The sequence below is a fragment of the Ambystoma mexicanum genome, chromosome 10 (genome assembly GCF_040938575.1).
Source record: "Ambystoma mexicanum isolate Mex_15411 chromosome 10, UKY_AmexF1_1, whole genome shotgun sequence".
NCBI lineage: Eukaryota > Metazoa > Chordata > Amphibia > Caudata > Ambystomatidae > Ambystoma > Ambystoma mexicanum.
This window is the reverse complement of record NC_090932.1, coordinates 1,632,393,564-1,632,661,432: the sequence shown is the minus strand read 5'-3', so window position 1 is coordinate 1,632,661,432 and position 267,869 is coordinate 1,632,393,564. Positions and strand designations below refer to the sequence as shown.

The 267,869-nt window shown below is 47.9% G+C and overlaps 1 protein-coding gene across 2 annotated transcripts; it reads left to right on the top strand.

Annotated features, from left to right (window-relative positions):
• The first annotated feature begins 73,331 nt into the window (after positions 1–73,331).
• On the top strand, positions 73,332–261,032 carry COMT (catechol-O-methyltransferase). 2 transcript variants are annotated; one of them, XM_069620038.1, is made up of 5 exons: positions 73,332–73,468; positions 208,695–208,977; positions 239,490–239,683; positions 244,440–244,571; positions 258,384–261,032. In XM_069620038.1, the coding sequence occupies exons 2-5, from the start codon at positions 208,695–208,697 to the stop codon at positions 258,561–258,563; spliced, it is 789 nt and encodes a 262-aa protein (XP_069476139.1). In that variant the 5' UTR covers positions 73,332–73,468; the 3' UTR covers positions 258,564–261,032. The 2 variants fall into 2 exon arrangements, with proteins under 2 accessions (XP_069476139.1, XP_069476140.1); XM_069620039.1 differs by lacking the exon at positions 73,332–73,468 and adding an exon at positions 135,447–135,532.
• The last annotated feature ends 6,837 nt before the right edge of the window (positions 261,033–267,869 follow it).

The following is a 267,869-nucleotide window of genomic DNA, read 5'->3' as shown; positions in this document are numbered from 1 at the left end:
TTCCTAATCCAAGACTACCAACGAACTTTTGTCTGGTGTCAAGTCAAGGCCATCTTGCAGCCCTAGTCCATCTTTTGTTTCGTTCACGGCTCTATCTCTTAGAGTACAATTAACACCACATGCTTCTGTGCACTGGAAACAGATTTTCAATATTAAAGTTAAGGAAAGTCATGATTCTATTAAAGACACCGAGACAACATATTATCAGTACATAGATCTCAACCCTTTGTGTAGCAAAGGGGGATGAAAACATCCAATTTTGTTTTTGCCGGGTGAGAGCCCCTTGAAATGAATGGGCGTGCAGGAGGCTTGGCAAGAGTGCAGGACATCATGTAGCTGTCAGATCAGTGTAGTGGTCTGAGCCCAATCAAAGTTATCACCTAGCAGCCCACTGTACAGAAAGACTTAATATGTTGCATGCTTTGTCCTGGAGATTGCCTTAGAGTCACATAAATTACCTGCCACTGTAAAAACCAGTAGGATCTGTCACCCAAATTTGTAGGCGGTAGGACTGCTTAAAAATCAGTAGCCTACTGCCTAAATCTGTGGGGTTGGCAAGTATGTTAACAGTGGCTGTGTGTGTAGTCAAGGGTGAGATTGACTGCCATACAGACATGCCAAGTCGCCTGTAACTTGCAGGAGTTTCCAGTATAGGGAGACAAACTCCAGCCCTCGCTCTAGCATAAAATAATTAAAACTCCAATGCAATCCTATGGGAAATCCTTTCTCCTCCTTTCTGGAGCAAAATCTCCCTCCACCTGTTGCAATGTTCCGATGGCATTCGGAACCCCTGTGAGTCCCCCACTGCTCACACACACACAGGACACGTGTACTCAGTTCGGGGTACAGGGTCGCACTGCCCCGGCCGGGAACGCCCCCTTTATTTATAGCACACGCGGCGGAGTTGCGTCACTCTGCCTCGTGTGTATGCCCTTAAAGGGGCAGCCACCACACTCCTCCTTTTCCATAACAAAACAGCAAACGAGGTAGAATACACACAACGCATAACAATACTCTGAACCCAAAATAAACACCCCTTTAATCACATGCCTAATCACATGCCACCCCTAGTCCCATCAGTGCCTTTCCAGTCCATGGGCTGGGCCCACCAGTTCAGGGTATCAGGTAATATTTTCGCCAGCAAAAATATCGCCGTACATATGGTAGTCGGGAACGGCATAGGCGATATTTTTGGTGGCGAAAATATTAGGTGCGGGGGTGTCGCCCGCAAATAAAAAAATGATGCGGGGGTGTCCCCCGCAGGGTCCATGTGTTATTTTCGCCGCACAAATATGGCGATATTTTTGCATCGCAATATTTTTGCGGCAAACATATCACATGGAACCCAGTTCAGGGGTCCAAAACATAGTCATTGAGATGGGCAGGCTGCCCCTCCCTGCCTGCCTCCCGGATCGGGCCCTCCTCACCTCTGTTCCCCCGACCTGGGGAACACGGCGGATGGGCCAGACCAACGCCCTCGTCAGGTACATCATCGAAGTCCCTTCTTTGCATCACCTCCAGACTAGTTTCTCCAACCTTCTTAAAGAAGCTGGCATTGCAGGTGACAGTAGCAGTCCTGTCTGAAGCAGTCACCATTGAGCCGTGCACTGCCACCACGTCCATTGGACCAGGCTCATATATGTTAGCAACAGTTTGCCTTGAGGCTGCTGGTTCTTTACAAGCACCTCATCTCCCGGGGCTAGCTGCTAGGGCCAGAGTCTTCTCCTGATATTCTCCTGTTCTGTCCTGAGACTCCTCTCCCGTTCCACCTGAGCATTGTCAATGATGGCCGGTTCTCTCTCTCTCACTTCTGGAATCAGGCCCGTCGGACATCGCCGGAGCATGGCTTCTGCCGGGGCCACTCCTGTGGACGCATGCAGGGTTGACCTGTACTCCCGTAGGAACTGATATAAGGCTCTCTGCAAACAATGTCCTTGACCGTGGGCAATGCGGAAGACCTTATTTAGCGTCCTCATTAATCTTTCCGCTTTGCCATTTGCCCGAGGCCAGACCGGAGTGATTTTACCGTGCTGTATACCATACTCCTCCATCAGTTGGGCGAAACTGTCACCCTGGAAAGGTGGTCCATTGTCAGAACACAAGGTCTGAGGCAGGCTGTGGGTAGCAAATATCTTCTCCAACGCCACAGCCACCTTATCAAATGACACCGCCTCAATGAACACCACCTCCGGATACCGGGACCGTTCACCCACGACCACCAGGAAGTGAGTGTCCCGGCCTGTAGACCCGAAGTCGGCGTGGACAATCTCCCAGGGCTTCATCCCTCTAGGCATGGTCTCGATCAGAAGCTCGTTCTGCGCCGGGGCCGCCACCTGGCACCACACTCAGGCAGCGACAAACTGCTCAAGCTGCCTCTCAAGGTCTGGGAACCACACCTTCTGTCGCAGGTGGGCCTTATTTTTGGCAATTCCCTGGTGTGCCAACTCAATGACCCGGGGTACCTTGCACTGTGGTATTACTATTTGGTTCTCTCAGAGTAGTAGTCCAGACTCCACAAACACCAGCTCATCCTTGACCCTCCACAGCTGTTCCAACGCCGATCTTGCTTCTTGGGTCCTCCGAGCCAGCATATCCACATCCGACTTCCATGAGCCCTGCTGAAGGGCTGCCCTCAGGATGTTGAAGCATTCATCGTTGGCCGCCGCCGGTTCCAGCTCAGGGCTGGGCATGGAGTTGGGAGTTGCTGCCTCCACCACCAGCCTCACATGTTCGTCGGCCTGCTCAGCACTCTTTCTTTCTCCATCCGGCTCACACCTGGGGTCTCTGGACAAGTAGTCGGCTACATTTTTGCTGCTGGGGTGGTACACCAAAGAGACTCCATATTCCAGCAGTGCCAGCATCCACCTCTCGATGCAGGCAGGAGGCTTGGACGCTGACCCAGCCAAGTTAGGCAGCAGGGGCTTATGGTCCATTAACATGGTCACTGGCCGTCCCAGCACATAAAGGCAAAAATGGCGACATCCCCACAGGACCGCCAGGGCCTCTCTCTCAATCTGGCAATATCGCTGTTCCATCTCTGAAAGTGCCTTGCTTGCATATGCGATTGGCCGGACCTCATCGTTGGCATCCGTCTGGGTAAGTACTGTCAAGACTTCCAACAGAACATGCTTCCTCTCCATGTAGGAGTAGGCTGCTTTCCCACACCCATGGTGCTCTCAGGTCCCAAAAGACAAGTATGGGGGCACGGTGGGTTCATTCTTGGTGAGCCTGGCGCCTAATACAATTGCAGACACTGTAAGGGGTAATGTTGCATGGACTTCCTTGTTCACCTAAGATGGCTGACCAGCGAGCCATAGAACTCTTGTGGAATTCACTTTCCAGCTGCTGGGAGTGGCTGGATATATAAGCCACACCCAGACTGTCAGCCGTACTTCGCGTTACTCTGCTAATGCAGCATAACGCTTACCGATGAGTCTCTGCTCCGACCTGAAATACAGAAAAAAGTTTATGAGAGGCGAAGGTTTCACCTGAGAAGTCAAACAATGTTTCCAGGCTTACTTTTGAAGTCACGCACACTTCCGAACTCTGTGACTCCTTCGGAGTATTCCCAGTGCTTCTCTTCTCATCCGGTATGTGTCCCTCGCTTCGGACAATCCCGCAGCAACATTGCCTCGCGTTCACTCACAAAACGCCACTTCCCAGCTCCTGTAAGAGAGGGAAATATAACAATTAGCAAGCATACTAGCTGGCAAGCAATCAGCATGTGGCTAATGCGCACACATCATATCGCTCAAAACAAGCATACCACAAGCAGCGCATTCCACCGGACTTACCCATTACAATAATCCACTGCAGCAGTTGGCAGCAAGTAGCTCTGCATCGCGGAACGGAACAGCAAGAAGCTGAATGCAATATCAGAGAGCACATGTTCTGCATACAGCAAGAAACACGCACCTCTCCTGCACAACAACGTGGAACACGTGGAAGGTGAAGAAAAACACAGGCAGAGCCATCAGCCTAATACAAGGCCACTGAACACTACTAGGCCACACTGCAAGGCCTTATCCACCCCTTACCCACCAAAGGACCATAAAGATGCACCCTTAAGCCACAGCCGGCCTGGGCTTGAGTGCCAGTGAAGGAACTGGTAGTGCACATCGGTGCCCCTGCGACTGACAGCAGGATGGAGAGCCCATCCTCATTTAATCTCAGGTGAGCTAAGCACCCAAAGCGGTACTAAGAGGATTGGTGAGGTGGAGGGTGACACAGGGTTCCTAAATTCATATATCTACTTCTGGCTTTCCTCAAATTAGGTGCAGTCCCCATAGACAGCTCCAACCCGACACCCCAGCAGAATCAACCACCAAGAGGCTCCAGGTGCTTCCGCAGAGACCAGGTAAGCGTAACAAGTACTGCCTCCAGACCAAACGGGCTGGCATCCACCACAATTTCTGACAGGGCCGGGTCAAAAAAGGCCATTGTATCCTCTGCCATTGTCAGTGCTCCATTCTCATCCTCAAATGCAGCCTGCTCAAGGGGTCCCCACTGCCACGTAGCGTCCTTCTTGGACCGATCAAAGGATCTGACCGGGACGCAAGATTCCTGATGAACCACCCACAGTAGGTGACCATCCCTAAGAAGCTTCGGACCTCTGATACGTTCTCCGAGGGCCGTGCCTCCACAATGTCCTTGACCTACGAGGATCTGGCGACACACTCCCTTCCTTGAACAAAAACCCGACAAATTCAATGGTCTTCTGGAGGAACTCACGCTTGTCCCTATCCAGTGTCTGGAGCCGTTCCAAAGTCTAAACCAGCCTGTCCATGTGCTCCGTTTCCATTCTTGAAAACACCAGGATGTCGTTGCTAATGTTCAGGACGCCATCCAAGTCAGCAAGGGCCCCACCGATGATATTCTGAAAGACCTCCGCCCCAGACGAAACACCAAAACTCAGGCACTTGTACCTGTAGAGGCTGCGGTGCGTGGTGAAAGTTGTTATGTATCGAAAGTCTGGGTGCAACACCACCTCATGGTACCCGGCCCGAAGGTTGAGTTGGGTTAAGAAGCGTGCCCTTGCAGTTCTGTGATGATATCATCAATTGTGGGGGTGATATGACGTTCGCGCTTAATCGCCTTATTTGGGAGCCGCATGTCCACACAGATCCATAGAGAGTCCAGTTGTTTGGGCTTTCTGGCAATGACGATCAGAGACACCCAGGGGGTTGGGCCATCCGCTCAAATGAAATTTGACTCAGCTGTTTTTCAGGACAATGGGTTGGATCGACTTGTCGATATGAAGCCTCACTGGGTCACCTGCTATACGGCCAATTCCTTCGAACAGCTGGCTGAATCTTGCCAGCAGCCGCTGCATATCCTCGACGTACACTGCATACGCGAAACTCACAATGCCAAGTGCCTCTGCTGTCGCACAGTTTAGGAGGGTGTTGCCGCTGACGGTTGTGATGTAGAAACTGGCCTTTATGGACAACCCTCCTTGCTCCACTTTGGCTACAAATGCCCCAGCCAGCGGGATTGGTTGTTCGCCACCAAATGTAAAGATGCAGGCTTTTGGCTTCTGTAGTTTGGGCGGCACCACCATGGCGTCGTAGTGCACCCTCTCCATGACATTGACAGATGCACCTGTATCCACCAGCACTGTTGACTCATTCACCTTCACCAGACACCGTGGCTCTCTCCTGTTAGTGGTCCGCAGCTCACTGATGCTTGGGATGAAGAATATGTCTCCTCGTGAGGGGCACTGTCGTCATCTTGGTCTATTTGGACAACACTGGGCGGGCACTGTGACTGGATGAATCCCGCTCTGACTGGCCCCCTTGGCATCACCACCGGCACTTGAGCTCTGCACATGCGGGCGTAGTGATCCAGCACCCCGCAATGTCCACACAATTGTCCTAGCGCTGGGCATTTAGCAGGGCGTGGGAGGTCGTACTCACACTTTGTACACAAATCAAGGGCTCTTGCACCCCAGTCACACTGACCTCCGTTTGGAAGTCTGGCTCCTCTGCCACCCTGTCCGTGGCCCACAGCACACACATCTTCCACATTCCCTGGGTGCACAGCCGCCTCCACCCTTGACGCCCTCACCTCAGACACCTCTCGGCAGCGTCGAAGTTCCAGTATGCGAGGCAGCGTGATTTCAGGCTCTCGCAGCACCTGCCTGCACATTTTGCCAGACGAACATCCCTAAATGAGCTGGTTCCTTATCATATCAGGATTATCCCAGGCACATGGCAGGGAAATGCAGTGCAATCGTTTGTAGAAATTGTCCAGGGACGCATCATCCTTTTGCCTGGCGCTGCACATTGCAAACCACTCGTAGTCCACATTGGCAAGCGGCATGAAATGCTCCCAAAGCGCGTCTTTAGCTGCAGCATAGGTCACATTTGCAGGTTGTAGGGACTGGAAACCCTCATGTACCGGTGGTCCTGCCGAGTATAGGAGTGTAGCCATCTTGCTGTCTTCATCCGTCTCCCCAGTGGCCCGGAAGTACATATCGAGCCTGTCAATCCACATTCTCCATCGTGGTTCCATGCTTTATGGGCCCCCTGAGATATCAAACTCGGATATTGGTGTGAGTGCCCCTTGCTGTCTCGGAAAATGTGTGCTTGTGCGACAGCGGCTGCCGCAGCAGCACCCTGGGCAGCATCCATGACAGTGAGTGCACAGGCACCCCACAAGAGGACTGGGACCGCAACTCACTGATGTGCTGCTCCGGGCACAGCTGCGCACAGATGTTGAGTGTGATAATGTTGGTCAGACACCCCTTGGCTGCTGCTTCTGATGATCTTCCTACACCACTACATCATCAGCTAAATGCCCTCCCAGGCACCTTCTTAATCTGTCCAAACATTCAGGCATAGAGCCACTTGGCACTTTAACACCCTACGGCACTAAACATATTAGACCCCCTTCACAAATGTCCAAACAGCCAGGAATAACAAAGAAGGAACTCCTATGCCACATATAGTGGCTCCAAAAATTGAGTGTTGTGGGTTCAAGGGACAAAGAACAAAGATGGTAGGCACCCCAGCACCTCATCTCACACTCGACGTGGTAGAAATGTCCAAACAACTTCAAAATACGAAAAGTGCACAGCATCTGCTGTCCCCTCATCAGAGAATCCCAAAAGTTTGCATGGATGGGCACAAAAGCACTCTTAAGAAGAGCCTCAACCCTTTCCAGCACGTGTGCAAAATGGTGGCCAAGCCGGTGGTCACATCCGGCTCCGCAGCATGCAGAAGACGGAGAATAATAAAAACAAGTACCCGCTCCCTCACCGCCTATCCCCTGGTTGGTGTCCTGCCTCGTCACCACTGCTGCAATGTTCCAATGGCATTCGGAACCCCTGTGAGCCCCCCACTGTGCACACACACACGGGACACATGTATTCAGTTCAGACTCCACGGTCGCTTTGCCGCAGCCGGGAACGCCCCCTTTATAGCACACACAGCGGAGTAGCGTCACTCTGCCGCTATGCCCTTAAAGGGGCAGCCACCACACCCCCTGGTCTAGTGGTCCGGATGACACTGTGTGGTGCTACGTGCACGTTCATGCAACAGAGTTCTCAACCACAGGTGCATGCATCATTCGAAAAGATGCTCCCACACTCATAGGAGTTCCTGCAGGCATCACCATCAAACCTTCCTACTTTTGAAAATCAAAAACACTGAATAGCAATTGCAACTTAATATCAGCATCAATATCTAATATCTAATTCCAAGGGTAAGAGGGCGAACCCCAAAGACTATAGCTCTGTTGGACGTTCTGAGTAAAGTCTATGCCTGGAGCGAGTCAACACATCATACTGACCAAAGACAAACCAGCTTTGTTAAGGGAGTTGGCTGCAGTTTGAATCTTCTGATTATTAATATCCTAAAGATGGAAGCCATACGAAATGGCAGCAAAATCTACCTTGCGATAATTAATCTGTCACAAGCCTTTGACAGTATTGATCGAGAGCTGCTATGGGAAAAATTGAGTAAATGGAAATGCCCCCTGAGTCTTTTTGCTGCCATAAAAGAACTACATACCAACCCCACAGTTAGAATTTGACTTGATCGTCTTGGCAGGCTAACGGCACCGATTCCAACTCCACGTGGCGTTAAGCAAGGATGCCCTCTTGCTTCCATTACCTTTAATCTATTTCTTTCTGACATCAATTGGACCTTCGACAGTGTTACATCCTTCCCTCCGAAAATCAATGGCTCACACATAAGTCATTTACTTTACCCCGATTACCTAATTTTGTTGGACCTAACACCCATCATCCTACAGAGGAAACTAAATGCCCTGGCTACGTACGTCAAAGAGAACGGCCTGAATATCAATGCCGCAAAGTCCGAAATATTAGTACTTGAAGACATGTGGGGCTCGAAACAAGCAAATCAAACGTTGTCAAACTGGCAAATAGAAAAAACTTGGGGATGCAGATCAGTTCCAGCATAAATGATTCCCCATGGGTCGAAGGTATTAAATTAAAATGCCAACAGTTAGCTTCTCAGGCTGTAGTTATAAACAAAAAATACGGGAAATACTCGTTGCTTCCTGTTTTGGCTTTTTTCAAACAAAAGGTAACACCGGCCTTAACTTATGGTGCAGAAAGTGCTCTGAGGTGTTCTTCCGGTCTATGGAACAGGCTTGAAAACAGCTTCTTGTCCAAGGTCTTGGGTTTACCCAGGGGAATCCCGGCAGCGTGCATCCGATACGAACTTAGTTTAACTTCCATTCACGCCAGGATATGCTGGAACACGCTCGCCCACTACCGGAAAATGACTATAGACGTCATATTCCCCCAGTATAAAAATCTGAAAGAACCGGGCTCAAACAACAAAAACTCTGTATTGGCCTAGTGGGTAAATCGGTGTAAAGTCCTACTAGCGGACTTAGACATCAGTATTTAGACACTGCACACCAATCCAAATTTGGTGAAAGAAAAGCTGTGGAGAAGAGACTGGTATGAGACGTACGACCAAAGACGTTCTTACACGATTATGGCAAATGAACCATATGAAAAAAGAGGCTTAAAGGAGATTCATAGCCCTTGGAGACTATTTCCTGACTTGTATCGAAGACGCCTTTACATGCAGTTTCGACTGAACCTGTTTAAAACCAAAGAAAGAACAAATTTGTGGTCAGTAGATAAAACCGCATCAAAGCTATGTAGATTGTGTAGTGCCTCGAAAGAAACACTGAAACATCTCACACTTTTCTGCCCGGTTCTCCGACAGGAAAGAACACGCCACCTTGGAAAGCTTACGATAGGAAGAACTACAACAAGTGCCGAAGACTGGTGGCAGTTAATGTTTGATTAGACGGATCGCAAACTAACTATAGCTCTGACATCCTTTTTGGAAGAGATCATTATTTGGCTAGAAAGCCTGGAAAGCCACGAAACTGCATGAGAGCTTTTACGTAATAGACCTTTCAAAGGAGCTATTACTGACCCAGACCGGGAGTGCTTTATGGGCGGCTGCTTTGCTTAGGACTGTTTAGAGCAAATGTATTTGGAAATGTAGGGAAAGGGACGGGGTGTTAGACTGGACATTTCCTTTTCAATATGTTTGTCTCTTTCGAAGATCCTGTGAAGTTTTCTTTCTTTTTGAAGATTGTATGATGATTTGTTCCTTTTGAACAAAAGGTTTTTAATAAACCAATTAAAAATAAACAATAAAAAAATATATCTAATGCCTTTCCACCTTGGTAAAATTAAATGTTGTTTGGTAAAAATAAATTAAAAACAACTGCACAGATGTGTATTAGAGCGTCTAATCAGGGCTTGCACATTTTTCATTTACAGCCTGTTGATATGGCACAGTTAGATAAAAAGAATTGCCAAAGAGTGCACACTTTAGCTAAGGGATGTGAAGTTGGAATTTGAGACGCGTCAGCGGCTTAAGCACTTGACCGCATGTCTTCTCAGGCGAGTTGTTAGCAGTATGTTTTAATTTTTGACTTTTAAGAACACTGTTTACTTAACAAAACGACTTGAGCAGTGCAGAAATCCCAATAAAACAGTTGGACCAATTAAAAGTCCTTACAGAAATATGCTGAGCAAAAAAGGTATAATTGGAGATCTCTCCCCAGCCACCCCTCTTGAATGGAGGAGTACACGTTTCAGAATTTAAAGTAATGCAAGCTTAAAAAATGGCCCTTCCATTTTGCAAATGTGCTCTCAACACTTAAAGCCCCATTACAAAGGATACTGTTATAATTTTGAGTGCTTATTTGTTAACCCATGCATCCTACATATTTATATGTAATGTGAAGAAAATTTTAAATTCAGTATAAACAGACAGACAGTATGACCGCATTGTGAATGTTAGCATATGCCACAATTATTGAGAACATTAGCCTGCACCGTATCTAGACAGGATTGTGAATGTTAACGAGTGCCACACCGAGACTGAATCATGAAGATTGCCAAGCACTACACTTAAAAGGAATTGAGAATGTTGACATGTCCCGCACTTGGATAGAATTATGAACATTGGCCTGTGCGGTATCTAGAGGGTATTGTGAGGGTTGGTGAGTGCCACACTCAGACGGAATTGTGTAGGTCAGCAAGTGCTACACTTAGCTAGAACTGTGAATGCTTGCATGTTAAATGTCACATAACCCACTAACCAATATAAACTCTAACTCTCTGCATACAAACTCACACAACCATCTCTAGCACAACCAGCTGCACGCACTTCACCACACTGCAACAACACATAAGCCGCACCAACAGCACACGCGGACTGACACCGATCCAATACTCGCACCAAAGCTCAGCACCCGGTGTCTACTGAGTTGTAGCTCGCAGATGTGTTCACCATGCACTCCTCTTTAAAATATTTGTAAATTTGAGTAGATCTTAAATAGCACAATGATGCTTTTAGAACATTTAAGGTGCAGGGGAGATAACAGTCAACCCTGGCATATGGGTTGTGAAATATACAAAAACAAAGTAAGTTCCTAACGGAGGTGTGAAGGGGACGGGAGTTCCTCCATTAGGAACTTACTTTGTTTTTTTTACTGAGTTGAAGCTGCCAACAGTACACCACTCCTCTCCCTATCCTACGCCCTCTTCACCTTACTAACCCATCCCAACTTCTCTATGGAATTGGTCCCCAGAGTGCCTGGGGACCAATTCCATTGGTGACGGTGCGCTATATAAGTACCGTTAACATAACATAACATAAAGGCACGCCCTCATTTGTGTGTGTCAAAACAAGAACAGATCATGAAAATGAGAGACAGTTTAAATATTTTTGTCTTGAAACAAAGCAAAGACTTGGAAATGTATCTGGAACTTTATTTTGGCTTTATCATGCCAAAGAGCTACTGCCCCTCCGTTCATATCGCTGACCATTAACAAAGAGGTGATAAGTGTTTAAATGCCCCAGTGAGAGGCTGGGGACTTTGCTGCCTGAGCGGCCTTGCATGCCCTGTTTCTCACCGGTATCCTTTGATCACTAAAGAGGGAAGGCAGCCCCCACATTTTATTGGAATCCTGGAGGTTTCATACTGTTGCTCAGAGACCGCGAGAAAAGTATGAAAACCTAGAAGCTCTGGGACAAACCCAGAGGTTAGGCAGGTCTGGTCACCCTATACCTTTTTGCGTGACATGCCCACGCACAAAGAGAGGTGCCGCCTGCGATAGACAGAGAAGGGAGCGAAGCACAAAGCGGGGGGACTGGAACCGGCAAGGCACAATATTTAGTTCAACCAGAGGCCGGTGAATGGAGCATCATTGAAGCATTGATCAACTAAATTGTGTGTGATTATGCTCCTTTTGCCTTCCATAGTGACAAAGAGTTCCATGATGTCTCACAAAGCACCAGGCCTTATCTCACTGCACCTGGGTAACATCTGTGAGCCCCTCAGCCCCCTCTTTGTGCTTGGGTATTTTCACATAAAGGGAGTCCCCCCTCAGCAGGAAACCCTCTGACTCCATGGTCTCAATGGCAAGCCCAGTTTCAGGTCGATTTGGAGGCCTTTGATGGACTGCAATTCGCCCCTGAGAGGAAGCACAGCACCCTGGGCACTGAGGGGCAAAGACCAGTCACACTGGCCGCACCAGCCAGAAAGTCTGATGTCTCTGTGTTTGATGACGTGTTCCCTGAAGCAAAGGCGCACCTGGAGAGCGGATTTAGTAGGTCTCTAACATTATTTTAGAACGTTAGAAATTAAACACACAAACAGCAGGCCCTCTCAGAGTACATCAATGACTTTGTGACTGCCTTGAAAGAGTTACCAAACTCCTGTGCTTTTGGGGGCATGGTAGATAAGTCACCCGAAATCACTTCATAGTACACTCTTATGTCACTAAAACGCTGGAAACATCATGGATGAGCAAGCCTTGTACACTTAAGCAGGCAATCACAATAGTGAAAACAGTTGAACATTCTTTGTTGAACAGAGAAGTCAAAAACACGCAAATCAAGGAGGAAGTTTGCATTGTGCAAGCACGCTCTCCTGAGTATGACAGAAATGGTCCAGACCTTAAACCCACAGAGGAGGGCCAACACAGGCATTTGCTCAAGCCCATGAAAAGAAATGGGGCACGCAAGCGTTTCTCTTGTGGTATTCACCACTAGAACCACGTGTGTAGGCGCGTTATGAATGCCATATCATACCATTATAGCATATCATTCATAACCATCTAGTAAATGACAGAACATGCCCATCCACGGGCAAAGAGTGTCTGAAAGGCAACAAAATGGCACCGTATGTGGCAATGTGCAACCTTCCACTGTAGCAAAGGTGCAAGAAGATTCAGACATGAAATAAAACATTGAATATCTAGAAAACCTGGTCCGATATGTTCACTGGAATGCCCGGGTACAGCAAAAACCATTCTGTGAGCTTGTGATCGATGGTATCACTACAAGGCTTCTAGCAGATTGTGGCTCTGACTACACCATTCTACCACAAAATAAGTTCCTTTCGTTGTTTTCCCGGTGCAGTAGCAAGCTGCACGAATCTGATATAGTCTCAGGTGTCTATGGCTGGCACACAACTGAACGACTAGGTTACCGACAAAGTAGCATACTCTTTATAGATATGTCAGCAGTGGCAAAGATGTACGTGTCAGTTAAAGGACATGTAGTATTTGTCATCTCTTTCTTCACTGGGTCTGCCCTGGACCACAATGCCCTTGATCAACGGCGTCTTGATCAAGGGGACGCAGACTCGGAGGCTGTAGTACACACAACTTCTTTATTCAGCCTTCGGCATACAACTGACTTCCCTCCCTTCTGCTCCATCTCTTCCCACCTGCCCTGCTCCCCAAGTCCCACCCCACTCATAGACTACATTTCCCAACTCCCGATGCTAGAACCTCCCCACACCCCTCAATTTAAATACCAACTGTGTCTCATTGCCCAATTTCTTCAATGAGTCTCCGGGGCCTTATTCTTGCCCTTTGAGGTTGTTTCGTATCTCACCTCCGAATGTCCTGACCTAGACGCAGACACAGGGTCATCTTGCTCTGCCCAATGAGAGTCCTCCCCATCACCCTGATAGGACTCATTTTAGGAGTACAGGAACTCGCCCTCACGACTTCTGCTCCTCCGTTTCTGGACAGACCCTGACAGTTTTTTGAAGTGTGACGAGTTCCACGTCACCTGGCGCTGATCTCCGTCTGCTGTGATCATGGAGCCTTTCTTTTCTGTTATGACCAACGGATCCTCGTGGAACGTGGTCAGTGTGTTTGTTGGTTCTGGGCAGTTTCACAACCACCACATCTCCAAGCATCAGCAAGGAGTCCTTCACCCTTCTCCTGGTGTTGGCATACTGCTTCATCTTTTCCTTGGCAGCCCCGTCACTTGCTCTGATGGCATCGCCTTCCACATATTTCTCAGATTCTTTAGTGTGTTGTGGCAGCCGAGTGCGAATGCTGTGGTCAAACATTACCTCTGCAGAGCATTTCCCTGTGGAGCTGTGTGGCGTACTGCGATAGTCTTGAAGCAGCTGACGTAACACCTGTTCATACAGCTGTCCCGTCAAGTGAGATACCTGTAGTGCTCTCTTCAAGTTGGCCATAAAACGCTCAACTGTCTCATTAGCGTGCGCCCATAAAGGAGTCATCTTTCTGTGGCTGAACCCCATATATTCTGCAAATGTCTTGAAGTTTTGACTTATAGAGGGGGGCCCGTTGTCAGACTTCACCTGTCTAGGGATACCATATGCAGTGAATATTCTGTCCAGTAGTGGAATCACATGGTGGGCCGCTGTGGAAGCTACCAAATGTGCTACAGGAAACTGGGAATATTCATCCATAACTGCTAACGCATATTTCCCCATTCAATGGGTCCAAATAAATCGACGGCCACTTCCTCCTACACCTCTTTTGGATGTTCAGTTATTCTCAGGGGTTCAGAGTGCCTTGAGGGTGTGATCAGACAACATGTGGGGCACTCCTTAAGTAAATCTTCTATTATGGATTCCAGTCGTGGGACCATACCTTCTGTTTTAACATAATATCTTGCTACCGTTGAGCAGCAATACTTCGTCGGACTAGGCCAGTTCATCTTTTAACTGCAGAAGGCTGTTTACATCTCTCTTCACTTCGAGAAGGCGCCTCTCCTTTGCTCTCCTCCACCTCCCCAACTGTAACCTTTTTATGGTGATTTGGATAGCCACGTCTCTTTCAACTTCCTTTGTCAGACTTATCCTATCCACTCCTTGCAGAATTGCTCTTTGTACCAGGCATCTGATGTACCGATGAGCCACTGACGGCTCTGGGACCTCAGCTGACCTTGGATGACGGGAGAGATAATCGCCTAGATTGTCCTCTTTTCCTGGCCAGTGAAATATGTTGAATGTGTAATCCTGCAGCCGCAGGCACCACCGAGCAATGCAAGGTGGAATTTTGGCCTGGGGATTGCCATACAGAAACAGTAAGGCCTGGTGAGCTGTCATTATCGTAAAAGGTTTCCCGTAAAGTAATAAATGAAAATGTTCACAGGCCCAAACAACGGCCAAACTTTCTTTTTCGGCCTGTGAATATGCTTGTTTTTTTTGTTGACAGGCCTCTACTGGCATAAGTTAGGAGTTGTCCGGCGCCTTTTGGGCCAAAATGGCGCCCAGTCCCACGGGACTTGCATCTACGGTCAACTCAGTTTCTCTCTTGGCATCAAAGTATACCATATTCTCGTCCTCTGCTATGTGGTCCCATATTGTCACACCCCTGGAGTATCATACAACTCCTTCCTAGCCACAGAAGCCAAATGCAGTTGACCGCTCCCACCTTGGTTGGCACGGGCTCCTGGTTTTAGTATATTCAGGCACCACAAAGCAGCCAATGGGGGGAAGAGGGTTAGGGAGAGGTTGTGGATTGGTAGGGGGTGTTAGGGCCACCGGAAAGTGGTTCAGGAATCTTCTATTCGGATAGGGATAGCGAACATAGGGGAAAAAAACATAACGTATGCAACATACACTTATGCAGCCAGTAATACCTCTAAGAACCTCCTAATGCCTAGCTAATACCCTTCTTTATTAGGATATAGCCTCCTACTCCTGTATTCCCATTCACCCTCTAATCAGTAACCAACATAAGCACATTAAGTGTTATTGATGGCCATGGATAACTGCAGCAGTGTACACATAATGGCACAAAGAGCACAAGCAACAAGATATATCTTGCCACTGTGTGGTATTCTCATGGGAGTGGCTCAAAACCCCCTACCATGCCAGCCAGCGTAGGGTAACTCATACCTTGAACATAAATGACGTGTGACTGACATGAAATGTAACAAAGAAGCAAGCGCCCACAAACAAACATAGCATTTCTCTGCTTTTCATGAACAATGTATTTTCCCACATCCAACTGTTCTGAGTGCTATAATTCCGTGAGTCGCGGCGTGCCCAGCGTGAGTCCATGAGCCTTCAACTGTGGAACATACACGTGCAGTCCTCCGGCACGTAATCACCCCCTTGTTAGAATGTGAGTGAGGAAAGTTTTCCAACTTGATACACGGTGCGAGCCGCACCCAATAAATTATATTTGCACCCTGAAATCATATTCGTATTCATGGAAGCACTTAACTGAGGCCTGGGGCGGCTTACCGGCACCTCCCCAGGCAATGCGTTCTCCCGCGTTGGATGGACACCCGCCATGGTTGCTCTGACAGAGCACTGCTGGGAAACGTCATCTCATCTCCCGGCCCGGGTCCGCATGAACCTCCAAACATGTAATGCTCTGCTCCCTTATGAAAGAGAAAGCACTGATGAAACTCCTGACCTCACCGCCTGGCCCGGGTCCTCCCAGTCTCCGAACTTCCAAATTAACAGCTTCCCTCCTCTGGCCCGTTCCTGCACGCCATCAATCACCAACAGGCAGCACGGTCTTGGGAGTGGTTTAAGTAGCGTAATGAGCCAGCACACCTGCTCTCTTCCAATTGAAAACAAAGGCCCATGGGGAATGTAGTTTCTTACCCACTTTGCATGGAGAAACTCTCCCGAGCTGCTTTACACTGTGCTCAGCCCCCTTTTCTCCTTACACGTATGGTTATAAATGCCTCTTGGCACACTGTCGACCAGTGGCATTGTACTTGCTGCTTTGTGAGGGCCCTCAGTGGTTCACTGATGGTAGCAAAGTCATTTATGTATCTTGTGCAATAACTTGCCAGCCCTAGAAATGATCAAAGCCCTGAGAATATTGTTGGCTGTAGCGTCTCGTTGAGTGCGGCAACCTTGTCAGGATCTGGGGTCATTCCTTTGTCTGAGCAAAAATGCCTGAAGAAGCGTAGGGTTCCTTTTCGGAATTCACACTTGTCTCAATTTAATGTGAGGTTGGATGCTTCTAACGCCATACGTACTCTTGAGAGTGTGTCATCATGTTTTTCCACACTCGTACCAAATACCAGAATGTCATTGCTCTAGTTGACACAATTCAGAATGTGCTTTATTACATTGGGTCATTATGACTCCGATGGCAGACGTGCCGTTAAAACTATCACGGCTGCTGCTGGAATCATTTTATTCCGGCGTCCGGGAATGGACAATTACCGGGGCATTACAACCACAGCGGACCGGGTAACTGGCCATTCCCGGGTGCAGGAAAATATTTGTCTCCATTCCCATTTGAGTCCCATTGGAGTCATTGGGAATGGGGAGGTCGGATGCACCGGCACCACGGGCTGACAGGCAACCGCTCACAGACCTAGTAATATGCTGGTCTGTAAACAACAGTACCGGCAAGCTTACGGGTACCGTTGTTTCCGGACCGGCAGGGTCGTAATGACCCCTATTGTGTAGCTCTGCCTGGAATATTTCCGCCGTCGCCGAGACACCAAAGCTTACGCGCTTGTACCTGTATAGGCCAAAGTGTGTCACTAACGTAGTAATGTAGTGGCTCACCGAGCTTAGGACCAGCTGGTGATAGCGCTTATTGAGATCCAGCTTAGAAAACCCCTTGGCACCATGTAGAAAGTGTACCATGTCCGTGTTACCAGGGGCCAGTTGCTGTTCTCTCTTGATGGCTTGATTTGGCCATCTAGGGTCTACGCACAGCCTGATGGCTTCAAAGCATTTCTTTGGTATAGGCACAATGGCTTTCACCGAGGCGTGGGGCCCACCGCTGGTTCTATATTGTCTTGTTCCAGCAGTTTTTGGAATTCTCCTTCCACTTAGCGTTGTATGTGACAGGAATGTCCCTGTAATGTTGGGCCACCGGCTGTACGTCCTTGTCAAATTGAAGCTTGATCTGTTTGTTTTGTAATTTGCATATGCCCTCGAAGAGCCTTGAGAACAACAGGTCAGTCCTGTCCACTGTGTCACTGTATTTGTTGACCATCAGCCTATACAGTACATAAATTAGACCCATGTCAATAGCAGTCTTAAAGCTTAATATGCATCTGCATTCTGTTGCTGTGGAGATTACATGTACTGAAATCTTCCTTTCTTGTGTCTTGTATCGGCATCTTGCCTCAAACAGACCCAGGCACTTTAGCAAGGACTTGGGCCCATGTTGGTAGATGTCCACTTTGGATGGGTGGAGTCTGGGTGCTTGAGGAAGGGTCTTATATATCTGCTCACTAATGACGTTCACTGTGGCACCAGTTTCTACCAGAAACTCTGTCTGCTGCTGATTTAGGTGCATGAGCAGTACAGGGCTGTGTTCCGTGGCTTGTTTGTTGCCCAGAGCATACAGGTATCCTTTCCACTGTTGCTCTCCTTCTGAGGAGCTCAGTTCCGTTTCATACTGTTAAACCAAATATTGTATATGCATCTCGATCGTCTCTCTGGTCGTGAGGACGAGATGCAGTGTTTCCTCCGATCCCTCGCTTGCATGTTATCTCTCCGATCTTTCACTCATTTGTCTTATCCTGAAGCATGCTCTTGGTGGCCCCCTTCTCTGTGTTCTTCATATACTTGGGCCGCAAACTGGGACACCTCCATGGCTGTGGTTGGTGCTTTCTCCCCGGATCTGGTCACATTGCCACCTTCACTGTCTCCTTTTCCCAAACCCCTAGATATCTGGCACACCGATTTGAAGTAGTTTCCCCCCCACACACCGAGCACCTCTGTCTTAGTGCTGGGCATGTGCCGGCATGGGGAAATTCGTAACCACATCTGTAACAAAATGGCTCTTCTTGAGTCCTTTGTGCCCCCATCAGCTCCAGTATCATCTCCAGGTGCACGTGTGAACCCTTTGGGTTTCCCATGACCTCCACCTGTGACTCCACTGCTAGTTCTGCTCTCGCCACCATCAGTATCTCCTCCGTGTCCTGGATTTCTGCTGTAGCTTCGACCTGAACTTTTGCGACTCGTAACTCGCGATTATCTGATATCGTAAAGCCACAGTGTTGGAATAATTATTAAAGTCAGTGTTTTAGTTTGATTCATAGCCTTATCACAAAGGCGGCCATAGTTTCACCCTTTTGTTGCTTTGTAGTGTGCAACACGTGCCTTTTGTAATCCACATTAGTATGTGGCATGAAATAGGTAGCAAGTGCAGTCTTTAAGGCCTGAATGGTATCTTTTGAGTCAGCAAGCAGTTCATCAATGATGTCCCTGGTGGCCGGGCCTGCCTATCATCAAGTCCACCTCTACCCTGACTCCAAATCATGCACTGCTTTCATCACCCCAGAGGGCACATACCAATACACAAGAATGCCTTTTTGACTTTCGTCTGCAGCTGCAGTCTTCCAAAGGCGTATGTGAGAAACCAGAACTTGTCTTCCTGACTAGTCCCCTGGGATCTGTCATCCAGGTGGCGAGGACACGGCCATCGCTATTGAATCCAGTTCCTGGGGTTGGACCAGTGAGGGAGGATCACCTGGATGGGAGGTCCTTGGGCAGTGGAAGTGGGACACTGACGGGTAAGACATTGTATTCCACCTTCTTGTTAAACCTTTTCCCCATCCTACCCCGTAGGATACTTTAACACTCTGTCCCCCCCCCACCTTTTTCCGGCACAAACACTTTCGCACACCGCGAAAGACGATGGACAAACACCGAAGCCATTTACCTGACATGTCCCAATGCCAGGCTCAGGCAAAGTCAAAAGTCAGGCAATTGACCAGAATCACACACTCCTTACAGCCCTTTTTTTACTTCTCCACAGGGTTAAAAGGTGGAGCACGAGAGCACAATACGAGCAAGGCAGACCGAACGACCAGAGAGTTAACTCCATACGGCAGTTCAAGAGGAGGAGAAAGACAGCACAAATCAAGAAGGTGCCAAGGAGAGAAGTACCCTTGCCCTTTCCGACCAAGGCCAGTGAAACCTCTGTAGAAGGAATTGTTAAGACCGTGAACATTAGCTAGCATGTGTTGCAGCGGATGTCAACGGCACACAGGGTCCTACTCTGCTAACAACCAATCCGGGGAGAAACGCTTGGTCCCATGGTACCGGTCTTGACTCCGGAGACTAGAAAAGCCAGGCGGTTCATCACAGCTGGTGAGTCGAGGGGAGAGCCGATGAGAAACCGAACTGTGTTGAAAGAAAGTAGCAAGCGGCTGATTAAAGAAAGTCCAAAGAACTATTGATAGGCAAGGGGAATGCCAGCATTGCAGAATCAAGCACCACATGGGTGTTCCCTTGAGAAACTGGGCGATTACCCTGTTGTTGAACTACCGTAACCAGAAAGCCTTGGGAGAAAAGCGAGAAGGGGGTCAAGGTGGTCATACAGGGGTCTAGTAAAATCCTCTGTCCAGTCGAAAGCCTTTGACAGACAGATGAAAAGTGTGAAACTATGGGAAGCGTATCCCGCATCGTAAAGTTGTCAAGAGTGAGCCAGACTGAGGGATTCTGATAAAAGGGGGCAAAGTCTGAAGTCCTGATTAACAGTGTGTTGGCAAGCATGAACCCGGCAGAGAGATGTCCACAGTCAACTGTTTAAAAAGACATTGGATTCATGAGTCTTACAGATGAAGATTGTGTTGAAAGCCATAGTGAACCTGGCGGAGGGAGACTAACAGTCCAGAAAGGTCTGAGCCCGAATGAAGGGGATTCAAGGGTGAAAAGATATAACCCAACGTGCACAATAAAAGGAAACTTTGTTTGTTATTTTGTTAAAGACATCAGGTCCTCAGAGGCAAGAGACATTTTTGTAGAAAAAGAGACTTAACCACTGAAGGCCCTGATAAGCTGAGAGCTACCTTGTCCCGTGCTCAAACCATGGGGAAGGGAGATCTGACTACTGTATCCTGACTTATTATTTGTGAACACTTCTTTCTTTCATGTGAACCCTGTCCCACACCCTTTGTTTGCATTTAGTGTAAGGATTGGCAATAAGTTTATCTGAGGATAGGTCATTTTATTTGACAAGGCGCCACTAGGACTGCCTTATATTATTTGATTGTTGACGCTTGCTCCCATCTTAGATTTAGGTTTAGGTTAGGCGTTTTTCCACCCTGCATTTACAGTTTAATAAACACTCTTGAACTGGGATCAGTTGTGTCTGTCTTTACTGTTGCCACCATGAGTTCCTTACACGTATTACTAACCTCCTTCAGGACATAGAAAAGGTCCCTTTTTTCCAGGGTGATATATTAGTCTTTGGCAATGGCACAGAATCCCACTGCCCCAATGAGCGCATTTCTAAAGAAACTGGAGGACAGTGGATTGACCCTCTGAGAGGAAAAGTGAAAATTCGAAAAACCTGAAGTGGAATACCTTGGATACACAATACCGGCGTCTGCAATATGCCTGAAAATCTCAATAGTGGGCACCATCGTCCTAGCCCGATGCTCTACCAACAAAGAAAAATGGTGTTCATTTATGGGTTTGACAGAATACCATGCAAAGGTCGCGGAAGCATTTTCCTAAAAGACAGAGCCACTTCACCGTCTCCTCAGGAAAGGGGTTTTGTACGAGTGGTCGGAACAATGCCAGGCCACATTCAACACTACCAAGAACATTCTGGAACCCCTGACCCTGCATTTGTTTCCAACCAGATAACCCCATTATCAGTGCGCTGGGTGTCAGTGCATATGGTCTCTGTGCCACCACGATGCAAGAAGATAGAGGTAGTGACTCTGTTGCAGCATTTTGATCTAGAGTGCTCTTGGAACCAGAAAATCACTATCTCTGGTTGAAAAGAAATATTGGCGTGCCCCAGGGTGACTGAACATTTCAGAAATTAAATTTGGGGGCAGGAGATTCACATTGAGAACTGACCAGGATCGGACTGGCCTTTAGGGCAACAGGGCAATGTCTGAACCAAAAACACAAAATGCAAGTGTGGGCTAGTTTTTCTGGTCAAATTGGGCCACTTTTTTGAATTCACCTTGTCGCAAGTAGTTTTAAACAGTGTTAAAGAATACAAATTCTTTAAAATGCACAATTTGCATCACATATTATTAAAAACCTCCTGCATGGGTACTACTCAAACAGTGGGCCTCATTACGAGGTGGGCGGTAAGGGATTACTGGCACCGGTAAGCACACCGGTGCCAGTAATCCCTTACCGCCCTACTACGAGTTCCCTTTGCAGGTCCTTCCTAGGCGTTAAGGACGGGACCCGCAAAGGGATACCGGGGTCAATAACGGTACTGCAATTTGCGGTACCGTTATTGCCGCCTTGCCCCTTCTCATGGAGCCCTATGGGCAATGGGGAATGGGGAATGGCTCTGGTGAATGGGGAATTACCGGTCCTGCCGACCTCGGAATCGAACGGTAATTGCTCCATCCACCAGACCAGAGTCAGAACAATTCTGGAGGCAGCCATGGCGCTAATAGCGCCATGGCTATCTCCAACCTCGTAATGAGGCCCAATCTGTCACAAAAGGAATGAATTGCCATTTGCAACTGTGGGCCACTTTTTCATTAGTGCCGGAGACCATTTTATGCACCATTCCGACCCTGGAACCGGAACTGGAACACAAACCTCTACTACATATACTGACCCCAAACAGCGCATCGAAAATCATCTCACACTTAGCAAGACTTATTATAAGTTGCGTAAATGTATGCTCCATGTCGAGTGCATCCCGGGTTCCTGGAACAGGCAAGTGGACTGCTTGTCAAGACTGCCTTCGTCAACCAACAACAGCACAGGGTGGAACGCTACCAAGAACATTGTAGCCAAGAAATTAAAGGCTGCCGAGGGCACTTCCTGTCTGCACCTGGGAGACGTGTTCTGCACCTTGCATCTCATCAAATCATACACCAAGCAAGTCTGTCCACCAGAGAAACATCTTCCTCCTGAATCACAGCTGCCGAACTAAGAATAAAACTGGTTTTTCCATCAGAATGACAAACCCATGCAGAATGCCAAACTGATACCGCCCTCAATCTTTCCTAAAACACTACCATAACAAACCCACAAAGGGTATCTGGGCATTACCCTAAACGCCTGGACGTGGGAGGCAATATAGAACGACACATTGCGGCCGTTTACAACCTGCACTCAAGGTAATAAATGCCACTGCGCCAATGGCCTTGGTGGAAGGGACTGGCAAAGGTGGACATTGATTTAATCGGTCCGTTGGAGCATATACCTCCATGCCAGAGGTCTGCATTAGTCCTCATAGACTACACCATTTAAATGTATTCAGGCACACGTCATACAAGTGGTCACCACTGGCACCACCAATGATTAACCAGTTTGTCGCAGAGAAGCATGCCCAGAAATCCTGGTCTTTGACTATGGAGTGCAATCTAATATCAGAGGACACAATAGTGTTTCCACAGAAGAAGGGCACACAACACTACTGGGCAGCCCTGTGTCACCCCAGGAGTAATAGACAAGTTGAGAGGCAGTTCAATAGAATGCCATTAATGTGTGCCCTTCTTGTATGTGCTCCCTGTGGTCAATGAGGTCCACTCCTATTTGGATCCATGCTTCTGGCTGCCACTCAATGTTTTGTATGGTTGCTGGTCTGATCACTTCCTCTTATCCTTTTCCTTGCATGTTGGGCAGTTGGCAACCTGTCTCTACATTCCTATGTCCTCCTGAGGCCACCAGTCATTTTCTCTTACCATGCATTTTGTGAGCTTAATTCCGGTGTTTTGTTCATGCACTGGGTGGATCAGTCTTATCTGTAGTAATAGTATGTTGCTGCCCATTATCAGTGTACCATTCATGCATATCCCCACAGATACCGTCCTCTCTTGTAGCACCGCCCCTTTCTGGGTCACTCGCTTACACTTTGCAGAATGTCATCTTCTCTGATTCGTTTGCCCCATTCTTTCTGTGGTCCCTAAATGTGTGTTTAAATCTGTCACTGTGGCTACTATACACTTTCCTTTGGGTATGTCCTCACTTATTCATCTTCTACTAGCAACTCTGATGAATCAAGGAAATTCACCCCTTCTCCCCAAGTAGGAGCCGTCCGTCCTCACTGTGAGGCTAGGGAGGTGAGCCTGTTCTGCAACACCCTTCCTAGGGGTCGAGGCAAGTGGGACCTCACCGGGAAGGACTCCCCCTTTTGGGGACAATGACTCCCATTCCTCCGAGGAACTTCCTAGAGCCGTGCCCGCCGTGGCCTACATGAGATGCTATACAATACCAGACACTGTTCAATACCAAGGCTGGGACAAAGACACACTTGACAGGCATCATTATCACAAGGAAAAAGAATATGTCCCTTTAAATCCAAACATCCAATCCACTAGGTCAAATACGTTGAATAGCACATACTCGATGAGACCTGGAGAGAGAGAGGAGCGCATACGCAGGTACGAGAAGGCTCAAGCCGCATAACACTGAGGGAAGGTGGCGAGTGCGTAAGCCAGGAAGCCCACAAGTTTCAAACTCACCCGATACTGAAGAGCTGGATGCCAGAGCTGTGGCGAGTCTCCACCGAGACAAGGTGGAAGGACAAGAAGCCGAAGGAAGTTGGTGGCAAGACCACAAAGGATCTGTGGTGAACAGCGGATCCACAAACCATCACTGATACCACCGCGGGTACATCGCAGCAGGGTATCCGGGCAGTACTTGGAACACTGAGACACTGTGAGGAGAAAAGGAAATCCGAGGGAGAGAAAGCAAATGGAGAGCAGCCGACTGCCAAGCGAAACCGGAGAAGAGGTCCCCAAGGTACCAGGCTCCCAAAGACGTTCTCCTTCATATGGAAAGAGAATGGGGAGAACAGGAATAACGGGAGGCCCAGTGGAAATCATTATACTGTATAAACCACTCATCTCAGTGGAAGTCATGAGGCAGAAATAAAACTGGAACTGATGAACTTAATTTGGTGGTACAAGAGTAAGGATTACTCTAGAGTTGAATATTGAGAGAAAAGAACTGTGGACGACAGTACCTGGGGAAAAGGGAAAGGAAACTCGACATTCTGTGCAAGAAGCACATAGTAGAACAGAGAGAGAACATTATGAGCCAGAGTTCAAAGGAAATAGTCCACTAAATTAAATACCAAAGCAAGTAGACCAGAACGGTATGCAGTGATTATACAGAAAAAAAACCTGTTTGAAATCATACTGAAAAATAAATATATGGGTGGGCGGGGGTAAGGGGTTATGAAGTTGGAAGGGGGTGGTTCGGGGAGGAGTTAAACGAATCGGGAAATTGGGGATTGGAGGGGGCGGGCCTCCAATTTAAAAATACAAATTCCATATTTATTTGGGTGGTATTATTTCATTCGCTATTTTTTGATTTGTTGAAATCACATGTAAACGACCAGAATAATTGGAACTATAAAACCTCAGGAGGGAAAGCCTATCAGAGGAATAGTATTTTCCAAGGAGACACTGAAAACAGAAAACCAGAGAAGACCACTTATAAACCATCCCCAAAACGGATTCCCAAGGAGGAGGAAAAAGACAATAATCCTTTTGAACAGTTACAGAGACTGATCCAAGAAATCACAGGAGATGGTTTGAGGATTACGTATTAATAAAGAATCCTGTAGACTGATACTAGAAGTAGCTCCATGAGAAGGAAGTCATTCTCCTGACTTAAGTTAGTTTTCATACTGGTAGGGCCAGTTAGGTTGGCTTTAAACAGTGGACCTATTCCTTTGGACAGTCACACATGACTGAGAAGCATCTTAGTTAATAACATAGGCAATGACAACCCATAGTGATAAGGAAAGTTAGGGCCTTATAATATTTACTTTAATAAAAGGTTTTAGAAAATGTCCACAGAGAGTCTGCGTCCTTCTTGTGGCTCACCACAAATGGTGTCAGTAGTGGGATGTAGACCAAAACTGAGTCCCAAGGCCAAAAATCCCACTGTAGCCATAGCTGAATCCATAGGGTTTGACCTACAAAGTACTGAAGGAATTGAAATGTCACCAGGTAAGAGACATCTGTTCCCCATCGGCTTAACATTAACAGCTCCTATTAGGCTAACTTCTAAGTCTGGTCTGACTTGCTGATATGGGCTAGATATTACGGCAAGAGTCTTAGATCATGATTTCTGAGGGCATGTTAAAGTTCTACATAATCGCGGAAAGAACTTGTGCACTGTGCTAGAGTATGATAGCATACAGTGAAACAGTGGATACATTCACTTAAATAATTGACCTGATTGTAGAATGAGGACCAAACCCCCTGTTATCCCCTCAAACAATGATAGGACAGCTGTCCTTAGAGTTGGAATGGTCACAGGGAAACTGGCTGGGGTACAACACCCTGATCTGGATCAGCGCACTGATTTGATGACAAGGATTAAGCTGCTTCTCTATGTATATGATGAGAAGCAATTTCAGGATATCAGCACAGGTAAATTCACAGTGTTCAGTCAAACTGAACTCGGGAAGCTAGATGAAGGGTGAATGGTTGCGGGATGGCAAGCGTCTTTCTAAATACGTAGCAATGCGTCAGTCAATGTCTTTTTGAATCCTTTATGCGATAGCAGCAGCTTCTGCTTCCAGTTGCACGCGTCAACCGGCGTACAGTCTAAGGCAACAACCTGTCAGCATTGTTATAGGGACAGTATGCCCCCTCCCCGAAGAGCAGGGACCAGGCATCCAAGAATGCAAGCGATGAAAGGAGCACACCAGACATGGAGTTTGCACCTGAACCACTGGTTCCCAGTAGCGGCCAGAGGGACCATATCCTTTTGTAGGGGGGGCATGTTATCACAAGTATGACACTGACACAATAGGTACAATTTGTAAGATGGGAGTAGTCTCGACCATCAAACGATAAACTAAACAATCCTAGTAGAGTCCGTCAAACCAAAATGGCCTATGCTAACAAAACATAATGCCTGCCCTTCTCTTGTACAAAAAGTGTATAAAGGAGAAATGTATGTAAAGAAAGAATCAGTATTATGAAAATGTAGCTGAATCAGCTCTCCTCCCCACGTTAGACCACACAGACTAAGGCAGTCCCTATAGGCAGGATGACATTCTCTGGCTTGGGTTTTCACACAATAAACAGCTCTAAAACGTGGATTTAAGCCCGCCTGGCCTTCCACGTTAAAATCTCTCTCTTCAGACCTCCAAATAATGTTTCAACACAAAGTTCATGTAGGTCCCACTCTGTCCGACTCAGATCTCTTGAAAACATAGTTCATATGGGTCCCCTTCTGTCGAGCTCAGACCTGTTTAAACACAAAGTTCACATAGAGGTGAGCTCTAGAGGTGAGCTCACATAGAGGTGAGCCCTCTGTCAGACTCAGACCTCTTCAAACACATTTCATGTGGGTCCCCCTCTGTCGGGCTCAGACCTTTCACAACAAAGTTCACATAGGTCCCCCTGTGTCGGGCTCAGACCGCTTCAGAACAGAGCTCAACGAAACGTGCAAGGGGGCTCCCTTCCCCAAGCATTTTACACTTCCATTCTCCCTCAGTCGGGCTCAGACCGCTTTCAGATGTCGAAGACTTTCCAATATGCGTGCCTTTCTTTACAGACCTCCACAGGACCACTTCGACTAAAAGTTCAAGGTTCAACTCTCACTCTCCCCTTTTCTAGGAGTTAATTTTGCTTACTTTGCTTTTGCAGTAAATTGCCTTTATCGTTACAAACAATGCACCTTTCACAGCGACATTTGAGTGGACTACTTCCTTTCGCCGGACCACTGCGTTACTCAGTATCACTGTTCACAGCTGTCCTTACTGTAAGGAAAGCATTGTATAAAAGTGAAGGCTTCTGCACGCAGGTGCCAAATCCTCTGCCGAAATCATTGGGGACAAGTAAGCAGAATTACATGGTACGTCCTGGACGATGGACTCTAGCAAAGCACTCACTATAATAACATGCAATGTACAGGGACTGAACTCTGCGGGGAAGCGAAAGTCGGTCGAACGCAGATCGTCCCAACTATCAGCCAGCAGACGTTGTCGGCTTACAAGAAACTCATCTCCTGGAAGCAGATGAAAAGCGAATCAACTTCAAGCAATATCCTCCCCAACATCCTCCGTACCTTAACCACATTCACAGAAGGCCGCTTGCTAGTTGGGAGTGACTTCAACCTGATCCCGATCCATACAACGATATAACGCTGCCACCCACGAGGCAGGATTTTTCCCGGGCAATAGGGCTGGCTGAGTTTTTACGGGAAACATGAACCGCAGACATCTGGAGGTTTGCCAATAAGGGCGCCCACGACTACACGTTTTATTCACATGTGCACAAGGGCTTCTCCAGAATTGACCTGCTGTTAACATCCAGTATTCTCCTCCCATGTATCGAAAATATACAAATTGGCCACAGAATAATATCGGATCATGCCCCAGTGATCGCCAGTCTGCGAGTGCAGGGTCTGCCAGATCCCCCACAAAGGTTCTGGAAACTACAAGGCCGCATCCTAACAGACATAGCAATCAGTAGCAAGCTGTCTGAAATCCTCACAAACTACTTCAGAGAAAACACAACAAGAGGCACCTCCGAGGCAACTGTCTGGGATGCAATGAAACCAGTGGTGAGAGGGGTAGCAATCAACTGCACGGCTGCACACAAAAGAAGAAATCAGCAATTTAAGCAAGAGGAGACGTAGCAGAGCTGGAAACAAGCTTCAAAAGAAAACAAAACACAAAGGTAGGTAGGGAGCTTAAGAAGGTGTTGCGAAGTGACTTGCAGGCTTAACTTGGGTTATATCTTAGGTTTATTCAAGGTACTTAAGTTACAGTTACATGAAAGTAAATACAGGAGTATGGAGTATAATCAGCACTGGCCCCATCACCCAGGCAGGGGAGCTCTAACTGCCTGCCTCAGTATGGAACCCTCAGATCAGCATTCCATCATTCACCCAACAACATTCCCTATGACATCACACACTCACATGTGGCAGACTAACACAGACAGTCACTATATAACACAAGGCAAAAGCGGCTCTGGAGATGCACCTGGTGTACTGGTTGGCGAGAACGTTAGCATACACTAAACAATCTTACTACTTGAACGGTAACAAGGCAAACCGTCTGCTGGTACACAAGCTTAAAAAACTACACATACCGAATAATATTCTCATTCTCCAAGACTTGAGCAGCAAGCCCTGCTACACAGAAAAAGAAAAACTGGATATCATGACAGAACACCACAGGGAAGTTATGTACGGCGCCCCAACAGACAAAGCAGCACAGATCCGGTACCTGCAAGCTATCCAAAAGGGAAGCCCCCATCCTCAACTAGAATCCCTGGAGCTCCCAATAACCACAGAGGAAGTAGCTGAAACAATACGTACCCTAGAAAGCACAGCCACAGGCCCCAACGGACTCAAAGCATCATTTTTAGAAAAGATTTGCTCATATATTAACTCACCACCTGGCAGCCCTCTACAACATGTTTCTCTACACAGGCAGCATCACCCCTTCAATGGAAGAATCCCTAACAGTGTTTATCCCAAAGCCAGGGAAAAACCCACAGCAAAGTGCATCATATAGGCCAATCACACTAATGAATAATGATGCCAAAATATTCTCAAAGATACTAGCACACAGATTAGCAAAGATCCTCCCAGAATTGATCGATCCAGACCAAATGGGATTTATCCCCGGCTGCAGAACGCAGGACAACATCAGACCCACCCTGATGTGGACCGTGGCCAACGATCAACACACCAACACGTCGCTTAGAATAAACGGCACCAGATCATCCAAAATCACCATAACCAGAGGCACACAGCAGGGGTGCCCCTTGTCATCACTCATATTTGCACTCTCTATGGAGCCATTTGCTAGCAGAATCCGCCAGAATCCATTAATACACAGGATGGAGGTAAAAGGCGAAGCTTACAAAGCAGCCTTGTATGCAGACGATGTCCTCCTAACCGTAACCGAGCCTGAGAATTCCATGAAAGCCTTATGGCACGAAATCGAAGAATTTGGTGAAGCATCAGGGTTCAAGGTCAATTTTGCAAAATCGATAGCGCTAGGCATTCAAATTCCAAGGAACCTCAGAGAGCTATTGGCATCTAGGCATCCCATCCCGTGTGCAAAAATCACATATCGGCGATCTGGGAGTCTAGATTCCAAACGAAATAGAGAGAACATATCGAGTAAACTTCTCTCCATTATTCAATGAACTGAACAATGACCTGGAACGCTGGCAGAAACAAGAAGTGTCGTGGATAGGGCGAATCACAGCTCTGAAAATGAACCTGGTACCGAGACTGATCTATCACTGCCTGGCACTTCCAATTCCCATCCCTAAAAAGGGCCTGCAGAAACTACAAATGAGCATCCTGAAATAGGTTTGGAGCGGGAAAGAAAAGTGAATAGCTAGGAAAATAATTCTTCGGGCAACAGATACAGCTGGCGTAGGGGTGCCAGATATCGCCAGATACTGGCTCGCAGCACAGCTCTCACAGGCCTTTACGTGGAAAGTAAGCACCAACCAACCTCGCTGGAAGAAGCTAGAGGAAGACTGGAGCCGGATCCCACCGGAATCGCTCTCACAAATCGCAGGGCCCCCGGACCCCCCGCACCCCAACTCTGGCGCATTAACAGCTACCAGAAACTCTGTGTTAAGCTTGAGAAAGGCAGCTCGCCGATGGAAATGTAGGAACACCGTGGGACACCTGTCCCTAATCTGGGATAACCCTGACTTCACCCCGGGAGAGAGGGAAGAGAGGGAGAGAGGGAGAGAGGGAAGCCTGAAGCCTGAAGCAAATATCAGACTTTCTCTCAAACGTTGCCCCACATTTGAAGCATGTAAAAAAAACACCTGGTTCCAGAAACCGAAAGATTCTGCTATGTGCAGCTCAGGCACTGGCTATCCCACAGCATCATAAAAGCACAGGGGGGCATGTAACTAACAGCGCTAGAACGCACCCTAACAGCGAACGCCCCTACAGGCAAGATCTCCACCTTATACAGACTATTAGACAGAGCGGACCCCAACAAAAAAGAATCCTAAATACAGAAATGGGAAAGGAACATAGGAGAGGAACTGAGCCCGGAGGAATGGAACCGAATCTGGACACAGATGCATAAGAGCTCAAAATGTGTCACAAACACAGAGGGAGCAATCAAAGTGTGCTACAGGTGATACCTGACACCAGAGACTCCTCTAAATAAAAGCAACCCAGCAATCCCACCACAATGCTGGAGAGGCTGCCCAGACACAGGCACACTGATCCACCATCTACGGACATGTCCGAAACGACTGTCAATCCCACCGGACTCGGGAATAGTCCTTCTGGGAGCGAAGGAAAATGTCCATTGTCTGGCCGCTTGGCTGAACTATGCTCTCACCTACTCACACCAGCAAAGATCTCGATAGCCAGACTGTGGAAACACCCAGAAGGCCCAGCAATTTCCATGTGGTGGACAAAATGTTGGGACATTGCAATCATAGAAAAAATCACAGCCTCCCGCAACGGAAGCAGAAGTACATTTTACAGTGTTTGGGCACCTTTCCTAGATTACGCAGAGCAATTTCCGGGCATAACACGGCAGCATCCAACCCTCCACTGGATGGCAAAGTGTGACTAAAATGGCAGCCGTAAACTTGAGGGACTCATTCATAAGCCACTCAACGGACCACTGACGCTGAGTAACTATGCCTATGTGTATCTCTGCCCCTCCAATTCCCCACGATCTCCTCGGACCTTTTCTACTATTGTTCTTTTTTTATGACTTGAATTCTGTTTTATGTTGCATGTCGCATTGACATGTTTGAAAACCTAAATAAAAAGATCGGTTGAAAAAAAAAAAAGACAGACACAAGTGATCACAATTCAAGGGTGTTTATTAAACTGTAAAATGGGTGTCATAATCGCCTAATCTAAACTTAAATCTAAGATGGGAGCAAGCTATGACCCTCAAATAATAATAATGCAGTCCGAGTGGAGTCTAGTCAAATAAAAAGGCCCTACACTAAAAAACCTATTGCCAATCCTTACCGCTATGCTACCAAATAGAATGGAATAATATTCACAAGAACAGAAAGAAATTTTCACAAAATTATAAGTTAGGATGGTATGGCCGGAATCTCCCTTCCCCAAGTTTTTACCACAGGACAAGGCGCGACCCTTTAGCACAGCACACTCCTGGGCTTCTCCGGCACGAGGCTAAAGTTCCTTTTCTCAATATCAGGGTCTACTGCGCCCAAGTCTCTTTTATGCTAAGTCTCTTGCTTCAGAGGACCTGATGTACCATAAACAACCAAACAAAAGTTCCTTTCAGTAATCTTCACGCCGGGTGATTATTCTTCACCTTTGGATCCCCCTCAGCCGGCTAAGGTCCTTCTCTCAACATTAGCCTCTCACAGTTGGGCTCAGACCAACCAGTCACTGTGGACATCCTTCATTCGGGTTCAGACTTGTCGTCATAATGTTCACGTGTGTATTACTGCTCACCCTAGTTCGCAGGCATCCCTCAGTCCGTTTCACACTTGCCTCATTTAGACAGTTCACTTTGGTTCAATAACGTGTCAAAGACTTTCGACTGTACAAGGGGTTTGGCTTGAACTTCGTATGACCCCTTTGACACCTCAAGCTGGCCTCCCCTAAAGCCTCTTGGTACTTGTAGTTTCAACAACTGAAGACTTTTGACTATGCACAAGATTTAACATAACCCACTGCAGGACCACTTTGATTCTCTTATTCAACACATTCTTCTTGTTCAAGAGCGGGACACTAGTTAGAGCCCTTCGATTGAGCGCCCACGTGACGCCGGACCACTCTAACTCTGATGCCAATTTTACTCACAAAAGACCTTTGTATATTAGTCTTCTTGCTTTGTACAATGTTGCTCTTCGCAACCTTGGGCTCCAACACAGTCTATTCTATTATCAATTCTTTCCGACTCACCGGATGTGCCGAACTCTGTTGGCCTCTCTTGCCTCTGGAGTCAAGGTCGCTAATACAATGGCAACTGCTTCTCCCCAGCCCTGGCTATTAATGCAGGAGGGTTCCAGCTGCTATTCCCGATCTTACGTTCTCCTTTTAGGAGGCTCTGCAGGTCTTGGTTGAAAAGAGCAAGTGCAACTCCCTCCTTGTCGTCCTTTCAGGTCTCGCTGCCTTTCTCTTCCATTTGAACTGCCATCCTGGAATAGCTGCCTCCTCGTGCGTTTGGCCTTGCTCAGAGTGTGCTTTCTTGCTGCAGCTTTTATCCCTATGGGGAAGTGAAAGGGAAGTCAGGTGTGTGTAGTTATCTGCAATTGCCTGACTCTGCCTGACCCTTGTGTTGGGACATATCAGGTATACGGCTCTGGTGTTAGTCCGTTGTCTTTCACAGTAATCTGTCTGTGAGAAAGTGTTTGTGTCAAGGATGGAGAAAGGGTGTCATAAGGAAGGGGATACCGCATCTCACCCTTCGGTGCCCCACTTCCACTCCCCGAAGACCCCTCATCCAGGTGATCCTCCTGCCCTGGTCCACCCCCAGGAACTGGATCCAATAGCGATGGGCGTGTCCTTACCACCTGGATGACAGATACCCGGGGACTATTGAGTGAGACACCTTGAGGTTTTTCACATCACTTCAAAGTTCATTCATAGGTTTGCCTTTCTTTGCATCTCATTAACACGCGTGCAGCCTTCACTTACAATATAATGTTGCCACTTCAAACTTTCTTCAACACATACCAGTCTCTCAGGTCGCTTGCCAATTTACCAGCTGTGTGCGTTTCTTGGTTTTACGATTTCCAATTCACGAGTCAAGGTTAGTACCACAGGCTTGGCCTCACCTCCCCAACTCTGCGTTCACCCGGGAGGGCCACTGGCGTCCTCGAAACACAATGCAGCTTTCTGATGTGGAATCTGGCCTTCTCCGCATGTCTTTCATGGCCTGTCAGCGGCAACGACCTCCAGTAGGGAACTCTTGGGGTTTTTGACACGCTGCTCTCGTCCCTTGGTCCGTCGCTCTGCTTCAGTAGGTTTACCTTCGCCCAGGAGGTTCTGCTCATACTCGTATTCCGCCTTGCTCAGAGTGTGTCTTCAGGTTCTGCCTTTTATCCTTGTGAGGAGAGCTAATTGGTATCAGGTGTATGCACTTAAAGTCAAGTGCCTGACTTTGCCTGACCCGATTAATGGGACATGTCCAGTGCGGTAGGCAGTGAAAAAGTCGAAAACATTATGTGGAAAGACATAATGTCGAAGAAAAAAAATGTCAAAAAAAAAAATGGAATGTTTGATTTTTTTATTTACATGTTTTTTTTGGGTTCCGCAAGTTAAAAAAAGGGGTAAAACAAAAAAGACATTTTTAAAAAAGGGGGTTTGGGGGAACCCCCCCATTTCGAACAAAAAGCAATTAAAAACAGACATTCAAATGTTTTTTTTCCGAATTTCTTTTTTTCTAATTTATTTTTTCAACATTATGACTTTCAACATAATGTCATTCGAATTTATCACTATAAACCGTCCAGTACGATGTATGAGGATTAGTCTTGTTACTCTAAATCACCCTCAGTCCATTGTTTGTGTAAAAAGGATGGGTTATATGAAAAAAGGGGGGAATACCGCATCTCACCATCAGCTGCCTGGCCACCTGAGAGAGAGATCCCCGGGGACTAGCGGTTGAGACACTCTGTGGTTTCTCACACTTTCCAATCCACCAGATAATGACAAACCCACAGATACTGGGAGTCGAAAGATTTCACACACTTCATGTTCAGGTCCAGAAGAGGTATAAACCATGGGTGTTTTAGGAAGCACACTTCTCATAAAACTGCTCAAACATGAGGTTTCAGCTGGGAGACATGGAAGACAGGATGTATTCGAGACCATGAAGGCGGCAAAAGTATCCTATAGGCCACAGGACCCTTACAAGCAAGTACAGAAAAAGGACTGAAGTATTTTGTAGAGAGTTCGGAAAGAACCAAATGACGTGGGAGAAAACGGGAAGCCAGTCAAACCTTATCACCAGGACTAAGCACAGGTTCTTTGGTCCTCCTTCTGCCAGCCCACTTCTAGATATGAAGATGTGATGAAGCAAGGGCAGACAATGCAGTCTTGTGTCCTTCCTGAATGTCTGAAATCATAGCGTTAACATCTGGAAATTTGGTGATAGAAGGTACCACCAATGGGAAACAAGAAGGATCAAACCCATAGGTACAATGGAACAGACTCACCACTAGGGAAGACCGCAGAGAGTTATTGTAGGCAATGTGACACTTGACTGGGTATGCTGAACCCAATTGGTGGTACCATGAAGTCATAGGTGAATTGTGTTATACATATCTCACTCCCATCTAACAGCAGCTCAACAAGGAATAGGGAAAACACAGAACCAAATAATTTCCAGGTCCTATAGGCCAGGTGTCTTTGTTGATGGTAAGAATGTTATAGCAACTTGTGAGATCTGTCAGAAGATGGCCAACACTCCCATACCACCCACCCCCTTGCAACCTTTACCCATAATTGAGATTCCATTTTCTAGGATTGCCATGGATATAGTGGGTCTCCTAGAAACCTCAAAACTAAGGAATCGCTTCATCCTTGTAATCCTTGACTATGCCACTCACTATCCAGAAGTCTTTACTCTGTAACAATACCACACAGCACATTATAAAACACCTATTACATTCCATATCCAGAGTGGGGATCCCAAAAGAAATCCTATGGATCAAGGTACCACTTTTATTTCCCACCTGATGCAAGAGGTCAAAGAGATACTGAATGTCTAAACTTTAAGGACGTCAGTGTATCATCCCCAGACCAACAGCCTCATAGAACTCTTCAGCCAAAGACTAAAATGAATATTACCGAAACTGGTGGAGACCAATGGGAAGAATTGAGATGTGATGATACCCTGGGCCCTCTTTGCAGTCAGGTAAAAGCCAAGCTTCTCAGGGATATTCTACATTTGATTGTCTGTATAGACGAGAACCCTGATATGTCTTAGACATGCTAAAGGAAACTTGGGAGGAAAGAAAGGCGGCCCTATTGCCAATTTCCAAACCGCACAAAAATTTAAAATCACATATGAAAGCAGTGTGAAAAGTTGTAAAGAAACATCTGGGACAGGCCCAGGAACAACACCACACTGGGACTTATTATAAGTATGGCGGTAAGGCAACAACAGGGCCGGTATCACTACCGGCACCGTTGCTACCAGACCGCCATACTACGAGTTGTGTTCGCGGGTCTCGCTCTGCCCGCCAGGTCCGACCTGTTATGTTATGAACGGTGGCGAATCCAGTCAAGCTTGCATAAAAATGTCTACATTTTTATTATCACAACAGACAGTTCTAGCAACACCTCAAAATACAACCCACCCTGTAAAGGAATGCAGGGTACAGGCTGTTTCAAAGAAGGAAAAGGGTGTACTCTGGATACTGGCAGGAGGGTAGTTGCTATAGTAAATAATTGCAACGGTTCAAGGTTACCTGGCTTCAGCACATAGGGAGTAATGGGTCTTAAAATGTGTCTAGGGGCCTTCTGTGAATGACCAGGGGGCAGAACCGCAATGTACCTTGTGCTGTAGTTTTTCTTGGTGCTCGATAGTCAAGTCAGCTTCAGTGTGCTTTGCAGGATTCTGCGACAGAGTTCAAGATGGGACGCAGCTGTGAATATCTGGCGGCAAGACAGCTCGGTGAACGAGGCTGGACGGACGGCTGCAGGCTGGCCTACATGGCTGCTCGGGGTCAGAAATCATTGTCTGAGTGCTGGTCGGTGGTTCTGAAGCACTGGCCGAGATGTCTGGGATTACTTTAAGTGACTGCCACTTAACTATGGTCAGCGTTGCTGTCGGTTGCAGCTCAAGAAACTCGAATTGCTCGAAAATGTCCTTTAAGGTGCAAATCGGTAGATGCTCATCGAGGAACTTCTCCCACCTTCTTCTATTGGCTCATGTCCTTTAAGGAGGATGGACCAAAGCTGAGGAGTATGTTGCAGGCAGCTGCCTTCTCCTTGGTTTCAGGTTCAGAGACCTTTTGGCACTTACTACGTAGGACGTTTGCTGCAGAGCCTAGCAGGGCACGCTGTGTGCTGGCTGGGTACGGGTTCTGGAGCAGCTGTAGCGTCCTCTGGATTTGGTATCTCCCTCTGTTACCTGGGAGATGTTCAGGGGAAGGATATTGCTTCCCTCTTTGGGGGTCTTGGCCTTCCTTCACTGATGGAAGATGTAAGGCAGACTGTACCTTCAGCCACCTATCTTCCTGTCTGTTGTGGATCAAAGGGTCTCTCTGGTTAATGGAGCTGTCTGTGGTTCCTGATTAAAGCGGCAGGTCTTCCTTGAAGCTGTGGCGAGAGCAGACTCTCTGGCTTCTGCAAACCACATTCTCGTACCTTATAAATCTGGTCCCGCTGCGGGGTGGACTACTGTAAACACGCAGTCCCAGACATGACAGTTCACTGCCATCGATACTGAGGGCAGGAGCTGGCTTCAGGTTGACACTCTTGCATTTAAAAGGTTGTTTGAGTTTCCTGTCTCCTTTGTTAACCTCTGCAGCCAGGCTCCATGTGGGCCTGTTTGAATTACCCTCTAATTGGTATGCAAATCCCTGCCACCAGCTGCAGGTCGGATCCATGGAGTCTTTGTTAGTTAATAAGGCTGTCCATGGCAGGGGGAAGGTTTGGTACTCCCTCTTCTGGAGATGCATTGTGTACTCCTATTGTCATATCCCAACAAAATATGACAGGGTGGACTGTGCCTGTAGGCTGTGTCCACCAAGAGTACACTGGTCTATGCACTTGTTGTGCTGTGTGCATAGGAAAATGTGTGCGGATTAGCCCCACACATTTTCCGGAGGTTGGTCTACTATCATTCCATTTAATTAAATATTTCAAAAAAGCCATGGTGAGCGCATACCTACCGTGCAGATGGTCGAATTCCTCACAGTGACATCATCTATTCTTGGGGCTGTCCTTGGGTACAACCTCACAATTGCTGCTAAAACCTCCCTCGCCGAAATAGGAGCAACCAACATCACTGCCTCCTCACATCATAGCACCAGAAGGCCCAGTCCACTGCTCAGCTGTCTCCTGCCTCTCCTCCATGTATAATATCTGATGGAACTGCGAAAAACAGTGCACTATTTCCATAGACGTGTGCCACCGGATGACCCTCAGCGCCCCTATTGCCATCTACTCTTCTTTCCAATCTATGTGCCCCAAGCCTGCACACCAGGAGGGAATCTACCTTGTCCCCTTTTTAATAAAATGCATTTAAAAAATGCTTTTTTCGGTAGACCTCTCCAATCAACAACACCCTGAACTCCTGCCTTATGTTTTTTTTTTATTTCATGAAGGAGGTCTTCTTTACTACTTCGTAAGTATAATTGCATCCTCCATTTCCTGTAATTCTTTCTTTAACTTGCCCTCCCCGATTAAAAGGCCTCTGATGGCGGCCTGTGCCGCTTCCCAGATGGTAGTACTATTCACCTCCTCAGTATTGTTCCTCTTGAAGAAGCCTTACCTTTCTCTTCTAAGACTGCTCCTAACTATGGGGTCCTGAAGTAAGGTGTCCTTACATTTCCATTGTTGATCTCTTCGGAGTAGATCCCTAAATTCTATCCCCTATGTAACCATATCAGGGTGAGATCATGCACCCTTTTGAATGCCACTGTGGATGATTCCATATGCGAGTATACAATGATGTGGGGTTCAGAAGAAAGTAAAGCCCTTCTTGATTGGGTTTAATTCTCCCCATATGTCACATAAATAACATGTCTCCAAATAATGCCTCAATAGATTAGCCTCACTAAATAGCTGAGGGTGCCCTACCTCCCCCATAGTGCATCTGTCTATGGTCCGATGCACATGTTAAAATCTCCCCCAAAGACTAGCGGACCTTCAACTATGTTTATAAGCGTTCTAAGAACTTCCTCAAAGATAGTGCCCTGCCACTGATTTGGGCAATAAACTGAACAAAGGGTTTGTTTTAAGCATTGTGAGACAGGCATGGTATTGAGAGAGACATAGACTCAAGTGTTATAGTTTTGAAACCTTTATTTACTACAATGCTGGGGTTGGTGTAATACCTAACTGGCCCTAACTCAAAAGGTATGGTTCCCTCAACTGATGTTTCTAAGGACCGTGGATGTCTGAAAATCTAAAAACGAAATCTCTCTGTATCTTAACCACCTATGCTTGCCCTCACTCACTGATAAAACGTGGTAGGAAGTCTCTTTAAAGAAATAATAGTTATTCAAAAACAAATATATACCAAGGGTGGCTTCAGGTGGTCTTCTCACCAGGTGTGGCTTGGTCAGTATCATCAAAGTTCAGCACAATCAAAAAGAGGTTGTTCGTTAGCTCTTCTCCACAAAGTTCTTGCACTCTGTTCAAACAACTCCCAATGTCTTTAGTTCCTGGGGGTATCCTTCCCCCAAGCTTCAATCCTTCCAAGTTTCAGACAAAACAAAAATATAACACAGTTTTTTCAGGCTTCTCTGGGTTCCCTTCCCCAAGCGTATGCCTCCTTGTTTCACCAAATAGAAGTGCACATTTGTTAGGCCCCTTCGGGTTCCCTTCCCCAAGCTCAGGCTCCTTCAGTTCCAAACAAAAGTTCAGTTTGATAATGCTACTTCACTTCGGCCCCTCAGGGATCCCTTCCCCAAGATCGGGCCATTTCACTTCCAAATGGGAATCCAGTTTTAAACACACATTTCAACTTGTCAAGATGTGCCTTTTACTTATCTACAGTTCTTTCATACACATCCTTTTCATGGGGCAATTTTATTTCGCTCTCTGGCACTCACTTCTCTCACTTTCGGGTCACTCACACTCTTCATATTCACTTTCATGCCTTTTGCTTTCTTTCCTCTCTCTTAGAGCCTTTCCCTTGCTTCCCATTCACTTTCTGCTTTCTCTCTTGCTTTCCGCTCGGTGCTGCTTTTAAAAGTCTGTCTTTCTCCCTTCCCATTACAGCTATGATATGATATATGATATGATATTTTATTTATATTGCGCCCATACACAAGTGTTTCAGGGCACAATGATGCAACGGAGGGGTACAAGTGAGGACAAAACAACAATCTCACTAGGCCCAGTGACATTGAGAATGCGCAAGGGCAGGGGCGAGCGAAGGGGGAGAGTGCAAGGGGCAGGGGAGGAGTGGAAAGTGCTGAAAACGTGATCAAACAACAGGTCGTGCAGCCAGTAGGTGGCAAGTGCAAGAATTAACCCTTTAACTGCCAAGGGTTTTGCCCCCCAATTATCAAGGCCTTTTTTGGTGATTTTGGTATATCGCCATTCAATCCCTTGTAACGTTTTTGTTACATGAGATATCGCGGCCAAATTTGGCCCCTTTTCTTCCCAATCCTACTTTGCTGTATGGGGGTGAGCGAAAACGACCAAAAAAGGACCAAAAAAGGAGAAAATGTAGGTTTTCTTTCTTCAGAAAATGCCAATAAAATGATGTACAAAGAGCCTGTGGCTTTCCCCCTAAGAGCTGAATTCTCAGGCTTTCAAGAACAGGTTGAGTGGAAACCAAAAAAACATATTTTTATATGGTTACTATCCGTTTTGTGAGAGGTAGGCGATTTTGCCCTTTTTTTCCAATAGGACATGCGTGGACGCAATGGAAGAGGAGGGTAGGAACGCTATATGGGAAGACAGAAAGGCATACATTTTTGAAAAGTAGACAACATTCCAAGTTTAGGAAGGGGTGATTTGTGCAGGTCAGGCAACAACTATGTAGGGAAAATGTCCAAAGGTTGGGGGAAAAATTGGGAAAATGACAGAAAAAGAAGGAATGTGGTGGACCTGGTTGGCCCAGTAAGGCAATGGCGTCTGTGAATTTTGAGAAAAGCAAAGCCCCACTACATTCCCCCGACACTTCCAGTTAGGAAATCACACATTTTTCGTAATGTTTCATAAAATGAGCAATACCACAAGCCAAAAACAGAGCCATGATACACAGGTGTTGTATAATTACGGCCTAAACAGGCGTACTTAGTATGTGTAAGTAAAGAAAACAAATGTGGTGAGGAAGGGCACGTATACATTTTTTGAAAGAGCACAGTGTTGTGTTTTACTTACTCTTGTCTTTCCCTGTTATGTATGTATGAGCCCCTGATGGAATTGTAACTAACATTTTAGGCACCTATGGTGGTGTAGGTTTGAATACCTTAATGAGCATATGGTTGCTCAGTTGTGGCACCTATTGTGGTGTAGGTTTGAATACCTGAGTGAGCAGAGAATGAGCATATGGTTGCTCATTTGTGGCACCGATTGTGGTGTAGGTTTGAATACCTTAATGAGCATATGGTTGCTCAGTTTTGGCACCTATGGTGGTGTAGGTTTGAATACCTGAATGAGCATATGGTTGCTCAGTTTTGGCACCTATGGTGGTGTAGGTTTGAATACCTTAGTGAGCAGATGGTTGCTCAGTTTTGGCACCTATAGTGGTGTAGGTTTGAATACCTTAGTGAGCAGATGTTGCTCAGTTTTGGCACCTATGGTGGTGTAGGTGTGTAAGTGTTGCTTTAGGCGGTCAGTGGGGTAGAACCCTGTTTGTTTGTGTGTTGGCACAACCAGTTGTTGGTGGATGATGAAGTAGGGTACAGTAGTGATGTAAATTGGAGTAAGAATTGCGTTAGAAGGTGGGCTGGTCCCCGAGTGTTAGTTCCATAATAGGCCTGTTATGGTACTGGTGATAGTTCAGGAGTGGTGTGGCTTCATGTAGCTACTGCAAGGGTCTCTGTAAGGTAATAGCTTGATTGTTTGGATGGGCACGGGGTAGAACCCTGTTTGTTTGTGTGTTGGCACAACCAGTTGTTGGTGGATGATGAAGTAGGGTACAGTAGTGATGTAAATTGGAGTAAGAATTGCGTTAGAAGGTGGGCTGGTCCCCGAGTGTTAGTTCCATAATAGGCCTGTTATGGTACTGGTGATAGTTCAGGAGTGGTGTGGCTTCATGTAGCTACTGCAAGGGTCTCTGTAAGGTAATAGCTTGATTGTTTGGATGGGCACTGTTTAGTTTATTTTGCTTCAGTGGATCTTGTGGATGATGAAGTAGGGTACAGTAGTGATGTAAATTGGAGTAAGAATTGCGTTAGAAGGTGGGCTGGTCCCCGAGTGTTAGTTCCATAATAGGCCTGTTATGGTACTGGTGATAGTTCAGGAGTGGTGTGGCTTCATGTAGCTACTGCAAAGGTCTCTGTAAGGTAATAGTTTGATGGTTTGGATGAGCATGATAGTTCAGGAGTGGTGTGGCTTCATGTAGCTACTGCAAAGGTCTCTGTAAGGTAATAGTTTGATGGTTTGGATGAGCAGTCAGTTGGGGCCTGAGCTTAGATGATGAGGGGGCCGGTGGATGTCTCTCCCTGCTATATACTTAACTTAACTATAACTTGTGTACTTACCTTCTGTGTTAACCTAGTAAACAAAAGAACCCAAGTTAATAGACTCCCTGCATTTATTCTATATGAACATTAAACTTAACACACAGGCAGACGTTTTGAAGGGTAGGTGACTTGTGCAGGTTACAAAACTGTATAGTGCCTAAAGAAGCACTAAATGTAGGTCACATTTGGGAAATGAAAGGGCTGTGTGACAAAGTGCAGCAGCAAATGTATGAAAACGTTGTGAAAACCTAGCAAACACAACACATGTCCTACATTCCCATGTTCCCACAGGTGTCCCAACAAAAACAGTACCTCACATGTGTGGGTGCACCTACCTGGGCGCAAAGGGAAAAGGCTAAACCACTGGTAACCCCAAGTCTTTTGACAGAGCAGACATTGAGGGATTTTGCTCTTGTGGACAACCTACAGATTTGGGCTTGGGGTGTCAAAGCCACTAAGCAAAACAGAGAACCCCATGCATTTCTGAAAGGAAGACACATGTGGGAATCCACAGAGGTCTGACTTGCGCAAATCTCCCCAGCATTTATTACCCCCACTCTCCGACAAAGTCTGAAATTTGGCGAAAAAAACATAATTTTCTGATTTATTTCCCTGCAAACCCACGGAAACACGCCGCCAGCAACGCATGTCCTACTTTCCCGTGTTCCCACAGGTGTCCCGACGAAAACATTGCCTCACATGTGTGGGTGAACTGTAGTGATTTAGGTTTCCATGTTGTCTTTGCAGAATGAGTAGAATGCTGAGTGAGTGACAGGGAATCTTGCTGGTGAGAATGTTGTTGTATGGTTGAGAGTTCTGAGTGGGAGAGTTGGTGAGATGTAGCCTGTCTGGGAGGATGCTGGTGCAGGTTTGCCTGAAGCTCTGATGAACTGGACATAAGAAACATAAAAGATGTACTGGAAACTCATTAAAGGAATAACTGGAACATCAAGAGATGTCTGAGTCATCATTGGGAACCCAGATCTTTACATTGGCGATGAGGATGCTGGCTGTGCTGGGGGGACAGCACTGAGGATGGCACATGCACCACCCCCCAACCCAAGAAGAAGACCCTCCCAGGTAGATTGAGCGCTTATTGTCTTAAGGCGAAGTAGGGCCCAGCGCTGGGGCCGCTGGCGCAGGATGTAGAGATCTGCGCCATGCAAGAGCCATCTGGGTTGGCCTGTCTAACAGGAAGTTGGACAGGTTAAACTCCGAGGGCCAAGAGACTGGCAGAGCAACAGTGGCAGGGCTGAGGGCCCATTGACTGTCTTGAAGGGGTTTCGGAACCCAAAGCTGCAACATGGAGGGCTGGAAGCCCATGGAAGTAGCAAGTGAAGAGGCTTGGAGTCTGAGCTACGCCTGGAAAACTGGGAAGCCATGTTGTGCAGTTGTGGGGCTTGGAGTACAGGGCAGCAGCAATAGGAGAGGCTTGGAGCCTAAGCTGCGCCTGGGGATTGAAGAATCCGGAGGTCATTTTGTGCATCTGAGGGGGCTTGGAGCCCAGGGCAGCAGCAATAGGAGAGGCTTGGAGCCTAAGCTGCGCCTGGAGATTGAAGAATCCAGAGGTCATGCTGTGCAACTGAGGGGTTTGGAGCCCAAGAGAGCAGCATTGGGGGAGGCTTTGAGCCTGAGATGCACCTAGGAGTGACTAGGAGACCACTGCTATCTGGCAGAGGGGCTAGGTGCCCACAATCAGAACTGTGTTTCTATGAGAGTCAAAAGTGACTTTGGTGGCGTTTAGAGCCCATTGCAAATCGGAGCCGTGCCCCCTAAGGTACTTTTCCTATCGATGAAGATGGCAGGAGAAGGAACATGGCTACATAATTACTTTGCAGGAGAAGGAACATGGCTACAGAATTACTTTTGGTTATATGGGTGCATTAGATAGCATGCAGCAGAGTTTAAGTTAACATGTTGTGTTTTAATTGTCATATGAGGCCTGTGATAGTGGTGATATTTTGACACTATAATTGCAACATGAGCATTTATGAGAGAATGTACACTGGATGGGAGAGTGTGGTGTCGTGGCCTTTGTTGAGAGACATATATTTGATGTGAGCAATGTTAGTTTTTTGAAGCAGTTGTGTTAACGCATGTTCTTTCCACAGATGGACTTTTCAATGCAATAGGCAAGGTGGACTGGTATAGTTATAGTACATGGCACGGAAAATGTGATAAATGGAACATGCTTACTAATTTTGCAGAAATGTTATTAATATTAAGCAGTGTTAACTTGTTGCAGTGTGGTGATCTGCATGTAGGAGTCTTTGTGGTGTGCTAGAGTTTTGGCATTTTGGTGATTTTGTAGTTGTGTGCTTGGTGGCCTAGCGCATGGTGTGTTCTAAGTGGTTCTTCACAGCAGTGGTGTTGGTTTTGTTTGTTTTAAGGAAGACAGGTGACGGATAAGGGGTGGCAATATCGCACTGTTTGTGCTGTTTGGATGTTTGGATATTGTTTCACTCGGCCGTTTGGAACGTCCAACCTGGTTCTTTGAGTGTGAGGTGCACATCATAGTGGTGTGTATTTATTTGGTTGTGAAGTTATGGGTGGCTGAGTGCAGCAAGAATACTGTTGTTCTGGTGAAAGTCTTGCATTTATTTATACGTTGTGTGTGACGATGCTTTCTCATAGTTATGTTTGGTCTTTAGGACACAGGCGATGAAGTGGGGGTGGTGGCATAGGTACCTTAGGGTGGAATGTGTTACTGTGTCATTTCACACGGGTGTTGGGAATGCCCAGCCTTGTTCTTTGGTGTGTGTGGTGCACAGCTCGGAGTTGTGTGTGTGGTGTGGCTATGAGTTTAGTCTTGGTTATAGTTTTTGTGTGGTAGAGGAGGAGAGAGGTTAGAGAGATACCTGAGCTGTTGAAGATTGATTGCTAGTGGTACAATTTTCATTGGTAGGAGTCCTTTCTTTACTTTGTAGAAAAGGGGAGGGGCATCGTTAGTATTGTGTTATGGTACAATTTGAACTGGTGACGCGTTCAGGTTGTACGGGTGTGGTGATAGTTCATGTGATTGAGACGCACGCGCATGTGTTGGAGTCTGTGTGTGTACTGTGTGTTGTGAGTGTGACTGGTTTTGGTAGGCGTTGTTGTTGTGTAAGGGGAGATATTTAGTGATTTAGGTTTCCATTTTGTCTTTGCAGAAGATTTAGGTTTCCATGTTGTCTTTGCAGAATGTTGGAGTGTGTGTGTGTACTGTGTGTTGTGAGTGTGACCGGTTTTGGTAGGCGTTGTTGTTGTGGTGTAAGGAAGGGAGATATGTAGTGATTTAGGTTTCCATGTTGTCTTTGCAGAATGAGTAGAATGCTGAGTGAGTGACATGGAATCTTGCTGGTGAGAATGTTGTTGTATGGTTGAGAGTTCTGAGTGAGAGAGTTGGTGAGATGTAGCCTGTCTGGGAGGATGCCGGTGCAGGTTTGCCTGAAGCTCAGATGAACTGGACATAAGAAACATAAAAGATGTACTGGAAACTCATTAAAGGAATAACTGGAACATCAAGAGATGTCTGAGTCATCATTGGGAACCCAGATCTTTACATGCACCTACCTGGGCGCAACGGAAAAAAGGCTAAACCACTGGTAACCCCAGGTTTTTTGCAGAGCAGATTATTCAGAATTTTGCTCTTGTGGACAACCTACAGATTTGGGACTAGGGTGTCAAAGCCACCAAGGAAAACAGGGAACTCCATGCATTTCCAAAAGGAAGACACCCGTGGGAATCCACAGAGGTCTGACTTGGGAAAATCGCCTTCGAATTTATTACCCACATATCCCACCTGGAAACTACCTTCCCAGATTCCCACATGTGTCCGGATGAACAGTACCTTGCATGTGTGGATGCACCTACCTGGGCGGAAAAGAAAAAGTGTTGACCGTCCACAAGTCCAACGGCAGTCCCAGGGAGCCCCAGGAGGGCCCCTGTCCATTCCCCAAGCGCAATTCTGTAATGCTGCCTAGCCAGAGCTCCAGGATGGTCGGGGGTGATGTTCCCTGCCTTGGGTGGCTGTCCCTCATGTGAGTTGACCATCCTCAAGCCCAGCAGTGGGTCCAGGGAGCCCGTGCAGGGTGCCTGACCTTTCCTGGAGGGAGCAGCTGTAACGTAGGCCGGACAGAGCTAAAGGATAGTCGGGGTGATGTCCCAGGCTGGGCACCTGTCATCCATGTGGGTTGACCATCCCCAAGCCCGGCAGCGGGTGCAGAAAGGCCCGGCAGCAGGGTTCCCGACCATTCCCGGAGGGAGAAGCTGTAACACAGCCCAGCCAGAACTCTGGGATTGTCGGGGGTAATGTCCCTGGACATCACCCCTGACCCTCCTGGAGCGCTGGCTGGCCTGCCTTACAGAATTTCCCTCGGGAAAGGTCAAGACCCTTCCGGTCTCCCTGGGACTGCCGCTGTGCTTCAGGGTGGCCGACTGACATGAGAGACTGCCACCCAAGGCCGGGGACATCACCCCTGACCATCCTTGAGCTTTGGCTGGCCTGTGTTACAGCTTCTCCCCACTAGGTAGCCCTAGCAGTGTGCCCATACCTCCCCAGAGGGAAAAGCTGTAACGTTGCAGCTGCTCGCGTAGAAAGAGCTGTAAACAAAACAAAAAACATTTGTGGTGTGCCCAGCAAAAACAAATCATAACTACTACTCTCCAATCACGGCCCCCCTTTCAAGCCATCCCTGGTGGTCTGCTGTCCCTCACCCCCCAGTAAAAACACATTTGCCCCTTCCTAGGGGCAGATTGCCAGATTTCACTAGCAATCTGCCCCCAGAAAAGGCTACATGAGAGGCCCCCCTCCATTTTGGGTGGGGGAGAGGGCCACCCCCCCTTACCATTACATAAGTCGCTGGTGCTTTAGGGTGCCTCCACCCCCCACCAACAAAATGTAATTTTGTTGTTGTTTTTGTTTTTGTTTTGCCCATACCCCAGGGGTAGATGGTCACATTACTGTCGCAGTCTGCCCCCAGGGTGGGAAGAATGTACTGCCCCATGCTTGTGGGGGGGTGCCAGGATTTCTGGTAGCCGTCCCCCCACCCCATATGGATGGGGGCATCTCATGTAGCCCTCCCTGGGGGCAGATAGGGGCAGAAATCTGCCCCCAGGGAGGGCTACATGAGGTGCCCCTTATCCACTTGGGGTGGGGGAGAGGGCCACCCCCTTTTCATTACCTATATCTCTGGTGGTTTAGGGGGCCTCAGCCCCTACGAAAACCCCCATCTTTTTATAATTTGTTTTAATGTTTTGCCCCTTCCCTTGAAGCAGATGGGCATCTTACCGTGTGCATCTGCCCCAAGGGGGGCAAGACGTACTGCCCCATGCTTGGGGGGGCTGTAGCAAGATTTCTGGTGGCCTTCTCCCCCCTTCCCAAATGGAGGGGGGCATCTCCTGTACCCCTTCCTAGGGGCAGGAATCTGCCCCAGTGAGGGCTACATAAGGTGCCCCCCATCCACTTGGGGTGGGGGGGAGAGGGCCATCCCCCTTTTCATTACCTACATCTCTGTTGTTTTCTGGTGGCCCCCACCCCCACAAAAACCATCTTTATTATAATTTTTATTTTATATTTTGCCCCTTCCCTGAGGCAGATGGGCCCATTAATGTGCCCATATGCCCCAAGGGGTACAAAACGTACTGCCCCATGCTTGGGAGGGCCTGTGGCAAGATTTCTGGTGGCCCTCTCCCCCCACCCCTAATGGAGGGGGGCATCTCATGTACCCCTTCCTAAGGGCAGAAATCTGTCCCCAGGAAGGGCTACTGAGGTGCCCCCAATCCAATTGGGCTGGGGGGAGAGGGCCACCCCCCTTTTCATTACCTGTATCTCTAGTGGTTTAGGGTGCCTCCCCCACAAACAAAACCCATCATTTTTATAATTATTTTTAATGTTTTGCCCCTTCCCTTGAGGCAGATGGGCACATTACTGTGCTCATCTGCCCCAAGGGGGTGAAACGTACTGCCACATGCTGGGGGTGGGGGGGATGTGGCAAGAATTCTGATGGCCCTCTGCCCCCACCCCAAATGGATGGGGGGCATCTCATGTACCCCTTCCTATGGGCAGACATCTGCCCTAGGGAGGGCTGTATGACGTGCCCCATCCACTTGGGGTGGGGGGGAGAGGGCCACCCTTTTTCATTCCCTCAATCTCTGATGGTTTAGGGTGCCCCCTACCCACCAACAAAAACTCAATATGCATTATCATGTTTATGTTTTGTTTGCCAAAAACCTGTGGATGGAGAGGAGAGCACTACTTTAATTCAATCTTCGTGTAATAAGATTATTTGTATTCATCAAAATCCAAGTTCAAAATGTTTTAGCCTGGAGCTGCCAGTCCACAATGGTCCCAATGCACCAGGACCAGTCAAAAATTGAAATCTCCAAAAACAAAGTAGCTCTACTTTGTTAGGAATGGCGCTTCACAATTTGCCCCATACGGTTGCTACCAGTTTGTAAAATATATGACTTTCTGCGTCAAAAAATGTACTAGTAAAAAGATTCAAATGTATTTGTTTGTAGCAGGAAATGTTTAATTCACATTCCTGTCCTTCTCTTTAAGAAAGACTTAATCTTGTAAATCCAAAATTAGTCAATGGATTTACATCTTGAATTGCCCATAATACACAAGTGCCAATGCATTTCCGATTAAACCTTCTTCAGGGCGGTGTAAAGGCAAAAAGATGTTACATAACCGATATTGCATTCATATCTTTTCAATGATCAAGCAACATTACATGTTGTCCCCATTAATTCAGAAAAATTTCAAAATAAATTCAAATCACATACCATATCAAATGTTGATAGCGTCCGTGCACATAGATGAAAAAAATATAACAAATACACCAATTAGTTAGCTGACAGTGTAAGTTACTCTATCCAAAAGTACCATATAAACCTGCATGTCCTACCTGAGTCATGTAGGATTCTCGACTATGTACGTGCCTGTACACGGAAATATCTAAAAGTAAAAAGTAGAATGTCACTAGGCTTCTACTTTCAAGAAAATATATGCGCTGCATCTATAATGCGAGCCGTGCTTACCATTCAGCAGATACTCGCGAGTCCTTCGAGCCGAGTGAGCCGCTGCAAAGCGTGCTCATGCCGGTTCTCGTTCTTTTTGTATGTTGCCATGGCGACGTTACGAGGCGTCGTGGTCTCCCTGGATTGGGACATTCCCTTGTTTGAACTGTAGCAATTGCGGTTACGTTATGAAAGGCGAATCAGTGAAACACCCTCAGACGGGAGAGACAATTAGACTCAAACGTTTTGCAACTTGTGACTCTTCTAACGTGATTTATGCTATCAAGTGCCCGTGTGGCCTATACTACGTGGGCCAAACCCTAAGGGCAGCTAAAACAAGATGGAATGAACATAGGTCTTGTATAAGGAACAATAATCCCAACTCAGCTGTGGCTAGACATTGGTTTCACAGGAAACGCAACCTGGCTCAGATGCGGTTTGTGATTTTGGAAGTGGTAACTAAAAGAGATATCCACGAGAATTTACAGAAAAGGTTGGATCAAAGAGAATCCTTCTGGATTGACCGCCTGAGTTCCCTGACACCACGGGGGCTCAATGAGGAGATTAATTTCTTGTGCTTTTTATAAATGATTACTATAACATAATGCTTGATGGGTCACACCCTAATGAGAATTGACACTTGTGACATTGAAACTACTGCATACTTGAGTCCTTATCCGGGAGATCGATTTTTGGCTTTAAGCTTAACTTTAATTGTGAGTTTCACTATGATTTCTATGACGGACATTGAGTTACCATGTATCTCTGTTATCTTAACAATGTATTGTGTGATGCACACCAGGTTTTTGCGTTAAACATGCTGATCTGTTGTTCCCAAAGTGGAGTTAACCATATTCACCAGTGTACACTCCCTAAATCTTGGTTCTAGACATTATGCATCTTTAAGCGTATTACAGACCTTCAACAGACCTAACAAGACTAGGCCCGTTCATATATCCTATAACATAACGGGGAGGAATATGCTAACTCCCCGGTTCTAACAACATATGATCTGTCCCCAATTCAGCTCCTGTTATACCTACGCTCTTCTGGCGCTTACTTTCACTTTCTCAGTGCTTCTCCCTCGCTTTAGGGTTCTTTTAAACCATTTACAAATGTCTCCTTGCATTGCAGATACACTCCCATATACCACTTGAGCACAACACATCAGTAGTAATACACGCGCAAACATGGGTGATGACTAATTGGCACATTTCTGCGTAATGCTCCTGTTGACAGGGAGTTCCCATGGAGACATCCCCGCCCAAGGCCTGCGCCCGGGGGTGGGGCGCGAGGCGTACGTGCTCCAGGGAGACCACAACGCCTCGTAACGTCGCCATGGCAACGTACAAAAAGAATGAGAACCGGCGAGAGCACACTTTGCAGCGGCTCACTCGGCTCGAAGGACTCGCGAGTATCTGCTGAATGGTAAGCACGGCTCGCATTATAGATGCAGCGCATATATTTTCTTGAAAGTAGAAGCCTGACATTCTACTTTTTACTTTTAGATATTTCCGTGTACAGGCACGTACATAGTCAAGAATCCTACATGACTCAGGTAGGACATGCAGGTCTATATGGTACTTTTGGATAGAGTAACTTACACTGTCAGCTAACTAATTGGTGTATTTGTTATATTTTTTTCATCTATGTGCACGGACGCTATCAACATTTGATATGGTATGTGATTTGAATTTATTTTGAAATTTTTCTGAATTAATGGGGACAACATGTAATGTTGCTTGAACATTGACAAGATATGAATGCAATATCGGTTATGTAACCTCTTTTTGCCTTTACACCGCCCTGAAGAAGGTTTAATCCGAAATGCATTGGCGCTTGTGTATTATGGGCAATTCAAGATGTAAACCCAATGACTAATTTTGGATTTACAAGATTAAGTCTATGTTTTGTTTGCCCACATTCCTAGAGGCAGATGGGTACATTACTGTGGCTACTGCCCCCAGTGTGGGCAAAACGGGTTGCCCCATGCTTTGGGGGCTAGGAGGCGAGAGGGCTGCTTACATAGTAAGCAGTCCCCTCAGCCCCCCACTTCACAAACAGATCCATGGTGGTCTAGTGGCATTGCTGGGTGCGGATCGAGCGATCTGCGCATGATCCGCACCCAGCAATGCTTCAAATAAGGTGTTGTTGGAAAGGGAAGAGTCTCCCCTTACCAACGACATCTCTTTCGATCTGAACGGCACACCTTCTCTTTTCACTGCATTAGCCGAAAATGGCTGCCGCAGTGAAAATTACTTTCTGTTTCACATCTGCGTGCATTGCGCAAGCTGATGTAAAACGAATGGAAATTCAACCCCCGGGCCATCTGGAGAAACCTCCCACTCAGATAGCCCAGGGATTGGATTTCACTTTTGTGCGATCCCAGCAAGTATCTCGTCCTTGGCACTGCCAACGTAAGGGGTTAAGCGTAGACAACAGTGTCTAATAAGTGCAGGTAAGGAGACTGTAGGGTTGCAGATACAGACCTAAGAGCAAGGGTTGCCAGGAGGCAGTGCGGGTATGCAGCTGGGTGGGCAGGGATCTGGGCCCAAATTCAGAGGGTAGCCAGGTGCCCAGTGCAGGAACTGGCAGAGATTAGCAGGGGAGAGGAAGAGAGAAGGCAGAAGCAAAGAGGAAGTTCTTGAGGTGCTTCCGGAACCGGAGATGGTTCTCCTCAAGTTTCAAAGAGGCAGGGAAGCTGTTCCAGAGGGAGGCCCCAGCTGAAGAAAGAGATCTACCACCAACTCGTTGCTTGGAGAAGCGACTGACCTTGAGGGATTTAGAGGTGGAGGAGCGAAGAGCTTGAGTAGGAAGGTATTTTCGAAGGGAGAGTTGAAGGTATTTAGGACCCAGGTCCCAGAAGGCCTTGTGGACAATATAGAGGGTTTTGAACGTAATCCTTGCAGCAACTGGGAGCCAATAAAGAGATTTCAGGGCTGGAGAGATACAATCCCTGTGCTTGATGCCAAGGACAAGTGTTGCAGTCCTGTTCTGGATGAGTTGCAGAGGGCGGAGCGTAGAGGCAGGCAGATTTAGAAAGAGGCTGTTGCAGTAGTCCAGCCTAGAGAGAACAAAAGCTCTGGGGACAGTGAGCTTCAGGGGGAAGCTGTGAACACTTTGCTGTTTACACTTGAACCTTCTTTGGCTTTCTCCTCTTTCACCTTGTTATGCCCCTGGCACCTCCCTTTGATTCACTTTCTCTTCACTGTGCCTCTTGCACATTTCTTTCTTTATTTTTGTGCACCCTGGCACCTGTCCTTTTCCTTATCGTGCCTCTTGCACACGTATTTCTATCATTGGCACCCACTTGCACCTTTCCTTCACTTTCCGGTCACTGGCACCCTTCTTATTAACTTTCAAGCCTTTTGCTTTCTTTCCTCTCTCTTAGCTCCTTTGTCTTTCTTCCCATTCACTTTCTGGTTTCTCTCTTGCATTCCACTCTGTGAAGCTTTTAAAAGTCTGTCTTTCTCCCTTCCCGCTAAAGCTATGATATGATATTTTATTTATTTCGCGCCCATACACAAGTGTTTTAGGGAGTGATAAGGCAAGGGAGAGGTTCATGGGAGGACAAAACAATGATATTACTAGGCCTAGTGACAGTGAGAATGTGCAAGTGCATGGGAGAGTGCATGGGGCAGGGGAGGAGTGGAAAGTGCTGAACACGTGATCAAACAACAACAGATAATGCAGCCAGCAGGTTGCACGTGCAAGAATTAAGCGCAGCCGATGGGTGTCTAATAAGTCTAGTTAAGGGGACTGTAGGGTTGCAGATACAGACCCAAGTGCAAGGGTTGCCAGGAGGCAGTGCGGGTATGTAGCTGGGTGCGCAGGGATCTGGGCTCGAATTCAGAGGGTAGCCACAGTCAGAGATCGGCAGGGGAGAGGAAGAGAGAAGGCAGAAGCAAAGAGGAAGGACTTCGAGTGCTTCCGCAACAGAAGATGGTTCTCCTCAAGTTTCATAGAGTCAGGGAGGCTGCTCCAGCCGAAGAAAGAGATCTACCACCAACATGTTGCTTGGAGAAGCGACTGACTCTAAGGGAGTTGGAGGTGGAGGAGCGAAGAACTTGAGTAGGAAGTTATTTCCGAAGGGAGAGTTGAAGTTATTTAGGACCCAGGCTGCAGACGGCCTCGTAGACAATGCAGAGGGTCTTGAACTTAATCCTTGCAGCCACTGGGAGCTAATGAAGAGATTTTAGGGCTGGAGAGATACGATCCCTGGGCTTGAGGTCAAGGACAAGTCTTGCAGTCCTGCTCTGGATGAGTTGCAGAGGGCGGAGAGTGGAGGCAGGCAGATTTAGAAAGAGGCTGTTGCAGTAGTCCAGCCCAGAGAGCACCAGAGATCTAGAGACAGTGAGCTTCTGTGGGAAGGAGAGGAAAGGAAGAATACCTCTGATGAGGTTTAGTGGGTAGTTTGACTTCTTAGAGATGTCAGAAATATGAGGAGAGAAGGAAAGCGTGAGGTTGATGATGACCCCGAGGTCTTAGCCTCACAGGAGGGGGCAGGAAGAGGGCCAAAGGAAGCCGGCCAGAGAGTGACAGGAAAGGAAGTTGCAGGTGTTCGATGAGGAGGATCTTGGTCTTACTGGCATTAACGCAGATGTCATTGGTGTCACACCATTCCTGTGTTGCAGACAGACAGTCAGAGAAGAGAGAGGGAGAAGAGGTGGCAGAGTGGAGCCCGAAAACGAGATGAATGTCATCTGCATAGCACTGAAAGTTGGAGCAGAGATGAGCAATGCGGTGGGCAAGGGGTGCCAAGTATTGGTTGAAAAGCCAAGGAGAGAGGTTAGACCCCTGGGGAACACCTCAAGTGGAGAGTGAGGAAAGGAAGGACCCAATCTGGACCTGGGAGGGTCGGTTGGGGAGGAAAGAGGTCTGCCAGGCCAGGGTCTGGTCAGTGCTACCTAGGTTATCACAGAGGCGGTTGAGCAGGATGGCATGATTCACTGTGTTAAAGGCATAAGAGAGAATGAGTAGGATGAGGACAGAGGGGAGATTAGAATCAAGATTGGAGAGTAGCTCTTCACGGATATTCGGGAAAGCAGTTTCCATGCTTCTGGCTGCTCTGAAGCCAGACTGATGGTCATGGAGACAACCAACAGAATCCGTGTGGAGGTTAAGCTGGGAGATGGCCAGCTTCTCCAAGTGTTTGCCCACGAAAGGAGTGATAGAGATCGGCGATAGTTACCCAGGCAGAAAGAGTCAGCTGTGGGTTTCTTGAGAAGAGGGTGCACAAGAGAGTGCTTCAGAGGGGAGTGGAAGGCTCAGTGGCGAATGAATGATTACAGAAGTCGACCAGGGCAGCAGCAAGGGTGTCAATATGGTCCTTGATCGTTTTGGACAAACAGGGAAGAACCTGTTTTGATGAGACTTTCATAGATCAGACTTGTCTAGAAATCTCGTCAGGGGAGAACAGAGGAAAGGGAGAGAAAGGAGGGGCGGTGGTTGCAGGGGGGCCAGAGGTAGCAGAGAGAGAAGAGGGAAGAGGACGAGAGGGCGAGAGGGTGGACAGGATGACCTGGGTTTTAGAGATGAAATGAGATGCCAGGGCCATGCAGAGGGCCTAGGAGGGGACAGGAGAAGTAGAGACTGCAGCAGGATTGGCCAGCTCATTGCAGATTTTAAAGAGTTCGGCCAAGTTGTTAGATGCCTCCGAAGCGGGCTTGGATGTGGGCTCTTTTCTTAGTGCGGACAGAGAGCTGGTATTGCCTTTGGAGCAGGCGGCAGGCTAGTTTGTCAGAGGATGCACAAGATGCCCGCCTCTTCCTCTCAGCCACCCTACACTTCCTTTTAAGAGTGACAAGGTCAGAGTCATACCAAGAGTTGCACTTGGATTTGGGCTTCAAACGAATCTTCATGACACGGGGAAGAACATCAAGAGTATCAGATATAGCAGAGTGGAGCTTGGAAAGGGCAGTGCCAGGATGAGAGTCAGCCAGAGGTGGAGGAGATAGAGAGAAAGTGGCAGCGACAGCCTCAACGTTCACACGCTTCATGGGCTGAATGACCAAGAAGGTAGGTGGCAGTGCTGAAGCTGTCTTGGCCTACGGGGTAAAGAGGGAGAGATGTGAGGAATGGAGAAAGTGATCTCTCCAGGCGAGAGGAGTGGCGAGAGGGTTAGAGAGGGGGAGGTTAGAGGAGATGAGAACATCCAAAGTGTGCCCTGCAGAGTGAGTCGGGCCAGAGGGCCGAAAAGAAAGAGAAAGAGTGGCAGAGGTCGCAAAAGAGTCCAGAGGAGGGACAGGAAGCATGCAGGTGGATGTCGAGGTCTCCAAGGAGGAGGAGTTGAGTGGTTGAGGCCAGAGAGGGGAGGAGGAGACATCAGCCCTATCGGAGAGGAACGAGGTAGTCTGGCCAGGTGGCCGATAGATAGTAGTAGCAATGGTGAGGGAGTGACCAGGAGAGAGAGAAAGCCTGCAGACAAGGCCTTTGAAGGAGGAGTAGGCCTGCATAGGAATTAGAGAGGCAGGAATCCACTCATGGAAGATCAAGGCTACACCACACCAGGACGGTTGGATCTGGGCTTGGAGAGGATCTTGTAGCCATAAGGGAGAAGAGTGCAAAAGCTTGTGACAGAGCTGGTCACGAACCATGTCTTGGTGGGACTGAGGACATCGAGGTCGAGTTTGTCCAGGAGGCGGCAGATGTCAGAGGAGTGCTTGACAGCTGAGCGAGAGATGAGAGTGGCAATATGGAGAAGGTTGCCAACCTTGAAAGACTTCCGGGGAGGGGTACAAATCAGAGGTACGCCCTCCGGAGGTGTAGGAGGAGCCCGAGGTGGGGCAGAAGAGGAAGGAGGAAAGGGCAAGGTAGCCAAGAAGGAGGCAGAGGTGGGAGGTAAGGAAGCCAGAGAGGAGAGAGAGGGCACAGCAGGCAAAGGAAGGAGGTTGATGAGGCGCGGGTAGCAACAATCAAAGAGATTGAAGGTTGGGCTGAGGGCCTTGGACCAGGACAGTGCCATTCAGGTAGACATTAATGATTACCTTAGAGGAGTGGAAGGGGTCCAGGAGGGCCTCCCACCTGGTGCCACCATTAATGGGAGAAAAAGAGAAAGGAGAGAGCACAGAGACCATATGAGGAGTCCAAAGGTGTGGTGAAGGCACGACAAAGAGGATGCCAGTGAAGGTCTGTCTGGAGGAAGCGCTGGTATACGTGTCTGCGATAGGGAGTCTGGGGTTAGAGACCAAGATATCCTCCTTGAACTTCTTCCTAACAGACTTAGTGAGAAGGGTAGAATAGTCAATGGAGAAACAGGTAGAGAAGATAGGAGAAACAGAGAGCACCATAGGTGATGTGGAGATGGGGGAAGAGGAGAGAGAGAGGGGGGGAGAGCAGGGAGTGAGAAGATCAGGGGGAGCAAGCAGAAGAGGCGTAACAAGACAGGAATAGCAGGATAGAGTAGTACAATGCAGTCACTGCACACAGTCAAAATCGAAACACAGTACAGTCACAGTGCACAGCTAGATTCAAGATTTAGCAAAAACGTGAAAATACAGTACAGCCACAGTGCACAGCTAGATGAAAAATGTTGCAAAAAGGTGAACAAACAGTACAGCCACAGTGCACAGCTAGATTCAAAATTTTGCAAAAAGTTGAAAACCATTACAGCCACTGGCAATTGAGTGAGAGTCCAGGTGAGATGGAGTGAGTGTGGGAAAGTCAGAAGGGTAGGAGCCGCACGCTCCCGAGTTTCTCTCGCTTATTGGCTCGAAACTCACTGAGTAGCCTTTCACTGGCGAGTAGTGCCTCTGGGCATCTGGGATCAAGGTCACGGTCTTACCAATTGCCCCTCAAATCCCCTTGGGACTGGCACACGTCCCAAGGGGACAAGCATTTCTCCACACGCCGCCAGCAGGATACAGATTGCCTTAATCCGGCCCCCTGGAGACATGGCTCCCTAGCCACGCTGCAGCCTCGCACAAGCACTGGGCCAGCATCTCAGCACGCAGCTCTCCTCCAGATCCCCCAGGCTTTTTCCCGCTTCAGCTCCCTGCTCCTTGGCTTCTCAGCTTCTTTCCGGATACATAGCTTGCCTTTCTATTCTTAAAACAGGAGTCAATTGGAGTCAGGTTTGAGTAGTCAGTGTGAAATGCCGGACCCTGCCTGACCCTATTAATGTGACAACACAATGTAGGAGGTGACAGTCTTCCTTTCTTTTCTTAAGGTGTTTTGTGCAGGTTATCCTCACTACTCTTGGTATTTGTTGGAAATGGGGAGGGGGAGTTGTGTTTCTGATAACCAATGGGTGACGCCTCTAATCTTCTATTTCTCCCCTCAGGATTTTAGTGTTCTGTATGATATTGAATGAGTGGTGTTTCCAATCTCTTCTGATTGGGAGTGTTGGGGTAATTGGAATGACTGGGTGTTTGTTTCACTTTCCCTAGTCTTAGCGTCGTGTCAGCGGAAGACAGCAGGGAAGGAGAACGTTGGATTTCCGAATACCCTCTAGGTTTTGAGGGACGAGAGAAAAGGTTAATGTCATGTTTTGGAAAAAGGTTTGGTTTACCTTTAGATTTGGGCTTCTCTATCTTCCTGTCACGACCATCGCCCAAAACCCCCTCTGGCAAACCCATTGGCCAGGTGGAGTCAGGACTTGGGCCTTTAGAGCCTGGCATCCTCTTCAATACACATACACATATACCATGAAAAACAATGTGCTTGGGAACTACCTTATTGTATTGTCAGCCAACAGGGAGGCATTCACATAGCTTGGTTCCTAAGAACCAAGCTATGCAGTCTAGTGTTTTGGGTGTGGTAGCCTAGGGACTACTTTACCTGGACTATTTTGTTGGGGCTATTTAAACCACACCCGAGCAAGACAACACGCTTCGCGTTACTTTGCAGCTTGCAACGTGACGCTCACCGTGTCCAGCTATTCCCTCGAACCTCGGAGAAGCAGAACCTGCAAGGAGACAAAAGGAACATCATTAGCAGCAGCATCTTACCTGCAGTCTTCATCTTTAAACACTCACAGCTACTGAGAAGAGCTTCCTCGAATCTGCACGCCTCCCGGACAGAACGATCTGAAAGAGGAAGATAGAGGCAACATTAAAGAAAGCAGTAGAGACATTTACAAATTACATACTGCTCAAAAGGCTCACCTGGTTGGTCGCCTCTCGGCTGGCACCACTCAGGACATTCCACTCGCACTGCAGAACACCGCGACCTACAAGGAAGGAAAACACAGGTTAGCAAAGGCAAGACTTTGCAGCGCTGCGCATAGCGCTTACTTACCGCATCACAGCGCTCTTAATGCGCCATTATTTACCAGCGGGGCTCAACCAAGCAAGTTCGCCGCGCTGAAGCTCCGCATACCTAAGGGAGAAAAAAGAGACATTTTAAACAAAGAAAGGCATGCAGGATAGCAACAAAACTAAAGAACAGCAATAAGACCTACCTGAACAATATCAAACGGGCCGGCATCAGTGAAATAACTGGACCGCACTCGCCCATGAAAGACAACGCGTCCCTGCAAAGAAGGCAGGACTGAGAGCACGCCTAACTCTACCACAAGGTGAGGAGAGGGCGCCAGAGGGACTGAAATCATACGGGGGTGGAGGGAGGATACTTACCCCAGTCAGTCAATCTTGAACACAGTCCTCCTGTATTTTCAGGCAGCACCTTCCCTGCAGACCACATCAGGGCAAAGCTGAGAAGCATACCAGCGAGTAACCCGGCTGGGTGGCGTCCCTGTGGATACCAGGTGAGCGTAACAGAACGCGAAGCAAACCATAACAAATCCACCTGGGCGCCATGGAGACATCAGAAATGGTCAAATTGGCCCACTTACTAGGAGAGCTTCGTGCTGAGGTTCATTATGCCCGACAAGAGACTAATGCCCTCCGGAGAGACCTAATAGTGACCAAAGAACGCACTGAAGAGATTAGCAGGCAATACTTGCAATCACAGGCAGGACAGACGCCTCTACTTGGAAGCAATCCAATGATCCAAAACCCTGCCATACCACCCACTCCGGTACAGATCACGTTACCTGGAACAGTGCCCCTGGCACCACCAGAAAGGTTCTCAGGTGGCCCACGGAAGTATGCGGCATTCATCAATCAGTGCCACCTTCATTTTCTTTGTAGGCCTGGAGCATTTCCAAACGACCAAGCTCGGGTAGCTTTTGTCTTATCATACCTGAGTGGTAGTGCAGCAGATTGGTCGGTGCCATTGGTAACCCATGACGATCCTCTATTACATGACTTTGGGGGGTTCCAGAGAGAAATGGAAAAACTTTTTGCTCGCCATACCCAGGAACAAGCAGTAGACAATAAACTCTTGTCCCTCCGACAGCGGAATCAGGACTTGTTAACGTACATTGCTACCTTCAACAGACTGGTTGCCGAAGCTAGGTGGCCAGAAAACAAAAGAACCACGTTATTTAATTGAGGCTTACGAGGCAAATTAAAGGACGTCTTAGCCCAGGTGGTTGATCCACCCAGAGACTGTGCAGAATTCATAAATCTGGTCATGCAGCTAGACCACCGGTTGCAGGACCGAAAGGCAGACCGGTCTAAGACGGACCTTCGGACCGTGTATGTTCGACCAAGGGAAAACACACCCCGTGTACCTGAAAATGCTGTAGAACCCATGCAGATTGGAGGGATACGGCCTTCATTAACAAAACAAGAGCGGGACAAAAGACGACAACAACAGCTTTGTTTGTATTGTGGGAAACCAGGACATTTCCTGAAGGACTGTCCAGTAAAACCCCCAAGAAGAACAGTCGGGGCCACAGAGAAGGATGAAGCTAAGGAATCGGGAAAAAACTACCAAGCTCGACAAACGTAGAGGTTAGTTTGTCGAGTGAGAAGAAAGAGTTGCTGACCTCGCACTTTGCAATACCAGTGATCTTAATTAACGACCAACAGTCGTCAAGAATGCATGCCGTTGAAGCATAAATCGATAGCGGAGCAGTTGGAAATGATATTGATCAAGAACTGGCAGCAGAGATGGGGCTTCTTTTGTGTTCTAAGCCAACTATGGACAAGGTAACCACCGTGGATGGGACAAAAATCGCTTCCGGACCAGTAACCCAGTGCACAGCCAGGGTAACCTTGCTGTGCCAGGATGGACATCGGGAGTCTATTTCATTCGATCTCATCAAGGCACCTCAGTTCAGGCTAATACTAGGGATGCCATGGTTGGTTGCTCACAACCCTTTGATAGACTGGCGGGCACGAACATTAACCTTCCCCGGTGACTGCTCCCCTGCCTGCTATTACCAAGAGGAGAAACCCGAGGTCTATATCCCCATGACTCCCGGAGCGACAGTATCAACCCTGGGAGCAACTAATACCTTGCCAAGTGAATACCATGATTTCCAGGATGTTTCCGAAAGGACCAAGCCATTACATTGCCGCCACACAGGCCTTATGACTGTCAGATCGACCTTGTTCCTGGTGCACAAATCCCTTGTGGCAGGATCTACGCTCTCACAGAACCAGAAAACCTTCATTTGAAATCCTATTTAGACCAGTACCTTGCAAACGGATTTATCTGTCCTTTAAAGTCCCCCGCAGCCAGTCCTTTGTTCTTCGTACCGAAAAAGGAAGGAGACTTGAGAACCTGTATTGACTACCGTGCATTGAACCAGATCACCGTGAAGAACCGCTACCCCTTGCCACTTATTCCTGAGATGCTGGACCAAGTTAAAGATGACCAGATTTATACCAAATTGGACCTTAGATTTTTCAAATCTACCACTGTGAAACATATTGCTGACTTTGGGATGCTACACAAAATGGATACAGGATTTGGGACAAGTGGAAATTCAATTTTGTATGATGTCATTAAGGGCCCTTAAGTCCTGTATCATCCTCCAAGCCCTGCCCTTATGCTTTTTTAATCAGATAAATGCAAGTATTAGAGGGTGAATTTGATGGCACAATGGTCCCTTGTTCTAGTAGGGCGTGTATTGTCTCTTTTATCCCTTCCTCAGCTTCTCTTGACAATGGGTATTGTTTTAGTCGGGGCAATATTGCTCCTGGCTTGAGCGTAATCTTTACTGGGGTGACTTCCTGCAAGAGAACCATGTCATGGGGCCCTGTGATCCACAGTATAGATGGTACCTGTTGCATGTCTTGGTCAAAAAATGCTGGCGGTGCAGTGACAATGGCCATGAGGGGGGTCGTTACTTGCCTATGTTGGATCATTATTTCACACAGGATGGAAATCTCCATGATTATTTCTCCATCAGTGTCATTGTCAGTGAATAGCTCCTCATCTGATATGTCATGTAGTGCTGCATTGGGGACTATGCACAGCACTGTCTGCCACTCACACCCATGCATGTCCATTCCTATTACCGTGATTTGTCGCACAGATATTTGCACAACATGCAAATCTATGGACATTATCGATCCGGGCACCACCTCTGGGGCTGACACATGGCGAAATACAAATTCTGTAGGTATTCGCCACTCTTGGCATGTTATTTTGGGAACTACTCTGGCCAACACCTGTATCCCTTGCACAAACATGTCTGGGTCAATGGGCCTCCCATGGACTGTTAATTCATTGGCGTGTGTGTGTATACATAATATGGCCCTCATAGCGCATATACCTGGTGTTGAACACACTATTCCTCTTTCCGCAAAGGAGATGGTCATATTGAGCTTGCTTAGGAGGTCCCTCACCAGTAGATTTATGAGTGAATCTTCATAATACAATAGGGGTGCTCATACCGTTCCCCCCACTGTTACATCCAACTTCTTTGTGTATGGAACCTCGACCACCGCTCCAGAAAACCCCTGCATCTCCATTTATTGGTCTAAGAGCAGAAACAGGTCTTCTTTTAGACACGATTATTTTGCTCCCGAGTCCACCATAAAGATCAACTGCTTATTTCCTATCTCTGTCCCCACCAGTGGTTCCTTGTCTGTTCTGAGGGTCGTCGATAGTAATGGACATGCAAGTGTTCTCTGTGGGCTGTCCTATGCTGGGTGTCTCGATGCCTCGTGGTGGTTGAAAACATTATCTCCCACCACTGCTACTCCTCCAAATGGTGCTGGTGTGCCATTTGCTGTGGTGACAAATGGGTTACTGCGTGCCTGCACTAAGTGATTCTGCTGTGGTAATCGCTGGTGTGCTCTCTGTGGTGGTGTTCTTTGCTCATATGTGTTCTGGAGGTCTATCTGTTCTTCGCGTCTATATTCACCCATAGGCAGGCCATAGTGGCCATACTGTTGTTCATTTTGATAAGGTGCCATGGGACGGCTGTGACAGTCTCTTGAAAAAAGGCCTCATCTACCACAGTTCCATCACACTCCGTGCCCTCCTCCTCTGGGCCCCTGACCTCCATACCCCCTTCTCGGCCCCCTGTGCCCACCTCGTCCTCCTCTTCGGCCCATCCTTGCCATTGTGGCCCTCCATGCAGTTCCTCACCAGCCCATTGTTCTTGTCCATTTGCTGCCCGGTTTCCTATCATTCATGCCTGTATTGCTATTGGCCCCTCCTCCCAGTCTCCCTGCCGTTTATGGGTAGGGCAGCAGCCACTGCTGCAACCTTCACCAATTTTGTTTGTACTAACTTTGCTTTGTATGCCGATCTTTTCTGTGCCATCTCTTTTTCCCTTTCTTTGATCCTCCTACAGTGGTGTACCATGATGCTTTGTATTTCTGGCCAACCTTTGGCGTCTATCCTTGCAATTTTATCAAGTGCCTTCCCCCCCTCCTTTGAGAGTCCTTTCTTAATTATGAAGTACAAAATGGAGGTGGACTGATCCTAAGCCATGCCTGTCTCCGCCCTCCACACATCCTGCACCCAAAGAATGTAAGTTGCAGCATCCTCATCCTCTTCCATGGTGTGCTGCATTACTGACTGCAAATCGGGAGTGTCTGGGAATGTACTCCTCAGTGCGTCCCATATCTGGGCACTCACAGTGTTAAAGGATGCTCCCTCATGGCGGTCACAATCGAGTATGGCCCCAGGGAACCCTGCTTTCATCTACATCCTTTTAGCCTGATCACCCACTGCAGATACCAACAAACTTTTAACGTCATCAATTGCTAGAGGGACCCCGGCTGTATTTTTCTCAAATGTGTATATCCATTTACTCGATCCCCTTGAAAGTGGAGTCAACATTTACAATAAATTAGCTTTATCCATTTGTGCCCATGGGATGTAGTGTGGCCTCACTGGTCCCTTGTGTATCACTGGCATCTGTAACATGCTCTTCCCTTTTCCCGTACTCACCTTTACTCTCTTATTTTGTGCTATCGCCAACCTTCCTATTCTATTTCTTAATCTCCCTTGATGCCACCCTTCCTCTTCCCCCTGTTTGCCGGGCACTGATTCTCTAAGCAGTGACACTCCACCTGCTCCATTCCCCTCCTCGTCTTCATCTATATTGCTCCAGTATTCTTCCTCCCTTTCGGATGTCACACTCCCTTGCCCTGCACTCACCTGATCCTCTTCTGGCTCTATTTGTATTATTCTGGCGGGGGCATTATTAATGCGAAATAGGATCTCCCCCTTTTTCCAGTCATCTCCCACTATGTTTACTGGGGTACAAGGTGTTTGGGGTGACAGGGTCTGCTCGCCCCTCTGTAAGGGCGTGATCTGTTCACATATCTGTCTGAGCCGTGTTAGTTCTGCTTGTGTCACAATCCATGCCCCTGACCCCCTCAAGTATAACAGCCCCCAGGCAGCAGTGGGGCTAAAGCCCTTCACACTGGCCCCAAGGGCCTTAAAACTCCATCAGAAACATACATGGAGTCAGTCGGCGCCAGGCTCATTATCAGGAATAAAGCAATACCAGTTTTGGACCTTAATCCAACATGGAGGCCTATTACACAGCTCAGTTCCTTAGAACCAAGCCATGCGGTCTAGTGTTTTGGGTGTGGCTGTGCCTAGAACTACTTGGCCTGGAACTACTTTACCTGGGCTATTTGAACCACACCCAAACAGCAGAACACGCTTCACGTTATTCTGCACTCCTGCAGCGTAATGCTCACTGTGTCCAGCTCCTGCTCATCTGCTTCTCTGACGGCCTGATCCTGAAGCCCTAGATCCGGATTCCATTAATAACCTGGAAGAACAAGAACAGCATTAGCGAGCAAGAACACTTACCTGTGAAGTAACCAGTCTTGAATCCATCCTGCGCTTCGCTTACCTCGCCCATCTCCAGGTTTCACTGCAACCTGCAAGGGAGAAGGAACAAGGTCAGCATTAATAACAACTCTTACCTGGGCAAGCAGCGAGTCCTGGCAGCACCCTGCGCTCCTCTTACCTCGCCCATCTCCGGGTTTCACCGCAACCTGCAAGGGAGAAGGAACAAGGTCAGCATTAACAAAGCACTTACCTGGGCAAGCAACGCTTCGATCGCTCATCACTCCGGACATCACCACAACCTGTACAAAGAAGAGAAGAGAACACAGGTTAGCAATTAACACCAATAAACAGCGCAGCGCTCCGCACATCAATAACTCACTGTGGTCTTTGCCATCTGCACTGCAACTCTGAGATCGCAAACATCCCTGTGAAAACAAAAAGAGACATTGTTAGGGAACAGCGTAGTGGAGCAAGACACAGAGAAGACAGAGAAAACGGAGGGAAAGAAAGAGAAAGAATAAAGACGGAAAAGACATTATAACTCACCTGGAAGACAGCAAGCAGAGTCGGAGTCACAGCTGGTCTGGACCCGACATAAGGGCACATGGACCAGTGAAGCAACTAGGTCCACGGAACGCCCGCACCAACCACGAGCCCTTGCACAGAGACACAGGACAGAGAGTTCAACGCACAAAACCCTAAGGTGAGCAATAACCCCAGGGGAGGGGATTTGGACCAGAGGGATGTGGGAGTCCACCCATCACAGAACCAGTATCTTAACCCTCCATTTTCCTGTTATAATCGCTACCCAACGTCTGGCACATAACCAAGCAGAGAGGGGTCTGGGATAGCGCTTAGACCTCCATCCAGTATCGTGTGGCACCCTGTGGATACCAGGTGAGCGTAACAGCTTTTGTCATTGTTAATCGTGTCTCTAGGTCCTGTGTTAACTGTTCCATATTTACAGGAGGGGTGCCCATCTGTCCGAATGATCCTTTTGGATCGTAATGGGGTGGGGCTGTTGCACATACATGAAGTCACTATATCCCTATGCAGGTTTCATCATCATTGGGTATATTTTTGTAGGCTCTGTTACCTTTTCCTTACTCTCTCCGCCACCCTCACTGTTGTTCATTGCCTGGGGTGACAAACCTTGGCCATTATTCTCGCTTGGGGGCATTTCTTCGAATAACCTCCACAAATCCAACACTTCTCTTCTGTTTTGGAGCTGTTTACCTTTATATTTAATAGATAAGTATGTTGCTACCATGTCTAGTACTGACTTATAAAATGACCCACCTTCAGGCCATACCTGGGGCATACCTTCCCCTTTCATTTCTGTGCGCCACTGTTCATGGTATTTTTTAATTTTTTCTCAGTACACCGGTAAACTCTGACATATATGCATAAGTGGCGTTTCTGCCCCCATTGTGCCTTAATTATGACCTATGAGGCGTGCATGCGAGTATGGACAATCTAAGACAAATTTCAACCAATTTCTTCAGAACCAGGAGTTTTTCAACACATTTATAGCAATGCTCTACACCAAATACCTTTTCTTAGACGTCCAAATACCACATTTTGTCATTTTCAAACAAAGAATAAAACAGGACATTGGCCACTTGACATATAATGCACAGTTAGCATACACAACATGGATCATGCAACATTGAACGAAATGTGAAGCATGAACATTAGAACATAGACCCTTCCTGTCTCCTTTCCCCTATTCCCCCTATCCTTATTTCACCCCACGTTTCTTCCTTGTCCTGGCCCCTCCTTTACCTTCTTCTAAAAGACACGAAAGGAAGAGAAATAAAAAGCGTTTCTAAAACTATTCTGAGTCTTCTCCTTAGACAAGACTCCTACTTTGTTTACTTTTTCACCATTTAAACTCCCTGTACTAGTCGATGTAGTACTATGCGGTGCCGCCTTCTACCCCCTCGTGGAGCTAGGTTCCTGTACCTCTGTTTACATCTTAACCTCTTATAAAATCCTAATGGCCATATGCAAAAGAAAGGTAGTTAAAGAAAAAAAAGTCCCCTTGCCTCTATCGCCACCAAATATCCCCGGAACACCTCAATCTGACTACCTTCCCATTTCCCCCACCTTCTTTTGAAATCTCTCGCAATTGATACTTACGTGTCCGTACTGATCCGAGAGCCTCCGGACCTGGTCTGTCAAGGTGCCGCCCCACACTCAATGGCCACACCCAGCTCCAGCGAGTGGTACGGCCGGATATTTGCAAAGCCGGAGCCCGTGATACCTTCTGTTCTAATGTCTGCACTTCTAAGGGTCCCAGTTGCCGTAGGTGGGCAGCCTTGACAGGGGCGCCCTGGATCTCGCCGCTGTGGCTGCGGGACGTCCTGTACCAAAAGAACAAAAGAACAAAAGAACGCTATCACGTTGGGGTCACCAAATGAAAGCTGGCATTCCCCACTCGTACAATGAAATAACCAAATAAGAGACACTAATGGACACACCCCAGTAGGGAATGAGACCAGGACTAATTGCGAGTGAAGTAAAAGATAAGTCTTTATATAAAGTTAAAATGGGGCACACAGAAGACTCTGCTACTCCGAGAGTGCTCTGCCCAAACAACAGAAACTACTCATTATATTACAAAAACACATCATCTATGACGTGTGCTATAGGGGATACAGTAAGTAGTGCTCATTGGGCAAGGGGGACTGGACCATACACTTTATGTGCGGGTGTTGCTCCAGGATTGGTCAGCGCCAGACTTGTAACTTCTTGAAGCACGCAGGTCAGCAGGGCTCATCTGGGAGGGGTGGAGGGTCAGGCGATGTCTGTGTCATTGTATTTCTTTCTGTCTAACTCTTTGCTCTTTTGGCCATGCACATTTTAGTAATATACATACATTTCAATACACAATATATATATCATCTTAGCAGTTGACCTGAACTACCAAGAGTGAGGGTACATGGGTCGAGGTGTCTTATCTAACACAGTATTTCAAAAACAAATTAATCGAGTATCTCTTTGGATCTAACACAGGTGTTTTACTCTTTGTTACTACAAGAAGAATATATGGCTGCATGGGACTAGTGATATGGGGGTGAACTAGAGTGGCACATTGGCTAGGGGCGTGCAACTGTTACATCAAAGAGGAGTGGGGTTAGGGGGCTTGTGGTTTATATTTCTTTAGAAGGGGGTCTGCTAGTGCAGAGGCAGGTTTGTGGAGACAGATGTTTTTTTCCAGGACCAGGCTCCGGCCCGGTCACACACAGGCAATGATGTAAAAGAAAGAAGAGGGATACAGTGTTTGGCTCGCTACACTTCGCGCCCAAGCTTCCGTGAGAACAGGACAGCCGTGGAGATGGGAGAGGGGAGGAGGTGGGGGGTTGGCATGCTGGAAGTGCGCAGAAAATGAAGGGGAGAGGTGCAGGCTTGCTTTCAGTGTTTAAATGCGACCGAGTAGAAAATGGAGTCAGTAGTTAACACAAAATGGAGTCTCGCGGCTCATAAGCCATGCACAGTTATGGGTCATTCAATGGCAACCTCACACCTTGGCCAGAGGTGTGCTGTAAACTGTGGAATGAGCATATCGTGTGCTTCATTAGGAATGAAGGGGGTCTGGGAGACCCTGCCTCAAAGGCTGCCGTCTGCAGACCCCTATGTCTGCAGCTCTTCCTCGCCCCTACTCTCCCCTCCAAGGCCCACACTCATTTCTAGATCCACGACCGGTGGGCTGGGGGGGGCAGAAGGGTTCCCATAGTGTGTGTTCTGTCTTCTACATCCCGCTGAAACCTGCTATGTGGATTGTGGAGGTGCCGCTCCTTGTATTAGACTCCGGACTTGTCTAGTTTCTCTTGCAGCAAAGTTCTTCCATCTCCAAGTCTCAGTCAGGAACTTCAGGGCACAGAAAGCCCACCACGCCTTCAGACCGGTCAGTGGAGAGCCAAAGGTCCTCCTCTCATGGGTGCCAACTTTTAATTTTCACTGAAATTCTCACACCAGTGAAACGAGGGAGCTGTACTCATCCCCATGTCGAAACAATCTATTTTAGAGCACATTTTGCAGCACGAATTGGAAAAAAAGCCTTACGATTTTCAGGCAGCTCTAACTGTATAATATTTCAGCAACAGTCGCTTAACGTGCTGAGCTGTCTTTCCTCGGTATTCAACTTCCTCTATGCCTTCAAACAGTTTTAGCCTGTCCACCACTCCCATTCCCTATCCACCCTGTAATTAAGGCTCAAGTGGTCCATTGGGGCTTTCTTACTTTGAAGTGAGCAGCACAGCCCTGGCTAATTTTACAAGATGCATGCTATCACTTCACCGAGCCTCAGCCCAGCAGGAGAGGGGTCAGAAGGCCTCTTGCACCCAGCAATTTAAAGTGCACTGCAGCACATCCTTTTTTTCTGTTTTCATTTTTGGTTCATACAAACACATACAGAATATCCACAGGGGCAAAATGACACTCCTACCCCCATGGTTCAAGGAGTACCGGTCCAACTGCCCCCTCTGCCCCTGTGTACTCGGCATCTTTGCCTCTACTAGACTTCCATCGGCTATTACAGGGGGTCCTCTCAAGCCTGCCTCCACCCCGGGTGGTCCTTCACGCTTCACCTCACTTTTTTTGGCACGGAGAGTATCTCCTCAACCGTTGATTTTCTTCCAAGGGTGAGAATGTACTAACTGTAATTGGTTATTTATAACTCGCTTAATACCCAGAGGTTTCTAAGCACAGACCCGTGGATCAAACTTGTGTTGCTCTGCGTCGTCTGGCTTCCAAGGCGAGCGCATTGCCCCTGAGCTGTCCTCTCAAGTCATTCACCCTCTTTTCTTCTCTCTCTCTGGTGGACTCGTCCTCATTCCTCTCCTGGGGAGTTTGCAGGGCATCGAGTCGCTCTGTTTTAGGGCGCCTTCTTGGCCTGCGCCGCCTGGTGGAGTCCTTATGTTTATGTAACTGCATCTTGCATGTTTCAGGTCCCACTGGGCCTATAAGGTAAATAGCCCGATTGCTCGACTTTAGTTTTGCACATTTCGCCGCAAAAGTAGATTGGGTTTCGCTTTAGGTGTATATTAAGGTGGGGGAAGGACCAGGGGTCTCCCCCCGCTTTTTTGCGGTCGAATGTGTAAAGTAAACAAATAAAAATCTAGCAAATGGGCCTCAAACTAATTTTCTCGAACACACATCGCAGCACCCTCCTATATTAATGATATAATGCATGGCAGCCTGTACTAGCTGTGCAAAAGAGTAGACATTATTTTTTTATGACATCACAACTAACTTGCAATAAGAAAATGACATCACAGCCGCTCTGTAATCAGTTATTACGCTGCAATTGTGACGTCACAATGCCTGCTGTTTCAGCCAGCATAGAGCAGAATTCCAGCGGTCTCTGGAGCCCCTAATTAGAGCTGGGATAAGCTTTGCAATGACCTTGTTTGTAAAATAGTTTTCTGTGACACTTTCCAACCATGAGTTGAAAAAGAACTGTTTTGGGCAGAATGTTTAATGTTTGCACTGCTCCAGTTTAGCACGTGTCAGCAACAATCTGCATGTTATTTCTTACTTTAAAGCACATCATCGAAAGGTTTTTTCGAGGCATTTTATTAAATAGATGCAGCTATTTTTCTGCAACGCATAAGAGGCTGATATTAGCTTTTTAAAATCGAAACATATTCCACATGGATTATATGGTTCAGCAAATGGAAGATTGCTTACATTAGATTAAGCAAAAGGCCAGGTATTAAAGGGGATGACAGCACGTGGCCATGTATTAGAAGGAATAAAATTCCCCTAACATATCTTAAAAGGATATCGCAAGTCGCAAGTCACCTCGGAGTTCTGTGACCATATAAATAAACTCGGTCTCATCCCAGTATATGTGGCCAAGATGACTTGATATCCTTATAACGTACGAGATTGTAAGGACTCGTTGGACGCCTGCAATACCCGTATAAAAGATTGTAAAGTAAGGACTCGTTGGACGCCTGCAATACCCGTATAAAAGATTTTAAAGTAAGTACTCGTTGGACGCCTGCAATACCTGTATAAAAGATTAAAGTAAGTACTCGTTGGACGCCTGCAATACCCGTATAAAAGATTGTAAAGTAAGTAATCGTTGGACGCCTGCAATACCCGTATAAAAGATTTTAAAGTAAGTACTCGTTGGACGCCTGCAATACCCGTATAAAAGATTAAAGTAAGGACTCGTTGGACGCCTGCAATACCCGTATAAAAGATTTTAAGGTAAGTACTCGTTGGACGCCTGCAATACCCGTATAAAAGATTAAAGTAAGGACTCGTTGGATGCCTGCAATACCCGTATAAAAGATTGTAAAGTAAGGACTCGTTGGACGCCTGCAATACCGTATAAAAGATTGCAAAGTAAGTACTCGTTGGACGCCTGCAATACCCGTATTAAAAATTGCAAAGTAAGGACTTGTTTGACGCCTGCAATACCCGTATAAAAGATTGCAAAGTAAGTACTCGTTGGATGCCTGCAATACCCGTATAAAAGATTGTAAAGTAAGGACTCGTTGGACGCCTGCAATACCCGTATAAAAGATTGTAAAGTAAGGACTCGTTGGACGCCTGCAATACCCGTATAAAAGATTGTAAAGTAAGGACTCGTTGGACGCCTGCAATACCCGTATAAAAGATTGTAAAGTAAGTACTCGTTGGACGCCTGCAATACCCGTATTAAAGATTGCAAAGTAAGGACTCGTTGGACGCCTGCAATACCCGTATAAAAGATTGTAAAGTAAGTACTCGTTGGACGCCTGCAATACCCGTATTAAAGATTGCAAAGTAAGGACTTGTTGGACGCCTGCAATACCCGTATAAAAGATTGTAAAGTAAGTACTCGTTGGACACCTGCAACACCCGTATTAAGATTGTAAAGTAAGTACTCGTTGGACGCCTGCAATACCCGTATTAAAGATTGTAAAGTAAAAGTAAGGACTTGTTGGACGCCTGCAATACCCGTATTAAGATTGTAAAGTAAGGACTTGTTGGACGCCTAAACGATTGTAAAGTAAGGACTCGTTGGACGCCTGCAATACCCGTATTAAAGATTGTAAAGTAAGTACTCGTTGGACGCCTGCAATATCCGTATAAAAGATTGTAAAGTAAGGACTCGTTGAAGGCCTGCAATACCGTATAAAAGATTGTAAAGTAAGGACTCGTTGGACGCCTGCAATACCCGTATTAAAGATTGTAAAGTAAGTACGCGTTGGACGCCTGCAATACCCGTATAAAAGATTGTAAAGTAATAAAGTTAGGACTCGTTTTGTCATCGCTACTGGGCTCTACTAAGAGAATGACATCGCCTCTGCAGCTGCAATACATTGTTACAGTTGGGTTGTGACGTCACAATGCCGGCACAGAGCATCATTCCAGCTGTCACTGCAGCACTCAATGCAAGCCTTGACAAGCTTTTCGGATTCCTTACTTGTGAAATACCCGCCTGTGACACTGTACAGCCATTGGTTGATAAGGAGCTGTTTATGTGGGGCATGTTGATTTCGTGCACAGCGGGAGTCTAACATGGAACAGCAATGCTATTTATTTTAAAAATAAAACCATTTTCAGATACATTTTGTTAAATTGCTTGAGCTATTTTTCTGTCTAACGTTACAAGCAGCATCCTAGTGTTTTTTTTTTTTTTAAAGCAAACAGATTCACATGGATTATATATATATCGACAACAGCTGGATGATCGCTTTCATTTGGTTAAGCCAGAGGGCAAGTATTGAAGGGGTGACAGTGTGTGTGGTCATGTATTATAAGGAATAAAATACCTCCTACTGTATGTAAAACAGTTATTACAAGGCACCTCAAAGTTCTGTGACTTTATAATTCGTTCCTCTATTTGATGTGTTATTTATATAGCACTGGGAATGGAACATTTGTACATTTAATATCAATGAACCAAAGTTGGTACTCCTTTGTGGACCTCGTACGGATGAAAACCTGAGTTGGGCTTGCTAGGATTCGAACCTGCAACCTTCAGATCACACACAGCCTGCAGAAGCGAGCGCTGATCCCGCTCAGCAACTTACTGATCTGTTTGATAATGGAACTCCTCCGTGACTTGCGATATCCCTGTAAGGTATGATAGTGGGTACTGTATCCCATGCATAATGTTTTTATAGTGCCTCATGGCAGAACTATACACTTTCTACGCCCTGTAACGTTAGCTGTTATTAATACCCAACGTAATGGTACCTGGAAGGATGAAAGCTAGAGCCGACCCTGCTGGGATTTGAACCTGTGACTTGTAGAGTGAACATAGATGTCTGGCGCGGGCTCCAAACTCTCTAAGCTATCCAATCTGTCTTTAATGTCTCAGCAGAAACACTGCTAACAAACTGCTGGTTCCCAAATAAGGGAGTGTAGATGTGGTCTGAGCAGATGTTTGCATCTGGCTTGCACAATTTCATGTTTGGCTCTTGGGTTCTATCCTGCCCCTGGAGCTCATGCGTGAGGAATGCTGTGTGTTGGCAGGTGCTCTTCTCGACTTGCCATCTCCCGCCACTTCGCATTTCCCCCCAGGAAGAGCGCTGGCATCTTACACACATGTCCCACCAGCCTGTATGTGGCCGTACCTGTGTGGGGTGATCAGCTGGCTCCATGTCACCCAGTGTTCCAGTCCTCTGCTTTCATTTAACAAAGTAGTGCATTCTGGGAGTTGGGGCCTTGGTTCACGTCATTTGAACACTGTGCTTTAGCTAAGACCAATGATTTGTAAGACGTAAACGCCAGTTCAGCAATAGCCATGAAGAGGAGTAAGTGCTGGGGCTGTTAGCCCCCACCCTCCAATTGTTGCCAAGCAGGGGTTCACTCAGAAGAGCCCAGATGGGCTGTGGTTTATCCAAAAAAGGCTGGATGTTCCCCGTACACCACGAATAGGACACACGGCTTGGCATGCGTTTTAAGGATCTCATGTGCCAGGGCCTGCCCTGGCACTTAAGATTATTTATTTTTGAATTTATAAAGCGCTTCTGCCTGCAGGCATCCAGGCGCTGGTTACAGAAGGGGCAGGGGCATAGGGAACATAGAGCGGAGAGACACATCAGCTGAACAGGCTGGCTTTAAGTTGTTTTCTGAATGACCAGTATGAGGTTTCGGCCCTTCCGGTGGGGTGCAAGGGCATGCCGGAGTCCTGAGGCAATGGTTGGGCAGCAAGAAGAAAGCCCTTTGGTGGGCAGCCCGTGGGAAAGCCTGACGTGATTCCGGCTGACAGCTGCTCTCTGTGTGTGTATCTGAGACAGGAGAGGTCAGAGCGCGTGCCAACCGCTGCCAGCAGCACCGCCCATGATCTGATCCGATGTGACTGCTCCTGGAATCTCTTGGACTTTGTGCCATCATAGTCACATTAATCGAGCGTTGCGGAACATCGCAGACGGCGGCGGAGCCTTACACGAAGCAGCAAGGTGAATATGCTTTTATTTCAACCCATTCACGTTTGTAATGTAAATTAAAAGCTTCCCAAGATCACAGCACACAACGTCGACCAACTAAAAACAAACCAGCGCACAGTGACCGACTAAAAACAAACCAGCGAGCAGTGACCGACTAAAAACAAACAACGCGCAGTGACTGAAACGTGCAGGGACTGACTAAAAACAAACCAGCGAGCAGTGACCGACTAAAAACAAACCAGCGAGCAGTGACCAACTAAAAACAAACCAACGCGCAGGGACCGACTAAAAACAAACCAGCGAGCAGTGACCGACTAAAAACAAACGACGCGCACGGACCGACTAAAAACAAACAACGGGCAATGACCGAAACGTGCAGGGACCGACTAAAAACAAACCAGCGAGCTGTGACTGTCTAAAAATAAACCAGTGAGCAGTGACCGACTAAAAACAAACCAGCGAGCAGTGACCAACTAAAAACAAACCAGCACGCAGTGACCGAAACGTGCAGGGACCGACTAAAAACAAACTAGCGCACAGTGACTGATTAAAAACAAACCAGCGCACAGTGACCGACTAAAAACAAACCAGCGAGCAGTGACTGACTAAAAACAAACCAGCGCACAGTGACCGACTAAAAACAAACCTGCGCACAGTGACTGGTGTTTTCAAACTGAAGCTACCAACAGCAACTCAAAGCGCTCTTGCGCTTTTCCCTCTCAATCCCACAAAGCCCTCGCAGCCCTCTTTTCTTTTCAGATCCGCCAGAGCGCCTGGAGACCATGAAACTGGGCACTATAAATCACAAAAACATAGCATAACATAAACTGGCTGTTGCGTGAAATAGCAGGGGTCCTTTTTAAAGCCCGGGGCCGTAAAACAAGGTGTAAAAACGTTGCTTTACTGCACAGAGAGATTGTCCTTCTGCTTGAGGGGCAAAGTAGGAGCAGAAAGTGACCCTAACGTTTCTGCCGTGCATCCAGCAGTCGTCAGGTTTGTAGGCTGGACACTTCTCCACTGCACTCAGTGGTCGAAGTGAGCGGGAGCGGTTGGGACTGGTGCTCCTCTACTTTTTTTAATTAAGTTTTACTGTTCCTATACTTTTATTTTAAAAAGAAACCGTTTGGAATGTTTCGTTTTAAAATAAAAGTATAGGAAGAAGCTGAAACTTACACTTTCAGTGCACTACACTGAACATTCCCTTAAACAACAGGTGCATGCGTTTGGGAGTCTGTATTGTGTGTGGGAGGGGGCGTGGTGATGGGGTTTGTGGGGAGTGGGTGCAGCCCAGTAGCGAAAATAGTTCCACTACTTCTTTTTGTACACTTCGACCACTGACGACTGCACTATATAACCTGTTGAAACATCTAAAGGTGAAATGTCCTATTTCGGTGCTGCAAGTTCCAGGGAAAACATTTGTATTAGTTCTTAGAGTTTAAAACATACACACTTTTTAACGTTTTCGAAACACTATTAGAAGAACATGTCCTCTCTTGGTTTTGTGTGTGTTGATTTTATGAAAGGCAAAAATACCTTTAGTTCTGTGCAATTTGGGTGGTTATGCAAAGCCAATTTAAAGAAATGTGCACATTTCACCTTGATATGCTCATTGCTGGCTACGTCATATCCAATTTCGTTTGTTGATGAGTCCCCCACTTTTATTTTTAGGACTTTACCCCGGCAGCTTCCATAGGCATCCATCAAAAATGCGGTCTGTAAAGTGCCATTTTCATGTACCCTTTTTTTCTCCAAAACTGAACATAAAAGCGATTTTTTTGCTGTTTACTTCCCTCTCCGTTTTGTAAAAATAGAAGATTGACTGAAGGGGACTTGGCAGGGGCTACAAGTGACAGTCCTCTGCATGCAATTAACCTTTATTTGACCGCCCCTTTTTATGTTTTTAGCGTTATATGTCTTTGCTGTCTGACTGAGCACATTTGATAGGTAACACCCCCTCCAGCGTCATCACTTTCAAAGCTTGTCAAGACCTGCGCGTCCCCTTGATGAGCCGTAAAACTGTGTGAAATGTGTCTTTATTTATTTATTTTAATGTGTATAACCAGTGCTGGTCATTGGGCCGGCTCTCGGCGGATCCGAGATCCGGCACCAGAAATGGAGCCGGATCTCGGGATTCGGCCAGAGTCAGCGCTGGGATAGTTAACAACGACAAAAAAGAAAAAAAAAAAGAAAAGCGCACGTGGCGGCAGCATTGCCTTTTACCGCGGCTTTGCCACTGCTGTGTAATGCACAATGCGCGCTACATGTACAACTAATTCCTTTCAGTTGTACATGTGCCGGGCATTGTGCATTACACAGCAGTGCCGAAACAGGCGGTAAACGGCAATGCATCCGTCGTGGTCTTTTTTTTTCTTCTTCTTATTCTAGCATTGCTGGATGCACGCTAGGAGCCGCGCCCCCTCTAGACCACGCCCCTGCGATCCCGCACCCCCCAAGCTCCTCCCCCACCCCGACCCTTGTGTTGTGTTTCATTTGACCCACTGTTTATAACGTGCCACAGCCCGTGGGCCTCAGAGTTTTGATTGCCTTGGCATCTTTCAGAGATGCCTTTGGCTGACAGAGCCATGTTGCAAGGCGCACCTCTTTTAAATTGCCGTATTGGTCACACGTTTCGCTTCTAATCATTGATACGACAAATTAGCCCTTCCTCAGGCCTCAGCAGACGAAAAGTGCCGCTTGAGTTTCAAAGAGAACATGCATCGAAAAACAACACAAGGCGCACTCTTCTTATTTTCGGATGCCAGCTTTCAATGCCACATCGGCCTCTTCCTCAGGCGCCGAGACTGCAGCTGAAACCGAGCCTTCGTTTTTAGGGCCGCGCTGTCATAACCCGTGTATCTGTCCATTTTGCACCAATAACATTGTACATGCCCATTCTTTGTCCCCCAAGAAATGTGCAGGGTGAGACTTGCAGATTTATTTTCACATCATCATAAAAAACACTGTACACATTAGTGAAAATAGTTCTGAAGATGCGGCGACTGCTCCGTGTCCAACAACCTGCTTCCCCCTTTCTTTCCACAAAGTCCTCCGTAGGCACAACTCTCCCAACCCTTCGTGTCTGTGCCTAGCCTGCCCTTGCAGGTGTTCTTGGGTGGGGAGAGCGCCGTTTCTTTGGGGGAAGCTGAGCCCTTATTGTTACCACCAGACGCCCCTGCCGTTTAGGCTCCCAAGAGGCGCTGGTCCGAAAAGAGCGAAGACCCTTCCGGCTTTCTCCTGGCTCATTCGGAGTCTGTCTCTTGTGCTTGGTCGCCCAAACACCGCCACGCCACAGGTGGGTTACCGTCCACCGTGGCTCCCCCCTTTCCTCATTTTACCTTTCCAAGAGTTTTGTACTGACTTCCAACCAAGGAGCTCCAAACCCTTTGCTGACAACTGTCTGCCTTCCCCATGTTCGTACTCTGGGGAATTTGCGTTAGTCAGCCCAAGCCCGCTCTGTGAAACAACTCTCCAGGAGCTTAGTGCACTTTGGGCCCCGTTTTTGTAAACTTTACCATGCCCCCTGTTGGCCGGCGCATTCACTCTTTTGTAAATTCAACCGAGGGCTTCACTTTGACCATGTTGTGCCTCTTCTGGGGAACCTTCAGCCCCTACCTCAGCCCCTGTATGCTCTGCGAACCACCTCTCCAGGAGCTTAGTGCACATCGCGCCCAATTTTTGTAAAATGTTTCATGCCCCCTGCTTGAACAATGCACCTGCTCTTTTGCATATTCAACCAGGTGCCTCACTTACGACAACGTTGTACCTGGTCTGGGGAACCTTCAGCCCTACCACTTTTCCTTGCATGAACTCAAACCACCGGCTCCTAGTTTACCCCCTCTGTGGTCACTTTTCCTGACATACTCCATCCATAGAAATTCTTCTCCCATTTATTCGAGTAATGCTCTCCCACCAACTTAACCTTGCTCTGCCTGCCCTCGCAGGAGTTACCGACTGTGGGAGCGCCATTCTTGACGGGCGAAGCCGGATTTTTTGTCCTTTGTCCGCATTTTACCTCTGCTTAATTGCCCCCTTCTCCGCTGAATTTTTACTTGTCATGTAAGCACCACCTTCTGGATTTTAAAAAGAGAGGCTCCCCCTTTCCAGTTTACTTATCATGTACGGCCCCTCTCCCTACCCGAATCTACTGCAGGGTAATTGAATACCCTGGTATATGATGTGCCGGGTTACTTATCACCTGCTTAATACCCAGAAGTTTCACCGAGCCGTCTCAGCGTTTGACCCTGAACTGCTTTGTGCCCTCTTGCTCTCCAAGTGAGATAATAATTCAGCCTTTTTACAGGGCTAGGAACCCTCCTGCCTCTGGGTATTGCTCATTATTCCCGAAAGGCTGTGTTTGGCCCTGCCAGGATGTGAACCTGTGTGCAGGTTCTGCACAGATGTCAAAAAGCGAGCGCTCACTCCAATGAAGCAGTTCTACCTGGAAACCAGCATCCTGCGAAAACCTGTGAGCCAGTACTGCAATTGTAATGCGGTAATTTTTTTTGTTCCCCCCGGGCCTAGCCACCCATGCAGAATGCGCTTACCACTGTGAATATCTCTGCTTCTCAATAGCCGTTCCGGCCAGTATTTATGCCTACAAACCGTGAACACCTTCGATAATTCACCCCAGTGCACTAGGTGCAGTCCTCTGCTCAAAAAAACGTTGGTCCTCTTCAAACCGGTAGAGTCCTTCCATCCTATCCTTTCAGCTTCCGCACCTCTTTTGTAATAAACACACAGTGGTTGGAGGCCGCCGGGTAATGACCCAACACCCAGTGGATGATGTCGCTAACCCCTGTGACATCACCAGATGGCCACCTTGCAGACCACTTTTCCCAGCCTATTGCGAGCTTCTGTGCCTTTCTAGCTCCGTCTTTCCTTTCTTTCCTGCTAAGCTGCTCCAGCCCAAGCCCCCATACATCTCTAAACATCTCCTTTCTCTCATTTGTACCCATGCGCTATGTTAATAGGCCTGGCGCCCCTGGGGTTTGTAACTGATCGGCCCCAGTGCCCAATCTCTAACAAGTTGAGCATGTATTCATATCCTTCCTGTTCCCTTCCGCAGCTCAATGGGTAGCCCGGGCCCTCTCCCCTGCTTCAAGGCCCTTACAACTACCAGACCTTGCAGTGATGCGGTACCCCACCATGTCTCAAACCTGGCCAAACTGCCTTGTGGGGGATCCCCTCTTGCAGATCCACCTCGACAGATCAGTAACTGACCTGGGCACCTCATGAACCTTTACCCCACGGCCAAATCAAATAAACTCAGGGGGGGTCCATGAAAGCCGACACACTGCCCCCATTAAATAAATACCCTTGGTATATAAAATGATGAGTTATTTATAACATGTTTAATACCCTGAAGTTTCTCTGAGCGGACCCGATGCTCGACCCTGGTCTTCTTCGTGTCGTCTTGCTCACAAGGCGAGATATAATTCAGCACTTGTATAGTGCTACTAACCCGTGCTACGAAACATATCTGAGCGCTGCTTATTATTACTGAACGGCTGAGTTTGGCCCTGGCCGGATCCGAACCTGTGTCAACTGGTTCTGCACAGGTATCAAAGCGAGCGCTCACTCGTTTACTGCAATTCTATATAGATACCGGCATCCCGTGAAAGCACCCGACCCTGCACTGCAATTGTAATGCAGAAAGCTTATCGCCCGGGCATTGCAAGCCGTGACATCATTCACCACCATCACTTTGGGGAACTTACACTCTTGTGAATTAGGCGCTTAAGAACGGTAGCTTGTGAGAGTGCTGTACCGCTAACCCCCTGACCTGCATACTGGCAGGTGGGTGTATGGAATGAGAGTTTGTAACGCAGCCCGCCAGTGTCATTCGTGCCCCCCGGGGGGGGAGATCCTGCACACGTTTGTGACTCCTGTCTTCCCCTGGGTTAAACTGGGGGGGAATATAAAGGCTCCCATGGCCTCACTCAGATTTGCGATGAAGGAAGCTGAGCACCATACGTGCCCATATGCAGGCACGCCCCAAGAGCCTAAAGGTGCAAATGGATGCCCGGCAATAAATCTGCAAGTTACATCTCCATTGAAATCGGCAGTAGCCTGCTCCCTGATGACTGTACCACACCTGGCCAACTTTCATTGTCCCTACAGCCCATAGTGCAGGGAGCTGCCCTCCAACTTCTCACCCCTGCCTCACCTAAACCACAATTTGCGTCCCGTTATATGCAAAACTCTCCCTTCATTAATATTCACGGGTTCACAAGAGAGAAATGACTAGCCCTTTTGCAAGCCTGGGCAACTCGCTTTCCCCCGACACCAAGTAGTGCTGGAGGCCGCCCTCCAACTCCTCTCCCCAGCTTCACCTGGGCCACAATTCGTATCACATTATCCCAACAACTCACCCCTTGTCACTATTCAAAAACTGGTTCCCAACAGAAAAACAACACTCCCCGTTCGGTAGAACTTCCTTCCGTGTAGGCCGCTTTGCCCCGGATGCCCACACTGCTTTGGTTTTAGTCTGCCTGTGTGTTGCATTGCTAATCCGCCACAGCACGCTGTGTGCTGCATGTCTGCATCATCCCAGGTTGCATTTATCCGAAGCGGCTATTACCCCTGTTCTTGCTCTAGTGCAGTTTACCTGGACTCAAGGCTGCTTGTTTATTCCTACCGTGATGCATACAATTCTCCAATACTCGTATCCCTTTAAAGTTCCAACCATTTATTTATGCTCGTGTTGCACCCCCATCTACCAGTGAATGACCATGAATCCACTGTTATTGTCAGTCCAATGGGTTGGATCCGTTTTGCCCACTGCATTATGGTGTTTGAAGTCCGTGGGATGGGGCGGAACATGGACTAACCTTGTTAACTTCTCCTCCCGTAATTCCGCTAGCATAGCTCTCAAATCACACGTTTTTGGCGGGTGTCGCCCGCCTCGTAAACAGCTGACTCACCCGCCAAGCCTCCTGCACGCCCATTCGTTTCAATGGGCCTCTCACCCGCCAAAATTAAAATCAGGTGTATTCACCTGCCTTTGCGACACAAATGGTTGAGAGCTATGCACTAGTGTCTCTCTACTATCCTTGGGCCTGTATCTCAGCAGCCAATTCCCACAGGCATCTCCGTCGTGCCTTTCTGGCACACACACTGCCTGCCTGCTAGCCACATTGTGCAGTAATGAAGAGCAGCCCGCCAAGCTAAAGTTTCCACTAAATTCACCATCCAATACAGTTCAAAACCAAGCATCTCCGCCGCGTGAACTGCCCCATTAATCTTCCTCATGTGCAAAATATTTTGAAAACGGTGCTTTTCATTCCGTAAACCCTATGCAATATGGCTCGACAATTACCATATTCTGCGCAAGTCACACAGGTTTGCGCTCCCGGGGTTAAAGCAGCCCTGAGAAAAGTATGCGCACTCCCTTCCGGCCCGCCGGTCACCAGTAAAGAAATACCACCGGCTGGGCGCATATTAACTTTGTGGAACGCACATTAATATTTATTATCGCAAAACACTCTTCCCAGTGCCAGGCCTGCCCCCATCATTGACTGTCCTTCCACGTGCATTTACCCCCAACGTTAGACCACTATTGCACTCCCTAGCAGAGGCCTACTCCCAATGCAAGGATTCGCGGGAGCCGGGGTCCATACTTTCACCCGTACCTTCGTTCCTCTTTAACTGTCATCCAACATTCCGCAAACCCAACAATACGCATAATGTTAATTCCCCTCATTGTGCTAGTACCAATAAAAACATAACTATGGCATACATGCCTCCCAATGCATAATCCTCCTTGAAGAGCAACCCCTGCCAACACTTGTGTGCCATCCGTACCAACCAGACAACCCCGGTGCCCGACACAATCTTAAAACCAGTGCTGAGGGTGGAAGTTACATGCGCCCGATAAACCGCTTCCTTTCTTCCACAACACCAATCTATCCAACAGAGGGCAACTGCTACATTCAATAATTCCTTTTAACCTGGGTCGTGTTTTCATGGGCCGTGGCGCTTTTGCCCAAAACGCTGACGCTACCCCGCAGGCACAATAACGTGCTGAGCTATCTCACTTGCCGATTGGCATTTCTAGCTTTAAGACAAAGCAGCGCCGTTGTTGACTTGCTTGAAAGCACAGCAACCAATGTGCAACGTTTTCACTCCCGTTCCAACACATCTGGGAAACACATGTAAATTACCCCTGTTGCCGAAGAACCTTGGCCACATGATTTCCAACATTTCTGGGGCGGGATGGTCCACCCAGCAGATAACGGACATGTGCCTGACCTGCTGCCAGCCTAGGGGCCCTTGGCCCGCTTCCTGTTTGCAATCACAACTAGCCGGTGTTGCACCTTACACTCCCTTCAAGGCTTGATCCTTCTCCTGCCGCGCATCCTGATTATATTGTCCTGCATTGACCGCCAGCGCGAGCCCCGCCTGAGACCCTGGACTCCCGAACTTAAACATGGCCCAGCGCCCTGTGACACCACTCCCCAGTCCCACCAACGCCGGATTAGTTACTTTCCCTCTAGCCATACCTTCTCACTCCCTTTCGCGACCCGACGCACCTTCCACATGGAACCGCAAGCCTCCTACGAAACGCCACTAGAACTGGAAACTCCTCGCCTGGCCATAGTGAGAACGACCTCAACTGGAACCTGGCACTTCCGCGCCTGGGCTCAGCAACCCAACTCAGGAGCAGGAAACTCTTCCGTGATGAGGGGCAGGTCGGCGTCCTTCAGCTGCAAACAAAAACGAAATCCTTCCTTTGTGTCCGGCGGGCGTCCGTTGGCAGGGGCTGGAAACTGCCTGCTGCCGAGCGGCCGCCCGTTATACGGGGCATCCCCCGCCCCTTTCCTTTGTTTGCCCTTCGCGGGCTTTTGCCTGTTTTGCCGCGCTTTGGCGGGCACCCTTCTCCTTACCCAGGGAGAGGGTGGGGGAGGGAGGAGGAGGACCTCACACAGGTTATTGGGGTGCCTCCTCCATTTCCTTCGTCCTTCCGTCGTCACTTTTAGATCACTCATTTACAGTGTCTGGAAAGAACACGTGTAATTGGAACATGGGAAGGGGATACATGTGTGTTCAGCCATGAGATGCACACCAATCACATGATATGGCGCATTCAGAGGGAGAAAAGGAGTTCTGCTATTCCCATTTCTGTTTTCGCACCCTGATATCACCTGGGACCTGAGCGCCTCCTCGTTGGAGTAGCGGTGGAAAGCGCAACCTCGTGACATAAGGTCTCCCCCGGTCGCTGTGTTGTCCCACCTGCGGCCAGGGCCAGCAGATTCCTTTTCCCGTCATCATCTGCTTATCCCATGGCCGCTATAGTCTTTTGACCCCTGACCCACCCCGACCACAGATTACTTGTATCCGTAAGGTCAAACGCTCCAGGCACCTGCCACGGGATGGTCTCGCTCTGCGCCATGTGAAAGGTCTCTGATGGGCGTGCTGCTACAGTGGCAGGGATGTCCTCCCACGACCTGGCTGCGCAGCTCCCTTGCCTTGATGGGGTCCCAGCTTGCAGGCATTGTCTCTCTGTGGGGCTGGAGGAACTCCTGGGCTACTTCCCCCCAAGTCCCAGTCACTTCCTCTCCCCACCCTGCAGGCCGACTAGCCCCTCCTACACAATGAGGCTAACGGGACTCCTGTACCAACATGACAGCAAGGTTGGACTGGAAAATGTAGCTTTGTTTGGATCAGTGTGATTCCCCGCCCAAAAAAATCTCACGGCGAAAATACAGATTTATTTTTGTACTTACACATTTCTACTCACTTGTATGCGGGCGAGACCCCGCGCATGCCCTCCCCATACTCCCCTTACAATATTTATTATCCTAAGCCACACCCCACATATAAATGCATTGAAATGCGCAGTTCGAAATGCAGCATTTTCAGCCGCTAGGTTTTCAGACGTGAAGTAATGGGGGGATACCGCTTTGGTTTTGGCGGGAAAGAAGCTACATTTGAATTGTTGTGTATGCATCCATTTGCCCCTCAGAGGAGATGCCTACAAAACAATTAAAGTTATGCAAAAAGTGGTTTATAGTGATAATTACGAAAAAAAAGTTTCGACAAACCAAAGTTTCGGAAAAAAAAGTTTCGACAAAGCTGAGACAGCCTTTATTTAACATGCAAAGTGCATTTCTTTTAAAACCAATCCGTCCACAATAGTCATGGGCTGGTTTCAATTGAAATGCACTTTTACAGGTTAAAAGTAGCATTTCAATGCTTTTTTTTGTAACTTTGCAACGTTAGATGTAGCTGTCCAGTGCTGAAATTACAGCACTGGACAGCTCCATATAACATTTCAAAGTTACAAAAAAAAATTAAAATGCCAATATCCACTAACACTTTGAAACGTTACATGGAGCTGTCCAGTGCTGTAATTTCAGCTCTGGACAGCTCAATGTAACATTTCAAGGTTTTAGTGTAGGGGGACTCCCAACATCCACGCCACCCTCCCACCCCCCAACCCTAAACCAAGCTCCAACCCTAACCCATGTCGACGGCACTTTCAAATGTTTTTCAAAGAAATTGTCATTCGAAAGAATGGCATTTCGACAAAAAAAATTGAAAATTTGCCATTCGAAACTTTTGCGTTCGAAAAAATGACAGGACAACGCAAAGCGTCCTACCGCAAAGGCATTTGCCTGCTAAAAGCACAGCTGTTCCTGGTGGACTGAGAGGTCACCCTGACCTGATTCCCGAAGATCCGCATTGGAGTAAATCAGGAGACCTCTGCAAGCATCTGACATTTGCTCCTGCGGACCTTATTCACAAAGCGTAAAACTAGAGCAGATCTGGATTGCCTGGAGCATCTGAGATGCTCCTGTGAAAATCGATTCAAAGAAATTCGGCTCAAGGCTGTCTCAGGGATGCACCTGGCAGCTCCGGAGTCTCAGGGATGCACCAGGCCACTCTAGAGTCTTGGGGATGCCCCTGGCCGCTCCAGAGTCTCGGGGATGCTTCTGGCTGCTCCGGAGTCTTGGGAATGCACCTGGCCGCTCCGCGGTCTCGGGGATGCACCTGGCCGCTACGGAGTCTCGGGGATGCCCCTGGCCGCTCCGGTGCCTCGGGGATGCGCCTGGCAGCTCCAGAGTCTCTGGGAGGCACCTGGCAGCTCCAGAGTCTCGGGGATGCACCTGGCCGCTCCGGAGTCTCGGGGATGGCCCTGGCCGCTCCGGAGTCTCGGGGATGCACCTGGCAGCTCCGGGGTGTCTGGGATGCACCTGGCAGCTCTGGAGTCTCTGGGATGCACATGGCCGCTGCGGATTTTCACTGGGCTCTGGTATTCAGTGGAAGGTCCTGGCCGCTGCAGATTTTCAGTGGGCTCCGGTATCCGGTGGAAGGTCCTGGCCGCTGCGGATTTTCAGTGGGCTCTGGTATTCGGTGGAAGGTCCTGGCCGCTGCGGATTTTCACTGGGCTCCGGTATTCGGTGGAAGGTCCTGGCCGCTGCAGATTTTCACTGGGCTCCGGTATCCGGTGGAAGGTCCTGGCCGCTGCGGATTTTCACTGGGCTCCGGTATCCAGTGGAAGGTCCTGGCCGCTGTAGATTTTCACTGGGCTCCGGTATTCAGTGGAAGGTCCTGGCCGCTGTGGGTTTTCACTGGGCTCCGGTATCCGGTGGAAGGTCCTGGCCGCTGTGGATTTTCACTGGGCTCCGGTATCCGCTGGAAGGTCCTGGCCGCTGTGGATTTTCACTGGGCTCCAGTATCCAGTGGAATGTCCTGGCCACTGCAGAGTTTCACTGGGCTCTGGTATCCGGTGGAAAGTCCTGGCCACTGGGCTCCAGTATCTGCTGGAAGGTCCTGGCCGCTGCGGATTTTCACTGGGCTCCGGTATTCGGTGGAAGATCCTGCCCGCTGCAGATTTTCACTGGGCTCCGGTATCCGGTGGAATGTCCTGGCCGCTGCAGATTTTCACTGGGCTCCGGTATTCGGTGGTAGGTCCTGGCCACTGGGCTCCGGTATCCGGTGGTAGGTCCTGGCCACTGGGCTTTGGTATCCAGTGGAAGGTCCTGGCCACTCTGGATTTTCACTGGGCTCCGGTATCCGCTGGAAGGTGGATCTCCTGATTTGCTCCAGGGAAAATCTTTGTGAATCGGGCCTCGAGTGTGCAGCTGGTCTGAGAGGGAGGAGCCACGTTCTGTTTGTCTCGGAAATTGAATGTATAGGGCAGTCCGCATGGTAGACACTGGGACAGAATCCGTGTTGTAACCTTATCTGCTTGAATCACTGTGTTGTCATTTCTTCTGTGCATTATAAGGCTGTTTCACAAAGGATCCCCTTTCCGGCGTAATTTACACCATTCGTAATTTACGCCGATCACTGACCATAACAAGACTGCAAAATAAATGCTACTGACAAAGAAATCAGGTATCATTTTTTCTGAGAGAAAAAACGTGTGCGTTTTTTAGGAAAGAGGCTCATTTTCGCCTAGTGTTGAATGGCTGACTTGGTGTACCCATGAGCCAGTGCAAGGTGACGCCACTTTAGAGACAGAGCATATTATTAATGCAAAAAACGTTTCCAAGCTTTATTTCTCCAACTGAAAAGTATTTCTCCATCTCTTACCGCTTCAGTTTTTACACATGTGCAGATTTTGCCATTCACACCCACACCTCTTATTGCATGTGTGTGCCTCTAACACAGCGTTCTTCGTCTTTTGGCTCTCCGGAAGCGTTGGACTACAAATCCCATCAGTCCTTACCAGCGCAGTCAACAATGAGGGGTCATGGGAGTTGTAGTAAAAAAAAACATATGGCGACAGACCTCTGCTCTAGCACATCACAGTGGAACTTACGCGTGTTCACAAGAGGTTCCAAGACCGCTAACTTTTACGAATACGCGTGAAGTTACACTTTTAAGTGTGTGAAACCATTTTCCCATTCGCGCAACACCTGACACAGCCGCAGTTTCCAGACATGACCATGGAAGGCCACATTACTGCATTAGAATTTGTAAGGTTGCAAACACACTGCACCGGTATACCCTTATGTCAAGTGTGTGCCTGTTCAGCAGCTGTACATTCCTTTTGTGAGCCGTAAATGATGGTGGTGTACGTGTTTACTTTCCCCAGGTGTAAGTCTGACAAAGGCGCTGAAAAGGTTTTGTGAGTCGCACCCTCTGTGCGTTGAACCCACATTGTCCCGCTCAGGACCTTATATGGGTACATCACAAAGCCAAGAAGACTCAACAGGAGGCAAACACAGACTGTTGTGTTTAAACGCATGTTCATTAGGGCAACTTTCAGATATGGGGCCAACTAAAAATATTGAAAGTAAAGTTTCAACAACCACAGGATTCCAGCTCGCTATGTTAAAGAGATTGGCTCTGCAGCTGGACGAATCCTTATCCGGGGTTCCTCTCTGATGTGGGGGCTGGGGTGTCCCTGCACTTCTTTCTTGGTGCACTCCGGCTGTCTGCTTCTTATCCTGGGTCTCAGTGGGACCTTGGTCCTGTGTCCCCAGCCCACATGGCTTCTTACCGCTGGGCCCACACAAGGCTGGAAGCTGAGGCTCTGTAGAGGTGGAGGACCCCAGGAGCTTCCACCAAGAGGCTGGCAGAATAGCTTTGCCTATAGACTTGATTTCTGCCTCCTCGCCTCCCTTCCCCTGGTTCCCCAGTGCCCTGTCCCTACTTTCCTCCTTGATGGGTAGCAATGGTCTCTTCTTGCCTAAGAGAAGCTCTTCTGCGGCCCTTGTCCTTTCTCCTTCAGTCTGTTTCTCCTCCTGTACCCCATCAACACATAGCTACATTCTTGTTCCTCCAACCCTCCCAGGCTCACCCGTATCAGGTATTGGTTTTGCCTCCTTTTTCTCTGTTCTTCCAAGTGCCTCTTCTCCTCCGCTTAAGTATCCCTATCACCCTTCTTTCTCCCTCTCTCTTTCTCCAATATCTCATTCAAACTCCTTCTGATGTCTCCTTCCAACCATCACTTCTGTCCTCTGGGCCACTCTGATGTTCTCCCTGTCTCTCTCTGTCCCTCTGTCTCCTCCAGCCTCTTCGTATCTCCTTCCCACCTCCACGATGTCCCTCTAAAACTCCACTAGAATATCTTCCCCTGCTTCTCCTACCACCTCTTTCTCCTCTCCCTCCTCTGCCTCAATCAGCTCTCCTCCACCCGCCTCTATGATATTCCTTACAACCTTTCTTAGAATGCTTTTTCCTTCCTCCTCTTTCCTGCGCCATCGTGCCGCCTCTCAACATGCCCCTCCCTTCACCTCTCTCTGTGGTCAGCCGGGTCTGTGGCTCAGTGGACCAATGCATCCAGTACAGGGGCCTGTGTTTGACCTCATGGTCACAGGTTCGAATCCCGTCAGGTCCAGTCTGCCCCTTCCGAGGTCGATAAAATGAGTACCATTGAGTTGGGTAACAAGAAACATCTGTTATCTGTCAACAGAGCCACAATACCCCTCTGCAGGTGAACGTGCCCTCTACATAATATATCTGTTATGTTATGCTCACAAAAGCCTCTGAATCTTGCTTGCCAACTACTTGCAGTCACCCTTTTGTCAACTTTCCTGATAGTCATATAGAGCCTAGGGCAGTCCGATGTGTTATTTTGTGCACAGGTTTCCATGTGGGACTCCTGGCAGTGCAGCTCTTCCTCTTTTTGGTTGTGGTGAACAGACCCTTGGGATACCCTTAATGCACCCATGGGTGGGGGTACAACACTATACCCCAGTGTATGTTTTTGGGCACTTTTGTGTGGCCCACAGAGCAGGGTATGGGATGGTGGCAGCTCCATGCTGAATTTGACAGGTGCTCTGAGTATCCTCCATTTTGGGATACCCAGGTGCTGCCATTGAAATCAGTTGATTCCTGAGAGGAGACAAGATGGCCCCTGCGGCCTCTTGCTTTCTATTGCCTGTTTCCTTGTTTTCCCAAAGTCCTGGGAAGCCCTGACTCTGTCCCTTCTCCTGACTGGCTGTTGGGTGGAGGTTCCATATATGGTATTGTGGGGAGGTCCAGGCCAGGTCGACCGGAGCCTCAATGCTCTATTGCCTATTGACTGTATGTTGTGGGAACGTCCTTGGGGTGGGACCGGGGTGAATGGAGGGTGTGACCAATATGCATTTCATGTTATGGGTGTCTGGTTTCTGGTATGTGACACAAAGACTGAGACAGCCCTGCCCGAAACTGGTATGAATGCAGTGTGTAGTGCTGAATGACTGGGTACTTATCCCAATCCACATTCATTGTTGTGAGTGTCTGGAGGGAAAAGAATGGTCTGAATGCACTGTGTGCCTGATTGGCTGCCTGCTTGCATGAATGCCCTTCTGAATGATTGGTTGCCTGAGTGTGACCCAGCAGAGAGAATGAGAGACCAAACAGTATTTCTGGGGACCTCTCACTGATGGAAATCGTTCAGAAGCTGAAGTCAAAACTTGATGCTTACCTTGAAGCCCAGCTGGAACAAGAAGGCTTTGCCGCTGCTTTCCTTCACTGCAATGCGAAAGATGTTGGGTCTCCAAGAACTGATCAAAAGAGAGGACCTGGCTAGGAGACCTCTTCCCGAGCTACGAGGGAACATTGTGCACCAGCTAACCTTCACCAAGGCTCCGTGCAAGTCAGTCATTGAAAGGCTGCAGACCAGAGATGGGCACCGCCGAGGAATCTGAAGCGAAGCGCCTGGACGCTGAAGTCCATCGCCATCGACGACCATCATCGTCGACCGGAGCCTCAACACTCTATTGCCTAAAACATTTGATTCAAGGGCTCCCTTGCTCATCACTGTCAACCGCTTTGTCCTGCCGGAGAAAGTCAAGGTCGCAGATGAACCGAGGAGAATCCGGTGGTGGGTTTCCCGGCTCCCAAAGTCCTCAAAGACGCCAACGAAGATCCAAAAGCCAGCCGTGGTCACATCCCGATTGCCAATGCCAAACACTGATGACCCGACGCCCTTGCTGGGCCTACGTCCTTCATTAACTCTTTGCGGCAACAAACTATCGTCGTCGAGGTGCACCGCACATCTCATCTTCGCAGGACATCCACGATCGATTGCTGACGAGCACCATGCAGGACGAAGCTGCATTGTTCACGCTTTTCTTTGAGGGATTTCAAGTTCACTCAAGAAGGATCTGTCGACGACCCGATGTCGAACTCTGCTAAATCAGGTACATTGGGGTGGTAGGACAATTTTAGAAGGAGATAAGACTCTGAAAAGCAATATATGGACTGGGCTTGTTTATTAAATTATTTACAGGTTGCCCACGTGGGGGGATCCTTACACAGAACTGTGTTTAGGTAACCAGACAAAGTATTCTGCCAACTGTTTAACCCTCTGTTTTCCTCCCATGTCTATTGATGGTTCACTTTATTAATTGATTTGTTTGCCAATTGAAACTGCCTACAGTTCATGCATTTTAATGGAATCAAAGGAGTAATAGTGGTACCACATACATATATTTATCATTATAGAATTGCCTGAGCACAAAGTGTGTTATTGTATGTGTACAAAATCAAAGCCTTATTTATATAAAGAACTGTGTTTTCTCTATGAATTAGAAGTCTCAGAAAGGGCATGTAACCCATCATATCTCACAAACACGCTTACTCTCTCCTTACATCACCACTCAACTAGAACACAGAGATACTATGACACCTTTCGGTATAACTGTTCTCATATCAACATTCGCCGCTTACTCCACATCATTCTAAGTAATCACTGCTGGTTACACACCCCCCAGCAAGGCGTTCTCCTCAGGCCTAACGCAGCCACATCCGATCTGGATAAATCCGGCCAGAACGAACACATACTCCTGACCTCTCAACCACCACACCCACCGCTAGAAAACAGCTATCACACCGATGCCGCACGAGCTGTACACATACCCGGTGCTCACACGTACCTTTTGACTATCTCTACTCTCTCTACTGATATGAACTTCGGTTCCCAAGGGCGTTCAACCTACCAGCACCTTCAGACCATACCAATGGTATATAAGGCGCTATATAAATGCAAAATAACAATAACAATAACAATAATATAGTGTGTGGACATTCCTTTGTGGGTGCTTGGGGACTACACTGTACTTAGGAATCAGCCTGCATCCCCTCCTGAGAGCTTAAGCCTTGGTTGCTCGTCCATAACTACCCTATAGAGAGCCTTGGCTGGGGTGCTCTGTGCTTCTACTCTGCCATATAGAGAGCAGGAGAACAGATACCCCCCTCCAGTCTTTGCACACTCACATCTGCCCTGGCCAACATTTCCATGGGGAGAGATCATGGGAATTGTATTTCGAAAACATCTGGAGAGTCGCAGCTTGCAGACACCTGGTCTTGTCAACTATCATCAAAGCCCAACTTCTTTTCAGGAAAGATTGCTCCCTTACATGCCAGCTCAAACCCTCAGGTTCTTCCAGACGGAAGTGCTGGTGGTTCTGCACTTTAAGTTTCAAACATGGCGTGGCAGGTCTTTCTCAGATCGGGCCACTACCCTCTGGAACTCTCTGCTCATGAATTTCAGGTCCCTCTCTCATCATAGTACATTTATGTGCTCCACAAGGACCTTACTTTTCCCCGGGTACACTTGGGGTGTTGCTTGTAACCATGAATTTACCTCTCCTCTGGCGTCAGGGTATCTCCTGAGGTGCACGTACACTCTACAGGTCCGTACACCATATCTCAACATGCCATAGCATGCTTTTCCAGGCGTTCCCTGCAGGCTGCCACTGCTTTCTGATGGGGCATGCTATGCCAGTTGGAACCAGCAGCTGTTATAATTGCACAGTGTAATCCCATGAACCAACATTTCCATATAAAGTGGATGTGGGCAAACCTTGGTGGTACATTATCGGGTGTCCTTTGGTGTCGGATTTCCAATCCCACGGCGGAAAATGTAGTGCCATGTAAACCACAAAGGTGGCGCTCTAATACATGCATACTACGCCAGTGGCAAAACATTTGCTGCAATAAGACATGTTATTGGAACCCACTGCATTAACAAAGATGAATGCATGTCCTTCTACAGTTCAACGGTCTGTGGGCAGGTGACTCCCATCTGCCAATCACAAATCATACCATCAAGGGATTACATGTGTTCTTCAACCTATCTTTTTGCCATTTTAAGCTCATTACAGCTGTAAAATGTGGGGTGGAGCACTCCCCCACAACCCCCGCTCAAAGACCAATATCCCCTTTCCCAGTGCCAAGGACGAGCATGCTTGTCCTTTTTGCATAGACTTGCATAATAGCCTGGTACTTAAGGGGTTAATATATGGTGGGTACATTTTATTGCGAGGAATATTCTGCAATGAAATCACTTGGTACCGGGGCAGTATGCTATTGTGGGGGTATGAACAGTGCACCTGGGGGGGAGGAGAGAGGGGCGGAGTTAAGGACAATGTCAATCTTGATGTTTTAGCCAATAGCATTCATCTAAGATGCTGTGGATGATAGCATTTCTGATTCAGGCATGAAGGGCCGAGAGGATAGCTCAAGGGCAACGCGTGTGTCTTGGAAGAAAGACAACGGGTAATCCGGTAAGTGGGTTATAAAAGAACAATTATAGTAACATAATGTGTGAGAATGTTAGTATGCATGGGATGGAGTTAAGGATAATGTCAATTTTGATGGGGTATGATAGTGCATAGGAGGTGTGCATAGGAGGTGTGGAATTAAAGTTGTATAGCTCTGCCACATTTTGATAGTTTAGAGTTTTTTTCAACATTTCCAACCAAACTTGAGTCCCATGCTTTATGTGTAACCTTGAGTGCCAAAATTTACTTATGATTTTTATCTGCTTAAAGTATAAACTGAAGACATAATCCTTTGGGTAGTTGAACCCAGGTAGTCGACATATGTATACATTTAACCACCTTGCCAAAGAACTAATGGATGCCCACACACCTCTAAAGTCTAGTCGCACCAAAGCCAAAGCGTCTGCCCCCTGCTACACACCCAAGCTTGCCTAAAACAAACACTCCATCAGGTCCCTTTAAAAGCGGTGCCACAAAGACTGCAGCTTAGAGGATCTCTCATCCCTCAAATCCCTGCGTATCCAACGCAGACACCTGATCTCTGAGGATAAATCGGCTTACCACACTGCCGGCATTGAGGGAGCCTCTCATAGGAGCAAATCCTCATTCCAAGTAGTCAAGCACTGCTCCAAGCCCACACCTGTCCCTGAGGTGGCGGCTTCACAACGCAACAAACAGCTTCTTCATTAGCACGATTGGTGAAATCAGAGGTCACATCGATGCATCAAAGCCAGACAGAGCCCTGCTATCTAACTCCTCAGTACTGCCCTCCTGGGCAGACTTCACCCTCCTCTCTCCTAAGGATCTCTGAGTCACACTTGCTTCACTCAAACATACTACTTACATGGATGCCATCCTCCCAGCGTCCCTCATTAAACAACTCACTGGTCCAGCACTTTTCACATTCTACTATGCAAACATGAATGTCAAACGATTACCTTAAACTGAACCTGACCAAGACTGAATGTGTCCTCATCGGTCCGCGCACCAAACAACAACTAGAGCAACAATGGATGGATGCCAGGTGTCTGGAAGGATTCAGCCCTCAGCTGTCAAACTCAGCCAAATCCCTGGGCTTCATTCCTGACAATAGCCTTTCCTTCCAAAAGCACATAGCCAAAAATGCACATACCGCATGGCTACAGATCCATACACTGTGCAAAATCAAACCCTTCAGTCCTACAAATTAATTCAGTATGGTTGTCCAATCCCTCGTTATCTCACGCATCGATGGGGGAAATGCCCTCCTTACTGGGCTTCCAGCCGCATGCCTGGCTTCCGCCAAAGCAGCACACCGCCCTGCAGCCCACCTCAGTACAGGTACCCCCAATTCGACCGTATCTTTCCAACACTGCCCATGCTTCGCTGGCTCCCCTGCCCTGCCAGGATCGTATTCAAAACTGCATGTATCACCTACAAAGCAGTCTCAAACTGAACACCAACACAATTGGCGGCTAAACTCCACACTTCTGGAGGCTCTTGAAAAGCTTGGAATCTAGGCTAGACCGCAAAGAGAAGATACGCAAGCAGTCCTTCTCTTGACACGCCCCAACCATCTGGAACTCAATCCATGTAGAGGCTCAAAATGCCCGTACCATCCTCCAGTTCTGCAAAACACTAAAAATGTGGCTCTTTCAACAATGCCTGCCGGACAAATAAAAAACCCTCTGTCCCTCCACCAACAGTACTGTGATACTGTATAAAAAGCCAATTCTGGTACAATCCTGTTGTTAAGCGCTCCACTGCTCTTGAGCTAGGTTTGCGCTATAAGCAATAAAATAAAACGAAATATGCAACCATTCGCCTTCCCTCCCTAAATGAATCCCTCCACCTCCTGTGAGGGGTCAGAAATGCTAGACGGACACAAAGGTAAGTTTACTCAAGATTTGCCATTTTATTCAAATATAAAGGGGTAAGATAAATGCCTATCTTTCCCTAACCTAACAAGGATGTCCCTACCTAGTAAACGAAAGCTAAAGAAAAATAACCTAGTGTCCAAAAAGTCTCTGACCCTCACACTATACCAGTTCAAACTTAACTGTTTCAGAAAATACTCCTTGTGACCAGGGTTGGACTCCCTTCACCTGTATTAAGTCAAGAAGACCTTGAGCAAAGTTGTGATTCAACAAAGTTCTGTTCAATGTAGTATGCAAAGTCTTTTCCATCTACTACATTCTTCCACTTTGTAAAGTAAATGTCTCTTTCAACAATGTTGGCACACAAATCAAAAGCAACCATTGGTTTCCACAGTATCCTTCTTAGTGAGGCAAATGTCTCTCTCCCAAAACACAAGTTCAGAAACCAAAATAAGTGTTCTCTTCAAAATGTCAAACCATTATCAGCATATCACAGTTTCTTCAAATGAAACAATTTTTTCGGGTTTGCACAGCAACTACATTTGATGAGGCAACAGTGTGTCAAAAGGCTGACAGAGTTTATAATATCTTTCCACCACACCTTTATGCCACACAACAGACATCTTCAAATGAACTTCTTTTTTCCTGGTATACTCGCCTGCCAGGACTAACTACTATGGTCCCCTTTCTGCCAAAAAGAAAACTCCTACAAATACAATCACTCTTAGTGGGAATATTTGTTCCAAGATTCCCCACACCAGTAATTCTTGTGAGGAGGACTGAACAATGGCTGCCTCTTCTTATAGTGTTTTGACTCTTGGCAATGTGGGTTCCAGTTTTCCCCAAACTGGAAATTTAAGATAGGAAAATTATTCTCAGTCTGCTTCTTATCTACTTCTTGCTGTATGGCTTCTTAACATCCTCTTGGCTGTTGGCAATGTGGGTTATAGGTTTCCCCAAAATGGTATCCCAGCTAAGGGGAGTTATGCCCTTGCCGCCTCTTCATAGTTTCTTCAGAGCCTCTTGGCTGTTGGCAATAGGGGCTATATGTTTCCCCCAATAGGTATCCTACATAAGGGGAATGACTCCATTGCCACCTCTTTAATGTTTTTTTATTTTTTCAGTATTCAAAATTGTATTTTGTTAACATTTTCCTTTTTTCGGAGCGTCCCGGGGTCTGCATTACCATCCAGCCAACTGATCGGTTTTTGACAGCGTCCCCTCTTTGTGGTCGGCTGCGGCAGCGTGCCTCCTGCATCCCACCTGCGTTGTCTCCTACATACTTTCAGTGGATTGCGTGGCTCATTCCTGGAGCTCTGACAGCTCCAATGTTCTTCCGCAGCTTGTCACACACCAAAACACCATACACCGAGTTGGGAGCACTTCTCCCTCTCAGCTGTGCTTCTTTTCCACACCCTGCACCCTGCTGCACATCCTCTCCACTGCTGCTCGCTTTCACTCCTCGAGTTGGCATCAGCTGGCGTTTTTCTTTCTCTTCTTTCTAGGGCAGCTCCAGTATCTTGGGTCGCCTCTGCTTCATCCACTTCTTCCACATCTCTTTTACTCAGGTGTAACTCATTCCTTAGTTAAAAAAGGCCCACTCAGGTGCCTTGGCATGTAACAGCTAGACTGCACATTATGATTAACAACACTTTTAATCCTCACTGACTCTGAGCCCTTCTTCCTCGTCCCAGTGCCATAAGCATTATGGCCACTGACGTCCATAGGGGATTGTACAGTAGTAACATTAGTTTGTTCTGTTTTACAATAAGCCATCAAGGCTTTAGGAAGAATAGGGGAATCGGGAGGTAAGGAGGTCACCAGTTTTTATGATATGAGTCTCCTCCCGTGTGACCCTCCTACATAATAACACCGCCTAGAGTCAGGATCAGGTAATGGCTGACTTCCCCATGCCCATATCGGGTTTTAGTGATGATCTCACTAGATTCATTGCATACTCTTCCCCTAATGTCATTGGTTTTCATAGGCTCTATTGGGAACCAGGAAAGGAAATCTACATTACCCTGTTCTTTTTATTTGCGATGTTCATCGGAAAAACAATAGGGCTGTAAATCCAAAAACCAGCACATGACTCTGGCATTGGTGTTTTTTCAAAGGCTAAGCCATTTCAGGAAGGCATGATCTGTAACAAGTCGGAGCTTCCTACCAGTTAGATAGTATTTTAAATAGGTCACGGCCCACCAGATGTCTAAGACTTCAAGTTCAAGAATAGCATAGTTCTTCTCTCTAGGAAATAGCTTCCTACTAATAGAGAGGATAGGATCTTCTATACCATCATGGCATTGTCAGAAAACAGCTCCTAGACCAGTACGAGAGGCATAAGACTGTAGAATAAACTCTATGTTGAAGTCTGCCACCTTCAATACGGGTTCACTACATAAAATATGCTTCAATGTATCAAAACATATTTGGTCATGGTGCCATTTGAGTTTCTGGGGTTCTGCATTCCTAAGTTTGTCAGTTAAAAGGGACGTGATGGATGCAAAGTTAGGAATGAATCGCCTGTAATAACCAACTAAGCCCAGAAAACCTCTTAGTTCTTTCTTGGTCTTAAAGGCCTGAGTTTCTTTAACAGCTTTAACGTTTTCAGTTTGCGGCTGAACCCATCCATTCCCTACAATGAAGTCTAGATCTTTAAGTGCACATCTAGCTAACTGACACCTCTTTGGATTGGCAGCGAGTCCAATTTTCCTTAGATCCCAAGTCACCATATATAAATTGAACATCTGTTCTGGCCATTATTTACTATGGATGATAATATCATCAATATAAGCTCTGCAAAAAAAAACATATGATCTAAGAACTTGATCCATCAGTCTTTGGAACGTGGTTGGTGTCCCATGAAAACCAAAGGGTAAAACCTTGACATGGAATAGACTTATAGGAGTGGAAAAGTCCATCTTTGGTTTATCAGCTGGATTGACTGGGACTTGCCAATATCCTTTGGGCAAATCAATTGTGGAACGGTACACCACATCCTCAACCCAATCAATAAGATCATCTATCCTGGGCATGAGGTTATGTTCGAATTGTGACCCTTCATTGACCTTTCTGAAGTCAATACAAAATCTCCACAATTGGTCAGGTTTAGCGACCAAGACAATAGGAGAGGACTAAGGACTGTGTGACGGCTCAATGATATCAGCGTTTAGCATGGCTTCTAATTCTTCTTGAATAATTCTCTCCCTACTCTTAGGGGTTTGGTAAGGGAACTGAAGGAGGAATTTGAGTGCTGCGTTTCTGACATAAGGCCAAGTACTGATAACATTCTTTATATCAACAATAAATTCCTGGCCAATAAAATTGGTTCACAATTTGCGCTTGAGTTTTTGCAGTTCCCAGATTACCTCCTGTTAAATGAGAGTGAGCTATTTCCAAAATTATTTTCTTATGGCTTTTAGGGACCATAATCTGTGACCATAATCTGCGACCCAGGCATACCCTCTAGTCCAATATCTCCTCAATATAATATTCCAGTCTTTAGAAAGAAAATGGACCCACTATTCTTTTGGCCTTCCTCGTCTGGCAGTACCTGAAGAAAGGGTTTTGCTAGCAAAGGGTCATTTCTTTGAGCAAAAGTTCAGTCTGGAACAACCTCAGCCTACTCTTCTACAGTGGGGATAGGTTGTATTACTGGGTTGGGAGGACGTTCTATATCTGTCATGTTTCTGCATCTCTGCCTCTGGGTGGCGCTGTCTGCAGACCTGAAGGGTGTTTTCTACCTTCTTCAGAGAAGACCCTAAATCATGATTTAACATTTCCTTTCACAAATCTGTATATCCAAAAACAGGGACTTCAATTCCCATACTGCATCTTGTGGCAGTTCTCTTTTCCTGATTATTCCTATGCATCAGTCTTGGAACCACAATCCCCAGAAGCCCTAGAGATCAGTGCTGCTTTCACTTTCCCAGGACCGGAGAAGGAGGAGGCAGATTACCTTCAGGTCTGGTGCCCCAGGTGCTGCTAATTAGCCTGCTTCAGCGCAGGGCAGGTCAGTATCTATGCAGCTGCCTGCAGGTGCCCAGGGCTCTTGCATTGAGTTTGCGCCCAGCCCTTTGTGCCTTGAGCCTCAGAATTCTGCTGTTTCCTTTTGCTTCCAGAGCCTGATCCTGCTCCAGTGCCCTGTGCTCCCTGCCTTGCAGCCCTGCTACTCTGCCTTCACTCCCCTGCCTTCTGTCCTGCTCTTCTGTGCTTCCTGCACTGAAGCCCTGCTCCCCTGCTTGCAGTCCTCTGTTACCTCTCTGCAGCCCCTTGCTCTCTACCACCAATGATCTTGTTCCTTGCCTCCAACCATGCTAACTGTGCCCATAGTCCGTGTTACCTGGCTTTTGCTTCCAGGTTTCCAGTCCTGAGTTGCCTTGTTATCTGTCTGCAGTCCTGCCCTTGTTATTCAAGTCCAGATTTACAGTTCCTTGAATTCCATGTTACCAGTCTGCTGTTCCGTCCTTGCTATCCTATTCCAGAGTTTCAGTCCTGAGTTTTCTTGTTCCGGGTCTATAGTTCAGTCCACTGTTGCTTGATTCCGGTCCTTAGTCTCTAGTATGCAGTTCAAGTCTCCTGTATCATTGCACTTAGATTATTTTCTACTTGCTTTTCCTCTTTCATTCCTGGTCTATGCCCTGAACCTTGCTTACTTTGACTGCCTATTCTTCCCTGGAAATGTCTGTTATCGTTCTTGTCCTCACTTGTGCTTCTGTTATTCCTTTTGTTCAGAGTTTGGCTGCTGGGTTCTTCAGCAGGAAATTCCCACCCCTTCCTTTGTCTTGTTTTACTTGCAGTCTATAGTGAATTTAATGCAACAGTGTGGTGCGTTCTGTTCCCTCAGAGGGCATCCGCCTTAGGTTTCGGCTGGACCCACGCCGTCGTGTCTTGTGTAAGTACACTCCTTGTCTGTGCCCTAGGGTCCAGACACAGAAGCCACTCTTGCTGCCCTCTTCCATGGGCTTGCAAGTAGTAGTGCCTGTAAAAGTAACTTACACAGGGGCATTGAGCTTCCCTTATATCTGTGGCTAGTCTTTAGTCCCACATAGAACACACAGGTCTCAAAATCCATTAATTTACATTTTACTGTCATCGATGTGTACAACCTATCTCTCCGTCCAACCATGCTAACTCTGACCTCCTAAGGTGTAAGACTCTAGTATGCGCTGGTGTGCCGCTTATCTAGGGTTAGGGGACAGACGGATCTAATACAGGCAATGGGTACATTTCTCAGTACCAAAATCAAGATTCCAATTATAAAAACACACTCCTGAGGTCACTGGGGGTTGTATCCCAAAGTGTGATGGAGGCCATACAGGATGATTCTGTCTTTTTAATTCTCCTGTTTAGCGACCCCACACCTGAATAAAAAAGCACAACGGAAACGCAGAGTTATGCTTGAAGATACAGCTCCAGAAATTGCAAGCTGTTTCTTGTGCTAGTGTTGATTTTACACTAATGTTCCTTTAAGTGGTAGTCAATAGCCACAAGAAGCAAGAATGGGCCTACCGGTTTCAGTGGCTTATCAGGCTGTGCCACTTTCTTCAGGGCCTCGGCACCATTTTAGGCACTGACAAAACTTGTGCTTTGGACGATAATAATCACTGCATCCCAGTCTGCATTGACCAAGCCACAGCTGGGTGTGGCAAAAATGTGCCTCTTCAAGGTATGTGTCTTGCATATAGACCCAGCCACCTCTGGTTTCCAATGTGAAATCATAACAGGCGCGCGGAGAGATGTGAGTTCTAGTTTTCCCCAAACTGGAAATTCAAGATAGGAGAATTATTCTCAGTCTGTTTCTTATCTACTTTTTGCTGTGTGGTTTCTTCACATCGTCTTGGCTGTTTGCAATGCAGGTTATAGGTTTACCCCAATAGGTCCCACGTACGGGCAATTACTCCCTTGCCATCTCTTTAATGTTTCTTTATTTGGTTGTATTAGAAATTGTAGTTTGTTAACAGTTTTCCTTTTCGGAGCATCCCGGGGTCAGTGTTAGCATCCAGCCAACTCACTGGTCTTCTGCTGTGTCTCCTCTTCACGGTCGGCTACGGCAGCGGAACTCCTGCATCCGGACCGTGCTGTCTCTCATTCCTGGAGCTCTGACAGCTCTGACGATCTTCTGCAGCTTGTTGCACACCAAAATACCATACGCTGAGTTGGGAGCACTTCTCCCTCTCAGGTGTGCTTCTTCTCCACATGCCGCTTACCGCTGCATGTTCTCTGCACAGCTGCTCACCTTCACGCCTCGAGTCAGCATCAGCTGACGTTCTTCCTTCTCTTCCTTCTACGGCAGCTCCAGTATCTCAGTGGCCTCTTCATCTACTTCTTGCACATCTCCTTTTCTCAGGTGTAAGTCGTACGACCTTTGCCTGGCCGTAGCTGACCATTTTGAGGTTAACAGAGCTACCCAAATGCAGTTAGCTGCCTTCCTCCAGCCCTCAACCTCGATCAAAGAGTTTCCCAGGTCACACAGAGTTTATCTCGCCACCACACGTTTCTACGGCCTACACCAACCCCAACTATGAGTGGACCGGCAGTATACAGATTTGTGTGTTCACCATGTAACCCTTGTTCCCCAACTGTCCCAAACACATTTTTCTGAAAACCCCTGTTTATATAGGTCTGTGCTTGCATGTTCAAGACAACCGCATCCCCTCACAGTCACTTCTCCATCTGCAAATCTCTTTGCTCGCGTGCGCTTATGAAGCTCCTCGCTTCCCATGTTATAGGCACCATGTTGCATGCCACACAATTACATTGTGTTCACATTGTATTTGTAAACTTGAAATTATGTTGCTATGCATTTGCAAATCTAAAATGTATCAACTTTAAAACAAAGTAACACTAATCCCACTATTATTAACTACACCAGACACATGCTAAATTTCAACATCGACCCAACATCGCAGTCACCGCAGTCACCAGTATAGCACGTGCAATAATAATACATTAACTAATAAGCCAATTCCTTGTTCTTCTAAGCCACCTTCTTGGGGATACAAGGCCCTTCAAACATCTCACACGCTAGTCCCACTATAGGCATACTCCTCTGCTGAACAAACCCAACTCGTCCCCTCATAATTTCCACAATTTACGTAACAATCATCCCAATTTGGTGCAGGACATAAGACCACAGCTGGTGTCCCAACCAACCCGGATCAATTTCTAAGTCAGTCTTAGTACCCATGTGATATGAAATGGTTGTGGTCCTAGCCTTGGACAGAATCACAGTCATCATGGCAGCTGCTTTAGGTATCTGGTCGGAACAGCATCGTAAGACCATCTGACAGGCACAAAAGAAAATGAGCAAAAAGACAAACATTGTCATTAGAATCTTCACAGCTATGCTCATCTAAGAAGGCACCCAAGAGAAAAGAGTCTAACCAAGGGTCATTTGTGATTCCTGCTTCCTTCTCAATCAATCCCATTAGATTGTAACGTAGCAATTGTCTGTGTCAGAGTCCCATAGGGATCCATTTTACACACTACCTGCCATGCAAGCAAGCATGCATGGCAGGCAGCATACACAATAGAAATAAAACCCTGCCTGACATGCTTACATGTTGGGAAGAGTGGCATTGTAATGGTGAGCACTGCTTGCCATGCTCACAATTGAAAGTAAACACTGCCTGGCATACAAGCATGCCAGGAAGCATTTATTCATTTTGCACTGTGGAGTGCAAAAGTTCAGGGCAAAAGCCGGCGTACACACATGCCCTGAACTTTTGTCCCCGCTGTGGGAATGATGAAAAATTGACGAAGGGGAGCCGTTTATGTTTCAGTACAGATGTAACCGCTGTCCACTGCCAAATGACTCATTTTTTATAAAATGGGCTCCATGGAGCAGGGTATTATTTCAATTTGGAACACTGGTTACCGTGGGCGAGCATGTCGGGCAGGGTTTCATTTCAATTGTATTCGCTGCCTGCCATGCAAGCATGTCGGGCAGGGTTTAATTGCAGTGGTACATGCTACCTGCCAGCTTGTACCATGGATGCCTAAGGACTCCGCCTCATTTTTGGTGGTGCATAAATCTGGCGGAACCCATAGAGATTCCAGCATCTGTGCCAGCCTGAAAATCCAGGCCGGTGCAAATACTGGAGCAATTGTATGGCAGGTAGAAACGGGGTGGGGAAACCCAAGTTGAGTTCCGCCCCTCCTCTCTGCCATACAAATGATTGAAAATGGGGGCTACGTGAGACATATATACAGTTTAGGACCTTTACATTGTTTGTGTTTGAACTGTCCGGGTGACCAAAGGACGACTTTCAGATGTGGTTTTCACAGTCGTTGCATATTGCTGCACGCATTGAGACGCCAAACGCATGGCGTTCAGGAGACCCGCGGCAGTGAGGGTTTGAGAGTTGTTAATAGCTAATTTAGCTGTAAGGCTTTTGCAGGATTTAGTATCATTAGATGGAACTAGCCTAGTAGATAAGTGAGATTTGACAATAAGGGCTATGCCGCCTCCACGGGCTTCACTTCTGTCTGATCTTAAGATGGTGTAACCATTAGGGATCGCTAGCATGATGGCAGGTCCTGCAGCGGCATGAAGCCAGGATTCCGTAATGGCCAAGAAGTCAAGGTTTTTGGCCTGTGTGAGATCAGCAATCTCAATGGCATGAGCAATCATGGATCTGGCGTTAATTAAAGCACCTTTTAGGTGGGGGGTGGTGGAGGGAGGTGTGCATAACTATTCTTGGGTCGTGACAGAGGTGTACATGCGTCCATTCTGTGTCTTCAGGTTTGGGCTGTGTGGTTTTTCTGTACTCCTATTAGGTGAAGGCTTTCTACGGTTGGACGAGATCAGCGTTCTAGCGCGCGGTTCGTATAGTTTAGCAAGTCTGGCTCGGAGTCTAGCATTTCTGGATGTGGTGTTACACGGTTTGGACTCGAATGAGCAGGACTGTTGGTGTTCTTCAATTTGGTCATTATGACTCGTCGATGGTTGGGGTTGTGTCTGTGTCGTGGTGGGGGAGAGGGCCAGGAGTTGAAGGGTGGTGTAGTCAATGGTAGGGGCTGGAGCGATCCTGGTTTTGTAGACTAGGAATGCTGTCAGTGTGAGAAAGGCTAGTGTGACTCGCAGGGTTTGCATCTTGTGGCGTCGCTGTGGTAGGGTAGGCAATTCAAGCTAAAACAGTGCTATGTAGGTCGGCCTATCAGGGTAAAACAAGTGCGAATAGAAACAAATGCCTCAAGTGTAGTGTAGTGTAGGCAGCACCTAGGTATGAAATAGTAGTAGGTGACTGAGATACATTGGGGCAGCACATAGGTTCAATGTGAGCCGTTGACTCAAATGCATTAAGCAGCACCTAGGTTTGAGATAGTATCAGGTGACTCAAATGCAGTGGGGCGAGGCTTGGGTTCGAGTAAGAACAATTGGCCAATATGCAAGAGCGACACCTGTGGAGGAAACAAATAGGTGGTAATGGTCATCTAGATTCAGGATTTACAGGGATGGCTGAAAGTGCCGGGAGGCAAATAGTCTTTGCTGGTGTTTAGCGGGGCCCTTGGTGATAGTAATTGTTCTCTGTTGCAGGAGGTCATTCTCTGGACTTGCTGACAGTCTAAGATGTATATCAATACAGGGCATGGAATGCATTGGGGGAGAATGGGAGCATGGTTGTGGGTGGCTTACCGGATCTGCAGGGAGGGTTTCAGCTGGGGGGCCAGCCTTAGACTCTGGCTATTCTCTGGAGAGGCTCAGGACAGGTGCACAAGCCTTTGTATGGTATTCCTGAGTCACTGCAAGTGAGATGTTCTGAGGCACGCTGAGGGGGTCGTGTGTGGCATGGCAGCTGTTGCTCATTAGAGGATAGCAGTCTATTTTCTCGTTTTGGTCGACTCTCGCTCTATGGCTGTTTCTCTTCCTTTCTTTCTCTCTACATTTTTATATTTAAGCACCTACATCTTACCCTCTTTGCTCTCTCCCTCATCTCTCATTACCACTTGGTTTTCCTTCTCTCCTCTCCGGATTCTCTCCCGCGCTTCCCATCTTTATCTTTTTACGCATCTCCCCCCTTTCTCTCCCATCTCCTTCATTTCGACTTCTTTCTCTTTCTCGCCTGGCTCTCCCTCTTTTCTGTCCATCTTGTGTCTCAGTGCAGTCGGTTCCGGTCAAGCTCTCCCTCGTCCTCCATCGTTGCTGTTCCTCTTCTCTTCCAGCGCCCCGTGTGATCTTGGACGCCCATCACTCTGTATCTCACTGTCCGCCGATAGCAACGACACTCAAGAGGGCACTGAGTAGAGAAGCTGGAGGAACACAGAGTGAGGGAGTAGAAGCTGCGGCGTAACACTGATTTGGGGGAAATGAGTGCGAAGGAGAGCAGAGTTTGGGGGTGATAGGTGTGAGAGGCCGTAGTGTTGAGGTGTATAGTCCTACCCGTCCACCACCTGCATCTCCTCCCATACATTGAGTTCATCAGACACACTTTGCCATCTCACCTTGAGCTCCTCAGACCTCCCCTGCCAAAACTCAGAACATATCTGCCCACAGACAGAACTCCTCAGAACTCCCTGCCCAAACTGAGAGCTCCTTGAAACTTCTCTGCACACACTCGGAGCACCTTACAACTACCTGGCCAAACCGGGAGCTCCTTGAAACTCCTTGTCCACACTCAGAAATTCCTGCCCAAACTGAGAGCTCCTTGAAACCTCGATGCCCACACTCAGAACTCCTCAGAACTGCCTTGCAAAACAAGAACTCCTTGAAACTCCTCTGCCTACACTCAGAAATTCCTGCCCAAACTGAGGGCTCCTTGAAACTCCTCTGCCCACCCACAGAACTCCTCAGAACTTCCTGGCAAAAACAAGAACTCCTTGAAACTCCTCTGCCCACACTCAGAAATTCTTGCCCAAACTGAGAGCTCCTTGAAACTCCTCTGCCCACACACAGAACTCCTCAGAACTACCTGGCCAAAACAAGAACTCCTTGCAACTCCTCTGCCCACACTCAGAAGGCTCCTTGACACTCCACTGCCCACACACAGAACTCCTCAGAACTTCCTGGCCAAAACAAGAACTCCTTGAAACTCATCTGCCCACACACACAGAACTCCCTGTCCAAAACAAGAACTCGTTGAAACTCCTCTGCCCACACAAAGAACTCCTCAGAACTTCCTGGCCAAAACAAGAACTCCTTGAAACTCCTCTTCCCACACTCGGAACTCCTCAGAACTGCCTACCCAAACTGAGAACTCCTTGAAACTCCTCTGCCCACACTCAGAAATTCCTGCCCAAAGCCGGAACTCCTTTAAACTCCTCTTCCCATACTCGGAGCGTTTTTGCCAACGGAGACAGCCCCCCTCTCACCTAGGGCGTCGCCTGGCTATTGCTTAGGAGGGCTGAAGCCCTCCCTCTTTGGGGCAGAAGGGTTGGCACACGTGTGATACCCTGGCCAATGGCAAGAACCTGTCCAGTTTCTCACCTCATGACAGCAGAGGCAGCAGCAAAGAGACAGTGGCAGGGAGGACAAAAGCCTTCCCAAGCAATATAAGACTCCTGTGTTCCTCAAACTGTGAGGCCCACAGGACCCTTCTCACCTAGACCTATCAATCAGCGTGGCCATGGCAACAAAGCTGACTCTTGCTGCTCAGCCCTGATAGAGTGTTCAAAATGCAGGCTGTCAAGCTCCCTGGGCACCTTCAAGGTATGAAAGGGCGTGGGGTGCTTCAGGCGCAGCAGGGGCTGGGCTAGCAGCCTAACTGTGGATTTGTTTTGGTCATGCAGTAAATAGCCAAAGACAGGCCGCAACAATTGTGCCGAGTTTCCGAGTTGAAGTGCGAAATTTGGCAGCTGAATGCCAAAACGTCACAGAGCTCACACATTATAATTAATTATTAGAATTGTTCTTTTATAACACACTTAATACTGTCTAAATTCAAGGCCTGGAATCGAACCTGCTTTGCCTGAGCGATCCTCCCGGCCTTATGAAAGTGCCATCTTTTCCAGAGAAAACCAATTCATGATGAATAACTACTTAAAACTGTGGCTCATGATGTCTGTTCCAGTATTTTCTGAGGCTGTACTTTTTAATCACATCACCAATCTGCATGCAGGTGTCACTAACTCGCAAAGCCAATACATCTTTACCTGAAGGATTCATTTAGACCGTGCCTTTAAGTGTATAAATATAAGCCAGAACCCAAAACCTATACCTGCCGCCCCACCTGCGTTGCCCGCCTTTGGTTTTATCAGAGAAAAGGAGGAAACCAGACCTGGTTCTAGGAGTTCTGCACATAGCCCGGGAGGATAGCTTAACGGCAACGTGCGTGCCTTGGAAGCAAGACTACACGAAGCAACACAGATTCGATCCTCGGGTCCACGCTTAGAAACATCTGTGTGTTTAAGAACGTTAAACTATTACGCAACTAAAAAATACAATTCCTGTAACAGCGCCTCGATGCCCGCGGGCTGTGTGAGCGCTTTAAAAATGCAAAATAAAAAATAATAAAATAAAATAGCTATGCAGCATAAGATGTGCACGCCATATAATTTGCATGTGCGCTGACAATGCTGTAGGTGGCATCACAGAAAATAGCATTAGTAGGAGTAAAGTCAGTCTGTTATACTACATAGCCTCATGAGATGTCAAAACGTTACAATGAGGGTGCCAGGAGACCAGTAACTTGTATGCGTATATAAATGGTCACTTTTGTCATTTTATAAGGAGCAACGCTAGTATACACCATTAAAACCCCAATAAGACTGTACTCGAATAGTGGGAACTATGAAATAAAAGGCTTTTCTTTTAAGAACTCCCAATTTTGGTAGGTAATGATTTGCCCAGGATTACACGTTTTAGTTAAGTGGTGGAGCCAGGATTTGAGGCCAGATTGCAGTTCATCACGTATCTTCTCAGCTGTAGTTGGTATAGATATGTCTTCATGTTTGAATTCCACGGGCTAAAATTATAGTTTGCTTTAAGGCGATGACTTGAAAAGTGCGAAAATCACAAAATACACCAAATTAATATACACATAAATCCTTGTAGAAAGATGTTTAGAAAAAGAAAGGTGATTGCAGTTTAAGTCCCCCTTCCAGAAGAGAATACAAATGCCATAACGGAAATTAACCAGAGACTAAAAACTCTCTTCTTGGTTTTTGAAACTGTACTTTTCAGCCCCACAAAAAAATGAACAGACCTCTCAAGCTATTGAGACTCCCAGGAAGGTGAAATCCAGTGTTTTTGTCTTAAGCGGGTGAACGCCGACTGAAGTATACTGGGGGCTATGGGGCTTGTCATGGGTGTGAACTAAGTGCAGGCTGTGTGACATATGCAGGTGAGCTGGGAGGTAAGAAATTAAACTGTGTGATAAGGTCACCGGCATATAGTCAATCTCTGACACACGCATGAAGATTGCTACCATGCATGATGTCAACAAAATGGGTCAAACTTGCAAATGAAGATAACAGCTTAGAAATGGGGCTTTGATTAGACAACTAGACAAAGAAGTGTACTGACAAGAATTGGGGAGGGGGTGGGGCAATAGTTAGAAAAGCTACACTATTTAGGTGTCTTTCTTTTCTTTTAGGAGGGGCAGACCAAGATGGAGTAGCCCTCCTGCATCTGTATTGATTTAAAAAGGGAGGGTGTAAAAGGGATTACCCCAGCTCTGTTTTTGCAGGGTTGTGAACCATTGCCCAAGTGGTCTCAGTGATAGGCAAGGCTTGTGTTCTGCCCAGGTAGTGCCTTGAAAGTTGAGCTAAAGTGAGCCACTTGCCTTTGGCTGTTCCGAGCCCCAACTGGCTTTCTCACCTTTACACTAAAGGGCGACAGAGACTACAACTGGTTCACGCCATATTAGCATCAAGGCACTACTGCCAAATGTATACTTCCAAACCCTATCATACTGACCCATGGTGCTGAAGTCCACCCCAACTCAATTCACCATTTTGCTTATCAAATCTATGCCCCCCAAATCTATCCACCGGTTTCTCTCTCAGGCCCTGGTCCCAGAGCTCCAATCTTGAAATGACACAGGACCCCTATAAAATCCCGGACCCCCCCCTCAGTGATAGAAGCAAGAGATTGAATGAGTGGAGGTGAGAGGGGAGTATAGGGGGCGATTTAGCATCAGGGAAAGAGGGAGAGAGAGAAAGAGGTATAGAGAGCTACTGATAGAGAGGGAGAGAGCGAGAGAGAGGCGGGCACACCCAGAGAGACGCAGAGCTATACAGTTTGCCTGCTTGATATATAACTTGGTCATCCAGTCTAGGCTGTATGTTTTGTGTACTGGGACATTGTCTTGCTGGAAACAGCAGGAGTGCATCACCCACTCATGAGTGGCATGGACCAACTTCAGTGCTCTGGAGAAGGGTAGCAAGGGAGACAAAATACAGAAGAGGAGATGAAAATAGAGCAGACAAAGAGGAGTAGAAAGGAGATACCGATTGGGAGGGAGAGAAGAGAAGGAACAAACAGGAGTGAAAGAGAAACAACATGAAAGAGGGTGAGAATGTGAATGTGAGTTAGGGACGATCCAAGCAACTGAACGAAACAAAAAGTGAGTGAAGACACAAAATGGACGGGATGGAGCATCAAGAGACTGAGCATGAGGGAGTGCAGAGAGAATGGTAGGGGTAAAGGGAAGAAACTTAAGCACATGTAAAGTCAGGATAGGAGGAAAGGGAGTGATAAGAAAAGGACAAGAAGCTGTGACAAAGGCAAATGATACTAAAAGGTAAGAGAATGAAGGCAAAAAGTGATAAAAGATGCAATCGGGAATATGAGAACACGAGAGGGAATGTGAATGAGTGAGCATGAGTACAGACGGGACACCCCATAGAGGGAGAGAGGGAAGTGTAACAGGGGAGGGACAGAAAGAACAGGGAGGGGGAGGGGGAAGAATTTAGAGATAGTGCAGAAAGCAGGGGAAGCTGAGTGATGAGGGAGAGAAGAAGGCAAAGGGAAAAAAAGACATGTGTTCTGAGTGAGCTTGCTCCATACTATGCAAACTCCTTCTCTCTGTGATTCTTGTGGCCTATATTTATGAATGACCAATTGGTCCCCTGGCTCTGGCACTCCTAGTATTCCCTTTATCCTAGTTCTCACTTGGAGCCATACGTTCCTCAATTGTGAGAAATTCTACCACTTGTGATGGATGAGTTAGTTCCCAGTTCTCTACACCCTCTCCAATACATATCCCATTTCTTTGGATCAAATCTGTTTAGCGTTACTGATACCGCCCACGAATACTTTCTTATTGCAGTTCCTGACTTTGTACTCTTTTCATTCCTACGAATCCCCAATCCCACTTTTCTACTGAGAATTCCCCTCCTAAGTCTTTAGTTCATTCGGCACTACAATTCGAGCTTGAGGTTTGCATTCTATCCAGTAACATTGTATATGTTGCCCGTATTAGCCCTTTTGAACTCCCATTAGTAGGAACGAGGGCCTCAAATGGGGCCAGCTTTCTTGATCCCCCATTTTAATCATTTGGGTCTCAGTGCCTTGCCTGGTAACATGGGAGTCCAGCCCACTGTTCCCAGCCAACTCCAGTTTACAGGTCTGAAAGGATTGCATTCATCCATTGCAGTACATGTCACCCAATCTTACAACTCCACCTAATATCCATGCATCAACTCTCCCCTTATCCCAGCCAAATGTGAAGGAGGGGTTCTGGAAAAAGGGGTAAGAGGAGTTGGGTGGGATGTCAGGCCATGTTCCCTATTTACTGGATCCCATACTTTTAGGGTGTGTTCAGTGATAGTGCTGTCTATCAATGAGGTAGGTCTATATGTCCCCGCTATCTAGGCTGGTAAAACTTTCATTAAAAAAACTCACTGAAAAAGATGGGGGGCGGGTAAGGGGATATAAGGGATAGGAGCGTGGGAAATAGGGAGTAGCTAATAGGGAAGTGAGAGCTTGGGGGGTACCGCCCCAAAAGAAAACAAACAAAATGCAATGAGTTTTTTTGGCCGAAAATAACCTGCCGATCTAAGAACATAGACAAAGGTCGTTTTTAGATTGCTCGCTAATACTTTAACAGATGAGTGCTACCAATATCTCCTTTCTCTTTTGTATGGTTTAAATTCTTTCTAGCTATTCTGAGTCTGACCCCTTCCCATATAAAGGATTATAGATCGCTCTGTAGGCCTGTTAGCACCCTTCCCACATTGACATTGGCAATGTTTGGAAGACATACAGAAGCCTTGGTAATGGGTGTGCAGTCATAATGTCGACATCAATAATGTCGACAGTCAAAATGTCGACAAATTAATGTCGAAAATCAATAATGTCGACATACAAAAATGTCGACATTTTACATTAATGTCGACATTTTTTCGAAATGTTGTATAAATAAATAAATATATATTTATTGTTGTGTTGTATGTGTTGAGTATGAGGGGTGGGGGGTGGCAGGGGGTATTGGATGAGAGGGGTTGGGGGGGACATCCCCATAGTAAATGATATTCTTTTTATTTATTTGTTTATTTATTTATTGAATAATAAATAAATAAATAAATATATAATTACTATGTGTTGGGAATGAGGGTGAGAGGGTGGTTGGGGGGGGGTGTGGGGGGGTGTCAGGGGGGTGTTGGGTGAGGGGGGGTTGGGGGGGGGACCCCCCCCATGGTAAATTAGACTCCTTTTGGTTATTTATTTATTGAAAAAATAAATAAATAAATAAATAAATAATTAGATTGTGTTGAGTATGAGGGGTGAGAGGGTGGTTAGGGGGTGTGGTGGGGTGGCAGGGGGGTGTTGGGTGAGGGGGGGTTGGGGGGGGGGGACCCCCCATAGTAAATGATACTTTTTGTTGGTTATTTATTTATTGAAAAAATAAATAAATAAATATATAAATAATTAGAATGTGTTGCATATGAGGGGTGGGAGGGTGGTGGTGTGGGGTGTGGGGGGGTTGCAGGAGGGTGTTGGGTGAGGTGTTGATAGTGTTAAGGGTTTATAGTCATATTGTCGAAAAAAAATGTCGACATTTTTTTTTCGACATTATGACTTTTTACATTAAAAGTATAGAATGTCGACATTATTATTTTCGACATTATTTTTTCGACATTTTTGTCTGTCGACATTTTTTTGTCGACATTATGACTATAAACCTTGGTAATGTATTTAGCTTCACGATTGCCACTCTGCTGAGCCCCCATGCCTGAGGACCCCTCCAATGAGGCAAGTCACTACAAACTGTGAGACAGACATAGTATCAAGAGAGACACAGACTTACAAGTAACCTTTATGTAATACAGTTCCGGGCTTGGTGTAATACCTAACTGGCCTTAAGTATAAAGGGATTGTTCCCTCAGCTGATGTTTCTAAGGGCCATCGATGTCTGAAAGTCCAGAACAAAACCCGCCTGTGTCTAAACCTATGCTTTCCCTCACTCGTTGACAAAATGTGGTAGGAAGTCTTCTTAAAAGAAAATAGTGGTTCCAAAAAGAAATATAAACCAAGGCTGGTTTTAGGTGGTGTTCCCACCAGGTGTAGTTCTGCCAATGCCATAAAAATGTGTACAATCAAAAAGGGTTGTTCATAAAACCTTCTCCACAGGGTTCTTGCAATATTTTCTCTGGTTCCTTGGGATTCCCTTCCCCAAGCTTATTCCTCTTTGTATCAAAAATGAGTATTCAGCCTGAGTGGGCCTCTCAGGGTTCCCCTCCCCAAGCGTAGGCCCTTTTGATGTAACACACATAAGTTCCACTTGTCAGAATGTGCCCTTTGTTAATGACAGTTCTTTCAGGGGCAGTATTAGAGACTTTCAAGAATTCCAGTCTCTTTGCTCCTCCTTGGTGCGACCACTCTGATGAAGAACCCCTCTCCTTTTCTTCTACTTTCATAAGTCTTTTAACTTTCCTGTGTTTGGGGTTCCTGCACCTCTTTTCACACTTTCCATCCCTTTCATACTTTCTTCCTGCTTTACTGGGGAACTATGCACACTTGCACCTGGTTCTTGCTCCTTTTCACTTTACTATGCCTCTTGCACACTCTTTCCTTTTTATCATGCTTGCTCGCACCCATTTCTTGCTTTCGATTCGCTTGCACCCTTTCCTTGCTTTCGGTTCATTCGCCCCCTCTCTTGCTTTCCAGTTGCTTTCCCCCATTTCCTTGCTTTTGGGTCGCTTGCACCCTCTCTGTGCTTCTTTCGCTTTTCTTCTTTCCACGCTTCTAGCGCCTTTCATTTTTAAGGATCTTTGTTCCTTGTAACTCTGCACGTCTTAGTGCATTAAACCGTGCTTCCTTTATGTCTTCTTTCCTTTAGTAACACTTGCAATACGCTTTCCTTTAAACTTTCTTTACTTTCATGCCACTTTCAAATATGTTTCAATTCCGCTCCAGCCACCCGCATGCTACCAAACTCACGGGAAAGTGCAGCGCTGGCAAACGGTTTTCCTCCTGTTGCTTGGGTTGAAGTCAGGGTCTTGCCACCTGCCCCTCTGACGCCCTTGGGACCGGCACACATCCCAAGAGAATGAGAAGTTCCTTGAACATGGCCAGAAGCTTGCAGTCAAGTACCTCGCTGCGGCTCCCTGGAGACACGGCTTCCTAGCCACGTTGCACCCCCTCTGGCATACCGTGTCAGAATCTCGGCACAACGTTCTTTTCCAGGTTCTCCCGGGCTTCCTCACTGCTTCCTCCTGCTGCCTGGCTCCCGTGCTCCACACTGCCTCTACAGCTTGTTCATTCACCTGTGCAGAACCACATCTCTTATAGTCAAATGGAGTCAGGTGTGCACAGTTAGAGAAACGCGCCTGGCCTTGCCTGACTCTATTAGTAGGACAATTCAAAGGTGTTAGATGGTAGGCCACATCTCGTATCCCTATCTGTTTCTATGGCTAATCCTCATTGCTCCTGATTGCCTCTTATTTGTCCCAGTATTTATTGGATATGGGGATGGGGAGATGGGGTGTGAGTGGACATTCCCCATTAAGACTGAGGTAGAGTGGGTTGGTGTATAATTGTGAAAGGGGGAGATCCATGTCTTGCCCTTGGGTATTCTCTTCGCAATCCCATGTGACCCTCCACTCAGGTGATCCTCCCTTGCATGTCCACCCCCCACGGTCGGGATCCAAAGGAGATGGCCCTTTCCTGGCCAGCTGAATGGAAGATCTGGGGGAGTAGGTCAGAGAATACCATTATGTTCTTATAGAAACTATCCAAACACCTTAGGGGAGTTAGCACTATATAAGTAGACAATTCTGCTTGGAATATTTAATCGTATAGATATAATATGTCGCCATTAGAATGGCCCCAATTGTTTTGATTCTTGTTTCATTTCTCTAGGGATGGTGAGGGCTAGTATTTGTGATTTTGTGTAGTTAACCCAAAAACTTGAGGATCTAAAACCATCAGGCTTACGTCATCAGCAAATAAGTGGATTTCATGCTGACTTTTTGTTCCTGTGACTACCCTAAACCCAGGTGACTTCCGAATCTTGTGTTCAAATTGCTCCATTACTATTGCAAACAGCAAGGGCAGCGGCGTACACCCTGCTTCTTGCCCCTCTAGAATCTACCATTCACCCCTACTCTCGCTTTGGTTTCCCTGTAGATGGCTCGAATCATATTTAAAATATGTCTCAAAGCCTACTTTCTGTAGTGTCTTAAACAGAAAGGACCAATCAACTTGGTCAAACACTTTTTCAGCGTTCAGTTTTGGCAGCAAAGTCGGGCGTGTATTGTTAGCTGACTTGTCTACCACATGTAGGATTCTCCAGAGGTTATTAAAGGCTTACCTATGTTTGATGAAGCCCGACTAATCTGGATTGGCTAAGAGGGGAAAAAGCGACTCTATTCTAGAGGATAACATTTCAGTGTATATTTTGGCACCTATGTTGATTAGTGCTATCAGTTTATACGCTGAGCTGAGTTGATGATCCTTCCCCGGTTTTGGAATAAGGGTTACACTAGGACTCTCCATTGATCCCGATATGTGGCCCATTGTTCTAAAGCTGCTGTACAGGTTAGTTACCCCAGGGGCAAAGGCTGATGCAACGCTTCTATAGAATATTGCTTAACATTGCTCGGAATCCATCCAGACTGGAGCTCTTATGCAGTTTTAGATGAGACATGGCTTGCAGTTCCTCCTTGGTCTCTGTTGATCTTTCCATATTTTGGACTAGATCTGTCATTAGGAGAATCCTTCCCTATATATATCTTGTTCCTCCGTCCTGCAGTCCCCTTTTGAATAAAGTTTACTAAAAGAAGCCGTCCATCACTTTCCATCACTTTATCTTCCTGCAGAACCACCAGGGAACCATTAGGTGTTTTTATTTGTGTATACATTGTGAGGGAACATTTCTCTAAAGGCTACTTTACCTCTATAATGTTTTGATTCAACATCCTGACCTGACTTTTGCCAGTGGAGCGCAGCCCTCAGCTGCTCTCTCCTTGGTTTTCGCTCATTGTTATGGGGAAACTGACACATCCTTCAGGCTGTAAGTACTGAGAAACCTTGTTTCTCTTAGCCTTTCCACTTCGTTGCCACTTTTGGTAACATTTTATCATGTACCGTGCAATGGTCCCCTTGTGTTTACTGGCTTTAGTCATCCACAAAGGATTGTTTATGTGATTAGACAATGTGCCTGGGAACAGACTGGTGGCAGTAGAAGCTTTGTACTGACCCATTCCACACTTACTGTGCTTTGCGCATGACTGTGGCTAGTGTCTGTCTTTGCCGTGCCACAAGGTCTTTTGTGTATTCCTTTGGCCATCCCCCTTGTCATGACCTGGGACTTCCTTATTTTCCTTATTTAGGCATACAGTTGCCCGCGAAAGCCACTTCTTTCACGGGCTACTGCAGGTCATGTGTGTAGGTTCCCAGTAAGTTGGTTGGGACAGTCTGGTCCCAATTCACACTACTGGTGCCGGGATGTCTGGTGTACATGAGAGCATGAGAGCCAAAGTGGTCCCTTACTTGACCACTGCTGGCATGAGTGGGGCAGATCTTCACATTGGCCGGCTGCCTGTGAGCAGTCGCCGGACTTGAGGTTATGAGGAGGGGTCCTGAATGCAATCCTGCAGATGAGCAACAGGTACAAATCGACCTGTGGACGGAGCCAAGTATCTGGAAGAGCTGAGCAGAACAAAGGACTATCCAGAGACGCGCTGAAGAAGGTTGACAGCCTGAACCCGCTGTTGTCTGGGTAGTGCCCTGCTTTGCACTCAATCTCAGAAGACCTGCAAAGATGCTTTGAACGTTTGGAGTAGTAGGAATAATTTGTATTTTGTATTTTATTGATTTATAAAGCGCCTTACGCCAAAGCGCTCTTGATGTCTCCTGGTGGACCTGCGAAAGAGCTTGATCGGAAGTGTCCCTGGGCCATCCAGTGGACTGTCCAGCTCATTTCTTGGCACCCGTGCAGGTGCGTCGCTGCGTTGAGTTTTGCCTTGACATTTTGGAGAATCCTAGCTTGAACTGCTAAGCACCTTTCCATTGAATTTCATCATCCCAGCTGCTTTGGGCCGATAGAGAGGAGGTTGCTTCAGATCACGAGTGTTGGGTGCTCCTGCGTCGGTGTGCGACAGTGATGGTAACTGGATTTCTTGTGTTCCTTTTTGTGCCCTGAGGCCAGCTGAATTGGTATTTTTTTGTTCCTCAAACGAATCGAGAGATACTACTCCTGTTGCAAACCGGACCCGAATCTGCACCCCAGCGCCTGTGCACTTTGAAGCTGAACCGACGGCGGTAAATTGAATCTCTGACAACCCTCCTCCAGTCACACACACCCCCCCAGACCTGCCGAGATTGGACCAAAACCGAGCTAAGGGCAGTGAGTACTGAGACCGTTGTTCATCCATTGCATTTTAAGCACAGAGGATCCCTTGTGGTCTGCACTTTGGCTGGGTAGCCTCTGCTTCTTAAAGTCCTCGGAAAATTGGGAATAGATTTGTTCATCACAGCGGATCCTCTCCTGACTCTTGGAACCTGTTTTCACCCTTCAAAATCCTGTCCCTGACTTTGCCATCTCGTACCATCCCAAGCATAAACCCTCCCCTTCATCCCTCTTGTATCTTCCCATGTGTCTGTTTGCTTCTATCCTATGCCCGCTCCTCTACTCCTCTCACTCTGTTCCCCTTCCCTTTCTACCACAGACTGTGGTTTGGTTCACCCTGGCTGGGGGCACGATGCGCCACCCCCCGGACAAGCCGCTGCGCTGTAAGACAAGTACAGTGGTGTTGAGTGGGATATAACATCTTTTTAACATAACATAACATATAGACGTACAGTGCTGGCCTTGGGCTGGATTTTTCCAGATTCCCAGATCTAGAAAAATCTATTTGCCCCTTACAATGCTGCTAACGATGGTCGGTGGTGCTACAATGCTGCTAACGATGGTCGGTGGTGCTAACGATGGTCGGTGGTGCTGATGCAGTGATCATATTCGGTTCCATGTGATAATGTCGTCGTGAAAAAGTCGACTTGTTTTCCTGACCCCATTCTTTCCTCAAATATTCTATGAGGGGTATGATTATATATTATTACCTCCGATCCTATAATATTTGTGAAAAGTGTTTGATTGTCTGGAGGGTGCAGTTTCAGGGAAATGTCACCACCTGGCGGCCATTTCCCCGGCGCCATTATCACTGGATACATTATATTGCAGCCTGTTAAGGCCACAGGCTGACACACCCACATGGGGTACCTGTGGAATCATTTGTTAGGAGTGTATTCTTCAGGAAACATTTAAATGGAGATTTTTAGGTAAATGCAAAGGTTTAAAAGGTGTGCACCTTTTATATTTTGCTATCAGCTTTATGCTATACCCCCATCTCTTGGTAATTTACCATGTGTTCATGATTAATCTTCTTAGAGGCAAATGTTTATGGCGGCTGGGGGCAAGAGTAAGAACAACCCCCCTTCACTTGTTGGGATCCTAAAGTAGGTAGTTCGCATTCCCAGCACTTTGGTCCAGGGTAGAAGCTTAAAGGCGCAGCCCCCACTCAAAGGAAGTGTGTGCAACAATGTTGCCGCACTGTTACTGCACCCAGGTGGAACTCCACGTCATGCAGCCAATCTTGGTATCACACATGTGTGTGCTATCAATGAGAGAGAAAGAGAGTGTGGTGTATCTACAGAGGAACTCAGTGCTAATGGTGTCAAGCCGTCAATACTGGCGTTTTGGAAGAAGTGTGACCATCCTTCCCCCTGGGATCTGACTGGGCTGCACGGATTGGTCCAGAGGCAGAGAGTACGCCGATTTAGCAAGAGGGGTGCACAGATGTAGAGGTGCACCCAACCCAAAACGATTTTTAGAAATGAAGGCACAGATGCAAAGCAAGTCTGTCCCTCCATTTCTAAAAATCTTTTTGGGTTGGATGTATTTGTACATCTGTGCACCCCTCTAGCATTGCATCTGCAAAGGGAGGTGGCAGGGAGAGGGCAAATGAGAATGTTTACATGTCTCAGTGTGTACGTGGGGAGGGTGAATGCTGTGCTATGGGCAGGGAATGGAGGCGTTGAGGGCGGTAACTCCCCTGAATTCTAAGGAAGGTAACAGCGTGGGAGAGGGCGCGAGGGTGGGAGTGTGGGGTGAGGTGGGATCACCTTCTTGGGGGGGTAGCGGGGTGGGGGGTAGTAGAATGTGATAATTCGGCCATTTGAAGACCACACAAATCGGCCGAAATAAATCAGTCTTTTTTGTATTTGCTCTTCAAAATGCAGAATTATCACATAGAACACAGTATGGACCTTGCCATACTGTTGACCTTGTTCAGTGTAATAGCATTCAATGGGACAGTACTTGCAGGGCCTAATGGTGCAGGGCTAATGGGGTTCTATATTTTTAAAGAGACAGTAACAGCACTTCTCAGCAGGGCTGTGTAATCTATTTTCTACTAGAGCTGCCATATTTGAAATGGGGCAAATCTGGTACTCCTCAGTTAACTCGCTAAACAGGGCTTCTATAATTGTAATACTATGCTTTTGTTTAAACAATGCTGGGGACAACATCAGCACTTCTCAGTTGAGCTGCTACACTCATATTGACAAGGCCCCAGCACTTCTCGGCAGATTTTTAAAATTATTATTGGTTATTTATAATGCGAGTAATAATACCCAGAGGTTTCTAAGCGCGTACCAGGGGATCGAACCTGTGTTCTGCGGACCAAGGGATCGAACCTGTGTTGCTCCATGTTGTCTTGATTCCAAGGCGAGCATGTTGCCCCTGAGCTATCCTCCCGAGACTCTGAAGATCTGTAGTACATTTAATGATACAGAACCAGAAATATTGAGCAAGTCTAACATCATCTTCATCATCATCATCAGAATAACTCAACACTGTTGTAGTTATACAAGAGCTAATATATTTAAAGGGATGGAATGTAGAGGCACTATTCAATAACCCAAAGTGCTTAAGCATAGTTTTTTTTTTTAAACCAATTTTATTAATTTTATTTCAAACAAACAACCAACAACCAAACTTGCAGTACATATTACAATATTACAAATGTTGTGCAACTCAAACAATGTCTGCTGCGTCTCCCGTCTCCCCCCCACCCAAGCCTACACTATTTCACAATCTGCTTCTTCATCTTGGAGCGAGGTTCCCTCTACTGTGTTCTCTTCTGGGTGCTGGTCGCTCGACCAGTCCTGCGTAGGCCCAAATAGTGTGGTTATTTAATGTTTCCAGGCTGTCAGGGTTTCTACTTCTTCCTCCCATCCCGTGTTTCTAGCTTCCTGCCATACTGCAGTTTCAGCTTCTGCCCATTTCTTAAGGTCTTTCCACCATAGTTCTATCCTTGATCTATGGCTTGCCTTCCTTCCCATAGCAATTTGATGCTTCGCAAGTATATATGCCAAATCTTTTAGTTTACTTGCATGTTTAAGTTTACGTGATCTGGGAAACCCCCCTACCAGACATGCCCATGCTATTTCAACGATTATCTTAATCCACCTTTCTTCTAATTTATGGGCTACTTCTCCCTAAAATTTCTCAATTTCTGGGCATGCCCAGAACATATGCGTCATCTCAGCGTTTTCCTCGCCGCATTTAGGGCATGTTTGTCGTTCTGCGTTTTTGAATTTAGCTATCCTCTGGGGTGTCATATAAGTGCTGTGGGTTATATACAGTTGTATTTGTTGTAGTCTTGCATTCCTTTACACTTTCTTATGGTACCCTTGGGCCAGCTCCCACATCCCATCACTCATAGGGGCACCCACTTCTCCCTCCCAGTCCTGTCTCAGTTGTACCACTTCCTTCCCCACTTTGGACATCACCAGCTCATATATCCTGGATATCTCCTGCCATCCTTCTGCTATATCATATATCATTTCTATGGCGGGGTCCGGTTGCTCGTCTAATACTATTTTGGACCATGTCTCTTGTATTCGCCGCACCATACTATGATATGTGATATATTGTCCCGTATGGAATCCCGTTTCCTCCACCAGCATCCCAAATTCTTTTATCCTCCCCTCTTGCCATATGTCTCCCACTTCTCCTATCCCTACCGGTTCCCAGTGCTTTCTGATCGTCTTCCTTAATTGGCCTTTGCTTCCCGTCAATGCGACAAGTGGCACTTGTGGGGAGCACGGACTGGGTTCTCCATTATCTGACAGACCCTATTCCATCCCAGTGTCATCATCTCTGAGCGCTCCTTCATATCCGATTTGGGCAACCATATAATTTCTTTCAGGAAGAATGGGCCACACTCCTATCTAAACAACCTAGATTCTGAGGTTGGATCTTCTGATAGCCACTTTGCCACATATTGTAGTTGGCTCGCTAAATAGTTGATCTGTAACAATTAGGTACTCACGAATGTCCGGAAACAGCAGAGGTGTAGAATTGGCTCTGAGGTAAATAGGTAATTCCCCCAAAGTGTTCAGAGGCCAGAAAACTGGACTCGGTGCACCCCGGGGGCAGTACCCTTGGGAAACCCTCGTGGGGAAGAAAACCCAATTCCGTCTCGTAGAGGATGGTGTCTCCAAAGTAGTTGTGGAAGAATGGTAAGTACTGCAGGCTGAGGAATGAACGGTTCCAGGAATCCGCTCGGAGAGGAGGAGTCGAGCAGCAACGAGGAAGGAAGCCCGGTCGTGCTCGATGCAGTAGATAAGGAGAAAGGTAAGGAAAGAAACGAGGTAAGAAGTAGCGCAGAAAAGAAACCGCACACAAGTGCACGGTGCAGGAAAGCAAGACGAGTAACAGGGAAATACGGGAGGAAAGGAAAAGGTAGAATAAGTCGAGGCGGAGCACAGATAGAGTGCGCAGGGCGCAGAATAGAGAAGAGGCTTAGAGAAGTCTCAAACGCTTGTACAGCAGAATGCTAGAAAAGGCACCAGAGCAAACAGCGAGGTGAAGCGAACAGAAGCAACGCGTCTTGCCCAACCATAGAGAGGAAGATATAGAATGGGCAGACGCGGTCGCCATGTTGGAAAAAACTAGAACGCTACTCGTCTTGTGGCAATAGGGCTGATAAGCCGCCATCTTGAGTTTCATTGCTAGTATCTTGAATGTCCCATTCTCCGTTTCCGCCAAGAGTGTCGAGCTGAATTCCTGACAGTATGCTCTCCCCGTGGGGTGATTGGTCCCGGTTTCCAGGGGTAAGAGCGATGGAATTTGTTTACCAGTCTTGAGGCATGAACTGATAAAGCGTTTTCCCAAGTCCTGTCTGATGGATTGTAGCCTTTCCAATCAATTAGGTATTGCAATTTACCGTGATAGTATCTGGAGTCGCATATTGCCGCTACTTCGTACTCAGGACCCTCTTGAGTATCCACTAGAGGGGGAGAGTGATTGAAGCCCCTATTGAACCTATCCGGTATCTGTGTCTTGAGTTGAGGGACATGAAAAACATTATGAATCCGGTGCCAGGATGACGGGAGACGGATCTTATATGCTACCTTCCCGATGGCCTCAATAATGGGAAATGGTCCAAAATACTTGGGGGATAGTTTTGATGGTACCAAATGTTTAGGAAGGTATTTAGAGGAGAGCCATACTAGATCCTTCTGCAGATAAAATGAAACCCAAATAGGGGATACTGGGTAGATGGAATGAACATTTTTCAATTTTGGCAAACAATCGATTTTGATGAAGCCGTTCTAGAACTTCAGAGACATGGATTATATGTTCTTGTAGATTGTTAGAAAAAATAAGGATGTCATCCAAGTATACAATTAGGGTATGAAGGAGTAAATCCGCAAATATGTGATCTACAAAATGTTGAAAGACTGAAGGGGCATTTGCTAGCCCAAAAGGCATCACCCGATACTCGTAATGTCCGAAAGGCGTGCGGAAAGCTGTTTTCCATTCATCTCCTGTTTTAATTCTGATCAGATGATATGCCCCTCTAAGGTCGAGTTTTGTAAAGATAGTTGCGCCTCGGACAGCTTCCAGAATGTCCTGCATAAGGGGCAGTGGGTATCGATCTTTGTATGTAACTTTGTTTAGGCCTCTATAATCGATGCAAGGACAGAGCTCTTTAAAATCTTTTTTGGGGATAAAGAAAAGTGAAGCACCTGCACAACTTTTAGACTCTGTGATGAGACCATGACGCAAGTTGGTTTGTAGGTATTCCTTTAAGGCAACCTTCTCGGGAATAGAAAGAGTGTACATGCGACCAAAGGGTACTTGCGCATCTGGTAGTAATTCGATAGAACAATCGTCCTTTCTGTGGGGTGGTAATTCCTTGTATTCATCATTTGAGAAAACAGAGCTGTACGTGTGGTAACATTCTGGCAGTAGATTCAGGTTGGATATGGTAGACAATACCGGGTTTTTGTCCGGGGATGTAGTTGTAGTATACAAGCCCACCACTCCTTTGGGTAGGCAAGAATGCAAGCAGTGTTCGGAACCCAAAAACAATGTTCCTGCAGTTCAATTGATGAATGGGTTATGTTTAACAAGCCATGGGAGACCCAGTATAAGTGGATAATGGGCGGCCTTTATCAAATCGAATGATAACTCTTTTTCATGTGTAGAAATCTTCATGGTGAGAAAGGTTGTGTTTTCTTTAATGGGTCCTGATGATAAAGGGTTTCCATCTACTCCTTCCACTGGCAGACTCAGGATTTTAGCCACCCGGGGTATGTTGTTTCTAAATGCCCATTTGGAATCCATAAACAATCCCCGTGCACCACAATCTACTAAGGCGGGTATTTGTTGGATGTGCTTGTCTAGGAATTGTAGAGACACATTGATTACCACCATCTTATGGCGAGTTGAGGTTGTTTCCTGGGAACTTTGTACCAAAGACCCACTCATGGTTCCCTTCATGGGTGGGAGTCGTTGTTTCCCTGACGTCTAGGAGTAGTCAGGTGGCAGTCTTTTAGAACATGTTCATCGGAGCCACAATACATGTATAATCCTAATGTTCTTCTTCTTTGTCTTTCTTCCGGTGTTAACGGTCCACGAGCTATACCCAATTGCATAGGTTCCCCGGATTCTTGGTTCTTACTGGTCCTAGGAATATCCGACTTGTAAGGTACTAGCGGGGGACGTGATTTCCCCTTCTTTCTTTCTAGATTTCTTTCTTGTATGCGGTAATCCAACTGGAGTACTAATGTAACCATTTCCGCAAAATTATGAGGTCTAGTAACTCTAGCGACTTCATCTTTAAGTTCTTCACATAGATTCCGACGGAATATGGTCAGGAGGGCATCATCAGCCCATGCCGTCTCATTGGCTAATTGTTTAAACTGTGTGATGAAAGTTAGGATATCAGTGTTCCCTTGTTTCAGATCCAATAGATTTTCTTGTGCTGATACCACTAATTCTTTTCTCCCAAACATGGCTTGCAGACTATTGGTAAAACCTGCGTAGGAATCCATTAGCTGATTGTTGGTGGTGACTAGTGGTGTGGCCCAGGCCAGGGCGCTGCCGGCGAGATTAGATATCAAAAAACTTACTTTAGCTCTATCGTTTGGAAAAAACAAGGCTTTCAAAGTGATTTGCACCAAACAAGAGTCCAAGAATTCTTTTAGTTTTTTAGGGTTGCCGTCGTATTTTCCCATGGGTAATGATCCTGGAGGGATCTCTGACCTGTTTGCAACAATTTGTCTCAACGTAGCATTTTCGTTTCTTAACGTCTGTACTTCAGTATTGAGACTCTGCATGGCTGCCATTACTTGTTGCATCTGCTGTTCCATTTTTTGTTTCCTTTTTGGGCGTCGCTTTCTGTAACAATTAGGTACTCACGAATGTCCGGAAACAGCAGAGTTGTAGAATTGGCTCTGAAGTAAATAGGTAATTCCCCCAAAGTGTTCACAGGCCAGAAAACTGAACTCAGTGCACCCTGGGGGCAGTACCCTTGGGAAACCCTCAGTGGGGAAGAACACCCAATTCCGTCTCGTAGAGGATGGTGTCTCCAAAGTAGTTGTGGAAGAATGGTAAGTACTGCAGGCTGGGGAATGAACGGTTCCAGGAATCCGCTTGGTGAGAAGGAGTCAAGCAGCGACGTGGGTGGAACCCTCAGTACAGCAGGCTGAGGAAGGAACGGTTCAGGAATCCGCTCAGAGAGGAGGAGTCGAGCAGCAACGAGGAAGGAAGCCCGGTCGTGCTCGATGCAGTAGATAAGGAGAAAGGTAAGGAAAGAAACGAGGTAAGAAGTAGCGTAGAAAAGAAACCGCACACGAGTGCACGGTGCAGGAAAGCAAGAGGAGTAACAGGGAAATACGGGAGGAAAGGAAAAGGTAGAATAAGTCGAGGCGGAGCTGAGATAGAGTGCGCAGGGTGCAGAATAAAGGAGAAGAGGCTTAGAGAAGTCTCAAACGGTTGTACAGCAGAATGCTAGAAAAGGCACCAGTGCAAGCAGCGAGGTGAAGCGAACAGAAGCGATGCGTCTTGCCCAACCATAGAGAGGAAGATATAGAATGGGCAGACATGGTCGCCATGTTGGAAAAAACTAGAACGCTACTCGTCTTGTGGCAATAGCGCTGATAAGCCGCCATCTTGAGTTCCATTGCTGGTATCTTGAATGACCCATTCTCCATTTCCGCCAAGTGTGTCGAGCTGAATTCCTGACAAGATCTCATAGTTTGGCAGTTTTATTCCCCCCTTATCATACAAATTTTGTAACTTCCAAACGGCAATCCTGTTCCTCGTCCCGTGCCAGAGAAATTCCTTACATATGCTATGTATCCTAGCAAAAAATCACCTTGGTATCAGATATGGTATGTTCCCGAAATAATGCAACAATCTCGGCAGCACTACCATTTTCAGCATTGTCCCTCTTCCCATCATCGTCAAGGGGAGCTTTACCCAGAATTTCATACTATTTTCGATACTCCTGACCGCTTTCTCAGTATTATGTTGGTGCTGTGCCTCCCCCGTATGGTAAATGTCTATCCTGAGATATCTGAACGTGGTGACCTCCCATGGTATTTGTAGAACTGGTAATTGATCCCGCGGGATCCCTACATACCTGCCCAGCGGAAATATACATGATTTTTTGGGGTTCACTGCTATGCCAGATAGTGACGCAAATCGCTCCATCACTTCCAAAACATATTGGAGGTTTTCTTCTGGGTATCGCAAGTACAACAGCATATCGTCAGCGTACAAGGAGACTAAGTGCGGCTCCCCTTTTAGGTTAATTCCTATTATGTCATAATGTTGCCTTAGATATATCACCTGGGGCTCTAGTGCTAAGATATACAGCATAGGGGACCATGGGCATCCCTGTCTAGTACCCCTACTAAGTGGCCACCTCTCAGATATTATTGCTCCCGTTTTAACCCTGACCAGCGGTGCGCTACATAGCAGTTTGACCCATTTAAGATAACCAGGCCCTATCCCATAACTGGTCAGGGCTGCAATCAGCCGAGGCCATTTGACTGAATCGAAGGCTTTTATTGCATCCAACGATACAATTGCAATTTCACCCATGTCCCCTTTCATGTATTCTATGACTCGGTTAAGTCGTCTATGGTTATTGGATATATTCCTGTAGGAACATATCCAGTCTGATCGGGGTGTATTAGTTTATTAATGATCCGTCTCATTCTGTTTGCCAGAACCGCCATGAGCATTTTGCTATCTTCATTGAGCATTGACAGCGGTCTGAAAGATCCGCAATCCTTGCCAGGCTTATTAGGTTTAGGGAGCAGTATGATAATAGCCTCCCTCAGGGACTCTGGCAACCTTCCTGTTTCGTATGCCTCATTTAGCATTGCCAATAGTGGAGGAAGCACCTTGTTTCTATACATTTTATACAATTTACTAGGGAGTCCATCGCCCCCCGGGGTCTTGCAGGTGGGTAGCTGCTTTACCACCTCTTCTAGCTCCTCCAAGGTTATCGGGGCATCTAAATACTCTCGCTCCTCCGCGCTGATTCGTGGCATCCCTATGTCCTCCAGTGTTTCCCTTATTTCTCTGCAATCGCTTCCCCCTTCATCCCCATACAATTGTTAATAGTACTCTAGAAATTCACGATTCACGCCCTCTTGGATGTCCACTATACGTCCATCCTCCTTTGTTACTGCTCTAATTGTAGGTCTGGGGGTCTCGCTTTTATATAACCATGCCAACACCCTCCCTGGTTTATCTCCTCCTGCATGTTGTCTTTCCACATACTTTTTATAGTTTAGATTGCATAGTCTCTCCCAGTGTTCTGCACATTTCTGTTGCAGCCTTAGTATGGATCCAGTGTCTTTCTTGGCCTTAGCCTCTCTACTCAGTGCTGTTTCTAGCTCTTTTTTCCACTTCCTGTAGTTTTGTTAATATCCCTCCATGTAGTCCTTTGGACTTGGCTACCCCCCTCACTACCACTTTGAAGGCTTCCCACAGCGTGCCAGATGACTCAACACTGCCGGTATTGGTCTTAAAGTAAATTATTATTTATTTTCTTTAGTCCTCCCTGAACATTTTATCTTTTAATGTCTCAGCTCTGAGGCGCCACGTTGGTATCCTTACTCTTGGGGGTCGGTATTGCCATATTAGGACCAATGGCGCGTGGTCTGATAGGACCCTCGCTTTGTATTCTGTCTGTACTATTTCTGCCATTACCTCCTGTGTGCAAACATATAATCTGGCCTATTGTGCACATTTTGTGGGGCGGAGTAATGTGAATACTGTCTGTCCTGCGGGTGGCGCAGCCTCCATGCGTCCTCGAACCAGAAATCCGTCAACAGTGTGTGCAACGCCCTAGCAGCCGGGTGGGTCTGTCTATTTTGTTATCTGATCTATCTACTTTCGTGTTTAGTGCGCAGTTAAAGTCACCTCCCCCTCAAATGCATGCTCATTCTGGTGTACAGGGTCTTGCAATATGCCACCGTGTCCTGATTCGGGGCCTTTGTATTTATGATGCATATTTCTTTATTTTCCACCAATCCCCTTATTGCAACCATCCGCCCATCTGCTTCCACTGTGGACTGAAGTAACTGGAATGGGACATGCAGTGCTACCCAGGTTATCACCCTTCGAGCGTAAGCAGAATATCTTGCACTGACAATGGTCCCCTTCCACTTCTTCCGGATCACCTCTAATTTTTCTTTTGGGAGGTGTGTCTCTTGTATTAGGGCAACATCTATTTTCTGTCTGCGCAGGTACATCATAACCTTATTCCTTTTTAGGTAGCTATTGAGCCCTCTAACATTCCAAGTGATTACTTTAATGTGCCCCATAATCCAATCACATCCCGCTCCTCCCTTTGCAATCTCCAGGTCTTATTTGAAGGCCATTGCTCGTGTATGTAGGCTCGTTCCCCAACTTCAAACTGTCCCTCCCCTTTATCCTAGCTACTACTCCCAACCCATGACACTTCAACTCCCCCAACAATGCCCTCAACTCCCCCTACCCCTCCCTACCCGTCCCCAACTGTTGCCCAGTTCCATCCTTGGATCTCAGGTGATCCCGCATTTAGCCCTGTCTCGGCTAGCCGGTACAAGGAACTCACCAGGGCGGCCACCACTCTATCAGTAGCCTATCTAATCTAAACTATTGGGGTGTAAAAGTGGGTTCACTTTGTTCCTGCATTATGCTCAGTGTGTTGCGCATGCTAATCTCCTAATGTTGGGCCTAAAATGCTCTATTACGTCTCTGTTCTCTGTCTTATAATCTAGTCCCAATGTCTCAGATCATACAGCACCTCGACTCTCGGTGACACGGCTTCACTTCTCTAGTCCATCCGCCTTCTGCTGGTCTGTCTCATCCAGACAGCTCTGGCTGTCCAGCCACTCTGTCGCTTCCTCTGGTGTTGCGAAGAATAGGGCCCTGTTCTTGTGGAGCACTTTCAGCCTTGCTGGGTACATCAGCATGTACCTATAGCCCGCATCTCGCAGCCTCTTCTTCACAGTTCCAAAGTTCATCCGTTTCCTCTGTACCTGTAGCGTATAGTCTGGGTATGCCGTGATGGATGCTGTTGCCCTGCGTATTGTGCCTCCTTTGCGGAAGAATTCCAGGATATTCTCCCTGTCTCGATAATTCAGAAACTTGGCGATTATCGGTCTCGGAGGGGCACCTGGTGGTGGTCTTCTAGTGAGGGCCCTATGCGCTCTCTCCACTGCGAACCCTTGAGTGAGTTCTCCTCCCTGTATCTCCTGCAGCAACATTGTCTCTATATATTCCGTGGGGTTTGGGCCTTCCTCGCCTTCCGGGAGCCCGACAATGCGTATATTATTTCTACGGGCCCGTCCTTTGGCTTCCTCTGCTCTGCTTTCCAGGTTGCACACTTGCTGTCGCGGTATGTGGATCTCCGAGGCATGCGTTTTGCAGGCCCCTGTGTTGGAGCTTACCGCATTTTCCAGTTCGCCAGTACATTTCGCCACTTTTTTAACATCCTGTCGCAGAATGTTCACATCCTCTTGCACCGCTCCAATTTTGAGGTCTAGTGATGTTTTAAGATCCAACATGGCTGCCTCCAGCTTGGTTTCCCAGGCCGCCTTCAGGTCTGCAATTGCGTCTAGGATTTGCTGGTCACTTCTCTCTGGCGCGGTATCCAGTTGCGTATTTCTGTCTTTCTTCCTGGCCCCTTCCGTTGCTTGGGGTGTCTTAGTAAAGTCCTCCATCGTTGCTTGTTTTCTTTTTGATTTTGATAATTTTGAAGCCATCCTGTAACCCTTCAGTGCCTCAGACTGCCGCCGAGGGTTGTTTTACTGTTTTCGGTTAGTTCAGCCCACTAGTGCACCCTCAGGGATCTCTTTGATCGAATATTGTCAATTTCTCCCCTTCCATGTATTTTCTACATCGCCCGGTGCTTCCTCTAGATATTTGGGGCTCAGGTGTATGTGACGATCGTGATCCAGCACTTTATCTTCTGTCTTCCAACACGTACTGCACCATCAGGTACCCTGGTAGCACACTTATGTCTGAGGACCCTTGCCAGTGTTTTGCAGGTCCGTCTTTACCTCGCTCCTGCTTGCATCCCCTGTCTCCCTGGTCCTTCTAGCCCCAGTTGCTCAGTCACACCAGTTTTCCCTTTCCATATTGGTGAGACTAACATTCAAGCATGCCCTTGCTCAGGTGTCCCCTCTTTTGCAACGTGTTGCTCTCTCTGTGCTCCAAGTTCATATGGATCCGTGTTGTGCGCCCATCCATATGCTCGCCATTGTTCGTTCGTGCTCTTTGCCTGTTGGGAGGGGTCCGGTGGCCTGGATTGCGGGTCTGCTTGGGGTTGGGGGTTGTGTCCTGATCAGCCTGCCTTGGGGTTGTAGAGCTCTCTGCAGGGCAGTAACTGAGCGCTATTATGCCCTACCAGCACCTAGATTGCTGGATTAAGTCTTTCAGTGTGGTCTCAATGTGTATTGTTCTTTGCTCTTGGCGTTCACTAATGGTTCAGTAGACTGTTCTTTTCTTGCCAGCTTATCATTCGCCTGGGCCAATTTATTGTGACCCTGTGGAATCCGTGAGTGTTCCCTCTGCTAGGGATTGCCAAACTCGTACTTGTGGTATGAGTCTTATTTGTGTGCTTTACTGCAGTCTTTACCATGAGAACAATGGCTTTTTATCACTTCTCTCGTGGTTCCCTTTTTCTTGGTGAATTGGCCCATGTATTTATTATGTAAATCCCACACACCGTATGTACTTTCTCTTCTCCGGCTTTTCAGGCAGTTACTTCATGAAACGCGAGCTTTGTGTCTGCAAGTCATGCCTTGGACGGTCCTGTACATTAATACGCCTTTGTTACCATCCATACACTGACCACCGTGTCCTCCAAACTCGCACTTACTTCGTTTAGAGCCTCGGTTCAGCGAGGTTTGCCAGGCTTCCACGTTGCCGGCTTCGTTTCATGTGTGCTACTATTGCGGTTTGCTGATTTCCTCAGACACAATGTAACATGTCTTCTATACGCGCCTGTGTGCCATATACAGTTTTGTTTCGTGTGCGGCCGAATTCAGGTTTACTACTCGCAGGGTGGGGGCGGCACAATTCGGTTACCAGAGCTCAGCTGATCAGAGGCTCGAATGCGCTCACAGGTCGGGGCCCCCAGATTCGCCCGACCCGTGCATGCGACAGACTGCTGCTCGCGCTGGCAGCCCATGTCATGAACTACAGAACACGCCCCTTTTGGACTTCCTGGTCCTTGTCTCAACGGGGCCTACACTCCCTTGTACTCCCAACATGGCCGTCCACTGTGAAACACCTTCCTCGCTCTACACCTTGGACGTAGTGTGTTCTATTTATAGACCACGCCTCCTGCGGCTCCGCGTGTCTCAATGCTATTGCGAAGTAGCGACCTGACGTGTGCTCCGTAGCTCGCGGTATTGTTTTCCTTGCTTCTTTCCAACCAACCCATTCCTAGTCCCTTTCCTTCCTTTCTTGATTCCTGGACTCGTGTGCTAGTAGCGCACTCTGTAAATTTCCCGGATTCCTGGATCCTTGCATCCCGGAACTTTGAACGCACGCTGGAGTCGGAAGAGACTCGTGCATCCTTATTCAAGACTCGATCCGTCCGCAAGAAGGCATCGATCAAGAAATCCAGCAAAGATCGAACTCAGGTGAAAAGGGGGGAACTCCTTGACAGCCCATAGGTCTGCGCCTTCATTGTCCCACACTGCCATTATTCTTTTAATAGTCCACAAACTGCTTCAGCCCGCCGTTGCACGTTTAAGGGGCCCAGCCGACCCACAGTCATCACAGCGCTCCTGGGTGTAGATGGGAATGGAGGATGTCGTTAGTGGACTGCTCCTGCTGCAAGGAGAAAGGAGCTCCTGCTCCTGTGTACGCCGTTGATTCAATTGCTCGGGCTGCTCCGGCTGCAAGGAGAAAGGAGCTCCTGCTCCTGTGTACGCTGTTCATCCAATGGCTTGTTGGTGGGCTGCTCCAGCTGCAAGGTGAAAGGAGCTCCTGCTCCTGTGTACACCGTTGATTCAATGGCTGGTTTGTGGGCTTCTCCGGCTGCAAGGAGAAAGGAGCTCCTGCTCCTGTGTACTCTATTGATCCAATGGCTTGTTGGTGGGCTGCTCCAGCTGCAAGGAGAAAGGAGCTCCTGCTCCTGTGTACACCGTTGATTCAATGGCTCGTTTGTGGGCTTCTCCAGCTGCAAGTATAAAGGAGCTCCTGCTGGTATCCGATCGGTCCTCGTTGGTCTGCCGGTGTTTCTGCTCCTTATCGCAGAGTATCACTGAGAGTGTCTTCCAGTTCCTTTGTCCTCAAATAGCAGCAATTTTGCTGCGACTTCTTCAGGACCTCGATTTCTTTCTTCCAAACATACTTCTTTCCTGTTAATCGGAATTAGCACTAAGGTTGTGCGTTGCATGCAGCGTCCATTCACACAGTTTTGTATCTGATTCAATGGACTGCACGCCTCCTCCATCTGGTGCGCTTCCCAGGATTATGTCCGGATCAGTAGGAGCTACAGAGATTCTCAGATTATCCCATGGCTAGTTAGCCACGCCCCCGGGCTTAAGCATAGTTAATGTGAAAATACTACACTTCTCACCGTTGGGACAGTACTGCCACTTCTCACAGAGCCTTCTACACCTTTTATGGGGCAGCACTGATCCAGCCTACTGGACAGCTTCACTTTTAACGGCACTTCTCAATAGGACTGCTATACTTCAATAGGAAATGACCAACACTACCCCGCAGGGAATTGCATACTCTTGATGCCACCGAAGCAGCACTTCCACCCACCACAGCTATTTTTAACGGCACAGTGCATGTACTTCTCAGCCACTCTGCTTTACATTTAAACAGACCAAATTGTCATTTCTCAGCAGGACTGCACCACTATACCATTTTGTTCTGTATGTTGAGTGCTTCTTCACCACCAATGTGGGTTCATGGCACTCTCCCAGTGTCTAAATAGTAGATCTGGCTACATTCAATTGGCAACAGGCATGCCCCGAGCTGACTTTTGTCCATAAGCTGCCGCTCAGGATGTTGGAAGCCATGATGGGGCAAGGGATAGAAGGCTCGAGCCTGTAGGATAGCAGAATCAGCAGGGTCTTAAACCTGCTCACGTATTGTGCAGTGAGGGGCCATGGGGCAAAATGAGCCTGATCCCACATACAGGGGGTTGTAACCCCTTTATCTTTCCTGAATGAAAGAATGAGCTCTCTCAGACACAAGTTATCACTGCTGCACACACAATGAATGAATATGGTATGTATCTATAGATCGAGAAAACTGGAGTGAGAATTCAGAGTGTTTTAATAGAAATATAATTGTCTTCCCAGATGGGAGACTGACTCCATTAATATACCTGGGGTCACTGAGATGAGCAAGAGTGAAACTGTACGTTCAGTTGTGAGAATACCAGCAACGGGTATACTATGCTCCAAGGAGTGAGGTGCCCACTCCCACTCAATATATCACACTGTTTAAAGGTGTGAGACCCATCCTGAATGCTTGTCCAAAGAACCTTGGCCAGTGTTTCACACTGAAGAAGTGAGCATGTGATCAGGTGTCTGCAGCCCACAAACACGCATGGGATTCCCATGCTCCCACTTGCGAGATTTGCACCAAATTAGTGAGATTGTGCTCTAAGGTAGGAGGCATATGCAAGGGAGCCCTGATCAACGCCAGATCATTAGTAGCTCATGCAACAGAAATTGCAGACCTGATCCTCAAAGAAGACCTCGACCTCCTTGCTATCATGGAGACTTCACTACATCCGGCAGCAGGCCCTATGCTCATGCTTGCAGTGCCAGATAATTAGACAGACCCAACTCCAGAGGAGGGGTGTTGCTATTATCCACAAATGTAGTCTCACCATGAGATTAGCAACCCCTATTAACGTCCTCTCATGCGAACTACTCTATGTTAAAGTTCCTCTTACTAATGCCCAAACCCTCAACATCCACTTGATCTATCGCCCGCCAGGCCCAATAGGCACATTTGATGAAGACATTAACATCATCTTATCCAGCAACCTTAAAAGTTCCACTCAAGTACTCACCCTCAGGGACTTTAATATGGGCTTCAATGACCCAGAAGACCAGTTTGCCGGCACTACGCTTAATACCCTTTCTGAATTAGGATTTACCCAAAGAAGTACGGAACCCACACATGCCAAAGGCAGAATACTCGATTGGGTGGCAGACTACAGCTGTCTAGCTAACATCACCCACATTTCACCACTAGCCTGGACTGACCACCATCTGGTATCGTTCATGCGTTCTACTATCTGACCCCCATCCCTGCCGATCAGCAGGGCTCCACCTCCACTCACGAGAAAATAAAAAGAGTATCACTGTGGAGAGACTTATCCCAAACTTACTCCCCACACTCAACACACTCCCTGACAACTTGGATCCTGAGACTTTGGTCGAAGAATACAATAAAATCATGTCCACCTCGCTGGACCTAATCACCCCCATCAAACTCAGACCAAGTAAGCCCAAAATGCACTTGAGCAAATGGTATACACCATTCCTTAAAAACTTAAGGCAGCAAAAAAGAAACTGCGAGGCCACCTGGAAAAAACTCCCTTCAGCAGCCAATAAACTCAAATTTACTAAACTTGCAGCCCTTTACAAAAAAAAAATCTGCTAAGCAAAACGAACCTCCTTCGACTCCCGTATATCCCAAGCTAAATCAAACATGAAGGAATTATTCTCCATCCTCAAAGAAGTAGAAACCCCTTCAGCACCACCAGATACTTGCACTAAAGACAAACATTGGTATTCAGAAATCCAAAATGCCTTAGCTAACAAATTGCTACCCTACAAAACAAAATCTCCTGTAGAAAAGCCGCCTTGAATGACCCCCTCCCCTCCAAACCGACTGAGAAGCGGACATTAATGGAAACCACCTGCGTCAACTTCTCTAAAGTCACCACACTTGAAGTAGAAAAAATTATTTTGTCATTGAAACCCTCCAACTGTCAGGGAGATCTGTGCCCGGCACAGCTCATTAAGGATGCTGCCCGTGACCGCTCCCCTTTCATCACGAAGTTAATCAACGCTTCCTTCTCCACCGGCTCTATCCCTACCAATTTAAAACAATCCTGGGTACTTCCACTACTAAAAAAACCCACAATTGACCCAGCCACGCCTACAAACTATAAACCTATCACAACTGTACCATTCCTTCTAAAAATTTTGGATAAGGTCGCCTACGTACAAATACAGAAGTACTTGGAAGAACATCCCCTACTAGGAGCTAGACAATCAGGCTTCCGTCCTCAACACGGGACTGAGACTGCTCTTATTGACCTTAAAACACAGATCGATAAGCTTAGAGACAATGGCCAAGCCGCCTTACTCCTCCTCCTAGACCTTTCTGCAGCATTCAACCTGGTCGACCACTCTGTCCTATGTACCCACCTCAACACATCAGCTCACTTCTCTGTTGAGGGCATCACATGGATTAGATCTTTCCTTAACGGCAGAACCATGAGGGTCTTTTCACCTACAGCAGCAGCAGACCCCATACCTATTACTTGTGGCGTGCCACAGGGCTCCTGTGTCTCCCCCACACTGTACAACATATTTACCAAGCCCCTTTTCGATGATCTGGATCATCTTGGTATCACCTTACACCAACTACGTAGATGATACCCAGATCCTCCTTCCGCTTTCTGGGGATTATGGTAAAGATTTGGCCTTGGTGAATAGAGTGTACATCATCATCCAGACATGGATGGCCACAGATGGACTATGCCTGAATGATGATAAAACTGACTTATCATCCTGGGCACTACCTCCAGTTTAAAGAAATTAGGCCCTGCCTATTCTTCTTTCACTATCGATGGCAATAGCATCAAAGTAGGACAAGAGGTTAAAACGCTAGGCTTCTATTTGGATTCTAACTTCTCTTTCAACAGACAGGTGAACTCCCTGGCCTCGTCCACGGCTTACACGTGTAAACTGATCCGTGTTGCCAAACCATTTCTGTCCGACACTAGCTGCTTGATCCTCGCTAGAGCCCTCATATTGTCTCGCCTGGACTATTGCAATTCTCTTTATCTTGGGTCCTCCAAAGCCACCACTAGGAAATTACAAACTCTTCAGAATAACGCTCTTAGAGCGACATTGGGCATCTCCAGAAGAGATCATATCACAGCACATAGCCAACAGAATAATTGGCTCTCTATCAAAGACAAAATTCTCCTAAAAACTGCGTCACTTACTCACAAACCTCTCAATAACACTGCTCCGATTTATTTGATCGACAGATTTCACAGACAGACCTCCCTGAGACCCACAAGAACAGTCTATAAAGACTGCCTTCCTGTCCCAACTTTAAACGTTCCACCATAGGGGCAACAGCTTCCCAGTGAAAGCAGCTAAACTGTGGAATTCCTTACTGCCAACTCTCAGAATGGACTTGCCTTATCAAAACTTCCGATATAAGGTTGTTCTATGGTTGAAAACATAGGCCTTCAAACACATCTAGGTGTGAAGTCTTTCACATTCTTGCCATCTGTACATACTGTACCTACATGTTTTATCTGTATATATGTATATAATCCTGCTATTACTATTACTGTGTATATGTATATATTTGTGTTGTTGTAACTAAGCTTTGCATATTCATGTAACTGCTGCGCCCTGGTACCTTAAGGTATGCTCGTGCATTACAAACAAAGAAACAGTCTTCGCTCTGAGGTTTGACACACTCACAGGATGGGACGACATCTCGTTCTCCCATCCTAGTTGTGTTGCTCTGCCTTTTGAGGGCTCCTACAACCTGGATGATTATAGAGGGGTGGAGTAGGGGCAGTGTTGGCCTACTGGAATGCAACTGGAAGGCTGAAACCTCCTTCTTACTTGACTTTAGTATATGCAGTGCATGCGAGCCAATGTTTCCACTGTTCGGCGCCCTCCCCCCCTCCAAGCCCCTTGCACCAAGTTGGCGACTACATGCAAGTGCGGTCATATAACTGCTGGTGATGTCACTTCCTATATTTGGGCTCCCCCTGGGAAATTCATAAATCGGCTCCCCTGGATTGGTCCATCCTATTAACAAGGCATGGACGCTACTACACCCAAACTTACCTGACCCTGCGCGCGCGGCCTACTGTCCCCCGCCCCCACATGAATGGGTGAGGGCGACTTTCGCACCGTGCCAGTTCTGATGGGGAGGGACAGAATCATTAAGGGAGGGGAGGGTCTGGGGAAATGAGAAAAAGATTCTATGGAACTGGGCATCGTTTCCCCTTTAGTTCATCTTTCTCTTTAGGTGCACTGCACAGTTTTAATCCCCAATAAACCCCCCATCAATCCCAACGTTCAAGTCGTGTGGCATAGCCCTGTTTAAAAGTCTTCTCCCGCCCGTGAACCCTGGCGGTGTCACGCTCCCCGGGGTGTGCGCCTACTCCGGGGTGACTGTCTGCTGTTGCTTTTCGAGCAGTGGGGGCGGGGCTGTGCTGCGGGTTAAATAGTGCCATGTCACCCTGAGAGTCTGGTACTGCACCTCGTCCTCGCCTCCACTCCAGTGCAGAGCCAGACCTGGGAAGCCGCGCAGACACCGCTCCGTTGGGTGAGTACCGCCGGGCAGTGCCCCCCTTCCTCAGTGGGGAGCAGATCTTGGCAAGGGAAGCACACGTGGGCATCGGAAGTCTCCCTGTTTCTTCAGGGTGGTTTGATGTAACGCTAGTTCTGAACCCGTTGTTCTCCTGCCTACCCTGCCCCCTTTCATTTTCTCTTTTACAACTTCTCTCCCTCCCCTGCCCCCTTTTATTTTCTCTTTTACTACTTCTCTCCCTCCCCTGCCCCCTTTCATGTTGTCCTTTACTACTTCTCCCTCCTCCCCCCACTCTCTCATCTTCTCCTCTAGCGCTTCAAAGCACCCACCGAGCGACGGAAGGCGCCATACAGTAAACCCCGCAGAACACATCTAGTTTAGCTTGGAAAGCATCATCATGGAGTCAGGGACTCCAACACAGTTAAAACGTGTGTGAAATATCTCACCGCAATGCACACCACTGTGGACGCTTCTGCGCTTAGAAGCCCCGCCAGAAAAAAGACGTATATACACGAATCGCTAACCCAGCTGTGCCACTAGGCAATGGCGTGCTGTTCTCTCCCAAACCAGTTTGCTGTGAATCAGAGAGCCGTGTGCGCAGGTGGTAAAAATAAACATGCACGGCAATAGATTGCTTTTCATAGTGCTTCTAACGCTGCTTCGCAGCACTGGTGGAAGCTAAGTGTGGGGACAGTGGCTGTGATTGGCCCTTTAATCTTTGGGCGTCCAGCCTACTTTTCTTTGCTTTCTGCATCACCCCGCGAATCTCCTCAGAGGAGTCCTAACATGGGCAGTCGAGTACTGCTTACGCCCCCCCCAGCAAGATGCATATCATCCCACCGTAGCCCACCTTGGCTAAATAGCGGAGGCCAGGTCCGTTTTTCTGATTTGTGGCACAACAAGCCGCAGTTTAGTTTGAACATTTCACAGCATCACTTGAAACCAAACTGTGACATCTTCAGTACTTTTTACAACCCCAGAGGGTCGGCAGCATCTTTCTGTATTGTCTTCTTATTCCTTGGCACCCCCCTCTTCCTCCTGGGGCAGCCCTCGTTTTCCTTAGCCATTCCTTTTCCTGCATGCTTAGATCTCTCTCCCGGAAGCCCCCGCTCCGGGGGAACCACATTGGCATTCGCCGCTGATGGGCTGCAGGGGGCGCCGTTATGCTTTCCTTTTCCCACCAGCCCAAGCTGGAAGCTGACGACCACGCGGGTGCCCCACCTTTTTCACCATGCCGACCTGACATCTCTCCAAACTTTAGGATGTCTTCCATAATAGGCCTTACATGTCCCTGGGGATTCTGGATCTATACGAATGCATCGTCTGCATATAAGGAGATTATCTGTGGTTCACCCGCCATCCAGACCCCGCGAGGTCTGTGTTTCAGTCTTATCAAATCTGCCAAAGGTTCAATTATAATGGCAAATATTAGGGGCGACAGGGGACAGCCCCGACGGGTGCCACGGCCTCTCGCAAATTGTGAGGAGAGTAGCCCGTTCGAATTGAGCATGGAAATGTATGGGCACAGCCAGCATGAAGTTTTTATACTGGCATATATTGTGGGCAAAGACATAAACATGTGTTGGGGAGATGCTCCTGTGCACTGTTGGTGACTTGCATCTATTGGATTTTATCATGAGTTACCCTGCACGACCAATTGCAACTGCTTGGCTTTTTACTCAAGTTTCCCAAGAAGGTGTGCTCTAAAATGCACAATTTTAAGCCATTATTTGTAAAAAGAATCTAGGGGGTGGTGGGTTTGCCGCCTTCCCCAACACCTCTTGATTTGCTTGGGCTCTGTCACTTCACAAGGTCACTCTGTCATATTTGGGGGTGAGGGGGGAATATGTATGCCCCTCCAATTAAAGAAAATTCAGCAGCTACCATTGGGATGTACAGCCAGAAACTGAAAACTTTAAGCAATTTTAAAGGGCAACGTGAGATTCCCGTAACCAGTGATAAAGAACCAAGGGTAGAGTTGCCTCCTTTCCCCTTGTACTCAGCGCCTGTAGGTGATAGTTCATCTGGTAAACAGGCTGCCCTTGACTATTGTTAAGACGGCCCGGAAAGTACTAAAATGACACAGAGGTTCTGGAGTCAGATCAAACCAGACTCAATGACGGAATAGACAAAGGGCAAGGCAAAGCCTCGCTTTATTAAAATCCAAATGAAGCAGAGACTGCACAAGCATAGAATGTCATCACTCTCAGCGTGCTTATCAAAAACAGCTGCTGTAATACTGCAAATGTGTCATCAATGACACCAAAATATAATATCAGTTTACAAAGCCTACGGGGTTCCGGGGTTGGATAATAGTGACTACACATACATTCTGTAGGAGTTCTGATTGAGTAACACTTGTCTGATGGCTCCTCATGAGTCCACCTCTAAATTGGTAACAGTAAAAAGACATATTTCCAATGAACTATTGGCTGGCATAATACGTAAGGGGTGTCCTAACATTGTGGGATTTGATTGGTTGGCTTTCTATTGACCAATCTCGGGCAACGGACAGGTTGTCAAGGCATGAGCCAGACAAAAGTAGGGGGAGAGACGACCACAGACTGCTTTACCTTCAATTAAAGAAAATACCACCCCTCATTCCTAGGCCATGAGCCAGGGTGATTTCTTTGTTTTCCTCCTTTTTTGCCTGGTAACATGAGTGAGGCAGGTGTCCTATCTGTGCTCATTGCTAATGAATAGACAGTGTTCTTCAATTATGGGTCACCTGTGAAGAGACCGTGTTTGGAATGATTTCACTCTGCATTTATTGGGATTTTAGCAAATAGTGCTAATTTATTGTGGGGTCTTCTTATGTTTATGGTTTGCCCGCACCTGGCTTACAAAGGCTGGTTGTTCTTTTAATTAATCTAAGACTTTGGGCCTCACCGCCTTGGTGGAAAGGGGAATTACCGCCCTATTCCAAGGTTGGCGGGGCGGTAATTCCCTCTTCCCCCATTGCCCTTCCCCATTCCCATTTTTGCCCCATAGGGCTTTATGGGAATGGGGAAGGCGCTAATTACGGTGCCGCAAATTGCGGTACCGTAATTAGCACCCTGGTCCCTTTGCAGGTTGGTTTTTAACGCCTGCTAAAGAGCAGGCGTTAAAGTACCTACCCGCAAAGGGACCTCGTAGTAAGGCAGTAAGGGTTAACGGTCCCCGGTACCATTACCGGTGACCGTTCACCCTTACCGCCTTCCGTGTAATGAGGCCCTATATGTCTTGGGAATCGTTATCTCATGCTTTCACTGCAGTGTTCCTATCCTCCCTTGTTCCTGGTAACCTTGGCTTGGGTTGCTAGCTACTGTCTAAACTCAGCACAGATCTGTATTTCTGTTATTTCAGCGCTTTCTCATGAAGTTTTGAGGCTTTTCATTTACTTAGAAGCGTGTTGCGTGTTGCGGCTTCTATTTTGGAAAAGGTGGCTGCCCACGCTTTATTAGTGAGCTATATTTTCATGTTGCATTCAGCTTATACCTTGCTTATGTTAGTATTCTTCATGTATAAATGCATGTGTTACCGGGTGTTTGTTTGCTTCATGTTGCCTGCACATTCTCTTTGTGTCTAATGCATGAACATGTATTGTTTCATTGTCAGTTTGTTTATTATTGACATCTTTAGCTTAGATCTTGCCCACCCCCTGCTGTTCCTGCCTAGGCTATGCGCTGTATTGTTGCCTTAGTGAGTAATGTTTCTTACCTATACAGTATTGTGTCAGGAGACAGGCAGTAGCTATTGATGACTTATTCATCTCTCTCTCTCCTGTGAGACAGGCATGCTATCAAGAGGGATAACGCAGACAACAGAAGTGCAATTCTAGCCAAAACATTATTAATGCTCAAGATGGTGTAACGCCGTACTAGCCCTAGACTATAATGGGATTTTCTGAAGTCTGTTCCTGTAAGTCCAAAATGAAAGTCTGTCAAAATCTATGCTTGTCCTCACAACTATAGCAAAACATGATGTGGGAATCTTTCTCAACAAAATAGAAGTGGTCCAAAGTAAAGGCTGAGCTGCTTTCAGCGTAAGTTCTTCTTGGGTTCCATGTTTCCAGTTCAACGCAGTTCCACTAAAGATTCAGTTAAATAGTGTTTGACCAAGTTCTGAAAATACCTTCTCCAAGTTCAAATGTATCACAGTTTGCACACAGCGGAGGTCCTCAGACTCACTTCTCCAAGACAAAGTCTCCCTTTGGGTTTCATCTGCTCCAAGTTAAAAAAGAAATCACCAGGTCCGATTGACCCTCCTTCAGATTTGCTTCACTAAGTATTTCACAGTTCTTTATAGCTTCTTCATAGTTCAGGATTTCCTGGTCTAGGCGCAGTTGTCAGACAACACCTTTATTAATAAGTGCATGCATGCCCCCTTCTTCGTCCAGTACCAGAGTGTTGTTTACAAGAGGAAGTGTGCATTACTCTTAGTTGCCTCTTCCTCGTACCAATACTCAGTGGGAGCTTACAGGGAAAAACTGCAAAGGACTGACAATATCCCACGAAGACTGACTGAGGGAGGGACGGTTAGGTGAGTGATAGAAATGGGAGGGATACCATGTCTCTCCAATCCCCAAGGACCCTCCACGAAGGTGATCCTCCCTTGCATGCCCATGCCCAGGGTCGGGTTCCAAAAGCGATGGCCCTTACCTAGCCACCCGATCAGAAGATCGCTGGGGAGTACCTTCACACTCCCAACACTATCATTTGACACTGCGGTATGAGTCAGATATTTTCTGTTAAACTGACTTGGTTTTATCCAACAAAATCTTTATTTGCATATTTCAAAACTCATACAAATAAAATGTTGTCATATACAGCGTCAACGATTACCGCTGCAATATCAAGGTTACATTTTACCCTATCATTCTCTATACAAATGCATGTTCGTTGCCCGGTCAATTCCCATTTATTCAACAACAACAAAAACACACCCCGCCCCTTTTCTTTGCAGGTCACAAGCAACTTCCTTTCCTGAGCTCCCTCTACTTTGTGGCGATTCTGGAACCATCTCCTCTGGTAGCAGGCCAAGTATTTTCAGCCTTTTAGGGATGTACATTTGGTTAATGTCCTTAAGAGCGTATTGTAAGAAAGGTGGCATTATTTTACCGGCTTGAGTGGTCGTCCCATTAAGCACTGTCATGAACCTTTCCGTACTATAAGCCTCCCATAGTGCATAGTACCACTGCATATCCGATGGGGCGGCCTTCTTACGGTATCAGGTAATATTGTCCCCATATATAATGTTGACATACATATAGTCACTGGGAAACGGCGTAGGCGACATTATATATGGGGACAATATATGGGGCAAATGGGTGCAGTGGTTGTGGGGGTGTCCCAGCTCCTTTAAAAAAAAAAAGTCAGGGTTTCGGAGGTGTCCCCCGCAAGTTCCTAATGATGATGTCTCTGCAAAAAAAGGTGCCATTTTTGTAGGGACATTATGACATGGAACCCTTCTTTCTCCATTGTTGCACAATGCACCTCTTCGCACATAGCAACGTATGGGCTCCTAATCTACCAGCCCGCCCCCTCAGAATCTTTCCTCCCTCCGGAGGTACATTCAATGGCACCATTGACACATCGAGATGTAACGGGGTTCCCAGTATCTCGCTTTTTCTGGATTTAATCTCTTGCCAAAAGACTTTTTTTTCTTTTCTTCTCACTATTTTGGGGTTAACCCATCTACAAATGCGCTCATGCCTCCTTTTATCCATTGCTCAAAACTTTTATATTCCAATCCTTGCGGGAAGGCCAGATTCCTAAATATTGGTGTTTTTGGTGACGGCCATGGGGCTAGTCCCTTCCTTTTGATAGGCTTGTTCCATATTTCGAGCGCACATCTCGTTGTGGGATTCTCCTGCAGCGCCTTGGCTCGATCACCTTTCCTCATCCGTGGAATTTTCTGTATGTTCTCCTCTGCTTCTCCATGGCGTCCCTGCCCCATTCTGCTATCACCCGCAGCTGTGATGCGTGTTAGTATTTCGGGATATGTGGGCATTCCAGGCCCCCTCCTGCCCCCACCGGTCACTAAAGTGTGGTTTCCGGCCGTTCCAGGCAAAGTGCATGATTTCTGTCTGTATACCCTGCAGAACTTTTGTAGGCACTGTTATCGATAGGGCTTGGAACATATACAGAAGTCTGGGAAGTATGTTCATCTTAATAATGGCTATTGTCCCTAGCCAGGATACATACAGTCCCCAACAACTAGCACAGTCCTGAAGGATTCCCCCCCTGAACAGATTTGGGTAGTTCACCCCATATATTTTTTGCACTCTCAATGTCAGTCTTACCCCCAGGTACTTGATGGAGGTTTTAGCCGGCACCTCACGTTTGATCGTAGCCACCTCCTCTTCTGTCAGATTTAGAATTTCATATTTTAAGGTGTCTACCTTAACCCTGATACCCTTGAGAAAGCCTCTAACTCCTGCATTATTCCTTTAAGGGTGTTTCTAGGGTCTACCACCATCATCAGCACAGCATTGTCGAAAAGGCCTATTTTATGCTGCTTTTCTGCCCACTTGACCCCCGCAATATCCCGACTCTCCCTTATTCTAATACCATAAACCTTGCAAATATAAGAGGCGACCAGGGGCATCCTTGTTTGGTCCATTGCGTATTGAAAAGGTCTCTGTTAGTTTCCCCCTTCACCCTTATCCTAGCTTCAGGAGCCCTGCAGTTTGCCAGCACCATCTTTGCCAAAATAGGCCCTATCCCCATCTTCTGCCGTGCCTTGAACATGAAGGCCCAATCCACTCGGTCAAACGCCTTCCCAGCGCCAATGAGACTCTGATCGGGGTGGCCTTCGTTGCCTGAGAGCTTGTGAAACTGTAGATGAAGTTGATATGTAAATCCAGAGAAAGGCAGGAATCTAGAACAAATCCCATTGGTTTATCCTTCCTCTGTACTGGTATGGCATGACCTGATTTTTATTTATTGTTTAAAGCACGGGCCTAGCTCGAGAACGGCAGCGCACTGCACAGGGTGTGTGTAGCCAGCGTTTGGACTGGCATCTTTTAACAGTAGCGCAGTACTGTGAGTTGTGGTCTGTGCTTCCATTTGGATTAGGCCTTGGTTAGTTGTTGTTGAAAAAGCCGCATTTTGGGAGATTTGTGAAATTGGAGAATTGTAGGGACATTACGAACCGATACTGGGATTGAGTTCCAGAGGGTGGGTGCATGTCAAGAGAAGTACTGTTTGCGGGTCCTCTCTTTGCGGACTAATATGGAGTTTGTGGAATGTATCGTAATCCTATGTGTAGAACCAAGATCTCTGTTTTCGCTTGAATCATGCTGAGAAAATTCTCAGTTATCCACCTGTTTACGTGACCAACGATGTTCTATAACATAAGAATGGTCTTTTTCCCCACAAGCCCCTTCAATCGAATGCCTAATTCTGGAACACTACTCCTACATCTAAGAGGCCATCATGAAGGCTTTGATGTTAAAAGGTGAAATACAAGACCCCTGAGGGACCCCACATTACGCTATAGCAGGGAACAAGTCAGATGATTCCACACATACTCTGGCACTGCTTCTCCCAGGTAAACACTCAACTAACATTGCTGTGGCCTCCCTCGTACACCCGTAGCCATGTGGCGAAGCAAAAGTGAGAGGTTGGGAGTGTCAAACGCAGCCGACCAGTGCATGAACAACAGCAGTCACGCATTACCCCCATTCAGAGGTTGCAACATCCAGTAGGGGTAACTCGAGGCCTCTGCTTGGGACGAACAGCCAACCACTGACCTCCCAGCAGTTTTTGCTCTTCCGCCGAGCCTTGGATTTGCTTAGTAGCCACTGTGCCCACTATTTTGAGGAGGATAGATATGTTGTTAATAGGCTGATTGTGGAAATTAACAGTGCAGACCGGAGACTTTTTTGGTAAGGGGCATCACCCTGGCTTTCTTAATGTCACCTGCGACCGTCGCCTCATATTCAGATTGACTCTTTATCAAAAGAGACTGTGCCACCAGACTTCTTCCTGCTCCTGAGAAATTGGTGCAGGAGACTGTGTGAAAAAGGGAACATTGAGAATTATTGTATAGTGGATTGACCAGCTACTCAATGCAGGTTTGGGCAGGCCTGTACCGAAATGGGGAGACATTGGGCCTCATTACAAGTATGGCAGTAAGGCAACAATGGTGCCGGTATCGCGACTGGCACTGTTGCTACCGTACGCCATACTACGAGTACTGCTCGCGGGTGCCTTTGCAGCCACCAGGTCTGACCTGGTGGCCGTACCGGCACCCGCGACCAGAGCAGAACTGTAGCACCGGTACCGTTATTAATGGTACCAGTGCTACCACGTTCCCCATTCCCATTGAGCCCTATAGGGCGGGTGACGGTGCACAATACATACTGCCCATTTGGTATTTTTGGGGGGCCCGGCCTGCCCACATTTTGCTCAGGGGGGGTCCAAAGCCACAAACGTTTGAAGACCACTGGTCTAGACTGTAATCTGTTGGTCTTGTCTGTTGTATGTCTGCGCCCTGATGACTGCAGGCTCCAGCGCAATATAAACAAATAAACATAAACAAACATAAACAATGCACTCTCCCGCATTCAAGAAACCTACTGAAAATGCACCACATAGGAGAGGTGTATAAGAATGCCTCGGCCATGCTCAAGACAACTGCTGTTCACCAGTGAACTTGCTTTCTCCAAGACCTGGGGAACCCTTACTCACGTCAATTGCCGCAAACCCAGCAACCCAGCTGCTCTGTGTCTGCCACATTCGGTTCGACTTGTGGCATCTGAGTGTGCTGCCCAAGCCCCTTCCAGTGTAACTCAAAGTGCCACACATCGACCATAAGTACATTGCAGAGATGTACATGTCACACATAAACAGACTGCAAACTTGGCAGCTCTGTATGGGTGGAGGAGTAATGGGGCAGGCGGGATCAGGATCTGGGAGCTGCCTCCCACACCATTAAAATGTGGTGAAATCTCCATCATGCGGAAATGGCTGAAATCCTTTTCCACACCAATGCAGACCGGCAAAAGTGTGGTGGCAACCGCCTACCCCAGTCCAACATATCGTAGATCAAGCTTGCCACCAACTTCATGGACACCAAGAGACCGTGGAAGTGGCAAAAGTTGGGTGTCACGAATTGAACATGCAGATGGACTTGCCACACGCTCGTTTCGCTGCCGGGGTTCGAACAGATGAAGTCTGTTCCTGACGGAGGCCAGACTTCCACTCTGGTAGGAAAACGAGGTGCCCGATCTGCCTCGCTCAAGCACAGGCCTCAAGATAGGGGGGGAACCTCTGAGGTAGAAACCCCCTCGAGTTGCAGGTAGTGCATGAATCTGGGGAATACTGCAGGACAATGAGGCCAGGATGAGGAAGGCAACAGCGGTCCACGTAGCCAGGATCCAAAACCAGGACAACATTCAGGAAACTGGAGGCAAAAGAAGCAGAAGGCAGAAGGAAGGAGTCATGGGGAAAGCAAACGGGAACACAGAGGAGCACCAACGCGGTGTAACAATATTGTGATACGTCATCTTTAGCTTTCTGGTCCGGCTAAGCCCCTGCTGTCCTGGATGACATCATCACGCAATGTTGCGCTAGTCCAGTGATCCACGTCATCACTCAATGTTGCGCTAGTCCACTAATTCACTTTGCGCGGAAAGCGTGTTGGGCCCACAATGTGTACCTGAATCTGCGAACCCCGACATTGTGCTTTGGCAAGTCCCAGTAATATCACATAATTCACAATGAGTTACAGAACCATACCAACGGACATAACGCTTTCTTGAATGAGCACTGCCAAGTCCACGCGTACGCCCATAGCGGATGCCGCCCAATACCTAGCATGGCTTTTCTGGAAAAGTTTCTAAGGAGTCGCAGCCAATCAACTGAAAAGCACTTTGGGAGTGCATCGCCACTTGGTGATGGATATTTGGAATCGGGTCCTTTCCTCGGGAGCAGACTGGCTTTAGGGACGGCCAGTGTAAAGCTTTCCATTAAGGCCGTTGTGATTTGATGAACTCCACTAGCATGGTCGAGACTACTCCCATCTTAGTTATAGGGCAAAATAGGAGTTTTTCCAACCCCAGCATTTTCAATAAAGGTTTTACAAATTGTATCCATTGTGTATCCATTGTGTCAGTGTCATACTTGTGACACCATGCCTTCCCTACTGTATCTAGCTGAGAGACTCAACATACGTACACCCACAAGACCTCTGAGATCTACCCTCAGCCACTGACTCTTCATCCCGAGACTCAGACCCAAAAGAGCCGGGGGTGCCAGCTTCCCGGTGGTGGCTGCCAATCTCTGGAACAATCTACTACCTTACCCCCAAACCAAACCCTCCTACCCTTTGTTCAGGAAAAAGCTCAAGGCGCACCTGTTCAACTAAGCAAATAGTGTGTGCTCCCAAACTCATCAGGTCTGCAGCCAGCGCCCAGGTGCCCAAGGGCTTTGAGCGCTTCTACAAATGGAGAATAAATGAAATAATGGATATGCAGATGTGCATGGCCTATGCTCTAAACATGCGCCCTGTGTATGCACGCAGAAGCCGGACTGGAACCATCGTTTGGCAGAAATGACGGTCACACGCTGGTATTCCTAAAAGCGATTTAATTTCTCAACACAGAAGTACTATACAGGAACGATAAGAGAAAGGGCAACTGGGGGTTCATTTTTGAAAGGTGAACTGGATCGGAAAAAGTAGCAGAACGTTTTTTCCGCCCCTTTTTCCAGTCCGAAGGATTGTCCATCGTTTGCTCGGAGGGAACCGGGCGGACAAATGTCCATATTGCTTTCTCACTGCAAGGGATAAACATGGCTGCCGTTCCACCATCATGGATGTTCAGGCTCGCGGTAATGCAGTGTAAATTACCACCTAATAAATGTGACTACCGTTCCACCATCATGGATGTTCAGGCTCGCGGTAATGCAGTGTAAATTACCACCTAATAACTGTGACTTCCGTTCCACCGTCATGGATGCTCAGGCTAGCGGTAATGCAGTGGATTGCACCTGAAATTACCACCCAATAAAAGGAGGTGAAATTAACACCTAATAAATGTGACTGCCGTTCCACCGTCATGGATGCTCAGGCTAGCGGTAATGCAGTGTAAATTACCACCTGATAAAAGGAGGTGAAATTAACACCTAATAAATGTGACTGCCGTTCCACCGTCATGGATGCTCAGGCTAGCGGTAATGCAGTGTAAATTACCACCTGATAAAAGGAGGTGAAATTACCACCTAATAAATGTGACTGCCGTTCCACCATTATGGTTGCTCAGGCTAGCGGTAATGCAGGGTAAATTACCACCTGATAAAAGGAGGCAAAATTACCACTTAATAAAGAGGTGGATTCCATAGGAATTCATTTGAAATGCCGCCCACATTTACACTTTTCCACAAACGTAGTGTAGAATCGGAGCGTAAAGGGGATTTTTCCTGTGTTTTACTTTGCTCCAGTGCCTCCTCGCACAAACACATGTCTAATTAAATCAAAAAGATCTTCCGAGCTAATCTTCAACAACATGCGTCTCTACTCACTTGCAAAATGGGCACCTGGGCAGGGCTTTGGGGCCAGTCCTTGTCCCAAGTAGAATGAAAATGCAGGCCTATGAATGCTAGATTCTGGGCTGTCCGACCCTCCCCTGACAGCCTCGAGCCGCAGGTTATTGCAGGTTATTGCATCTGCAGCGGGAGCCGGGACGCCAGACAGGAAAGCAGCCGTCAACTCGTAGCCCACCCATAATGCATTCAGAAACACCATGGACAGACAGGACCCCCACCGTCCAGCGCTGGTAGAGCCAACTTTAAACTCGCTCTGTGCTTTCTCTCATGCCCGGACCCTCCCCCACTCCGGTACACGGCATGGCAGACGCGCATGGGCGTAATTTTAAGGGGGGACAGGGGTGTTTGTTCCCCCCAACTTTCATGGCACACCATTTGTCCTCATTAATTTGGCTGGAGCACCATTTCTTCAGATGTCATGTCCCCCCCAACATTTTCAGCAAAGTTACTCCACTGCAGACGCCCCTCTCTCTGCTGGCACGGCTCCTCTCCCGTGGCTGCCCCAGCTGAAAAGGCCCAGCTCTCCCCAAGCTGGCGCCAGCATTCCAATGCCAGTGTTGGTTGAATCGTGTTTCTTTCTGCTATTTTACATCAGCTTCTAGACAGTGCTGGGCTGTCCTGTGAGGAACTCAGGAGCTTTCCCGGCGGGCCTCAGTACCATGGGCCTCTTTTCTGAAGCTCCTTCCCCCCACCTCACCTATTCAAACTGCAGCCTTCCCATCTTTCACGCCATCCCACACACACATTTATTTGAAAAAATGAATGTATTTCGCCGTAACGTCCCCCTATTTTTCATTCTTCCGTTTTAGAATGCCACAACAATCAAACTAACCGGGGGTCAGATTTACGAGGTCACTTCTGCGTGGATGGTCTTAATCCACTTGCTTCTGCCCTGCACTGTGTTATACCGCACCTCAGTCCACTTCCCTGCCTCCTGCAGAACACTAGCCTTGACGTTCAACCACCTCTACCAAAGGTGAGCCGAGGGAAGCGTAGGGAGTGGGAGTTTTTCTTTATCTGTAATATTAAGGCAAAAGTTGGTTTATAATGGGGTAAATCCATTTTAGCTTGCCCTTCTTGATAGAGGCAATGAGAACCTCAGTGCAACAGTGTATTACAAACCTACAGGCTATGCCTAAACAAATAAATGGGCCCCATTACGAGGCTGGCAGTAGCCCTACCTGTAGTACAGACACGGCTGCCGCCGGTATTCATTTTTTTCCGGCACCCAGAAAAGTGCACTTACCGGGTCATTACGACATTGCCGGACCCGGTAATTGCTCTTTTCTGGGCGCCGGAAAAAAATCTTCCCCATTCCCATTGAGCCCTATCTATGATAGATGTCCAGTAAAAAGATATCATCCCTGTCCCCTGGGCACCACAGTGCCTAACACAATCAACATTATTATGTGTGTATGCAAGGCGCTAGGGTGCCAGGGGGGAAAGTATGGTAGTTTTGACTGGACATCTATGATAGAAATCCAGTAAATAAATACCATCCCTGTCCCCTGGGCTGCACAGCGCCTCAGAAGGAGAGCTGATTTCAGCAGGTGGGTAGGGGGATTGTGCAACAAAGGCATTTGGGCATTTTTAAAATACCTTTGTTGTACAACCCTCCTTCCCCCCTCTCTCCACTCGCCATTATGCATGAGCAGCCAGGCTCCGACTGACCTATAGGGCAATGCTGGTACCAAAAGTGCAAAATGCTAGTGTGGGCCAGTCAAAATGGGTCACCCTTTTGGCCAATGGGGCCCAGATTGATGAGTTAATTCACTATGCAGTTATTAATTTTGACGATTGTTGCTGAATAAATATTCTTTAAATATCACAATTTACTTACATTTTAACACAAAGCAGCCCCGTGGGTGCTTTTGAAACAGTCTGTGGACAAATGAATGAATATCCATTAACAACTACAGGGCACTAATTCATTGGTGCCTGAGACAGTTTCATGCTTCAGCCCGACCATGTGAGCTGCCCCTGCCCATTTCTTCCAATCTAAAAAAAAAAAGTTTTCTTTTACACATTTCATGCTGGGCTCTAACGCCCCGCGGGGATGCACCTGCGACACCCTGCGGGGGCGCGCCCCACTATTTGAATACCGCTTGTCTAGACAAACAACAATTCTAATTCTAAACCACTGTCTGGCAATTGGCAGTTCTAGGTTAGGGTGATGAGCACCTTGCCCTCTTCCCTTGTGCCCCCTCGAAGAGCTCACAAGTGGCAAAAACTACTCTATAATGGCAGAAAGAGGCCACTCTCTGGACACCTGCTGAGAAGCACCACGCAGTAAGGGTCCACCCTCTGTCAGGTGACAGAGCCTGACCCATGAACCATCCATCCTGCGACAAATCATTGGCTGCAGAGCCTGCAGAAATGGACTTCCGGGAGGACCCTGGCACCTCCATTAAACTGAAAGGCTCTCCATTGAGAATGCTCCCAGGCAGGCAAAAGTCAACATTATGAAGGTTGAGCAGTTGGGAGTAACTGGCAACATTGCACATGCGTGCCAGAGCTGCCAGATTTTCAGATGGTGTCTGTTTGGTAAAACCATGCCAGCAATGATGTAACAGTGGCATTTCCGTTTTTAGTATGAGGTTTTCATACATGCTAACCCCCCCCGAGTTAGCCAGGAGACTCCCTACTTTTCTGCCATAAATATTACTATTTTTTTACTTTCTCCCTCATAAAATATTCCTATTCCCAAACTCCCCCTCTACATAATAAATCTCACTCCCAGGCGATCCAGAATGTGGACATCTAGGGGTTTGGGGCCGGAGAAGCCCGATGCCTCAGTTGAAGCAACTGCGATGGATGGCGGAGATCCGCTGCTTTTCTGGGTTTAAGGACCGGGAAGGAGCGCTAAGTAAATATGGCTGATTATCTGGTGACAGTGCAAGTATACGCTTTATACCTAGGGTTACTATTGCACCTCCTATGTGTAGCCTTTTCCTTGGCTTGCTGGAATGCAATATAGTGCATACAAATGCGTGAGCGTCACGCTAGATGTGTGACACTTGGCAGGTCTGCCCTTATAGACCCTCTTTTACTACACGCTGACCCTTTAGTCTGCCATCAAAATATTGTGATAAAATGCTGTGAATTGTCCCTTATTCAAAATTTCGGTACAATGGTTCCATGTGTTAAAATCGTGGCAAAAAAGCCCGTGGACACAAAATATCGTGGCAAAAAGGTTTTGCTGCCACAATCCATGTAAAGGATAAGGGGACACCCCCGCGACCCCCGAACCTATTTTACCATTAAAGGGTACCGGGGGACACCCCCGCAGTCCCTGCTCCCCTTAAATGGTGTAATGGGGTACACCTTTAACAGGTCAAACCACAGCATTTATGCCGCGATTTTCTGTACAGGCAACATTTTTGCCACAATTGTATCACTGCATACCGGTACAATGGCTGCAGGGAAATGGGCGGATATCCTATGGAAATTCATGGCAAGTGAATTTGGAAAGATGACATGTTGCGTTGGCCCAGCTGAGATTTGACTTATCTTTTTCCAGGCTTGGTTGTTATCCAGGGGCCTGTACTTTCTTCTTTTTTATTAACTTAAGCAGTGTTTTATAAAGTGCTTCAGGTACACAGGACATTTCAGAGCGCATAGAGAGAAACAACAGGGATACCATGTCGGCTACGAAAGAGTGGGTTGTGTTGCAATATCCCCACCTATGTGGGCTCTAAGATCATGGCAGTTGTTTCAGCCAATGCTGTATTTAGTGTGTGTTGCTTGTATAGCGCTTACACTGATTTGAAGCAGCTTCAATGCACAGAGGTTGAATGTAAGGGAAGGTGAGCTAGCTGGGTAGCAGGGCGTGTAGAGATCATGCAGGTCGTGGGAAGGAGTCAAGATGATTAGGCTGGCTGCTTGCATAGTGCTTAGGCCACCCTTTGGCAGCTTCAAAGTGTTGAGTGGATGGGCTAGAGGGGGTAGAAGCAGGAAGAGGAAGAAGTTACTATGCTGTGCAGGTTTAGCAAATAGGAGCGTGGGAGTGCTGCTTCAAAGGGTTTTCAGATGGGGAAGTGGGTTCAGACAACCACATGACCTAAAATGGGCATCCCCGCTTCAAAGGGTCTGTGCTGGGGTCCTTGTGACCCGACATCACCCAAAACCCCCAAATACCTTGTCATTTAGGTGGGTATAGAAGGGCACTGAGAAGACCCTCACATATAAGGGTGGACATCCCCACTGGGAGCAATACCCTGGAAATCCTGGAGACTTTACCGCAATCCTTTGGGGTTTCAGCACCTGCTTAGGGACTGGCCACTGCTGAATGTATTCCTGGGCTCCTCTGGGAATCCTCGGCCACCCCATGACAATGTCTGGCCCTGTGCTGCATGCTCCAGTAAATGCAGTAAACCCCTGGTTGTAATAGTGGGATAACTCAGTTTATGGGGTGGAGCCGCTATTTACACTGCCACCGTGACCTTTAAGCACTGCCGGGGTAAAATGCTGTGCACCCCTTTCCCTAATGAGAAGATATCCGTGTGTGTGTGAGGCATGCAGACTGGGATGTGGAAGAGTTGCTTCCTGGTTCTCCTTGACGTCTTAGCCAAGCTCGACACAGTAGACCACCAGGCACTCACCGTCATTCTACATCGCCCGCCGCATGGGGATCAGTGAGACCATTCTCAGCTGGTGCAAAGCCTACCTTGTTACCTATCAACAGTTTGTCCAAATGAATTCCTCCAGATCTCCTAACTCTACACATCTACCACCCGTGGAGCCTTGCAAGAATCCATTCTCGTTCTCTTGATTTTCAACCTTTACATGGATCCACTTGGAACCATCCTTGCTCCACACAACATCCACCACCACATACACATCCACCAGTACACAGATGACACTCGGCTCTATCTTGAGATATTTTCCATCAAATACATTCACAGGGTCAAGGCCTGCTTCTCATTGATCCAATCCTGGGTGTCCAGTGCTTACCTGAAGCTCAACCCCCTCCTAGACCAAATTCCAACTGACCAACAATAGAGAACACCCTGACATCCAGACCTGGCTCTCTGCTATGAACCTCAAGTGCTTCACACCCAAACTGACCTCCTGTGCAAGTCCCTTGGGTTCTACATTGACAGACACCCCCCTTCAATGAGCACATGTCAAGGGAGACACAAATGGCTTGGTATCAACTTCCCCTCCTGTGGAAAATCAAGGTCTTCATCCCAAAAAACAGTTTCTGATCTGTTGTCCAAGCCTTGGTCCTCTCACACCTAGATGGTGGCAATACTCTTCTGTGAGGCCTTCCGGTGACTACCCTGGCACCCCCCAAGATGTGTCACAGATGCTGCAGCCCAACTAAAAAAAAACGAGTCAGCAAATTCGACCATATCAAATCCTGCTGCATCGTCAAGGCCATCGTCATCACGTCCCCAACCTTGCTGAGAAGCTCCGCATCTGTGGAGGGTTACGATACATGAGCAGAGTTGTAGCCAGGATTGCCCAACAAGTGGGGCCTGAAGCCAATGTAGTTGGGCCCAGCGCAGTGACATTCACATCTGTGAATGCCCACACAGCAGAGTGGCCATTTACAGATTCTGGGTGGGCCTTGGCCACTCAGGCCCTACACTGTCTACGCCTCTGTACACGAGAAGCAACGACATGTACAGACTTAAACTCTGCCGGTTCAGGAAGGAAAGAACCAGAAGACAGGCCTCCTGTATCTACGGTCCAGCACTCTCGAATTCGCCCACCTTTCAACACCAGACTCTCCCGTACGCTTCTCCATTTCAGGTAGGAGTGCAAGACCCTCCTCTTCAAGAAATGGCTCCTCCCTAACACATAGATCCATACTCCCTCCACCTAAACTGGATGGTCTGCTCTGCCCTGCTTCCTCCTCCGGTTGCTTGTAGACCTCTTGCTGCCAATTGCCCGCCGCCCCCTCCCCTATTGTTAGCTCCCTTCTCCCTTGTATCTCTGCTTCTCTCACCATGTACTCCTCCCCCGCTATGACTTGTAAAGTGCTCTGCTGCTTCCAGAAGCTAGGTCTGCACTCAATAAATACAGTAATAATATTACAGATAATAAGAGTTGGTGTACGTATGGCTCAGATGAGCAGAGAAAACACAGGAAGGGTTTGATTTAGCAGCCCCAAAAAACCTCCACCCTGACCCCCGAAGATCAGGGTCAGAATTAGGGAAAAAGCAAACTCTAGTGAAGTTAAGGTGCGTGCACATTTCCAAGTACATTCTTATTCCCTCCACTTTCTCCAAAGGCTCGTGGGGGAGCCTGGTGGTAACCACACAGTTCATACTTCCAAAGGATGCGTGATCTCTCCGTCCCACCTGTTGGACGCCTCTAGTGAGAAATGGTTTGGTCCAGACAAGGGCGTGCGGACCGATTGGAGACCGATTGGAGACCATGCCCATTGATCCAGCCCGTTTGCTGAGCGCATCTCACTCAAGTGCGTCAAAGGCCGCTGAAGGGTCTACAAGTATCAGGGTTGGCAAAACTTTAATCATTGACTTGGATGAGTTACCGTCTCCGGTCCAGCAGACTGCACTCCAACCAGTGCTTCGTTCTCAACCCTGAATCGTTACAGTCCAGAATTGATTAGTTCTGAGATGGCCTTGCTAGTCAACCACACTTTACGATTATCGAGAGCCTGAAAGGGGACTTTCATTAACAACGGATTTGTCTGGGATGAAAAAGTCAGATCATCAATGGTGCAGGAATACAAAAAAAGGTAGCAGGCACCCCTCTGTAGAAGGAACATGGCATGATAACCTGTTCTGTGTTTTTTTCCCACATTGAGAGTCCGCAGCCATCGCCTTTTGCTCACTGTACTTTTCACAAAGGAGGATATCCATTTGCAGATCAGTCTTTGTCCCACCTGTTGGATGCCTCTACTGAGAATTGGTTTGATGGAATGGGGCCTGTGCACAGATGGGTGATGAGGATGAGGATAGGGGCTGCTAAGGGTGTGGGAGGAGCTGGATGCCAGAGGGGAGCACAGGGAGAAGGCGCCCATTTAAGGAGTAAGTGGATACTGGTTAGGGAGGAACATCTGGGGTGACTTACACAGACGAAGGCGGCAGTGGGGAGTTGAGTAATTGAAAGCACATGGAGGATTGCGCCTGGGGGATCTTGTGACAAGCGGGGTTGTTGGGTGTCCTGACCCACGTTTGGACTATTATGCTGCAACAATTGGTGCTGTGGGCTTAGGAAATCCAAGAGGGCGGAAAAGCCCACATTTGCGCCAGAATCCTGAAGAACCGTGCGGTTTTGCGCACTGCAAAATGGTCCCCTGATCTGCCACCCACCAGTGCAAAGAAAGATGGTTCTGTTCAAAACCCTTTTTTATTAATGTCAAAAATTGCTAAGATCATGGGCCCGGAACCACCAAACAAAAATCCAACTATGGTTGAGAGTTTTACTTTACTCTACTGCAGATCCACATCAATGCCATGTCAAGCAAGGATCATATACTATCAAGTAAAATCCTTTCTTTTGGAAATGTATTAAATCAAGACAGATCCCAAAAATAGGTGCAGTACCGGCATTTTCCACAAACCGGCGCTAGCGGTCTAAACTCTGACTGGGGACCTGTATTGCAGAAGCTAAACAGCATCCTGAGCTAGCTGGGACTTCAAAGGTTTGTTCCCAGGAGGCAGTCTGATTCAATTAAAAGTTCAAAGGGGTTGCCTTTCCTGAGAACTCTTAACACCCCAGAGACCCACACCAGGAGGCAGGATATCACATGGCCCTGTTGATTGGGAGGGAGGGGGTTACCCCTTCAGCCTGGAGGAGAGAGACAATAGACCCTTTCAAATGAATGGGGTATGTTAATTTTGGGTGTGGACTGTAAACAGAGCTCTGCCTGGAAGAACAGACATGTGATCCCTGACTCACCCAGTTCCTAGGGGCGGGGCAGACACTTTTTGTGAATTGAATTGAAGGCAAATATATGTTTTATAAAAACACTGATAACTAATTGTAACCAGATGACAGGAATGTACAATTTGGAGATCCTTAAAATGGAATATGTACCTACAATTTGAATCTAAACTCAATTACGTACGATGTTCTGGGACCGAACCCCACAATTTATTCATGTTGCAGACACCGGGTTTAAGCTAGAGACATGGAAATTTACTGGAATATGTGTAGAAAGGCAGTGTACATTTGTGCCATTTTTGGTAAACGTCCGATATTGGTAAACCAACTAAAAACGAAAATAAGTTGTCATTTTTGAATGCAAGTTCTTAGGAAGATCAGAGTTGAACAGGAATGTACCTTAAGTCATCTGCAATCTGTACATGTAATGTCAACCACTTATGTATCTGGGAAATGTGTTTAGTTATAAAAATGATTTTATAAGGTAAAAGCAAAGGGGAGTGTTCTTTCTGTATGCCATAAAGATGACTCACTCTGACTCACTGCTCCCTTCTCAAAGCAGTTCAAAGAAAAATCCTTGACCTATCAAATCGTGAGTGGGTTGGGCAAAGAAAGTTAGCATCCACACCCATTTTCAAAAGACATAAAAAGAGCCCCTGGAAGCCAGACAGGGACATTCACTTTCCACTTTCTTGCGGGACGCTTTGCCGGGAGACTCCAGACTTCAAATCCATCAATCTCCAGAGACCAGAACTTTGAATCCAGACTCCAGAACTTGTAGCAGAGAGGCCTGAATCCACAAGCCGAATCCTTTTTCAGCAGGCCTCCAAATCATTTGCAAACTATTCAACAGCCAGGCGAGCTGTTTGAATTCTTTGCCAAGAACTTTTGCCAGAACCGGTAGCAGAAACACCCAGAAAGCAAAGCTGTATCCAGAACGGCAGACCGGACCCAGACCAGATCGCTGTGAGCAGAACCAGAGATCCTGACCAGACCAGAACCAGAGATCCGGAACCAGAGAACCAGTACCAGAAACCGCCCTGAAGTCCAGTCCAACCTGACCCGATCCGTGACGAAGTCGCATTCCTGTCCAAAATATAGTGCGAGTACTCAGCCAGAACTGTGCAAAACCAATCTCTTAGTTTAAAATAATCTAATTCAAACTATTTTAACCTATTGAGAACTGCATCATAGAAATCGTGTCCCTCCTGTTGATTCAAAGCTGCAAAATTGTCATCTGTCATTCTGAGCTTTACTTTTATTTTGAGAATCTACCTTCACAAAATCGTCCTTATCTTTTGAACCGTTTGTGATATAAGCGTGATTCAACTTATATTTTAAAGCTGAGATTCTAAGCTTTCCAACAAGCTCTAATTCGACATGTTACTCCTTATACGTCCTCCGTAATTGAGCTTGACGCAGGCGACTAAATTGCCGCGATTTGACATTTTGCTTCATTCCAGCCACGTGTAAAAACATTTGTCTTTTGCTTCCATTACGGAATTCCGTTTTCAACCTGGTAACCATCCCTGAATCATTGATAGGGCTGGCCTGAACTGATTTAAAGTATCTCTCACTCACCCTGAACCTCGAGAGGGAATTAAAATCATTTTTTGCATATTTTTCCCTTCTTTGCATACTTTAAAGTACTTTGCCTGTGTTTAAAATCATCCCTGTTGCTCTCAGCTTGCTAGGGGGGAACTGAATTCGTATTGTACTGTGATTGTATTCCTGAAGACTGTGTGTGTTACTTCCACCTCCTTACATTGCATAGAGGGGGGGGGGGAGAATTGACAAAAGGGGAAAAGTGATTATATTATGTTTTGCTGAAATCATATCAAGTTTATTCCTGTGTTGCTTCTTTTCCACCTTGCATTTCCTTGTACCATATAAAGCATTCTCAGCTCCCTTATCCTCTATACTACTCCTAAGTAATTACACCAGTGTGCTAGTATAACATCATCCATTGTTGATCACTGTCATATGTCTAAGTGTGATATCAAATATTAATTTATTATAAAAGTGTGATATATATCTATTGTTCAATTTTTCAAATAAACCTTTTCAATTTGCAAAAAAAACCTACTTCTTGGCTCAGTGGGGTCAGGGGGATTCTCAGAGAGGGGCGTGATACAAGGGTTCATCATCCAGATTATAACTTGTCATAAAAATATATAAATAAGGGCTTCCCTTGAGTAATCCCAGACAAGGCTCTGACCTAGTGGGAATGCTTGATTGGAGTCTTTAACAGAGTGGGGGCTCGTAGCCGGGGATTCTGGATTAGATCTATCACTTGTGCAGATTAAAACAGTGTGCTAAAAGACAGAATATATAAATTCTGTTGGATCACCACGCCGTGTTACACTGTAAAGACACCCCTCAAAGGAACGCTCCAAGGAAACGGTCTGTTTTGCAAAAATTAAATACAAACTTCTGCAAATCAGGAAGGAAATCAAGTTCCAGAATGACGACCTTGGTAGATATCAAAATAGCCAGAGAACACCTCTTACATAAGCTATTTGTGAGAGGTGAGTGGGCTCATCAGGACCAGGCGGTCTGGTTGCAGGCAATCGCACCCCAGATCACTGAAACAGTGTCAGATATATGGAGAGATCAGGGTCCCTTACATGTGGCCCTGAGTGAACTATATATGGCCCCTAAGGCCAAGGATGAGCACAACAAGATTGCCAGGGTAGAGGCATATTTATATTTACATATGGGAGCCATACAGGACAAATGTGCTGAAGGCCAAGATCTGGCAAATAGGCAACTGATGGCATTAGAGAAGGCCCAATCTGACCTGGTCTCTTCTGAGCAGAGGCTGCAGAGGAGCCAGGAGTCAGAAAATGATAGTAAACAATACATCATTAAAATAAAGGAGGATATGGATATCCTGCAATAGGAAAAGGCTGACCAGGATACCAGATTTCTGGCCTTGCAGAAGGAGTACCAAGAAGGTTTGGACGCCCTACTGCAGAGCCAGAAAAAGCTGGAGCAACAACTAGACTTTAACAGGGCATGCACAGAGCAGGTAGCCACCATGCAAATCCGACTAGACAGAGAGAAAGAGGAAAGCAATACATTGATTTTGAAAGACCTGGATACCCAGGCAGAGTTTGATCAAGAACGCCAGAAAGCTGGTGCCTTTCAAAGGCAGAGGGGCGACCTGGTGGCACAGATGCAGGCTCTTAGTCAGGAAAGGGACACCTTAGGCCAGGAAGTCTGCCACTTAAAAAGAAAAATTTAAGAAAATCACTTGGCCCTCCAGGGACTGGGTGACCGCCAAAAAGAGCAACAGAACTTGTTAGAGCACACCAGGAGGGTGGAAGAGGCTCTGGGAAGAAAGGAGCAGGTCTGTAGGGATGGGACTCAGGAGGTAACCCTCCTGCAGCAAAGACCAGCCCAGTACTCCAAGACCAACCAGGAGGCACAGAGAGAAAATGAGGCTCTCTGTCAGCACAATGATAGGCTCCAGCAACAGGTAGCCATGCAGGAGAGACTGATAGAGTCTAGTAAGGCCTTAACTGAGGAACTGAAAGCCCAGGCTCTTGCATTGCAACAGGGAGCAGGGGCTGATAGAGATGAAGTTCTCTGGGAAAGGGAAACACCTGAGCATAACCTCAGGAGCCCTAGTACCAGAGGCCTTCATCTCTCCCAATGCCTGGACTCTGCCACCCCCATGTCCCCTGGCGCACATGAGCACAGGGCCACAGGGAGGGCAGATTACTATCCGGCCAAAAGTATGGGGTTCATAGTCCAGTACCTCCCAGGAATGGATGGGTGGGCATCCGGGTATGGGCACCCAAGCAAAGTGCAATTTAGTGGGGAACCCCAGGAAAGTAGACCCACTAAGCGCATCCTAAAAACCTCTGCCCAGTTAGGTCAGTGGGGGGTACCCATCAAATTCTGGCAGCAAGGAGGGATCTGAAGACTCCTCTGAGTGGCCCAGGACACAGGAGACCAGGTCCTCACATTCTGCCAGCCATTCCCAGGCTCGCAGAATCCGGGAGAGCCTGGAAGATCAGACGGGCACCTCTGGGAGCAGTGCTTCTGAGTCAGAGGAGGAATGGACCAGGGTTACCCGAACCAAAAAGGCCAATAAGGCAAAAAGGGCCATGCTTAAGGACCCCTTAGAGCAGATCAAGGCAATAAGGGGTGTCATCACCCCTTATCACAAGAACGACAAGTATTCTGTTTGGGAACACTTGGAGCTTTATGAGCAAATGATGTAGACTTTCCATTTGAAGGACAGCAGTAGCTGCATTCAGTATGTCAAATGGACATTCTCCCCAGAATACTCCAGTTTCTTTGCGGGGCTGGAGGATCAAAACCATTCAAGGTGGTCCACATACAGGGCGGCCATCTTGAAACATTTTTCTGTGCACAGAAATCCTCAAGAGGCTTGAAAGGCAGCCTACAATTTGCAATGTGGGGAGGATCAGGCCCCACAAGAGTTTGTGCAAGAATCGAAGCGTGACTTTGCGCTGACCACCAGAAGGGTGCGCACAGACAGCAGAGAATTCATCAACACATTTTTCCATGCTCTCCCCAAATACATAATGAGCCAGCTTGTGAGAGATTTTCACGAGAAAAGATCTTTAGACTGGGTCATTGAGCAAGCCACCCGCATCTATGAGGTCCAGAAACCGGTGGAAAATAAGAATCAGCCCAAAAACCCCAAAACCAACAGCACCCCTGCTGCTGCCAAGGTGGCAGAGGTAAAGGTTGCCCCCGTTTTAGATTTGGAGATGGGGGGGCCTAAAAACCTGCCTGCACCGAACAATTCACAGCCCAGAAGGCCCTTGGGCCAGTCACAGACAGGGAGTCAAGGAGGTAGTCCCACAAATGGGGTCCCTCGCTCCCCTGACTATGTAAGTCCCCGCTATAAGGGAAACAGTCCAATCCTGGGTTATGTGTGGACTCCTCCGGCCCAAGGGGGGGATCCAACCAAACGCCCAACCCAAGGAACTTCCATCCGCACTTCCCCCAGGAGGGCAGAAATTCACCAAATCCTGGGCAGAACTTGTTCCCCAGGTATCCACCCAACTTCCAGCCCCAAAATCACCTGTCCTTCTTTCCCCACTTCCCTGAGCCCAGACAACCTAATCTGGGAGAGGGGAGGCCAAGGGTGGAGGGGTACCCAAATCTTCCCAACCCAGGGTATTACCAGAGAAGGGATAGCTACCCTTCCCGGGATCAGCCCAGGGGAGAAAACAGAACCCCGTATCAGCCTGAGCGGGTTTCCCAACTTGAGCGCCAGGTCCAAAATATGGCACGGGATCTGGGTCACATACTGAGGGCTCAACAGAACCCTCAGATGAGCATGCCACCGCAGAATGCCCCAAACTCTGGGCCTGGTGCTCCAGAACAATGACCGGGGCAGCACCCCGATAACCCACCGTTTCCCAGGGAGGAGGCACAAGGGGAAGGGGGGTGTAAAGCCTTGGAGGAAGCTTCCTTCCCAACTTGTAAACAGCCCCTGGAAAACCATGAACTGGAAACAAAATCTCCTACCCCTGAAAGTCTGCCACCACAGGAGCAAAGAGGAGGTAGGAGAAACAAAGGACCCAAACAGACCCATTTTGTGGAGGAGGTACAGGTCTTCCAATTTGAGGGAGAGGGATCCTCAGAGGATCCTGGGAAAAGGATCTTCTCCTTCAGAGATGGGGGGAACTCCTCCCAAGGAAAAATGGGTCCCAAGGGATTCCAACCCAGACTGGGTAGATGTGGGGATTGAGCTATCGCCGCCCATCATTCTATCCCAGAACCAACAATACCGAAAACCCCTGGTTCAAGCCCAGAACCGGAACCAGGAGAACCTAAAACCGAGTCAATAGACTGGGTAGATGTGGGGATTGAACTGTCGCTGCCCATCATTCTATCCCAGAACCAACAATACCAAAATCCCATGGGTCAAACCCATCCTGATGACTGCCTCCAAAAGGGGGGGGCGGCCTAGAACCGGCACCGGGGAACCCGAAACCATTTCAAGTTGCCAACTTTTTCTTTCAGATTCCCATGAATCTCCACAGAATTCTGCCCAAATCTCTTCTCTAGCAAGGTCTAAAACTAAACAATTAGCCCACCAGTTGTCCAAAAATGTGCATTATCTGTGCCCCCTTGAGGAGAAGGAGGGAAGATACTATGCCCCGGTACAAGTACAGGGGCAGGGTACAATTTTGGCACTGGTGGACGCTGGATCCCAAGCTACTCTTCTGTCCAAAAGGGCCATTGATGAACTAAATGCAGGAAGGGGTGAGAGTTACTGAATTCCTCTCACCCCTCTTCCTGGGCAACTCCAGAACTTTGACGGGAAGGAAATTCCCATTGAGGGGACTGCAGATTTGGGCATTAAAATTGGGCGACACAAGGTGAAACACCCGGTCATAGTAGTGACTCCAGAGGGCACCCCTTGTTTACTAGGGAATGACCTCCTGAGAAGGTTGTCACCCCTAATAGATTGCGTAAACAAGGTCCTCTGGACTCAGACTAGCCGACCAATAAAATTAAAGCAGAGTGTCAACCATGTTAGTTTAAACGGCACGTGCCACATGGTTGAACAAAAATCTGACCAAGTAGAATTTCACTTCCAGAACAACCAAATTCCAGACGTGACAGTAATAGCAGTAGGACAACAGACTGGTGAGGGGGGGTCCTCTCTATTTCTGAAAATCAACCTTCCCTCCAGTTTAAGGTGGTACTCCACACTGGAAGGAAATACTCTGAAATTCTTTACTAATCCACAATCAGACATTCCCACTCCAATAGTCCAGAAAGAGGGGAAATCAGCTCCGAGCCTGGCTGATGTTCAACAAATTGGAGAGCAGTTTTTCATCCCTGTTCAGTTAAATGATGGGAAGGACTCTGTTCGCGCCCGAGTGTGTGTGAACAACGGTAAGAGCTTCATCAGCGTAGCCATGTTCCGCCAACTCTCAAAAGATCCAGCCATTCCCACATTCAAACTGATAGACAAATGGGAAATGGATCTGGAAACACCCAATTCCAAACATCTCCTGCCAAGCAGGTGTATGCTCAAAATCTCCATTGGCAACAAGAGCATAGTCCATAATTGTTGGGTCGTGCGAGACGTCACTGCCGCCTTTTACTTAGGCAGTGACATTCTCAATCGCTTTGCCATTAGTTTGGACCTAATAAACTTCAAAGCTTGGTCCCGACTAGCGGATAATCCCATGGGCTTTGATGATCCAGAAAAAGCATTTAGGTCAGCTCAATTGCTACATTATGCAGTTGAAATTCAGGTTAAAGAGGAAGTCACCATCCCAGAAAGGAACCGACAATTCTCCCTGGAAGTGAAAGTTAAAAGAGGACAAAAATTGAAAAACCCTGATGCTTATATTCATCTAAATGCTTTCCTCCAACAGCAAGGGTTAGGGGTAAACCCAACACCATTAGTCAACAGCGACTTAAAGAGTTTTACTCTAGCCGCAGGCACCATTGTTGGAATGGCGGTTGATGACTGACATTTTTCCATTGATCTAGGAAGTGAACTGTTAGGACCAATCCCCAAGGACTGTCTTGACAGTGACAGTGATGACAATACAACACCAGACAGGATCTTTACCCGGCATGGGGGGAACCTCCTGGTGTACACATCTTGCCCTTATGGTAAGGAAGATGTGATTTGTGACTTCAGAGGGGATGAGGTGATTTTCCAGGTCCATGAGGGCTGCCTTTCCCACCTGAAGCCTCCGGTCCAAATCAGCACTCTGACCAGGGACTTCTCCACCCAGCTGGAGGAGGCCGCTGAGATAGCAAAACCAGGAGTCTTTCCAGGCTTCAGGCAGATGGTGGAAGAGAGAGTCAACCTAGCTGATGCCTGCATGACTCTGGAACAGAAGCAAAAGTTGAAACAAGTTTTCTTGGATTTCCAAGATCTCTTTGCGGTAGACTCATATGACTGTGGTCACACCGACATCCACACAACAACAATTCCCACGGACCCGGGAATGACTCCAGTGTTTGTGAAGCAATATTGTTTGCCTCTCGCCTCCATGGAGTCCCTTACTGAAATAATTAAGAACCTTGAGTCCCGGGGAATAATCCGTCCAGTACACAGCACCTTCAATAATCCGGTGCTGGGAATATTGAAGCCAAACGGCCAGTGGAGACTATGTGCCGACCTTAGGGAGCTCAAAAAATGGGTCCATACTTCCCGATGGTCTCTGCCCTACATTGACCAAGGGCTGGCCCAGATTCAGGGGTCACAGGTATTCACTGCAATAGACCTGACCAATGGATACTTGACCGTGCCTGTCAGTAGGGAGGACCAATACAAACTGGCTTTTACCTTTGGGGGCCAGCAGTACACATAGACCCGGACTCCCTTCGGATGCCTCAATTCCGGCAATGAGTTGAACATTTTCCTACATAAGGCCATGCCCGACCTGGGTGCGAGGGGTAGCCTGGCTTATGTAGATGATGTCCTCATCAAAAGTTCATCTGTGAAAGACCACATAGTGGAGATCCGTTATGTTCTGACACAGTTGAGGGCTGCCGGAGCAAAAGTTCCTTTCAGAAAGCACAGTGGTGTAGAACACGTGTTAATTTTTTGGGGCATGAGATTACTCCTCAGGGTCTCTGGCCCCAGGAAAAGAAAGTGGAAGCACTCCAGAAACTAAAGGATCCCACAACTCTGTGGGAACTAAGGAGCCTCCTTGGACGGACTAATTACAGCAGAAGGTTCATTGAGGGCTACGCAGAGATCACCAGACCCCTGATTCATCTTTTGAAGGGGGGGGTCAAGTGGGAATGGGGTCCAGAACAATCCGAGGCAGTAAGACAACTCAAAAGAAGCCTCTCACAAGCGCCTTGCCTAGCTTACCCTGTCAGAAACAAGGAGTTCTTCCTGGAGACAGGGTTCTCTAATGCGTGCTTGATGGCAGTATTATACCAAAAGCATGACAAGGTCAATAAAGTAATCTCCTATGCGAGCAAAACTTTATCCTCTGTGGAGGAAAAATTCAACGATTGTGAAAAGGCACTCCTGGCAACGGTGTGGGCATTGAAGAATTACCGCCCGTTCATCCAGGGGGAACACATCATAGTGGAGGCTCCACACCAGCCGCTGCAATATCTCCAAAGTGACAGAATCCGGGCCGGAAATGTGAGTAATTCCCGAATTACTTCCTGGATTCTGTCAATGCAAGGCTTTCCTGTGGAGGTCAGATATAGCCAAAACAAGAAGAGTCCCCTCGCGCAAGGTCTGGCTGACTTGCATGATTGTGCCAGAGAAAACTACCTCAAGGACGAAAGTCTAAAAATCAAGGACAACATGGAGGCATACCTTAATTCCCCACACAAAGTCTTTGAAGAGGACAAGTGTGAGGGAATGCCCACTGTCTATGTGGATGGATGCTCTTACCATGTTGAAAACAACGGGGAAAAAGAACTGGTGGCTGGCGTAGGGAATGCGTGGGTGAATGAGTCTCCAGAACCCTCCGCTGGTTACAAAATCGGTCCCCGAAGTAGTCAAGTAGCAGAGATGATGGCTGTGCATCAAGCCATCCTCACTGCTGTCCAACATCAACTCCACAAACTGGTCATAATCACAGATTCGGATTATGTACAGAACGGGTTCGTGGAGCACCTGGTCAATTGGAAAACCAGAGGCATGCTATGTGCTAACAACAAACCCTTGAAACATGGGAAGTTGATCCAAAACATTGATGATCTGGTCACATCGAATGGGATGACCATCTATTGGAAAAAGATCAAGGGTCATTCCAAAGTAGAGGGACCGGACAAAACTGGAAATGACTTAGCTGATCAGCTGGCTGAAACCGGGGCTATCCAAGGGGATCTAATAGAAATAGAGCCCCCGTTGGGGGAAATCCAGGTCACGGCTATCACTAGGTCCCAGGCAAATGCTCACAATGATCTTTCAACTGCACAATGGAGTAAGGAGACCCCAGATGCCAATTTGATCACGGCTCAAAAAGGGGATCCAATAATTGGTAAGTTTTACCAACACATCGAGGACCCTGAGAACTTTCCCCTGATGGATACCGATTACATTGGGAAGGAGGACCTTAGAGTGTTGATGAAATGTCCAAAAATGTTTCGAATTCCAAGATGGTTTGTTGGTAAGGAAATCCCAAGCTGGCCATGATCAGTGGGTGGTTCCTACCTCATTCCGAAGCCTGATGTTACGTCACCCCCATGATGCGGCCACCGCCGGTCATAGGGGGTTTCACACAACACTGGAAATCTTAAGAGAGGTTGCATACTGGCCACACAAGGGGCAGGACCTCGACCAATACTTGAAGGGGTGTCTTGTGTGTGCACAATTTCAGCCAACATCCCTCACACACCGGGCGCCTCTCCAAAAGAGGGGGATGACACTGCCACAGTCAGATTTGCAAATCGACTTCGTAGGCCATGTGATTCATTTGTCTAGAGGAAACAAGTACATGTTGACGGTCACATGCTTGTTTACCAAGTGGGTGGAATGTCTCCCGGCCCCAAACTGCAAGGCAGAAACAGCAGCTGCCCTGATGATTAACCACATCTTTTCCCGTTTTGGTCTACCTCAAAGGATTGAGTCAGACAGAGGTAGCCATTTCACCAGCGAGGTAATGACAAAGATGTGGGAGATACTGGGGGTCAAAAGGAAGCTACATATTGCTTACCGGCCAGCCTCTTCTGGTGCAGTGGAGAGATACAACAGAACCATTGTGAGCATATTAAAAACGTGTGTGGCAGATTCTGGGCCAAATTGGGATATCCGATTACCTCTGGTCCTAATGGCCATCAGATCTACCCCTTCTTCTGCAACTAAAATGTCACCATTTGAGCTGATGACTGGACGAAAGATGGTGCTTCCCCAGCATTTGCTCTACAGGACCCAAGACCAGACATTGATAAATGCCTCCACAAGTCATGAGTAGGTGAGAATTTAAGGAAACACCTTCAACATGCTTTTGCCTATGCTCAGCGGAATCTAGAAAGATCAGCTGATAGCATGAAGACCCATTACGATTTGAAAACTTCCAGGAAAGTATATAATGTGGAAGACCGGGTCTATCTATACAATTTTCAAAGAAACCAGGCCAAACAGCGAAAATGTTTGCCTACATGGAAGGGACCGTTTGAAATTATAGACAAGATCTCCCCAGTAGCTTATAAGATCCGCATCCCCAAAGGTAGTCTGGCGGAAGAGGAAGACAAGTGGGTACATATAAATCAGCTAAAGTGTTGCCATCCCAGGCACACTCTGCAACAACTGGAGGAATCCTCTGGAATCCCAGAGGGTGCCGCTCCAGAGTAATTCAGTTCCAACCCTAAAATATCCCACATACAGTCTCTAAAATATTATGATTCTGGTATGAAAATGTTTCCTGTTATATCTTGTTTTTTAAAATAAGACTGCAAAATGTATCTGGATGTATAAAATGTATATGTTCACCACACCATTAATAGTGGTGGAAAAATGTCTAGGAATGTGTATTGCCTCTTTGCTTTATCATCCTAGGAGAGATGAAACCATGGCAACTGACCAAGGAGAACGACCCGGGGACCGGGAGCAAAGATCCGAGGGGCTTGGGGTACCGCCCAATATTCCCATCAGGACAGGCGAGGAGAAACGATCAATCCAACCTGATGGAGGAAAAGATGAACTGTGCCATCTGCGGAATTGGAAGAAGATGATGCGGACATACCAGCACATGGATCAAAACATCCTTTGCACCCGACTCCCCCTCGATTCGAAATCAAAGCGCAGTCGGGCGAGGGGGGCTTGTTGGGTGTCCTGACCCACGTTTGGACTATTATGCTGCAACAATTGGTGCTGTGGGCTTAGGAAATCCAAGAGGGCGGAAAAGCCCACATTTGCGCCAGAATCCTGGAGAACCGTGCAGTTTTGCGCACAGCAAAATGGTCCCCTGACCTGCCACCCACCAGTTCAAAGAAAGATGGTTCTGCTCAAAACCCGTTTTTATTAATGTCAAAAATTGCTAAGATCCACATCAATGCCATGTCAAGCAAGGATCATATACTATTAAGTAAAATCATTTCTTTTGGAAATGTATTAATTCAAGACAGATCCCAAAAATAGGTGCAGTACCGGCATTTTCCACAAACCGGCGCTAGCGGTCTAAACTCTGACTGGGGACCTGTATTGCAGAAACTAAACAGCATTCTGAGCTAGCTGGGACTTCAAAGGTTTGTTCCCAGGAGGCAGTCTGATTCAATTAAAAGTTCAAAGGGGTTGCATTTCCTGAGAACTCTTAACACCTCAGAGACCCACACAAGGAGGCAGGATATCACATGGCCCTGTTGATTGGGAGGGAGGGGGTTTCCCCCTCAGCCTGGAGGAGAGAGACAATAGACCCTTTCAATTGAATGGGGGGTATGTTAATTTTGGGTGTGGACTGTAAACAGAGCTCTGCCTAGAAGAAGAGACATGTGATCCCTGACTCACCCAGTTCCTAGGGGCGGGCCAGACACTTTTTTGTGAATTGAATTGAAGGCAAATATATGTTTTATAAAAACACTGATAACTAATTGTAACCAGATTACAGGAATGTACAATTTGGAGATCCTTAAAATGGCAAATGTACCTACAATTTGAGTCTCAACTCAATTGCGTACGATGTTCTGGGACCGAACCCCACAATTTATTCATGTTGCAGACACTGGGTTTAAGCTAGAGACATGGAAATTTACTGGAATATGTGTAGAAAGGCGGTGTACATTTGTGCCATTTTTGGTAAATGTCCGATATTAGTAAACCAACTAAAAACGAAAATAAGTTGTCATTTTTGAATGCAAGCTCTTAGGAAGATCAGAGTTGAACAAGAATGTACCTTAAGTCATCTGCAATCTGTACATGTAATGTCAACAACTTGTGTATCTGGGAAATGTGTTTAGTTATGATAATGATTTTCTATGGTAAAAGCAAAGGGGAGTGTTCTTTCTATATGCCATAAAGATGACTCACTCTGACTCACTGCTCCCTTCTCAAAGCAGGTCAAAGAGAAATCCTTGACCTATCAAATCGTGAGTGGGTTGGGCAAAGAAAGTTAGCATGCACACCCATTTTCAAAAGACATAAAAAGAGCCACTGGAAGCCAGACAAGGACATTCACTTTCCAATTTCTTGCGGGACGCTTTGCCGGGAGACTCCAGACTTCAAATCCATCAATCTCCAGAGACCAGAACTTTCAATCCAGACTCCAGAACTTGTAGCAGAGAGGCCTGAATCCACAAGCTGAATCCTTTTTCAGCAGGCCTCCAAATCATTTGCAAACTATTCAACAGCCGGGCGAGCTGTTTGAATTCTTTGCCAAGAACTTTTGCCAGAACCGGTAGCAGAAACACCCAGAAAGCAGAGCTGTATCCAGAACCGCAGACCGGACCCAGACCAGATCGCTGTGAGCAGAACCAGAGATCCCGACCAGACCAGACCAGAATCAGAGATCCGGAACCAGAGAACCAGTATCAGAAACCGCCCAGAAGTCCAGTCCAACCTGACCCGATCCGTGACGAAGTCGCATTCCTGTCCAAAATATAGTATGAGTACTCAGACAGAACTGTGCAAAACCAATCTCTTAGTTTAAAATAATCTAATTCAAACTATTTTAACCTATTGAGAACTGCATCATAGAAATCGTGTCCCTCCTGTTGATTCAAAGCTGCAAAATTGTCATCTGTCATTCTGAGCTTTACTTTTATTTTGAGAATCTACCTTCACAAAATCGTCCGTATCTTTTGAACCGTTTGTGATAGAAGCGTGATTTAACTTATATTTTAAAGCTGAGCTTTCCAACAAGCTCTAATTGCGCTCGACGCACGCGACTAAATTGCCGCGATTTGACATTTTGCTTCATTCCAGCCACGTGTAAAAACATCTGTCTTTTGCTTCCATTACGGAATTCCGTTTTCAACCTGGTAACCATCCCTGAATCATTGATAGGGCTGGCCTGAACTGATTTAAAGTATCTCTCACTCACCCTGAACCTCTAGAGGGAATTAAAATAATTTTTAGCATATTTTTCCCTTCTTTGCATACCACCTTTAAAGTACTTTGCCTATGTTTAAAATCATCCCTGTTGCTCTCAGCTTGCTGGGGGGAACTGAATTCGTATTGTACTGTGATTGTATTCCTGAAGACTGTGTGTGTTACTTCCACCTCCTTACATTGCATAGAGGGGCGGAGAATTGCCAAAAGGGGAAAAGTGATTATATTATGTTTTGCTGAAATCATATCAAGTTTATTCCTGTTTTGCTTCTTTTCCACCTTGCATTTCCTTGTACCATATAAAGCATTCTCAGCTACCTTATCCTCTATACTACTCCTAAGTAATTAAACCAGTGTGCTAGTATAACATCATCCATTGTTGATCATTGTCATATGTCTAAGTGTGATATCAAATATTAATTTATTATAAAAGTGTGATATATATCTATTGTTTAATTTTTCAAATAAACCTTTTCAATTTGCAAAACAAACCTACTTCTTGGCTCAGTGGGGTAAGGGGGATTCTCAAAGAGGGGCGTGATACAAGGGTTCATCATCCAGATTATAACTTGTCATAAAAATATATAAATAAGGGCTTCCCTTGAGTAATCCCAGACAAGGCACTGACCTAGTGGGAATGCTTGATTGGAGTCTTTAACAGGGTGCGCACGAAAACCCTGAAATCTAATTGGCAATAACATGTATTCTATATGTATATCCATCCTATTTGATTAAAAAGCATATTTTCTGGGAGTGGTTAATTAATCTGAGGTTTGAGCAAGTTGGACCATGCTCTGTGCTCAGCGTGGGCGTGTGTTTTTTGTGGGTGCTGCAGATCAGGAAGGTGCCCCACGCTTGGTGCTTAGCATGAGTGTGGGGTATTTCGTGGGTGATTGTGCAGATCAGGAAGGTGACTCAGGCTTGGTGCCTGGCATGAGTGCGTGGTCTTTTGTGGGTATTTGTGCAGATCAGGAAGGCGCCCCAGGCTTGATGCTTGGCACGAGTGCAAGGTCTTTTGTGGGTATTTGTGCAGATCAGGAAGGTGCCCCAGGCTTAGTGCTTGGCATGAGTGCAGGGTCTTTCATGGGTATTTGTGCAGATCAGGAAATTGCTCCAGGCTTGCTGCTTGGCATGACTGTGTGTGGTTTTTGTGGGCATTGCAGATCAGGAATGTGCCCCAGGCTTGGTGCTTGGCATGAGTGTGTGGTATTTTGTGGGTATTTGTGCAGATCAGTAAGGTGCCCCAGGCTTGGTGCTTTGCATGAGTGTGGGGTCTTTTGTGGGTATTTGAGCCTATTAGGAAGGTGCCCCAGGCTTGGTGCTTGGCATGAGTGCGTGGTCTTTTGTGGGTATTTGTGCTGATCAGGAAGGTGCCCCAGGCTTGGTGCAGGCATTAGTGTGGGGTATTTTGTGGGTATTTGTGCAGATCAGGAAGGTGCCCCAGGCTTGGTGCCCGGCATGAGTGCGGGGTCTTTCGTGGGTATTTGTGCAGATCAGGAAAGTGCCACAGGCTTGATGCTTGGTTTGAGTGTGTGGTCTTTTGTGGGTATTTGTGCAGATCAGGAAGGTGCCCCTGGCTTGGTGCTTGGCATGTGTGGGGTATTATGTGGTTTGGGTGCTGTTAGGATAGATGCAGCATGCTTTCTAGGTGCTCGGTGTGAGTGTAGGGTATTTGTGCAGTTCAGGCAGGTCCGCCTTGTGTGGGGGCCACTGTGATACTGGAAATGCATCGGAGACAGGGCCTCCATATCTTTGTCCTTTACTGCTTTGTATCGTGTGTTCTGTCATGTTTTCCATGCAGGAGTTCATGTGGGACGTCTGGCGGTGCAGCTCTCTCTTTTGGTTTGGTGTACAGACCCATGGGATACCCTTATGGCATCCATGGGTTGGGGGTACAACCCTGTGCCCCTAGTGTATGTTTTTGGGCACCTGTGTGTGGCCCACAGAGCAGGGTATGGGCTGGTGGCAGCTCCATGCTGGATTTGACAGGTGCCCAGAGTATCCTCCATTTTGGGATACCCAGGCCCTGCTATTGGAATCAGTTGATTCCTGATAGGAAACAAGATGGCCCTGTGGCCTCTTGCTTTCTATTGCCTATTACCTTGTTTTCCCAAAGTCCTGGGAAGCCCCGACTCTGTCCCTTCCCCGTGACCGGCTGTTGGGTGGAAGTTCCATATATGGTGTTGTTGTGAAGTCCAGGCCAGACTGGCTGGAGCCTTCCCAGTGACTGTATGTTGTGGGTACACCCTGTGGGTGGGACCTGGGTGAATGGAGTGTGTGAGTGTAGAGGAGGTCCCAGACATAGCATACACCCCAGCCCCACAGTTTGAGGTACCAGGAACAGACTTGCCAAGGTACGTGACGTACGAGGAGCAATTGAACCAACAGAGAGCTGCACTGAGCCTATGCCCAGTGCCCATCAGAAGAACAATACCTGTTGAAGTGCCTATAACCAGACAACCATGGGCTGCTCAGTACCCACTGAGACAACAGTACCAGCAGCTGACACGAAATTAAGACTACGTACAAACTGTCACTGAAGAGGCCCAAAGAGTCTTAATGGAGGGCAAATGGTGACGACATAAGAGCCCAGACAGACGTACAGATGAACATAAACGACGAACGAAAGATGACACACAAGGGCGAAATACAAAGAATAACGATGTAATGGATCTGTAAGAAGAAACGATGTTGATACAAAAAGAGGCGTAAGGAAACGTAGCTGTGAAGCAAGATGGAAGTCTTCAACCAGCTAACGCTTGTAAATAGGCTTGGAACGCACAAAGCTAAGAAAACGGTACTGCTTGCAATGCTCAGTAGATGTAACGCTCACCTGACTCCCACGGAGGCGCTGGTCTAGTCTGGGTTGCTGTGGCCTCTTCGAGCGTGATGCGCAGAACTCGGAACACCGACTCAACAGGACCCTCAAATCTTGCTTGTCTGGCCCGTAGGAATATCCTTCTGCAGATGAGAAAGGGGATTAACAGTCTGCAGAATAGTGTGCTTGCTCCCCCCTTCCCCACTTCGTTCTTCTCTAACTTCCTCCAAAATCCCCGGTTGAAGCTCACCTTATGGTTTGAAAGGATGAACACTCCATCCTGCTTCTGGTGCAGGGGCGCGTGTTTGTCCAGTTACTTCACTGGTTTTCAGAATGGCGCTGGCAAAATCCACTTGACTTTTCCGAGCGGAACGCCGTAAGTATGAAGATTACAAAAGTTCAAGTGTAGAGCCTCCTTTTCTGTTGCCTTCCTAACCTGTGATCTGTCCTTTATTTCAGGTGCAGAATGAAGGCGATGCGTTGAGGGATTGAATTGCCGATGGTAACCTCAGGTGAGTTAGCGATGGGGGCGATCCCTCTTAATGTCTTTATATTCCTCTAGTAATGTCTTTTGTCCTTTCCCCTTAGGGGCCGGGGTGCGGTACCTGCCAACGAAGCGGCGCCGACCCGAAATGAGGAATGGTCCACCAACAGAAGACCGGTAAGTGTTATGGCGGAAAATTATGCTTTCCTCATATGTTCCTTCTGCTCACCTTTTGTCTCTTCTTCTCTCCCCTAGGCGCAGAGATGTGGCGACGGGTGCAGACAGTCGCGGTGCAGCCAGAAGAACTCCCGAGGACAGGTGAGTGAAGCGCGGCACTGCAGCGAGCAACGCAGTGCTTTTAAATGAAAGTCTTTTCTCAGGAACGCTGGCGTGAAGGTTCCTGATGCAGGTAAGAAGTTTGATAAAATTCTTGGTTTTCACCTTTCTCTTCTCTTCTTTCCTTACAGGTGTTCTAGGATCGAGGCGGGCGTGGCTGGAGACCAGATGCAGGAGCAGACACGGTGAGCGTTCAGCTGCTTGGATGCAGAACAACGCGAAGCGTGAGCTACTGTCTGGGCGTGGCTTAAATAGCCCCCAAAGTAGTTCCAGGCAAGTATCCTTCCCTGGCCACGCCCGAGTGGCAAAATAGTCCCAATGAAAAAATAGTCCCTTTCAGGTCTCAGGGAGGCCTGAATCTTGCAGCATGGTCTGCATCAGGTAAGTGCACAAAACACCTTCCTTTATGAGCCTGGCGCCTATGGCGCCAGGACTGATGTCCAACATGAGCCTGGCGCCAATGGCGCCAGGACAGAGTCCAAAGAGCCCCTATAAGGGGCCGCTGGGCTTTTACCCGGGGGCATGATGCCTGCTCCCGGGGGTGCTGGGCCTGGCCTGGTGCTCCGGGGGTAGGCATCATGACAGTAGAAGACTAGAGAGGCATGAGCCAATTATATATCTACCTCAATGAAGCACATTAAATAAGTGTGACTCCATTGTGTAAAAGCAGAATTAAACCCATGCAGCAAAGGGCTACCAAGGCCAAGATTCATATTCCAGCCAAAGCCAAAGGAAGGAGCGGAATCGAAACTCAGTAAGAAGCAGCTCAATGCCTGGGAATTCAAGGTCAACCTAAGGAAGGCAGGGGAACGGCAACCTCAGAGAAACAAAACTCCAGAGCACAACAGCCAGCCATTGAAGGTCGAGATAAAGAGGACCCAGGCAGGTGGCGAGGCTACGGGAGAATCAAATACACGAATACAAGGAAAATGAAGCAGATTCACGGTGAACAGACACGTGACCAGCCAAGGGCGAAGAGGTACCAACGTCTGGTGTCACCCAGAACCTGAGGATGCCATAACTTTTCCTGATAAGAAACTACAGTTTCGAGGCCATCCTCAGCCAACTAATTGACACATCGCCCTAAAAGTACTGATTGATGGAAGGGAGGTAGGGTGAATCTAGGGGCACTCCGCATCTGGGTGTCGCTTCTGCATGCTGCTAATTAAAGTGGAGATTTATGCTTAGGGGTGTAACCCACCCAATCACAATGGACCAAATAATCTAGGGTCCTACAGCTTGTAGAACCAATAAGACGTCGTAGTTGTAGTGACGTCTATCATGAGTGATGTAGAGGGATGGGCGTAGACGCCCACCCGATAAGAGTTATCCAATCCTCATGCTCTGTTACCATATACAGATATAGCACCTATACTTAAGTTACCTTTTCCAACCAATAGAATTGCATGTCAAACTTATGAGTGTTACACGTCAATGATGATGAGAATTTACTATAGAAGTTACTGTTTGCATGAAGAATGGTGAAGTTGAAGCGAGAAAGGCGATCGCAACACTGCTGATTTCCATTTGTTTCCCTGTTTTTTGTACTTGTCATTAAACGGACTTCCCTTTGCCAAACCATTGAGTTGTCCTTATTAAATTGTGTCGGAGTAAGAGAATCCTGTACCCCATCCTCCTCAAGGTGCAGCTATCTTGTCTTACAGGTACTCGAGGGTGAGCTCTGACCTATGGGCCCATCAGAGGACGCTCCGCACTCCTGTACACTTGGTAGCTTAGGATGGTTGTGACCATCGAGTATTGATTAACTATTGATAAGACACCTATTGACCAACAGCACAAAGTAACTCTAGTTTTTCGGCAATATCACAAGTCCTTCGCCATTCGGCTGAGTAGACTGAGAAGCTTCCCGTGGACAATGAGAGTGTAAGTCCATAAAATCTGTAGTGGGTCTGAAGGAACCTGCCTTACAGAGCATAACCCTTCTCATTTCTACGGGCAGCCGATCAGACGAAAAGACTGGAAAGGCGGTAACAGAGGGGCAGGTGATCCCGAAGATCCAGACAGGAACCATGCGAGCGGTGAGTGAACGAAAAAGATTCAATACTTTGGCAAAAGTTTTGTGGGTATTAGAACAAGTAAGGGAAAAGGTAACGGAGGGTGGCGGAAAATAAAATAATCGGAAGTAGAGAAGACTGTATATATATAAGGGGATAATGACTCGAGTATAATAGAGAAAAACAGTGGTTACTTGGATAGATACCCAAGAGAAAAACAGCGATTACCGGCATAGATACCCGAGAGAAAAACAGTGGTTACCGGGATAGATACCCGAGAGAAAAACAGTGGTTACCGGGAGGGCACCCGAGAGAAAACAGTGGTTACCGGGAGGACACCCGAGAGAAAACTGAGGATACCAGGAAGGACACCTGAGATCAAAAAAGTAAGAGGATTCGCCTTGTTCCTGCGCTTTAATATAGAGGTCAGAAGAAACGTGACTTCATAGTCCCACATAATAGGGAAAAATTAGGCTACTATGACGATTAAAGACGTCATAAAAGGGGTTTGTTAAACTCCATGTCAGGGTATTGATTACAAGGCAGCGATATATGTGTCCAGCTGGTGTCTTTCTGGTCTGTCAAGTGTCTGTCGTGCGTATTCTGTTATATGTCAAATGTAGAGAACTGTATCATTGATTGTTTGAAATTAAGTTTGGGTTTTACGCGATTCTGTAACTGAGAGGGAATCACACATGGATTGATGTTCTTTAATAAATTGATTATATAACATTTTGGAGGGAAAAGATTGGATTGTAGCTTGCGGTATTTGGTGCTCGCTCGTATTGTTGGGAGTATTGAAAGTGCATGAAAATATTTTTGAAAACAGAATTCAAGTATGGAGGATATTACACCACTCGACCACTTATGTAAGCAATTGCCTAAACATGCATCCAAGCTTAAGAAATATAGTGCTGAGTGGGTTAAGGGCACCGCCCACAAGATGTTTATGCTGTGGCCACAGAACGGGTCCCTATCCAAAGCCGTCCTACAACACATGTCGACTTATCTGCATGCCACATATACAGGTAAAAAACTAGAGAAACGCCTCGCTGTTCTAGAACTTTGGAAAATGTTTCGAACAGCCGAAGGAGGAGGAGCCACCCGTAGACTGGATATTAAATGTATGCACGGAGGGGGGTGAGACACCTACCACGCCACCAGCCCCACCTGAGCCAGAGATCGAGGGAAGTAAGTCAGAGGGACTCTACCTGTTAAGAGAGTTTAAGGCAGCCACCGGGTATAGCAACCCGGCATATGAGTCACCTACTTATAGTAGTGATGAAATTAAGGGGAAGGATCAGGAAATTAATGTTACCTTCACTGTCCCGAGGGAAAAGGAGAGACGCGATGGTGAGAGGAAGGACCAGACACAGATTGGTGCACCTCTCGATAAAGAGAGAGAAGGAAAGGAAGTGAAGACAGAACTGATGAGATAGCATTTGCAAAAGACGAATGGATGGGAGGACAGATACTATTGAAACTCGATGGGAAAGGAGGTGATGATGTGAGACCGAGAGAGAAGTCTGATGAGATGCAGAGAAGGGAGAAAGAAAAGGAGAAGGAAATAAGGGACAAAAGGATAAAAAGGAAAGATAGGCTGAGGAAAGAACAGCTATCTCGCTAAGAGCAAGAAAAACAGCTTGTTCGCAAACAGAAGGCAGTCTATGACCAGAACAGACAGAATCAGCAAAGTTTGGAAGAAGAGCAAAGAGATTGTGAAAAAAGGATAAAGAGTGAAAGGGATGAGGAAGTTAGAAGGGTAAATGAACATAGGAATGAAAGAAAAAGGGAAGAAGACTAGAGAAGAGGCGAGGAGACGCAAGGAAGTTGACGATGATATAGAACGTAAGCGTAGACAGAGGGCACGCGATCTTGAATATTTGGAGCGGGAAGTTAAAAAACCCAATCCTGTTGTGAAATGGGAAGATATCGAAGAATTCTTTCCCGCGTACAACTCAGTACCGGGCACGAGTGGGGCAAATATTGAAGATGACTTCGACACCAGAAGCATTGGGGAAACGATCGTCCCGGCTCCTGATGTCAGCATTGGAAGCTTGTTTTTCAGGTTCTCTCAATCCATGTGTGGCCATGGAATACATTGTGGTCTTATTCCTCCTTTTTCTAGCAGCGGGAATTGGAATGCACAGTCTTCCTTCTCCTTCCCCATGGCTCTCCTGTCTATTGCTGGAGTAGCATTTCTGCATCGCCGTTTACCTGGCAATGCCCTCAATCTGTCTACATAGGCAGGTGCTGACACCCCCCTCTGACTGTGGGGTGTTCCTTCATGTCGGCCAGGCTGCGCGGCAGACTCTGATGCCTTAGATGCAGACTCACTGGTGTCTGACCATCGTACCCCTTTGTCCCTTGGGAGCCGCTTCTCGCGCCGTCTCCCTTCTTCGTTTAACTCGTCCTCTGTTTCCCCTCCGGAGCCAGACATTGATTGTTCCAAATTCACACAACTCCTTGCATCATCATTGTTCTTACTAATTTCTAGCCTCTCCAGGGACAATCTCCCGCTCACACTACTTCGGGTGACCTCCTCTGTATGATATAACTGAGTGCTCTCCAAGCGCTCGTCTTCCCTTTCCCTGTGGGATGTAGGCTCCAGTTAGAGAAAATGACAGGGGGTGTCACGTTAGCTGTGTTAATGTTAATGTTAATGTTAATGTTAATGTTAAAGGATATTTGTACCGCGTACTATCACCACCGGAGTGGTCCCCTGGCGCTCTGGCGGCTCTGAAAGAGGGAGGGAGAGGTGGGTTAGTGGGTGGAGGCTGGAAAAGTGCAAGATTGCAGTGATGTGCTGTTGGCAGCCTCAGCCCGGTGGTTCCGTCGGCTGGGCCTGGGGTGTATGCGGCCGGTAGTCGTCGTGTGCTGATGTGCGAGTCTATGTGTGTTTATTGTTTTGTTGTTGCAGTGTAGTGAAGTTTGTGCGGTTTGTTGTGCTGGAGGTTTGTGGTTGTGTTTGGTTTGGAGTTTGAGAGGTGTATGCAGAGAAGGAAATTGTTAGTGGTATTGGTTAGTTGGTATCTATATCCTGGATTGACTGGTTGGGCTCGTGTAATTTTACACGACGGGTTGCTTGCGCACCCAGTGCCTTAGAAGGTACATGCCCGTTTTGCATTCGGAGCCGCTTGAGCATTTAGCTGTCCCCTCCGTCCGCTCCCTCAATAACTTTGCATGCTCCTCACCCCCGCCCACATGACCAGCGCACCTGCTAGTGTCCTTACTTCCGATTGTGTGGTGATTGGTGGTATCTCATCCGTTCCACAACCCCGTGGTACCTAGTTGTAGCTGTACGGGCGGTGGGGGATGGTAAGGATTGGCTATAGGGGACATTAAGGGCCTACTGATCGCCATACTTGGTGAGAGAGCAGACGATGTGTGGAAAAGAGCAGGGTACCATGGGGTAACCATAATTAACACTACCCATGACGGAGCACCATTTAATAACTGTAGAGCAGCAGTGTGGAAAGTGCTACGAGTGCTGTACCCAGACACTTCCGATATGGGAGCTATAATGACTCAAAAAATGAAGGAGTCAGAAGATCCCTTGATTTATATCCAGAATTTCCAAGACGCGTGGTTGCTCGAAACGCATGAATCGTGGACGAAATCTATCCCTATATTCTACCATATATTGTGCCAAGGGTTGCCAGAGCCGGTGCAAAAACAGCTCAAGAAATTGATAGGAGTAGAAGCTAAACCATGGGCCGAAATACAGTTGACAATTGCAAATTACTGTAGATTGTGGCAAGAAAAGAATCGAAAAAAGGAGGCAACTCGTAAGGGTGAGGAAGCGAAGCTGGTTTAAAAGAAACTCTCAAAGTATGCTCTCGAAGGAGCCATGCTGACCAGCCCAGCTGAATCGAACACACCACAGGAGACTAACCTGTCGCAGAATAACCAGGGAAATGCAGGATTTTACCCGAGGGGAAGGGGATTCGGAGAAAGAGAATGGCAGAGTAATCAGGGAGGTTTCCAGAATAATCAAAGAGGCTTTCAAAACGTGCAGATGGGCAATCCAGATATGTCATATGGACAGATAGCCTGACCACTGCCAGTATGTTGGCTGTGTGGTATGACAGGGCATGTGGCACGTGCGTGCAGAAGCCAAGGCACGTGGCAACATGGACAAAGAATGGGAGAAGGCACAGTGAATCCACCTGCGATCCCACAACAGGACGGTGCGCAAAATCACACAGTACACTAGCAAGCACCAGGCTTGCAGCAAGGTGCGCAACAAGGGGTTCAACCATCGAACATGGGGAACCCGCCACAAGTGCAATCCCAACAGGCACCATCGCAAATGTCTCAGGGCACAAACTCCAGAAGGGGAGGCAACCCTGAGAATGGAGAAAATACACAAGCATACAGTGGACTGAACTTATACATGAAATAGGACAGCTCGCTGGGAACCCTGATGTGTTCTATCCTATCAGTGACACCAGACCCTAACAGGGAACCAAGGGTAAATGTCATCATAGGGGGGGAAAGAATATTCCTTCTTAGTTGACACGGGTGAAACACGCTCGTGCATACGAGAAGGCAAGTTTTCCTTGTCCGGCCAGGCCATAGATACTCAGAGTTTTACATGAGCTCACAGCAGAGTTCCCTTTATGGACAATCTCCCAGTGTCTGTAGGAGATTGTGAGATGAATGTACCTTTATTATATTCACGTCAGACCCCAGTAAACATTTTGGGTCGAGACCTAATGACAAAGTTGAATATGACTATATTGTTCACGGAGAAGGCATAGTATGCTTCACTCCAGGAATGCATTATTCAAACGTGTGCAAAATGATTAGAGCATACTCCGGACATATAGCAATGAGAGCTATACCGTTAGAACCAGAAGTCTTTGCATATGGCACACGTGTGCTTATGGCGGGGTTGCCAGGTCTTACAGATAGGACCATGAGAACCCCTGACGAGTTTCTATTCAGACCAAGATTACCCATGCTTGAAGAAGGGGGTCAAGTATTTCCCTTAACGATACATATTGCAGCAGTACGGGGGAAGGTAGCAATGGTCGAAGGGTTCAACGACGAAGGCAGACAATGGTGTGCAATTATCGCCATTGAAGAAGGGTATCGTCACCGATGACGATCTGTTCAAAGAACACCCTGACTTAGAAGAGATGAGGTGAGGGTAGAAGTAAGTCTCATATTCTGGGTCAAAATGATCAAACGAGAAGTACCACAGAGAATGATGTTAGCATTGATCCGTCTCGCATACTTTGATGACGATATGGCCCAGGTGCCTTTCTCAGTATGGACTACAGGGCCATATGATGTAGGCCTCCCGAAAGGGGCAGGGGAAGTGAAAATTAAACTAAAACCAGGAGTAATTTTACCAAGTGCGCGACAATATTCCATGTCCAGAGAAGCGGATGAAGGGATCGCAAAGACAATTTCCGCCATGATGGATCAGGGCATCCTAGTGACGTCAGAATCACCCTGTAATATGGTGATTTATCCTGTCAAGAAATCAAAAGGAGGATCTTGGCGTTTAATCCAAGATTTAGGAGCATTAAACGATATTGTTTAAGCCGAGTTCCCTATAATCCCTAATCCATCTACGATCTTGTGTAACATACCACCGATTGAGGCGAAATACTTCACGGTGATTGATTTCAAAAACGTTTTTTTCTCAATCCCGTTACACCGTGACTCGCAAGATCTGACGTCATTTACATTCAGACAAATGCGTCTGAAGAGCACAAGATTGCCACAGGGGTATTTTGTGTCCCCGTCTATTTTCAACAGAGTCCTGCAAATGGACCTAAGCAATATTGCAGTAGACAGTGTTGTTTTGCAGTATGTGGATGACATTCTGATCTGCAGCACCACTGAAGAGCAATGCAGGCGCGATTCCGTCCCGCTACTGACTATATTGGCAGAGAAAGGATATAAGGTTGACAAGGAAAAGCTGCAATACTGTCAACAAGAGGTGCTGTACATGGGCCAGTTAATTTTGCATGAAGGAAAAAAGGTGACCCCAGAAAGGGCTGAAGCCATCATGAACATGGCTAAGCCACTCACGATAAAGCAAATGCAGAGCTTCTTAGGCCTGTGCATTTATGTTAGAGCATGGGTCTTCGACTACACCTCCTATACTAAGCCCTTGCTCAAGGCCCTAAAGAAGGCCCAAGCGACAAAGGAACAGATTGAATGGACTGAGGCAATGGACAAAGGTTTCGCAGATCTCAAGAGAGCAATTTGCCTGGCTCCAGTTCTCGGGATTCCTAATTATGCAGAGGAATTCTACCTGTTCTCGCACACAGATGACAGAGTTATGACGGCAGTACTTGCTCAAAAAACTTTGTTGGGGTACAAGCCCCTGGCGTATTATAGTGAAAATCTGGACCCAGTGATGAGAGGCCAGTTCCCAAGTGAACACAGCTTAGCTGCCGCAGCATTCGCCATAGAGAAGGCAACAACCATTGTAATGGGATGCTCCATGACGTTATACTTCGAGCACTCATTATTCGCCGTCTTGGAGAAACCGAAAGGCACATTGACATCACAGAGGGCTTCTGCCTATGAAGTGATTATATTTAATCCATCAATAAAAATAGTTTGATGTAAAACTGTAAACCCAGCTACGTTCATAGGTGAGCCAGTCACCGAAGGCGAGCTGATACACGATTGCGCAAACTTTGAAGAATTCTATGAGGAAATCCCCAGGGTGAAGGAAAATGCCCTGGTGGGGGGTGAGATCGTTTTTTGAGAATCGACTGGCAAAGATACACAGGTGTTGCCGTAATGAAACACATAGCAAACGGAGAATTTCAAATACTCGTCAGTGCACAAATACCATCTCATTATTCAGCACAGGCAGCAGAACCATTGGCGTTGATACTCACCATTTAGAATCACACAGATCAGGAAGTAACGGTGTGCAGCGGCTCCGCCTATGTGACGTCAACAGTACACGCAGGTTTAGCGCGCTGGAAAAGGAGGGGTTACCTCCGGGTGGACGGCACGCCAATGTAGCATGCAGCCCTATTGGACAGGCTGATAAAGGCACTGCAGCTCCCACTGGGCATAGCGGTCATGAAATGCGCCGCCCATACTCACTGGACAGATTTTGTGTCACACGGAAATCACGCAGCAGACACGGAAGCCAAGCGTGTGGCATCCAAGAATGAAATGATCATGGAAGTAGAAGTGGCACGCACCCATGAACGAATGATGGTAGCTCGAGCCACCCCAGAAGCCTACAGTAATATGGGGCAGACTCAACTGATGGAGATTCAAGGGGAGGCACCACAGGATGAAAAGAACCTGTGGAAGCATCAAGGGTGTTCTTTAAACCCCTCAGATGGGTTGTGACGGCAAGACAGCACTGGTAAACCAGTAATGCCTGTAGCCCTAATAAAAATAGCATTGGAACAACTACATTACCCATTTCACATGACAAAAGAAAATCTAGCTGCAATGCTCGCAGAAGACTGGTTTATACCGAATTTAGCAGAGGATGTTGCATTCTTCATGGTGAACTGCATAATCTGCCAGCAATTCACCGCTGGGCACACATTAAAAGTAATGAGAGGAGTCATCCCTCGGCCAAATGGGCCTTTTCAGCACTTACATTTCGATTATGTCGACATGATTCAAGTGTGTAGCGGGTACAGGTATTTAATTGTAGTGGTGTGTCCATTCTCTAGATGGATAGAAGCAGGTCCCTGTACACACCCAGACTCAAACTGTGCTGTCAAATTCCTGGTGAGGGAAGTGTTCCCTAGATGGGGGGTGTGCGAGGTGATGAGATCAGCCAATGGGGCTCATTTTGTAAACTCTGTCTTTGAGCAGATTAGCTTGCTTCTTGGTATAAAGCACAAGTTCTTGTCGGCGTATCATCTGGAAGGTAATTGTATTAGTGAGAGGCTCAACGGCTTGTTAAAGGAAAGGATAGCCAAGTAGAAGCTTACTCTAAAGAGGGGATGGTTGCACTGCCTTCCACTGGCATTGTATGCTCTTCAGAACCAACCAGGCTCCGACCATCATCTTACGCTGCATGAAATAGTCACAGGAAGTAGAATGAACACCCCGCCCTTACCCCACGAAATAGAGCTAGATGTGATGCCCAGTCAACTCAAGAGGTCCTGGGAACCAAATTATCTGAATACCTCAACTGCATGACATCAAGCCTTCTTATCGTTTCGGACCAAGTAGCCGGTCAAGTGGCACAGCAAGTAGAGTGCTCGCTTTGACATCCGTGCAGAGCCTGCTGACACAGGTTCGAATCCCAGCAGGGCCAAACTCAGCCTTTCATCCTTCCGAGGTCAATAAATGAGCACCACACAACCTGGATAATAATAAGCAGCGCTCAGATACCTGAGGGTTCGTAACACTATATAAATGCAAAATTATTATTATTATTATATTAACGAAAAGGGTACAGCACAACACAAGACACAGCAGGAGGTGCTGAAACAGACACAGTTCAAGGTCTATGTGCGCCAATCATCTTCCCTGGGGATGCTGTGTTGGTAAAGAACCACACGCGAAAAAGGTGCGACGAGCCAAGATCAACGGCCCTTTTATCGTCGAGGACTGCACTCCGTCAGCAGTTAAATTGTAAGGCAGGCAAGCATGGATCTTCCTTAATGACATTAAACCCTATATAGGTGAGATCCCTCTAGCTGCACCCCACCGAGAAGAAATCACAGACAATGGGGAAGAACCTCTGCACGTGCAGAAGAGATCCATGACGAGGAAGAAGGACGCAGGAGCAGCAAAGCCAAGACAAAATAACTCTGTATCAAAATTGTGGCTTTAAACTGGACATTTCCTCTAAGCAAAAAGGGGGATAAGGACATAATGGACACTATGTGCATCTTAGTTGCAGGGTGAAGACGAGAATTACGCATCTAAGCCACAATGCATTGACAATACGACCATTTGAACCAAGCCACACTTAAGCATTGTTGGAAAACAAAACTCTGACAGACTGTGAGCAAAGACTTTCCGTGTAAGAGCACAAAAAAGTTCCTGAAGCAACCGACACCAAGACTTTGCTTCACAGAATTCATGGTATCTCCCAGCAGAAATCTCACATGGGATGTACTCACCTACTTCCAGTTAGTGGTATTATCTTATCCATCACTTATAGGGAGAGTAACCTGTGTCACAGACTTTGATCGAGATCCTGCTAACAAGAAAGTAATCCGGCAACTACTGACTGTCATCGCGGAAGCCTTCGCCGAGTTGCCCGAATACAGTGATAAGGACACAAATGCTTCCACCACAAGTGATCATAGATGAACGCACGTACACGCTTTTCTTTTGTATCATAGAGGAGTGCCCAGGACTCGTCGGGAGAACCACGGACACACTCACGTACATTAGAGATCCAAGAAACACTGAACATTTGAACCAACTGTGGATCAAGCTCAACTACGTAGTGGCAATCCACGCAGCAGGAAAGTGTAAAGACTGTTCACATCAAAAGAAAGGCCTATGATCTAGAAACCAGCAAAGCAGAACAATGTCCCTGTCTCCCGAGGACAGCCGGCTGGCCCACAATGTCCTATTCCGCCTAGTCACTGACTATCCAGAAATAGTGGGAAGACCTGCCGAGGTTGACATTATCACCTTCATCAGAGATCCAGCTAATGTTGCACACATGGGAACACTCCTCCATGGGATCATGCTCCAAGTGGAGCTGTCCAACTTCCTTCTAGAATATCTACGGAGATTCCAGTGAAACCTTCCGCCGAGGGACAGATCCAAGAGACAGAGACACAACCCAGTTCCTCATCTTTCCGCCGAGGGACAGATCCAAAAGACCGAGACACAACACAGTTCCTCATCTTTCCGCTGAGGGACAGATCGAGAAGAGCAGAGAAGAGAACTTCACCGTTTTGTTTTATTTTTAATTTGTTTGTTTTTAATGTTTTATTTTATTTTTGGTTTAATTTTGAGTGATACCACTTTTGCCATTTTTCCACGTTTACATTAAACAGGATCCAGCATGTCTTCAGGACTGAAGCAAATTTGGGGGGTGGACTGGGAATTGACAAATTTCGAATATGGATAATGAACGTGCCTCACCAAAGGTGTTAGTATAACCTTTTACCATAGTCTAGTAAGGGAACTGGATCCCGTAACCAGAGACAATCGTCACCCGCAAGAGGGGGGACACTTACGAAGCACAAGTCACTTTATGTTACAAACTTTCTGAGAAACAATAATGGAGTAAGTCAAAGGAATTAAACACTGACATTGACATGATTGAGATGGGGGCATAGAACAGTAACCTGGTCCTCCCACAAACAGAGGGGCACCCCCACTTTCCTGGAAGAAAATGCTGCGAATTGTTGTATCGAACAGTTATGTGTATATGCATAGTAATTCTAATTGTTTTTCTGTCATTAACAATCAGAACTGCATTTTTCATTGGTGCTCGAAGTGTTCCAATTTCAGTGCATCCACGGGATAAGGTACGCATGAGTCCCACGAAAGCACCTAGACCCTATATAGTAATTCCAGTCCCAAGAAAATCTGATGATAAAGTAAACAACCTAAAATTGAAAGTAATTAGCAGTGATTTATACACACTTGAGGTAATGAATGAAGAGAAAAGCTGGAGACAGGGTCAGCGCGAAATGAATGAAAATGTAGCACTGCCCACTACACGCACACACACACTGAATGCACACCAACAGGGGCAAGTGTCAATGGCTTCAGAACCCCAAACAAGGGCAACAGAAAGTACGAGACAGCCTACCAAGCAATCAGTCCCAGAAAATAGTGGAAGTAACCAAGAAGAATCAAGTGAAAGACCAACTAAGGAAGACATAACAAAAGCCCTCAAGAAGACGGAGGCATCTACAAGAGAATTTACTGCAAAGATACAAATGCTGATAGATCATGGATCATGTATTCCCGTTTATAGCTAAAGCAAGGGAACTACACGAGGAGCTGAAAAATAAAACTACAGAGACTAGAGTGACAAGCATACCTGTTCCAACGAAAACGGCAAACACCAGGCCCACATTACGACCTTACGTTGGGCCGATGCCCAACGGATGAAGGATAAAGGCATTCTACGAAAGAATACAAGAGGAGAGGAAGAGAAATGCAAAACCGCCTCTTATCACAGCAATACAGACAATGAAACCTGCTTCACCGACAAGCATGCCTGAGAGTCCTCTAGAAAGGAAAAGTCACACCAATGCATTTACAGATGTAGTTATGGCTAACTACAGAAAGACACTAAGAATCAAGAGAAGCCCGCATGAAGATAACAATGAACTGAACGATTACATGGACAGCACAGCACATCTAGGAAATAACATTTGCTACCAACACATGAAAGAGGTCGGAAGAAGAAAAGCTGAAGGAGAATACTATGTCTGTGCACCACTGCCGTACAGCATGGGAAAATCCAAGATCTTCGTAGCTGTAGAAATTGATGTCCCAACAGCACACTGTTTGTCACACGTAGCAATGTGCAAAACCAGAGGGCAGTTCATGGGAAGAGATGCCTCACTGATATGGGCAACAGAAACAGCATATCTCAATGAAGATGACTATGTCCAGGACATTAAGACAAGAAACAGAGCCCATACCAGGAATCACGTGATCAGGTATGCAAAGCCAGAAGCGCAAGGAGCAGGAACAAGATGGGAGATAAACTTGAGACTAAACATACAAGGAAAAACTCCAGAAGAAGCCCAAACTTGGAAGAATAGAGGCCAGATGCAGATTTGGGGAACAGTGCTTTCTCCAAATGGATGGGAGAAAGGAGTAGTGATATGCCGAGCATGGATGGTCCTTGGAGCCTGCAAGGAAGCAATAGAAAACTCACAAAAACTGTGCAAACCTCGATGGCCAAAGTTGGTGAAGTTGCTAACGTGGGTAGAAGACAGAGGAGGACCCCTGAAGATAGTGCCACTGGAAAGCCCATAATTGTGCTTCAGGAACAATGGCACAAGGAAGATGGGAGAGAATCAAAACTGCGAATCTTTGAAGCTCCAGGAATGACTCGGGGAACCGCAGTCATTATGGACCATTACTGGGCATGTGGATCCAAAGCATACATAAGGCTGCCGAAAAACTGGGGAGGCATATGCACGATAGTGAACGTCCACGTTCCTGCACTAGTGATCCCAAAAAGTGACCTGAGTATTGACAGCTTCCCAAAGGTAAATGCTCACATGAGGAAGAGGAGGTCTGTGGAACTGGTATCCCGAATGAAGAGAGAGAATTACTTTTCTGCAAAATCAGAAGAAGCATTTTATGCAATACCTTATGAGCACAGGCTGTTTAGCCTCACCTCATCAGTATTCACAACAATACTCTTGCCACATATCCAAGTTGGAGTTAATACGAAATGGTTGCACATAACCAGATGGGAGTTATTGCAGACCATCAACACCACCATAAAAGGATTCAACGCAATCAAAGAAGAATTGAGAGCAATCCGATTGATGACCCTCCAGAACAGATATGTACTCGACATGATCACTGCGATTGATGGAGGTGTTTGCGCATAAATCGGAGAATCATGTTGCACGTTTATACCTTCGCATGATGAAGAAAATGGAACTTTAACAGAAGCCATAATTATGCTGACAAACCTGCAGAACCAGATGATCAATTAAACCGACGAGGTGGATGATGACAGATGGTTTGGAACACTATTTCTACGGGTCCCACAATGGATGGCAGACATATTCAAAATTCTTGGAGCCCTGCTAGTAATGATACTACTAGGATTTTGTGTTATCAAGATAATCGTCACACAATGCCAGAAGACTGCGAAGAAAGCCATTGGAATGAAGATCGTGGTCGATGTCAAACCAGGATGGAAGCTCAGAGATCTGACTGATGAAGAAATCGGAGACTGTGTGAGGGCTAGCGAATTTGCGCCAGAAGGAACAAAGTTTGTGTATCCCAGAAAATGACGAAGGTACGAAGGGAAGTGGATCTAATGCAGCCCAAATGGACAATGTCTGCTCATGACCTGGAACAAAGACAAACATGTAAAAACAGCATAAAGTCTGAAAGGAGTGATAAAAATATGGACACCAAAGATAAATACGTTCATACCATCGTGTACAAGCCCAGAAGAAGATAAAGAAGCAGAAGAGCGAAATAAGACAAACTCAAAAGAGTATGCAGAAGTGGTCAATGAACCGACCAGAGGGGGGAGCGTAGAGCAGGTCCCAGACATAGCATACACCCCAGCCCCACAGGTTGAGGTACCAGTAACAGACGCGCCAAGGTACGTGACGTACGAGGAGCAATTGAACCAACAGAGAGCTGCACTGAGCCTATGCCCAGTGCCCATCAGAAGAGCAATACCTGTTGAAGTGCCTATAACCAGGCAACCATGGGCAGCTCGGCACCCACTGAGACAACCGTACCAGCAGCTGACATGAAATGAAGACTACTTACAAACTGTCCCCGAAGACCCGCCAAAGAGTCTTAATGGAGGGCAAATGGCGACGACATAAGAGCCCAGACAGACATACAGATGAACGTAAACGACAAACGGAAGATGACACATAAGGGCAAAATACAAAGAATAACAATGTAATGGACGTGTAAGAAGAAACGATGTTGATACATAAAGAAATGTAAGGAAACTGAAAAATAAAGGTAGCTGTGAAGCAAGATGGAAGTCTTCAACCAGCTAACGCTTGTAAATAGGCTTGGAACGCACGAAGCTGAGAAAACGGTACTGCTTGCAATGCTTAGTAGAAGAATAGAGCGGCATGCGCCAATTATATATCTACTTCAATGAAGCACATTAAGTAAGTGTGACTCCATTGTGTAAAAGCAGAATTAAACCCAGGCAGTAACAAGGCCAAGATTCATATTCCAGCCAAAGCCAAAGGAATGAGCGGAATCGAAACTCTGTAAGAAGCAGCTCAATGCCTGGGAATTCGAGGTCAACCTAAGGAAGGGAGGAAAGCGGCAGCCTCAGAGAATCGAAACTTCAGAGCACAACAGCCAGCCATTGAAGGTCGAGATAAAGAGGGCCCAGGCAGGTGGCGAGGCTACGGGAAAATCAAATACACGAATACAAGGAAAATGAAGTAGATTCACGGTGAACAGACACGTGAACAGCCAAAGGCGAAGAGGTACCAACGTCTGATGTCACCCAGAACCCAAGGATGCTATAACTTTTCCTAATAAGAAACTACAGTTTCGAGGCCATCCTCAGCCAACTAATTGACACATAGCCCAAAAAGTACTGATTGATGGAAGGGAGGTAGGGTGAATCTAGGGGCACTCCGCCTCTGGGTGTCCCTTCTGCATGCTGCTAATTAAAGTGGAGATTTATGCTCAGGGGTGTTACCTACCCAATCACAATGGACCAAATAATCTAGGGTCCTACATCTTGTAGAACCAATAAGACGTCGTAGTTGTAGTGACGTCTATCACGAGTGATGTAGAGGGATGGGCGTAGACGCCCACCCGAAAAGAGTTATCCAATCCTCCCGCTCTGTTACCATATACAGATATAGCACCTATACTTAAGTTACCTTTTCCAACCAATAGAATTGCATGTCAAACGTATGAGTGTTACACGTCAATGATGATGAGAATTTACTATAAAAGTTACTGTTTGCATGAAGAATGGGGAAGTTGAAGCGAGACAGGTGATCGCAACACTGCTGATTTCCATTTGTTTCCCCGTTTTTAGTACTTGTCATTAAACGGACTTCCCTTTGCCAAACCATTGAGTTGACCTTATTGAATTGTGTCGGAGTAAGAGAATCCTGCACCCCATCCTCCCCAAGGTGCAGCTATCTTGTCTTACAGGTACTCGCGGATGAGCTCTGACCTATGGGCCCGTCAGAGGACGCTCCGCCCTCCTGTACATGACGAATACGCATACTTTGTTGTGGGTATCTAGTATCTGGTGGTTGACACAGTGACTGAGACAGCCCTGCCTGAAACTGGTATGAATGCAGTGTGGAGTGTTCAATGGCTGGGTACTTGTCCCAATACACATAACTTGTTGTGAGTTTCTGGAGAGGTGTGAATGGCCTGAATGCACTATGCACCTGATTGGATGCCTGCCTGCATGAATGCCCTTCTGACCAATTGGTTGCCTGAGTGTGACCCAGCAGAATGAATGAGAGATCAGCTAGTATATCTGGGGGCCTCTCACTGCTAGAATTCGTGTTCAGAAGCTGAAGAGAAACTGGAGTTGAAACTGAAGCTTAACCTTGAAGCCCTGCTGGAAGAGAAGTCTTGCTGCTGCTCTACTTCCCAATCTGAAAGCTGCTGTGTCTCCAAGGACTGACCCAGAGAGGACCTGGTAAGGTCCCCTCTTCCCGAGCTACGAGGGACCATCGTGCACCAGCTGATCTTTGCCAAAGCTCCCTGGTAGACAGACCTACGACAGGCTGCCGACCGTAGACAGGGACTGCCGCGGAATCCCAAGGAGAAGCATCCAGACTGTTGTCTGCCACTGTCGACGACTGCCGTCGCCGACTGGAGCCGCCATGCTCCCGTTTGCCTAAGAACTTTATTTGATCCAAGGACGCTCTCGTCTGCATCACCGCTCGCTTTATCCGGCTGGAGAAGGCCCAACTGTCGACACACCGAGGAGCATCCACCGGTGGGTTTCCCACCACCTAAAGACCACAGAGACGCTGACGACTCGACATCCTTGCTGGGTCACAGTTCTTCAACATCTCTTTGCGGTCCAGAACTACCATCACCGAGGTGCCCCGCACGCCTCTTCCTTGCAGGATGCCAATGCTCCGTCGTCGACGAGCACCGCTAGGAATGAAGCTGCCTCTTCACCGCTGTAGTTCACCCTGTTCTCCGTCGGACGTTCGACGACCCGTGACTCCTGCCTTAAAGGGAGGGCACTCAAGAAGGGCCGTTGATTCCCGAGGACGAACGCTACAATTCCAGGTACATTGGGGCTGTAGAACTATTGTAGAGGGAAAGAAGACATATATAACAATATATGGACTGGGCTTGTGCTATATCTTTATCTTACAGGTGTCCCAGGTGGGGGGATCTCCACACAGAACTGTCCTTAACGGTAGAGACCAGTATTCTGCCTATTGTTTCAACCATCTTGCTTTCCTTCCTCTCTCTACTGCTGGTTTCCTCTTTATTGATTGTGTGACATTTTGACAGTATAATTGATGCACTTTAATGAGATCTGATAATATTTGCGGTACCACTGTAGAACTGTATATATTTACCATTATTGATTTTCTGAGCACAATGTGAGTTATTGTGATAGTGTACATAACCGTGAATATTAATTATATAAAGACTGTGTTTTAACTAATACAGTGTGTGGACATTACTTTGTGGGGGCTTGAGGACTACACTGTACTTAAGAACCAGCCTGCATCACCTCCTGAGAAGCTGGGCCTTGATTGCTCGGCCATAGCTACCAAATAGAGAATCTTGGCTGGGGTCCTCTGTGTCTCTCCTCTACCATATAGGGAGCAGAAGTACAGACACCCCCCTCCAGTCTTTACAGCCTCTTGTGGATTTTTGTGCAGTTCGGACAACGTACTTAAAAACACCCCTGGGGACAGTCTCAAGGAGGGCAGGTCCAGGGGGAGTGGTTGGCAAGAAAGTAGGTTTGGCTCACGAATCCCATCAAGTGAGATCTGAAGGGTTAAATCTTGTGCGTGGGTGAACTGATAGAAGCCATTAATTACAGCAGAGGTGCATTTATTAAGGTTTAAAGCTATACACATTCACTTCATACAGGTGGCAAGAGCCCATTGTTCTATATATATATATATATATATATTTGTATTTTGTTTATTTATATAGCGCGCCGGGCCCAAGGGCATCTGGGCGCATATATATAAACTGTAATATATTCCAATTTAAAATTTAAGTGTAAAAAACGATTTCAACCTCCCACAGGTCCTGCAGCGGCCGGTCTTGGGCCTTCGTAGATATTTTGACATCTCAGGGCAAGTATTAGGTTTTTATGGCCTCTCTTCCTACAGAGCCATTTGGGGTGCTTGTAGGGTCCGTTTTCTGCTCCTGGTGCCCCATGGTGGTAGCTCCCTGGGGTGGCCGGTGTCAGTGGCAGGCCAGAGAACCCACTACACACAAATATCAGCTGAACACCTTTATCTTCCTTCCAGGGAAGGGTTGAAGATAACCCCATTAAGAAGAGTTTGTATAGTAACAGTGTCAGGGTGGAGGTGCACATAAGGTCCAGTTTAAGCGGGTGTAACATCCTCAGGCCACTGTCCAGGTCCCTAAGCAACAAGAACTATGGGTGCTCCCTGCAGGGATCTCTCTGATCACCCACAGTCTCTGAGCTTTTTGAGTTCCTCAGCGTGCTTCTTCCTTAACTTTGGTATTTTCCTTCCTCCTGTCGTCTGTCGTGGTGGTGCCATAACTCTCCCACAGGGACAGGACATTGTCCTTCTACCTCCTTCTGGTCACATGGATAGCCCTCCTGTATAGGGGGCAAGACCCTGTATGCCCACCCACGTGCCTTGGGACACCTGACTATGAATAGGATTCTCCTACCCACTTCCGTGTACTTTTCATGGTGCAGTTATTGTTTGCCCACAAGGCAAGGGTCACTTGAGCCCATAAGCTGTTCTCCAGCTGCTTGGTGCCTGACAAGCTCCACCCTCTGCAGTCTCCAAAGGTTTCTCCAACTCTGGTGGACGCTGACCTCCCACCAGGGTCTGAGCTAAGCCTCATCCGGCACATAAAGCTGTTCCTTCCACCTAGTTCTGGTTCTTTCCAGATTCTGGGTTATATCTCCTAGTAGCTCCTTGCGCACCTTCCCCACTACCTTCACTCAAGGTATGGACTAGTAGGTTCAGCCAACCCGTGTCCTCTCTGCCTGCCAATCCTACTGGTAAGAAAGCATCTGCCTGGACACCGTCCTACCTCTGCCGCACGTGCCTCCTTCTATACTGGCGGTGTGGGATTCAAGTATCTCAATGGCTGCATTTGCTTGCGCCCTTCAACCCTTGGGGTCATGGTATTGACTGGTATGCTGTGGGCCCACCTCCCGCTCATGTGTTTTACCTCTTCCATCTATGTTTATGTGCTGCATATATAAACTCTCTTCAGGCAGAGGGCTCATAAGAGCCATCCACCATCTTGAACTGGGCAGAACCAAGCCCGCTGTCTGCCCGACTGCAACGGATGAAGCTAACTCCTCCAGCAGCTCCCTGCCGTCCAGCTGGTCTGTAGTTTGGAGTCGCCGACACGGGCTTCCCCGACAGGCTGTGACCAGTGGGGAACTCTTAGGTTCGACGCTTTGCCCCATAGTGCCATTTTGTGGCTCAAGTTGGGATTAACCTGAAAGTTTGCCACCATTTTGCCACTGAGTTCTGCCCCTATAATATCTGAAAATAAGACATTTCACTACCTCTATCTCTGTCTGGAGCCTTTCTATCTCCCTAATCGTGGGGGTGGGGGGGGAGTGGTGGGATCGTTGTAGCTGCATGCCGATCCTGGTATGCTGCAGTTAATAGGAGGCAAAAGGGGGAGGCAGGACCCAAAGTACCCTTTAAGACCCTCATCCTCAGTGACCCCACTATGCCATGGGACCAGGGGACATGGGATGATGTTGTTCCCCTGTGTGGGGGGGGCTTTGAGAGTGAAAACGCCAACCTCAACTTGTAGCTGCATCTTACTGGGGCGGTAGGGAGTTAAGCCGGCGATGCCTTGCTGGTGGCATCAGGGACCATTGAGAAGTTGAGCCTGAGGTGTCCAGGTCCAGCTGGACTTCTCGTAACCATCAAGCGTGAGCCCTCCACTCGTCCACGCAGAACACTGCGTCCATGGTGAATCCTCAAAAAAACAATTGCAAGCAACTGATGGGCAGTTTGAGCACAAAATGAAATCCATATATACATTAAAATTCTAGATACGACTGGTGGTCCCTGTTTGCTGCCAATGCATCTATTTAAGAATATCACTCATTTTAGGCATCGTTATTTGTAGTACTTGATCCTTTCTCTTCCAACCCATAAGTGGTGCCTGGAACCCAGCATATCGCCTCTCTCCAGGTCCCACCAAGTCTACCCTTATCTGCCATGTTTCTACTTCTGGACCATGGAATTTTGATTTCATCGGGGGAAGAATTGGGCTGAAAGAAGCTGGAGCGCAGATCCTGAAAAGTGAGGCATGAGTTCAGTCTCAAAGATCTGCTCCCCAGCCAGGGCTCCCTCTGTCACCCATGAGCACCTTTGAGAGAATGCCCGAGAGCCCAAGCCGCACTTCCGTTGAGAGGATGTCCAAATGAATATATGTGTCTTGTGGAAGTAGAACAAACAATTTGAGCCAAGCCACCTAACAGCCATCGTTGAAGTTCACCTCTTGTTTAGAGCCACATCAGCAAGGCATTGTGGGTATGTAAATTAGCCCCAATGCAAGCCTTTTGCTCCAGGAAATTGGCTTTGTCTTACAGGGAAGGGCTACTTCATACATAGCTTACATTATTCTGTTAGGGTGAGCATTGTGACAGAAACAGAGAGCACATTTGCTTGCTCCTAGGTGTTTAATTTTTGAATCACGATTGAAATAAAAAAAAAAAAGAGTTTGCTGCACACATTGTAAGTCAAACTTCTCTGAATACTTTTCGGCAGTCCCATTCATCAGTCCATGGGGAGCAATTTGATAAACTACACCCTGACAAAGTACAAGTAAAAAGACTACATCAACAACCCTCAAGTTTTATAAAAGGACAACAAATGCTTAACCTTCAAGGGCACAAAAGCTCCCACTTTCAAAACATCAATAATTATAACTTATATGATCAACAACTAATTACATTTCATTACAAAGAATCAATACAAATTGTCACCTTTGCTCATAAGACATATTCTATATACATTGCTATGGTAAACGTTCCTCCATATTCAGCAAAAAATCTATTTCTGCAAATTATTTGTGAAAACCAATGTGATTAGGTGTTTCTCAGAAGCTTCACAAAATGCAGTCCCAGCTTTATGTGTTTCGGCCAGAAGACCATCTTCAGGAGAAAGAGGCTATAGAAAAATCATAAAACAATATCTTGGTTGTGGGATGCAATGTGATATACATCAAAGCTCCACACTATCCACAAATTGAGAGCAATGTTTTCAGAAAGTAAACACCTCTTATTGGTCAACAGAGTACCTGCACAATGCAGTCACAATATAAACATGATCCAAACAAATCTGGTTGTCCCCTGGAAAGAGAAGATGAGGAGTCATCTAATCCCCGCACAAGACGCAATCCATAAAGTATCCTAAGAGTAAATGGTAAATCAAACATCTAAAATGGCCACTCCTTGGTGGCTTTCAACCACATCCCCTGGTAGATCAGAGCTCCAGAGGCACTAGAACAACAGTCTGAAGAGACTGCTCTAAGTATAGTCTTTTTGCATCCATTTAATAGAATTCAATCAGGAGGAGATCAGGCTCTGCTCAACCTGGGCGGGGACTTTGCCTCTCAACCCCACCCACATCACTTTGACCCCATTAACCTGCACACGTTTCTTGGAGCACTGAATTCTAGCCATATTTGTGTACCCTGCTACTGTGTGCACCTGTTTTCAAATGTTCCACGGATTCACAGCTCGGTTCCTGCAATATATAACCAAGCAGATACAAACAGCACACACCATAACTCAGCAGATACAAACAGCACATACCATACCACAGCAGATACAAACAGCACATACAATAACCCAGCAGATACAAACAGCACAGACCATAACCCAGCAGATACAAACAGCACACACCATAACTCAGCAGATACAAACAGCACATACCATACCACAGCAGATACAAACAACACATACAATAACCCAGCAGATACTAAAATCACATACCATCACCTAGCAGATACAAATGAAATAACCCATCAGACACAAACACACGCCATTACCCAGCAGATACAAACATCACACAGCATAATCCAGCAGATAGTAAAAGCACATACCATCACCTAGCAGGTACACATGAAATAACAGTAACCCATCAGATACAAACACACACCGTAAGCCAGCAGTTGCTAATAGCACACACCATAACCCAGCAGATACAAGCGGCACACACCATAACCCAGCAGATACAAACAACACATGCAATAACCCAGCAGATACACGCATCACATACAATAACCCAGCAGATACTAACAACACATACCATCACCTAGCAGGTACACATGACATAACCATAGCCCATCAGATACAAACACACACCATAAACCAGCAGATGCTAATAGTACACACCATAACCTAGCAGATACAAGCACCCCATACCATAACCCAGCAGATACAAAAAACACATGCAATAACCCAGCAGATACATGCAACACATACAATAATCCAGCAGATACTAAGAACACATACCATCACCTAGCAGGTACAAATGACATAACCATAGCCCATCAGATACAAACACACACCATAAACCAGCAGATGCTAATAGCACACACCATAACCTAGCAGATACAAACCGCACACCCAATAACCTAGCAGATACACACAGCACATGCAATAACCCAGTAGATACGAAAAGCACATACCATCACCTAGCAGGTAGAAATGAAATGACCATAACCCAACGGATACAAACTCACAACATAACCCAGCAGATAGAAGCTCCACACACCATAACCCAGCAGATAGAAACCCCACGGACCATAACCCATCAGATACAAGCCCCACAGACCATAAACCAACAGACACAAGCCCACATACCATAACCCATCAGATACAAGCCCCACGTACCACAACCTAGCAGATGCACACAACACATAACATAACCTAGCAGATACAAGCCCCACATACCATAACCCAGCAGATGCAAATGGCATAGACCATAACCCAGCAGATACAAACCGCACATACCATAACCCAGCAGATACAATCCCCACACACCATAACCCAGCAGATAGAAGCCGTACACATCATAACCCAGCAGATAGAAGCCCCACAGACCATAACCCAGCAGATGGAAGCCCCACACACCATAACCCAGCAGATAGAAGCTGTACACACCATAACCCAGCAGATAGAAGCCCCACAGACCATAACCCATCAGATACAAGCCCCACAGACCATAAACCAACAGACACAAGCCCACATACCATAACCCATCAGATACAAGCCCCACGTACCACAACCTAGCAGATGCACACAACACATAACATAACCTAGCAGATACAAGCCCCACGTACCACAACCTAGCAGATGCACACAACACATAACATAGCCTAGCAGATACAAGCCCCACATACCATAACCCAGCAGATGCAAATGGCATAGACCATGACCCAGCAGATACAAACCGCACATACCATAACCCAGCAGATACAATCCCCACACACCATAACCCAGCAGATAGAAGCCGTACACATCATAACCCAGCAGATAGAAGCCCCACAGACCATAACCCAGCAGATGGAAGCCCCACAACAATAACCCAGCAGATACAATCCCCACATACCATAGCGAAGCAGATACAAGCCCCACATAACATAACCCAGCAGCAGATGCAAGCCCCACATACCAGAACCCAGCAGATACAAGCACCACATACCATATCCCCAGCAGATACAAGCACCACATACCATAACCCAGCAGATGCAAGCCCCACATACCATAACCCAGCAGATGCAAACACATACCATAACCCAGCAGATACAAGCCCCACATACCATAACCCATCAGATACAAGCTCCACATACCATAACCCGTCGGATACAAGCCCCACACACCAGAGCATAAAAGCCCCACACACCATAGCCCAGCAGATACAAGCGGCACACACCATAACCCAGCAGATACAAGCCGCACATACCATAACCCAGCAGATACAAGCTGCATACACCATAACCCAGCAGAAACAAGCCCCACATACCATAACCCAGCAGATACAAACAGCACACACCATAAACCAGAAGGTACACACAGCACACACCAGCAGATACACACAAAACACTCCATAACCCATCAGATCCAAACAACACATGCCATAAATCAGCAGAGGCAAACCGCACACACCATAACCCAACAGATACAAACAGCACACACCATAAGCCAGCAGATCAATACAAACAGCACACACCATAACCCAGAAGATGCAAATGGCACAGACCATAACACAGCAGATACAAACGGCACACACCATAATCCAGCAGATACAAGCCCCACATACCATAACCCAGCAGATGCAAGCCCCACATACCATAATCCAGCAGATGCAAACACATACTATAACCCAGCACATGCAATAACCCAGTAGATACGAAAAGCACATACCATGACCTAGCAGATAGAAATGAAATGACCATAACCCAACGGATACAAACTCACAACATAACCCAGCAGATAGAAGCACCACACACCATAACCCAGCAGATAGAAGCCGTACACACCATAACCCAGCAGATACAAGCCCCACATACCATAACCCAGCAGATACAAGCCCCACATACCACAACCCAGCAGATGCAAGCCCCACATACCATAACCCAGCAGATGCAAACACATACTATAACCCAGCACATGCAATAACCCAGTAGATACGAAAAGCACATACCATGACCTAGCAGATAGAAATGAAATGACCATAACCCAACGGATACAAACTCACAACATAACCCAGCAGATAGAAGCACCACACACCATAACCCAGCAGATAGAAACTGTACACACCATAATCCAGCAGATAGAAGCCCCACAGACCATAACCCATCAGATACAAGCCCCACAGACCATAAACCAGCAGACACAAGCCCACATACCATAACCCATCAGATACAAGCCCCACGTACCACGACCCAGCAGATGGACACAACATATCACATAACCTAGCAGATACAAGCCCCACATACCATAACCCAGCAGATGCAAATGGGACAGACCATAACCCAGCAGATACAAGCCCCACATACCATAACCCAACAGATACATGCCCCACATACCATAACCCAGCAGATACACGCCCCACATACCATAACCCAGCAGATGTAAGCCCCACATACCATAACCCAGCAGATACAAGCACCACATCCCATAACCTAGCAGATACAAGTACCACATACCATAACCCAGCAGATGCAAGCCCCACATACCATAACCCAGCAGATGCAAACACATACCATAACCCATTAGATACAAACCCCACACACCATAGCCCAGCAGATACAAGCCCCACACACCACAGCCCAGCAGATATAAACGGCACACACCATATCCCAGCAGATACAAGCAATACACACCATAACCCAGCAGACACACACAGCGCACACACCATAACCCAGCAGATACACACAGCGGACACCATAACTGAACAGATACACACAGCGCACACCATAAACCAGCAGATACACACAAAACACAACATAAGCCAGTAGATACACAATGCACACACCTTAAGCCAGCAGATACAAACAGCTCACACCATAAGCCAGCAGGTACACACAGCACACACCAGCAGATACACACAGAACACATGCCATAACTCAGCAGAGGCAAACAGCACACACCTAAACCAAACAGATACAAACAGCACACACCATAAGCCAGCAGATCGATACAAACAGCACAGACCATAACCCAGCAGATGCAAATGGCACAGACCATAACCCAGCAGATATAAACGGTACACACCATAATCCAGCAGATACAAGCCCCACATACCATAACCCAGCAGATAGAAGCCGTACACACCATAACCCAGCAGATACAAGCCCCACAGACCATAACACAGCAGATACAAGCACCACCTACCAGAACCCAGCAGAGACAATCCCCACATACCATAACCCAGCAGATGCAAGACCCACATACCATAACCCAGCAGATACAAGCCCCACATACCATAAACCAGCAGATACAAACAGCACACACCATAAGCCAGCAGATCGATACAAACAGCACACACCATAAGTCAGCAGATGCAAACAGCACACACCATAACCCAGCAGATACAAACAGCACACACCATAACCCAGCAGATACAAACAGCACACACCATAATCCAGCAGATACAAACAGCACAGACCATAACCCAGCAGATACAAACAGCACACACCATAATCCAGCAGATACAAGCCCCACAGACCATAACCCAGCAGATACAAGCACCACCTACCAGAACCCAGCGGAGACAAGCCCCACATACCATAACCCAGCAGATGCAAGACCCACATACCATAACCCAGCAGATACAAGCCCCACATACCATAACCCAGCAGATACAAACAGCACACACCATAAGTCAGCAGATGCAAACAGCACACACCATAACCCAGCAGATACAAACAGCACACACCATAACCCAGCAGATACAAACAGCACACACCATAATCCAGCAGATACAAACAGCACAGACCATAACCCAGCAGATACAAACAGCACACACCATAAGCCAGCAGATCGATACAAACAGCACACACCATAACCCAGCAGATACAAACAGCACACACCATAACCCAGCAGATACAAACAGCACAGACCATAATCAGCAGATACAAACAGCATATAACAAGATGCACAGATCTAATTTGCCTGCATTTGATTATGTTGTTCGGGAAAACCTTTCTTGAATCGATGACTACTTCTACATGGACAGAAGAAATGTTTGTTTGCTGGATGGCAGCTTCCGACTGCGGCGGGTGCAAAGCAGCGGAAGGAGGGCAGCCCCAGTCCCCCAATGGCTGGTGCCACAGGGGCTTTTGCGGTTGCGCATCTGACTGGTGCACTCAGGGGAACTGACAGCATGAGGACGGTCCAGGACATTGTCTCATGAACTGCAAACTCAGGGAGGCTGGAAAGCAGATGTGCAGCAGCATCCTCACCCTCTGGGAATGATCTCGCGCCCTGCACCGCAAGCTCCATGGAAGAGGCGGGATAGAGCCTGGGCCTTCAGCAGTGGCTCGGACCAAAGCCTGCTGGCGCATGGGTCTAGTTTAGGCGCATTTTAGGCAATTGCTCCACTCAGAGACCCCATGTGCAATCGGAGGGAGGGGCCTCGCATTTTGATTTCTTCTTAAAGAACTTGACTTCACTCTCTTGGTATGTTCGCCAGGTAGCTTTGTACTGTGCATGTGTGACTATTTATCCAAAGGTTTGTTCTAGGCGGTGGTCTAGAAGGCCAGCCAACAAGGAGATTAGTTGGCCAGGTCATTTGACAGATTTTTGCTGTCCTGCACCTGCGGCGGCCTCGAGGGGAGCCATGGGTGCCTGGCAATTCGGCTAGGTCTTGGTTCCAGGCTGTGTGGCTTGGTCGCCTAGACGCCCCTGGGCAATAGTTTGCGCTCTAGAAGTGTTAAATAAATAAATAAATAGTCTACAGAGGGGATTGACGAGGGACTGCCGCTGAGTGGCTGAGCCCAGTATGGGCAGCCAGTCGCAGCCCAGCTACTATCGCAGGTTGCAGCCAATTGTCCCAACACCTCTGGCTTCAGGTCTCGGAGCCAGGCTGTTGCAATCAATCCATGTCATCCCTCTGCTCTAGACTCATGAGGTATTTACTCCTGCTTAGTGAACCTGCAGGGGTTATGCTCAGGGTGCTCATGTGGTCCTCATCCACCAAAGCACTAAGAAAGCCAACCTGGTGAGTGTCGAGTGCTGCTATTGGACATGCATCCCCTTTGATGCTTATTCTGGTCAATGACAGGATGCCCCCCTGGGCAGAATCCATGTCCACTGCCTGCTGGGCCAAGTTTCATCTTCAACTACTAGCAGGTTTGGGGGGGCATCAGCAAGTCGCAAGAGCAGATTTCCCGAGCTGAAGCAAAGGAATGTCTTGACTTTATAGGACCCGGAAGTGGGCATTCTCCACTAACTTCCTTTACTTCCGTGTCAGCAGCATACATTTCCCAGCAGACACAGGGAGCAAACTAAAAGGTCCGGGTCAGTGCAGCTTCACCAAATCCCAGTCTCTTATCCTTCCCGTGTTCTTCTTTTCCTGAGCACTTCCTCTGTCTTTGAGGACCAAAGACTTTCCACGGTGTGTCCTAGAGAACCAAACCTCCCCAGCCTGACCCCATCCTCCGGTGCTGAAGAAGAGCAGGAAACGCAAAGACCAAAGAGGACAGTACAGAGTGTCTGAAATGCTTAGGAGGGATAATACTCACCCCAACAAGCTGGATTCTCAAAAAGCAGTGCAAATGAAAGGAACGCAGAGAATCCTAAAAAGAAAAGGTTGAGAATCTGGCCCCATGTCTTTATAAAGTCAAGACCAGTTTCTTACTTTCATAAGAATATGAATAATATCACACTTTAATATAGCTCTTCTTTCTGCCTCCTGGCGCTGTAATAGTGAGTGTTATTTTTGCCCATTTGTTCGTAGTCCATTGATATCACCTGGGCAGGTTTGTGTCTGCTGGCTCTGCCTCGTTCATGATTTTTTAAGCACAAATACCCTGTTTGCCCAAATTTGACAGGGTCCTTTTTTTTACGCCCTTCCCATCAACACCCTGTAATCTCCTCAATCTCCTCAGGGGCTGGTGGTGCCGCTGCTTGTAGGATCAATGTGACCTAAATCCTATTTATAAAGAACAGAGGCCCTCTGCACCTTTTGTAACGATTGGGTGACATGAGAAGGAGGTGCCCGTTAGTGGATCTGAGATTGCGTCATAGGGAGTAGCGTTTCAATTTGTCTCTAAGAAGGGTCGGTCTTGTGAAAGGCTCTTTGAACCATGTGCTGGGGAGCCAGTCCCAGAGAAAATACGAGCCTCTGAGTCTTGGATCCATGTAGGCATTCTCCATCGTAATCTGGTGGCTAAATAAAACCAGCAATGGCAATGCCAACAGTTTGGGCTTTTGTATAGGCATGGGAAAGGCACTTGCCAGGCACTGCTGTAGTGGTACTAGCTGGCCATTGATGGTGGCCGGTGTAAATGTCTCGGCATCTAATAGCAGTGCCTGGCAAATGCCTAATACTTATACACAAGCCAAAACGGTTGGCTTTGCCAGTGCTTGCTTTTAACAGGCCGTCAGTGAAGAACACATATAGTGTTTATAAATCGGGTGAGTGAAGTTAGACCTAGTGGTCAAGACATTTCTATTACATCAGTAGCAGGTTTACAGCTCCAATTAAGTCATTAACTCTCAGAAGACTTTTGAAAAACCACTGCCAGGCCCTTTGAGTGCAACGTTTTATTGTAAATATTGATTAAAACAAGCTCAAAGAGTTCCCATGAGGGGCTGTTTTGAGCGGGGAGGGGCAGGAACTGGGTGGGAATGACCATAGTGATTAGCATGTTTATAGGCAGTCAATGGGTGGGCAGATAACCAAACAACATCTGCAAGCTTTGTGTCTATCCTCGTATGCCGTTTCTCCCTCTCTGTTCTCCAATGCAATAGTTTCAGCCTATAGGCTGCGCTAAAGCGACCCCGAATAGCCCAAACTAAAAAAGCTGAGAAGCCTAGATACATGCAAAGTAAGATTGGGCAACTTTCTGAATCTGTCGAATGAGGGGCAGTTGGACATGATGCAAGTGCCCGGATTAGGGCTGTTGTGACTGGTGTAGGTGGAACTCTACAAAGGCCATTGGGAAGTCTGGTTGCCCTCGAGTAGAGCCTCAGTTTTAGAGGCTTTAAACTTTAGATGGCACACGCACTCATCCAATTGTTCACCCATTGTACATGACGCGAAGGAAAAAGCTACGTTAGTAGTAGATTACACAGGTATAACATGTCATACCGTGAGAATGTAAAAGAGCGGCCGGAGACTGCAAATTAATCTTAAACATAGAGGTGACTATACTGAACCCTAGGGGACCCCACATTGTACAGGAAACCTCTTCAGTTCAAGAACTGTTTAAGGTTAGAGAGTAAGGAGCATATCCGTTCCAGTGCGTAGTGGGTGGGACACCCAATCTTAGCAGGTGACCTCAAAGGGTAGGGTAATCGGTGGTCTTGAAGGCCGAAGATATATCCAGCAATATCAGTGCTCCGGAACCACCGTTGGCCAGCATCCTCCTGGTGTCATCCAAAGTCAATGTCACTGGTGACTCGGCCAACACAACAGGTCTTACAACTGGCCTGAAATCGATAACAATCTGACTGCACTCAAAGTCCTGCAGCTGACTTCTGGCCGCTACTTCCAAATCTTAGGTCCGAAGCGGGTCTTTGGAGATTGGACAGAACCCAGGGGGATCCTAGGGATCTAAGGATATGTTTTCCATGGAGGGGTGGGACCACTGCTTTTTTAAGAGCATCGAGCATCAAGAAGGGAGCCAGAGGAGAGGAAGAGATAGACACCTTGAAGAACAGCATCAAAAGGATTTGTGTTGATCAAAATATCAACACAAGGAGGAAGGATAGCTCGGGGGCAATGCACATGTCTTGGAAGCAAGACAACGCGGCGCAACACAGGTCCGAATCCCGATCCCGCACTTAGAAACCACTCGCTGGTATTAAGCGTATTATAAATGAAGAGTAAAATAAATCAAGATAACTCCTTAGCAGTCTTAGGGGTACAGGTATCACAGTGCAAGCAAGAGCACTTGGCATTGGAAATAGTCAGCCTTGATAAAGTGCAACGTGCATGAAACATGCGCCAACACTTTCATTTTGAGGACCACATGAATGCATTATGCTTGACAGCGCTAACGAAGAAGAGAAAGGAGTACATCATGAACTGAGTTTGTGAAATTTGGAACCGGATCTAAGAATTCAAGCGTGCACGGGTCTAGGTAAAACTTGATTTAATTCACTTCACATCCTGGTAGCAGGAAAGCAAATCCCCCAGCTGCGGCTGACAGTCAATAGAGGTGATGTTTGCCAACTGGCAGCAGGTTGCACAGGTGACAAGACATACATAATCTTCTTTACCTTAATTCCAGCAAAGCTACAAGCCGCGGCATCAGGTATGAGTCGCATCACATGATCACTTGCCATGCACAAATGTGCCCCAAATATAGGCATAGTTTAATAAGAATGCCACCTGGGTAATGTCGGTAGTGCGGTCTACAGCTCTTTAACTTCATTGGTTAAGTCTTTAGAAGACACAATGTATTGTGTATTCATTAGGAAATTTGACTTTGATCCATTTGTTTAGTTTTGTAAAGGGCCACATGCGTCCTTTCAGCCCCTCCTAAGCACTTGGCCATCTTGCCATTAGGATCAAGGTAGGGGGTTGGGCCGTTCTGGAGGTTGCAAGAGAGCAGCCGGTGTAGGTTACTCTGAATGGTGTGGCCGTTTCCTCCGCTGAGGTGGTGTTTTGGTCTGGCTCTGGAACGAAAGGTATGGTTTAGGTCCTGGGCCTTCAAAAGCTTGGGGCAGTTAAACCTATTCTGGGGTGGGCATTAGATAATTTGATAAGGGATCAGGTCCCAGCGTAATTAAACAGTGTATGCAGGAGTGGTAGATCTCCAAGGTGCACCTTTAAGTGGCGAAAAGGCTAACAGATCATTGATTACTACACAGATAGCTACTCATACATGAAAGCAATTCATTTCTACATCCCTGATCGAATGGACGGCCACCATAAGCCCCTAACGCTGGCCTTTCGATGGCCTTCGGCAGTAACTTTGAAGAATTGTTACCCCTCCATGTCAAAGCTCCAAAGGGACGCTTTGGAGAGAGTTGATCATTCTCAAGAAATCAATCACATTTTATGAATCATTTTCAAAGCAGCCTGGGGAGTCACAAATGTGTGTTAATCTCTAAATAATTAACGGAAACTATCAGAACAAAATTGCTTGGTAATAGAAGGGCGTTCCGACAAGAGGGTGAGGTTAAAACCAGGGATATCACGCGGTGTGATGCATAGTGTAGAATCCTGAAAAGGTCATTAAATCGGGGTGTGGTGTTTGCTCCACTGGGCAGATTGATTTCTCTTAATAACGTATATTAAAAATTGATCAAGAAGAGGAGCATGGAATTAAGCAGGGGGAGGTTCTGGAGACGGTGATGTGTATGAACGATAGCAAATCCTTTTGGAAGCTGGTTTCAAAGGGGTTTGACGACGGTGGACCGGAAGTAGTTTCTCTGGTCACCTGGACAGTCCATTTTCAGGAATGGTCTTTAACCTTGCCGTGGTTAAGGATAACTCTCTTGCCGATTATCCGAGAAGGGGTTTATCATTCACTGAGGGATTTTTTGTGTGGAAAGAAGTCCGCCCTGATGTCCTAAAATCAAATATTTGTACTTGGTTACTTTCTTGGTGTTGCCCAATTTGGGAAAGGCTTTTTAATTACACAACTCAATGGGCCTCATTACGACCTCGGCGGTAGCAATGCCGCTATTGGGGGCATGGCTGCCGCCGAAATCGCATCCGGGTTCCCAGAATGGAGACTTACCAGGCCATTCCGAGTTTGGAGGGCCCGGTAATTCCTCCCTCCAGGAACCCGGGCCCAGACCTTCCCCATTCCAGCCCCGATAGGGCTGAATGGGAATGGGAGAGGGAGCAAACAACGATTAACTTGATTCCTGTTACCCACAGGACACTAAAATGATAGCCCTCTCACCTTGTGTCTACACCGAAAACACCACTCTTGTAAGATACCCACACCACCGGTGTGCCTCCTTTCGGGTCCAACACTCAGCACTCTAAACACATCCCATGCTGGATGCACGTTGGCCCACGTTGTTTCGTTTTTTCCTTTGAAAACACGATCTCCCCCACATGTGGAGATGACTGTATACTTACCTTTGTTTTCACAGCTCCCTGAGAACATAGGCTTTATTAAATAGCCTGAGTGACCCGATTCATACGAGTCCTCTGATGTCACTTGCAGACATGCTCCCAAGAGTCTGGCAACCATAACAGGACTCCAAGCACAGCGTTTCCGCTGCACCTCAGCAGACGGTAAGCTGTTCCATTGTAATACACCTTCAGTGTATTTTTAGGCATCAATCAGCCATTATTGATTAATACGGAAATGAACCCTCAATTACTAGAGATCCTGACAGCTATCCTCTTCCCCCACAGATTACCTTTAAGGACAGAACCACTATCAAGTAACCATCCTGATGAAGGCCACTACCACCTCGGGCTCAATCCAAGCCCAGTTTGGCTGAAACACCCTTGTGTCGATATTCTGTGGCACAACCCCTGTGTATATGTGTTTATAGATAGTGTTGTGTACACCTTTGTTGTCTTAGTACCCCCGGACTTATCATAGTCCTGGATCGCACCTTGTTAAAACCCTTTGTCATCATTTACCTGTACTGTATATTCGTGCATCACTGTGGAAACTGCTCCTCGGCAAGAAAAGAGGACGATGCTAACCTGTATTCCGCAAAAAAAGAAATATCTGTCCACCAACCTTTCGTGCTTATCGAAAGATTTGTAAATGTTTGAATATACTCATCTGTACAAAATCGTTTTGGAGGCAAAATGAAATAGCTCCAAAAACTTGATAGCTGTCTTCGGATCTCTCCCCCTGATTTCTAGCAATCTACATAGAGCTGCCCTCCTGGGCATATCAGGACTTTGTCAGGCGCCCTTTACATACTCTCACACTATTCTTTCTACATTTCCTCGTTCCATTCCTGCTCCAGAATCGACGGCTCTGATACTTCAAACACTACCTCCTGATCCTCACAATCACCATTGGTTTTGACATTTGTTGAAATCCGGGACAAACAACCCGCTGCATCATTTTCTTTACTCCAGGTATATGTGGTCCTTTCACATTCCACGTTCCTCCGTTCTGAAATCCCTCGCGTGCTACTGCATCTGGCTGATGACACAATACCACACAACCCCGTCCCAGTATGAAGGCGCTGAACTAAACCCTATGCGTCTCATGTGTTCTCTTGGTCTTAACATCATCACAGCTGTCTTATGCGGCAGCTCACTGGGCATTATCTGTAAAATGCGGCCCTTTCCACTCATCTCTACCTGGGCTGCATTGCCCCTCTGCTGTTAAACGGGGCGGCTGGGTGATCCTGGGTCCCCATAAGTGTGTTCAATGAGTTCATCAGAGATCAGCCCTCCAGGGATAGGGAGGGAGCTTCAACGTTCCGATGAAGTGCTGTAGAAATGCATGGTCTCATGCAGCATTGGCCCCTCTGGTGCTGAGCAGAGCTTACTGTGGTGCGGAGAAGCCATTGTGACTCTGCGGAGTCCATTGCAAGGTGTGGGACATTTTACGGAATTAGAGTTGGGTGTACTGGAGGGCGTGCAGTGTGACGCGTGTCATGTGATGGGTGGAATGCCATGGACTCCTAACACCATTATTTTATTGCTTATGGCATAAACCTAGCTTGAGTGCAGTGGAGCGCTTTCCAGTGGGTGAGTGCCAGCGTTGGGCTTGGCATTCTGTAGAGTAGCGGAGTACTGTTGATGAATGTTTTTTTTTGTTATTAGCTTGGTGTTTAGGTACCATCATTTCGCCCCCACACCCCATGTATAAACCCCCTCACACACAGTCACCTCTAGGCACTATCAGTGCGCCCCCACACCCCCTCTGTATAAACCCCCTCACACACAGTCACCTTTGCGCAGACAGTTGAGAAGGGAAACCCTAGTGCAACCTTACCTTTCCCTTTCCCTTACCCTTACCCTTGTCAAGTGTTTACTAAAAAGCAACAGAAATCGATAGTCATTGGCTTCACAATATAGTGATACTGCATGCTTACCCCTCTACCAGATCTTTAAAGCAGGAACAGGTGAATTAAGGGGGGAGCATCTGGCTGTGTCAGGACACCATGTGTAAATTGCCATTGGTTACAGAAAGCGAGCTTTGAATACTTGCCACCTGGTGTGTGGTATCTTTTAACACTTGCTTTCTGCACCTGCTGTATGTTATTTCACAGAGTAACAATGAATGTGCCCTGATAAGCTACACACTAGGAGGACACCTTCTTGTGGTATCGCCTTCTTAAACAATTATCAACTAGTTTATTGCACCATGGTTTGACACAGTTTTTCCTTCTATTCCATAATGGGGACTTTTGTTTGTTTCCCAGCCTGTTATCTTATGCTGAATTCTGCTTTAAATGCTGCATGATTTCTCTTGGACTTCAATGTTCTGTGCTTTGCTCCTTGAGCATTCCCACAGCAATGTACTTCAGTGAATTGGTATTGGTGTGTGTATGTCAGCGGTAGCCAATGGAGGTTTCGGCCTTCATCTCCCATCAGCCTGAGCCAGCATAGTCAGTGGTGAGGGATCATGGGAGTTGATGGCCAAACATCTGGAGGGTATCAGGTTGGCTACCTTTTCTTTCTCACATGTTCACTCTAATTGTGTTTTCCAATTTAGATGTTCGACGTGTCTACTGTTGCCTTGGCGGTGTCTGGGATCCTGCTTGTGGCCGGCCTGCTGCTCGCTTTGCTAATCCGAAGCAACAGTTTAGCTGCGATTCTGTGGAACGAGTTGGTGCTTGAAAACTTCAGAAACCTCTTCATGTGGCAAACGAAGGAACAGAGGATTCTGGACTACGTGCTGCGGAACGCCACCAAAGGGGTTCCGCAGAGCGTCGTCGATGCGATCGACAAGTACTGCGGCGAGAAGGAGTGGGCCATGAACGTAGGGGATGAGAAAGGTAAGCACTGCACTCCACTCCTTCAGCCCTTCATCAATAGGAGAGAAAGCATTCCAGGGCTCCCCAAACTAGCAAAGGTCCTCCTGCTCACCAGGGAACGTACCTAAATGGGCAGACCCTCTGACCCCTGGAGCTTTGCTTAACCCACCAGCCCCCCACAGCTCAACTGGTGCCATCACTCTTACATTCCTAGACGCCTATCGCCCCCTCAAATGCCTGTGTCGGCACCTGCCACCCAGAAGCCTAGCCAGGATTGTCTGACAAGTTGGGCCTGGAGCTAATGTAGTTGGGCCCACCGCAGTGATATTAACATCTGTAATTGCCCACACCGCGCGGCTGAGTGGGTGTTTACGGATTTTGGGTGAGCCTTGCCCGCCCAGGTCCTACCCTGTCTACAGCACTCTTGCTCCTCCACTGGAATGGGGTCACTTTTCACCAGTCATCTCTCCGAGACCCCTTTTTCTGCTCCCGTTTCCCCAGCCCTTTTACTCTTCTGGGGGGGGTCGCTTGTCACCCCTCCCATGACCGCTCCCCCTACACACTCTCACAACCCCTGCTTATTGCCATCTCGTTCATGTTTTGGTGACTCTCAAACTTCTGGCGCTGGCTCGCGCCTGCAACCTGGACACGTGCATTTGCTGCTGCGCGGTGGCGCTTTAGGATAACCGTTTCGGATGAGGGTAAGGATACGTTTTTCTCTCATCTGTGCAAAAGAAATATGACCCACGGCAGATTGTCAGCTGTTGCTGCTCCTGAAGCAGTACCAGGGTCACTTGCCAAAACTTTGAGCCACTTTGCGAGATACAGCGAAGCCCCATTTCCACTCGTCCCTGCTTTTAAGGAACGAAATGGGTGGGGAGTAGGGGTGGGGGGGCATAGAGGTAGAATAATTCAGTAAAGGCTTGTGCCTCTGAGTTCCCTTTGTGGGTTAAGAACATTAGCTTTCAAAATCAGACACGCCCCTTCCTGAGAGGTAAGTGGTTTTTGGAAAAGCTGTCTGTTCTGAAGTAGGAACCAGAGCGGCCACCATAGCACGTGCCTTGTGTCATTGCACTTGTTTTGGCAGCCCAGCGTAATGTAAGAGTAGACTAGGCCATTTAATTTATCAACCTGCGCCTGTCACAGCACCACCTTGTGGCTATCCCTGGAAGTTCACATCCAGTTCGGAGCCGCAGCAAAGCGCAATGGGTGGCCAGCCGTTAAAAGAAAATGAGTGTATTTTTGCTCAATATGATATTAATGCTGTTGTCCGGAAGGACAGTGCTATTTCATGCATAGCGTTATCTGCCCAAGACAGCGGGCCTCATTGCAACTTTGCCGGTCGGAAAAATGCTGGTAATTCTGGCACCAGTATTTTTTCTGCACCGGCAACGCACAAGCCTGCCTGTGGGAGCCACGGATCTGCCAGCAGGCCTGACCTGCCGGTAGATAAGGACCCCGTCGGCAGATAAATGCCTGCATCACCGGCACCGTTACTAATGGTGCTGGTGATTCAGGAAATCCCTTCCCATGGAGTCCTATGGGAATGGGAATTTACCGTCACTTAGCTGCCCCTAATATCCTGGTAATGCCGGGATATCCGGCGGCGGAGATGGTAAGCCAGGGTTACCAGTATCCCGCCGGAATAACTGGCGGGATACCGGCTACCCTGTTATGAGCCTCAAACAGTTTAAGAGTATAATCTAGTCCCTGGTACAGGCCTGGTGTCAAGATTACCCGACCCCCAACCCTACTTTTCTATCACAAACAGTTAAACATGTAGGAAATGGCCACACTAGAGGCTAAAGCTTCTTATTATGTGGACCGAATCATTTCAGCTGCTGTGTCATCTTGGCAACTATTTAGATTCTTGTCCTACTAAAAAATTTAAAAAGGCTATCATCCACCGATGGCCATTGTATTTCACGCCTTGACCAATTCTTCTTTTCATTCATTCCCAGTTCCTGCTCATCTGAGACATGCTGCGGTTGCTCTATGATTGAAGAAGCCTCCTCGTGTCCCATTCCTTGATCGCCACCTTCTAACGCGCCCTCCAAATCCAGGCTATACTGTTGGACGACACAAGTTGCATGCCAACTGCAAGACAATTGTCAGAGGCTTGACTTCCTGGATACACAGGAAGAGGAGCCTAGCCTCCTAAGAGGTATTGAATCAGGCTTGGTCTGTTCTGGAAGATTTCAGATGTGCTCTCAAGGCCATCACCTCGCGGGCGGGGTAGGGGGTGGCTCATCCCAGTAGCTCCAATGCAGTGTTTGTTACTGGTGTTTAACGCACCCTCCTTTACAGACTAGCTCACGTAGGCAACATTCAGTTGGTTCACTCTTGCATATCTGGTTGAACTCTGGTAGTCCATCTTTCGCCCTACACTTGCCATGAAATTCCATTTGCATGGGGGGGTCCCCCAAGGCACCTCCCTCTCTCCCCCATCGTGTTTCACCTGAGCGTTCTTGACTGGACATGCTTGGGTCGTTTATTTGTTTTTACCTTTTGTGCATATGCCGACGCCACTCCAGCATTGCTTCCATCGGCAGGAAGCCATACGGTCCCACCAAGCTTGTTTCAAGCCTGGCTTTTCCCAGTCTGTCACTGGACGTGCACTAATTGTTCCAAGGTTAATGCTGCGATTACCATGACTTTGATTTTTGGTGGAGCAACTGGTCTCTGGATTTCTGGCCGCCTGGTGTGGGCCCAAAATTGTTTTTTTTTAAAAAGTAGGATTCCCTGGTTTCCTCCTAAAGCTGGTGTCTGTAACCTTTGGTTTTGCAGTTGATGGGCTTCAACTACCATCATCGCTAGTCTGCATAGTGAACGGCGAGGGATCGTTAGGGAAGTTGTACTGCAAAACATCTGGAGAGCCACAGGTTGCAGACCCCTAAGGATGAGCTCTCTTTGTTCAAATCATTGCAGATGTTGTTAGTTGAACTTTGGATGTTACATAAAATGATGTCATATCGTCCATCATTTGAACAAACAGCACTGGTTCTTGTGACTATTCAATGATGCCAATGGTTGACTAGACCAATAGCCTGTATCTTTGGCTCCCTTAATACCTGATCAGATGCCCACAGCCGGTGCATAATGCGATGGCCCATCTGCTCTCTGGCATCTCGTTTCGAGAATTAATTACCCCTGTGATAAGAGTGCCTACTGAAAGACCTATTTGCTTCAAGGCTCTGTATTTGGTCCATCGCTTTCTCTAGGGCCTTGACCCAAGATTTTTTTTAGCTCCAGATTTTAAGCTTTCATTCCTCTCAGTATCCCGGTACGCCCAACTGGCCAATTCGGGAGGATTCTTTTCTTGTTTGTATCTCTTTCAGTTCTTTAAGTGGGATATGAAATCGAGAGGGGCTCTAACGCACCATGATGGAATATTTGGGGGCGTGTCCTAAAAAAGAGTCTTGCGCAGCTTCACTTCCCAGTTAGATAATAAAACTTTTATACAGGTGGGGCCTATTGTCATGATTTATTAGGCAGTCACTCTCAACTCGGAGTTCATTTCCCCACCTAAGCAAGGTGGCACGCACCCAAAGCGCTTGTAGGAAAGTCCCCGTTTACGCTCATGCCAGAAAAAATATAACCCTCTAGGGAAATAGACCAAGAGATTGCTTGCAAGGATAACAAGGTTTAATTGTACAAAATACAAAAGTATCAGCAAAGAACTGAAGCTTAAAAAGCCGGGTGGTGTCATCACATACAGTAACAACTAGCCCCACTGATTGGCGAGACCATCGATATACATGAGCCTGCTCCATATGGGATGCCAGGCTACAATTGGTTCACATTTCTGCCGTCAGTCAGTTCCCACATGGGTCAGCTGGGCTCATCTCTCAGCGGAGTGAAGGTCAGGTCTCTCATAAATTACAATATAAAAACTGCTATGATATACGAAGCCTACTACTATATCACTATGGCATGCCCCTGGGAGGCTCAGGGACTGGTTCCAGGGGGAACGGGAGGAAGAAATACAGTCACGCTGACCCACGCATTCTGAGCTTTGTTGATATTGCACCCCTCGCACCCAAGGCCTCCACCCTCGTTTTGATCTATAAGTTATCCTTTTGGGTATCTCGTGTTACAAAGGATGTATTTATGTGGAGAGGTGAAACAGTCGCACATGCTTAGATCTTTCATGGCCTTATGGTTTATGATTGGGGCTGGAGTGGCACACTTTCAAAGAATGCAGGGGTTTGGGGATTGGGTCAGTGGTGTGGGCCATCGCTCTGGGTAGTCTGGTTGGGGGTTAGAGGTTTGCTAGCAGTTTGGCTGTGATGAATGGGCACTGCGAGGAGCCTTGTGTTGTCTCACGGCCTTGCAGGGCGCATTACTCCCAGTGATACTGAGTAATTACAACAATGGAGGGACAAGGGGAAGCTTCCGTGAGGACTGGCCGTGCGGGCTCATTCCGTCTTAATGAACTGGGCCTAGTCGAGTTCTTCCATGGAGCTAAAATTATGCCACGCTGCCGTGCAAGACTGCATATACCATAACTACAAAATGGCGTTCCTTTCTATGCGCGCACTGGGTCTATGCATCTATCGTTCCTGCTATATTATACCTGTGCCAAGTTTCATAGCATGGTCCTCTCCCTCTTGCACACTACATGACTTCATATGGGTTTCGCCTCACCTTAATGTGCCCAGGGGGTGGGATAGACTCATTTCCATCCCAACATGCTTATACAGATTCAGCTTTACCGAGGCCTCCAACCTGTCTCCCAGCAAGTACTCTCTGTATCACCAATGAGCTAGGAGCCAGGCCCGGTGTATAGTAAGAATATATATTTAAGGTTTCACAAAGATTAATTGCCACCAAAAACATCAACCACCAACGCTGTGGCACAACACAATGTCACAATTTCAAATTACTTGCACCAATTGACTGACTTGTATTTCTAATGAACCTACAGATACTACAACACACAGGTCAAATTTAGAGCATTTGCTTCAACACACACAGAGTATTTCTTGCACTTTAACAATTATGAAATTTTAACCAACCCCCAGTGATTGCTTGGGTTATCACTCCCCCACTCGCAGGCATCAATTAGATATGACCCCTCTGGTTTGAAGGCGAGGTACAGTGAGTGGGAATACAAGAGCAACATCATGTTTGGCTAATGGGCTTCACTACAAGTCGGCCTGCTGTGACCGCTGTGCCCGGCAGGTCTGACCCTGCCGGGCACAGTGGCCACAGTAGGCAGACTTGTCAAGGGAGCACTGGCACTTTTGCTAACGGTGCCGGTGCTACCCTGTCCCCACTCCCATAGAGTCCCATGGGGATTAACAAATGTGCCGGCGCCTGACTTCCCGGCCGCCAGACTTGTAATAGCACGGTGGCACCGGGAAGCCAGGCGCCGGTAAATTATTATGGGTCTGGCGGCAACCCGCCGGTAGTACCAGCAGGATTACCGCCGGCCAGTATTGAGGCCCATTGAAATCAAATCATTTTGGGTTTTTTTATTTGAAAGGAAAAGTCAGAAAAGGAGCTCAATGGGACAATAATTTTGGGCTTTTTATTTGCATGAAATGCAGGGCTTTGGGAAAATTGTTTTGGGATACAAGTAATTAAATGGGAAATTTCGTTTTGCGCACTGCATTCACTTGAATGGCAGGGTTCTAGGGTTACTTATTTTGGGATTAAGGACACTCCCTTCGGTACAGAAGACATGGGTTTCAGAAAGATATATTCACCAAAGTACTTTATTGTCTATACTGGCTCTAACACACTGGGCATGAACTTTGTTAGTTTCAAACTCTACGAACACTTATCCCATGATTTTCTATATTGGAATGAATTGATTTAACTTCAATTCGCTAAGTGTCTACACAGCTTCCCCCCTGCCTACAATTTAATGGAAAGGAGTAAGGCAGACAGTTCCGAACACAATTCAATTTAAATGGGTAGGGTGATTTTCTATAGTGGAATTAATATGAATTGGACTTACTATGGGTCTCCCCAGTTCCAACCCCCCTACCCGCTATGCGAGATGGAGATTAAGGCTGGCAGATCCCCCCCCACAATTTGCTTGGCATTTGGATTAATCTACTTATATGGGAGGCCTTGGTTATGCGGCATCCAGGGAAACAGCAGGGCTCCTCTGAGGACAGCACAGATCTAGTCAAAGGCTTCGGTCAAGGGTAGTCACCAGCACCGAGACTTCGTCTGGCTCCTCAAATGGCCGGCCCAGCTAGCTTCTAGATTTCCCAGTCTCCGTCTCCCCTGAAATGTTTAAGGCCCTGGTAGCTCTGTCTCTCTGCTAGTTCTTTGCAAGAGTCCAGAAGCATACTACCTCTTGCAATAGAGAGGGGAAGTCAACGGAAAATCAAAAGTCCAAAGAAAGATCTCAAGAGTTGAAAAGTCAAAGAAAGATTCCTCTCAGATTAGAAACTGATCTTTTGTAGGGCTGGTCACACTCCATTATTATCATAATTCACACAGTACAGATTGGCCAGCTCTCTTCCTCCCCCTCCCCAAAACACCCACTGCCTGATAATAGGACAAGGTGTTACGGGATGTGAATGATGGAGGCTGAGGGTGGAGAAAGATTCATCATCCCAAAATGACAAGTGGGTTTAACTTCTTCAGTGTCCTTTAAAATCTATTAACATGGCAGCTACCCCAATTTTTCAGCTGATTGTCGGCACATACATATTTTTGAGTTCTATATTTTATGTTGAGTTGGAAAATAGTGTTAGTCAATGTCAATGCACCACAAGTGTCCATGACTTTCACACCAAGCCCCACCATTTCTTAGGTTTAATTTCTCTTCTATGACCTGATCAGGACATCTGGCTGGCCCATGTGATCATGCCCTCCCCTCCTGGGCTTCAAAGGTTGTTGTTCGAAGGTAATGCACAGTTAATGGGGAGACCTGACCTTAAATGTCCTTTCTGCTGGCTGTTTTAGCTGCAATTCCCACACTTCTGATGTAAATCTTTGTATATTTTAGCATTTAAACTGAAAACCAGACCTTCTCCTAGAGGTCCTCAGCCAAAGGTCTTGAGGTCAAAGTTTCAGAGGCCCAGACCTTCCAATTCAATGGGGAAAAACAAGCTACATACATAATTCTAAAAGAATAGCATTTTACATTGACATGATGTGTTTAACGTGTAACATTGTGTATTGCTTTTAAGCCTGCTGTTCATAAATACAATCTTTCTTTTCTACCATATTAGAACAGAGGCAGATTCACTGTTAATCTAATGTATACAGAAAGGCCACAGTTAATCAAAGGAAACCAGTGTTCACTTTTACAAAAACAAAATAGGCCTTTATCTTTACAGGCTGTCATTCTGTATAATGAACATTAAGTCTCTTTATTCCTGATAAACGCAATCTGTCATTTGACTTTATTTCTTAAATGTCAGACACCATTCCTCCTTTTTATCTTCCAAATGCGCAGTTTCAAATCTATCTTTTCTTTCCACGTGCACTGCTGCAGTTTTACATCTGTCAAAGGTGCCTTTTCTGAGTTTACACAAAGTCAGCAGCTACCGCACCACATGTTTCTTTATGTTGCCTCCATTGGACACCGTTACAATAATACAGTTCTAAGGCACACTCTCCTTCAACTCTGTGGGGGTCATTACGACTTTGGAGGTGCTATTAGCACCATGGCTGCCTCCAAAGTCGCGTCGGGGTCTGGGTAGTCGGAATGGGGACTTACCGGGTTATTCAAACCTTGGAGGACCCGGTAAGTCCCCATTCTGAAAAACATTCCCCATTCCCATTCGAGCCCCCATAGGGCCCAATGGGAATGGGGAAGGAGCTAATAACGCGCCCGTAAATAGCGGGCCCGTTATTAGCTCCCTGGTCCCTTAGCGGCTCTTAGCCAGCCTTAGTGGGACCCGCTAAGGGACCTCGGAATGCGGCGGTAGGGGGTTTACACCTTAACGCCTTACCGCCGGCCTCATAATGAGGCCCTGTGTCTTTGTATTTTACTAAAGTTGAAATAGGCCCTTTTGTGTTCATTCAGTAGGCCTTATAGGAAAATGCGTTTTGAACGGGCCTGCATTTTCCAATGGGTGTTAGACAAGCTAGCTTCACTCTCATAGTAGGGGCATAGCATGGCCTCTCATCTCTGCCACTCTGGGGCTGTATTTTGACCCCACACTATGTAATTAAAGGTGTGACCCAACAGCGCCAATCATGTTTTAATAAGTGCAATGAAAAGGAGTACATTTTACTTTCAGAGAAGTATTAAAATATAATGAATATGTGTAATAATGTTGACCAAAATAAATATATTAAAATATAAAATAGAACATCAACTTAAAGGTCAGCGAACCATGCAATCCTGCAGTTCTTTTGAAAGAAATCCATGCTTCTTACAAAATTAAAATCATTCTAATGACAATACTTTAATACATGCTGGTAAAAAAAGAATTATTCTGGTATAATTTCCATTCAGTGTTTGAAAACAAGCCAATTTCTTTAATTTATCTTATGGTTCTAATCGTGGCTGGAAGTGACATCTATTGTTGAAGAGCAGTATTGGAACTCCTTTTCATTTGCATTACTGCAGGGAATAAATCTGGTTGGAGAACTTGGTGCTGGGAGCCCTGGCTCAATGTCAATATTTGGAGACTGCCAGTACTGAGACCTGGCCAGCCCTGGCTCACATAAACCCCTGGTCTCTTTACACCTTGTCTACATCTCTGTCTGAATTATTCAAGACCCTCTATGCTTCCGAAATTGGGCAAAAATCCTTTCCTTGCTAGCTGCCCAGGCTGCTCAGAACAAGGGCTTGTACCCAGTGCTTAATTTGTGCCGGTGTTTGCCAGTCCCCAACACTGGCACTGTTTTTTCAGCACTGGAACACTGCCTGGGGGCTGGTTCCTGAAGGCCACCCAGGCATGGGCTTCAGGAACCGGCCCTCAGGGCCTCACCGGATGCGGGACGCCTAAGTTGCAAAGGATCTGTAACTTACAGATCCTTTGCGGGCCTGCCTGCGCCTGCCCGCTGCATTCATCAAAAAAAGGTAACACTGAAGTGTTACCTTTTTTTGATGAATGCGGCAGGCCGCGACACCATGGCGCCAGCCCAGCAGTCAGTGTTACAAAATACTGGGAGGGAGCGGCAGGGCTGGGCGGGGCTGCCTCAGCCCGGCCTGCTCCCTCCCAGTGATTTGTATTACAGACTGCATGCACGCTGGTCCTGCTCTGCGCCCTCTGCTTGGCCTGCCGCCGCTTTCCCAGGGCCTCATATTTAGAACAGACACCAAGGCAGAGTGCGCTCTGTGGGCACAGTATGTGCGGGGTTCACGGGTGCAGTGTTCGTTCGGAGCGGACCCCCAGTTGGGGTTGCTGTTTACGAGGATCCGGTTTCAGAATAAAAGGTACACTTTTTGCTTTTGGCGATTTGATTATTTTATAGTGTGTAACACTATCTATCAGAGGGGCATTGCCTGACCATCAATGTGCGGTCGGTGAGGGCCTTTGTTAACCATAAAGCCATTTCGCCGCCGGTTAAGGTCTGTGTCTTATTGTGTTCGGCCACGGCTCGTTGGTCAGCCAAGTCACGTCAACGTAGCCCAAAATGTCAGGGTGGTGTGTGGGGGTGGGCGGGTGCTGAAGTCCGGTCAGCTCAATGGTGTTATGCCACTGCCCCCAGACCACAAGCTGCACGCCGCTAAATGAACTGCCCATCACACGGCGCTTATAACAAAGAAAGTTACAACATAGGGTGCTTTGTTTTCATTCTCTCCGCACTATCTAGCAACTGATCAAAGCTGTCAAGCTCCGAATTACACTGGCAACACCATCAACCCTGGTGGTAACTCCGGCTGCCCCTTTACAAATAGTTTTTTACTGGATCCAGTTACTGGCATATGGGCTTTTGAGCCACCTGGTAGACTCTTGCTTCTACGACGGAACCCAGTCTATTGCCTGGAAAAAGTGCACCCCTGGTCCTGCTGCTCTCCCAGCGGCTGTTTCTCAAGGCTCGGTCCTGGGTCTTCTGCTTTTCGCACTCTACACCTCCTTCCTTGGCCAACATAGCTCCTTTTTCTCATGCCCCCACTTTACGAGCAATACCTACATCATCTTTTTTCCTCTCGGCTCCAGTCCCTGGTTTTCTCCTGCTTCCTCCTGTGTCCAGAGGGAAGACCTGTGTTCCCATGTTTCTGGGATGCATTGGTCGGGGCTGTGGTGTGCAGAGAGGTGCAGTTTACTTGTTTGATGTCTGCTGGGAGGAATATTACATTACTGTGTGCGAGTGGATTGCCGAGTCTGTGTGTAGTGTGAATGAGCACAGAATTTGACACTGTTAGCATGCAGTGGTTAGTGGAGGGCATGACGGGCAATTTAGTGTCTCTCCTAGGTGTTGCTGCTTTCCCTATCTTGCCAACCTCTGAAGCCTGAAAGTAGATGCAATCAGGCTTGGCATGCGCCAACTTTGCACCAGACCTGCAGATGAACTTAACTGGTTTGCTGTTAATTCTCAGTTAGTAGTTTAATGGTATCCACTACAGAATAATTACTCATTTTACTATAGCCGATATGATAGCTCAGTCAGATGAGCGCTTGCTGCCGCGATGTGTGTGTGATCTGCAGGTTGCAGCTTCGAATCCCCAGCAAGGCCATCACAGCCTTTCATCCTTCCGAGGTCGATAAAGGAGTACCAACACAGGTACTCACACCATTACCCAGCTATTGCCATTTTATGGCCAGGTACCACCATTATGGCAGTACCTGGCAAATGTCTATCGCACTGAACTCACCCGGGCCTCCCGCACTGCGGGCGTTGCCCGCTGGCTCCGGGGCCGGCTTTATGGGGCCAAGATCTTTTGGGCACTGGCACTTATTTTTTTACAAATTAAGCACTGCTTGTACCGTGCAGCCCACATTCCAAGCTGCCTGATTTGCGCGCGCCCCCATACAGGGTGCTAATGGACATTAATGGGCACTCCCGGAAATTGGAATAAATGTGACCAATGAGATTGCTAGCTAGAAAATTGGAGCTAAAAAAAGACAAGGCGCTACTAAAATAAATTAATTATACGAGCAAAGAAAACTACATTTAATGATTCATCCAAGGGGGTGCACACCCTCACTTAAGGTGGTACAAGAAATGCCAACGAAAAGAGGCGATCGCTTTTGTTTGCATCTAGGGCTGGGAGGACAGCACCTTTTGTCTTGGAAGCAAGACGAGGCAGAACAACAAAGGTTTGAATCCCGGTCCTGCGCTTGCAGACTGGCTTCCAACAAAATGTATAATATCAGTGATATTCAAACGCTTTCATATCGGTCCCCCTACCCCCATTGAGTAATGTTTCTGCCTGCCCCACGTAGAGGTTGTCCCCCCTAGCTCTTTAAAATATAAGCAGATTTTTCTACTGCTTATATTGTCTATTAAAAGCAGCCCTTTCTTATATTAAAAACAGTCATGTAATCCCTTGAGTCTGCCTCACTCAGGGCCCCCCCAGAGATCCTTTGGGCCCCCCAGTTTGAAGACCACTGGTCTTCATCCTCCCACATCCATGCCACTCCTGTCATCATCACCCTCTGCAGACACCTCAAAAGCTGCCACTTTCCCATCGTCTTACCACTCACCTCCCCTGCTATGCTTCCCTTTCCTAATCTTCTATCCTCTTCTGAAAACTTTGCACCTTTTCTATCACCTCTTCCCTTTTGAACTGTGTAGAGCACCCCGAGACCCGCTGGGTACGGCCAGCGCTGTGTAAACGTTTATAACAATAAATTGCCAGGACAAAAAAACTCCTGCTATAAAAGGGATGTGGCTCGGAGCAGGACCTCCCAGCCCATGCCTCCCATCGTCATATATATCTAGTGCCACGACACCACCTTTCAGCTGTGTCAGGCCTCTTTGAGCTAGTGTGAGCTTGCAGGAGTAAACCCTACCCTCAGGAAGAGCAGGCAGTTGAAGCGAGCACACCCACCGACCCGTGGGACAGGGGCATTGTCAAGACTATACCAAATGAAGCGTGCAGTGATGACGGACATGATGCTGCGTGTTCCCACTCTTTATTTCAACTGAACTCCCGTTCCTCTTTTCGGTGGTAACCCTGCCCCTTATCTGATAGACACGAGAGAGCGGGCTGATGCCCGTGGCTCTCTGTCTTTACATAGACGGAGGACGTGACACCCCCCCCCCCACCCACTTATACTAGAAAGTCCTCTTTTTAATCCATTTCCTCTATTCATCTGGATGGTTTGCGAATGGCTCTTCTGGATGGACTTCGTACCACAGGGGTGTCATTTTCCCTGTCCCTGTCGTCGTCCTCAGTGTCCACAAATCCATCTACGAAATCTTAGCAACTGTCAGAGCAGTGACATCTGGGCTTTCACTTCCTTGGGTTGCAGTCCTCTCAATCGATTTGAAAAACACTAAATTTCTGGTGTCTGTACCAGATGGGCATGCTGCTGTCACCATGGACCCTATTATGTGTCACGGTCATGGGCTCAGGGCTGAATGCTGACACCTCCTTAGATCATTGCGATTGTCGGACTAGCACCTGGTCTCCTATGTCGATCTCAGTGTTGCCTCATTTTCTCTTTAATCTCTTTGTCCCTGGATCTTGCGGTTGCACCCATAGTCACTTCCTTGTCAGTAGTTTGCGGGAGAGTAGTTTGTATCACTGTGCCAAACATTAGTTCCGCGGGGCACACTCCTGTGCAGCTATGAGGCGTGTTGCGATAATCTCTGAGAAGAGTGCAGATGGCTGTCACGATCCATACTCCTGACCCCCTCAGGTACAACAGCCCCCTGACAACAGTGGGGCTACAACCCTCCACAGTGGCTCCAAGGACCCTAAAACTCCATCATCGGAATACATGGAGCCAGTACGGGCACCTTTGGCGCCAGGCTTATTATCAGGAGTAAGGCAAGTACCCGCTTTCGACCTTAATTCAACATGGAGGCCTGTTTACACAGCTCAGTTCCTAGAACCAAGCTGTGTAGACTAGTGTTTTGGGTGTGGCCGAGTCTTCAGAGGTGACTGGCTATATAAGCCACACCCAAACTGGAATCCACCCTTCGCGTTATTCTGCACTCCTGCAGCGTAACGCTCATTGTGTCCAGCTCCTGCTCATCTGCTTCTCCCGGCGACCTGAACTTGAAACCATCAACCATAATTTCACCAGCCACCTGGAAGAACAAGAACAGCATTAGCAAGCGGACACACTTACCTGTGAGTATCAGACCCTGCATCCATCCAACGCTCATTTTGCATCACACATCTCCGAGTTGCACCGCAGACTGTAAAGGTAAAGAAAACAAGGACAGCATTAACAATAACCCTTACCTGGCAAGCAGCGGATCCTGACATCGCCCTGCACCTCGTTAACCTCACCCCAACTCCGGATTGCACCGTTACCTGCAAGGGTGAAGAAGAAACAAGCAAACATCAATAAAGCACTTACCTGGAATAGCAGCCCTTCGATCAACCATCACTCCGAAACATCATCACACCGCAACCTGCATGAAGAAGAGAAAGGAATACAGGTTAGCTACTGATTCTAGATAAATAGCGCTGCGCTCCGCTCAACAACTTACCATAGTCTTCTCCATCTGGCGCTGCAGCTCCGCAACCGCAACCATCCCTGTGGAGACAGAAAGAGACATTATCAAATAGTGTAGTAGTGAAAAGTAACACCGAGAAGACCCAGAGAGCGAAGGAAAGAAAAGAGACAGAACAAAGACTCACCTGAACACAATAACCAGAGTCGGAGTCACATCCGGTCTGGACCCGACACAAGGGCACATCGACCAGTGAAGCAACTAGGTCCTCTGAACGCCCGTGTCCATCACGCGCCCCTGCACAGAGTCGCAGGACGGAGAGCTCAACGCACAAAAAAAAGGTGAGACATAACCCTAAGGGAAGGGACTTGGATCAGAGGGAGGTGGGAGTCCGCCTATCACGGGCCCAGTATCTAAATCCTCCGTTCTCATGTCTTAGGTGCTACCCAATGACTGACATACAAACCAGGCAGAGAGGGGTCCAGGATAGTGCCCAACCTTCCATCCAGTACCATGTGGCACCCCCAGGTGAGCGTAACAGAATGTGAAGACTCAATTAAACATCCACCTGGGCTTCATGGAAACATCAGATACTGACCAACCAGCCCAGTTACTGAGGGAATTACGGCCAAAGTGCATTCCGCCGGGCAAGAAACCAATGTCCTTAGAAGGGAGCTGACAGTCACCAAGGATCATACCGATGAATTAGCCAGACAACTGCTTCAAATGCAGGCTGGGCAGACTCTGTTGCCAGGGACTGTTCTGGCGGTTTCAACGACATCCGTCAGTCCAGTACGAGTGGTCTTCCCTGGGGCAGTCCCTCTGGCCCCACCAGAACGTTTCACTGGGGACCCAAAAAGATATGCAGTGTTCATGAACCAATGCCGCCTCCATTTTCTCTGCAGACCCAGAGCCTTTCCTAATGATCAGTCGCAGGTCACCTTCGTTCTGTCATACCTGAGTGGCAGTGCCGCAGATTGGTCCGTACCGTTAGTGAGCCAGGATGATCCACTCCTGTGGGATTTCGGAGGGTTTCAACAGGAGATGGAGAAGCTGTTCACCCGACACACCCAGGGCCAAGCTCTGGATAACAAACTTCTATCTCTCCGGCAAGGCAGCCAAGACTTTTTGACATATATCGCCACCTTTAATAGACTCGTTGATGAAACTGGGTGGCCTGAGGAGGAAAGAACTATGTTATTCCATCGAGGTCTGCGGGGGGAGTTGAAGGACGTCCTAGCCCAGGTGGTAAACCCACCAAGAGACTGTGCAGAGGTCAGCAACCTAGTTGTGCAGCTCGACCACCGGTTGCAAGATTGAAGAACGGATCGAGCTAGAGCAGATAATCGTACTGCGTATATCCGCTCTAAGGAGAATACCTCGCGTGCATCAGAAAACACTTCAGAACCCCTGCAAATCGGGGGGGTAGAGAGTCCATTAACCAAGGCCGAAAGAGACAAGAGAAGGCAACCACAATTATGCCTGTACTGCGGGAAGTCCGGTCACTTCCTCAGAGAATGCCCAGTGATGCCTCCTAGGAGAATAGTTGGTGCTACAGAAAAAGAAGGAGGAGAACCAGAGTCGGAAATCATCCAGGCCCGGCAAGCTTAGAGGTCCGTTGTCGAGAGAAAGAAAAGAGCCACAAACCTCGCACCTTGCCCTGCCTGTGATTTTGATCAGTCACCAACAACCGTCTCGGATGCATGCTGTGGAGGCATACATAGACAGTAGAGCAGTTGGTAACCACATAGACCAAGGCCTGGCAACAAGGATGGGGCTTCCCCTCTGTCAGAAAACGACAATTGAGAAGGTCACCACGGTCGACGGCACGGAGATAGCTTCTGGTCCTGTAACTCAACGCACAGCAGAACTGACCCTTCTGTGCCAAGACATCGGGAAGCCATTGCCTTCGACCTTATCAAGGTCCCTCAGTTCCGAGTGATTTTGGGAATGCCGTGGTTGGTGGCTCACAATCCCAACATCGACTGGAGTGCAAAAAAGTTGGCTTTCTCCAATGAGTGTGCTCACGCATGTTACGAAGTGGAAATGCCATCATCTGGTCCAATGACCCCTGACCAAGGTAAAGAGGCAGTGGTACTATGTATAACGAGTACGTTGCCAAGCGAGTACCGCGACTTCCAAGACGTGTTCCAGAAGGAACAGGCCAATACCCTACCCCCTCACAGGACATATGACTGTCAAAAGGACCTTGCACTTGGTGTGCAAATCCCATATAGTCGTATTTATGCACTCACCGAACCAGAAAACCTCCATTTGAAATCCTACCTGGATCAATACCTGGCAAACGAGTTCATCCGCCCGTCCAAGTCCCCGGCAGCCTCACCCCTATTCTTTGTACCCAAGAAGGAGGGGGACTTGAGAACGTGCATTGACTACCGTGCACTAAATCAGGTAACAGTAAAAAAACGCTATCCTCTACCCCTTATCCCGGAACTGCTGGACCAAGTCAAGGATGCCCAAATTTACACCAAATTGGACCTCATGGGGGCATACCATCTCGTGCGTGTAAGAAAAGGAGACACATGGAAAACCGCCTTTCGTACCAAGTATGGGCTGTATGAATATCAGGTGATGCCCTTTGGGCTTTGCAACGTTCCCGCCGCGTTCCAGTACTTCATGAACGACGTACTGTGGGAGTTGATTGACGTATGTGCCCTAGTTTACATCGACGACATCTTGGTGTACTACTCCTTTAAACAAGATCACATTAGGCACGTTCGCTCAGTCCTTGCAAAACTCTAACAGCACCAGCTATACACCAAACTTGAAAAATGCTCCTTCCTTGTCACCAAAGTCGAGTTCCTTGGTTTTGTCCTCACTCCCAGAGGCGTCCGGATGGATATGCACAAGGTAGATGCCATCCTTAACTGGCCATCACCCTCTTCAGTCAAAGGTGTCCAGAGTATGCTCGGTTTTGCAAACTTTTATCGCTGATTCATCCCAGGTTTCTCTCAGATAGTACACCCAATCACTTCTTTATTACGAAAAAACAACAAGCATTTCCAATGGACAGAAGAGGCAGAAAAGGCCTTTCAGGAACTCCAGAAAAAGTTTACCTCAGCCCCAGTTTTGCGATACCCCTGCCCAGATCTTCCGTATGTAGTGGAAACAAGATGCCTCCAGCATGGCGATGGGGGCAGTTCTTTCCCAAAGGGATCCCAAAACCGGCCATTTACATCCCGTGGCCTTTTGGTCACATAAGTTTTCCCCACCTGAACTTAACTATGCAATAACAGACAAGGAACTCCGGCCGATTAAGGCAGCCTTTAAGGCTTGCCGACATTACCTTTTGGGCGCCAGACATACGATCACTCTAATCACCGACCATCGGATCCTACATTACCTCAAGACAGCAAAGGCTCAATCATCTCGTCAACTCCGATGGGCCTTATTTTTCGCATAATATGATTACATAATCACCTATCGACCTGGAGTTCAGAACGGTAAGGCAGATGCCCTATCCCGCATGGGAGTAGATACAAATGCATACTCAACCCCAAACCCTGCAGCCATCATTCCAGGTGACAAACTACTAGGACTCACAACAATGTTATCCTTGGATGAACTCATGAACACCGAGGCCTTACAGGACTGGACCACTCAAATTGAACATCACACAACAAAGGACCAACTCCCATATTTCAGGGGGCGTTTATATCTAACGAATAAGGCGCTACAAGACCAAGTCATTTCTGGTTATCACGACTCCCTGATGGAAGGACATCCAGGAATTGCCAAACCCTAGCTAAAGTGAAAAGAAACTACTGGTGGCCGACCTGGCGAAAGGACATTACACAGTTTGTTCTGTCATGTGGCATTTGTGCACAGAATAAATCCCAGAAACAGAGACCTGCAGGCCTTCTTCAGCCCCTGGAAATTCCACCTGCACCCTGGCATATTCTCTCCCTCGATTTCATCACAGACCTTCCTCCCTGCCAAGGATTCAACACTATCTTAGTAGTATTTGACCTCTTTTCCAAAATGGCCCATTTCATTCCGCTTAAGGGTCTTCCAAACGCATCCAGTCTGGCAAAGGTATTTTTAGAGCACATCATGCGACTACACTGATTCCCCTCTGTCTTGATTTCAGACCTAGGTAGTCAGTTTGTGTCTAACTGCTGGAAGAAGAGTTGTGCAATTGTCCAAATTGATATCTGTCTATCCACTAGTCACCATCCCCAAACTGATGGTCAAACCGAGCGGACAAATCAGACGCTAGAGCAATACCTAAGGTGCATGTTACATCAAGTGGAAGAAGGTTGAAAGGATGTGCTGTGGATAGCCGAATATGCCTACAACAACTTGCTACACACCAGCACTGGACAGAGTCCATTCTATACTGTGTATGGAAGGCACCCACGTACGTCTGCGTTGGACTTCCCAACAGCCTTGGAAATGCCTGTGTTGAAGACCTTACATACAACTATCACTCAGGCTTTCAACAGGGTCGCAGAGCACTTGATCCAAGCCAAAGACAGACAGAAAAGGTTCTCTGACCAACACCGAAGAAAAGCCCCTGACTACCAAGTTGGAGACGAAGTCTGGTTGGCATCTCGGCATGTGCCCACAAGAGGAACCCGAATATTTCGTCCGAGGTACCTAGGACCCTATACCATCAAGGCTATCATAAACCCGGTGGCGGTAAAACTAGCTTAACCACCAAACATGCAGATCCATCCCGTATTCCACGTATCACTTCTAAAACCCATTCAACCTAGAACCTGGGTCAAGGCACCACCAAAACCGGTAATGGTTAACGGAGAACCTGAATTTGAAGTTAGGGACATCCTAGACTCAAAACTCATCAGGTCCAAGTTATATTATTTAGTGGACTGGAAAGGGTACGGCGCTCAGGACAGGACATGGGAGCCTAGCGAGCACATCCATGCACCACACCTGGTAAGACGCTTTCATCGGAACCATCCGACCAAACCAAGGCCAGTAGGAATAAATACCGTGAGAGGGGCCTTAGGGGGAGTGCTGTCACGATCCATACTCCTGCCCCCTCAGGTACAACAGCCCCCTGACAACAGTGGGGCTACAACCCTCCACAGTGGCTCCAATGACCCTAAAAATCCATCATCGGAATAAGTGGAGTCAGTCCTGGCGCCTTTAGTGCCAGGCTCATTATCAGGAGTAAGGCAAGTACCCACTTTGGACCTTAATTGAACATAGAGGCCTGTTACACAGCTCAGTTCCTAGAACCAAGCTGTGCAGACTTGTGTGTTGGGTGTGGCCAGGTCTTCAGGGGTGGCTGGCTATATAGGCCACGCCCAAAATGGAATCCACGCTTTGCGTTATTCTGCACTCCTGCAGCATAGCGCTCATCGTGTCCAGCTCCAGCTAATCTGCTTCTCCCGGCGACCTGAACCTGAAGCCATCAACCAGAATTTCACCAGCTACCTGGAAGAACAAGAACAGCATTAGCAAGCGGACACACTGACCTGTGAGTAGCAGGCCCTGAATCCATCCAACGCTCGTTTTGCATCACACATCTCCGAGTTGCACCGCAGACTGTAAAGGTAAAGAAAGTAAGGACAGCATTAACAATAACCCTTACCTGGCAAGCAGCAGATCCTGACATCGCCCTGCGCCTCGTTAACCTCACCCCAACTCCGGATTGTAAATAAAACACTTACCTGGAATAGCAGCACTTCGATCAACCATCACTCCGAAACATCACTGCACCGCAACCTACATGAAGAAGAGAAAGGAATACAGGTTAGCTACTGATTCTAGATAAACAGCGCTGCGCTCCGCTCAACAACTTACCATAGTTTTCTCCATCCGGCTCTGCAGCTCCGCAACCATCCCTGTGGAGACAGAAAGAGACATTCAAAGAGCGTAGTAGTGAAAAGTAACAGTGAAAAGACACAAAGAGCGAAGGAAAGAAAAGAGACAGAATTGAGACTGAAAGACTCACCTGAACACAATAAGCAGAGTCAGAGTCACAGCCTGTCTGGACCCGACACAAGGTCACATGGACCAATGAAGCAACTAGGTCCTCTGAACGCTCGCGTCCATCACGCGTCCCTGCACAGAGACGCAGGACGGAGAGCTCAACTTACAAAAAAAAAGGTGAGACATAACCCTTAGGGAAGGGACTTGGATCAGAGGGAGGTGGGAGTCTGCCTATCACGGGCCCAGTATCTAAACCCTCCGTTCCCCTGTCTTAGGCGCTACCCAATGGCTGACATACAAACCAGGCAGATAGGGGTCCAGGATAGCGCACAACCTTCCATCCAGTATCGTGTGGCACCCCCATGGATACTAGGTGAGCATAACATGGCTTGCATGAATGACCCCTTCGTTATTGAGCATATTTGTAGTGTGTACTTTAAGTTGGCCATGAATCTCTCAGTCGCGCCATTTGCCTGCGGCCATATAGTTGTGTGATTTTCCTGTGTTGGAAACACAAATGTTCAGCAAACATTATGAAATCATGCCCACTGAACAGTGGGCCATTGTCTGATTTTACATCACTGGGGATGCCATAATCAGCGAATGTCTTGTCCAGTGCCGGCATGACGGCATATGCTGTAGTCGAATGTATTAAGTGCACTTCTGGGAACCTCGACATCTCATCGATGATGAACACAGCACATTTGACATGGGTCCAAACATGTCAACAGCCACTTTGTCCCATACTTGTTACGGCATTTAGGTCATTTTGAGTGGTTTCTGGAATGTGCTTGGAGCAACCGCATTACAAAGTATGCAATGTCTGAGTATCTTCTCATTTTTCATGTCCATTTTTGGAAACCACACTTTGGTTCTGAGTTACCTCTTGGTGGACACAATTCCCCTGTGTCCTGTGTGTGTGCCATGTCAATTACTCTTTCCTGTAATCCTGCTCGGATGACGATGCAATCTTCTTTCAGCAGGAGGCCTTCTGAGGATATGGATCGAGATTTGTGCAGTAGGTGAAATGTTTGAAGTAGTGTTTGTTCCTGTTCAGAGAGGGGCATTCCTCTTTTCTTCCAATCATGCCATCTCCCCGGGGACACACTGGGCCTCATTACGACCCTGGCGGAAAGTGACTGACCGGACCGCAACAGCGTAAATAGCGTTTCCGCCATTGCACGAAGGAGCAAAGTGCGGCTAATTACGACCCATCGGGCACGAGCATTACGCCATGGCGGAATCCGAAAGGCTGCGATGGCGGAAATGACCCCAAAACGGCCCTTACCGCCGCCGTACGCTGCACTAGGTGCAATACCGCCACCCATCTCAGCGGTCACCGTAATGAGCGGTCACCGTAACGAGCGGGCACCGAAAATTACGGGCACCGTAAATATACGGAAACGGAAGTAAAAGCATGTGGCCGGAACGGGAAACAGCACGCCGCACAACTATAAAATCCGAATCCCAACACAACCATTAAAAATCCGACCCTGACACACATCCCAACCCGTTAGCAACCCCAGTTAAAAAAATAAATATGGGAAAGGTAGCCAAGAAAGCGTGTGATCGCAAGCGGCAGGTCCACTTCTCCCGAGAGGAACTGACCGTGCTCACCGAGACCCTCCAGGAAAATGCCGCCGTCGTCTTCTCCAGTCAAATGACCAGGACGGCCCTTGCCAACAAGAAGGCCATATGGGCCCTGGTGGCACAGCGCGTAAGTGCGGTGGGGACAACACCCCGCACGCCACAGCAATGTCGCAAGCGGTGGGACGACCTGCGGATCCGCGTACGCAGCATACTTTCTGCGAACAGGAACATCGCCACAGCTACCGGGGGGGGTTCAGAGTCGCCCATCAAGTTGACCCCCTGGGAGGATATCTGCGCCTCCACCATAGGAATGGAGAGCATAGAGGGAGTCGGAGGGATGGAGAAAGGAGTGCCGACATCCGGAGAATCAGGTAGGTTGGCCAAGAGAAACAATGCGAAATCCACAAAACACGAACATGTGCAGTACCCTGTGACCCCATAGTGCAATACATACTTTGCCCTGACAGCGCCCTCTAAAAGTCAGAATGAATAAACAAATCAATCAAGATGCCATAAACAACCCCTACATGTGCAGCATGCACCCCCTAACTGCAGGCAGCCAAATGAATGCATCCTCAATCCACACGAAAATGAGACCACCTCCAAGGCCCAGTCCCAAATCAGCCTCATGTACCACCCCAATGCATTTGATACGTTGCCATTCCAAATCCGACAGACCCATAACTAACGCTCGCCCCTCTTTACTCCACCACAGGGTCCGATACCAACGACGAGCTGCAGGACACCCCTACCAGCACGCCTGCAAAGAGGGCCAGGACCAACGTCCCAAGAGCCTCCACCTCAGGTGCAAGGATCAAGACACGGCAGCAGCAGGAATCAAGTGGCAGCACACTGGAGGGGACTGCAACAGGCACCCCAGCAGCCAGCAAGTCCACAACCCCAGCACCACAGGTCCCCCCAAAGAACGTATCTGATGGCACTGCCTCTGGTGCTAGCAGCACCATAGGTGACACAGCTGTCATGCCAGCATGCTCCGACACGGAAAACAGTGCTGGCGACGTAGGTACCATCCATGACCTTTCCCAATACCCCTGCATGTTCCATCCCCTACACCATGACGAAACCACGCAGGGGCACCCTGAAGACGACGACTGGCCAACCCCCACAAGTCCTGTGCCAAGGCAACATGTGTTGAGCAGCCCCCCTGTCACACCACCGCAAATGTCCATGGCCCAGCAGAGGCAACAGTCCCTCGACCTGCTGATCGAGCAACAGCAGGAAGTGTCCACGCTACTCAAGGACCATGCAAATGAATGCGGGGGTTCCAGGGCAGCCATGGAAACATCCACCGAGACACTCAGGGCACAAATAGAGAAAAGTAGTGAGAGCCTCAGGGGAGAAATGGAGAGAAGCACCGAGAGCCTGAGAGCACAAATGGAGAAAAGCACCGAGAGCCTGAGAGCACAAATGGAGAAAAGCACCGAGAGCCTGAGAGCACAAATGGAGAAAAGCACCGAGAGCCTGAGGGGGGAACTGCATGCGACGTCCAAAGACGTTTGTGCTGAACTTGCTGCTGTGCGCCGTGTGCTCTCGGAGCTCTCACAAACCCTCAGAGACATGCATGGACGCGAGCAGGCCGAGACATCATCCGTGGCAAGTTCCGTCCAGGGCAGCCCCCAACGCAGATCTGGCAGGAACCTGCGCTCCACGGGCAGGGGTGCCCCTGATACCCGTAGAGGGGGCTTGCAATAGCGTCTACCCACGGACAGCATGCATATTTGGACACTGGTGTTGGGGGGGGAGGTAGTAGGGTGGAGGGGGTGTGTTGGGCTTCACTGGGTGGCGGGTCCATAGGGTGTATAAATCAAATCACATTAACAATACAGCACCTCATTATCATCCAATGACATGTGTGGACATTGATATTTGCGTACGAGGCCTTCATAGGCGTACAGTCCACAATGTGCCTGTACTACACACACACAGTGCCACAGGTCCCCTTTCCGTGTAATAGGCACCATGCGTGGTTGCTAGAAGCATGCATCTATGATGCTCTGTCGGATTGCACGTGCATCCTGTGCCTCATGGACTCCTTGAGGTGCCTCCACATCCCCACCCTCATCATCATCATCATCTTCAGGTGCATGCAGTACAGCGTCAGGGGGCATGGGCACATTCCTACGTATGCACATGTTGTGCAGCATGACACATGCCATGACCATCTTAGAAACCTTCTCATGGCTGTACATGAGTGCCCCGCCAGACCTGCTGAGGCTGCGGAAACGAGCCTTCAGTAGGCCGAATGCCTGTTCAATGACCACACGGGTACGTGAGTGGGCATGGTTGTAGTCCTCCTCATGCTCGTTCTGTGGGTTCCGGATTGGTGTAAGGAGCCATCTCTTCAGTGGATACCCGGCATCACCTGTATGAGACGAATAAAGGGTGTCAGTGGAATGATAGTGCTAAGTAGCCCCCCCCCCTCCTGCAAGGTCATTGACGCATCAAATGGGCCACGATGTCATGCATGGAATGAGACTCACCGAGTAGCCAGGATCTGTGCCCTGCGTGTCGCTCCATGTAGCGTGGTATTCTTGTGTTCCTCAGGACCATAGAATCATGGGTAGATCCTGGAAACCTGGCACAACAATGCGTAAAGATCTTGTTGGAGTCACACACCATTTGCACATTGATTGAATGAAATTGTTTCCGGTTGCGGTACTGGACCTCCATGGCATGTGGGACAACCAATTCAACATGGGTGCAGTCGATGGCACCAATGCAACCCGGGATGCCGCCAAGTGCATGGAATCCCACTTTTGCGGTGGTAATCTCCTGGTACGTGCGTGGTAGTGTGATGTGGTCGTCGGCGTGCTTCAGGAGGGCATCGTGCACTTGGAAGAGTGTCCGTGAGAACAGTGGCTGTGAAATGCCATGCAACTGTCCCACTGTGTGCTGGTAGGTGCCTGTGGCCAGGAAGTGGAGTACAGACACCACCTTCAGTAGGGGTGGGATGGCGGTTGGGCTATCTATCATGCTCACGAGGTCAGCATGTGTCATGTCCACAATGGCGATTATGGTGTCCCGGTCCAAACGGTAGAGGGTGTGGATCTGCTCAGCAGTGAGGTTGAACGGATCAGCTCGGAGGCGTGGGATTGCGGGCCGCCTGCGTGGTGGTAGTGGCAGTGCTTGTGGGCCTTGCTGACCCTGCCTTGCCCTCCTCCTCCTCCTTCTCCTCCGTCTCCCCTGTGCGCCCGGTTGTTGTACCTGTTGTTGTTCGTCGTCTTCTTGTAGTTGTAGCACTTGCAGTGCTATCTGGTCCCCCAGGCCCAACATCGCTAGTCCTGCCGGTAGCATTTTGGAGTGGGAGTGGTTGTGGGAGGGGTTTGGGTCTGCTATATATGTGCTGTCGGCCTGTATGGCCTCCACCTGTGCTGATTGAATGAATCTGTGGCAGATGCAATCCCTTCTGGCCGAGCACGTCCCGCACGTAAGGCTGCATTTGGCCGCATGGCATCTTGGGATTGGAATCATGTATCAAATCCCGATGGCAGTGTGATGTACTTTGACTGATTTTCATGCTATGCTCCCATTGTTACACATGCTATAATTGCAGCCGCTTACATACCTGTGAAGAGTCAGTGGTATGTAGGGCTCGATCGATGGCCGACCCTCATGCAGCACAGTAACGTACTTCACCGACGGGCGTGGCGTCCCATTTGTGATTGCAGCCAGTTAGCATTATGACACACAGCCGCACTACATTGATGTAATTGTGAATGCAAGCGTTCACAGAAGCCTTTTCGACGTAATGTTGCAAGTGAGGAATTCGAAGGCCAGGATTTTTGGTTTTGAAGTAGCGGCGAGGATACGCCCACAGGTCTGGGTGGAAATGTAACGTTCTATTGTAGAATGTCCTTGGGACATGGCCCATAACGAGCAAGCAATGAATGATATGAATTGAATGGGATGCGCAATAGCGTAGTGGACGATAAGGCAGGACGTTCCCAAATCCATCTTGCTTCACAACACTACAGATCCGGCCAGGAGCACAGTGGTTTTTGCAGACTGCATTACGCACAGACGCGATGGAAGTTTCACATATTATGTGAGTGAATATTCATGCGTTTTCATTGCGGGATGAGGGAATGATGAATGGATGCATGGACAGATGATTCCATTTAGGGTCTGCCATGTACATGGGTTTTTTGAATCACTCCCCTTCCCCTGCGCTATGTGATGCAAGGCTGCCATAGTGGGATTTACGTCTATCTGCCCTTGTCGGATCCTCCCTGTCTCGACGCGCCTTCATACACTTGTGTCTAGGCACGTTACTAATCCCATGTCATGGGTTCTATCTTGACGGACGCATGCACAGTAACCGACGTTGCCAATGGTGTATTTACCTCGATTGATTTCGTTATGAATCGATACTGATTTAGGGGTGTGTATATTCCTTTGGAGTGGGCTAGCATGCATATGGGTGTGGATTTGGTGTGTTGAATGAAGATTGTAATGCATCATGAGTCCCGTAATGCAATCGGTTAATTTGTGTTTCATTTGGGTGACAGGTATCTCCTGCCCTATTGCAGATGCCATCTCTACGCCACTCCTCCAGATGGGTTTTACTCTCGACACCTGCAGCTTCGGGTGAATCAGTGGAGCACCATTACGATCTTATGGGACGATCGCCAATGGGCCACATGCCCTTACGCTGTACTGGTGGCTAGGTGCAACATTTCGGCCTTTCAGCTCGACTAGTGCCTGCCTCATGGGACGGACCTGCGGTTCTTGCCGCTTCCATGTTGCCTTTTGGAACGTTGATGTAGGCCCTGTGTGCCATGATGGTACAGGGCGTCACACAAGTGGAAGCTGGTCAATTATTGCAGATGCAGCCCTCGGTGATGATGGATGTTTTGGTGTTATTTTGCAAATTGCTGTGGGGCCTTTGTCATTTGGATGTGCATTTAAATTGTATTCCGATATTTGTCGTGTTGCGTTATTCTTTGCAGGTGATGTGGCGATTTTCGATTTGTGGCGGTATGTATTGCGAGATGATCTGCATTGTGTTCCGCCTTCTGAGTTGAGTTGTGTGGTACAGTACTGGCCGCGTTTGCCTACGTAGCACAGTATGGTCACGGATAGGGGCTGCCATTGTGACTGTTTACATGATGTGCTGTTCAGGGGCGGGGGATTGGCTTTTGGCCGACTGGTGCCTGTCAGCCAGGTCGATTGGTGGAATGATGGGATGTTCAGAATGTGGCTGGTCACAGGTGCCTGTGTTTGCGTGCGTTTGTTGGAGGGGGACTGGGGTCATGTCCATTGGAATAGCTTCTGTATTCATGCCATCTGTGCCCTGCAGCTCCCATCGGCCCCTCTTGGGATGAGCCTGGCTGCTCAGTCACTCTGCCAACTTGTGTGGTACATGCTTCTGCTGATGGTTGGTTTGTTTACTGGCAAGAGTACAGGGCTGGTGCAATCCCCCTCAGGATGCTGTTTTGGATGTTGCCTTGCGCTGGTGGCAAGCGATGGGGGACTACTGTTGTTTTGTGTCATGTGTTCTTGATTTTCATTTTGATGTATTGTACCTTCACATTCCTGTGCTGCATCAGTACGGCTATGGTGACATGCCGTACATGGATGCCCACTCACGGGGCGCTTTGAGCCCCTGCATGCATTTCTACGTTGGCATGCATGGGTGAATTGTAGATTTCACTGGTTGCATAGTGTGAGTACATTGCGCCTGCCAGGAGTTGTGCATTGTGGCCAGGGAGTGGAGTACAGGCACTCAGTGGGCCATTTACGGTTGGTTCACGATGCCGTATTTCTCGCCATGGCGGAATGGTACTTTACGACGTGCTTGATGGCGTTCAGTACATGTCCGCTAGGGTCAGAATTCGCGTACCGTTGCGCCATGGCGGTGATTCCGGTTTTGCAAGGCGCGCGTGCGCGTACTTGGTGCAGTTAGCGTTGCCGTTCACTGCGGTGTCGCTAATGGCATCGTACTTTACGGTGACGGGTCATAATCGCAACGAGCAGTGTTCGATGGCGGTATTGCATTTCCGCCATCATTTTTCCATTTCCGCCTGGGTCCTAATGAGGCCCACTGTCTTTCACTGCCGTGAGAACTGGATCCTGTTTCATGACTTCCACTAGCTCAGGAAATTTGAGTGATTTGGGCAGTGCATTGCTGATGATGTATTTGATATTTTGAGCAACTTTTTTGGATTGTGTCTCTTCTTGCGCACATAAAGGGTGCCTTGATAGGGAATCGTCTGGATGTTTGTCCTTCCCCAGGCAATGTACAATTGTGAATGAGTTTTCTTGGATTGTAGTCCCCATCATGCAATGTGAGGTGGCATCTTGGCCGTAGGTTTGCCATAAATGTTGGTGAGTGCCTGATGGTCGGTTGATCACAGTGAAATTTCACCCATATAAGAATAGATGGTAATGCTCACATGCCAAACCCACTGCAAGACTTTCCTTTTTGGGCTGCGACCAGGCGCACTCAGCGGGAGAAAAACTGCAGCTTTCATAGGCTATGATGAGGCGAGCTGATGTGGCGGTGGACTACGAAGACTTTCGTTTGACTTGGGCCAGGATGGCCCCTTGTCCTACGGGGCTGCCATCAACGGTCTGTTCTGTTTTGTTTCCAGGTCATGGTCATTATATGCCATGCAGGATGGAGAGGCGATGTAGTTCTTGATTTCCTGGAATACATCTTCACACACTGCTGACCACCTGAAGTTCTGACTCTTTCCCGTGAGTAGGCACAACAGCAGGGCTTATGGAGGCAAAGTCTAGAATGTATCTAGTACAATAGCTTGTCATGCCTAGAAATTATATAACTGCTAATGCAACGTGGGCGCCTCAGCTAATGCTCGAACTTTGTGAGGGTCGGGTTTCATTCCATCTTGTGAAAAGATGTGCCCAAAGAATTTGTTGTTTTACTTCATTCATATTTTGAAATGTTTAGGGTCAGGTGGGCCTCTTCCAGTGCCATGCAAACTCGATGTTGGGCATCATCATGAGCAGTTTGTGTCACTCCAAATACTAGGATGTCATCACTATAATTCAGACATTGCGGGATGTGCTTGATGACTTGTTTAATTTCATTTTGAAAGATTTCTGCCGCAGAAGACACTCTGAAGCCAAAGCGCTTGTAGCGATATAAACCCAGGTGGGTTGAAAGGAGGTTATGTAGCAGGACTCTGGATATAATTCGAGTTGACGATATCCCTTGTTGAGGCCTAACTTGGAGAAACATTTTGCTCCATGCAGCAGGTGCATCATATCAGTTATTCTCGGCGCTACCTGTCTTTCTCTTTCAATTGCTATGTTTGGTGCCCTCATGTCCACGCAGATGCGGATGGTGTTTTCTTTTTTAGGAACTGGAACAATGGGCGACACCCATGGCGTGGGTCTAGTTGTGTGTTCTATGATGTCCTGATTAAGAAGTGACTGTATTTTCATCTTCTAGTTGTCTTTGGATGTTTAACGGGATGTCTCCATAATGCTGGGCCACTGGTTTGATTTCTGGGTTAATGTGTAATTTGATCTGTTTTCCTTTTTAACTTGCCTAGTCCTTTGAATAGTGACGGGAACATCTTTACCATCATGTCTTTGTGGTTTGCAGTGTGTACGGTCAAGATTAGGTGCATGATGTGCACCAGTCCCATCTGTATAGCGGACTTGAAACTAAGAATGCTGCCTCCTGGCTCTTCACCTTGATCAGATATATTGGCACCCTTGCCGTTTTGTCCTTGTATGTGCACGTGGCTTTAAACATGCCCTTACATGTGAGTGGTGTGTGTGTGCTATAAGGGTAGATTTTGATGTCAGGTGGTTGTAATTACCTTTTAGCGTGAGACCATGGTAGGTTTCTTTGCTTGCCATATTGACTCTGGCTCCCGTGTCTATTAGGAATTGGAAAATGTGACGTCCATCATCTACATTCCTTAGTGGGGCGAAATAGTTGTTTAACAAGGTGAGGATGCCTTGCAATGTGCTGGTTGTGCGTTCTGGCATCTCAAATACGATGTCTCGTACCACTGGTCATAACGAATGCATCAAGATACCCCTGAGCCAGCAGTCCTCCCTCACCCCATTTGCATCAATGTAGATGTTTAGTTCTTTCAGCCACCGGTCCCATCGTGGGGCCAGGCTGCCAGTCTCTGATATTTCAAAAGGCAGCATCTCCTGCAATTGGAACAATTCATGGCTGTTTTCTTCTCTGGCAGAGGGACTGGGTACAAGGAAAGCAGAGCCTTGGCTTGAGGAGCTGATGGCTGCCTCATTGTCAGATATGGTGGTGGTGTGCACAACACTAGTTAAGTATTGTGGGCTCACTACCTGGGATGTCGTCGACAAGTGGCACGTGCTGCAGATAATGTCTTTAGGCTGCCTGCCATCAAATGTGTGTATTTGTGATGAGATGTGCCACTCGTATCAGTGTGAGATGCTAGACCCACACTGTAGGAGGCAGGCTGGGAGCGCGATGCACGTGATGAGAAGAGAAAAGATGTTCTGCCCAGGAAATGCTTGTTCATGAATACTGGCAGTCTTCCCAGGCCCTGCTGGCCTCTCTGGGTAGTCAGGCGAGTGCCACGTGCTGCTGCCAGCATTGTCTCGTGCATGGCATGCAGCAGGTCATGAAGGACAGACACGCAAAGCCAGCAATGAAAGTGGGATCATGAAAACGCTTGGCACGATCAGGTGTCACAGTTTCCTCATCGCCATTGTCAAGGTTTACAACAATATCAAATGAAGCATGCAAGGAAGAAAGACACAATGCTGTGTTTTCAATTTTCCCGTTCCTCTTTTCGGCGGCAACCGTGCTCCCTAGCTTATAGACAGAGAGAGCGGACTGATCTCCACGGGTCTCTGTCTTTACATAGACAGAGGACGTTACAGGCATGATGGGGCTAGTTTGAAGATATAATTGTTTTCAAGCAGATTAACCCGCCTTTCATTTTCCTGAGAACTGCTTTTTCGAGACTTCGAAAAGTGAGAATTTTCATTTAAAATCATCTTTACAGATGGCTAAGGTTGATGTTTCTATGTTAATGGAACAAAGTATGCAGTAGTCGGGGCATGAAGGCTGCAGTCAGTAATTTTGGTTTGGTTTTGTATGTGTTCGTATCAACATCCCAAACTTTTCCTTGATCTCTACCCCCCGATACCTAAGCCTCCTATGCGAGAGGCGTAGACGGTTAGGGCCAGACTGGCAAAGCCCACCCAAAGTCTGTAAATTCCCACTCAGCAGCACCATGTGGGAATTTACAGATGTTAATGTCACTGCGGTGAGCCCAACTACATGAGCTTCAGGCCCCACTTGTTAGACAGTCTTGGCTACGCCGCTGCCTGGGAAGCCAATGGTTCACAGTTAAAGCTGCAATCTTATGGAACGCCATCCCCTCCCATGTTTCCTATGACCCCACAAGCATCTGTTGCTCCCTCCTGCATTTTAATATCCACCTCTGACTCCTCTTCCGCTCTGAAGTGATCTATAAACCCCCTGAATACATTAATACAATGGGTCTGTGCCCTCTTTTCCTTTCCAGGGTTGATTTTAGACAAGATAGTCTTGGACACCAACCCCTCCATGTGCCTGGAGCTGGGGGCCTACTGCGGGTACTCAGCAGTGAGGATCGCACGGCTTCTGAAACCTGGCGCTCGCTTGTTCAGCATCGAGGTCAGTCCAGTGTATGCGGCCATCGCCACGCAGATGGTGGAATTCGCCGGCCTGCAGGACAAGGTACCAGTGGTCAAAGTGTAAGAAACGAAGTAGTGAAACTATGTTCCCTGCTAGCCTGTCGCCCACAAACCCCATCACGACACCCCCCCCCCCAGGCACAATACACACCCCATACCTGGGACTCGCCTTTCCTCCATTCCACACTGTTAAGACTGAAAGACACACAGTGAAAAAAACCCCATTACCTTCATTCTGTGTCTGCAGCATTTTCATTTTGTTGCTGAAATGCAAAAGAAACATTCTGATGCCTGCGGGAGCAGAGCTATGATGGGGCTTGGGAACGGCCTTTGTCCCAAGCAGGCCACTGACAAATAACAACAACCCCAGATGTAAGATAGCTCGACCTTATGTGAGCTTGGTGTTGATCCAGCAGGTCCCAGGTTCGAATACCCAGTTTGACAAAAGCAAAATACAAACCTGCCTGCTGTTTCAGGAACCGCTCACTTTTATTTTCAAACAAAACTTTTTTTAAAATAAAAGTATAGGAACGGTAAAACTTAATAAAAAAAAACAAAGTAGATGAGCACTGCTCCCACCCACTTCGACCAGTGTAAGGTACTGTGTTTGCATTCTGTCCCTGGGAAACTCAGCCAACTGGGTACAGTCCATACCCACTGGGCACAGTCCATGCCCACTGGGCACAGTCTAACCCTTGTGTTTCATGGTTGCATCTTCAACACCTTTCCTAGGCTTGAATCCAGGTGATCTGGAACCGGTAGAGGTTGCTTCTGCGACTTGACCTGTGCGAAGCCTGTGTTGGCTTGTTACTTGCTGGTGGACCACCCTGGTGTTAATGTGTTATCAACCAGACCCGTATTACAGAAACGTTGTGCTGCTGCATTGCAATTATGCAAGTGTTTGCATCAGGTCAAAACATTTCCCTGGTGCAAATCTCAAGCAAAGTGTGCTCCCTTTCGCTAATATTTGGTCTTGTGAGATGCGGGTCACCTCATTTGTACCAGTTGGAAGCCATTTCTCTAACCCTACCCAACCTTGCCCCCTCTCCACATTTCTCCTTTTGTTGCTCAAAATTGACTTGTTTGCAAGCTGGCACATTATAAATCATCATTGAAGACTTCAATAATTGCCTGTGCCCACAGTTAGTGGCATTGGTTAATTCGGTATCAGGTAATAAAATCGTGGCAAAAACTTTGCTGGTAAAAAAAAAATCGCTGCAAAAATGCTGTGGTTTGACACAGTAAAGGTGTACCCCATTATACCATTTAACGGAAGCAGGGGTTGTGGGGGTGTCCCCCGCACCTCTTAAATGGTATATTGGGTACAGGGGTTGTGGGGGTGTCGCCCGCATCCTTTACATGATTGTGGCGGCAAAACCACACCATTTTTGCCGCAATATTTTGTATACACAGCCATTTTTGCCGCAATTTTAAGACATAGAACCGTTAATTCAGCACTGTGAACCTACAACCTACCCAAGAAGCGTACGACCCTCACTTCAGGGGATCAGGACATTTAAAATGAGGGTGGTTTGACTTTTCCCCCAAATATTCTACTGCAGGAGATTGGCAACACAAGAAGTCAATTCATCCTTATGCGAGTGGTAGATTAATATTATATAGCTGGTATGAAGCGCAAGGACTAGCAAAACCTGTTAGTTTCTGCAGCAAAAGTGCCTGGTAGTTATAGTCCAGAGGAAGGACAAGGTGCTGCGAAACACCAAGCCTTGACAGTGTTGCATCCATGGGAGGGTAAACCCTGTCGCAGCCTTGAGTAATGCTAGGTTACAAGCTCTTTCTGAATATTCCAGGCATACTGCCATATACAAGTTTCACCAATGCACCGACCCGATCAACTGGAACAGCGTGTGAAGAAGACTGGCAAACTCCTTCGGCTGAGGCACAGCTTTATTGCAGTTGCAACAACAAATGACTCCATTGAGGAACAAACCCTGAGACAAAAAACTCCCAGCCAAGAGAAAAAACCTCGATGTGAAGATGACTCAGTTCACGTTCTGGCAGGAGCTGTAGCTCATCGAAACCGCGGGCAGCACTCGGTGGATCCGACAGGACAGCAGCAAGGATTGGGAAGATTAGAGCAGAAACAGGACAAAGAAAAAGTAGCAAAAGACAGCGGAGAACAGGGAAGACCAGACAGTGCAAGGCAACAAGGAAGTTGCAAATTCGCCTTACCGCTGTGCTTTCTTTCTTCTTCTTACTGATAGATTTTATCCATCAGCGGTGATCTTTGGATACCGAGGCTTCAGCCTCATTGCTCCTTCTTCTCGGGTTGAGTATATAATCATCGGTTTGAATTTTTTATGGTCTGTGTGGACTTGTCGGAGCCTTTCCTGGAGAAGCGTCCACTCTTACGTATGGCGTAATGGTGGCTTTTGTATGACGTCAATGCCGTGAGACAGACCAGGAGCTGCAGCTGATGTTGCGTAAGACTAGCGTAAAGACTAGACCGCGTCTGCAACGTTTTAGGGGACTACCTGTGCAGTTGAAAGGAAAAAGCGATTCCACACACTATATAACTGTCGGAATGACAAGAAGCTACTGTGTGGCAGTGTTTTGGGCAACTTATAGTGGCTTCTGATCTTTCTTGGGTATAACATTGATGACAGTATAGCACTAGGGCACAGACTAGTTTGGTGACCAAAGCTAAGCTTTAGGGTGGTTTTGCTTAGAGTGACTCCCTGGTTCTTTCTTTAACTGGTTCAGTTGGAGTACCTAGTGAATGTAGCAGGTGAATGCGTTGGCATAGCACTGCCACATAGTGCCGTTGCGGCACCAGGCACTTGGCCTAATCAATTCCTGGATCTGGGAGAGGCACGATGTAATGTCTCCATTTGGTTCCGTGCCTTTTACTGCTCCTTAGTACAGCTCCTAAACTGCTCCAATGAGAGCTGCGAAGAGGTGCAAAGCGACAAGCCACAGCTTTATTAAAAACCCACATAAATGGACACGTATAACCAAAGTCCTGACCCATTTCGTATGGCGTTGGCCTGTGCTGTGGGAAAAGAGTAGACTTACCAATTGCGTCCCGTGTCCATTGATAAAGTCGCCTGGAAAATGGCCACGAGGGGGCGACATTTCCTCAAAAATGCACCCTCAGTCAAATTAAACATTTTCCCCAAATATTCTAGGATGGGAGTTTATAATATAAAGTATTTTAGAGGTAAATCACCTGCCTGGCAACTTTTTCCAGGCGACATTATCACATAAAAACATGCGTCCGTGCTTCACAAAAAGGAGGACAGGAAGTTGTTAAGAGTTTGCAAGTGTTATTTCTCTGATCGAAGGTTACTTTAAGTTTCCCCATGAGGGTTATATAAGTGTGTCTCCTGTGTCCGGGCAGACTTACGCCACGAATCCTGTGTTTGTCCTTTGCGGCTTTAGCTAAAAGTTGCACTTTTCCTGCATCGCATTTCCCCGAACTTGCACTAAGATTGTTGCCGCAGCATGGGCGTGCCTTGCCGACATGCCCCGTGCCTTCTGAGAGACGCTCAACCGCTCACTCCTGGTTTTCCTTTCATTCTGGGAAGTTAAAAGGATTTGTGAGGGAGTATAACTGCCCTTTACAGTGAGGCATTTTATAGGCGAATAAAAATATATGTCCATCCTAAAACCGATATCTTTTTGTAATCCATAAATCACTGCATCTATTAATTGATGCACATTAAAAGCATACAGGCCCCATTCCGCTTCCTAGATGCTGCTCCGGTCCTGGTTTTACCTTTGCATTCTGGGACTTGTAGTCCAGGGTTTATAATGGGCAGGTGCACGGACTAGACTAGCATCTGCAGCATGGTATGGGGTTGGCATGTATGCATTAAAGGTCCCATTCAGATGGTGCTGCTCTGCTGGAACCACTCTCCCACATATCTGCGTGAGTCTGTGTGGGTGCAGGGCAGGCTACTACGTGTCAGTCATTTCCTATTTTTTTATTGCAGGGTTTTCTTCTCCCTATTTTTTAGTTCTGAATATGTGCCTCCTTTTTAGGGTGTAAAATGTCCCAGAATGCAAAGGTAAAATCAAAACCGGATAAGCATCTAACAAATGGCATGGGGGCGTTGACCTGTTGGCATGGGCGATGCCGCTCATGACATCATTTGTACCCACCCTGCACAGTTCCAAATAGAGCAAACGGTCCTGTGCATGCACAGGAAAGTGTGATGGTTTCATGTCACATACGCAGCCCTTCATGCCATGGCCAGTCCTAGTTTTAATTTTGCATTCTGGGACTTGAAGTCCTGGGTATATTATGGGGGCCTTCATGACTATGAGTCCCAGAATGCAAAGTTAATCACAGGGCTGGACAACTGTCTCCCGAATGGAATGGATAATGTTGGCATGTATGGTAGGCAGCTGTTGAAGAGCAATTACTGCCCTTCCCCTTCACCCCCAGAGTCTTGCACCTCTGAGCCCAGATGTTGCCCTCCCCTCTGCTTAATCCCTTCTAGTCTGGTGTCCTCTGTGATGCCAGGCTGGAGACCACATGCGGATTCCTGGGTCCAGAGAGAGGATGTGCCTGGAGGGGCAGCCATTGTCCCGCCCTTTCCGCCACCTGCAATTAGCAGTCAGCGGTGGTAAGTAGGGCAAGCTACGTGGCTCCTATCTCCCCTATCAACAGGCCTTGCTCAGTCACAGCACCCACACGTTTATCCTCCGCACCTGTGCCTCCCAGGGTCCTTCAAATAACACACCTTTACAAGCAGAGCGCTCGCGAGAACCCGCAGGCGGGTGGGCATGTGTGGTGGGAGGGGTCTGACCATACATGGGTTCTGTGCCCTCAGGTCCACTTCGTGCAAGGTCCATCTGAAGAGGTGATTCCGCGGCTGAAGAAGAAACACGAAGTGGGCACCTTTGACTTCGTGTTCATCGACCACGTCAAGGACGGGTACCTGCCTGACACGAAGCTACTGGAGGTGAGTGGCAGCCGTGACTCAATCCCTTCTGATCTCAATCATTCCATGTCTGCTTTGTTCATATCCACTCTCATTGCAGTGTTCTTAGTCCTGATCCTGTGGGCAGAAGGGGGGACGGTTTCCTCTCTTGCCAGAATCTGAGCGCAGCACCATTTCAACCTCCTGAGCAGGCCTCAGACACATAGACAAGATAAGGTGAGGTGGGAGCTTTGGGGCACATGGAGAGACAGTGAGAGGCTCTTGGGCCACATGGAGAGACAGTGAGAGGCGCTTAGGCCACATGGAGAGACAGTGACAGGAGCCTGTTCCACATGGGGAGCGAGTGGGGAGCTTGGGCAACATGGAGAGGGAGTGGGGAGCTTGGGCCACATGGGGAGCGAGTGGGGAGTTGTTGCCACATAGGGAGAGAGCGTTAGGATCTTGCGCCACATGGGGAGAGAGTGGGGAGCTTCGGCCACATCAGGAGCGAGTGGGGAGCTTGGGCCGCATGGGGAGAGAGTGGGGAGCTTGGGCCACATGGGAAGCAAGTGGGGAGCTTTGGCCACATGGGGAGTGATTGCAGAGCTTGGGCAACATGGGGAGACAGCGGGGATCTTGGGCTACATGGGGAGAGAGTGGGGAGCTTGGGCCCCATGGAGGAGAGAGTGGGGAGCTTGGGCCACATGGAGAGACAGTGAGAGGAGTTTGTGTCACATGGGGAACAAATGGGAGCTTGACCCACACAGGGAACAAGTGGGGAGCTTGGGCCACATGGGGAACAAGTGGGGAGCTTGGGCCACATGGGGAGCGAGTGGGAAGCTTGGGCCATATGGGGAGAGAGTGGGGAGCTTGGGCAGCATGAAGAAAGAGTGGAGAGCTTGGGCCACATGGGAAGCGAGTGGGGAGCTTGGGCCACATGGGGAGCGAGTGGGGAGCTTGGGCCACATGGGGAGCGAGCGGGGAGCTTGGGCCACATGGGGAGAGAGTGGGGATCTTAGAAAACATGGGGAGAGAGTGGTGAGCTTGGTCCGCAAGGGGAGACAGTGGGGAGCTTGGGCCACACGAAGAGGGAGTGGGGAGCTTGGGCCACATGGGGAGCAAGCAGGGATCTTGGGGCACATGGGGAGAGAGTGGGGAGCTGGGGCCACATAGGGAGAGAGCGTTAGGATCTTGCGCCATATGGGGAGAGAGTGGGGAGCTTCGGCCACATCAGGAGCGAGTGGGGAGCTTGGGCCGCATGGGGAGAGAGTGGGGAGCTTGGGCCACATGGGAAGCAAGTGGGGAGCTTTGGCCACATGGGGAGTGATTGCAGAGCTTGGGCAACATGGGGAGACAGCGGGGATCTTGGGCTACATGGGGAGAGAGTGGGGAGCTTGGGCCCCATGGGGGAGAGAGTGGGGAGCTTGGGCCACATGGAGAGACAGTGAGAGGAGCTTGTGTCACATGGGGAACAAATGGGGAGCTTGGCCCACACAGGGAACAAGTGGGGAGCTTGGGCCACATGGGGAACAAGTGGGGAGCTTGGGCCACATGGGGAGCGAGTGGGAAGCTTGGGCCATATGGGGAGAGAGTGGGGAGCTTGGGCAGCATGAAGAAAGAGTGGAGAGCTTGGGCCACATGGGAAGCGAGTGGGGAGCTTGGGCCACATGGGGAGCGAGTGGGGAGCTTGGGCTACATGGGGAGCGAGTGGGGAGCTTGGGCCACATGGGGAGAGGGTGGGGGTCTTAGAAAACATGGGGAGAGAGTGGTGAGCTTGGTCCGCAAGGGGAGACAGTGGGGAGCTTGGGCCACATGAGGAGGGAGTGGGGAGCTTGGGCCACATGGGGAGCAAGCGGGGATCTTGGGGCACATGGGGAGAGAGTGGGGAGCTTAGGCCACATGCATGGGGAGAGAGTGGGGAGCTTGGCCCGCATGGGGAGCGAGTGGGGAGCTTGGGCTGCATGGGGAGAGAGTGTTAGGATCTTGCGCCGCATGTGGAGTGAGTGAGGAAGTTGGTCCACATGGGGATAGAGTGGGGAACTTGGGTCACATGGGGAGAGAGTATTTGGATCTTGGGCCACATGGCGGGAGAGTGGGGAACTTGGGCCACATGCGGGGAGAGAGTGGGGAGCTTAGGCCACATGCGGGGAGAGTGTTAGGATCTTGGGCCACATGGGGAGAGAGTGGGGAGCATGGGCCACATGGGGAGCGAGTGGGGAGCGAGTGGGGAGCTTGGGCCACGTGAGGAGCTTGGGCCACATGGGGAGCGAGTGGGGAGCTTGGGTCACATTGGGAGCAAGTGGGGAGCTTCGGCCGCATTGGGGAGCGAGTGGGGAGCTTGGGCCGCATGGGGAAAGAGTGGGGAGGTTGGGCCGCATGGGGAGACAGTGGGGATCTTGGGTCATATGAGGAGCGAGTGGGGAGCTTGGGCCACATGGGGAGGTTGGGCCACATGGGGAGCTTTGGTCACATGGGGAGCTTGGGCCACATGGGGAGAGAATGGGGAGCTTGGGCCACATGAGGAGAGAGTGGGGAACTAGGGCCAAATGGGGAATGAGTGGGAAGCTGGGGCCACATGGGGAGAGAGCGTTAGGATCTTGCACCACATGGGGAGAGAGTGGGGAGCTTTGGCCACATGGGGAGTGATTGGGGAGCTTGGGCAACATGGGGAGACAGCAGGGATCTTGGGCTACATGGGGAGAGAATGGGGAGCTTGGGCACCATGGGGAGAGAGTGGGGAGCTTGGGCCACATGGAGAGACAGTGAGAGGAGCTTGTGTCACATGGGGAACAAATGAGGAGCTTGGCTCACACAGGGAACAAGTGGGGAGATTGGGCCACATGGGGAGCGAGTGGGGAGCTTGGGCCACATGGGGGACACGTGGGGAGCTTTGGCCACATGGGGAGCGAGTGGGAAGCTTGGGCCATATGGGGAGAGAGTGGGGAGCTTGGGCAGCATGGGGAGAGAGCGGGGAGCTTGGGCCACATGGGAAGCAAGTGGGGAGCTTTGGCCACATGGGGAGTGATTGTGGAGCTTGGGCAACATGGGGAGACTGCGTGGATCTTGGGCTACATGGGGAGAGAGTGGGGAGCTTGGGCCCCATGGGGAGAGAGTGGGGAGCTTGGGCCACATGGAGAGACAGTGAGAGGAGCTTGTCACATGGGGAACAAATGGGGAGCTTGGCCCACACAGGGAACAAGTGGGGAGCTTTGGCCACATGGGGAGTGATTGGGGAGCTTGGGCAACATGGGGAACAAGTGGGAAGCTTGGGGGCCACATCCAGAGAGAGTGGGGAGCTTGGGCCACATGGGGAGAGAGTGGGGAGCTTGGGCCACATGGGAAGCAAGTGGGGAGCTTTGGCCACATGGGGAGTGATTGCGGAGCTTGGGCAACATGGCGAGACAGCGAGGATCTTGGGCTACATGGGGAGAGAGTGGGGAGCTTGGGCCCCATGGAGAGAGAGTGGGGAGCTTGGGCCACATGGAGAGACAGTGAGAGGAGCTTGTGTCACATGGGGAACAAATGAGGAGCTTGGCTCACACAGGGAACAAGTGGGGAGATTGGGCCACATGGGGAGCGAGTGGGGAGCTTGGGCCACATGGGGAACACGTGGGGAGCTTTGGCCACATGGGGAGCGAGTGGGAAGCTTGGGCCATATGGGGAGAGAGTGGGGAGCTTGGGCAGCATGAAGAAAGAGTGGAGAGCTTGGGCCACAAGGGAAGCGAGTGCGGAGCTTGGGCCACATGGGAAGTGAGTGGGGAGCTTGGGCCACATGGGGAGAGAGTGGGGAACTAGGGCCAAATGGGGAATGAGTGGGAAGCTGGGGCCACATGGGGAGAGAGCGTTAGGATCTTGCACCACATGGGGAGAGAGTGGGGAGCTTTGGCCACATGGGGAGTGATTGGGGAGCTTGGGCAACATGGGGAGACAGCAGGGATCTTGGGCTACATGGGGAGAGAGTGGGGAGCTTGGGCACCATGGGGAGAGAGTGGGGAGCTTGGGCCACATGGAGAGACAGTGAGAGGAGGTTGTGTTACATGGGGAACAAATGGGGAGCTTGTGCCACACGGGGAACAAGTGTGGAGCTTGGGCCATATGGGGAGAGAGTGAGAGGAGCTTGTCACATGGGGAACAAATGGGGAGCTTGGGCAACATGGGGAACAAGTGGGAAGCTTGGGCCACATCCAGAGAGAGTGGGGAGCTTGGGCCGCATGGGGAGAGAGTGGGGAGCTTGGGCCACATGGGAAGCAAGTGGGGCGCTTTGGCCACATGGGGAGTGATTGCGGAGCTTGGGCAACATGGCGAGACAGCGAGGATCTTGGGCTACATGGGGAGAGAGTGGGGAGCTTGGGCCCCATGGAGAGAGAGTGGGGAGCTTGGGCCACATGGAGAGACAGTGAGAGGAGCTTGTGTCACATGGGGAACAAATGAGAAGCTTGGCTCACACAGGGAACAAGTGGGGAGATTGGGCCACATGGGGAGCGAGTGGGGAGCTTGGGCCACATGGGGAACACGTGGGGAGCTTTGGGCACATGGGGAGCGAGTGGGAAGCTTGGGCCATATGGGGAGAGAGTGGGGAGCTTGGGCAGCATGAAGAAAGAGTGGAGAGCTTGGGCCACAAGGGAAGCGAGTGCGGAGCTTGGGCCACATGGGAAGTGAGTGGGGAGCTTGGGCCACATGGGGAGAGAGTGGGGAGCTTAGGACACATGGGGAGAGAGTGGTGAGCTTGGTCAGCAAGGGGAGACAGTGGGGAGCTTGGGTCACATGGGAAGGGAGTGGGGACTTGGGCCACACGGGGAGCGAGCAGGGAGCTTGGGCCACATGGGGAGAGAGTGGGGAGCTTAGGCCACATGGGGAGAGAGTGGGGAGCTTGGTCCGCATGGGAGCGAGTGGGGATCTTGGTCCGCATGGGGAGCGAGTGGGAAGCTTAGGCCACATGGAGAGAAAGTGATAAGCATGGGCGGCATGGGGAGTGAGTGGGGAGCTTGGGCTGCATGGGGAGAGAGTGTTAGGATCTTGGGCCGCATGTGGAGTGAGTGGGGAACTTGGTCCACATGGGGATAGAGTGGGGAACTTGGGCCACTTGGGGAGAGAGTGTTTGGATCTTGGGCCACATGGTGAGAGAGTGGGGAACTTGGGCCACATGGGGGAGAGAGTGGGGAGCTTGGGCCACATGGAGGAGAGTGTTAGGATCTTGGGCCACATGGGGAGAGAGTGGGGAGCTTGGGCCACATGGGGAGCGAGTGGGGAGCGAGTGGGGAGCTTGGGCCACGTGGGGAGCTTGGGCCACATGGGGAAAGAGTGGGGAGCTTGGGCCGCATGGGGAGACAGTGGGGATCTTGGGCCATATGAGGAGCGAGTGGGGAGCTTGGGCCACATGGGGAGCTTGGGCCACAAGGGGAGTGAATGGGGAGCTTGGGCCACATGGGGAGCTTGGGCCACATGGGGAGCTTTGGTCACATGGGGAGCTTGGGTCACATAGGGAGAGAGTGGGAACCTAGGGCAACATGGGGAATGAGTGGGAAGCTGGGGCCACATGGGGAGATAGCGTTAGGATCTTGTGCCACATGGGGAGAGAGTGGGGAGCTTGGGCCACATGGGAAGCAAGTGGGGAGCTTTGGCCACATGGGGAGTGATTGGGGAGCTTGGGCAATATGGGGAGACAGCGGGGATCTTGGGCTACATGGGGAGAGAGTGGGGAGCTTGGGCCCCATGGGGAGAGAGTGGGGAGCTTGGGCCACATGGAGAGACAGTGAGAGGAGGATGTGTCACATGTGGAACAAATGGGGAGCTTGGGCCACACGGGGAACAAGTGGGGAGCTTGGGCCATATGGGGAGAGAGTGGGCAGCACGGGCCGCATGGGGAGAGAGTGGGGAGCTTGGGCCACATGGGAAGCAAGTGGGGAGCTTTGGCCACATGGGGAGTGATTGCAGAGCTTGGGCAACATGGGGAGAGAGTGGGGAGCTTGGGCCACATGGAGAGACAGTGATTGGAGCTTGTGTCACATGGGGAACAAATGGGGAGCTTGGCCCACACATTGAACAAGTGGGGAGCTTTGGCCACATGGGGAGCGAGTGGGAAGCTTGGGCCACATGGGGAACAAGTGGGGAGCTTTGGCCACATGGGGAGTGATTGGGGAGCTTGGGCAACATGGGGAGACAGCGGGGATCTTGGGCTACATGGGGAGAGAGTGGGGAGCTTGGGCCCCATGGGGAGAGATTTGGGAGCTTGGGCCACATGGAGAGACAGTGAGAGGAGGTTGTGTCACATGGGGAACAAATGGGGAGCTTGGGCCACACAGGGAACAAGTGGGAAGCTTGGGCCACATCAAGCGAGAGTGGGCAGCTTGGGCCGCATGGGGAGAGAGCAGGGAGCTTGGGCCACATGTGAAGCAAGTGGGGAGCTTTGGCCACATGGGGAGTGATTGTGGAGCTTGGGCAACATGGGGAGACTGCGTGGATCTTGGGCTACATAGGGAGAGAGTGGGGAGCTTGGGCCCCATGGGGAGAGAGTGGGGAGCTTGGGCCCCATGGGGAGAGAGTGGGGAGCTTGGGCCACATGGAGAGACAGTGAGAGGAGCTTGTCACATGGGGAACAAATGGGGAGCTTGGCCCACACAGGGAACAAGTGGGGAGCTTTGGCCACATGGGGAGTGATTGGGGAGCTTGGGCAACATGGGGAGACAGCGGGGATCTTGGGCTACATGGGGAGAGAGTGGGGAGCTTGGGCCCCATGGGGAGAGATTTGGGAGCTTGGGCCACATGGAGAGAGAGTGAGAGGAGGTTGTGTCACATGGGGAACAAATGGGGAGCTTCGGCCACACGGGGAACAAGTGGGAAGCTTGGGCTACATCCAGAGAGAGTGGGGAGCTTGGGCCGCATGGGGAGAGAGTGGGGAGCTTGGGCCACATGGGAAGCAAGTGGGGAGCTTTGGCCACATGGGGAGTGATTGCGGAGCTTGGGCAACATGGTGAGACAGTGAGGATCTTGGGCTACATGGGGAGAGAGTGGGGTGCTTGGGCCCCATCGGGAGAGAGTGGGGAGCTTGGGCCACATGGAGAGACAGTGAGAGGAGCTTGTGTCACATGGGGAACAAATGGGGAGCTTGGCTCACACAGGGAACAAGTGGGGAGATTGGGCCACATGGAGAGCGAGTGGGGAGCTTGGGCCACATGGGGAACAAGTGGGGAGCTTGGGCCACATGGGGAGCGAGTGGGAAGCTTGGGCCATATGGGGAGAGAGTGGGGAGCTTGGGCAGCATGAAGAAAGAGTGGAGAGCTTGGGCCACAAGGGAAGCGAGTGCGGAGCTTGGGCCACATGGGAAGTGAGTGGGGAGCTTGGGCCACATGGGGAGAGAGTGGGGAGCTTAGGACACATGGGGAGAGAGTGGTGAGCTTGGTCAGCAAGGGGAGACAGTGGGGAGCTTGGGCCACATGGGAAGGGAGTGGGGAGCTTGGGCCACACGGGGAGCGAGCGGGGAGCTTGGGCCACATGGGGAGAGAGTGGGGAGCTTAGGCCACATGGGGAGAGAGTGGGGAGCTTGGTCCGCATGGGAGCGAGTGGGGAGCTTGGTCCTCATGGGGAGCAAGTGGGAAGCTTAGGCCACATGGAGAGACAGTGATAAGCATGGGCGGCATGGGGAGTGAGTGGGGAGCTTGGGCTGCATGGGGAGAGAGTGTTAGGATCTTGGGCCGCATGTGGAGTGAGTGGGGAACTTGGTCCACATGGGGATAGAGTGGGGAACCTGGGCCACATGGGGAGAGAGTGTTTGGATCTTGGGCCACATGGTGAGAGAGTGGGGAACTTGGGCCACATGGGGGAGAGAGTGGGGAGCTTGGGCCACATGGAGGAGAGTGTTAGGATCTTGGGCCACATGGGGAGAGAGTGGGGAGCTTGGACCACATGGGGAGCGAGTGGGGAGCGAGTGGGGAGCTTGGGCCACGTGGGGAGCTTGGGCCACATGGGGAGCGAGTGGGGAGCTTGGGCCACATGGGGAAAGAGTGGGGAGCTTGGGCCGCATGGGGAGACAGTGGGGATCTTGGGCCATATGAGGAGCGAGTGGGGAGCTTGGGCCACATGGGGAGCTTGGGCCACAAGGGGAGTGAATGGGGAGCTTGGGCCACATGGGGAGCTTGGGCCACATGGGGAGCTTTGGTCACATGGGGAGCTTGGGCCCCATGGGGAGCTTGGGCCTCATGGGGAGCTTGGGCCACATGGGAAGCAAGTGGGGAACTAGGGCAACATGGGGAGTGATTGGGGAGCTTGGGCAACATGGGGAGATAGCGGGGATCTTGGGCTACATGGGGAGAGAGTGGGGAGCTTGGGCCCCATGGGGAGAGAGTGGGGAGCTTGGGCCACATGGAGAGACAGTGAGAGGAGGATGTGTCACATGGGGAACAAATGGGGAGCTTGGGCCACACGGGGAACAAGTGGGGAGCTTGGACCATATGGGGAGAGAGTGGGCAGCATGGGCCGCATGGGGAGAGAGTGGGGAGCTTGGGCCACATGGGAAGCAAGTGGGGAGCTTTGGCCACATGGGGAGTGATTGCAGAGCTTGGGCAACATGGGGAGAGAGTGGGGAGCTTGGGCCACATGGAGAGACAGTGATTGGAGCTTGTGTCACATGGGGAACAAATGGGGAGCTTGGCCCACACAGGGAACAAGTGGGGAGCTTTGGCCACATGGGGAGCGAGTGGGAAGCTTGGGCCACATGGGGAACAAGTGGGGAGCTTTGGCCACATGTGGAGTGATTGGGGAGCTTGGGCAACATGGGGAGACAGCGGGGATCTTGGGCTACATGGGGAGAGAGTGGGGAGCTTGGGCCCCATGGGGAGAGATTTGGGAGCTTGGGCCACATGGAGAGACAGTGAGAGGAGGTTGTGTCACATGGGGAACAAATGGGGAGCTTGGGCCACACGGGGAACAAGTGGGAAGCTTGGGCCACATCAAGAGAGAGTGGGGAGCTTGGGCCGCATGGGGAGAGAGTGGGGAGCTTGGGCCACATGGGAAGCAAGTGGGGAGCTTTGGCCACATGGGGAGTGATTGCGGAGCTTGGGCAACATATCGAGACAGCGAGGATCTTGGGCTACATGGGGAGAGAGTGGGGAGTTTGGGCCCCATGGGGAGAGAGTGGGGAGCTTGGGCCACATGGAGAGACAGTGAGAGGAGCTTGTGTCACATGGGGAACAAATGGGGAGCTTGGCTCACACAGGGAACAAGTGGGGAGATTGGGCCACATGGGGAGCGAGTGGGGAGCTTGGGCCACATGGGGAACAAGTGGGAAGCTTGGGCCACATGGGGAGCGAGTGGGATGCTTGGGCCATATGGTGGGAGAGTGGGGAGCTTGGGCAGCATGAAGAAAGAGTGGAGAGCTTGGGCCACAAGGGAAGGGAGTGCGGAGCTTGGGCCACATGGGAAGTGAGTGGGGAGCTTAGGCCACATGGGGAGAGAGTGGGGAGCTTAGGACACATGGGGAGAGAGTGGTGAGCTTGGTCAGCAAGGGGAGACAGTGGGGAGCTTGGGCCACATGGGAAGGGAGTGGGGAGCTTGGGCCACACGGGGAGCGAGCGGGGAGCTTGGGCCACATGGGGAGAGAGTGGGGAGCTTAGGCCACATGGGGAGAGAGTGGGGAGCTTGGTCCGCATCGGAGCGAGTGGGGAGCTTGGTCCGCATGGGGAGCGAGTGGGAAGCTTAGGCCACATGGAGAGACAGTGATAAGCATGGGTGGCATGGGGAGTGAGTGGGGAGCTTGGGCTGCATGGGGAGAGAGTGTTAGGATCTTGGGCCGCATGTGGAGTGAGTGGGGAACTTGGTCCACATGGGGATAGAGTGGGGAACTTGGGCCACATGAGGAGAGAGTGTTTGGATCTTGGGCCACATGGTGAGAGAGTGGGGAACTTGGGCCACATGGGGGGAGAGAGTGGGGAGCTTGGGCCACATGGAGGAGCGTGTTAGGATCTTGGGCCACATGGGAGAGAGTGGGGAGCTTGGGCCACATGGGGAGCGAGTGGGGAGCGAGTGGGGAGCTTGGGCCACGTGGGGAGCTTGGGCCACATGGGGAGCGAGTGGGGAGCTTGGGCCACATGGGGAAAGAGTGGGGAGCTTGGGCCGCATGGGGAGACAGTGGGGATCTTGGGCCATATGAGGAGCGAGTGGGGAGCTTGGGCCACATGGGGAGCTTGGGCCACATGGGGAGCTTGGGCCACATGGGGAGCTTTGGTCACATGGGGAGCTTGGGCCACATGGGGAGCTTGGGTCACATGGGGAGAGAGTGGGGAACTAGGGCAACATGGGGAATGAGTGGGAAGCTGGGGCCACATGGGGAGATAGCGTTAGGATCTTGTGCCACATGGGGAGAGAGTGGGGAGCTTGGGCCACATGGGAAGCAAGTGGGGAGCTTTGGCCACATGGGGAGTGATTGGGGAGCTTGGGCAACATGGGGAGACAGCGGGGATCTTGGGCTACATGGGGAGAGAGTGGGGAGCTTGGGCCCCATGGGGAGAGAGTGGGGAGCTTGGGCCACATGGAGAGACAGTGAGAGGAGGATGTGTCACATGGGGAACAAATGGGGAGCTTGGGCCACACGGGGAACAAGTGGGGAGCTTGGGCCATATGGGGAGAGAGTGGGCAGCATGGGCCGCATGGGGAGAGAGTGGGGAGCTTGGGCCACATAGGAAGCAAGTGGGGAGCTTTGGCCACATGGGGAGTGATTGCAGAGCTTGGGCAACATGGGGAGAGAGTGGGGAGCTTGGGCCACATGGAGACACAGTGATTGGAGCTTGTGTCACATGGGGAACAAATGGGGAGCTTGGCCCACACAGGGAACAAGTGGGGTGCTTTGGCCACATGGGGAGCGAGTGGGAAGCTTGGGCCACATGGGGAACAAGTGTGGAGCTTGGGCCACATGGGGAGTGAGTGGGAAGCTCGGGCCATATTGGGAGAGAGTGGGGAGCTTGGGCCGCATGGGGAGTGAGTGGAGAGCTTGGGCCACATGGGGAGGGAGTGGGGAGCTTGGGCTACATGGGGAGAGAGTGGGGAGCTTAGGCCACATGGGGAGAGAGTGGGGAGCTTGAACCACATGGAGAGACAGTGATTGGAGCTTGTGTCACATGGGGAACAAATGGGGAGCTTGGTCCACACAGGGAACAAGTGTGGAGCTTGGGCCACATGGGGAGTGAGTGGGAAGCTCGGGCCATATTGGGAGAGAGTGGGGAGCTTGGGCCGCATGGGGAGTGAGTGGAGAGCTTGGGCCACATGGGGAGGGAGTGGGGAGCTTGGGCTACATGGGGAGAGAGTGGGGAGCTTAGGCCACATGGGGAGAGAGTGGGGAGCTTGGGCCACATGGAGAGACAGTGATTGGAGCTTGTGTCACATGGGGAACAAATGGGGAGCTTGGTCCACACAGGGAACAAGTGGGGAGCTTTGGCCACATGGGGAGCGAGTGGGAAGCTTGGGCCACATGGGGAACAAGTGTGGAGCTTGGGCCACATGGGGAGTGAGTGGGAAGCTCGGGCCATATGGGGAGAGAGTGGGGAGCTTGGGCCGCATGGGGAGAGAGTGGGGAGCTTGGGCAGCATGAGGAAAGAGTGGAGAGCATGGGCCACATGGGAAGCGAGTGGGGAGCTTGGGCCACATGGGGAGTGAGTGGAGAGCTTGGGCCACATGGGCGGGGAGTGGGGAGCTTGGGCTACATGGGGAGAGAGTGGGGAGCTTAGGCCACATGGGGAGAGAGTGGGGAGCTTGGTCCGCATGGGGAGCGAGTGGGGAGCTTAGGCCACATGGAGAGACAGTGGTAAGCATGGGCCGCATGGGGAGCAAGTGGGGAGCTTCGGCTGCATGGGGAGAGAGTGTTAGGATCTTGGGCCGCATGTGGAGTGAGTGGGGAACTTGTTCCACATGGGTATAGAGTGGGGAACTTGGGCCGCATGGGAGGGGGAGAGTGAGGAGCTTGAGCCACATGGAGGAGAGTTTTAGGATCTTGGCCCACATGGGGAGAGAGTGGGGAGCTTGGGCCACATGGGGAGCGAGTGGGGAGCTTGGGCCACGTGGGGAGCAAGTGGGGAGCAAGTGGGTTAAAACCTATGCCTACCTTGGGCTACCATTCTACAGTGCCCCTAAATCCTCACAATACTATGCCTACCTCAAAGCAAAGATTATGTGACGATGGCTGGTATTGAGGGGATTCATCAGCAGGGTCAGTGGAAGGACTTTTGGAGGTGTACGCCAAAGCAATTGTGCCATGTATATTATATGGCTTTGAAACTGTTCCTGAAAATCGCATGGGCTGGTTAGACAAATTAGAAGGAAAAAAAAACTTAGGCCATTTCTGAACTCACGCACGACCGTTCCTGTGATGGCTTTGAGAAAGAATGGAACTAGGCACTACCGCCTTATATACTATCAGGAAACTAACTTTTGAAAAAAGTTATTACTAAAAATAAACCAAGTTAGTGCCACAATAGCTACCCCTGATACACTTTCTGTGCCCAAAGGACATGCATATTACAGAATGGGTAACGAAGCACATCTTGAATTGGCCGACTCTGTACAAGGCTATGTGGCGAATATTGGCCTACCCCTGACAGGCCGTAGATGTTGGTTTTTATTTATATAAACTAAAGCTCCAGTCACAGGAAGGACATCGGCTGAGATGCATTGCTGTAGCAGAGAATAGCCAGCGTTATGAGGAGTATGCTACACAATGCTTCGAATATCAGAAGCCGCGCAGTTACCTGATTAAGGCATGGTCCTACACACTCAGATGCTTCATCATGCACCTGCGACTAAATATTTTGCTGGTTTTGGAACATACTGGCACCTGGCAGAACATACCAGGTGAAAGAAGACTGTGTCGTTTATAGGCCAAATCTATAGAAACTGGTGGGAGCGTATACAAGGCAAAACGCAAATAGTGACAGGGCCAATTCCATAGAATAAGAGAGGATTCCTGACACTGATGCGCCTATGTATATTAACTTGAAAGGGTTTAATCCAAATATTTAACCTAATCATTTAATCTATATGCACTTACTAATGACTGGTGAGATTTGTAGTATATGATCTGTTGGAGGAGGATTTTAATAGAGATGTTTTTATGAGTGATCATTATTTGTTGTTTTAACTCTTTTGTATCTAGTGTGAGGATTTGTATGCAAAAGGCTTCATTTTATTCGCCATACGCATTAAATAAAAAATAAAAAAAAACAGGCTCTTGTTCAATATAGCAGGACTCTGGCTACCGATGCAAGAGGCCCTTATGCTAATGCAAACCAGTCACAACTTCTTTGTTGCCCATCACTCCACTATTTACTCGGTGGTCTAGTGCTCCCTAGAATGTGCCAAAACTAAATCCAATTAGAAAATAGCCTGAAATGCTGCGACAAATGACAAAAGCTGGCCCTAGAAATGGCCAAATCTTCATGCTAGTAGGATTTCCATAGCTAGTGTTTCTTTTCACGTTTAGGGCATTGCACCTGCATCCCAAACAGTAAATTGAGTACCTATGACGTGGGCACCTCGAGGGAAACCAGGTAAATAGCCTGGATAGCTCAGGGCGACACGCTCGCCTTGGAAGAAAGACGTTGCGGAGCAACACAGGTTCGATCCCCGGGTCCGCACTTAAAAACCTCTGGGCATTAAGCGCGTTATAAATAACCAATTATATAATATAAACTTTGGGTACCCTTGACCAACCTTAGAGAAATCACCATTACCTGCGGTTTGTCAGTGATCAACATAAATAGAGCGATAATCAAATCCATTGTGTACTGTGCTTTGAAACGACAAGTTGAGGCTGTGTAGTGAACTTTGTTTCTCCATACAGGAGATAACCCTCCCCCTCTTCTCTCTCTGCAGGAGTGTAAATTGCTGAGGAAAGGGACAGTATTGGTGGCTGACAACGTCATATGGCCCGGTGCGCCTGACTTTCTGCGTTACGTGCGCACCTGCGGCCGCTTTGATTGCACAAACTACCCGTCCCACCTGGAGTACATGACCATGGAGGATGCCTTGGAGAAAGCCGTCTACAGGGGATGAATGCATTATGCTCTGCCAAACCAAGTGTCGTTATTGTGGGAGAAGTCTTTCTATTATTTTTATTATTTGCGTATTTATTGAGGACACACCTAATTCGGGAAGCAACAGAGTACTTTACAAGTCATAGGGGGAAGTACATGGCGAGTGAAGTATCTCACCAGGGCTCAATACAAGGGAGCTAACAACAGGATAGGGGGAGGGCAGGCAATTTGGTAGCAATGGATCTACAAGGAACCAGGGAGGAGTAGGTTGCCCAGTCACAGGTAGGGTGGGGAGTGGAGGGTGTGTGGACCTTGGTATTAAGGCAGAGAGGAGCCTAGTCCATCTTCTACATTCGAAACCCCCCTGCGTAGGCCATGTAGTTAGTACTTGGACCCTCCCCTAACCACCCCCAATTCTCCCAGAGTGTCGGTCATCGTAAGTTATCTGGTACCCAGGTAGCTCTTCCAACTGCAACTCCTGGAACCTATTGGAGGGAACCTTTCATAATAGGCATGCAGTCCAGCACTCACTCTGGCATCACAGGTAAGGGCTCACCTACACACAAAGAAGGGATACAAGACACTACAGTGACTAATATGAGAAACAGAAAGTTCTGCTGTTTTCCCGCAATTCCAATTCATGTCTCAGGCACCTGGGAGTGGCCTGCGTGCAGCTGGATAACATATCTTAGTACCAACCACAAGGTGGTGCTGTTGTGTTCTTCAGAATGAGAATCTGTGGAGACAGGCAGCCAATCATCAAGAAATTTAACAATATAACTATCTGTCTACCTGTAGACACCCACACACCCACACACACACATATGCATGTAGCTTTATCATCATGTAGAAATGTGAATGTGTGTGTATCAACACACACGCATGTAGCTATCTGCCTGGATGTATTGTTTGATTTGGTATTTATAATGCGCCAATACACAAGTGTTTCTAGACGCAACAAGAGAAGGGATTGGAAACCGGGGACAAGACAAGATAAACGATCCTACAAGGCCTTGCATCATTCGGATCGTGCGAGTGCGTCAATGAGAAGTGCAGGGGAAGTGCAACAAGGGAGTGGGTGCAGGTAGAAGTGCATGAGTGCAGCAGGGCTCTGAATGATGTGCGTGGGGAGGGCAGGGCAGATATAAACATATATGTAGCGATTGATTTGTGGACGCATCAGAGCTCTTTGCCGTGACAGGGCATGCCCTTGACACACTGGTCACGCGGCAAATCGGGACTCTGTAAGGCAGGAGCCTGCCACCTGCGGCTCTCCAGATGTTTGGGACTACAACTCCCATGATAACGCACTATTGGCTATGCTGGGAAGGGCTGATGGGGGTTGTAGTCCAAAACAACTGCAGAGCCACTTTTATAAGGCGTATGCATGAACCTATGCTTTGCCCAGTGTGACCATTAAAAAAAACACAAAACAATGTTTAGGTACCGATAGTTGAACCATCTGTAATACAAACTTTAGAAATTAACTTTAATTAAATGGAGTATTTTTTTGTGCTGAAAGCTTAAACTCTTCAAGTGAAGCTATATATATTCTAATTCAATTTAAAGGACATATTCTCTTTCACCGTTCCATCACAGTTCCTCCATGGTTTCAATAAAGGAAGTGCAAAACAGGTGGTCCTTTGGGCATGGGCGGATGTGTACCTGGGCGGGAACCACTCGTAGCCTGGGTGGGACTTGACTACATCATAATGCCTCCTGAATGGAGTTTGTGGAAGTGGCAGCTGAGACTATAACACTGTAGCAGTAGTGGCAGATTTTAAGGATGTCGAATGACTGATCCTTCGTCGACGGAAGGCCTGGGGTGAAAAGTGCAAGCAAGATGTCTTTGGTGGCGAAATTTGTTGTAAGAAGTAAACTTGCCAAATTGGGACTGTGCATTTAAGTTAAGTTTGTGTTCTTAAACTGTTCCATTAATGTAACCAGGGCTTCAGTTCACTGTTTGGGAGAAGACGGCCTATTATGCCATCACAAAAAATTGCAATCCTGCTTCTCGGATGAAATCGGGACCATTTCTATGTTTATTCGGCATAAAACTATGAACATTCTATCAAAAAAGTGGACATAAATCGATCTGTCGAATCCCAAAACACTTCTATGATTCATTTTGTAGGAGTAAATGACTTCTGTGACAAAAACACTGTGTAAACTTAGATGTCCAGTGGAATTGTTCTGTTTATCAAGCAATCGTTTTTGTTAAAGTCCTGATTGGCCCACAGTGGGTGACGTGATAGACCCAGGAGATGTTTTGGGAGAATTAAAATTCCATCCACATGTTTAAGAATAATGTAACTGGACGTTATGATTTAAACATGATGCACTCCATGAAAGTCTTTACGTCCCCGACTCCCTGTTTTTAGAAATGTGCAAAATGTGTTCTGTACTTTAAAGATTCTAAAAAAGTGCTGAACCAAAGCACTGAGCATCATCACAAGTAAATGAGCACTAGTTGCTGGCAAGCAAATGGCCTCTCTGTGTTGTGTTCTTATTTGTCCATGTATATCTTGCAGATGTGCCTAATCAAATGAATTCTGTCAAGTTCCCAATGGATACAGAAATTCAAGTTTTTTCTCATTTCCTTTTGTCGTTGGTTCTGTTTCTCCGCTCTTTAGCTTTTGTCAGTTCACCGTACATGCAGTGTACATACCAATAACTCTGACCGCTATTAAAACTGAAAGTGTTTGATTATGAAGAAGCTAGATTTATTTTTTTTTGTATCTAGGAACAATCCCTCTGGAAAAAAAAGAAAACTTGGTTTGTAGGAGTAGGGCTTGGGCGAATCCTTTCAAAACTGAAATTTACCCAGGAAATTTACCAAGGAAATTTCGCTCTGGTCAATTTCGCCCACGGCTCCCATCTCCCATTATACGCTGCCTTAATAGACAAGATTGTGAGCCAGTATGAATTTCCAAGCAGTGGTTGGAAGCTCAGGGGTTCCAAAGAGAGTCTCTTTGACTATTTGCCAGGCATATTAGCCAGTTTAAATTCCAGAGCAGTCAGGATGTCTCTGGAGCTGGCGGGGCCCGGGTGTTGGTTTGGGGTTTTGCATAAGATCCTGTGAGTTCCTGCTTCCTGTGTGGGTTAAGCTGCTACCGGAGGGTGATGCAGTACTCAGTCTCGGGTGAGAGGCAGAGAAAAGCAGCTGTGCAATTTAATATGTTTTAGTGGTTGTTGTTTTGCTATAGACTTAGCTTTTAGTGATGATTCTTGCTTTCAAAATGTTGCTTAATCGTCAGATGTGTTTTGTTGAATTTCTACCTTTGTAATGTTTTTACTTTTTAGTTTTTGCTTCTTTTGAAGAGTTTGGTTCTCTCATTTTTGTTAACTTTTCATTTGAGAGTTGTTTGCTTTGCATAATGTTCAGTGTTTGTAGCGACATAAACATGCGCAAGCTCTCCAGGGACGTCAACCATTGTGTGGAGCTGCTGGAAATAACCTCCTCCTGCTTGATGTCAGAAGGAGCAGCTTAGAAAAGGGCTTGAAGAGTTGCCGAGACCCTTGAGAAGGTGATAGTGGGAGTCTTGGAGGCTGAGGGCAAGAAGGGGCTCATCAGAAGGTGCTGGAAAGTCTAGTGAAGCTGCCAGCACTGGCAGCCGTTGAGAAGGGCGAGGCAGAAGGTTCAAGTGAAGAGCCAGTACCTCCTTTGTGATGTTTTGGGAAGAGAGGTACTCCTGCGAAACAAAAACGTGTATGTTAATCCATGCTTGACTGATTCTCGTGTATATTGCACAACAGAAACAATGACTTCTAGGGATATCTATTTCTTCAGCTGTGAAAATTAAGGCACAGTGTTGTATTGTGATTTGGCCAGAATCACACACTTAGATCAAGTGGAGAAGCTGGGATTTTAGCCCAGGTGTATTGGTCCTGCAGTAAGGGATTCAGGCAGTAGACTAGGTTTCCTCCCATTTCATCTTTAAATTGTCATCAACAAGGGTGCACTCTTGTTATCCTGTCTTGATGTATATATGTAAATACTATGCAAATACTTACCGTGTATCATCGTGTAATATCAAATTTGTAAATAATGTCTATGTAACCGTGTAATCATGTAACCATTAGAAATGCGCCCAGATGCCTAAGGGCTTGGCACGCTATAAAAATGAAATACAATACAAACATGTGATGCTTTCCCGCATAGATGGCTTTCAAAACCTGCACTCGTGCTATGTGCTCTATAAAGCTGACTTGCAAAGCACCAAACCACACGGTGAATCAACTTGACAATATATGACACTTTTATACGCATTTTAGGTGAACAAATTATGATTCACTCTGAAAAGGCCAAAGGTCACAAAAGAGAATGTATATCTGCAAAATACGTGCAATGTACTCCTGCAAAGTAAGAGGATTAAAAATGAATCTGTCAAAATTCATTGTACAGTTTCAAATTTAAAGAAGTAAAACCGCTATGTATTTATTCAAATGGGCGGACTACACAGATTTACCAGGAGTAACGTTTTGAGCAGTTGACAATATCTTAAATACACATCTTACTTTTACATTGCATTTAATGATTGTTTGGTGTGCTGTGCTGTAGGGAAATCATTGCTTGGCCAGGCCTCCTTTACATCTCTAATGCACTTCTTGGCACCAGTCACTCCACATTTTCTCCTATTCTTATTCTCTGGGCCTTTCAGCGGCCTTCGACATGGTGGATTACTCGGTTCTGCTTTCCTCTCTCACGTGGCTTCTCTGACTCTGTTCTTAAATGCGTCCAGTCCCAGTTCTCTCACTGTTCGCACTCTCTTTCCTGGTCCAGTCAAACGTCCCCCCCATGGCTCCTTCTTTATGGCGTACCTGGTCCGCTGACTCACTCCCTCTACATAAAACACAATAACCTGGACTATTGTACATCACTCGGGCTAAACTGTAAACAGACCGAGCATCTGGAATAGGCCTAAACCCCAATGTGAAGACATCCAGTGCCTGCCAAGTGTCTGGCCACAGAATGGAAACAGCAACTGACCAACACAGGTGCAACCAGAAGACAATCAGAGGCTGTACCACTTCATGCTTTCACCCTTGGGCAATGCCCGTAGGTGTTTTCTTGTCAACAGTGCACTTTGAACCATTGCACAGCAACCCACTCCCATCAGTCACCCAGAGCCTGAATATCCCCCAACCATTTTCATCCACCGTCAACAGCTTTAAATGTCTGGCACCCACTCCCGCCCTTCAACACCTTACACCTCCAATGTACTCCTCCAACACCTTCATATTTACACAGTGCCACCATCCATCAATTTAAGTCTCCAGCATTCTACAACACCATCAACCTCAAGCAAGCTGGCAACTTAAGTCTCCAGTACCCTCCTTCAACACGCCAACAGCGTGAGTCTCAATGACCCTCCTCCCATATTATATCTACATTCAATGCATTTCAACTCTCTTACAACACATTATGTCTCAAACATACTCCCAGCATCTCTAATTCACTAGTACAATATCTTAAGTCACATGAACACCGGTTTTACTGATTTGTTATATTGATGCGTGCTGTTAGTACATGAGCGGCAGCCCAAAAGGGTTGCTTGTGGGACCGCATTCTTGGAAGAGTGTTAGGAATGCTTACGTTAAATGGACAACACGCTGGGCCACATTGAATAATGTGGTAATAAAAGTGAATTTGTGAGTCCAATAGTTTGACATTTGGGGTTGGAACAGAAAGGAATAATACAAAATGCTTGGTTTGGGCATAACTGAGATAAGTACAGAGTGTACTTGCGCTGATAGCGGAGCACGTGATTATTCTTATATGTAAAAACAAAGGGCAGATAGAAAAGTGGCAATTATGCACGTATGTTAAACTTGGCTAAATAGCCATGCAAAAAGCACAGAAAGATTAAAATCGAATAGAATAATGCACACGCCCTGTTAGCCAATGTAATATGGTTTAAGAGGTAGAAAACAAGCTGGACGTTTAAAATTGAAGAACCATCTTGCTCATAACGTCTTCAATGTTATAGCTTAGCGCTGGGTTCCGATTGCCTTCTCTATCAAAGTGTACCCATAAATGATCAGACAAATTAACTGATTAGATATATGTATGTGCATGTTATCGCACTTGGTCAGGGACACAGATTCAGTCTGGAATGTGAATTCAATGCCTCATTCTATGTAAATATTGAAATGCTCAAACAATTTCTATTGTTCACTTTGCAAAACAACGTCTTTCTCTTTAATGACACTTATTACAAGCAACTCATTGGTATTGCTATGGGTTCTAGTTTTGCACCAGCACTGGTCAATATTTTTATGCACTACTTTGAGCAGGAATTTGTCTTCTCCAATCATGCATTCAAATCATACATCTATCTTTGGAAACGATATATAGATGATGTAGCTATATTATTCCAAGATGGTGGCCCCACAAGCAACCCTTTTGGGCTGCCGCTCATGTACTGACACCACGCGTCAATATAACATGTCAGTATGACCGGCGTTCATGTGGGGACCAGCCACATCTACAGCAGACCACCAGTGTAAGTAACTTTTTACGATCCTTTAGACCCCTGTCAAGATATATCCGTCTGTTCGACTGTCAGCTTTTAGAGGCAGTAACACGACAGACGTCTGACAATTTCATAACTGGCTTTGTTTATCTTCATCTTTCCTTGCATTTCGGGATTCTACTTACTACGTACCCGTCTTGATGAAATTGCCTACTAATCTTTGCAACGCTCACAGTCTGGCTTCTAATTAACAGATTACCGCAATTGCGAGGAATTTAAAAAAGGTACGCGTGACTATATGGACAATATTTGGTAGCAATTTTAATTATGATTGTTAAGCCACTCAACATGGCTATCGCTACCAAATGACTATATGTCTGTATTCTAATTAGACATTGTATTATTGCAGTTGAACTACACAAACTCATGATCGATCGCATCAGAATCCCCTTCAATACAAGTCGATCCCATACATAGTTCAATTTAAGACTGTAATGACATACCCTATAACCATCCCATTCTTTATTTTTGTAAATGTTATCACAACAGATGGACTAATGAATTTGGTGTTGCTTTGTTTCCCTTCCTTCTCCTAATGATGAAACAATTTAACTAAACTTTGGTTCCTTTCACAACGGCTATGCATCAAATCCACGGTATTTAAAATTCGTACATATACATTTCTATTGGCTATCAATGTTCAATTGTGTGTACCCATTCACTTACTCTATTTGGTCTAATTTAAAATTGAAACTTGTGTTTTGCTAAATGACAATCTTTATATATCTGTGCCAACCCACTGGGGAAACTACCTCTGCATCTGGTTTTGCTATACCGCCTGCCCCATACCATGCCATTTACTCTTTATTCTACCTTTATAATGCAAAACTTTTCTTTCAATGTATTTCTCGTTTGTGCATCATTATTGTTTGTGTTGAATTATACTTTTTATTTAATATGTACCAGCCTAAGAGGAAGAGCAGGGACTGCTCGAAACACGTGTCAGGCTGTACACAGTTTCAATAAATCTGCAACTTAAGCAGTGTCTACAAACTCTTTGGGTTGGCGCAGTGAGACTAGAGAACGTTATTTAGTCTGCCAATATCTTAAGTCTCTAGTACCAGCCTCCATAACATTGCGGCTCAAGCGCTCACCTCAAACTCAGAGCTGTGTCAGTGGTTATGAATGATTTCAAACCTTCCAGCCATCACCTTTCTGTTTTGCTTAACTGGTAAGTAACCCACAGTTTTGTTTGTTAGATGGAAGATAGAGGGGTAGGAAGTGTTGCATGTCACAGTAATATCCGTTTTTCTTTTATTTTAAAAATGTAACAAGCAGCAGCAGCAGCTCTGTGACATCAGCCATAGAAAAGGCCCATTTTATTATTTTCTTTGGTCCTTTATTTTTTGCTTACTGCCTGCCTCCTCCAACTTCTAAGCACTAGAACAGTGACTGAGCCCATGTTGCACTAAATCCTCTTGTTCCCAAAGCAAGCACATTGCCCCTGAGCTATCCTGACCAATATATATATTCTGTTGCTTGAGGAAGCAACAGATGGAGGGCAACTTCATGTACATTAATGATCTCACCCTGCGTCTATCTACAGTGTGCTTGTGATCCACGTCTGGCATATCTGGGTCAGGTCACACAGTGCCCAGGCAGTATTGGTGGCAGAAGCCACTCGGGCACACTGCTCTCCTCACAGGCTCATTGGCTCACTGGATCTGCAAAGCCAACAACAAGAAACACTGAGGAGATTTGTGTTCATGCTGTGCTGTCACTGAGGACCTCAAGCTGCTCATACCCATTCCCAGTTGGCTAGACCTAGCCCCATACCCTTCCTGTTGCTACAGTACTGGATATTAGCTGCACAAACAGCCCTGCTTCTAAGAACCCAACCATTCAGGCATTCTTCACTAATGGGCTGCAACCTGTTAGTGATGGCGGCTTCATGGAGTTTCCTGCATCCCTGTTATTTCTCCAGCTCACAAGATCTAGATTCCAGGTGGAAAAAGCTGTGGCACATTTAGCTTCATTTACAACAGCCCTTTTCAGGTGCAATACAGATATCTGCGCTTGCCACTGCCTCTTTGTCCAGTGACCCAGGGGTTGCAAGGAAAGGTCCCACGGCAGCAGAGGAGGAGCAAGGGGTCGCAACTGCTACCCCTGGCAACCCCCAAATGACATCCCTGCAGGGCTCACAGCAATCTTTCAAGCCATGAGCGAGAGGTGACCTAGAAGCACTAGATCATGTAACCAAACCCTGGGTCTGTGGATGTGAAAGGAGAAGTCCGGGGAAGTCCAGCGCCAGCTTTCGGAATGAAGCAAACCACACTTGAGATGGCCAACACAGGGCGATGAGCACTAATTATTATTAGGGTTAATACTGAGCATGGACCTTGCTTCGGGAAGCAATGGAGCGCTTTACTAAATCCACTTTTGTGGGGCGCATCTGTACTGGAAACTTCACTGTCATTGAAAATGGGGGGAAACACATAACCCTTTAGCTGGGTCTATTCATGAAGAAATGCACCCACTAGCAGGGCATCCTGATGCCAGCTGAAGAATCGAGCAATATGACAGCTGAGGGAAGAAAAAAAAAGAGATATGCACCCAATAGTTCCCCGGCGGATTGGAGAAGGGCAACCCTGCTGCTCTCTAGCTTTAAATCTCTCTCTGGTCTTGAATGTGGCATTCACCCCCACTCGGGGGAAACGGGGCGCACAGGTCCGCTAACGGCCCAGCAGCCCGAGCCTCGGCAGATTACTGGCCATGCATACCCACCCTAAGTGGGGGTGATTGCTATTCACACTCTTGGGTTTGCCCGGGGTGCAAGTAGTTGTAATTTG

Bases quoted from the DNA above. Each gene is read 5' to 3' on its own strand.
- COMT (XM_069620038.1), top strand. From the start codon at position 208,695: ATGTTCGACGTGTCTACTGTTGCCTTGGCGGTGTCTGGGATCCTGCTT. The intron at 208,978-239,489 runs GTAAGCACTGCA...TTTCCTTTCCAG, and splicing joins GAACGTAGGGGATGAGAAAG to GGTTGATTTTAGACAAGATA. The intron at 239,684-244,439 runs GTACCAGTGGTC...CTGTGCCCTCAG, and splicing joins TCGCCGGCCTGCAGGACAAG to GTCCACTTCGTGCAAGGTCC.